The sequence below is a fragment of the Schistocerca cancellata genome, chromosome 2 (assembly GCF_023864275.1).
Source record: "Schistocerca cancellata isolate TAMUIC-IGC-003103 chromosome 2, iqSchCanc2.1, whole genome shotgun sequence".
Lineage (NCBI taxonomy): Eukaryota > Metazoa > Arthropoda > Insecta > Orthoptera > Acrididae > Schistocerca > Schistocerca cancellata.
The window spans coordinates 465401348-465689705 of record NC_064627.1 but is presented as its reverse complement, the minus strand read 5'-3'; the positions used below and the strand labels follow the sequence as shown (position 1 = coordinate 465689705).

At 43.6% G+C, this 288358-nt stretch overlaps 1 protein-coding gene and 2 non-coding genes across 3 annotated transcripts; 1 reads left to right on the top strand and 2 right to left on the bottom strand.

The window, feature by feature from the left end:
* The first annotated feature begins 46178 nt into the window (after window positions 1-46178).
* On the top strand, window positions 46179-287819 carry LOC126155175 (proto-oncogene tyrosine-protein kinase receptor Ret-like). Its single transcript, XM_049916212.1, has 19 exons — window positions 46179-46284; window positions 100911-101053; window positions 117534-117675; window positions 124943-125181; window positions 139976-140132; window positions 143219-143307; window positions 161046-161347; window positions 168694-168882; window positions 187188-187381; window positions 205763-205963; window positions 213761-213890; window positions 224553-224670; window positions 230997-231111; window positions 242738-242927; window positions 258660-258786; window positions 260482-260611; window positions 271710-271911; window positions 286094-286272; window positions 287249-287819. Exons 2-19 carry the CDS (start codon window positions 100943-100945, stop codon window positions 287590-287592), a joined length of 3159 nt encoding a protein of 1052 aa, XP_049772169.1. The 5' UTR covers window positions 46179-46284; window positions 100911-100942; the 3' UTR covers window positions 287593-287819.
* On the bottom strand, window positions 70238-70312 carry Trnat-ugu (transfer RNA threonine (anticodon UGU)). The gene has a single exon. It is a non-coding gene; the product is annotated as a tRNA-Thr (tRNA).
* On the bottom strand, window positions 70680-70754 carry Trnat-ugu (transfer RNA threonine (anticodon UGU)). The gene has a single exon. It is a non-coding gene; the product is annotated as a tRNA-Thr (tRNA).
* Window positions 287820-288358: the final 539 nt, after the last annotated feature.

Sequence of the window (288358 nt, the reverse complement as noted above, 5' to 3'; positions counted from 1 at the left end):
GCCCCTGCCTTACGTCCAAGCTGGTCAAAACAGTTTTTGAATATCCATTGTTGTTCCAGAAATATTTGAGGTGGCAGAGTTAGGTGAGAGACCCTGTATAATTGCGTATGATACATTTTTAAATAACACGGGTGTATGCAACATACTTATGCAATACATTTCAACGTCCATGTGCTCATTATAACATGCCACATCATAAAAAAGCAATTCAAGAACATGAAAACCTTGGTATATCGGCGTATCAAGTATAAAACAAACGTTACACAAAGACGCTATGCATATTGCATCAACTATACATGCTCATGTTCGTACAGTAGTTGCATGAAGAGTGAGATTCTGAAGTAAACAACACATATATTACGATCCAACCGCCAGGCGGCATTGTAATAGTGACAGAATAAATCGAACTATATAATGTGGAAGGGTAAAACAACATTCAGGAGTAATATAGTGGAATTAAACAATTAGTCTGTACACATAACAAGAAGTAATGCAAGTCAGAGTGTATTACTTAACGTTTTGTTTAATATTAAAAAAGTTACATTTTTTTTAAAATTGTAAGGCCTCATAAAATAATAACAGAAAGTCTTGTACGTTCATTATATCACTTAATATACATGTACTGAAGCCAGTTATGTGTCATGTTAGTGTAGAGAATATATCAACGAAATAACTTACAGAAATTCACTTAATGTATCTTTCATCGATACCACGTACAGGTCACGATTTTATATAACCAGAGCAGGGCAACGCAAAGCCTAGGTGCTAATGTACCCTGGTGCCCAGGTTCTGTGTTTAGAATAATAAGCATCTCTTGAAAGACCAATATAAGTGATGCATTACTGTCTACAGTGACCTGCAATATAGTGATGTAAGCCTACTATCACATGACCGAGCTGAAATTCCATATAGATATAGCAACCGACATAAGGAAGCACAAAAGCAATGAAAAGTATCTCTATACTTGTGCAACATTATAACGTTCAGATAACATAATAAGGAAGTCATATAACGAACTGAAGCAATACTGCATAATACAGGTTGTACATAAAGTACGAGAAAACTTTCAATTATTTATTGCCCAAGAACCAAACATTATACAGATATACATATGTCACTTTGAAGAGAAACCATGGAAGATTTTTTTTTAATGTACCGTAGTTTCGTAATTTGCCGGTAGTCAGCGCTAGTCGCAAGCTTTGCGAGTCCAGGTACGGAGCGAGCTTTTTGTGTGTTGGAGTTTAACAAAAACAAGTGTACTACAGCTGTTCAACGGATGTGTGACCTTTTTCTGTGGGGACACTCTGGAGATCTGGTGTATGTACCGCCTCTACCACGTGATGGAGCAGAGCACCGGGAGAGAATACGGGAAGCGACTGCCACAGTCGACGATGCCGTGCTGGGACAGGTATAGCAAGAATTCGATTATCGTATTGACATCTACCGGGTCACTCATGTTTGTAAAACGAAAAACCTTTCAGAGTTTCTCTTCAAAATGCAATATTTATGACATCTGTACAATGTTTAGTTCATGTGGAATACATAATTGAAAGTGTTCCCGGTCTTTATGTACACCCTGTATAACATACAGTTTGTATACAAACGTGACATGGTGTTTTAAAACTAAGCTTGAGGTAATGGAGCTCTAGTATAAGACCTGAGCATAATGATCAATGAGTATAAGCTATCTGTAATATAACGAAAAACAAAGAACGACCGTGACAAAATGTGCCACCATATAACAATGCATCGCTCGATGACTTCGTGATTTGTGATAGTACAAAATGATACGGCGCTCGAGGTCATCAATTGTATAACGAACACTGTGAAACTATGGGAGATAGTAACATTATTTCCGTGGGGTTTAGCCCACTTAAGACTCCCGTCCAAGGACATAAAGAAAAATCACAAATAAAGAGACAAGGAAACCTAGGGCGTAAGAAAGAGCGTAGAATGGAAGTATTCTGAACAATAGATACATTTTAAGATAAATCACAAAGGATCATCAAAAAGAGTAAAGCTATTGTTCTCATTAATTCAGCATATTATTAGGAGATCTTTTCTTCTAACTACGAGGGTTGGAACTTAAATAGTGGCAACTATTTATTCACAATCGATGCAAAAGAGTTACATGTTTGCACCTGTTACTGTCCTTCGAAGTAGTCACCAGCTTTGTGTAGAACCCGTTGCCAGCGATGTGGAAGGCGTAGTGTATCGTTAGCAGAACCTGTTCTATTGATGGTGCGAATGGAGCGGTCTACTGCCTGTCGAACGGTCCATTTTAACACGGGTAATGTATCAAGAAGCAAATACCGTCCGCTCTGGCGGAATGTTACGTGATACCACGTACTTATACGTTTGTGACTACTACAGCGCCACCTATCACAAAGCGAAATAAATGGTCCAACTAAAGCATTTATATTTCTTTACGTACTACACGAATAAGTAATAAAAAATGGGAATTCCTATTTTTTAAAAACGCAGTTGATATCGTTTGACCTATGGCAGCGCCATCTAGCGGGCCACTCATAGCGCCATGTGGTTTCCCCCTTCAAGCTAAACGAGTCTCGTTCTTTGTAGTTTTTTCGTTTAATGCTTATTTCGTGAGACATTTGGCCCGGTCACAAAGGAATGCCTCAGTCCAGTGACCCGGTCTGATATTCTGTGCTCTTGTGTAGACGGCGGTGCAGAACAGAGAGAGGATTCTGACGTTCAACATTCCGTTGGTCGCAACGCTCGTTATCACACCCATAGTCCCGCTGCACCACTGAAAGAAGTTTACAAGCGCCAGGGCTCTTTGTAAACCCATGAGCTAAAGACCGAGATAGGACTACGACATAATGGAATGGAGACAAAAAAAAGTTTTCAGACCTGCACCTAGTAAACGCGCGCGACTAACTGAAGATTAAGGCTCAAAGTTGCAGACAGCGACACAGCGGTCCACTCTCGGAGCCGGTAGAAAAATCGTATTAAACGCTCTATTTTCTACGAAACTCTAAAATGTTAAATTCACGTGTGGCACAGATTTGAGTAGTGTCTCTAATCATCTCAAATGGTTCAAATGGCTCTAAGCACTATGGGACTTAAAAAATGGCTCTGAGCACTATGGGACTTAACATCCGAGGTCATCAGTCCCCTAGAACTTAGAACTACTTAAACCTAACTAGCCTAAGGACATCATACACATTCATGCCAGAGGCAGGATTCGAACCTCCGACCGTAGCGGTCGCGTCGTTCCAGACTGAAGCGCCTAGAACCGCTCGGCCACCCCGGTCGGCAATAAGTATCAATTTCAAAGTGTGTACCTCCTACAAACATCATGTAATAATTCTTAAATTCGTGTATGGTATAGATTTCTGTAATGTCTATCAAAATGTGACAAATCTCTTTTTAAATTTAACTGCGGACAGAGTTACATTTTTCGTACAGCCGACATTTACGTGACCGGAATAGATTCCTACCTGGGATTAGGTGGGGACAGTACCTTATCCCGTCGAGGTGTCAACACACTGGGCGCCGACATAGGAGACTCCCATTGGTGTAATTGTGGTAGGAGAATAACAGTTCTTTAGCTGTCAATTACGAACTACTCTTTAAACCAGTCTATATTCGAAACAGGGACTACTCCCCTACACAGTTGTGTTGACTTTTGGACATTGCTGTAAATCGGGATGGCGGATCGGGATTTGTATGAGGTATCCCTCGTTTTGAGAGGAGATTGAAAACAACGATTGTCCTGCAGCTCATCGAACGTTGTTCACCAATTACTCTACTGTCTTAGAGTTTTAGCTTTGGAGTAGCATACCTCTGAATGTTTCTACGAGTATTGCTTGTTGCATTAAACAAGCAGTCGTAGTGAAATGAGGGCACGCAGGGCAGCACAGGCGCAGCGCAGCCTGGCGTAGCGTGGGCGGCGGCTGGGCCGTTCCCCGCAGCTGACGCCGCATATTAGGTGAGCCGCAGTTGCCTTCGCCAGAGGAATGAAGCATTGCATTGCCGCAGGGTACACCACTCGAAAGACTCACAAAGGCAAAGTTGTTTGGCGGTGATAAAGGATAAATATACTGACGGGAAAAAATCGCAACACCAAGCAGGTGCTGTGCGACATAAAGTTGGTAAGCGCGTTTCTATTCAGATTTTGCGCCAGTTGCATAAGAGTGACGCCAGTAGCGCCACTATGAGGATGAAAATCAGGTTTCCTTTAAATACATGTGGCAAAGGTCGTGAGCATTAATTACATTGAAACTGGACATGAGTTGATGTTAGTCCACAATGCCTTTAAGGCGACAAAGATGCTATTATCGACACCTCACTGAGTTTGAACGATTCGTGTAAGAGGACTACGAGAAGCTGGATGTTCCTTCTGCGATACTGCAGAAAGATTTGGCGGGAATGTAGCCACTGTACATGACTGCAATGGTCATGAGAATGTACGGTCGCAAGAAGACCGGTCTCCGAACGACGACGAGGCACTACCGATAGGGAAGACCATCGTCTTCGGCGTGTGTCTCTGGCGCATCGTACTGCATCCGCAGCAGGAAATTGAGCACCAGCTGGGACCATAGTGACACAACGAATTGTCACAACTCTGTTACTTCAGGGACAGCTGCAAGCCAACGCCCAGTAGATTTCATTCCACTTATCCCAAACGACTGCCATTTGTGACGTCAATGGTGTCAAATGATGGTTCACTGGAGGGCAGGGTGCAGATCAGTAGCGTGTTTTCATAAAGGGTGGTTCTGCCTCGGTGTTAGTGATGGGCTTTTGTTGGTTAGGTGGAGGCCATTTGAGGGCCTGCAACCAACCCGTCGGCATTGTAGACACCCTGGATTTGCATCTGGAGCTATGGTCCGGAGTGCGATTTCGTATCACAGCAGAGCCACTCTCGTAGTTATTCCACGCACCCTAATTGTTAAATTGTAAATCTATGTGGTAGACTTGGCCACTGTTTCTATGTTTCGATACAGTGTATCGATACATGGAACTGTTTCAGTGTTTCGGAACGGCTACGGTTCACTGTTTCGAAACAGTGGTGTTTCATTCCACCCCTGTCTCGGATAACTGGATCAGATTCGCTCTCGAGCCAGACACAGAAACTGTATCATTGTTTCAAAATAAGGCTGTTTCAGTCCACCAGTGCTTGGAACGGACTAATTGTATCGAAACAGTGATGTTTCATTCCCCTCTGTGTCGGACGAGATTCGGGCTCGGCACAGGTACTGAAACACATTTAACATACCACTTCATGAAACACTTTCAAGAGTGTCAAAATATTTTTGACAAGCAATAGTATGAAGCTTGAGATATCTGAAAATAAAGCTTCGTTTCTAGCTGACTCATATTCCGAAATGGCGTAACATCTGCTTTATAAACACTAACCAAGCAATAAAACAACGCATACTATTCACATTCAAAATAATAAATATGTGAAATTCATTCAGTTAAATTACACTTTTTGCTAACGTACGCTTCTCTGTTCATGTACAGTAATCATATTAAGAAACGTAAGTAAGCCTACAACATTTTGAATAAAAAAAGGCGTAGAGTGACAGTTATTTCACATATACATAAATTTGATGTAGGTATAATTGCAAGCAATCTGTTTGACATCTCACTGATAGTGTAATGGTGAACGGGAAGGACTAGGAAGCATGGTGAATTTATAGTAACGGTTCGAAACACCTTGAAAGACAAAAATTTTTTCTGTTATATTTTGTTATTTATTCGAATTATTTGTGAGTCTATAGTCACTGTGCCTATTATCCTCAATGCTTCCCTTTGTGTGCATGGAAATTAGCAGGATGGGTATATTACCCATACTAACGGAATGTGGGAATCCCAGTAGCATATCCGTTGTTTCTGCAGTTTGCTCCCACCTCCAGTTCCGTTCGTGGTGGTTCTTCTGTCTTCAGCTATGGCTGTCCTCAGCCAATTGGGAAGTATGAAAGTCACACGACACGAAAGCAGCGCATTTGCTGCAGAAATACGAAACTGCCAAGACGCCTAAGTGATAATTTCATACTTTCTGCGATATGATTAGCGCTCTCGCACCTCATTTGTGTTTATGTGGACATACTTATACAGTAGACAGTCAAGATGATAAAATGTGTAGGTTTATTAGATTACAAAACACAAACTGTTTCACTGTTTCGAAACAGCGTATCGAAACATTACATTGTACTGTTTCATTTGTTTCGAAACAGTTACGTGTTTCAGTTTGCCCATCTCTACTATGTGGGGATTCGGCCTGTTGTGCTGCCCTTAATGAGCATCATTCTAGTGGGTACTTTCCGGCAAGATAATGTTCGCCTACATAACTGTCACATCATTCTAAACGAGTGCTAGCAATCGTGGCCGGCAGGAAACAACTACCTGAGACGAGTTTAATAGTTATTGACTGCGAATTTAAGTGCATGCAAGTTCTCGATAGCCCGCGAGAAAATTAAGACCTTAAGTCGCTACCTTTTCAATTACATTTTGATTTCCCATGGGCCCTGCCCGGAGCGAGCGTTCGCGAAGTGTGGCGGACAAGCCTACCAGTATGACGTCACAAGTTCTTGTTGGCCCCCCAAAAAGCATTAACCGTCCCTCTATTGACGAACAAGTGCAACAGTCATGGAATCTTATCCCACAAACTAACATTCGACACTTATTCAACACAATGCATGTATGTTTGCATGATTCTGCCGTTTACACCGTTATTAATGTACCAGCTTTTTACATGTGCAATGGCGAATCTCGCGCTTTCATTAACCTGTGACCTTGCATTGTTAATCACTTAAATATCTTAACTAGACAAATTTATTCCCAAAATTTCATTTCACTACATTAATTATCTTTTCGAGTTGCGTTTTTTCCTTTCAGTGTATATAGAAAGACAGGGAAACTATCTCTTCATCATCAGGCGGAAATGTTTTCCTTGTATGTTGTTCAAAAATGGTTCAAATGGCTCTGAGCACTATGGGACTTAACATCTATGGTCATCAGTCCCCTAGAACTTAGAACTACTTAAACCTAACTAACCTAAGGACATCACACAACACCCAGTCATCACGAGGCAGAGAAACCTTGTATGTTGTAAAGGTAGTTCTTTACTGAGTGTTACCTTTCAGGGCCAACGGTAACACGATAACACGCTACCCATATGAATATTTTGGCAGCTTGTCTTCGCAATCAAATTTTATTACATTAAAATTGATTGAAACGATTTTTCTGCATTTTATTTCGATGACTGATCTTATCGTCCTTGTCAGTAATTGCTGCCTATTCCACTAGTCTGCTTTGACCCACAATGTCACCAAAGGGGCTGGCACAATCAACTCATGCGTAAAATTCGCGCCATAGCGAGAATTTTAGCTATTCTCATGACAGCACAGTCGTTGCCTCCGCCAGTTCACAACCAGCTTTCAACCTAATCTATACGTCGCGCTACGCTGTGTGTCATACAAATTACATTCCAGAAAATAATAGAAACGAAAAGAAATATTTTGTGTACTGCTCTATATGAAGGGGCAAGGCACATAATTATGTTTTTGGTCAAAGGCTACATCCGACAGTACGCTGAACCGGTTGAATGTCTGAAATGTGAGGTACTGGTGGCTCGAGTAGCTGTTTATATTTTAGTTCGATGCCTGACTCCTCATACGCACTTTGTTGCACATTTATTTTTTAGCACCCTCACTGGCGTTCTGTGAATTGTTCAGTCTCTTGGCGTGTCTGAATCTGAATGATCGCATGACTCGCAAGATCAAAATAAAATGAGGATGAGGCATAATCTATTCTGAAATTGAAACCGCTGTGTCCTATTTTTTAAGCTTTCCGAGTTTGACAAAACTACTTAATTACGTTGACCTATAAACATGGAGCTTGGGATACCAGTAAATCGTAGTTATCTCACGATAACAATTCACGCAGCGTTTTCGACTGCTAATTCGCATTGGTTCAGTGATTTGTCTGTGGGTAGAAGAAATACTGAGAAAAAATTTAAAAAAAATTCCTCGGCATGCCAAGTTTCACATCGGTAAATTTTGATGAATTATTTTTGTCTTCCACAAAACGACCATTTGTCGCAAAACACATTAACGACTACTCCAAAGTGTACATTGTAGAATAATTAGAGCCACCATAACGCAATCTAAAGCTGATAAAAAATTCTGATATACACCTAATAGCCGGTATGTCCACCTTTGCCACCGATAACAGCGGAGACACGTCGTGGAGTGGAAGTATCGAGGCCATGGTCGGTCGCTGGAGAGAGTTGGCATCACACCTGTACACACAAGTCACCTAACTCCCGTAAATTCTGAATGAGCTCTGATGCCGCGTTCATTCACATCGCAGATGTGTTCGATCGGGTTCAGATCTGACGAATTGGGGGGCCAGTAGATCAATTGGAACTCGCCACAGTTTTCCTCGAGCCACTCCATCGCACTCCTGGCCTTGGGCTAAGGCGCATTATGTTGCTGAAAAATGCCACTGTCGTCGGGAAAAAATTGTCACGAAGTGGTGTAAGATACCCCTTGGCCGTCACGGTGCCTTTCACCAGCTCCACTGGACCCATCAATGCCCACCTGAAGGTTCTGAGAGCATAATGGAGCCATCGGCAGCTTGTCTCCATCGCCCATAACACGTCTCAAGGAGCTGTTGCCTTGGAAGCAACGGATTCGCGCCCTCCCATCCGCATGATGAAGAAGGTGAAACGTCCCCTTAGAAAAATTATGAATTACTGTGGTGGTAAACTTCTACGTTATTTGATACAAAGACAGTCTGATCATCACTAAACTGACGCACATTTTTTATTATTATTATTTTTTTTTAGCGCAACGCAATCAATCTCTACAAAAGAATGGCCCTGACTAACAATAACCTACCTTTCATGAATGACTTATCTCATAAAAATCTTTCTTACTCGAACTTCTGGAATACAGCGAGCGCCATTACTGCCAGCTAAATAAAAGATTCTAACTACTGAAGGCACTACCTACTGATAGGCATAGTTAGCAAATAAAAGATTTTGATAGAGAACAAACAATGTAATTACCTTAATAGCGTTCAGAAGTCATTATATACAATTTTGTGACATCCAATTAAACAAATTTCCTTTTGCTGACGGACACACGTCCAGACTCTCAAACCTCTGGCATCTCTCTCCCCACATCCACCACTGCTGGCGGCTCGCCTCCACCTGCCCAACGCTATGCGCTGTTCCCATCCAACTGTCCAAAACTACACAAGTGAATATTCCAACAATGAGTCCAACCAGCCACAGATTACACACAGCTCGTCAGTGATTTTGATACAGAGCGCTACGTGGCGTTACTAACATAAAACCTAAACAGTCTACTTACAAAGGTACCGGTATTCCTCAGACTGAAACGCTCTACCATCGCGCCAAATTCCAGCGCCGATCGTCACGTGTCCATTTCAGTCGTAGTTACCGCTGTCGTGGTGTTAACATTGGCACATGCAAGAGTCGTTGCCTGCGCAGGCCAATCGTTCGGAGTGTTCGGTGCACTGTGTGTTCATACACACTTGTACTCTGCCCAGCATTAAAGTCTGACCTTAGTTACGCCACAGTTCGCTACCTGCCCTGTTTTACCAGTCTGCCGAGTCTACGACGTCCGACATTTGTAATTAAGGACGGCCGCCCAATCCCACGACGTCTGGACGTGATTCTGATGACACTAACCACAGCACTCCTAGAATACCCAACAGGTCCTGCAGTTTCCGAGACGCTTGTGCCGATCCTCCGGGCCATCACAATCTGTTCTCGGTCAAACTCGTAGATCGTGCGTTCTCCATTCCATACAAGGGGAGCACGCACTCTGATACCGTACGCACCTTGCAAGTGTCTGACTACCTGTCACTCCTCGCCAGGTGACGCTGCTATCGCCTGGACTGGTTTATGTTGACGGCAGGTCGGTAGTCATAATAATCTGGCTGATCAGTGTATATCAATTCGTCTGGATTTAAGTGTGACAGGCTTTTCAGAGAAAGAGGAATATATTTCTGTAGTGGTATTTTTAATGAGTAATCTAAATATAGAAACCAGTGAATTGACTTTTTATCGAAAATGAGACGTTTACACAACTAGTGATCTTCAAAACACTCCTATTTCCAAGTTTCGCAGTGCCCAGTCAGTCCATAATGCGTTTAAATAGAAACGAGAGTTCCCAGAATGAGATTTTCACTCTGCAGCGGAGTGTGCGCTGATATGAAACTTCCTGGCAGATTAAAACTGTGTGCCCGACCGAGACTCGAACTCGGGACCTTTGCCTTTCGCGGGCAAGTGCTCTACCAACTGAGCTACCGAAGCACGACTCACGCCCGTTTTAGAAACGAGAGTTGTTTCAAACCAGTGAAGGTCAACATTTGAGGAAAAGTGTATATCTAAATTAAAAATAAAATTTGGTGCTTCAAGCTAAGTTCGAAAATGTGAACTAAGTTCGCTGAGCTACATTTTAAACGTCTTGGAAACTGTGAGGGAATGAGCTTCGTATCATTGGAAATTTCTGAGGAAATTTTGGGGTAGAGCTGGTGACTGAAAAGAAACCTGGAAATTAATGAGAATGTTGTCTATTACAGATCAGTCATTTGCATTTACGTGAATGAGGCCGCGGACTCAGATATAAAGTTTCCTAGTCCATTACGGCAGAGACTCCGATGAGGACACTGATAACGGGGGCCGCCGCTCGTGGTCGTGCGGTAGCGTTCTCGCTTCCCATGCCCGGGTTCGATTCCCGGCGGGGTCAGGGATTTTCTCTGCCTCGTGATGCCTGGGTGTTGTGTGATGTCCTTAGGTTAGTTAGGTTTAAGTAGTTCTAAGTTCTAGGGGACTGATGACCATAGCTGTTAAGTCCCATAGTACTCAGAGCCATTTGAACTGATAACGGTCGACTACGCGCATCTGACATAATGTAAGGAGTACAGAAGGATGAAAGAAGGAAGATGTCACAATTGTTTCAATGTCTCATCTGATACTTTTATGAGTGATCTTTGTCAGTGAGTGATCTTTTCAGTTATTGGTTGGAACTACATATCAAGTTTTTGACTGAAGTGTTTGTACGTCACAATATTTTTGTTGTTACTCCATTTATTTGAGCTTTCGAAACTGCCGACTTTGTAGGCCACATGGTGACCGGAAGGAATAGAACTTTTGGCACTTCACAAAAAGTAGAAACTCGACCTAACATACTCTCAAGAATATCATATTGAATCTTGTGCGTTTACGGCACAATCAAGCTTCACAAGAAGACAGGGTAATTCGTGGAAGTGTATGAATTAGTATTTTGCCTAATCAGATTACACGCTAAAGTACGAACTTCGGAAGGGAACCTCCCCTAATAGCGACGTCGTCGGTGGGATATTAAGCCGTAATTTTCCTTCCTTCATGACGGGAAGTGCGATTTAGAAACATGTGCCTGAACCAATTACCGTTCTAGTTCACCTACCACCCACTTGATTTTCCACAAAGTCGCTAAACACCTTTGAAGTCTCGGCTAATTCTTAACTGTAGGGCGAGGTGCTCTATCATGAGATAAATCACGTTCCTTCACAAGTATTAATCGCTTTTGTAACAGCGCGATGCTCTGTACTGCAACAGAAACTTTGTACATTAAGCTCAATCAAGAAGATAAGCTGCATCTCATTTTAATAGCGCAACTACGTTGAGGAATAAGTGCAGCACTACACGCGAACAGAGTTACTGGTGGGAACTTGATCTAAATTCTGTAGAGCCACCATTCGACTTAAGTTATCTACCTTTATGAATTGGGACTCCTCCTCGCAGTCAGAAGACATACTATGGAAGCTTTCAACTAAATACAGTAAATGATCCTTTCTGCTTGCTATAGGATAGAGGTGTTGCCATTATCATACATTTTCTTCATGTCTGTTCGCTTAAGATGTGAAACACTCTTCAGAGACTGCATTGGATTATTTACAACTTAGTTTACAAAACTCATCTAGAGTTGATTCAGTAGTCTAGAAGTTAGGTTACATTCCAGAATATGCATTCTATCAAAATATTTGTTAATAAAATGTGTTCCTTTTTGCCTGCACAGCTATTTATAAATGAACTGTAGTTTACTACGGTGCAGGAAGAAATATCTTTGTTTGCATCCTTCATTTTCGATAGACTGTCAAAAAAGAAGAACATTACTGTCAAGTCTTTCCTTCATCCGCAAGTTATATTAAATAGGATTATGCCTCATAGCGTGGCACACACTTTTACGCCATATGGTCTCAGAAGGATCACATTAATTAGTAACGAGACGTAGAGCAAGCCCAGACAAAAATGGTCTTACTTCATAGACGGTGTTTCTCCTAAGAGTCATCAGGCGCGTTTCCCCTGGTCTATCGAAGCTATTTGCAATTTAGGTTTTGCAACAGGAGTCAGTCCAAACAAATACTGCTCATCGCGTTTTCATGCGATACTCGGTGTCGACGGAAAGCGTCTGTTTGTTTCCCATCACAAGCAAAACTATTTTTAAAGTAGAATTTTACGTGCCCATTCGATAGATCGGCCCCAAGTTAGCCTAGTGGGCCATTTGTTCTATCGTTATAAAAATAAAACACGAAGAATAATCAGTACTGCAGCAGCGACTGAACAGCGGTGCCGCATGGCGGTAGCGCTCAGCATGGGCCAGGGAGGTGTTATCGCTGTTGGGGTACTGGTTACTGAGGACTACTCTATTGAATGAACGCGTTAAATTCCGCTGTAAAAATAATTTTTTTTGTAACGGGAAACAAACTGACGCTTTCCTTTGACACTGGGCATCGCATGATATACGTGATAAGCAATGTTTGTTTCAGCTGACCTCAGTTACACATGGCAAAAACGGATCTGCGAAAATCGGATGAAACATCAGAAAAATGCATTGACGACTCTTAACAGCGACACCCACGCTGTACTCCCACAAACAAATCTCTTATACGAATACCACTCCTGTGTCTTAACCAATGTGCCAAGTCACTGAATTTGGGATGTGACAACTTTTAGAGCACGGAGGATACGCAACGTGTATCGAAATCTAAATCGACGAACTTCCATGCGGTTGACAAAGTTCGAAAGCGGACTAGTTGTGAAATGTACAATGTGGTTCTATAGATGGATTTTGAAGACTAAGGAATGAGAATCAGTGAGGACGTGTCGAAAATATTGACAAGCAGAAGAGAGAAAAAGATGCAACATCTGTTAAGATATAAAGGAATAACTTCCATGTTGCTGTAGGGAACAAAAATTGCAGGGGAAGACAGATTGGAGTACAGCCAACAAATAATTGAGGACACTGGGTGAAAGTGCTACTCTTAAAAGACGAAGGAGTTCGGGGCGGGCCGTGTCAAACCGGACAGTAGATGGCTTACTCAGAAAAGAAGTGGTTGCCAGTATGGTGATATCGTCCGCCGCATGGGACGTTCATAGCAGACTGGGCACGTAGGAACCCGTGAACGTATGAGACGAACAGTTTCCGATTTATCTAGACACATTAGTCTGAGGAGATGGAAGTCTAATCTGGCTGTAAGCCGAAGCAGTTAACACAGCTTGGCTTCCCGCCGTCGTAGCGACAACTGCAGATATCATTACATGACCCAGTCCACGCACGTGACAGACACGCACTTGGTGGAAGGGTATTTGGTGTTGTGTCACTATGTGCTTTACCATTGGCACGCAGTTACTAGTGCTTGTAGTGTCCCCGTTTGCTGCTCTTGCGTGCGATGTGCTACAACAATGTTATCTCTGTCATGTTTGACGTATGATCACCACTGTCCCTGAACGTATGAGTTTTCTGAGTCACGACGTTCAGTTCCTAATGTTGGTGCTTCGGCCCAAGCTACCACTGAATGCAATAGGAAGTTACTCTCGGTTTTGACACGATGGTCGGTGACGTTTGTAAGAATATGGTAGGATACAGAACTGCAGACCATCTTTCGCAGTCTAGGTTAGGTGGAAAAAGCGATGGTTCGTGAGTTGGTGAACGAGTGTCGCATCACGCGCTTGTTATGAATGGACTTAGATGAATGATTTTTGCCCGTTTGGAAATAACGACATTTGTAAGAAAATGGAAGGAGACAGAATTGCAGGTCATCTTCCGCAGCTTGAATGTTGTTTGTTAGGTTGCACCCTTCATCCACCGTAGATGCAATCCAAAAGGATGCTACCGCCTCATTGAAGTGTAATTTTACGCTGAAAACTGCTCATTTCACGTGGTATTTTGACCATCGATCACTATTTATAGCGTGCGAAAAGTGTCGGAGCGTGACAAAGTGGCAAGTAAGTGATTGATCGTCTTGCAGGGCGCACTCTGCTCTTACCCCGCAGCGTTCGTGTTGCGAAGCGTCGTCTCGACGGCGCGTGACCTTTACGTCAGCTCGGCTTGCCTCGTGCCTCAGTACACAGGTCGGACGATAAGCTGCTAGCGTAATTTACCAGGGAAGGGGGCTTTTGGCGGCCACAGTACAACCTTTAAAATTAGAACTCGTTACTGAGGTAAGACTAAGAACGGAGTTCCACGAATGTGTAATTATCTTGATGTTTATGCGAATACTTGCAGACGCATATATGACTTTGACGTTCAAGGTAGGTTAATATGGTGGTTTGATCCAAACGATAGTTGACACTGTTTTTGATCCGTGGCGTAAAGTTGTGGCTTGTAACGCAGCCAAATGTCTAGGTTAGGTGCAAGGCGATAGATTGTGAGTTGGCGAACGAATGTCACGTTATGCGATTGTTATGCCACATATTTTGCTGTGGAATGACTTTAGATGAGTGATTTTGTCCTTTTGGAAAGAGCGAGAAATAGGTCAGACTGGAAAAGGATGATTGCTCAAATCTTTATTTTCAAAATAGTTTATTTTCTAGTAGAATCATACACAATTTAAACAAAAGATTGCCTATTACGGGCGCATCGGCAATCTTCAGGTCATAAGACGGATGCAGTGGTTTTCTCCAGCGATTGAGAAAGCCACAGTGTCAAGTGGAGTCAACTACTGCAGGATCAACTACTGCATCCGTCTTATAACCTGAATATTATCGGTGACGGCCGAAACAGGAAATCTGTCATTGATATTGTGTGTCATTGTGACGGGAAATAAACGATTTTCAAAACAAGCGTGGTTTATGTCCATTTTAATGACGTCATCACCCAAAGCTGAAGGGTGGTATTGTAATTCAATAATCCCTGAAAAAGTGAGCCAGGATGAGTTCTCATCAAATTAAGTTCCTCTACTTGAGCTCCAGTTTCATTGACGGTTAATAATATCAATTTCCAGCGTTTGAAGAGACGAGATTGTTGCAGTAGAAATTTTCTGTAACACTTCGAGAAAGATCTAAAGTGTAGAAATCAACGAAAAATCTGCAAAAAAAAATTTTTTTCAGTAAACTTTACACAATAGTCCAAAGAAAACGACGCAACACGTAGGAATTACCTAAATGGGACGGTTGATCGATAGTGAAGTGCATGTACAGACAAGCAATTGATTATAATTTTAGAAAAACTGGATAATTGATTCATGAGAAAGAAATTCACAAATTGACCAAGTCAATAACGCGTTGAGCCCCGATTACCAGCGGAGACGTGTCCGGAGACACTCAAGACAGCATTGGGATACCAACCCGACTGTTGTCCACCATACAGCCCTTCATGGGTGGTCTGGGGTGCCACTTATTTTGATAGCACGACCCCTTTGGTTGTCATCCGCACCACCCTTACAGCTCAATAGTGCGTCGACGATATTCTACGCCCAGTACTGCTGCCCTTCACCGCAAGCCATACTGGGCTTATGTTTCAGCAAGAGAGTTTCTACTGCTGGTCTTCGTGCTTGCGAAACCCTACCTTGACCATCAAGGTCACCGGTAGCAAATCGAGATTCTGAAGATCTAAAGAGCCGATTGGACAGAATTTCGCAAGATATACACGGAGGATATCAAGGGCCAGAGTTGGACAAACGGTTTATTGACTTACTCAATTGGCCCCTCCCGCCGGAGGTTCGAGTCCTCCCTCGGGCATGGGTGTGTGTGTTGTTCTTAGCATAGGTTAGTTTAAGTTAGTTTAAGTAGTGTGTAAGTATAGGGACCGATGACCTCAGCAGTTTGGTCCCTTAAGAACTCACACACATTTGAAAATTTGTTGAACTTGCACAATTTGTGAAACTCTTTCCTTGAGTCAATCATCCAATTTGTCTGACATTTTAATCGTCTGTTAATCTGTCTATGCACATCACGTATATCGAATTCCGTCTCATTCGGATAATTCCTTCACGTTATATCTTTTTTTGTCTTAGAATGTATTTTAAGCGAAACATACTTATCAGTTAGCAAATAAATTATAAGCAAGAATGCCACAGACGCATCTAACATGCTATTTCCTTGATTTTCGGTTATGAGACTCAAATGGGTATTAAGAAAATGAATTAACTCTTCGAACTTCTACCTCTTATTATGTAGTTGTGCATATGCTGCATGTTTCTTCGATTTGTTTCAGTTTTATATTTTTCAACGTTCTGTAAAAACAGAAGTTTCAAGAAATGAAATAGCAAATAAGTTGGATAAATATAGTGAAAGTCCAAGGAGATGACAGAGTACCACTCAATCAATAGCACCAGAAACTGCAAGAAACTTTCAAGAAAATTACTCCAGTGAAATTTAATGCATCTCCTCACCAGAATGCGTTCAGTGTATGAATTACTGTACCACCTCACCTAGTATTTTTCGCTGCCTCATAAATCACTGAATATATTTCAGTGGCATCTGGTGGAAAAAATAGTATAATTCCATATACAAAAAAAAAAAGAACGAAGGTGGTACCTAATTCTCGGTCACTAAAGATGTTTCGAGGATGCATTGTTATTTGTTTGACGAGACCCTGGTCACTGTTCATCTAGGCCAAATAAGATTTCAAAATATTTGACGGGTGAAAGTCTTTTGAGGGAAAAAGTTAGGTGCCTCACCATGTATATGTTACTACCAGCTTCGCCCTGTCATACGCACAATTCAAAACTCAAAAACTGAAGACGGAATTACTCTTGTTCGTTTCAAGACAAGCACTATACGTGCGAGCCTAAGATGTGAGGTTCATTTCATGTCTCTAATCTAATTTTAATATCAGCTAATGTTCCACAGAATGATATAAAATAGCAATAATAAATCCTTGCAGTAGAAATATTATTCTTCAGTGTGATTGCGTCAGTTTTCTTGGAACTGGTTGTCAAGTTGCTACTAGTACTGTGTCTGCATACGGGGATGAGAGCAACAGATTTAGGGTTAGTGCACTGTGGAAATACTTTTGAGAGGTCCAGACGTAAAGGAAACGGACTGCTGGCGTGTTAGAGATGAATTTGTTAGCGCCGTATTCCATTACTCCATTCGACAAGCCATAGCTCTAAGTGTTGTGAAGAGACTACTATTGTTTCACCATATAGAAAATTAAATATGACAGAAAAGCATTAACCAAGATGACGAGTCTCATGATGTACAGAGGTTACTTACGTAAATTTACATTGAGAGAAAGCAATGTTCAGAATTAAGAGCGGATATGGTCGAGACAAAAAAATAAAATATGTTCCAGCCTCTGGCACGTGCGCTTAGCTAGGAATAACGTCAAGCTGATCGGCCCACTACCACGAAAACGAAGTTGTACCGCCTATCGGGCACGGACAGTGACATATGCTCATTTGAAAAATTAGAGCGGAAATAATTAAAAAAAGACAGTTAATTTTAAAAACAGAGTACGAAGGCAGAGAGATTAATGTATTATTGACATACAAACTTGTCAACAAGATGAAGTGAAACTAAGAGCCTTTTATTAGGCTTTACAGAAATAACCATTACGTTAAGGACAGAATAATATCGAAAAATTAGACAAACAGCTGTACAATCCAAAAAGTATCTGCATGAAGGTAACTTAAGTAGTACACATCTATGAGTTTCGAAGAAAATGATGTTTCTGGACGACAGGCAGGAAAATATAGTAAAAAACAGAGGAATCAGAATTCTGCGAGTAGTGGATTAGAATCATTAAAAAAATTTTTGTTATCTAATTGTAACTATTCATTGAGGATGAGGCCATCGTTCTTAGAAATATGCTTGAAAATCTCCAGCTATTCGTGTATGTCGAGCCTATTACCTTTCTTTTCTCTACGTAAAATGGAAATTTCTTCAACGCTTTTCGGGTTGTGACCGTAAAATTAACCGATGGTCAGAAATAGTGGAATTATATACATTAGTGCCTCTTTTTCCCAATAACTATCCATTTTACGTGACATTAAAGGATCTTCCAGTTTGTCGTATATGATAAATAGACACGTATTCCAAGTGATTTTATGCACTCCTGAATTGTGTATAGGAGCGGCTGTGGGCCTGAGATTGTGAATGAGATTTTTTTGCAGGTTATTGTTAGTGGGAAAGTTAACTTGGCATCCATATTTTTTAATTAGAAGATGACGAATTTTATACGAAATAGGGCCTAAAAATGGAATCAAGAAAACATTTTTGTACTGGTTACTGTCAGATCACTTTAGCGTCAGCAGCTTTAATTTTGAGTATCTTGTCAACTGACGTGGGATCATAGCCATTATTAACTGCAGTAGTTTTTATTATATTCATCTCATTCTGGGATTTTATTAATGACTCGTTGGATAACTATAAGAATTATATTGTAAAAAGACACAAGGAGAAACGACTAATCTTAAGAGCATTTCACCTGTAAAAAGCCTGTTAGTAGTTTTCAATAGTCTGAGCATAAATTTTTCAATAGAATTGTGAATATGTGTGAAATAGTTTTTACGCCAGAAGAAACTGCCTTGTTGTAAAAAGGACAAATACAGTGTATTGCCTAACCTGTCAGACAAAAATGTTGTAGAAAGTATGACTGCAGATCTTAAAATAGGCTTTGATAGCGCAAAGCAGACGGTCCTCGACGAACGAGGGTATGTAGTATTCTTGAGAAAAATGCAGTTAAAAGCTCCTGTCAATGTAATTATGATAATAAATTTATTAAAAATATTAATCTCAAACTGCAAGAGAAGAATGCCGTTGTAACGAAATCTGACAAAGGGAATTCTGTGATCGTTGCTATTCAGAACAAATGCGTGTCTAAAACATTTTAAGTTTTTGAGGAGACTCATGTTTCGGAGCTAGATGAGGAGCTGAATCTATGATACAAAAAGCAGCACTACGCATTTGCGTAAACCGTTTCATAAAAAAAGGCTTATTAATATGAATCCAAAAGCCCCAAAATTACGATCTCAATTTAAAGTACATTCACTATCCAATACGCCCGATGGTGGACAGTATGAACAGTGCATATCATGAGTTAGCAAGGTTTCTTCACGAAAAAATAAAACAAATGCTTTGATTTTTGAAATAACTTTTCTGTCGTCAATAGTCAAAATGTAGTCAGTAAACTCAAAGATCTGCAGCGTGATCAGAATACTGAATTATTTTCATTAGATATTACATACCGGTTCAAACAACCATTGACACAGTTGGAAAAAACCTACGTACTTTTAAAAAAAATATTTCTGATGAGCAAATCACTGACTTAATTCGTTTGCTAAAAAAAAACCAGTAAAATACAACTATTTTCTTTTCAGTGGCAATCTATACCATGAGCCATACGGCCTGGCAATGGGAACCCCACTGGCAGGCATATTGGACGACATTTTCATTAATTCGCTGGGAGAGAAATTCTTCAATAATTTTTCAGCTGCTGATTCTTCGTACGTAGACGACATTTGGATTATATATAGTGGTTCGCGGGAAGGAATTCAGCACTTGATTGAAATTTTTAATAGTCTTCATGAAAAAATCAGCTTCAGTTGTGAATTAGAAAACAACGATAGTCAGCCTAATTACGACGACAGACTTACTTACTTTCGGTATTTTTCGAAAAGCCAATCACACAGACCTGCCCGCTAGTTTAGTGCACCCTCATTCCCATAAAAAAACATTTTTCCATTCATCATGCAGTTTCTGTACTTTGTCATCTGACAAGCTTAAGGGAGAAATGAATATAATAAAAAGTATTGCAGTTAATAACGGGTATTATCCTGCGTTAGTTGACAAGATCTTCAAAATGAAAACTGACGCTAAATTGACCACTGTAGGCATCAGTGCTATCACCGACAGTAACGAGTACAAAAATGTTTCCTCGATTCCATTTTTAGGCCCTATTTCGTACAAAATTCGATGTCTTGTAATTAAAAAATATGTGTGCCAAGTTAACTTTCCCACTAACAATAACCTGCAAAAAAATCTCATTCGCAATCTCAGGTCCGCAGTTGCTTTTACACACAGTTTATGAGTGTATTAAATCACTTGTGATACGTGTCCATTTATTAGTTACGACAAACTGGAAGATCTTTTAATGTCAGGTAAAAGGAACATTTATTGGGAAAAAGAGGCACTAATGCATACAATTCCACTTTTGCTGACCATCGGTTACTTTCCGGCCAAAAATCGAAAAACGTTGAAGAACTTTCCATTTTACGTAAAGAAAAGAAAGATAATAGGCTCGACGTAGTAGAATAGCTGGAGATTTTCAAGCATATTTCTAAGAACTATGGCCCTATCCTCAATAAAGAATTACGATTCCGTAACAAAAATTTTTTCAATGGTTCTAATCTATTACTCACAGGATTTTGATGCCTCTATTTTTTACTATATTTTCCTGCCGGGGGTTCAGAAACGTTTGCTTCGAATCTCATATATGTGTACTAGTAAAGCTACCTTCATGCAGATATTTTTTGTACAGAGATTTGTATAATTTTTCTGTGTTATTCTGTCCTCAAAGTAATAGTAATATCTGTAAAGCCTAATAGATGGATCTTAGTTACACTTCGTCTCCTTGGCTATTGTGTATTTCAAACATACGTTAAGCTCTCTCCCTTTGTATTTTGTTTCTCAAATTAACTGTTTTTTTTTTCAATTATTTCTGTTACAATTTTTTAAACGAGCACATGTCGCGGTCCGTGCTCTATAGACGATGCAACTTCTGTTGTTTACGTGGTACTGGTCCGATCAATCTGATATTCCTAGCAAAGCACACGTGCCAAATGGTGGAACATATTTCATTTTTTTTTTTTTTTTGACCTGAGCATATCCACTCTTAATTCAGGCCATTGCTTTCTCGCAATGTAATTTTACGTAAATAACCTTTGTACGTCATGACAATCGTCACCTAGGTTAATGCTTTTTGTCATTCTTGATTTTCTATGTGTTATGTTATAGGGTTTCTCAAAATTTCAACTTGATGAAGACATCCTTAGAAATGTCGAAACCGAGGTCAATGTACCAAACAGTTACTTGCAACCAGTTCGCTGTGTTATTCGTATGCTGAAACTTATATACGGTTGCTGTGAAACAGTCATGTTTGAAACTGTACTTATTATTTTTTCTCTGTTGAATCACTCCCCATTGTCTGCAGTAATGGCTGTGAGTGGATACATGTAATTGTATTTTCTGTATAAGGGATAAATTCCTGTTTTTAGAACAAACAAGAATACGACTACACACACACTTCATACTTATTAAATCTTCAGAAATGTGATGTCGGTTGCTAGTGCCACACATTTTCTTCTTTCTGTGAATGGAGCTCTGTCACTGTATTCTTCAATTATTACTTCGTTATTATACTGTTTCGTATGGTAATTTGAGTTTCACATTGTTTGTGATACGAGTGATGCAGTCAGATGAATGTGGCAGCGGCGAATTGCCGAATATCATTGCTCACGTCTGCAATGCGGGCGTACAGAGACAAAGTCGGACTGACAATTGTCATCCTTGCTGCCCCGTTAACGTTGCGTATGCCGTGACAAAACGAATGTAAACTGCGGGCGCCGCTGTCACTGCTATCAGATTAAAATGTGAGTCTCTGGAGTACAGCCCCGCTATTCAATTTTCGCGACGGTTGCACCACTGGTAACCTGACATTTTAGCTAGTCATTAACTGCCGTGCACGAGACAGAAGAGGGCCTGGCCTCTACAACGAGAATGTTCGTATTTCGTCATTCGTGTTAACGATCCCCCTCTCTAGCAGCAAGCAGGAATTATGTGACGTCACCCGCATCAGCTTAGGCCAATGAACAACTAATTTTACGCTTTATGTCAAAATTTTCAGTTTAAATTAATGTAGCTATTAGAAATACAGGGTGTAACGGGTATAAATGCAGGTATTTTTATATGTGGTACCTTAATATGTACACACATCGGTATGTCGGTTGTTTCTTTTGTACATTGATCAGTCTTCCAACAAACACGTTACAGACTTTACGACCTGATGTTTTCTGCATGGCCATAACTGCACCACTAAGTGGGCTACGGCTTGTAGTACAGACTACCCGTTTTTGTTCACATGTCCACACTTCAAGACCTGACCTCCAGTCCAGGGGAGAATAAGTATTAATGTCTGGCTCTTGCCATGTGTCGATGGAGGACGAAAACATATTACACCTAACCTAAAAACTTTCTACTCCTAGTAACTATAATTTTTGATGGGAAAATGATGTAAATACTTCCTTAATGTTGTTTAGTACACCGTTCTCAGTCACCAGTAGCAATACCTGCAGTTACACTAGTTCCACCCTGTATACATGAGGGCAAAGAGCAGAGAAAGTGAAAATTTCTCTTTCTCACTTGAACCGTCTGCTTTTTCCGTGAAAGAAAAATTCAGCGTAAGAGGGCTGTCACGTGTGGTGAATTTTCCAGTAGTTCGTGCTTGAGACGTCGCAGTTTTCTCGCTGACAAAGCCCCCTTGTGGCATGTGCACAATTCTGAACACAAATAATTTTTGTTTTCCCGGATAACCACGCCTGTTCTCAAATTCTACTTGTGATCCTCTTGGTACTTCGTAATAGTGAGCAGTTATTGTTTTACCCTTCGTTAGGTAATCAGTAAAGGGATACAGCCTGTATCTCAAGAATTATCAGCCTTTTTGATGAATGGTCACCAGTCTGTTGTCACCATCTTTTTCTGGTCTGAAGAGGTGGAAGAACATATCACTAGCACTAAAAATCGCCAGACAATGTCTGTTGGTGTCTTGCAAGTCCTTCCAGGCATTGTTGAGTACTTCCATTTCAAACTTGTTTTTAATCAGTAATGAACAAATGTGGCACTCACATTGCACAAAGCTCTCTCATATTCAATTATTGATATAAAATATCTCGTACATCCTCTTAATATGCAAAGATGTGGCTATGGTGAATTCAGTCACTCACTTCTTAACAGTTAGATATGAAGTACCAGATTTCTTTCGACCTTCAGTACGCGAACGAATCCTACACAACATGACTACTCGAAAAACGTGACTGAACGTTTGTGTCCCGCAGATCACCCAATACTGCGCAAAATTACGCAACAAACGCAGAATGTTATTAATACTAGCTGCACTGATGTTTTAAAAAGACTGACATATTAAAAACAGAAACATTTACACTGAATAAAATAGGAGAATCTTAGTTGAGCAAATGAGGGAAAGTGCTTCTATAGGTAGGAATATTGTTGAAACTGAGACTGCTGTCCATTATAAGATAATCTGAGTAGATAAGAGTTTTAACAATCTTGGTTTTGATATACCTTAGAGCAGTGAAAGTGACACAGGAAACAAAGTGAATATTCTCCGTACGGGAACTGGAGTAGTTATCTGAGAAGTAGAATATCAAAAGGTAGTTAGGCTCCGAGCACTGTTAATGGCTGTACCGTAGGATTTGGGCGGAGTGGGGTCTGGTCTCAGGCAGGAGCAGTGGGATTATTTTACCAAAACATTTATTAATAGCAAAAATACTTTCCACAAACGAATTATAAGAGCAGAACGTTAAACGATAATGACAGATCAATGGTATATTACCCAGAGCCAGTACTTGTACAAATTGGGTATCAAATAATGACAAAATAAATTTAAGATTCTATACCATCACTTTATTTTAGATACAGACCTAGTGACACTTAAAGGGAACATCCAACGAGGATAACAAATACAGAATAAAATATTCTTACTCTCAGCCCACAGACGTTACACTCGGGGCCCAGCTCAACGTAGCAGAGTAAATGAATCAAATCAGAATAAGATGTACCTCTACTAGACAGCACCTTCACTAACTACTGGCTACTACTACAATCAACCATGCCACAAATGTGCCTCTGCTATGAACAGCAGTGATCACTAAAAATTCAGAGCTTACAGGTGCTGTATATACAATATGGATTACTCCCTTAGCGTTACAATCAGACAATGTACAGAACTCTGGTTTGAGAAACGTTAACACATGTCAGTGGCGTGTGGAGAAACACCATAGAAGACAGAGTATTTTGCTCTTATGGCCACGCGTTGTAATACAATAATAGTAATGAACCGTTGCACTCAAAACACATACACACCCTATTTCCCTGTACTCAGTACTCGCCGTACACAGCTCTGAGTTTGATCACTTATCAGCTGACATAGTATCACTGCAGGCCAGTACATCACAATCCTACTGCTCCGCTTTTACAGTATTAGTAAAACTAGTCTTCTGCATATCCTGCCGTTCTCTCTTACTAGGGAAAGACACCGACTGCCCTTCTGGTCGACGATGTCCACAACTGCCCCACGTGCTCGTTGGTTCTTGAAACTGCGCGGCTGCACGGGATCCCAGCTGACTCCGTCTTTGTTGCTGGCTACAGTCCTGCATGACCGAGTAAGCAAGCACAAAGTGCGTGGTGGGCCGAGCATAGCCGAGCAGGATACGATGCTATGGTGTCCGAGCATAGAAGCCATGAACGAATCCTAAGTAATATTTGACTCCGCTCGCGGTTGGCCGTGCGGTCTAACGCACGGCTTTCCGGGCGGGAAGGAGCGCCTGGTCCCCGGCACTAATCCGCCCGGCGGATTAGTGTCGAGGTCCGGTGAACCGGCCAGTCTGTGGATGGATTTTGGGCGGTTTTCCATCTGCCTCGGCGAATGCGGGCTGGTTCCCCTTATTTCACCTCAGTTACACTATATCGGCGATTGCTGCGCAGGGAAGTTCTCCATGTACGCGTACACCACCATTACTCTACCACGCAAACATAGGGGTTACACTCGTCTGGTGTGACACGTTCCCCGGCGGGTCCACCGGGGGCCGAACCGCACAATAACCCTGGGTTCGGTGTGGGGTGGCGGAGGGGTGAAGTGGACTGCGGTAGTCGTCGTGGGGTTGTGGACCACTGCGGCTGCGGCGGGGACGGAGCCTCCCCGTCGTTTCTAGGTCTCCGGTTCACATACAATACAATACTATATTTGATTCCACATACATTTAACATGTCTTTTTCGGTGCGCAAATACAGCCAGCCCAGGTTTTTCTGTCTATAGCAATGTAGCGTGAGGTAGTCAGCGTTACAAGAAAAGGACTGAAACCATTGCGTACACATGGAAACCGATGCGTGGAATAAATTTCTATCGGTTGTAGACGAAAACAGCAACTCCAATGAGTACATACCGTGCGGAAACTTGTCTACATTATTTTGTTTCGAGTCGGGTACGAATCATTTAAAGAAACACAGTTTTCAGAAATCTCACACTGATACAGCTCCTTCAGGGATACAGGCAGCAATAAATAGTAGTATAACAACAAATGTGTTGCAATGTACGGTAAAGGTGTGAGACCCTTTAATGCTGTTTGTGGTGATGGTTCAAATGAACTAGGCCAAGAATTAATAGATCTAGGTGCACGTTATGTAGCAATTAGCGTTTCAAATTTAATGTCACATCCCTGTAATATAAATAAATCAAGAACACGATGCTGCAATTTGAAACTAATAATATCTTCTGTTACTGTGGAAGTTTTAATAAAAGTGAAAAGTGAGAAAAGCTATTGCTATAAATGTTATTCGTATATTTTCCTTACGAAGACAGTCATGTCCTAGATATCAGGAATAATATTTATTTTATGTGTACATATTTTCCTGTTAATGTCAGACAGAATAAATCTTCTGTTTTAAAACGATTTATCTCTTCTCTGTGATTCTATTTAAACATCAAATTATTATCTACGTACTGTGTGGTGTTAACTGTTTGACGTAACGGTTCCTGGAAATGTTTCTTTTGTATTAGGAAACACACACACACACACACACACACACACACACACGCGCGCGCTCGCACACACACACACACACACACACACACACACACACACTCATACACACACACACACACACACACACACACACGGAGAGAGAGAGAGAGAGAGAGAGAGAGAGAGAGAGACAGGCATTGGTTTTGTGCAGCACATTTGAGTGAAGCGAGAGAAGGTGAAACATTTATCGAGGACCGGTCATGCTCGGCTATGCTCTTATCCGGAGTCCGGACAACAAACATGGGCGAGTGCGTGACCTATGAGAGTCGTGTAGGACCGGCTACTGGCTGCTCGTACCTCCTTCGAGTGGTAGTCAGACAAACACAGAGCTGTGCAGCACTCTACAGATGACCACCAACCAAATCCCTCTTTCCTGCATTGCAGTGTTCTTGCAGCTCCAACAGCGGTACAATATGATGCTTTACGCCCGTCACGTCATTCCAAAAGGAGTAGAGCTAATTTCCCGTACCAGGCCCGGCACCGACCCCAGACGTTTAGCCATTAAGACCTCTGCTTGGCGCAGACTCTCTACTAGTGGTCGCAGCGTCTTCTCTTCAACGTTCCAACACTTGCAGACCCAGCCCGCTTTGACCAACAACCTCGGCTGTCGCCCCGAGCTTATATCGTTTACCGATGACGGTACAGGTAACAGGACAGGAAGCACCTGTCTCTTCAAAAAATATAGCCCTATGATAAATGATGTCTTAAGCCCGCACCACACAGTGACCTTCTCAGGATGAAGTGCTACTGGCTGGTTTGCGTGTGGACTTCCAGTTGCACATATTCGACAATTCTGTGTACTGATGTATCCTGTCAGATGGAAGTGGGGTTTGTCTGTCCACAAAATCTTCCACGGCCAATCATTGTCCACTTCCATGTGAGCAAGAAATTCTAAAGTAATGGTCTCTCTTGCTGACAGGACAACAGGAAGCAACTCGTGCACATGGGTAATTTTGAATGGATAGCAAAGAAGGATGTTTCGTAGGATTTTACGCACCGTGGTCACGTGTATGTCCAATGTTCGGGCAATTCTCCGTGCGCTACAGTTTGCACACCACCACTCGTCTCCTGCTGCACTGCTGTGGCCGCTGCTTCCACTGACATCGAATAAATTCAAAAAATGGTTCAAATGGCTCTGAGCACTATGGGACTTAACACCTGAGGTCATCAGTCCCCTAGAACTTAGAACTACTTAAACATAACTAACCTAAGGACAACACACACATCCATGGCCGAGGTAGGACTCGAACCTGCGACCGTAGCGGTCGCGCGGTTCCAGACCGAAGCGCCTAGAATAAATTCGTTTCCTCCCTCTACCAGGTTGCACACCAAAAGAACCCGTCTTTTAGAATTTCCGAATCATTTTCTCCAGACTCACGGCAGCAATCGGACTAACGCCTTCAGTGTCCGGAACTTCTGCAGAGCGACTTGTGCACATCATCATTATTGTTATATAGCTTTTCATGCAGAGCGCGATCCTGCATTGAGACAGTCATGGCGAACGTCGCAGACGCAAGAGGAGGAAAAACCGTGTACCCTGCGTGTTTGTACCAACTTCAATGGGTCGTGCGCATAACAGATGTTTTCATTTACGTATTCTGGGACATACAGCGCCATCTATTGATCAATTTACACACTATTTTTTTCTTCTGCCATACGTTTTCTCCCTTCTCTGATAATATTCCGTTGCAATTCGACGTCATTCTGACCAGTGGTGTTATTTCTAAAGCGTTTTGAAAGTTTAATTGTAATCACTCAGTATTTAACAAGTGATGCACTATACAAATTACCAAACTGGGATCGTTATAAACGTTACTCATTAACTGCACGTTGGCAATGGATACAGAATTCTAAGTCCTGTAACACGTAAATGGCTATAAATTTTGAAATCGCGTGAACTGCACTGGATCCCGGTAATTATTCGTCGAAACAGAAAAATGGTTTGTAGGAAGAAGCGTTCTCTAAATGTCCCCTTCCTTCGTATTGATGGTTACTCGTGACTCAATTGTCTTCTAAACAAACCAGTCATGCAAATGAACGAAAGCGCTTATAAATGTCTGACTTGCTTATATCTGAACACTGAAACATCAATAAAAATATAGTCACTGAAAGAAAAAGCATTAAACAGTCTAAAAACGCGCCAAGTTAAGAATGTGAGCATCGTCAGAGCACAAAATCTGTAGTAGAACGTGTCTACCTATGTCTCACCTGATCCCTGGCCCTCAAGTTCCTCTCCGTACGATTTGCAATCCACTCGCTGCTCGTGGCTGTGAAGCGAGAAGTTCCTCCAAGACGTTTCCAGTGCCCTTACCAACTTTGCGAAAACAGCCGTTATCTACACACCGAACGAGTTGTACAGGTTGTCCAGGCGCTAATGTTTTAGAACTGGCAAAGCTGTGTTAATAGACCCGCTATCCTTCACTCAAAGAACAAAAAATACATGATTTCACCAGTTAAACAAAGGACTGAAAGTAGAAACTAACATTTATTAACGCCATCATTCATTCTAATTGACTCACAGAACGCGGAAGAACAGGAGTTACGCTGAAACACATTGGTACACTTGTACTTCCTCGAGGTCTGCTTCTGACACCATAAAGTAATGAGGAGCAGGAATGACGTATGTTAAGTACCTTGAAAGGGATCAAATGGAAACATTTCAAGTGTAGCCTTAGATTAGTCGGCACCAGGGAGGAACGACTAAGTATTTGGAAAAAAAAATGAACTTTATTGGATGCAAAAACAAAGCAATAACCAAAATAAAAGCAAACTTTTGGAAATCATCTTTAAAACTAAAATCATTTGCTGTTTTGGGTGGAGTACGGCGTTACGGCACCCCGTGTGCTGGAGACACTGTGCTCTGCTGGATTACACTCTTAACGCTAATTTTCGTTTACATCCATTATGCAGGTGCCTGTGCACGGCGATTTCCTTTTGCCGAATGGAAAGTGAGGTAAAGGTTTAGGATAAAAAACATACTAAGAAAAACCAAGAGGTTGGTGCAAAACTCATTATGAACTAGAAGGAACAATAAAAATCAGCTGTTGTATAATAGGATGGTGGATCTAAATTTAAATAGCATAAATGACAATATAATCAAGTGGCGACCAAATTTCATTATTTTACATAGAATGATTAAGTGTGTTAGTCGCGAGTGATTAACTCCACGTGTGGGACTCTGTAATCAATGAAATCGGCGATCGAGGACCCTGTAGATCATGCGCCAACCTCACAATGCTGCTCCATAGATGGCGACCTTGTGCACTGTGGATACAGTTGTCACGGACTCGCAGCTGGCAAAGGTCTTTCTGTAGCTCATCCTCCAATCGCTTCCTGGGTCTTCCGATTGGACGAGTACCATCAGGTCTTCCCATAATTACGGCTTTTGCCCGAGAGGTGTCTGGTCTCCTAGCAATGTGGCCTGCCAAGCTTATTCTCCACGCAGGATTCTGTAATAAAAGAAGAAATTAAATTTGCTGTCTAATTCAAAATCAATAAAGCTGCAGTTGTATACCCGCCCTGTAACTTTATTCAAGCATACAAAAAGCAGGAAGAAAAGAATTAAATAAACGTCATTACGTGGCTTTTAATATACTTATCACAAGTATATAGTGCACATTGTTATTTAAGTACGTAACCAGAGAGAGAGACCCTCAGTCACTCGAACCAACCAGGCAAATCGCTTGATATTGAAAACAAAGCAGACCCGAACACGCATAAATCAACTGTCAGCGCCTGCTGCGGGTCTCTGTCAGTCAGAACAAAGCACATTTATGGGTTCGCGCGCACGCCGCACAATGGCGGTTTGCGAATCTGCCCACATCAGAATTTAAATTACTTATTACGAGAGAAGTCTGAATTTACAGGAAATGGCTAATTCACTAAATATACGGGATCATGTGTGGCGCTTTTAAATACTGACAGAAAAATCGTAGGGAAGGATGCGGAAAAAACACATGAAAACATGATCCTATTTAACAGGTCGTTTAAGATATCTCCGCTCTGGCTGCAGCTCGCCTCGTTGCCAGATTCCAAGTTAAGCCGTTCTCACACGATACGAGGCAGCTAACGTTGTGACGTGCACGCGGACGGGACTTTCGACCTCACGAGAGACGGCGCTGTCGGCACGCGGGACGGGTTGATTAACACGATTTGCACTCTCAATCCTCTTCGGCGGACGTTGCCGGCTTAATCTGGCTCGTAGACCACACAGTTTCCTTGCGAAAATTGACGCGCTTAAAATATCTGCGTTAACTCTGTTAGCGGTTGTCGAAGAACAGTGGACAAAACTGCGAAGAAGATTCTAGATTCGTCGATGGTTTGAACAGCGACCTGCTGATACAGAAACACTGCATAATGCTGTACAATGATGTGAGGTGCTTACTATTGGAAGTTATTCGTTAATTCGATTGAAGTTTCGTCTCATTTTCGGTTTTCAATTGAATGTACACTCATGCTCATAAATTAAGGATAGTGCTGATACATGGTGAAACAACGCTCTGGTGGGCGGTTTGCGGGTTTAAATCACCTCGGGGTATGACCATGCTGTGCATTTGACCTGCGGTCGTCGCACGGTGGCGCTGGCAGCAGTTCACATACGCAGATGTGTGTTGGTTCATGATAGAGTACGGTGCAGCGAGTAAGTGTGCAGACGTTTTCAGACATGCTAATGGTGACTGTGTGTTGAAAATGGCTCAAAGAAAATATATTGATGACGTTATGAGGGGTAGAATACTAGAGCGACTGGAGGCTGGTCAGACACAGCAGGTCGTAGCACGGCCCCTCCGTGTGACACAAAGTGTGATCTCAAGATTATGGTAACGATTCCAGCAGACAGGAAACGTGTCCAGGCGCTATAGTACGGGACGTCCACAGTGTATAACACCACAAGAAAACCGATATCTCACCATCAGTGCCCGCAGACGGTCACGGAGTACTGCAGGTAGCCTTGTTCGGGACCTTACCGCAGCCGCTGGAACAGTTGTCTGCAGACCCACAGCCTACAGAAGATTGAACAGACATGGTTTATTCGCCCGGAGAGCTGCAAGGTGCAGTCCACTGACCACTGGTCACAGGATAGCCTGTAAAGCCAGGTTTCAAGAACACAGTACATGGTTATTGGAGCAGTGCTCCCAGGTTATGTTCACGGACAAGTCCTGGTATAGTCTGAACAGTGATTTTCCCCGGGTTTCATCTGGCGTGAACCAGGAACCAGATACCAATCCCTTAATGTCCTTGAAAGCGACCTGTATGGAGGTCGTGGTTTGATGGTATGGGGTGGGACTATGCTCGGTGCACGTACACCCCTGCATGTCTTTGACAGAGGAACTGTAACAGGCCAGGTGTATCTGGACGTCATTTTCCACCAGTATGTCCGCCTTTTCAGGGGTGCAGTGGGTCCCACTTTCCTCCTGATGGATGATAACGCACGGCCCCACCGAGCTGCCATCGTGGACGAGAACCTAGAAACAGAAGATATCAGGGGAATGGAGTGGTCTGCCTGTACTCGAGACCTAAACCCCATCGAGCAATTCTGGGATGCTCTCGGTCGACGTGTCACTGCACGTCTTCAAACTTGTACAACACTTTAGGAGCTCCGATAGACACTGGTACAAGAATGGGAGGCTATACCCCAACAGCTGATCGACCACCTGATCCAGAGTATGCCAATCCGTTGCGCAGCCTGTGTACGTGTACATGGTGATCACATCCCATATTGATGTCGGGGTACATGCGCAGGAAACAGTGGCGTTTTGTAGTATATGTGTTTCGGGACGTTTTTCTCAACTTATCACCAATACCACGGACTTACAGATCTGTGTCGTGTGTGTTCCCTATGTGCCTATGCTGTTAGTGCCAGTTTTGTGTAGTGACACGTTGTGTGACATCACATTTCGCAGTTATCCTTAATTTATGAGCATGAGTGTAGTTAAGGTATAGCGTCTAATGTGCCAACGCCCTTTCCGAGTGCTAATACCGGTTCCCATCAGAGCAACGAAATTAAGCGCTGTCGTACTTGGCTAGCACTTGGGTGGGTCAGCTTGCAGGTCTGCCTAAACCTGTTGGCAAGCAGGGTGCACTCAGCCCTCGTGACGCCTCGTGACGTGACTGGGAAGTGGCGACACCGGTCATAAAAACTGACAACGGCCGGGAGTGCGCGGAGCTGATCACGTGCCCTTCCGTATCCGCATCATGACACGTTGGTCGGTCGGTACCGTTGGGTCTGCAAGGACTGTTCGATCGGTGTTAGTTTGTTTTTATAGCGACTAATATTAGTTTGTACATTCATAATATCCACATTCTCGCTGTTGTCTTGACTATCAATACTATACAATAATGTGCTTCTTCACTAAGCTCTAAAGATCGAGATTCGTTTTGTAATTTCATTCGAATGGAAGAGGAAGTTTTTTTGAAGCTGTCACCATAACTGAGAAAGATATTTACTGGCAAGTCAAACATGAGCTAGTCCATAAACCCACAGACATATATATATATATATATATATATATATATATATATATATATATATACACTCCTGGAAATTGAAATAAGAACACCGTGAATTCATTGTCCCAGGAAGGGGAAACTTTATTGACACATTCCTGGGGTCAGATACATCACACTGACAGAACCACAGGCACATAGACACAGGCAACAGAGCATGCACAATGTCGGCAATAGTACAGTGTATATCTACCTTTCGCAGCAATGCAGGCTGCTATTCTCCCATGGAGACGATCGTAGAGATGCTGGATGTAGTCCTGTGGAACGGCTTGCCATGCCATTTCCACCTGGCGCCTCAGTTGGACCAGCGTTCGTGCTGGACGTGCAGACCGCGTGAGACGACGCTTCATCCAGTCCCAAACATGCTCAATGGGGGACAGATCCGGAGATCTTGCTGGCCAGGGTAGTTGACTTACACCTTCTAGAGCACGTTGGGTGGCACGGGATACATGCGGACGTGCATTGTCCTGTTGGAACAGCAAGTTCCCTTGCCGGTCTAGGAATGGTAGAACGATGGGTTCGATGACGGTTTGGATGTACCGTGCACTATTCAGTGTCCCCTCGACGATCACCAGTGGTGTACGGCCAGTGTAGGAGATCGCTCCCCACACCATGATGCCGGGTGTTGGCCCTGTGTGCCTCGGTCGTATGCAGTCCTGATTGTGGCGCTCACCTGCACGGCGCCAAACACGCATACGACCATCATTGGCACCAAGGCAGAAGCGACTCTCATCGCTGAAGACGACACGTCTCCATTCGTCCCTCCATTCACGCCTGTCGCGACACCACTGGAGGCGGGCTGCACGATGTTGGGGCGTGAGCGGAAGACGGCCTAACGGTGTGCGGGACCGTAGCCCAGCTTCATGGAGACGGTTGCGAATGGTCCTCGCCGATACCCCAGGAGCAACAGTGTCCCTAATTTGCTGGGAAGTGGCGGTGCGGTCCCCTACGGCACTGCGTAGGATCCTACGGTCTTGGCGTGCATCCGTGCGTCGCTGCGGTCCGGTCCCAGGTCGACGGGCACGTGCACCTTCCGCCGACCACTGGCGACAACATCGATGTACTGTGGAGACCTCACGCCCCACGTGTTGAGCAATTCGGCGGTACGTCCACCCGGCCTCCCGCATGCCCACTATACGCCCTCGCTCAAAGTCCGTCAACTGCACATACGGTTCACGTCCACGCTGTCGCGGCATGCTACCAGTGTTAAAGACTGCGATGGAGCTCCGTATGCCACGGCAAACTGGCTGACACTGACGGCGGCGGTGCACAAATGCTGCGCAGCTAGCGCCATTCGACGGCCAACACCGCGGTTCCTGGTGTGTCCGCTGTGCCGTGCGTGTGATCATTGCTTGTACAGCCCTCTCGCAGTGTCCGGAGCAAATATGGTGGGTCTGACACACCGGTGTCAATGTGTTCTTTTTTCCATTTCCAGGAGTGTATATATATTCAGTGGTATCCAAAATTAAAAGAAGAAACCACTGTTTCCCCGTCCTGTGTTTAATTCACGATATAATCATACAAACTGTCAACAGAAGTTCGTACGATCGTGTCCTGCACGGAAGATGGCATTCCGGTCAACGGAAAACCACTCCAACAACGACGTCAGGGCACCTATCAAACGGGGTAATGTTTATCGGATAGTGCCACATCCACACTCGCTGTGTACATGGTCGTAGACTGCGCAGTATGGCACAGAGAAGACGCCTACCAGACTCTCTGCGATGGAGGGCCATAGGAAGAATGGAAACAGTACAGTCGTAAACTCAAGTCGCCCGATGGCTTAACGTGAGTCGTTCCGTTATTTGTCGGATGTGGCGACGGTTAATAGAGATCGAAACTGTTCCCCGAAGACCAGTGCAGGGCCGACCACGTGTGACATCAGAAAGAGAGGACCGTTATTTGGCTGTAAGGGCACGACGGTGCGACCTTAGTACTGCGTAGCAACTGGCATCGTATCTCGCGGCATCCACTGGACGTGTTGTATCGAGGCAGATGTCTAGAGGAGGCTTCGACAGACTGGCATTTACTGTAGGAGACCTGCTGTATATGTGCCCCTGACGCGTCTTCACAGTAGGGAATGTCTAGAGTGCAGTCGTCAAGATGGCACCTATACAGTCGAAGAGTGGGCCATTAATATTTTCGCAGATGAGTCCCGATTTGGTCGGGAGATTGATTCCCAACGGATTCGCATCTGAAGGAAATAACGAAAACGATTCTGAGACCCAAAAATTGTGGTAAGAGACCGATATCGAGGAGGATCGCTAATAGTGTAGGCAGACATTACGTTCACTATTCGAACACCTCTTCATGAAACTGTACGGGTGAATCGGAAAGGTTTTACTGCTGTCACGTAACGTGACAAGGTCTTGGGACTCCAAGAACGGTTCTGGCGAGGTGCTGTGCGGCCAGACTTCGTAGTGGTGGAAGATGGTGCTCGAACTCATAGAGTAATTGATGCTAGAGATGGTCACACCCCACAGTGAGCATATTAACCAATTGTCGGAAAGTGTGTGCAAATCTGTTAAGTTGGAAGAAACAAAGAATATTTTCGTCTATTGTTCTGCATGTTGCAGTTGATTACGTTCTGTATTCTTTGCATTATTTCTGCTTTGCTTTCACCTGTTTGTACTATTTTGTGGCAAATTAAACGCAAACTTTGCAAAATTTCCATTTGTTGCTTTAATGCTGCACATCAGTGTATATAGTTTAAAATAGCAATAATTTCCAGTGTGTAGCTTGTGTTTACGTTCAGACAGACTGGCAGTCGCGTTAAGATATAGGGCTACTGGGGAAATATTCCAGTAGTTGGAACAAGAATTGCAGCAGATATATTATTTACAATACATGACAACTCTCGACGTAATAATTGTATTAAATGATTAAGAAAGACCCAGGATCTTTTAGAAAACAAAAGGCGAAAAAAATTTGGAAGTAAGTGGAAGTGAACTTACGACCTTCCTCTTCACAGCTCCAGCACTCACAACGCTGTCCACCACGCTACAACTTCGACATTATAACCAGGCCTCAATAAATGCTACGCAAAGACTGTATCTACAAATCCCATTCTTTGAAATTTATTTAGCTGCAAGTAGTTACGACTGTGGCCGAGAGATGTCAGCTTGTTACGCATTATGAAATTATCAATCATATTTTGGAAAGAAAATGAGAGTTATTGTGATTATTACGACTGTCATTAATTATTGCTATTTTGTGTATTAATGTGAATGACGATGTGAATGGCAAGTAAGGTATTCAATGAATATTGTTATCCCTATTAACTGAGTACACGTTAGCGTGAGAACTGTGATTGTACAGAAAAAGTATCATTAGAGGAATTTTGTAATAAACTAGCCGCTTTATGGAACTGTGGAAACAAGGAACGTTTCACGATAATTCTATCATTTAAAGAGGGAATTAATTTGATACTTGTGGTTTTTCTAAATTTTTTCATTTAGTAAATTTTCATACAAGTCAGTAAGTTACCATTGGCCAAAGGTTAATGACGCCGTTTAATACTGATATCTGACTGGCTATGATGTATATTAGCCAAGTAGAGGACAGTACATTAGCGCGTATTTTGTGGACTAAGGAATTGCCTGGTGAAGTCTAAAGTCAGTTTATAGCTCAGCCATCATCGTGTTCGGATAAGGATATAAGGGGCTCTGAACAGGGTGATAATTTTGCAGAATGATGATTAAAATTTGACCGACGAGTACCGCCAAGTGGAACCGAACGTGTGACAAAAACTCCGATTTTAATATGTAAACTGTGACTTCTGAATAACAAAAATCCGCGTGGCAGGTTACACAAGCCGTGACCGCAAATTGAACATTCGTAGTGGTCAAATTGTATAATGTTTGAGGAAGCATTCTGCCACAGATAATCTGTTTGTCCGCAGCTCGTGGTCGTGCGGTAGCGTTCTCGCTTCCCACGCCCGGGTTCCCGGGTTCGATTCCCGGCGGGGTCAGGGATTTTCTCTGCCTCGTGCTGACTGGGTGTTGTGTGCTGTCCTTAGGTTAGTTAGGTTTAAGTAGTTCTAAGTTCTAGGGGACTGATGACCATCGATGTGAAGTCCCATAGTGCTCAGAGCCATTTGAACCATTTTGATAATCTGTTTGGTAATCTTTTTGGTAACGGGTTCGACTCCTTACTCTAAAATGGATATTACGGGTGCCTGATTGTGTGGGAAATTTTGAAACTAGAACGTAAGATTGGTATGGGCTTAGCAGTGTTCTTTTGTATCAAACAAGGGCCAATATATCGAATTTTGACTCACAAACTACTTTTCAATCAATCCGGATACTGAAAACATTTGATGCACCCGTTGGATTCGTATAATGCTACTGATTCAAATGCAGCTTTTGCAGTAGAGGAAGATCATTTGGCCGGCCGGAGTGGCCGTGCGGTTCTAGGCGCTACAGTCTGGAGCCGAGCGACCGCTACGGTCGCAGGTTCGAATCCTGCCTCGGGCATGGATGTGTGTGATGTCCTTAGGTTAGTTAGGTTTAATTAGTTCTAAGTTCTAGGCGACTGATGACCTCAGAAGTTAAGTCGCATAGTGCTCAGAGCCATTTGAACCATTTTGAACATCATTTGTTTTTAACAGAGGAAGCGTGTGAGTGAAAATTATTTCTGGAGGACGAGTACATGGAAACAACGACGTTGCAACTGGATGACTGTGTAAAAAGTGTGGTGTTGCTCTACGTTGAGAAGACTGATTAGAAGTCTGCCACACTACGCAGTCACACTAGCTGTTAAATGAAACAATCATACTAGCTGATATGTGCTAAATCTGATTTAACAGCAGCCAGTATGGTATTCAAATGCGATGTCCTTGGACATTTTCAGCATCTCTAAAACAATATTCATCACGGTGCAGTTTGAACACCATCTCTGAACTCACTAGAGCCAAAACCTTCGTATAAACTAGAGTCAAAACCTTCGTATAACCCTAGCGGGGAAATGGTGTACCTATGTCATTTTTGTGACGTAAGTGTCTTTTTATCTCTCCTAAAAAAATCCTAATTTTATAAAAGTAGTTGTTTTACATCCTCTGTATGGCTATTAGCCTCATATTAAGAACAGATGTCTGTAATCCGTGTAATTCTTTTCCGACTATCACGATGTTGTTGAAGTCGGCAGGAGACAGTCCAGTCATAGCAATACAGCGTTAGTAGACTCACATAGATTATACTACCAAAGAAGGTATTTTTGGTGTCTTCTAGGGTTGAAAGCTGGTGCAGCCGTTTGAGGCGTCAGATCAAATACATTGTAGAAGTCACAGGTATACCGGAGCAGTTGCAAGGTGCTCCTTCAGAAGGTCATATGTGGACTAGCCAATCCCTCGTATGAATGGAACAGGCGTACATCGACAAGAGATGTTACTACTGCTGGTCAGTGACTATAGTTCCTCCTCTCGAATAGTCTGACGTTTTCAGAAAGCGATGTTGTTGCGTTTGTCTCTTGCTGGCGTTAGGTACAATGGAATTCAATTAACGAAAGACGGATAAGCCGACGAATCAGAAATGACCTCTTCCTACAGTAAATAAAATTCCTCGTGTACCACAATTTCGTTTATTAAGTGCTACCTGTTTCATAAGGTTAATCGTCGTTCGTTATTTTAACAAGGACAATCATATCCGTATGGCAAAGGGATAAACCGGAAGCTTAGAATCGAGAGATGTTATATAATTCGTGCGGGGCTCTTTTTATGTGCTGTTTAGCTTCTAGCTACTGTATATATCTTGCGAGGATCCAATGTCAATTTGAGAACGTAAAAATAAGTGCTTTTCTTCAGAGAGATTGGGTGAATGTCAGAATTTTCTTTGGGGATATACAAAGGAAAAACTGAAGTAATAAAGGCTGATAGTAGGGGTTATAGTTACATTGGTAAGATCTAAATTCAGGGATACACAGATAAGAAATCAACATAATTTATGTCTAGTGACCGAAGCAAGGGATGTGTAAAAAGCAATTGGAATAGGCGAAGAAAGATATCTTTAACAGAAAATATCTAATATTGACATAAAACTAAGGAATAAGCTTCCAATACAGCATATCTGGTGAAAAAATGGCATTTTATGACAGTAAAACATGGACTGCAAAAAATTGAAGTATGATCTGGAAGCATGTGAAATACAGTTCCACAGAAAGATATTAAAATTTAAATAAACCAGTCAAACACAAAATAGGAATGTGCTATAGAATATGTGAATAAGTCTTTGAGAAATCGTTGCTAAATAAAATGATATGTTAGTGAAACACTGACTAATTATTATCATGTCATTTGACGCAGCACTACTTGTAGGCAGCCAGTGCGAATGCTGCTCTTTTCACAAATTTTTACGGCTAGCATTTGGCCCGCAGGCGGAGAACAGGTGGCGGCGTAAATTTTCTGATCAACAGAATTTGCGCCAATCCCCTGCATTAAATTTTAAACCATTTCACAGAGTGTCAAAATGTGAGGGCATGCTGCAGTGTTGATGGTGAACAAGACGTCAAACTCGGTGGCCCCTTTGGGCTATGCGCTAGCATCCCCTCTCATTTCTCACCCCTCCCCCCAACCCCACACACAGTCCTTTTATTTATTTATTTATTGTTCCGTGGGACCAAATTAAGAAGTAGTCTCCATGTCGTGGAACGAGTCAATACATAAAATTACAACGCGATAGTAGAAACAGATAAAATGAAATATAAGAAACATATTCAGGCGACAATTCGTAAGTTTAAATAAAGAAAATCAAAAATGTAACACTGGAATTTGTTTAATTTTTCAGCTCTTCCAGGAGCTCCTCGGCAGAATAGAAGGAGTGAGCTATTAGGAAACTCTTCGGTTTAGTCTTAAAAGTGTTTGGGCTATTGCTAAGATTTTTGAGTTCTTGTGGTAACTTATTGAAAATGGATGCAGCAGAATACTGCACTCTTTTCTGCACTAGAGTCAAGCAAGTGCATTCCACATGCAGATTTGATTTCTGCCTAGTATTAACTGAGTGAAAGCTGCTAACTCTTGGGAATAAGCTAATATTGCTAACAACAAACGATATTATAGAAAATATATCTGTGAGGGCAATTTCAGAATTCCCAGTCTATTGAATAGGGGTCGACAAGAGGTTCTCGAACTTACACCACTCATAGCCTTTTTGAATCAGAAGAAGGACCCCAAAAAATAATACCATATGACATAAGCGTATGAAAATATGCGAAGTAGACTACTTTTCGTGTTGAACTGTCACTTATTTGAGATACTGTTCTAATGGTAAATAAAGCAGCATTTAGTTTCTGAACAAGATCCGGAACATGGGCTTTCCACAACAGCTTACTATCTATCCGAACGCCTAGGAATTTGAACTGTTCCGTCTCGCTTATAATGTGCCCATTCCGTCTGATCAAAATATCGCTTCTTGTTGAATTGTGAGTTAGAAACTGTAAAAACTGAGTCTTACTGTGATTTAGCATCAAATTATTTTCCACAAGTCACGAACTTATTTCATGACCTACATTATTTGATACTGTTTCAATATTACACACAAGATCCTTCACTACCAAGCTGGTGTCATCAGCAAACAGAAATATTTTTGAATCACCTGTAATACTAGAAGGCATATCATTTATATAAATAAGAAACAGCAGTGACCGCAGCACCGACCCTTGGGGACCGCCCCACTTAACAGTGCCCCATTGGGACTGAACATCATTACCAGTCTCAATATTGCGGAGAATTACCTTCTGCTTTCTGTTCTTAAAGTAAGAGGCGAACCAGTTGTAAGCTACTCCCCTTACTCCATAATGGTCCAACTTCTGCAGTAATATTTTGTGGTCAACACAGTCAAAAGCCTTTGTTAAATCAAAGAAAACACCTAGCGTTCGCAACCTTTTATTTAATCTGTCCAAAACCTCACAGAGAAAAGAGAATATAGCATTTTCAGTTGTTAAACCATTTTTAAAACCAAACTGTAGATTTGACAGCAAATTATGTGAATTTAAATGATCCAGTAACCTTGTATATACAACCCTCTCGATGACTTTAGCAAACACCGATGGCATAGAAATAAGTCTATAATTGTCAACATTATCCCTGTCTCCCTTTTTATAAAATGGCTTCACTACCGTGTACTTTAATTGGTCAGGAAACCGACCACTCCTAAAGGAAAAGTTACAGTTTATAGATGTAAAAACACCACGTAAAACGCTTTAATTACAATAGACATGGTTTTAAATGGTTTTATACCAGGTTTATTTGGTTGATTAAATTCATGAATGCCGCAAAATCGTTGTGCCCTGGGGTAGTGAAACACAGATATATAAGAGCCTCCAGAAAATTCTTCCATTGACTAGAGATTCAGTGTAATGACCTATGTACAGCAAACTGAATCATATTTGTCATATCAAATGATCTCCAAGTTCAAGCTCTGGGAAAGTACTATTATGTTTTGTTCGATGAAGTAATATGTTTTAATATAAGTAAATTTTGTTGCCTTGCAAACAGGAAGTAATCCTTTTGAATAACACTTTTGAATTAAAAAGAGCAGCATTACACAATAACTGTGAATTATGAGGCCGAAATATAAAAAAGTCTCCAGAGTAATTTTTTTATGATAAATTTTCCACAATCTATACAATGGTGCCATTGAAATCCGTCATTAAACTGTTTTAAATCAGCTTCTTGTTTTAAACCAATGTTACTGAACTGTTTCAAACCACGAAAGTGGTATCAATTACAGAAGGCTTGCACTAAGCCGCGAGCCACACGGGATTCTTCATTCATCGGAAAGCTCCATATCTAAGCATGTTTTCATCATTTTGCAAACCAAGAACCTTCTCAGTAGGAATAAACACAGATTCATCGAACACTGAACCTGTGGAAATGTTTGTCCATTTGATCGAGAAGGCAGTAGGTAGCGACGATCAGGATGATTCCTTGTTCGGAAGACGTTGGATGCTGCTTCGTTAGGTCACGAAGTGACCATAATACCGGCTTACCATACATAGGCGAAGCGTAGTGACTGGACAGAGAACTTCCTAACAGACAGAACGAAGCATATCATTGTTAACGGAGCGATATCCGTCATATCTGAAAATTTGTGCTATTTATGCAACACATTTTCATTCTGAAAGCAGGCTGGATTTACACTGGATTCCAATAGACGATATTATTCCCCACTTTTGCCGGCCGGAGTGGCCGAGCGGCTCTAGGCGCTTCAGTCTGGAACCGCGCGACCGCTACGGTCGCCGGTTCGAATCCTGCGTCGGGGATGGATGTGTGTGATGTCCTTAGGTTAGTTATGTTTAAGTTGTTCTACGTTCTAGGGGACTGATGACCTCAGATGTTAAGTCCCATAAAGCTCAGAGCCATTCCCCGCTTTTGGCTGCAAACCCCTGGTTTTCAGTCGGCATGAGTGGCCGTGCGTTTCTAGGCGCTTCAGTCTGGAACCGAGCGACCGCTACGGTCGCAGGTTCGAATCCTGCCTCGGGCATGGATGTGTGTGATGTCGTTAGGTTAGTTAGGTTTAAATAGTTCTAAGTTCGAGGCGACAGATGACCTCAGAAGTTAAGTCGCATAGTGCTGAGAGCCATTTGAACCAGACTGGTTTTCAGCATAATTTCCATTCGATGCGACGGCCTTCCGCCACCTTACAGGAGGGGCCCATATGGCCGCGTGGTACCATTCTACTGGTCGACGTCAGAGCCAACGTCGTTCTGCATCAATAGGCTCCCCATCATCCCTCGAAATACATCCTTAATGAGGCAAACTGATGCCGGAAGGTGCGAGATACGTGCTGTGGGATGGATGAGAAGGAACAATCCAGGGATGCCTTGGGCTGTCTTGCAGAAGTTCGTTTCCATTCTTGTGGCGTACACTCTGGAGTCGTTTCTACAGTCTCCTGAGGGTAGCACTATAAACTTGCGAGTTGATCGTTGCACCAGTAGAGAGGACATCAAACCGAATTACCCCTTCAGAGTCCTATGTCGTCATGACTTTACCGGCTGAGGATCCCGCTTTTAACTGTTTCTTCGGAGGACAGGTAAAAAACGGAAATGAGCGTTTGGCGTCATTGGCCAGGAGGCCCCTTGTGGGGCAGGTCCGGCCGCCTTGGTGCAGGTCTTCTTACATTCGACACCACATTGGGCGACCTGCGCGCCGGATGGGGATAAAATGATGAGGAAGACAGCACAACACCCAGTCTCTGAGCGGAGAAAATCCTCGACCTAGCCGGGAATCGAAACCGGTCCCGTAGGACGGCAATCCGTCACGCTGACCACTTCTTTTTTTTTTAATCTCATTTTGTTCGCTTTTGTTCGTTCCATCTGCTCGGGGCGGACGTCGTAAGACATCCTTTTATGCTCGTTGTTCATCGATTAACTCAGTTTTTTTATTACAGAGGGCACGTAACCCTCTGACCGAACACGCTGAGCTACCGTGCCGGCTGGCCACTCAGCTATCGGGGCGGACCAGTGGAGAGGGGGTGTGGCGCCAGTCCATGGATTGATATTCTATTTCTAGTTCGAAGTGATCCACCCGTGTCCCTAAATTGTGCGATAAGTTCTTGCAAATTAGGCTTGTAGTACCACAATTTTTCTAAAACAATTACAGCAGCTGAATAATTAATTTTGTTTCCATAAAATGTTAAAGCTAAATCGTCGATGCGTTGCTGTGAAGTAGGAACCAGGAAGGCCAGGCGCAGGTCGTCAGGATAGTTTCTGATATGGTCCCAGTTTCCATAAAAAAAATTCCAACGCAGACATTACCTGTGAACAATAATCTTTATTTAAAATGTAACCGTACCTTTTCGTTTACAAAACGTCATATACACTCTGTTCCTCACTACAAATGTTACATATTTTACTTCACTCTGAATAACATCATTTTTAGCAGGCTCATCTGCAGCTATCTCCAATCCCAAATAAAACGGTTTGACACCTTGAAACAATTTATTCTTACATTTACATTGATTCTCCAAATCAGTCCATGACTTTACTTTAGTTATATCAGCACTAGTCTCCGGCTTAGAATACGTAACAAATTTAAAACCTGTGACTGTTAATGTCAAAAACAAGCCGGGTATGGTTATTAAACATAGAGGACTTGTCATATTTGTGTCCAATGACTTTATTATCGGTGACGAAGCTCTCATTACACGTCTGAATGTAGTACATGCCGATTGTCATATAATCCATTGTTTAAATGTTAAGGAGGAAATGGCGTCGGACACGTCGGACGTGGACGCCGAAGCGGAGACTATTTGCATATCGTCGGATGAAGACGATGAGTCGGTATCGCCGTGCACGTCCGAGGCGTTGGATACGCCGACGGAACATTCTCACTAGGCCATATTTCGGGAGAATGTGTAAATGGCGTACGGAGTATACTCAGTCCGACGGTCTTCGATTTGAATATGGGAAAATGGGTACTACAGAGAAATATGACGACGTTCGACAAAAAATTGTTTCGATCAGCCTCGCAACGCGCTAACAATTCCGCACAGATGGTCCTCTTTTGCTCTTCATGGTCTTCTGTTAGGTGGGCGCACACGCCTCTCAATATCCCAAATGGGATATACTTGAGTAGCGAGGTGTTTCAGTGTGATCCGTGGATAACGTGGAATGAGAGAGTCAGCACGTTGCAACGTTGCAGGAGTTATAGCTGTGTTCGGCTGGCCGGCACACGCAAGATCGGACAGGTTTGCGCGAGCTTGTTGCAGTGATGGCAGACGCCTTGCCCAACGAGTCACTGTGCCTTTGCACGCTGCCAGGTCTGATCAGACACTCTGAAAGCTCCCATGTGGTGCTCTGCTTGGAACGGAGCCATTCTGAAGGCTGCGCATAGTGTAGTCACCTACCGGAATTTCATGAAACTATAGGGGCTGAATCGGGAATATTCCGCGACGTCCCACAACAAATTCCGCATTCGATATTGGATGAGAAATAAAAATGAATTGCATTAATTGAATGCCCATCTTACTGCTTTCATACACTAGTGGCCATTAAAATTGCTACACAAAGAAGAAATGCAGATGATAAACGGGTATTCACTGGACAAATATATTATACTAGAACTCACATGTGATTATATTTTCACGCAATTTGGGTGCATAGATCCTGAGAAATCAGTACCCAGAACAACCACCTCTGGCCGTAATAACGGCCTTGATACGCCTGGGCATTGAGTCAAACAGAGCTCGGATGGCGTGTACAGGTACAGCTGCCCATGCAGCTTCAACACGACACCACAGTTCATCAAGAGTAGTGACAACCGTATTGTGACGAGCCAGTTGCCTGGCCACCATTGACCAGACGTTTTCAATTGGTGAGAGATATGGAGAATGTGCTGTCCAGGGCAGCAGTCGAACATTTTCTGTATCCAGAAAGGCCCGTACACGACCTGCAAGATGCGGTCGTTCATTATCCTGCTGAAATGTAGGGTTTCGCAGGGCTCGAATGAATGGGTGAGCCACGGGTCGTAACACATCTGAAATGTATCGTCCAGTGTTCAAAGTGCCGTCAATGCAAACAAGAGGTGACCGAGAGGTGTAACCAATGGCACCCCATACAATCACGCCGGGTGATACGCCAGTATGGCGATGACGAATCACGCTTCCAATGTGCGTCCACCGCGATGTCGCCAAACATGGATGCGACCATCATGATGCTGTAAAGAGAACCTGGATTCATCGGAAAAAATGACGTTCTCCACCCAGGTTCGTCGTTGAGTACACCATCGCAGGCGCTCCTGTCTGTGATGCAGCGTCAAGGGTAACCGCAGCCATGATCTCCGAGCTGATAGCCCATGCTGCTGCAAACGTCGTCGAATTGTTCATGCAGATGTTGTCTTGCAAACGTCCCCATCTGTTGACTCAGGGATCGAGACGTGGCTGCACGATCCGTTACAGCCATGCAGACAAGATGCCTGTCATCTCGTCTGCTATTGATACGAGGCCATTGGGATCCAGCACGGCGTTCCGTATTACCCTCCTGAACCCACCGATTTCATATTCTGCTAACAGTCATTGGATCTCCACCAACGCGAGCGGAAATGTCGCGATACGATAAACCACAATCTCGATAGGCTACAATCCGACATTTATCGAAGTCGGAAACGTGATGGTACGCATTTCTCCTCCTTACACGAGACATCACAAGAACGTTTGACCAGGCAACGCCGGTCAACTGCTGTTTGTGTATGGGAACGGTGCTCATGTCAGCACGTTGTAGGTGTCGCCACCGGTGCCAATCTCGTGTGAATGCTCTGAAAAGCTAATCATTTGCATATCGCAGCATCTTCCTCCTGTCGGTTATTTTTCGCGTCTGTAGCACGTCATCTTCGTGATGTAGCAATTTTAATGGCCAGTAGTGTATATTGCTCCGGTGTAAAGACACCTTGGATGTGTTCCAATATGCTGCATGAGTATGAGATTTCAGCAGCTGGGCTACGGTACGGCTGGCCTATGTGACAGAACACGTGTTCCGCAGGTGCGTCGCTGGTGTACGTGACGCCCGCCGAGGTGACGGCGGCGCTGCCGCTGGACCTGGCAGCGGAGTCGCGGCTGCCGCTGACGCTGCTACGGCTGCGGACGCTGCCTGCCGACGCCTCCGCGCGCTTCCGGGCCAACAGCTCGCTGCCCTCCTGGCTGCACCTCGACTCCAACTCTGGCCGCCTCTACCTGGTAGCCGCTCCCCAGTTCGCAACACGAGGTTTGTAATAACGACTGTGGTTTTCGGAATTTACGCCCCCTCTTCTAGTTAGTACCCTGGAGATGCGTACCCCTTGCTTTTCTATTCATTTTTTTTAAAATTACTGTCTGATTCAGTCTGGGGCCATACAAACAGTATTACTACCGATTACTTCCTCTTAAGAAGTCATAATCACATGTTCTGTTCAAAAAGAGAGGAAAAGGGGGGAAAGTAAAATACCAACCTCGATATCTCACCGATCCTTCCCTTCAATTAGAATTTTGCCTGTTCCATCAAACACAATGGAAGTTATTATTTGATATCTTAACAAAGGTCCTGCCATCGTGCCCATATTTCCTTCCAATGTTTCCCAGATCTTCCTCTCTGTGCTGTGTTCAATTTACGTCAAGCTTTAGAATCACCTTACTTTGTGCTTTGATTACATTATTCTATTCAGATTACTTACTTACTTACTTGAGTTACGCGACAGACCGTGAATCATAAGCGCCCGGGTTCGATTCCCGGCTGGGTCGGAGATTTTCTCCGCTCAGGTACTGGGTGTTGTCCTAATCATCATCATTTCATCCCCATCGACGCACAAGTCGCCGAAGTGGCGTCAAATCGAAAGACTTGCACCCGGCGAACTGTCTACCCGACGGGAGACCCGAGTCACACGACTTACTTGCTTCAGTTTATCGCAAGCACAAGAAAATGAATTAATGCAAAAAGGAAAGACATAAAAAGAAATACAGAATTAATCAGAGTAGGACCACAGAAATAAATGCTCAGGCTCTGTAGTGTAAGGTGCTTTAATAGGCCACCCAGAGAAAGCGAACTTTGAGTTGAAAAATTTGTTACATAAAACAAATAGAAAATTATTTACGAATGTGAACTTACGAAATCAAATGGTTAAAACATCGCCTTCAACAAGGGATTCTAGTTGTGGAAACAACCAGCTACAAGCACTCACTGAATGCTAACACAGGCCGCCTGGCATCAGCTTTACACAAGACCTTGCAACAACGTGGACAGAAATTAAAAAAAAAAAATACAATTGCCACACATAAAATATTTCAATAAGTCACTGAGGCAATATAGATCACCCTTTTAAAGAAAACTCACCAGAGCTCGGGACCATATGTGCATTTCGACCAACACTTTGATTAATAATTACGATCATTACGTGCGATAAAACACGTGACTGCCCAAACGCTCAGGGAGTAGCACGACTTAAAAAATTGTCTGTAAAACAAATGAAGCTTTAAACTAAACTGTCGAATATAATAAAGGCTCAATCTAAAATTTTAAATAGCTGTACTAACTGTAGTCGCTCTGTTCCCAAACAATTACGAGTGGACACAGTTCTGAATTAAATGAGCCAGAATATGCTTTAAAATAGTAGCAGACAAATCAAGCTGTACGCGGTTTGGCACTGCTACTTTACGATTTCAAAAAGTAGAATACAATTTTGCAAAACTAGTACCATTGCATAAACAGCACAACAAGGTGTGAGTTACTAACACCTCATTACAGTTAAACCTTAGCACTGACGATATTAAGGGAGAGCACCAATTTCAAGCAGTTATCTCGACGAAAGGAAGAAACCATTTTCATGTAAACCAGTCGATGCTCACCATTTTAGAAATGCAGCACTGTAGCTTCCACAAATAGGTTCAACGAGTCAGTGACTCATGAACTGTGAATGCTCGACAACCGTGAAGATAGTATTTAGCAGACGTCTCGACTTATTCAAACAGAACGCACCCTGCTCCTTTTACTTTAGACCGTGAACGCCACCGCATACCGCGGCTATAAAGGACCGGTGCCTTCTAAATTTCAGTGGGGCAATGCATAAGCAACATACTGTGTCCCAGTGCAAGCACCTGGTGCGACTACATGAACTCAAAATGAAAGCACTGAAGAAACCTAACACTTAAGCGAAGGCACAAGGCAGAGTGCGGCGGTAGACTCACTCCGCGCCTGCCCCCGTTCCTACTTCAACCATCGATGGCACGATTCGCCCGGTTCCTAGCGGACAGCCATACATGCATCCACGAGGTGGAAGCAAGCCTTTGGGGTCAAGTACGGACTGGGTCACTCTCCTCATCTAATTTTCATCACTTATCTATAAGATCACATCTCAAATGCTTCGATTGTCATTTTTTCCGGGATTTCCACAGACCATGATTCATTTCTATACGATGTTGTGCTCCGGCTTTTTATGTCCTCCGTGCTTCGTCCGTCGCATATCTTTAACTTCACTTTGTCTACTTCGTGGTCCGCAATTCTGATGTTAAATTCTGCAATCTCATTTCTGCCACTTCTAAGGATTTTCTTCTTTCTTCAGGTTCATCTAAATCAATAATCTGTACTCATTAGATTGGTTCTGCCATTCAGCAGGTCGTGCAATTCACCCTCACGATCGCCGAGCACAGCACTGTCAACTGCGAAACTTATCATCGATATCCTTTCACTCTGAATTGTAATCCCACTCATGAACGTTTCTTTAATTTCCTTTATTGAGTAGGCGAAAGACTACATCCATGTCTTTATAATCTGAGCGCTTCGATCTTGGTATTCCATTCTTACTTTTCCGTCTTGTATATATTGTATCTTACTCTCCTTTCCCTATTGTCTACACCTATTTTTCAAAGAATTTCTAATATATTGTGCCATTTTACACTGTCGAACGCTGTTTCTAGGTCAACAAATTTTATGAACAAGTCTTTTACTCAATCTTTTTTCGATTATCAATCACACCGTCAGAATTGCTCTGTGGTACCTTCACCTTTCCTAAACCCAGCTGGTCGTCATCTAACAGATTCATATTTCTCCTTTCCACTCATCTATGTATTATTGTTGCCAGACACTTTGCTGTTTAAGGTGTTATGCTCATTCTGTAAAAGATCTCTTATGTGCCCTTGGTAGCTGCGGGATCGTGTTATCTTTCGAATGTCTATGACGCGTCTCCATTCTCACAACTTAAATAGTCCTTTCGTTGCAATTTCCTTAATGATCTCAGTAATTCTGAAGAAACGTTATCTATGCCTGCGGCCTTATTTTAACAAGTCTTCCAAAGGTTTGTTAAAATTTCGACTCGCATTTCTTCTTTTGTCACGTCAGACAGTTCCTCCCCCTGCTCCTCGTAGTGCTCTTTACTACACTCTTTCCATCTATTCGCTCTCTTTTCTACGGTTAACAGAGGGATTCTTCATGCACTTTCAATGTTGACGCTCGTTTATCGACCGTTGTTTCACCTTTTCTGTATGCCAAATCAGTCCATAATACGACCATTTAGTTTTTAATTTATCCCCATTTTTCCAGCAGCCTTTTCATCTTAGATTCCTTATACACTCCTGGAAATGGAAAAAAGAACACATTGACACCGGTGTGTCAGACCCACCATACTTGCTCCGGACACTGCGAGAGGGCTGTACAAGCAATGATCACACGCACGGCACAGCGGACACACCAGGAACCGCGGTGTTGGCCGTCGAATGGCGCTAGCTGCGCAGCATTTGTGCACCGCCGCCGTCAGTGTCAGCCAGTTTGCCGTGGCATACGGAGCTCCATCGCAGTCTTTAACACTGGTAGCATGCCGCGACAGCGTGGACGTGAACCGTTTGTGCAGTTGACGGACTTTGAGGGAGGGCGTATAGTGGGCATGCGGGAGGCCGGGTGGACGTACCGCCGAATTGCTCAACACGTGGGGCGTGAGGTCTCCACAGTACATCGATGTTGTCGCCAGTGGTCGGCGGAAGGTGCACGTGCCCGTCGACCTGGGACCGGACCGCAGCGACGCACGGATGCACGCCAAGACCGTAGGATCCTACGCAGTGCCGTAGGGGACCGCACCGCCACTTCCCAGCAAATTAGGGACACTGTTGCTCCTGGGGTATCGGCGAGGACCATTCGCAACCGTCTCCATGAAGCTGGGCTACGGTCCCGCACACCGTTAGGCCGTCTTCCGCTCACGCCCCAACATCGTGCAGCCCGCCTCCAGTGGTGTTGCGACAGGCGTGAATGGAGGGACGAATGGAGACGTGTCGTCTTCAGCGATGAGAGTCGCTTCTGCCTTGGTGCCAATGATGGTCGTAAGCGTGTTTGGCGCCGTGCAGGTGAGCGCCACAATCAGGACTGCATACGACCGAGGCACACAGGGCCAACACCCGGCATCATGGTGTGGGGAGCGATCTCCTACACTGGCCGTACACCACTGGTGATCGTCGAGGGGACACTGAATAGTGCACGGTACATCCAAACCGTCATCGAACCCATCGTTCTACCATTCCTAGACCGGCAAGGGAACTTGCTGTTCCAACAGGACAATGCACGTCCGCATGTATCCCGTGCCACCCAACGTGCTCTAGAAGGTGTAAGTCAACTACCCTGGCCAGCAAGATCTCCGGATCTGTCCCCCATTGAGCATGTTTGGGACTGGATGAAGCGTCGTCTCGCGCGGTCTGCACGTCCAGCACGAACGCTGGTCCAACTGAGGCGCCAGGTGGAAATGGCATGGCAAGCCGTTCCACAGGACTACATCCAGCATCTCTACGATCGTCTCCATGGGAGAATAGCAGCCTGCATTGCTGCGAAAGGTGGATATACGCTGTACTAGTGCCGACATTGTGCATGCTCTGTTGCCTGTGTCTATGTGCCTGTGGTTCTGTCAGTGTGATCGTGTGATGTATCTGGCCCCAGGAATGTGTCAATAAAGTTTCCCCTTCCTGGGACAATGAATTCACGGTGTTCTTATTTCAATTTCTAGGAGTGTATAACATCACATCTCAAATGTTTCGATTGTCATCTTTTCCGGGATTTCTACAGACCATGATTCATTTCTATACGATGTTGTGCTCCGGCTTTTTATGTCCTCCGTGCTTCGTCCGTCGCATATCTTTAACTTCACTTTGCCTACTTCGTGGTCCACAGTTCTGATGTTAAATTCCGCAATCTCATTTCTGCCACTCCTAAGGATTTTCTTCTTTCTTCAGGTTCATCTAAATCAATAATCTGTACTCATTAGATTGGTTCTGCCATTCAGCAGGTCGTGCAATTCACCCTCACGATCGCCGAGCACAGCACTGTCAACTGCGAAACTTATCATCGATATCCTTTCACTCTGAATTGTAATCCCACTCATGAACGTTTCTTTAATTTCCTTTATTGAGTAGGCGAAAGACTACATCCATGTCTTTATAATCTGAGCGGTTCGGTCTTGGTATTCCATTCTTACTTTTCCGTCTTGTATATACTGTATCTTACTCTCCTTTCCCTATTGTCTACACCTATTTTTCAAAGAATTTCTAACATATTGTGCCATTTTACACTGTCGAACGCTGTTTCTAGGTCAACAAATTTTATGAACAAGTCTTTTACTCAATCTTTTTTCGATTATCAATCACACCGTCAGAATTGCTCTGTGGTACCTTCACCTTTCCTAAACCCAGCTGGTCGTCATCTAACAGATTCATATTTCTCCTTTCCACTCTTCTATGTATTATTGTTGCCAGAAACTTTGCTGTTTAAGGTGTTATGCTCATTCTGTAAAAGATCTCTTATGTGCCCTTGGTAGCTGCGGGATCGTGTTATCTTTCCGAATGTCTATGGCGCGTCTCCATTCTCACAACTTAAATAGTCCTTTCGTTGCAATTTCCTTAATGATCTCAGTAATTCTGAAGAAACGTTATCTATGCCTGCGGCCTTATTTTAGCAAGTCTTCCAAAGGTTTGTTAAAATTTCGACTCGCATTTCTTCTTTTGTCACGTCAGACAGTTCCTCCCTCTGCTCCTCGTAGTGCTCTTTACTACATTCTTTCCATCTATTCGCTCTCTTTTCTACGGTTAACAGAGGGATTCTTCATGCACTTTCAATGTTGACGCTCGTTTATCGACCGTTGTTTCACCTTTTCTGTATGCCAAATCAGTCCATAATACGACCATTTAGTTTTTAATTTTTCCTCATTTTTCCAGCAGCCTTTTCATCTTAGATTCCTTATACTTCCTAATTATTTCGTTCGTCAGTGACGTATACTGCTATTCTGTTATTTTTTTTCCTGAACATCTTCGTACTTCTTTTTTAGTCAATAAACTGAAGTTTTTTTTTGTTCCTCAAGATTTCTTCGCAGTGAGCTTTCTTGTGTTCATATTTGCATATCCCGTTACTGTGGTAGACCTGTTTAGTGATGTCCATTCCTTTTCATCTGAACTGCCTACTTTGGAATTCATTATCACTCACATGGCGAGTTAGAGATCTTCAGATGCATCATATCATTCCTCAGTACTTCAGTAATCCATTTCTTTCTGAAGTGGCCCACGTCAAGTTCCACTTAGAAGTAATAAAGCCAAGGTAGACAATGAAAAGCAAGTTTATTGAAATTAACACAAAACTTCGATCTCCTTCTTCGCAACGCAGTTGCACAATACCAGAAATAGTTCACAATTAACAGGATGAGATACGTCAGCGCAGTAGACTGTCATCCACTGAAAACTGAACGGCAATTTTTAGAGTAAGTACCAGTTCACGAGCAACTGTCTCTAATTACACAAACACTGCAACGGGCCAAACACCAAAATCACGGAAGTATGCTGCTGTAGAGGCCAGGCGGAGATCCCAGGTCGCGGAAGGATTTCAGGAGACCTTGTGAGGAGGAACTGCGGCAGTAATAAATGTAAAGCCCGGACAGCTAATCTACGAAGAACTACCTCACTATAGCCACACACGGTCCTGAATACTGTCGAGGCACCAGGATAGGGTAAGGCCTATTTTCGAGCACGTGATCCTGTGTAAGCGATTACGTCTGCATTGAACATACCGAGTGATGCCACTGCAGCCTGTCGGTGAGATGTGTTCTCAGAGCTGTAGTAGCGGCCCTGAAACTTTAGCTGTAGGTCACCATTGGTGTAACGTTATTATGTTGGAGGGCTATGAGCCCTGACAAAGCATCCCACCCGCATCTCAGAAGAGAGAAACATCTCTTAGTGTCGTGGGGAAGTGGAGAAACTGGGGAGCTGGTGTCAGTAAGCATAATAATGGGTACCAGGCTCTCTGGAAGGCAGTTGGAAGCCTGCAGGCCTCATGTGTGAGGCAGCCATCGGTAATGGTGCACTCTCTTGGGTGTTAGGATTATCGCTTTGCCCAACGGTGATAACGACCCCTGGGAAAACTAGTGCCCAGATTCCATCCTGAAGGCTATTGCGTTAATGGCTCAAGCGCTGTTTGTGTCTGTGTGTGTGTATTGGTGGGCGGGGGGTGGGGGGGAGGGGGGCAGGAGAGTGATGGGGATAGATTATAGATAAATGTGATTGGTATGGCAGACCATGCAGCGGGACTGCATCCATCCTATGGAGAGGAGTGGCAGGAGGCAAGAAATCAAATGAGCTCTCTGTTGAGATCGTCATGTCGGAGAAAGTTTGTTAGTTGAGTTTTAAAAGTGTAGGCGAAGATATCTGCCAGTCATGGGCGGCACTGAGAGGAAATATGCTGTATGTGCCAAAGCTATGCCGTTCTCTGCACAACAACTGCAAAATTGTGTTGACATGTACTGAGGGCTATTACCTGCTCTATTTTTTTGTGGCATCCCCTCAATTGAGAAGGTGCGAGATAAGGATCCTTTTGTTGATAACAGAGAAAATCGTGCTGGGATCTATCACTATCAACCAGGAGCAGTCCAGAAAAGGCCCTGCAAAATCTAGAATAATTCAAGACCATCAATGGCAAATCAGGTCAAGAAAAATAATCGACACGCTGGTGCTACCTGCTTGATTTGACATGTCACTCACACCACAACCATGTGTTCTATATCTTTGTCGATGTACCTCCAGAAGAGATGTTGGAAGGCCACTCATTTGCTGAGGACCATGTCCCAGTCACCCTCATGCAGTAATGTCAAGATGTAGCCTTGCAGAACTGGTGTTTGTGTCATCTTCTTGGAGCAAGAGGTGCCACTGGGAGTGACTTTTTATGCCAGTACCACCAATAGACCTGAACGTCCAGATGTTCAAAAAGTCTTGTCATCCACTCGCCAAACATTCTTCACCAATCGCATGAGTTCATGGAGGGTCAGCCCTTCTAGCAGGCGATGGCTGCAGTATCACTGGGTAAGATGGCCACTACTGCCTCTGGTTGTGTGTCAGTATGAAAGCAGACTGCGGGAGCCATATCAAACTTACGTTCTTATCGCATTGGAAGACGATAGGACGTCTGCATTGAAATATTGGGCTGTGCTAATGTATGTCATAGTAATATCCCAAGAGGAGCAGTGCCCATCTATGCAGGGATTGGCATCTCCTGGTTGGAATATTAGCACGGTCATTGGACTGTGGAAAGAGGCTTATGATACGTTAACAGGATAAATCACCATCTGTACATATAATCGTGAAATTCCTTCAATGCAAGAATGATAGCTAATATTTCCCTTTCTGTTTGACTGTAATTTCGCTGTTTCTGCCTTAGCATCTCGGAAGCAACTGGAATTGACGTTCAGCTCTGCCGACTTTGTGAGAAAAAATGGCCCCCAAGCCATAGTCAGATGCATCTGCGTCGCTGTCAGGTACTTAGAAGGGTCATATGCCGTGAGGCACATGGGGCAGAGAAGAGTCTATTTGAGATATCGGAAGTGGAGGCCCATTGCTGCTTAAGATTCTTGTGGAGGAGCTGATTTAACGGTTTGGCGATAGCTGCCATACGAGAAGCAAGTGTTATAGTTCAGTTGACCTTACAAGGATTTGAGTTGTTTGGCATCTGTGGGAGATGGTTGGTTTTGTACATCCTTGATATGATGCAGATTGGAACATATCCCTGATACAATGAATTCATGTTCCGGATATTCCAATGACAGCATGAAGAAACAACAACGTTTCTGATTGCATTTCAAATTAGCCCATTAGGGCTGAACAACGATTCCAAATTAATGGCTATATCCTGTAAATTTTTACCAGTGTCAATGGAACGTGAATGGAATGTCTGATGTGAGGTGTTCCAGATAGCATTGGAATATGGCCAATATGCTGGTAATGTCGAAGGGCAGACGATTATACCGAAAAAGGTTTAACTACGTGCTGATGGCCAGGATGCAAGGGGAGTTGCAAGTGGGCATCCTGTAAGTCTATATTAGCAAAAACTTTGTCAAGATATGCCATGATATACTCCACTTTAGAAATATTGTATGCATCGATGAAGGACTAGTGATTGATATTTGACTTAAAATCTCCATAAACCCTTCTTCCTCTTCTTCTTGCGTTACGACCTCTGTAGGACCACGAGTAGCCCCTTCGTGGACTGCACTTTCCTCTTCTTCTCCCCGAACGTCTTCATTCTTTCTCGTCTTCTCTCCCACTCTTCTTCCGAGATCTTCAGTGTCCTTTTCTCCTGTCGGCTCCGCTGGTGACATTCTAATCTTTTCCTGTATTCTTCTCTGTCGTTGATCTCCGGCATATTGGTCGGTATATATTTGTTCCTCCAACTTTCCTTTCCTTTGACCTTGATCCCCAATTCCAACCAGTCCTTCCGAAGTACAACAACCCACTTGGTTCCTGTCTTTCCCCTTGTTCTCCCTGTTGTTTCCACAATCTCTTCGTCATTCTGTCCATACTCATCCTAATTACATGTTCAGCAAACCTTGCCCTTTTGAGTCTGATTTCCCTGGATATTGTTTTCATGTTCCGGTACAGTTCTTCCCTAGGTCTTCGCATTCATCCCTCTCTATGGCAGGCAACGGTGAGGAATGCAGTATTATATGGTGCTGAGACGTCATCTTTGCCTGTGTGGATATATTACTTTTATTGTATATCTCTCTCGTCATACAGAAGACTGACCTCATCTTCTTTATCCTCTCTGTTATTTCCTCCTTGCTTCTGTTCCTTCCTGTTCTGAGTTCTCCCAGGTATTTAAATTTGTCCACCATTTGCACAGTGCCTTCCGGCGTTTCCCAGCCTGCAGTGGTATTTAATGTCTGTCTCGTTGTAGGCGATCCTCAGTCCTACCTTTCTGGCTACCTTACTTAAGTTGTCGAGTTGCGTCTTTGCATCTTCTTCCGTCTCACTTACTATTGCTATGTCGTCTGCAAAGGCTAGGCAGTCCACTTGACCCCTGTTGTCCTTTTTGTCCCCTAAATGGTTCTTTGGTATTCCCATTTCCTCGTTTATTGCTCTATACTGCCTGATCACTTCGTCCAGTGCTATACTGAACAACAATGGTGACAATCCATCTCCCTGTTTAAAACCAGTCTTGATCTCAAATTCTTCTGACACTGCTCCTTTGAATCTCACCCCTGCTTTTGTGTCTGTCAGAATTTCTTTTATAAGTTCTCATGTGGTTCCATCTAGTCCTCTGTTCTTCAGGATCCTAACAAGAGTCTGATCTGTCGATGGAGTCATATGCCTTTGTGAAGTCCATGAAGGTTATTACTGCCTTTTTGTTTTTTAAGGTCCTATGTTCTATCAGTTACTTCAGGATAAATATCTGTTCTATATGCCCTCTTCCCTTCCTGAATCCCTCTTGGCAGTCGCCAACTGTACGTTCTACCTGTTCTTCTACTCTCTTGAGGAAAAGTTTTGACAGCACCTTGTATCCGACCTCGTGTAGCGATATTCCTCAGTAGTTGTTTGCATCTCTCTTGTCTCCATAAACCCTCAGTGATCTCTACGATTTTTCAATGGTCACAGCAGGTGTGGCCCACCTGACTGCTTGTAACGGGTGCCAGAGTTCCTTCCTCCTGTAGGTATTGCAGCTCAAGATCAAGCTTGTAACCCAGAAAAATGGGAACATTCTATGCTTTAAATAACCTTTGCCTCACCAAAGGCAATAAAGAGACATGTGCTTCAAAATCTGTGACGCCGATTGATGGACCCACTAAATTTGAGGTGTATTTTAACGAAGGTCCACAGGTAGAAGCTTGGCACTAATGGTAGAATGTAGTTTGTTCGAGGGCATAGGACAGATCCAAGCACAAAATGTTCGTGGTCCACAATGTCGACCATGAGGATGTGAATTGGCAGGGAAACTGCTTGGTACTGAACCTGAACTCTGAACTGACCCTTCACCACGATGGCGTGGTTACAATAGATTTACAGTTGCTTAGAAGAAGGTTATAGTGAAGAGGAGCCCATGTGGCAATATGCCTCCCAATAGGCAATAGCGATTGAAGACCCAGTATCAAATTGAAAAACACCTGGGGTGGTGCTGATTGTAGCTTCCAGTGTTAATAACCTGTAAGCGCTTCCGCTACGGTCGCAGGTTCGAATCCTGCCTCGGGCATGGATGTGTGTGATGTCCTTAGGTTAGTTAGGTTTAAGTAGTTCTAAGTTATAGGGGACTGATGACCTTAGAACTTAAGTCCCATAGTGCTCAGAGCCATTTGAAATTTTAATAACCTGTAAGAGATACGGAGCCAAGTCTAGACAAGGAGCACATCAGGAGTTTAGATGCAGATAACATCGTCCGAATCAGAATCCCTTTAGTCTAGTCGGGTATAACTGACAATCTTTATAGACTATCGGTACATTTCAGTTTTGAGTCCGTTTTTACCACAGGCTGTGCATTTTGCCCAACGAAAGTAGCACTGTTAGCGCTGGTGTGCTACAAAACAGTTATCACATGAAAGTAATCGGAGAGAGGTAACTGCTCGGTGCACCATCCAACCATGATATCTTTGGCAGAGGTGGCCTTGGCCAGCGAAGTAGGCCAACTAGGGACGGGACTGTGTCTAATCAGGCGAGTTGGGCAGGTGACAAGCACTTGCGATGGATCCTGCACTGCTGCCGATGAGGAGAAGGTATGTAGCTAAAGATAGGTCATTCCGGAGTGCTTCATCTGGAGAGTGAATAGGGATCATAGTCCTAACCAGCGATTCAACCTAAGATTGGTTGCACTCACGATTAAAACACTGGAAACGGAAATCCCTAAAAAGGCCTTTCAAACGGACACTCCCTATATTACTTGTTTTGTTTATTGCAGCTGAAAAGCTGTAGGTAATGTAGGTAGGAGCCACAAGCACTTGGGCGTAAAAATAGCCCAGCAAACGAAATTTTAGCACAAGGCAAAGCATGAAGTTCGACTTCAGGATTGAGCTAATGCAAGAGATGATAGATTTCTGCCCCTTGTAGGAGGGGCAAAACCATCCTCCGCTACTCGTGGGATTCCGTTGGTGATGAACAGGGTGGGCGACGTAGCTGGCATACGGCTCCAATTTTCTGTCGAACGCCTGGAATCCTTCTACCAGTAAGTCAGTATGAGAGAAGGTCTGGAGATCTGTGGTGGAGTGGTGGTGATAGTAACTGCTTTCTCTGGCATCAACTTCTCAGCTTGCTGTATGTCTCGTGTAAGTATATCAATACCTCAGTGGTCACGTCCGTAGATGTAGATATACTACAATGAAGAGAAAATGTTAGTCTGCCAGCAACTTGGAAAATGAACATAAAACTTTAATTCTTCTTCTTGAGAGCGTAATTACACAACACAAGAAATAATTCACAATTAAGTCTCTGCCTTTGAAGTGTGTGGGATACGCAATACCAGTAGACTGTCAGTCACTGCAAACTGAATCGCAATTGGTAAACTCAAATTATTGGTTCACGAAGAACTGATCGTTTCTATGAAACTTCCTCGCAGATTGAAACTGTGTGCCGGACCGAGACTCGAAATCGAGACCTTTGCCTTTCGCGGACAAGTGCTCTACCGACTGAGCTACTCAAGCACGACTGACGACCTCTCCTTACAGCTCATCTTTCCCCAGTATCTCGTCTCCTGCCTTCCAAACTTGACAGAAGCTCTCCTGTGATCCTTGCAGAACTAGCACTCCTGGAAGAAAGATAATGGGGAAACATGGGTTAACCACAGCCTGGGGGATGTTTCCAAAATGAAATTTTCATTCTGCAGCGGTGTGTGCGCTGATATGAAACTTCCTGGCAGATTAAAACAGTGTGCCAGACCGGGACTCGAACTCGGGATCTTTGACTTTCGCGGGCAAGTGCTCTACCTCCTTTCTTCCAGGAGTGCTAGTTCTGCAAGGTTCGCAGGAGAGCTTCTGTGAAGTTTGGAAGGTGGAAGACGAGTTACTGGCGGAAGTGGAGCTGTGAGGACGGTTCGTGAATCTTGCTTTGGTAACTCTGTCGGTAGAGTACTTGCCCGCAAAAGGCAAGGGTCCTGAGTCCGGATATGGGTCCGACACACAGTTTTAATCTGCCGGGAAGTTTCATATCAGCACACATTCCGCTGCAGAGTGAAAATTTCACTGTTTCTAATTATACAAAAACTGTGACGGGCCAAAATATCAAATTACCGGAGATTCGTGCTGTAGAATCCAAGTCCTGTCGATGATGATGTTTGGTTTGTTGGGCGCTTAGCTGCGCGGTCATCAGCGCTCGCGAAGTCCTGACATCTTTGATGACTGCTGGCGGCTCCATAGCGTTGGAGGCGGAGATCCCAGGCAAGTAGCCTGGCATCCGACGACTGGTCAGGGGAGGTACCAGGAGAGCTTCTGATTTAGGAACCGCTGTGAGAGTTGGGTGCAAAGCCCGTCGAGAACTCACCCGCTATAGTTGCGCGCCAACCTAGATACTGTTGAACAGCCAGGATACGATGGATCTGTTTCCGAATACATTATCCTGCGGAAGCGAGTAGTTCCGCACTGACTATTCACTCTTGGAGCGATGCCGCTACCGCCTATCGGCGAGGCGTGCGCTCAGAACTGCTGCGCCGGTGTTCGCTGTTGTAGCCCCTGCAAATTTTGCCTTAGGCCACCCGTGGTGCAGCGCTATGCTGGAGAGCTATGAGCCGGGGTACAGTACTCACCACCTTATTCCTTCCGCCGATTCTCTTAAACTTTAGTCTACTTAGTAAAGAACTATGAAACTAGATTACAAATCAAACTAACTTCTATACACGACACCTGTGAAATTATGAGGTAGCACGTCCTTCAACACAGGGAGCGAAAGGCTATCTACTTGTACAGAACCCAAATTATAGTTATTGGCGTTGGATATGAACGGCAAGCAGTAGTTGAGAAGAGATTGAGACAGGGTTGTAGCCTATTCCAAGCTTGTATATTGAGAAAGATGTGAAAGAAACTAAAAAGAAATTTGGAAAGGGAATCAAAAGAATTTAAAACAATGAGATTTGTTGACAACTCTAATTCTATCAGAGAACAAGGAAGAGCAGTTGGATGGAGTGGATAGTGTCTTCAAGGGTTTAGAGAAGCAACATCAACAAAATTAAAACAAGTATATAGCCGAATTAAGTCAGATGGTGAAGGAATAAGATTAGGAAATGATAAACTAAAATCATTTCACAAATTTTGGTATTTGGACAGAGAAATACATGGCGATGGCCGCAGTAGAGGTGATGTTAAATAACAAAAAGGCAATTCTGAAACAGAGAAACAGGGAGATGTCGGCTCAAGCACCTACGCACAGCCGGTTGAGCCGTCATTTTAACACTGACTGTAACCACGACCTCTTAGACTTTGTATCCATTACGGGTAGAAGCAAAGAGAAAATTTTGATATCGAGCATCAGTTTATTGTGTTTCTGGAGTCTAGCCTTCTGAGGGAAAAAAAGATGTTTAACTTTTAAACTACGCAACAGGAGAATGCCTAAAAGTAGAAAGTTGACTATATAACTGATGAGGTACCAAACGTAAATGGGGTGAAAAGCAATTTATGGCACAGCTTAGCTAAATGAAAGGAGATACTGAGATATCACGGAACTGTCAATTTGGAAATGTGGGGATAAATATTGTAGAGTGTGATGAAAGATTGAGTACAGTTAGCATACTCAGATGGATGTAGGTTACCGTAGTTATGTGGAGATGAAGACTTTTACACAGGATGGGCCACTGTAGAGAGCTGCATCAGATCAGTCTTCGGACTAACGACCACAACAACACATACACACTTATATGCACTTGAATATTGTACTTGGCAGTTCGTCAGCTGAACAGCCGAAGAGAGGTATTGACACTGAACATACCTACTCTGTGTTTGTTGGGACTGAAGACTACACTTAACTGCGAAATAGTATAAAGCTGGTAAATCTTAAATCGCAAAGTAAATGTAAGGTTAAAAACTTGGAACGTAGATAGTGTTCACCCAGCTTTTGGTTCTATTTAAAAAAAAATGCTGACATGAAGTAGGATGTGTAAACCATTTGGACATCTGTCATCGAGTTCTTAAAGCACACCATTTGAACACTGTTCTACTCCCCAATAAATTAGGCGCCCAACAAAGGTAGCAGGAAGCAAACCCCAGCTTTAGAGTTCCGTCGTTATAGGAAAGTGGCCTGCATGCGCTTACCACGCTTTGCGTCACAAAGCAACATATCTAAAAGAGAGTAACTGCGGTAACACATGAGTAAAGCGAACAATCATTTATTTTAAAAATCTAGATTAAAAAAAAACTCAATTTTTGCTTTTTGAGAAGGCGCTGATGTAGAGTTCAGAGCATAATCTAACCAATACAATAGACGATAACTAACTGATCTATAAGGGTCAGCCAAATGAGAACTTGACAGAGGGAAAAAGTAAGTAAAGTGTTTATTAATCCAAAAGTTATCGCCGTACCTGTAAATACGCTTATCCCATTGCGAGTCAAGACGGTGAATGCGTTCATGGAAAGGTGTCTGCGGTTGCCTACAGAGCCATTATTGCGCCGAGGCGTGCACCTCATCGTCTGGAGCGAAGCGACGGCCACGAATGTCTTCAGGGCTCCAAAAACACGGAAATAACATGGGAAGAGATTGGGACTCTAGGGAGGGTGTGGGCAGGCTCACATGTTGCCAAGATTGTTTCGACTACACTGCAGAAATTTCGCTGGGAATCCCATACACGTCCTTCATACGGTCCCGATACCTTCCCAGCTGATTTCCACGATTTTGGAGAGTTGGTGAAAGACCTGGGTACGATATTATTTCGTAGCCAATCGCAAATGTTTTTGCATGAAGCATTGACCGCCTTATCTCACAGTGGGATGAACTGATTAACAGTTATATCGATTGTTGTTGAAATAATAAAGAGTGTACTTACTTTTATTCTATCTGACTAGTGTTCATTTTACTGCCCCTTAACATTGAAGTTCCGTCTGGATTGCAAAATGGGTCAAATGGCTCTGAGCACTATGGGACTTAACATCTGAGGTCATCAGTCCCCTAGACTAAGAACTATTTAAATCTAACTAACCTGAGGACAGCATACACATCCATGCGCGAGGCAGTATTCGAACCTGCGACCGTAGCGGTCGCGCAGTTCCAGACTGAAGCGCCTAGAACTGCTCGGCCACAACATCCGGCTCTGGCTTGCAATAAGAGTGTTTTAGTTCAGTCTCCCACTAGATAAACACTGTCATTTCGTCTCAAATGGCTCAAATGGCTCTGAGCACTATGGGACTTAACTACTGAGGTCATCAGTCCCCTAGAACTTAGAACTACTTAAACCTAACTAACCTAAGGACATCACACACATCCATGCCCGAGGCAAGATTCGAAACTGCGACCGTAGCGGTCACGCGGTTCCAAACTGAAGCGCTTACAACCGCACGGCCACACCGGCCGGCCATTTCGTCTCACCTCTGACATTTGGCGTTAACTATCCGATGACGGGAACTGGTCGGCACCTGTAGATAATTTGCTGGCAACTGGTATAGGGAACTGTCCCACAACTGTCGGAAGCTGAAAGCAAATATAACGAGAACTTGCCGATAACTGGAACTGGCCGAATGTAGACTTGCGGCTTCTTAAATATTGTGCTCAGCATATTAATGTGCAACTGTGGTCTGCTTGGAGCATGCATCAGATAGTTCGGCGCTCTCTGTGGTGACAGACGTAACGATTGCGGAATGAATGGCATATATGAATGTCTCATAGCGGAAGCATACATGCGACATCTAGAAAGCGACTGACCGTACTATGTGTGGCGCCGCGCTGAGACTGGTTGGAGTGTTGAGCTGTGTACCTATCCGTCTGGAATGTGCGTATGAATTCCTAAGGGACCAAACTACTGAGGTCATCGGTCCCTAGGCTTACAAACTACTTAAACTAACTTATGCTAAGAACAACACACACACCCATGCCCGAGGGAGGACTCGAACCTCCGGCGGTAAGAGCCGTGCAATCCGTGACATGGCGCCTCAAACCGATCGGCCACTCAGCGCGGCTCCTACCGCGTCTGGCTTAAACACAGCAGAAACACTTTCAGCTTACAAATTAACTTCTGGAAACTGGTAAAGCGAAATAAAAATATATTTGCAACTGAGACTGAAGTTTATTCTGAAATATAGCGGATGTCCCCCCCTTCGAGTCGTCAGACGCGTTTCTCTGGACTTTCGGTAGATACTTGCAATTTCGTTTCTCCAGCGTCTAGCTGGTGTCAGCCCAAACAAATTCTGCTCATCATGTCTTTCATGCGACGCCCTGCGTCGACAAAATGCGTCGGTTTATTTCCCGTTACAAACAAAATGATTCTTAAATCGGAATTTTAGTCTAGTCCGACATTCATTTCAGGGATATGTATTAACAGGAACAGTAAAACAAAGAGAAATCAGTTCTCCTGCAGCGACCTAGCAGCGCTTCTGAATAGCGGAAGCAGTCAGTGCGGGCCAGGGCGGCTCTGCTGGTGTACTTGATATTCCTGGTGTTTCACTGTCCCTTTTAATGCACATCGTTAAAGCAAATATTGCGCTAGACTAATCTGGGACCGCTCTGTCGAACAGGCACGTAAAATGCCACTTTAAAAATAAAACAAACGAAAGCTTTCCATTGACGCTGCGCGTCGTATGAAATACATGATGAGCAGAATTTGTTTGGTCTGACACCAGCTAGACGTTGGGAAAACGAAATTGCAAGTGTCTGCCGAACCACAAGAGAAAATTCGCCTGGCGACTCTTAGGACAGAAACCCAGTATATTACAGTCACTGAAAAACAACAACTATGAATAAAATAACACTCTCAGAGCTTGAAATTTTCTCTAATACACCACAACATTTATTAAATGCAACAAGAAATTTCTTCAAAGCCTTTATCGAAGTGTTTTCTGATCAGTTATGATATCCGAATATTTTTGTCTTTTCCTTTGTACCTTCATTTTACGCCAGCTTCAAGTCCTTTATCAGTAGCATGATGTAACAGTTGTTTTGTTTTTGGTATCGTTATGTGAAGACACGTCAACGCTAGCTACTAATACGCTACTCGCAGATCGTGCCTGCAGGTGATCATCTGTCTTGCATCTAGTATACGTCTGGCTGGCTCAAACCAGTTGTTACGTAATTTTTTACTAGGTTTCATTCTGAGAATGGTTCGTATCATTGGTTTATATTGTTAATAATTTTTAATTTTTTAGTTTCTATTAATCGTTGCACTGTTTCAGTCCCATCAGAGATCAAATCCGCTTTCACTGTGAGTGCCTATCCTGGGTTGGTTTGCTGACTAATTAGCATGTAACGTTTTGAAGTACGTATGGTTGTATATAACAATTAGTTTGATTTGCAGTCAGTCTCCTAGTATTTTACTAACCCGTTTTTCTTTCCTTTCAAACACTTCATCTGATGATGACTTGCCAAGATGTCGACATCAGTGGTTACACTTTTTGAGACTCGAGGCGGAGAACTGCATTAAAAGAATTTAGTTTCACGACAGTCACTATGTTCCACTGCGCATATGTGTGACTTTTTTGTTGCATTTTCTCATTTTTCTCATTTTTTTTTTTTCGAATGCAGTTTTCTTTCAACGGCTAGTACAATATTTCGCAGCTTTGCCCTCGTGTGCAACACCATGAAGCAATAAGACTCCGAGAGCGAGCTAACTATCCATGTCTGTAGTTTTGCCTTATGATTGTTCTGGATAAAAAGACTACTTTTATGTACCGTACTTACCATAGATCAAGAAAAACCTTCAGTTCACTTCCTCTTCAGACTTACTGTTTTCACTCAGCGTTACTCCTTTTAAAAGGCAAAAATGAGTGCTCCTTTCTATTCCTCTTACGCCATTGTATATGGTCTCGACTGATATCACTTCTGTTAAATACACTTTTCCAAATACTATGTAGCACACACGTTCTAGAGGTAGCGTCTTTGATTACTAATCACAACGTCCTCGGTCCCGCCACTGCTTAAATCTTGAATAAAAATCATCAGCAATGGCGGCCAAAGACTTCCGGCATTAGACGTCACTCTCATTCTGCCAACAGTCTTGCCAAAGAGGGCGGATGAGTGGGTGGACGATCAGGGCACTCACTCGCCCTTGGGGTGGGAAAGTCCCCTAAGAGGCGGAAGAATCTGCAATCAACAACAGCATGTGGATGCAGTACGCCACGGAAACCACAGAATTAAAGACACGTAATGAGTATCCACAGGACATGTGGTCTATAATAGAAAATGAGATTCTCTCTCCATTGGAAAAAGACTCCGGACTGGTCCCCAATTCGGATTTCCGGGAGCGGAATGCCAAGGGGGAGGTGGCCATGAGAAAAAGATCGAATAATCAACGAGAGGACAACGTTCTACGAGTCGATATGTGGAATGTTAGAATTTTGAAAATTCTAGGGAAGCTAGAAAATCTTGAAACGAAAATTAGAAGCCCAATAAAGATATATTGGGTGTCAGTGAAATGAAACTGTAAAAAGACAATGATTTATAGGTCAGATGACTATGGGGTAATGTCGACAACAGCAGAAAATGGTATAACAGGAGTTGAGTTCGTCGTGAATAGAAGGATAGGACACAGAGTGAGCTACTGTGAACAGTTTAGTGACAGGGTTATTCTCATAAAAATCGACAGCAAACCAACGCCGACAACAACAGCTTAGGTATACATGCCGACGTCGCGAGCAGAAGACGAAGACATATAGTATACGACGATATTGAAACGATAATCCATTACGTAAATGGAGATGAAAATCTAATGGTCGTGAGGGACTGGAATGCGGTTGTTGGGCGAAAGAGTAGAAGAAAGGGTTACGTAAGAATATGGGCTTGGTGGTAGGAATCGGAGAGGGGAAATAATTTTCAGCTAGTAATAGCGAATAATCTGTTCAAGAATCACAAGAGGAGGAGTTATACCTGGAAAAGGTCGGCAGATACGGAAAGATTTCAGTTAGATTACATCATGGTCAGACAGACTCCTAAATCAGATACTGGATTGTAAGGCATACCCTGGAGCAGATATAGACTCTGATCAGTTTTTGTAATGATGAGAAGTGCTGTGAAGTTCGAGAAGCTGGTCAGGAAGAATCAGTGAGCAGAGAAGCGGGATACGGAAGTACTAAGGATTGAAGAGAACTCCTTGAAGTTCTCGTGCTACAGATACTGCGATAATGACTAGCTTAGTACCCAGTTCAGTTCAAGAGGAATGGAAATCCCCAAAAAGGGCAATCTCATAATTTGTAAAGAAAAACTTAGATGCAAGAAAGGTATCTGCAAAGAAACAGAAGAAATATCTTAGTTGACTGATGAAAGAAGGAAGTTCAAAAACGTTCAGGGAAATTCAGGAATACAGAAATAGAAGTCATTTAGGAATGAAATAAATAGGAAGTGCAGAGAAGCTAGCGTGAAATGGCTTCGTGAAAAACGTGAGGAAATCGAAAAAGAAGTGATCGACAGAAGGACTGCCAGCGTATAGGTCAAAACAACCTTCGGTGAAACTAAAAGAAAAGGTCGTAACGTTAAGAGTGCAACGGAAGACCACTGTTAAATGCAGAGGAGAGAGAGGATAGGTGGAAAGAGGACATTGAAGGTCTTTACGAGGGGGAAGGACTTACCTGATGACGAGACAGAAGAAGAAACAGTAGTCGATAGAGAAGAGACAGGGGATCCAGTATTAGAATCAAAATTTAGAAGAGCTTTGTAAGACTTAATAAAAATTAAATAAGGCAGAATGAATTGATAATATTCCATTGGAATTTCTAAAATCATTGGGGGAAGTGGCAACAAAAGGATTATTCACGTTGGTGCGTAGAGCGTATGAAACTGGCGATATACCATTTGACTTTCTGAAAAATATCGTCCACAGAATTCCGAAGATCACAACAGCTAGCAATCGCACAATCAGATTAACAGCTCATGCACTCAAGTTACTGACAAGACTACCTTACAGAAGAATGGAAAAGAAATTGAGGATGTGCTAAACGACGATATTTGGTTTTAGTAAAGGTAAAAGCACCAGAGGCAATTCTGACCTTGCAATTGATTATGGAAACAAGAGTGAAGAAAAATCAAAACGCATTCATAGGATTTGCCGACCTGAAAAAAGCGTTCGATAGTGTAAAATGGTGCGAGAAGTTCGACTGACTGAGAAAAATAGGGGTAAGCTCTAAGAAAAGACTAATAGTACACAATATGTACAAGAACCAACAAAGAACAAAAAAACTTTAAGACCAAGAACGATGTGTACGGGTTAAAAAGTGTAATTCAGGGATGTAGCATTTCGCCCCTGCTGTTCGATCTATACGTCGAAGAAACGACGATATAACTAAAAGAAAGGTTCAACAATGGGATTAAAATGAAAAGTGAAAGGATATCAGTGTTAAAATTCGCTGATGATATTGGTAACGTCAGTGAAAGTAAAAAAGGATTGCAGGATCTACTGAACGGAATGAACAGTCTAATGAGTACAGAGTATGGGTTGAGAGTGAATCGAAGAATAATTAGAGTAACAAGAAGTAGTAAAAACGAGAACAGCGATAAATTTAAAATTGGTGATCACGAAGTAGATAAATTTAAGGAATTCTGCTAACTAGCAGCAAAATAGCCTACGACGGACGGAGCAAGGAGGATATAAAAGACAGAATAGCACTGCTAAAAAGGGCATTCCTGGCCAAGGGAAGTATGCTAGTATCAAACATTTCTTAATTTGAGGAAGAAAACGTACGTTTGGAGCACAGCCTTATAAGGCAGGGAGACATGGACTGTGGGAAAACAGGAACAGTAGTGAATAGCAACGTTTGAGATGTGGTGCTACAGACGAATTTTGAAAATTATGGGGACTGATAAGGTTAGGAATGAAGAGATTTCTCCGTAAAATCGGCGAGAAAGGAACGTATGGAAAACAGAAGAGAAGAAGGGGCAGGGTGATAGGACATCTGTTAAGACATCAGGGAATAACTTCAGTGGTACTAGAAGGAACAGTAGACGTAAAAACAGAAGAGGAAGATAGAGATTGGAACACATTTAGCAAACAATTGAGGACGTGGATTGCAATTGCTATTCTGAGGTGAAAAGGTAGAGGAATTCGTGGCGGTCTACATCAAACCAGTGAGAAGACTGATAAGAAAAGAACTAGTGGCATAAAATTATTGTCTAAGCTGATTGCGTTTCACAAAAGATAATTATATATGTAGCAGGATAAGAATATAGCATGCTTCTACACTCCTTCCTTTGCTCCTTCCTCCACAAAAGACACGTGTTTCTAGGCGCATGTATCTGACATAGGATAATGTATACGCAAGGGACGGGGGAAGTTGGAGGAGCTCTGTGGCATGCTACGTGTACTCCGACCAGTCCAGTCCGTAAGCACACGTAAGGCCATAGCCTGCTGCACCGTACGGGGAGAACTAGATCAGACATCCTGGTACCCTACAGAAAATAAGGAATACTCAGTCCAGCTGTAGAGCTGATTCTATACTGGCTATCAATAGCGAGCAAACCAGAGAAGCCTCAGACAACGATACCCAGACTGCAATAGGGCAACGACATTAAAAAGGGTAGTAAAGACTGGATGACCAGAAAGACATTTGATGAGACCGTTACCGTTCACTCACAGTGCAGGCAAGTAAGGCCGCAGACAACCTCGGAAGGTCCCTCAAGCAAATTACGGGCGATGAAATTCTATACAAGAACGCCAAGGATTTGGAGAATAGTTGAAAACCGCTAAAGAGTTGTACATGATATGAAAATGTGATATATGCCCGTAAAATATGCCATAACTTTTTGTTAAAATATCAACAAGCAATAACTGATCCAGTACCAACTACAAAAATTACTGACATCTCTTCACTAGTATCCACGAAAGACAACGTTTTCAATATACATGACAGACCGATTCTTGAGTAGTGCTCGCCATTCTTGAAATTCACGATAGCCGTATAGATGCTGGAGATAGTCAGCGAAAAGCTGAGTGGTTGATCAGGCGCTTCTGGAGTCAGCGCGAAATTGTTTCAGAAACGGATCGGACAACGCTCGTTTGTGGTTGCTTTTACGACCTTTCTTACTTTCTCACACATACATGTCGTTTATCGACTATGATGGTAAGACTGAAGATACTCAGACTCGTATGAAGACATTGTGATGGCTATTATTCCCGTCTAGTATCCGCAAATGAAATGGGAAGGCACAAATGGTATTGTATACACACTATCAAGACGACCACACCTACTCGTCATCACCAATTCGTTCAAAATTATGGTATACGTAGGATTTGGACAAAAACGAAAATGACAACCGAGCTTCGTGGAGGCTGGCGAAGAGGAAAGAGTACAGAACGGTAATCCGAAGGCCGTGGGTTCGAGTCTATATGCGGAAACTTTTTTTTTTTTAGTTTTCGAGAGTAACCCTCCATTTTTTTTATATTTATCTTGATCGTCAATTTCTTCGCAGAAAATTGACTCATCGTCCCATTCAAACATACACTCCGATAAAACTTCCACTACTTTCCCGTGTATTAAACTTCCAATTTCGATGTTTTCTTCAGTTATTACAGCGGAACCTTCTGATGCGATCAGATCGCTTTCGGCCAGAAGATGTAAAATATAATCCAGCGCCGGTTTCAGTCACAGTTTGGCCGTGTTAGCATTCCTGTACATTTTTCGATGTTCCAGGCGCATCAATGGCTCAAAATGGCTCTGAGCACTATGGGACTCAACATCTTAGGTCATAAGTCCCCTAGAACTTAGAACTACTTAAACCTAACTAAACTAAGGACTGAAATGATAATTAAATAGACACCCTAGCTGCAAGCAGGCGTTGATAAACTTTATTGGGGACATGTTGAAAATCTGTGCCCCGACCAGGACTCGAACCCGGGATCTCCTGCTTACATGGCAGACGCTCTATCCATCTGAGCCACCGCGGGCACAGAGGATAGTGCGTCTTCAGGGACTTATCCCTTGCACGGTCCCCGTGAGATCCACATTCCCAACATGTCCACACCACTACATTCGTAGTGCGCCTAATAGATGTTTGCCCATCATACTCATTACTCGTGGCAGATTAATCTACCATGTCCCGTACGAGTTCGGGCATAGCGTGTGCGTTCGCACAAGAAGGTCAAAGGCCGGGAACCCATATTTTTTAACTATATATGACGGTAGTATCTGTTCCTGAAAGAACAGTTACCGTCAATGACCATGCAGCTTTGCTAGAAATGAAATGATAATTAAATAGACACCCTAGATGCAAGCAGGCGTTGATAAACTTTATTGGGGACATGTTGAAAATGTGTGCCCCGACCGGGACTCGAACCCGGGATCTCCTGCTTACATGGCAGACGCTCTATCCATCTGAGCCACCGCGGGCACAGAGGATAGTGCGTCTTCAGGAACTTATCCCTTGCACGGTCCCCGTGAGATCCACATTCCCAACATGTCCACAATACTACATTCGTAGTGCGCCTAATAGATGTTTGCCCATCATACTCATTACTCGTGGCAGATTAATCTACCATGTCCCGTACGAGTTCGGGCATAGCGTGTGCGTTCGTACAAGAAGGTCAAAGGCCGGGAACCCATATTTTTTTCGAGTCCCGGTCGGGGCACACATTTTCAACATGTCCCCAATAAAGTTTATCAACGCCTGCTTGCAGCTAGGGTGTCTATTTAATTATCATTTCATTTCTAGCAAAGCTGCATGGTCATTGACGGTAACTGTTCTTTTGTTAACAGATACTACCGTCATATATAGTTATATAACCTAAGGACATCACACACACCCATGCCCGAGGCAGGATTCGAACCTGCGACCGTAGCAGTCCCGCGGTTACGGACTGCAGCGCCAGAACCGCACGGCCACCGCGGCCGGCAGCGCATCAATATTTGTACTTGCACACTCAGACATTTTCGGTCGACACAATATTTTTGACTACATTGTCACTGTGTTCTCTTAGTATTCTCGAAAAATTCACGTTGCTTCATCGAGAACTAGCATTCGAAAGACCGTCTCCAACGTCCGATAGTTCGTGCAGCTTCCGGGAACTGTTTGGAGATCAAAATGAAACTAGCGGAACACGATTGTAAGCTTTAATTACAATCATTCTTGGAAAACTACTTCCTTTCCTGGAAATTTATTTGCAATTCCAAATTTCCCTTTGCCTCGCCTTTACAAGGACATCATGAAAATATTAATAAATACAAAATAATGAGCGTTATTTCGGTTTATTTGCATTGAAAGTAATGTAGACAAAAATTTCCGCTTACGGACGCCACTCCACGACCCTTGAATCAACGTTCCGTACTCTTTCCGCTTCCAGAAGCTGCCTGGAATCTGCGTTAACATAAACGGAGCGTGTCTCCCGCCAGCGCAATTAATGCTTTTTTTCTACAAACCCTTGTCAGTTTGGAGCACCCACTTCTTTCACTTTTATTTCTGGCCAAGCCTGCACTTACCGTTAATTTGGACAAAATTGGTGATGAGCAGTAGGAGCGGCCGCCTTTAAAGCCTCTGCGACACGGCTTGTGGGAGCTATTTACAAATCGAAAGACATTGACCAATATTGCTTGCTTTGTGGTTCCTGCCAACATTAATTGGCAGAAAATGAGTTGTACCCACTACCTATACAGGAACTGAAGCGACACGCTGAGTTAACAAAGTTATAGGTAACTGAGTTTGAAATAATCATATTTATTGACGTTTAGACGCATTAATTACGGTGTTGTCAGTTAGCTGAACTGGTAACTACGGGAAAGAAATCAATACCAGTCAATAAATTTAAATATCTATCGATCCAGCAGCTCTCACCAGCCAACTCGTCGAGAGCCTTCTTACAGTCGGCGTATTCTATATAACACGTACGTGTTGATCTACATCAAATGTTGTGTTGTCATTAACACTAAAAGAAAAGTCACAATTTCAGAGTGCGCTTAACGGCCAGGCGGAAATATTGTGTTGTCATAGGGAAGATGGCTAGTTCTTACTGAAACACGGCGTGCCGCTTGGTTGTCTTGCGGATGGAAGGACTGGACAAAAAGCACTTGAGAACCATTCATGACAAATAAATTTTAAATACACTTTATTACAATGGCCTAGTTCCTTGAGAAATATACATAAGTTCACAACACAATGAAGAAGGTCAACTGAAGCCAAACGGAATAAGTTTCAATCCCGACGCCTTCGGCTAGTTGGGACCCTTCATATGCTAGATTGGTCAGGCAAGTGCGACACCATTTCATTGTAAAACAGGCGTAAATTAGATAAAAGTGCGTGTGATGACTTATCAAATTTACACCTTAGATACTGCAAGTAACAACAAGAAAATATTTTCTCTGAAAACAATTGAAATTGAATGAAATCAACTCCCAGTAACCCCTAATGGCCATGTGTGTTCGAAACGATGAGCAAAACGCGCACCCCAAGGTAAATACCAACAAAATCAGATAACACACATGGACACGCACCAAAATTTGACAGCAAGGTGTCCGAGACTTAACGGACGCACACACGCTTAAACAAGAACTGAAAGCTTAACACTTGATATAAAATTTAGACAAATATTTAAACTCTGTTTGGACCCGAATGATTTAAACAAATCTAAGTGCACTCGCACTTGCACTAGAGGGCACAGGCTGAGTTAGTGTAGTTCAATAATGAGCGAACAGGATTTCAAGCAACATTAGAATTAATAGCTTAATAAAAATCAAGTTTCTAACAAGTGAGGTAAATGCCAACATCCGTTGCACCCGAATCGGCTCGGCCGTGTGAGCAATCGTTAGGACCTGCTGTGCCGCGATTTCTGTGCCAAGCGAAAGGCAGCTAGCATCAGCTCACCAGAAAGGAGAAGGATTAATTCACATATTGCTTTCAAAAATTACCCGAATCAGACAGCCTATTCGAACGAAGCTGTAGTAGGGAGTGCATTGCGGAACTGTTTTATGAACCACAAATTTTAAAAGATAATAGTCCTTAAAACAGTTACAAAAACAGTGATACTAAGGGAGTCTGAGTTGCACAGCACAGAGCACTATCACAGAAAATCAGATCTGCCCCAGCCAGCAACACGAGGAACAAAATTCACAGCACCGTCGATTAGAAGCACTGAAGAGATTGAAATAATTGGTCGCAGAGCAAACTTTCTTGCATCGAGACCAAAACTTGCGACACAACGACGTTAATCACCGGAAAAGTTTCGAAACGTGCTCACCCGTAACAAAATCAGGCAACCTGCCAGAAAACGCAAGTTGACGTCGTTGTGAGAGCGACCTACAGTGATAGGACTCCTTCTCTGCTAGCCGCTGTCTACAAGAACGCTGCTACGGCGGTAAAAGGCAGGCGACTTGCTCTTTTCAGTCGGTTCCACTCCGATTCTTCCAAGTCGCCACGGCCAGCACGCCCCGCGTCCACTAGGAAGGACTGCGGTGACGAACCAGGGATCCAGAATATGAGGCCACTCGAGCCAACACTGAGTGGATTGGCGACCCTACTCCCGCCTCTGCTCCTCCCACAACCGTACTTCAGGAGCGCGACGTCACTGCCCGCGCGCCCTGTGACTCCGTCAATAACGCCCTCTGGCCAAAGATGAGTGTTACTGAGAGCGTGACACGGCCTATCGATTCGCGGCACGGCTCAGTTACTTACGTTCCATTCGGTGCAGGAACGTTGTCTTACTTCTGTCGTAAAGCATCAAGGCATCCGCCTAGTTAGACTATTTTCAGCAATGTGTGAAGCAACTTTGTCTCAGAATTCATAAACCAGTCTCATAGACGGAATACCAAGAGCTGCAATTTGCCTACGCCTTCTCCTCCTCCTCTGTCATCGAATTCTCTACTCGGGTAATTCTTGCAGATATGCATGTTTAGACTGGTTACTGTCAGCTCAAGTGTCGCAATCATATGATCCAAGAAAGTGAAAGCTGATGCAACAGAAATATTCAGCAAAAAAAGCATAATTGTGGGAGTCCCGTTATTAAAAAGGTGGAACACATTTTTCTGGCGACCGTGGGAAACTCAAGTAAAATCACGCGGGAAAAATGTTGAGTACAACAATGAGAGGAAAGAGGAAAAAAGAAAAAAAAAATAATGTTTATGTTTCTTAGTTATTCAAACGCGAAATTAAATAAGAACTTCGTTACGCTTTAGTCGTAAGTTTCCAGTCACACAGCAGCCTGCACCTCTGGTCTTTTTTTCTATTCGCTGTTCTCGGACTTTAATTTAAAAATTTTCTCCAGGGCTGGTAGATTGCGTTGCTCTTTTTTAATTCACTTTCGTGTTTTGACGTGGGCAGCAAATCACCTGACAACGGAAAGGCTCTTTTTCATATTTTTAAGCTGTTTCCTTTCTTACCTGTTCACTCAGTATTAGCTATCTACTCTTTGTATTATGTCCATATTTCGCTATGTGACGTCCCCTCGTCGACTAACGAAAAGTACGTTTGTGTTGTGAGAGGATCTCCCATCATAGATTCAGTCAATCGTAAGTATGGAGCATGAACGATCACCTAGTAATCTACTCTAGTAGTCTCGTAAACAGACGATAAAAACAGATGTTTCGCTTTCTGCTGCCGGCAGTCTTCAGCAAGGTGCTCAATTCCGTATTCGGAAAACTTCATTATATCTTATTCCAAGCAACGACCTATTACGTTCGCATAGAATGAGAATATTTATTAACTGACGGGACAGTTACTGATCTAAATTTTTCAAGCAATGTGTGGGAACGAAGGAAAATGACATGGGCATACTGTCGCAAAGCAGATGAAAGATTCGATTTGTGGTAATTTCTGAAGAAAAACATTATGTCTAACATATATATCACAAATACATTTGAAAATAATAATAATAATAATAATAATAATAATATTAATATTCGCTCTAAACCACTACAAAAAGTTTTTGAGCACTTCCACTGTACAACAAACGTGGTGTTTCTTTCGTTAATTATCGTTCAATAGTCAATTCTACAAAGATTGTTTGGATGATATCATCGAATGTTTACAACTTAGCATAAACAATTTCCACACATAGGATGTTCATCTTCCCGAGCTGTATTTAATGGAACAAAAGCTGTAATTTGAAGTTTTGAGGTGACCAAGTGTTTTCCTAGTACTCGACAGACCCTAGGTATTTCGAGGATCAACATTGTGTTTTTCATTAAAGGATAGCTGAAATTACATCAGTTCGGTCTATGGTGTACTGTTTTCATGGAAAATTGCAGTTTCGATAGATTTGGGACACGATGTATTAAGCTTTAACTTTCAGTTTTCTTCATCACGTTATATTACACTTGTTATTATATTTCATATCCAAAAATTCATTCGGTGCGGCTGGCTATTCCGCAAGCTGTCACCTACAGACTTATATTCCATCCACTCTCATATTGGGATCAGTATTGCCTTTACCGGAGAAATATCTCCACTAAAAGTTGAGGGAGAGACCATCAATTGTTCTTAGCGACGAGGACGCTCTAAATTGTGCCCTAAGATCGATGCTCGTAATTACTGTCCCAGCCAGTAAACCCCCCAGAAGGCGGCCCCTCTTGCGATGTAATGCGTGGGGTGTAAAATACTGCATTTCCTTTGGCTTGCAAAGAGCCAAGATATCTCTGTAATGCACAGTTTATTTTAATTTCTAATTAAAGCAAATCTTCCAAACTGTCATCTCATTTTACGTTTGTGTAATCTGCTCACAAATATGTGCCTCTCTATTAGTTTCATAAATGTGACGAAAGAGATTAACATGATTTGATGACATTCTAATGTAAACAGGCTTGTTAGGAATAAGTAGGAGATTTCTTAGAGCTGAGGAACTCCATTTCGCTGTTTCAATCTGTGAAATGAAAGATTATATAGCAGCTATTTGTACAATCGTCGAGATCTATAAGACGGTAATCAACAATTAAGTACAGAAACTCCACACGATGAAGTCTTGACATGGTGGAAAGTACTTATGTGTCAATCAAAATGTCACCCCGTGAAAATGTCGTTTATATTATTTGTTAGTGAAAGAAGCAAGCAGATACAGCTCTGGCACGTTCAGTATTCTGCGAGATGGCGCTTGAACATCGTAGCGTACACATTGCTGCGGGCTGAACTGCTTCGGTCTCCTGTTATAGGATGCCCATAGTTTCTGTAGGACCTTCGTAATAAGAGACGTAAAACACCCTCAACAAGTTTTCTACTTACTACGACGGCACGAAATAATCTAAATGAATGTGTAAATACGTGTACTTGATGTAAATGGTTTAACTTGAGAAATGTATATAGTTACCTTCAAAGAATATTTAGGAATAGTGGTGAAGAGACGATCGGGAAGAATCTTCATGCAAGCTCGTAGCACACTCTTACCAGATTAATCGGTTAGTAGGTAACAATAGTTGGATCACAATCGGAAATGCGTTTACCGTTGTTTGATAATTTACATGTTTCAGTTTTACACGTTTTATCCTGACAACCAAATCTTTCTTTTTTGAACCAATCTTTTCATATCTACATCTATGAATCGCCTACCACGCTTTATCGATAACCTGTTTAATGTATTACTCTTACTGAAATTACAGAAGTCGAAGCTCCTGCTCGTAATATATGCAAATGTGTGTCAGAGCTGTCGATTTCGTACTAATTAACTTACACCTGACGCTGGTTCTCGAAAATACAGTATACAATATACAGTGGTTTGTACGCAGTCGACAATGAGAAAGCGACTGGATAACTCCTTCCAGGGACAAGTTAATTATTCCTGGATGCCATACGAGATTCCTCCTTATGTCTTTCATCGCTTTTCGCCAATTCTTTCTAGTAGCTCTTCGTTCCACGCTTAATTTCATTTTACATCTTTCTATAGCACCACAAGTAAATTTCATCCAGTTTATTATTCTCTGGTTTCCCATTGATCCACATCCAATTTACATACAATGCTGCAATTCAGGGATATTTCCAAGAACTCCTTCCTTAATTCTATGTCACTATTTGGTACCAAAAAATTTCTCTTGTTGACGGAAGCTTTATTTAATCTACATAAGTCTGCTTCTGAACATGCACTGCAGGACGTCACAGCGAATGTTTACTTCCTTGATGCAGTCAGCTTTGCAGGGTTTTACCTGTTGGATAAGAAATATTTTTGTGCCCAGTTCCCAGTAAGTAGAGGTTACGAAGTAAGCTACTTCTGATTACTTCCTCCCCTTGGATATCCTTTGTAAACCTGCTCATTAGTTCTTTTTTTTCTAGGCCGTTCTTTGTAAACCTGTTCATTAGATAGGTTTATTTCACTGCTACTGCAGTTTTCGCAAGACTGATGTTCAAATAGCACCAATTTTCTTCCCATTACTCTTGAACACTTCGCTTCAACTTTTGCCCTCAACCCATATTTTGCTCTAAGAATGTTGTTCATACAACTAAGTACGTCTAAGTCTTTACTTTTGGGTATGTTGCCCGTGAATTTAACAAAGACTCCTTTGCTGGACGTTGCTTTCACGATATACAAGGTAAACAACAGGGCCGGTTAACTATAATGCTGTCTTGTACCCTTCCTGACACTGACATATCTTTTTTGAGTTTCGACTTTCATTAATACTACTTTCTGAAATTTTACGTTTCTCCTCTCAGTCTGTACTTTATTCCCATTTATCTCAAGATTACATCTTGTTATATCGAACATAGTGTTTGGTTAAGGACAGAACATGTGATCCTACAGGACGCAGCATGCAGGTGTTACTCTGAGATGATGAAGACGTTGACACAATAAAGGAATTCGTGGCGGATCGCTAACTCTGTTATCCACATTATGAGCAAATCTGTCTGCGACAGTGATTCGCCACGGGAAATGAACACGGCAGAGGTGAAAGATGTGATACGAATATTCTCCCTAGCGTAGGTTCTATGTCACTGACCATTTGATGTCGATTGTCAATGTTATGACGATATAGCTTCAGTGTGTATGGGCTCGAAAGTGCAATATGGTGGCAGACGTTGTCAGGTGCGGAAATAGGGTTCGGTTTGGGGGGGGGGGGGGATGCGGGGAGCGTCCGTCACTCTCGCTTTTAATGAGCCACAGATGCCTTGGATTTTGAAACCAGTACCAATATAATATCATTATTGAATTAAAACATTTTATATAATACGTTTACGTCTGTGCTTCATACATCGCTTCAGCGTAAGTTCCAAGAAACCAAAGTTCAGATAAATACATAATGTGAAAAGCATTATTTTGAGAGAACCAAGTAGGATACCTTTTGAAAAAAGACGTTTTGAGATTTCAACGTCAAAAAATTCCCCATTCTTTCTGTGTTAGATAATGTCCACTTTATTGTGTCTGTTTGCATAACTAGCAACAAAAAATTAATTTAGACACGCAAGCGTCTCTTTAAATCACCTATTTACCACGTCCATTTATTTCAATGGAATATCTCCGCCAATTTTTAAGATAAATTCGAGGGAGAAATTTGTTTTACGTCTCAGATGTGTGCCTATCCTGTATTACGCATAACGACATTCACTTGATTTAATATGGCGTCTGAGCTTTTAAACAGAAGAGTGTTGTATTTGGAATCGTGCTGTGGCTTGTGTCCTCTGTGTAAATGTACTTAGTCTTTCATAACACCATGTACTGAAAAATTGTTTCCTAAACAAAAATTTCAGGGTAATATGTACACTAGAGCGAAAGAACACGCAGCAACCAGTAAAGATAATGAAAATAAAAATACTAGTCTGTCACAAGAAACAGTTCCACACGTTATTGCTCTTCCACCAAGCACGTCGAGAATGAAGCATTGTAATTTGAATGAAAATTCAAATAGACCGTGGAATCCCAGTCCGTAAATTGTGGTAATACTGTTAGTATAGATATTATTTCCACATTTGTAAATAATAAGACTCGTTCTAAATATTGTTCAGCTGCCATAGTAGAGGATAAAAGTGTTAGGTTTGGTCAGTGTAGCAAGTTGGTGTTGGTAAAGTTGCAGTGAATATAATTCAACAAGAACTTCAGAGCCTTCAAGACCCAACTACTATGATATAAATTTAAGAATGGTTTATGGTATGAGATGTATTGCCAAAGGACAGGGTAGTACAGAATTATTGTGTGGAATACTGGATTCGCCACACTACCATCCAAGTTTTTCAATTAACATGATGAAATTCTAAGAAACCTGAGAGACGAAAGTGAATTGTCACATAAGAAGCTGTGTAAACAAATGATGGAGTGAATGACATTTGTGTAGTTGTCCATGGGGCCTGGTAGACATGTGACCACACATCTCATCTTGGTGTTGTTGCTATCACATCATTTGATACCAGTAAAGTTATCGATGTAACAAACTGTTCTAACAAACAGTTGTCAAGGTTGTAACAATGACGTGCCTGCTCATAAATGTGACAAAAACTCTGTTGTGTCTAGTGGAGGTATGGAGGTAAACTGATGTCACAAGTATTTGGGCAAAAATTAGAAATTTACTGACAAAAAAGCTTTGCGGGGCTGGCCGCTTAGAGATAAAGAAACAGATCTTTTGAAAATATGTCACGTTAATCCCACTAGAAGCTATGAAAGTGGCAGTATTGGCTTCCTTGTTGCATAAATTCGCAGGAGAAATGTGTTTTACATGTTATTTGTATGCTTAACCTTCAACAGGTGCCAAACTTCAACATACGCCGTGCCCTATATGAAGTGAATCTTGGTGTGGTTTTCCGAAAGCTATGCAAACTGGGCCGGCCGCGGTGGCCGTGCGGTTCTAGGCGCTGCAGTTCGGAACCGCGGGACTGCTACGGTCGCAGGTTCGAATCCTGCCTCGGGAATGGACGTGTGTATGTCCTTAGGTTAAATGGTTCAAATGACTCTGAGCACTATGGGACTTAACATCTGTGGTCATCAGTCCCCTAGAACTTAGAACTACGTAAACCTAACTAATCTAAGGACATCACACACATCCATGCCTAAGGCAGGCTTCGAACCTGCGACCGTAGCGGTCGCGCGGTTCCTGACTGAAGCGCCTAGAACCGCTCGGCCACACCGACCGGCTCCTTAGGTTAGTTAGGTTTAAGCAGTTCTAAGTTCTAGGGGACTGATGACTAAGATGTTAAGTCCCATAGTGCTCAGAGCCATTTGAACCATTTTTATGCAAACTGGGTTGTATGATGCAGCTTTGTGCTTCAGTAGTGGTGGCATAAGCGGGACAAACGTTTCCTATGGGCCTGGAATAAAGTCAGGAATGAACACCATCGAAGCTCTTCGTCAGACTGGTGAACAGCGAATTTCCTATGCAGATTGATCTGTAGAGGTTTTTTTCAAAAGAGACAAGAGTGGAGAAAAGACTTCAAAGAAGCCAAGAGCAACATCAGGTGCAAATTAAAATGATTGTGGAACTGGAATGTCCTGAGGCAACGAAACCAATAAAAGTATTTCTGTAAATAAGTATTGTTAAGAACTACATTTTCTGTTATTTAAGAAACGTTTTCTCAAAAACTACAAGAGATATAAAACTGGAATTTGACAAAACTATTTTAAATAACCCACACTATATTTTCTGCAACATTTACATGTTTAAAGTTCATGCTTTCGGTATTACATGGTGCTTTGTGAGAAAAAAGAAAGCAAAATTTTCAAATAATTTCTTCGTCAAACAAAAAATATTATAACGGATGAGCTATTTGTGCTAAAGACATATTCTTCCCACAAATCTCAAGAATATACCATAAAAACAACATGTAAAGATTCATAAAATAGCATTTTACTTTTTGAAACAATCGTACATAAAAAGGACGATATTTTTATCTTTAAAATTAATATTTATTAACTAATTACTTTCATATTTATAATTTGGCAACGAAGAACCACGATAATATGAAAAAGCAGTACCTAAATAGGACTATATTTTATATTTAATAAATTAATATTTATTAACTAAATATCTTTTTTTAATTTGACAAACTGGAACCAAGAAAATTTACACAAATTTTGCTTAAGATATACACCATATGCAGTAAAATATTCACTGAAATTCACTGAGAACTTAAAGAGGTATAACCATTTTATGCAAGCTCGTGTATCCTACCTGGTTCACTTAAAAACTACCATATAATAGCAGGAAACTTCCACAACTTCTTCAACATCATAATGCATGCAGTATGAAATTGAAACGTGCACTCACAGTTATTATTATACCAATTAGGTCTAAGAGTGTGAATACAGATCCGCAGCCTATGGCAAAACGACCATCTAAGTGGGGGGGATACTGCATCGTGCTGTCGTTTTCACTATGTTGGTGAAATTCAGTTTTTGTGTTATTTTCTTCTTAAGGGAACATCTTTCCCCTCCTACCTTGCCTTCCCTCAATTTCCTTTGTGTTTTGCCAGTTCTACCTGTGGACTCACAAACGGCGTCAGATTTCTTGTTGGCAGCAGGTGTGATCGGCCTTCTGTTGGCTGCAATGTTTTCTACTGCTAGTCCTGACGCAAACCACCCCACGTCAGCTGACAGTCAGGAATGCAACTGGAAAATAGGCTGTGTTTAACGAAGCTAGTAATTTTCTGGAATTTTTGCCGTTTTCGAGACTCTTAGTCCTCATGATACTGTAATCTCCGAAAGTTGCCTTAAAAAATTGCAAAGCAATACACGTAAATATATAAAACGTTTTAGTAAAATTTTGTTGTTGTGGTGTATGTGTGTGTGTGTGTGGGGGGGGGGGGGAAGGGGTGGGGGGAAGGATGGATTATGACACTCTGGACCCGAGCCTGGACGTTATATAGTGTGGCTGATGTATTCAAGAACCCGTAGCATGCTCGACCAGTATCGCAACCCGAACATGTGCTGCGTGCCTCTGGTCAGTATTGCACATTTCGCAAAGGCCATTAGTTTTGTTCATCGTCTTTTATGGAACTCTTTCAGCCCTGCTGGTGCCTAAATAGTGCAGAGTACGGTAAATACATAAATTGCGGGCACACTTCGAACTGTAATGTACGAGGGTCGTTCAATAAGTAATGCCCCACATTTTTTCCTCAGAAGATATTTATTGTTAAGAGTCAGAGTTTGATGACCATCTACGTCAACATGTGTTATCCATGTCCTATTTTTCTATGTAATCTCAATTACGTTCTATGGCCGTACGCCAACGTTGTGGAGGAGCACATATTCCCTGCTGGTAAAAGCTCTTGTCCTGTAGGCGTTGCCACGTTTTCACTGCATGACTGCCACTCTCGTCATCTTTGTGTTCCCCGCAGAGAATCTCAAAGTGACCTAAAGAGATGGAAGTCAGAGTGTGCCAGATCTCGACTGTAGGGTGGATGAGGTAATGATGTCCAACCCAATTTGGCAATGTGTTCTCGAGTTCTCAGACTTGTGTGTGGAAGTACATAATTGTGTAGGAGAAAGATTTCTGCTGGATTCTTGTACGATCGAACACGTCGGAAACGGTTCTTGAGTTTATTGAGAGTCTTCACGTAAGCCTACGAATTGATGGTTGACTCTCTTGGCATCACATTCACGAGAATGACATCATCACAATCCCAGAAGACTGTCACCATGACTTTTCCCGCAGCGAGGGTTGTCTTGAATTTCTTCCTTTGTGGTGAATGAGGATGATGCCACTCCATGGACTGCCGTTTTGTTTCCGGTGGAGAGAGGTGCACCCAGCTTTAGTCCCCCGTAACGATCCGTGACAGAAAGGCCTCTCCGACGGTCTCAAAACGATCCAACAATTCAGATGAAATGGCCTTTCTTGTTGTCCGCTGGTCGTGGATCCTGTCGTAAGCACCTCTTTGAATACCTGAGGGTCTCGATCATTGCAGTCGCACTTCCAATGCTGACCGGCAACTGTAGAGCCGACTGTCGAGTTGTGATGCGCCGGTCGACACGAATAATGGAATCCGCACGATTCACATGTCTGGAGCAGTGACTGTGACAGGACGTCCCGAACGTGACTGACCATGGAATTCTGTTTCAGCATTTTCTGAGGCTGTAACTTTCTCAACTGTACTCCTATCAACTCCAGCTTCAGCATACACTGCACACAGACGTTTATGGATGTTCACCACGGTTTCTTTGTCTGCACACAAGAATTCAATAACAGCACGCTGACAGTAACGTGAGTCGTATGTAGACGCCATTTTGACGCTGTACTACGCCTCTGTCATCTGCCAGAACGGTTCGAAACTTCACCGGGGCACAGCACAAACATCAAATGTGAAGCACAAACAAGAACGTTTGTCTATGTATATTTTTCTGGCTGATGAGTGTATAAATAACCTAGACTGACTACGTGTGTTGACGCCAAAGTGTGTTAACCACTGTTGACTGCGATATCTTTCTCGCTTTGGTGCCAAGCATGATGTAGAGGAAGAATTTTTTAAAGATGTGGAGCATTGCTTATTGAACGACCCTCGTAGATCTAAAGATCAGCTGACTGTAGTCCGTTTCACCTACCTGATTTATATCTAGTATATTGTCAACACAGTCACAGAGCTGAAATGCGTTCCGTATAAGCAGAATAGGTTCAAAAGATTGGCAGGAGTCGCAAAAGTGATAGTGTTTCACCCCCAAAATTACTTCGAGTCTACTTGGCAGAATATATTTATTTTAAGTTGTCTTACTAACAATGTACCGAAAATTCTTCCTCTACATCATGCCTGGCACCAAAGCGAGAAATATATCGCAGTCAACAGTGGATATCCCACTTTGGCATCAACACACGTAATCACTCTAGGTAACGTATACACTGATCAGTCAGAAAACTATGATCGCCGACCTACTATAGATATAAATCCGTCCAGGACATAACAGCTTCACCTGCGGAGGAATGACTGCTGGTCAGACACACGCACGATGCGTGTAGTATCAGTGACCGTGTTGTCCGTGTGTAGAATGGGGAAGGCGCGCGATCTATCTGAGTCTGACCGAGGGCAGGTTGTGACGGCCCGGAGTCTCGGCACGAGCATTTCGGAAGCTGAACGACTTGTCGGGTGTTCGAGGAGTGCTGTGGTGAGTGTCTTCAATACGTGGCGAAATCGAGGTAAAATGACGTCCAGAAGTCGAGGCGGCGAACTGTGCCTAAACTAGCATCAGACTTTTATTTTGGTAAAGTACAAGTGTGTCTGAACACACAGTGCACTGAACATTCCTAATGATGGGTCTCCGCAGCCGACGACTCGTGCATGTGCCAACGTTAACACCACGACATCGGCAACTATGACTGAAATAGGCACGTGACCATCAGAACTGGACTTGGCGCTGTGGCATAGCGTGCATGGTCCGATGGATTCCGATACGTTCTTCATCACGCCGATGGGGACGGGGGGGGGGGGGGGGCAATCCGTCGTCTTCCAGAGGAACAGCTCCTTGACTCATGTACCGCGGGACGGAAACAAGCTGGTGGTGGCTCATTATGCTCTGGGTAACATTCACGTGGGCCAGTAGAGCTCGTGCAAGGTGCCATGGCGACCAAGGAATATCGTACACTGTTTGCAGACCACGTACACGCTTTCATGACGATCACGTTACCCGACGGCTGTAGCATTTTTGGACAAGATAATACGCCATGTGACGAGGCTAGGAGTGTGATGGAGTGATTCGAGGAACACAGTTGATGTCCTGGCCCCCAACTCGCCGTATCTGAACCCGATCGAACACGTCTGGGTTGTGATTGAACGTGGCGTCACCGCTGATCGCCCCTCTCCCCTGAACTGACGGAAATTAGATGATTTGTCTATGTAGATACGGTCCCAACTCCCTCCAGTGACCTACAAAGGTCATTGCTGTCATGCCACAACGCGTCGCCGCTGTCACCTATGTCAAAGGTGGACATACCGGCTATTAGGTAGGTGGTCATAACATTCTGGTTGATCGTTGTTACGACTTCGTACTGCCGCTGCTATTGTCATGCGAGTCTCATACACAGGATGTTTCAAAATTCTTGCTACAGGCTTCCAGAGAGTGTAGAAGCGACTTGGTAGATAAAGTTTTGGCATGGAACCCACGTCCGGAAACGTACTGTTTCGATATAAAATCAAGTTTGAAGATCGGATTACTTTAAGATCTCCCGCTTCGCGGTACGAATACAAACTGAAGAGAGGGTGCCGTCGTCGTTCCCTGTTATGACACCGCATGTCATTTTCGCCGCGACCGGTAGCCGAGCGGTCTCGGGCGCCTTGTCACGGTTCGCGCTGCTCCCCCCGTTGGAGGTTCGAGTCCTTCCTCGGACATGGGTGGGTGTGTTGTACTTAGCGTAAGTTAGATTAAGTAGTGTGTAAGCTTAGGGACCGATGACCTCAGCAGTTTGGTCCCATAAGACCTTGCCACAAATTTCCAAATTTGTCATTTTCATCCGATACGGCTACGAGAAAATGGTGCCTTCCCGAATAGAAGGGTTGACTGTGGTGTTACACGAACGCACTGGACTCGTCTTTGAAGAGCACGTCCTTCGGCAGGTAGAAGAGAACCCGACGATGAGTCTTCGAAACACTGCCCATGCCGTGGACCTCTGTAGAGCCCACAGGCCAGTGCTCATTCCCTGCTCTGTCTACTTTACGTGAAGCCAGAGATTTGAAAGTAATCCGATTTTCAAATTTATTTTACTCCCAAACAGTACATTTCCGGACACTGATCCGTTATCAAAAGTTTCTGTATTATCAAGGAGACTATCATCTCTGTTAATCACGGATTTTGGTGAGCCTAATGTCTGTTGTAGAAGGACGTGGCCTGAGTGACTGGCTAGCGGCTTTTCATGCGAAGGACCCTACTTCCCGAGATAATCAATATCTAAGTTTTATGCAAACGAGTTGCATCCATGATGTAAACGACTTGTCGACCAAGCGAGAGTAGCGGAGTGGCGAAGGCTCACAGCTACCACGATGGTGGTACGGGTACATATCCTGCCAATGCCCTTAATTTTTTTCTCGCTTCATCATACAGAATAACAGTAAATACCATGTCATTCAGGATTATTCAGAAGTAATCGTTTTAGACGTAGTAATTTAATTACTAAAACAATCAATGCAGCTAACTTTATTCAAATGTGTATAGATTACAGAATCGTCTTACTCGCTATCACTTGCATCGCTTGCTGTGCTAGAATAGTATTTCTGATGGTAGGAAAAACTGAAACACAAATTTGCAGAGCACTACACACATTAATGAAGGCTACGGGCTCACAGGCGCACGGGTTTTTCGGAAGCGACACGGGAAACACAGTTCGTTTAAAGTAAAAAAGATTGTTCTCTATTCGATCATCTTCAGTAGGAAAAGCGAATATTTGCTCGTTCCTGTGAAAGCAGCTGTACTAAACTGATACAGAACTAAAGAATGTATTTTTATGGAATCTTACTCGAAGTAAGGAACATTTAAAAAAATTTTCGAGGTAGTTTTAACTACCCTGCAGAAATAAACGTCACAGGGTTGGTAAAGTGGAATAAATTTGAGTGGCATAACTTTTACGGTGCATGTGCATGCTTTCTTGTCATCTATAGTGGATTGATCGTGAAGTGTCTGACCAGTCTGCCCTCCCGGTGACTCAGTAACTTACAGAAATTTTTCTTGCTGCACGTACATAAGAACGACAAAATTTAAAGACGCTTCATACAGTGCATTCTCGAACTTCCCTGATTTCGTGCAGGTCAAAATCACATGTTTTAATTTATGAGTCAACTCGTCAACTTTTTTTTTGAACAATTTGACCAAATTTCCAGAATGGTTCTTGCACACATCAGAAAACGTAAAGGACCATCTTCTCTGACACAGCTATAGTATACTTTGCTGACCTTGTTCGTATCTTTTTTCTGCACAGGGACGGTTTTTGCTACTTTTTCCGCAAGGGGTCTGTTGTACGTCGACTGGCACTGGCAGCTGGTTTGTTACATAAGCGAGATAAAAATTGGAGATGAGATACTTTCATCAGTATCTGGAATGACATGTAGGCTACTATTTAATGATATTCTGTAGGTTGAAATTGAGAAGAAAGTACACTGGCATCCTTTGAAAGCATACTATCAGTGTGATAGCCGAGAATCTTTGCCGCTGCGTTACTCTTGCTTTGCCGAACTAATGTTAGTGTTACAGGTACAGAAGGGACGCATAAAACTTCATCCATATTTCGGAAACTAGGGCCTCTCACATGAAAAGGCGCCGGCCAGGTTCTCAGGACAGGTCTCTCTATGACGTACCAAAGACTCATCAAAATCCGTGATGAACAGGTCTGACGGGTTCCCTTGTAAGTACGCTCTACAACCCACAGACGCCTGCAATGGGAAGTGTGAAACATTCCGTATATGCAGCTCTAAATTGCTGGGCTACTTGAACACTTTATAAATGATAAATTACAATCACTGGGTTCGCTTACTATAGGTAGTTGGCAGTCGGGAATGTTATTATTATTAGGATGATTATTATTATTGTAAATATTAGTTGCTAGATACGTAAAGTATTTTGACAGCACCTTACCTACATGCTTGCGAAGGAAACATTCAACGTGTCAAAGTCTCCAATGCGATCCGGAGTTACTTGTTGCACCTAGACAGGTGGTGCGGTACCGTTCCAGAGCGCCAGAACGACTATCAGACCTACAAAAATTCGTAAGGCAGGGGTTCCATTCCTGCTTATAAGCTGGACTTGTCCTGTTCTGGTGACGTAATTTTAATTATTCTCTTCACATAAAGCTGACGGGAAAAAAGGTTGCAGAGGGAGGTACTATCTTCATTTATTTATTTATTTATTTTTGTGGGAAATATATCCAACTGACGAGATGCTGGTGTTGGACGTGGAGGAGTTTAATAAATGTATTACCTGTAAGCATACAGCTGAGGACTGTACCTATCGTTGTTTGACTTACGAGCTCGCTACAGATGCCTGCTCGACAATACACGCTACCATGACTGACGGAAAATGATTCACTGCTCTAATTACACATCGAAATTGTAGTGAAGAAAACCAGCACTCGTAATGAACAGGTCATAATGCACCATATGTACGGGGAAAAATTGTCGTCCCAAAAGACTGCGGAGTGGCGGTAGTTGAATGTGTGCTCTCCTCAATGTACGATCACAGATTGCTGAAATTAGAGGCCCTCTTACCTCCCCTTATCCTTTCGTCTCCTTCCCTCCCTCCAAATACAGGAGTACGCAGGCTTTTTCAAATGGTGTGCAGTGTATTTATCTGCAGCCTACCTCTCATCCGCTGGCGGACGAGCGGCACCCAGCCCGCCTTAAGGCGACAGTCCTTTTCCAACCCAAAAGCAAAATTTGTTAGTACTTCCCTGCCCCATACGCTGCCTCCTGGTCAGGGCACAGCTGCCAGCTGCCATGGTGCGACCACTCACTCACTCACACACACACACACACACACACACACACACACACACACACAGTCTGAATTGTCTCCATACTGCCCCCACAAATGCCCGCCATTCTGAGTGTGAGACACTGCACTGTAACGCATCTCTTATAAATTAGCATCTATTAAAAAAGAAAACACAATTGTAATAATAATAAATGTTCTCTTTTCAAGAAAATGGGCGCAGTCCATTTTCTTTTAAGTATTTTCAGCTAATTCAGTATAGTCTTTATGTCTCACTGTAGGATACAATTAGCATCTAAATACCTTGCAACATCCAACGAAGTGCACCTCTGCCGATTACATATGATCAGAATTCACAGGTCAGCCTATACATCCCCTACAAATATTCACCTGCGTAAAACTGGGAAAAAAACTTCCACTGTTTTGATGTGAAAACTATAGATTACCACGGAATGCCCTCGTTATTTCGAAATTGTCATCAGAGTGAAGAAAAAGCGAGAATTTAAACTCTGAAGAAAAACATCTATGTTAAGCAATTTCTCTCAGCTTGATGAACAAATTACTCGACCTGAGAGCGTCTCTCACGTTTAAATCATTGGCTGTAAATAAACTGTCATGGACCTGTGTATTACAAACATTTCAGACACATGAAATAACATTAGAGAATACAATCTTTCATGCCATTAGTTCACTTTAGCTCACATGTCGGAAAAAAAAATAATCATTTTGTGTTCGTCAATGATAACCTGTAGTTCAAGAGGACGTTGCGGTTTTGTATACTATGGCATGTCCCATTTTACCAATGCGAAGCTATATCACACCTGCGTTCATGAAACAAATTGTGAGAGTCTGTTTTGTAATAGCACCTGCTGTAAGATTTTACCGTGTCTCTCTTTTCCAATACATCGAGAACAAATGCTGTCTATGTGTGTATATTTGACATTTTTACTCCATAACTCCTCTATGCCGACATGTCTGTAGTTTCTGCCATACAGCAGATTATTGCATTAATGCTCTGTAAGCAATTTGATCATTACAGCCTGTTTCATGCAATCTACTTACATTTCTAGGTTCCACAATGAACTATAATTCAGGTGGTGTCTACGTAATAATTAGAGGTTATGAATTATGAAATAACACAAGACTTGCGGTAACAACTATTTTTAAACACATAATCATGACGATAATAATAAAAACAATCATGATACCATGAGAATAGATACAGCTGATTTCTATAAGTTTTATAAACAAAAGTGGCATAGTTTTGAGAGAACTATCTGCATCCAAACCTTAACCAGTTGTACCACTACTTGTAGTAGAACCTCATATAAGATTTTACCGCATTTCTTTCTTCCAACATATCAAAAACAAATACTGTCAGCATGTTGACATCGAGCGTATTACATATACACGTATCGCTTCACTGGAGCAGGTCGCTAGGGCGCGAGGTTGCTTGCACAGATCTGCGTAAAGTTTTGTCGATTGTACTGGAGAGAGATCATACTCAACAGACTATCAATCACATGAGAGGGTTGCTGTATCGGTCCTTCATAAGCAATGTAATACATTTTTTTTTTTTTTTTGCTATAACACATGCAAGCAGTGTACAACTCAGCTTTGTACACCACCATACACGTTGTTTTTCTACCAGTACTTCGAGGTCTGTGTCAGGTGCTAAAGTGACATTGGCTCTCTCAGAAAGCTGAACATTGCATGGTGTAAACTACACAGCTCCCACAACACACAGGTTGGTGGAAATAAAACACAGAGGCGATGTTTCTCATTGACAAAAACGTTAAAGACAGCGCAACATATGGAAACTGGAAGAGTCTGCTCCATTGTAGAGCATTTTCAGCAGCTATCCGATGGTGATCACCTATACAGTTAATCTCATCTTCCACAGCGGCAGAGTAGTGGATGTCTCGGTGTTCCATTTCAGATAGAATTGTTTCCTCACTTTGCAGTCATGTATATGATTACTGTTCCGGTGTTGACCATTGCCTGAAGGTGCTGTTCACCAAACGCGTGAGTTAGTAGAAACAAAAAGAGGTACTGTTATCTTGTTGATGAAAAGAACCAAAACATGTGGATGGAATCGCAGCATTGAGGAACATTTCCATACAATTGTCTGAAGGCGATGACCTCTACATTTAACCCATTGCCCCACACTGACAAGTAGCAGATATCCAGTGTTCCGCAGGCTCCCTCCATCTCAACTAAGTGGTGTCAGTCAATGATTATGTGATAATAAACAGCATATGAGTGGGCACATAGGATGGGAAAGACATTGTTGATGTGGGGCGATATACTGTTTTGCAACTGCCATATACTAGATTGTGAATGCAGACAGATGACTGTGCAGTGCGTCCATTCCACCATATACATCAAAGTATACCAGATGATGTCCTATACCGGTGCAATTAGCTTATCCACATTTTTCCAGCGCATTGATCATAGTGGGATGGATGGGTGTGGATGGGTCTCACACAGTATTCTCGCATTCGTAGGATGAAGTCGGATATTGACAGATCCCTCCCACATTGTCTTGGGCCAATCTTCGCTGCAACACCAATCTTACCCACGACACCCACCCAAATGCGCAAGATCTCTCCAAATCCATGCGTGTCGAGGAGGGTAGAACCTCTTGTCGCTGTATAGACGACATGAGAGCACTGTGGTGATATAACAGACAGTTAAGAAGCAACGTGTGGTTTGTACATGATGGAGCTCCAGACAGATGGAGTTTGAAACATTTCATGTAAATCAACAGTGTTATGAATTATGAAGCATTATTCAACTATCCGGAATCAGTACCATGAATGTGCCAGCATGAGAGAAATGATAGTAGAGCATAAACCTCTATGGTTGCACGGTTCTGCACCTAAAAATGCTATATTGTTAAAGCCATATTGTTTCTGAAATATTAGTTGTGCAGAATGCAACGCTCTTAATACACTTACAGAGGATATATTTGTCCAACATCAGACATACAACCACCCCACACGTTTCCTACCCCAATCACTACTGTGACAAACTTTAAAGTGATAAAACTACTTCCTTCTACACTATTCTGCTGTCCTAAGAAGGCATTGTCAGTGTATATCCACTGCTCGAGCTGCTTATAAACCAACTAGAACGGTCAGGAGACTGCTGTTCTGTCCCTTAGGAAATTAATGTATTTTATACAGCTTTTTAAGTCGGAAATGCTACGTACCCTCAATTACACTTACCACGTTAGTCATGCTTATTATTATTAGTAGCAGTAGTATTGGTTTGATGGGTGCGGCTGTGTCTCACTAGGAAATAGAGTGAGGAAAGACTAAAATGCATATTTACGATAGCTGATACATTGAGTTATCACCCACGCCCTGCTGCACGAATATGCACATGAAGAAGCAGGAGCTTCTTATGAGTGAGTAAGCACCACGATAGGTAGCCGTAGGAGAGGTAACAGTCTTATTGCTGCTTACAGTAGCATCACCATAGCTCTGGTAGCATTTATATTGCACAAAGAAGTCCTGGTCTGATGTTAGGTAGCTTTGCTCATGTGTACGATAATATAACAATTTCGTCCTAACGCCATATCTCTCGAGTACACCCCTCTCACACTATTAAAGGTGATATACGTGGCATAAGTCCACTCTCCTAGAAAGCACTCTTGGGAATGGCTTAAATTTGATTCGTTTCCTTAATATTTAAGGAATAACATGTTTGTGAGAACCAACCGTAATCTGGTAATATCTATATTCGAGTGCATGTGTGATAACACAGTTATGCATTGGGATACGTAGGTTTTTACGTGCTTTGATATGGCGCCTCTGTGTAATACTTATGTCGTCTTTGTTGAAGTATGTGTTACGAAAACCCACGTAGTTTACAGGGGGAGGGGGAGGGTTAAAAGTGAATGCGGCCAGAGCATAATTTTTAAGCTTTTCTCGGGCTTGAGTATCTGGGTACCCCCAGCTCACCTCATTCCCAGCATTTCATGGTACTTTTTCTCAAATTTTATGGTATCGCATCTGGATCCGCGAGGGATAAATACTAACGGCAGGAAGTGGACAGAAATGGCTCTAAGAACTATGGGAGTTAACATCTGAGGTCATCAGTCCCCTACACTTACAACTATTTAAACCTAACTAACCTAAGGACATCACACACATCCAAGCCCGAGGCAGGGCTCGGACCTGCGGCCGTCGCAGCAGCGCGGTTGCGGACTGAAGCGCCTAGAACCTCTCGGCCACAACGGCTGGCTGAAAGTGGACAGATCGTTGCATGAGTACCACCCGATAACGGCGGAACGGTTATATGCCGAAATATCATGGGCATTCGATGATCATATCCCGCTGGACACCACAGAACCCATCAAACGGCGTATACGTCGGGAAAGCCTCAGATCAAAGTTGAAATTTTTAACTGAAAATGCTCACATTAATTCCTGTGATTTCTGGACAACTGTCAGCACAGAAAAGTATTTTTTCGAAATATTTATCGGCTGTAGATAACCACTTGAAGAAGGCATTATCAACATATTTGATACTGAAGGTGTCGGTGCACACAATCAGGCTGCTCGTACTACATGACTATGTGTCATACTGATGTCTGAAACCAAAACTGCCCCTTCGTATTGATGTTTTAGCGCAGGAGACTATGTGCAATGTATATTTTAGTTTGAAATATCAAAACAGTCAGATATTTTTTTCTTAGGAAAAAAATTAAAATTAAAACAGTAGCGATGTATCCATGTCATTCCAAAGGTATTTGTGAAAGGAGTAGAGAGGCCGAAGGCTGAATAATAACTACAATTAAAAAGACGGGAGACGTCTAAGAGGTTTGATACAGAAGAGCAACGGCGGCTCCCCTTGTTTGTCCTCACCGCTGCTCGCGCCGGAAATATGAAACGCCTTGTACGTCGCCGGCGCGCTTTGTGAACACGGCCTTATGCCTAGCGGTTGCGTGTTTCCCAGTATTTCCACGGAGTTCGTAATTCTAACAAGGGAGCTTTCACCAGAAGTGTCATAATTAGACGTAAAAAATGGTGCTCTGGTACAAGGCGCTTCTCAAGTGTTGTCGAGGAATCAAGGTTCAAAGCTTTACGAGCCTGTTGAACCCAACGAGAGCGCAAGCTACTGAGCGCCGGCTTCAGTGCAGCCAACTAAGGCGACACACTACAAGATTCCAGTACTGCGTTCGAGTTTTCCGTCATGTATTTACTTTTTTTTTCTCTCCCAGGGGACACCACCTTATCGTAGGAAATCTTCAGTACCGGGCGGGAGGATTTTCGCCCTCTGACGAAGTCGAGAGCTGTGCCGGCCATAGAGTAGCTACTGGCCGAGTCACCCAAGCCGGACTGGTCTCGATGGAGGAGACAGACAAAGTGTGTCCCATAACCTAGGGCACGGGGGGGGGGGGGCCTCTATAGGCGTAGAGAAGTCAAACCTCCTAGGGGAGTAAACCCTAAAAAAATCCAGGTCCTCCAAGTCGGGGGTTGGGCGTGAGGCTAACAACCCCACCCCGGAAAAAAGTGTTGTTGCGGATACTATATACATGCCTCGGAACGGAAAGGATTGCCTGTTGACGACCCGGCGAGAAAAACGGTTAAGGAGAAGGAATACGGATATTCGGATAGCCACCTGGAATGTGAGGACACTCAAGAGGCCTGGCAATCTACAAGAAATCGGGAATGAATTAGATAAGTATCAAGTGAAAATAGCAGCAATACAAGAATGTAGATGAAAAGGGCAAGGAATGATAGCGTCGGGGGAACATTTAATGATGTGTAGCGGTGAAGATACAGGCCTTTATGACACTGATTTCCTTCTACATAGGTCTATGAAGGATAATGTAACTGGTTTTCCGGCAATAAGTGACAAAATAAGGGCAAAATTTTTTAACGTTACAATAGTGAATGTCTATGCTCCTACGGAGGAGGAAGAGGAAGATGCAAAGGATGTATTTTATGCCAAATTGGAAAAAGAAATTGGTAAAATTCAAAGTCACGATGTGAAAATAATACTTTTGGAGACCTAAATGCAAAAGTAGGGAAAGAAGAGGTATGTAGAAGTATAATAGGAAAGGAAAGCCTTCCCAATGACAGTAATGATAATGGGCTCAGACTGATAGACTTCTCCAGTGGGAAGAACATGATAATAAAAAGCACCTATCGCGCAAGGAAACATATTAAGAAATGTACATGGGTTATCACCAGATGCAAACACAAGAAACCAAATAGATTACGTACTCATAAACAAAAGGCACGCATCAGCTATTATGGAAGTTAGTAGATGCAGAGGGGCAGCTGGAGACACAGACCACTGCTTAGTACGAGTTAGATATAGGCAGAAGATAGATTTGGTAAGAAACCAAAGGAATAAGATAACAATGAAACACAATATACAAAGACTCCAAACGAAGGAAACACAGGAAGAATATAGGAAGAAACTAGAAGAGATGTTGGAAGCCGGGAGAAACACAGGGAATGAAGATAATGTGGAAACTAAATGGGAGTCGTTAAAAACTGCCATTAGCGTAGCTGCAGAAGAGATACTGGGGAGAGAACAACGCAAAAGGGTGGTTAAGTGGGTCGACGAAAAATGCTTAACGTTAATCCACGAGAGAAATGAAGCGAGACGGAGAATGTTGCAAAGGAACACGAGGTTAGCGGCAGAAGAATACAGAGAAAAGAGGAAAAAAGCTGATAAGTTTTGTAGGGGAAAGAAACGGCAGCATGAAAGGAGAAGGACAGCTGGACGAAATGGGAGACAATAAAGAGATCAGAAGGTTCTATGAAAGAACGAGAGATTTGAAGAAAGGTTTCCAACTTCGAGCAGTTTTTTGTAAGGATAAGGACGCAAATCTAATTGGAGATAAAAACAAAGTACTAGAAAGGTGGCAAGAGTATTTTACCGAACTGCTCGAGGGGAAAGAAGGGGATAAAGAAGAAGGAACCGTGATTGAGAATGAAAGGGAGCAGGACTCAGAATTGGAATCAGATGTAGAGGATCGGGAAGAAGTAGTACCAGAACTACAGGAAGTGAAGAATGCTATCAAGAGCCTGAAAAATAATAAAGCAGCAGGAGAAGCCGGCATAGAGGCCGAATTATTAAAATATGGGGGGAAAGAAAATGGAGGAGGCAGTCCATGAATTGAGAAAGGAAATATGGATAAAGGAGGTAATGCCTAAGGGTTGGAAAATGGTAATTATCTGCCCTTTACATAAAAAAGGCGACAAGTCAGAATGTAGTAGTTATCGCGGAATCACTCTCTTGGACGTATTATATAAGATATTTAGTAAAATTTTAGCCTTCAGACTTGAAGGGATCATAGAAGTGATATCGGGGGACTATCAGGCTGGATTTAGGAGGAACAGATCCACGATGGATCAGATATTTTTATTAATACAAAGTGCTAGAGAAGTTATATGAGTATGACAAGCAACTACATCAGTTGTACTTTGATTTTAAGCAAGCGTACGACAGCCTACACAGGAAGAAAACTATACAGATCATGAAAGAATTTAGAATCCCACTAAAACTGGTCAATTTAGCGGAAATGACAATGAAAGCAACAGTGTGTAAAATAAGAATAGTGCAAGAACTGTCTGGAGAATTCCAAGTACGGAGGTGGCTACGACAGGGAGATGTGATCTTTGCAATGCTATTTAGTTTAATTTTAGAAAAGGTAATGCGGCAAATGCCGATAAACCCAAAAGGAACAATACTTAATCGGCAAGTTCAAGTGGTAGCATATGCGGAAGACGTAGCATTAATGGCAAGGAATGTAAGGGCACTAAAGGGGAACTACGATACTTTAGAGGAAGCAGCAAGAGAAGTAGGTTTAGAAGTAAACATAAGCAAAACAAAGTATATGGTGATGGGGGAGCCCAATATAAACGGACAAAAGAATTCAATAGTAATGAATGGGAAAGAATATGAAAGAGTAAAAACATTTAAATATTTAGGTTCTGTAATAACGGAAGACAATAAAGTGGCAGTAGAAATTGAAGAAAGGATAGCGAGTGGAAATCGTTGCTATTTTGCCTTGAAGAATGTATTTAATTCCAGGAATGTTAGTAGGAATTCAAAAATGAAAATATACGCGACCATATTAAGACCTATAGTAATATATGGATCAGAAGGCTGGGTATTGACATTAAAGTAGGAAAACTGATTATTGAGATGGGAAAGAAAGATACCGAGAAGGATTTTTGAAGCAGTGAGAGAGGAAGATGACTGGAGAGTAAGGACAAATGTAGAAATACAAACACTTTTTGGACAGAGGGATACTGTTGTTAAAATTAAGCAGGAAGAATAAGATGGGCAGTACCTGCACAGAGAGTGCCAGAAACTTGGAGTGTCAAGAAAGTTTTCATGGGAAAACCTGACTGGAGAAGGAGAAGAGGTAGACCCAGGAAAAGGTGGCTGAACGCTATGGAAGAAGATGTAAAGGCGATGGGAATAAGAAATTGGAGAAGGAAGGCGATGGACAGAGAAGAATGGAGTTAGGTGATACAGGAGGCCAATGTTCTTCTAGGGCTGTAGAGCCAACCAAGAAGAAGAAGGATTTAGTTTTTTTTTCAAGTATTCCACCAAACTCTCGTGTCGCAGCAAAGCATCATCTTTCTACGGATAGGAATCGTAACAACACTGATAGTTATGGTAGTACATTCGAGGCAAGATATAGTTGTATTATAAGAAAACATCGGGAATGGACATTTATTTATCGATCGCGTATCGCAGGTGGAAGGCATAAACGAAATTCCTTTGGAATTTCCAAAAATATTGGAAATGGGATCATTTTTAGAGTCTTATGAGACTGGAAGCATAGCACCAGATTTTCGAAATAACTCGCAGTCTCGAAGATTCGTAGCAAGGGCTGATAACTGCGAGAACTAACACACAGTCAATTTCACAGCTCACAGATACAAGTTGCTGGTACGAATAATTTACAGAAGAATGGAAAAGAAAAATGATAATCTAATATATAACGATACGTTTGGCTTTAGGAAAGGTAAAACCACCAGAGAGGCAGTTCCAGCGTTTAAGAAAACTCAAGAAATGTACATAAGTTTTATCGATCTACAAAAAGCATTCAATAATATAAAATGGCGCCGGATGTTCGAAATTCTTCTAAACCAGATGTAAGCTATAGGAAAAGAGGGTTAGTATGCAGTATGTACAAGAACGAAGAGCGATAAATAAGAATAGAAGAGCAAGAACGAAGTACTCGGATTGGAAAGAAGAGTATAAGTTACCGTGCCAGCTATCATGCTCACTAGAAAACTTATCCCCTCAAGAAGGTAAATTTCCCCAGCCGGCAGAAACATAGAATGGAGCGACTCAGTAGTTAATGGTGGCAGATAGCCATCTGTACAAACTTCAGACACTGCAAAACAGGATCCTCCGTACCATAGCTGATGCAATCGATACACGCCCAATACGCACATTAAACAGTTGTTAGGCGAATCATCAATCCTTACATACACCATGAGAGAAAGGGAGAAACTCTCCACGAGAAGATTGCAGCTTCGACCCACGATCTTACCCATTAGTTTGGTACACAATACCCGACCCTTCAGATAAAAGATCAGTCTCCACCCTAATCAGACAATATAGGGCATAACAGATACAGACACACAGTCATGCATACAAACAATCATTTAAATACCAAAACAAGAGCCATCAGTCATTCAGCCATGGTAGGTGTCAGACGGGAGAGGCCCTGTGGTGCTTCTACGAGAAAGATATACAGATAATGCAGCAAGGGTAGTATTTTTGACTAGTGACGAAAACGTCCTGGGTCCCCAATTTTAGCCACGCAACTGCTTCAATTTTGAATGAAAATCTTCAGAAATGGCGGCCGAAGACTTACGACATAAGTCACCCTCATTCCGTCAAGGGCCTTGCCGAAGAGGGCAGAAGAGAGCGGACAGAGGCTCAGGGCACTCCCTTGCCCTTGTGGTGGGAAACTGCCTTTCAAAGGCGGTAGAATCAGCAATGATCAGCGCCGTGAGGATGCAGACGGCAATGGAAACCACTGCGTTGAAGATACTTAAAGCGCATCCACATTCCAAAGTGTCAAAAACGCTTTTGGTGAAACCGAAGATGCTTAGAGGGACAAATTAGTACAATACGCAGTTTTTGTTTGTGCCCAATTTCACTTTTAAGGGCTAAAAGACAACCCCGAAAGATAATTTGGCTTTTTAGATGTAGACGGAATATCCTCCGAACGATGATGTGTGAAATAGTTTTTGGTATAAAAGTTTATACCTAATTAATATTCTTGTAAACTGTATGATAAATCTTTGTAATAATCTGAAATTTTGCAAAATACCCCATCACCATTAATTAATTTTGAAAAAAGAGAACTTTCGTTACAACGTAAATTAAAGACGCTTTTAGCTACATACAACACTGTGTAATAAAGCTGCTTTCTGAGACAACATTTTTGGAAAGTAAGCTGTACGCAGTGTATTTTCAGTATTAATTAAAATATCTAAACACTGATCACAATTTTAATTATTTATTTCACTTACAGAGAGGTGACTAAGGTCATGGGATAGCGATAGGCACATATACTGACGGCGGTAGTACCTCTTACACAGGGTATTAAAGGGCAGGGCATTGGCGAAGCTATCATTTGTACTCAGGTGATTCATGTGAAAATGTGACCGACTTGATTATGGCCACGCGGTGGGGATTAACAAACTCTGAACGAGGAATGGTAGTTGGAGGTAGACGCAAGGGGCATTCCATTTCGGAAATCGTTAGGGAATTCCATATTCCGAGATCAACAGTGCCAAGAGTGTGCCGAGAATATACCGAATTTCAAGCATTTACTCTCACGACGGACAGCGCAGTAACCGACGGCCTTCACGAGAAAGAGCAGCGGCTTTTGCATGGAATTTTCAGAGCTAATGTACAAGTAACACTGCGTGAAATAATCGCAGAAATCAATGTGGGACGTACGACGAAGGTGTCTGTTTGGACAGTGCGGTGAAATTTGGCGTTAATGGGCTGTGGCAGCAGAAGACCGACGCAAGTACCTTTGCTAAAAAAAAACATCGCCGGCATCGCCTTTCCTGGGCTCTTGACCATATCGGTTGGGCCATAGACGACTGGAAAACCATGGCCTGGTCACATAAATTCTGACTTCAGTCAGTAAGAGCTGACTCAAGTTGTCAACAAGGCATTGTGTAAGCTGGTGTTGGCTCCACAATGCCGTCGGCTGTGTTTACATAAAACGGACATGGTCCTCTTGTCCAACAAAACCGATTTTTGACTGGAAATGTTATGTTCGGCTACTTGGAGACGATTTACAGGCATTCATGGACTTAATGTTTCCAAACAACGATGGAATTTTTATGGATGGCAACGCGTCATGTCAGCGGCCCACAATTGTTCGCGACTGCTTTGTAGATTCTGGTGACAGTTCTTTGTCACAGGAGAGCGTAGAATACTTACAACTGTCACTGACTATGAAAGCATCACTTGATGCATGCAATCACAAATAGCCTCTTGAAGTAAAACGTTCAAATAGATTTCGCCTAACTCCGTCCTACTGGATGATGTTGACAGCTGAAGCTGGAACCACAAAGTGGGCGGAACTGTTCCATGCTCTGCTCTATATTGACCTCAGTGTGATGGCGCTGCAGTACTGAGAAGGGAGGCGTGGTCTTCATTAGCGCCTCCGACACGTCCTTGGGGATTGCAGTAAGACCTGGGTAATGTTTGTATTATCGATTCGCGTTGTCTACTTCGGTGTGGCACCGCTATCTCTGGACAATACTACACTTTGTATGAAAGTTTGGTTGTTAATTTGAGGAATATAAATAAATAAAGGACGAGAACTCAAGGCAGTACGAACAAAACAAGGACTCTGGTGACTTAGCTGGTTGCCCTAACGCCGCTTTTAGGTGGCTGGCGCTCTCGTATGGTATCCAACATGTTTGTAAAATTTTGAACTTCGACTTCTTGTCAATCCTTGAGAACTGTACCGTACTAAACCAGCATGTAAAAGATGAGTAAAATCGTGGGCTTCTTGTGTGTATTCTACCCTTACAGGTTGTTCACTCACAGTTTTCACTAACAACTCCCATGATTTAATTTGGGTATGACACTTGTATTTAACGATGCAGTTTCCTTATAATTCGATGTACGAGTACAAAAGTAAACCAGTGGTCGTCGTGTGTGTCTAAGCAATTGTGCAGGTAGCTGTTTACCTGTGGTGGCAGTGTGCTTGTTGTGATGACTAATGTTTGGTTACAGGCAATACCGAAGTCGTTGTGACGGTGGCCGCCATGGAAGACGGCGTAGGCGACGCGGAGGTGGACGCGCCGCCGCCGCCGTGGGCTGTGGCGACCGTGCGTCTTGTGGCCGCCGGCAGTGGCGCCTGCAACCTAAAGCCCCAGGTGACGTACCCACTATCCAGCCATCACTGCGCTGCCTCGTCTTTAAGCAGGTTACGCTCCCGGTCACCATTTCAGACGGGGACGTTTGACTCCGAGCTAGGAGTCTCTCTCGAGAGGTTTCCGTTAGTAGAATTCGTTGTGAGCCAAATAACCAGTTTACTGTGCTTCGTGGTCAGAACACTCTTTTTAGTGGTCATTCCTGCCGAAGGAGACGTTGAATTCGGGGTCCTTCTTCATTTTCGAAATCATTATTAACACAGTGTCTCGAAAGAGATTCAACGAATTCGAAAGTAAAATTCTGACTACCGACCTCTCAGAAGGTCCTAAGAAGTTTTGGTCGTATGTTAAGTCGGTAAACGACTCGAGCATTCTTTCCAGCCATTCTGTGACCATAATGGCAGTGAAACAGAGTACGACACAGAAAATGCTGAAATACTAAACATATTTTTCTAAAACTGTTTCGCAGAGGAAGATCGCACTGCAATGCTTTTGTAAAACGTCACAAGAACGACAAAACGGCTGAGTCGTGAGTCGTGCTTGGGTTGCTCAGTCAGTAGAGCACTTGCCGGCGAAAGGTGTGACTTTCACACTAAATCGCAGTGGACCCTTGTGCCTATAAGAATGTTAATGATATACAGAAACTAACTAGCTTCTAACATGTTCATTGTGGTTCAGCAAACTATCGTGCTGCTCTTATTCATGGTCAGCGTTAAGTGTTGATTGCATTTTTGGTTTTCATACTCGCTGAGCTTGAGAGGTCGCTGGCGCTCCGGGCGGTGCTGTGCAAGTCCCTTCATCACACAGTTTTAATCTGCCAGGAAGTTTCAAAACGGCTGATATCGAAAAGCAACTGAAATCGCTCAACAGAGGGAAGACCACTGGAAGTGACGGGATACCAATACGATTGTACATAGACTATGCGGCAGAACTTGCCCCTCTTGTAGCAGCAGAGAGTAGCTAAAATTTCCTGATGATTGGAAAAACCATAGGTCATTCCCGTTTTCAAGAAGTGGTCGAACAGTCTCACAAAGCTAAAGCCCCAAACTCTGATGTCGATCAGTAGTAGGATTTTGGAACATAAGTTTACGCTCGTTTGTTGTGACGTCTTTGGGAGCCGAAAATCTTCTCTGTAGGGACCAACTTGGGTTCCGAGAACAACGATCGTGAGATCCAATACATCTCGCTCTGTTCGCCCACGATAACTAGAAAGCGGTAGATACAGGTACCCTGCAAGATGCAGCATTCCTTAACTTTTTGAAAGGTATGCTGTACCGTTCCAGATTGGCGCCTAATGAAGCGTATGGAATATAAGACCAACTGTGTGGCAGGACTGAAGAGTTTCTAGCATGTCATTCTGAATGAAGAGGAGTCTTCAGACGTAGAAGTAAATTCGGACGTGCCCCAGGATGGTGTTATAGGCCCCTTACTTTTCGTTTTATTTAACCTAACAGATAACGTGGGAAGTTCCATGAGGATTTTCGCGGACGATGCTGTTACATACAGAGAAGTCACGACGCTAGAAAGTTGTAGCGAAATGCAGAATGACCGGCAGAGGATCGGCGCTTGGTGCAGGGAGTGGTAGTTGACCATTGACATAAACAGATGTAAAGTATTGCGAATGCACAGGCAGAAAGACCCTTTATTGTATGACTACACAATTGCAGAACGATCACAGTGTAATGTCTCTTGCAGCGGTCTCTCCGCGATATTTTCAGAAATTTTATAAATTATATAACTCAGTACATATCTCGAAATATCTCTTCTTATCTTACCGATTCCTAAACTTTAATATACGATGATTATCAATGCAAAGTAGTTTCAAGCCCTATTACTCCTTGGAGCGTCTATTTACTCCATGGAATAGCTTCTCTGCTATCTATGTTTTCTCTTATGAAAAGAATGATTGTGATCTTGCCGATTAGCCGTGCAAGAAGGAGGATGTGTATGTATGTATTGTTGAGCTAGTCGCCATCTTGATGAGATTCTGTATGAGAAGGAATTTAATACATGAACTAAACTAAAGTAAGTGTGTTCGCGTATTATTTAACTGATTATTATTGACAGTGTCCGCTTACTACGCTGTGTAGCACGGGATCAGTGGGGAACGTCTGATTTACACTGGACGAACCTGCCGTTTTGTACGCTCAAGATATCCAGTTTATTAATTCAAACAAATAGGCTAACACGGTCTTACCAGCAGATCTCCAGTCTTCCCCATGTGATCACCGAAAGTTAATAATTATTACAAATGTTTTCAGGAGATCGACTGACAATTTTCGTCGCACCGAGACTTCGAAATTGCTTCACTGCCTTATGGAATTTAAGTTAAGCTCAATTTAATCCGGATAGAACAGTATTGAACTGTGTGAATGTTATAAGCCTGCTTTGTGAATGAAAATTCCCTTCACATACGCATGTTTTTACTATCCTGATCAGTGAAGATAAATCAGGCCGGTGTGAGAGAGGTTTTTAAATTTTTTAAACACACACAAAAAATATATTTTCACAAAATAGCAAGGAATATGCGTACGAACCGATATAAAGTGGAACGACCACATAAAACTAATCGTAAGTGATAAAGATCCTAGACTGAGATTCAGTGGTACAATCCTCCGGAAATTTGGTCCACCAATAAATGAAGCAGGTAACAAAACACTCGTTCTACTCATACCTGAATTCCGATCGTTGGTATAGGATTCCATCTAGATATGGTTGATAAAGGAAACACAGAAGATACAAAGAAGAGCGGCACGTTTCTTTACAGGTTCATTTACTAAGCACGAACGCGTCACAGAGATGATCAGCCAACTCCAGTGGCCGACTCTGCGAGAGAGGCGCTCTGTATCAAGGTGTGGCTTATTGTTGAAGTTCCGAGAGCGTACGTAGCTAGAAGAGTCTGCAGACACACTGGCGGAAATAAAATCGGAACACCAAAAAACAATTAATGAAGAATAATGTAATTTCAGCAATACATTTGTCTAGGTATCATGTGTAAGTGATTGTCGTCGCAAGATCACAGGTTAATGTAAGTGCGAGATAAGCCATTGCAAATTTGTCTTGCTGGTATATTAATAACCGGCTGCTGGTACATTAATAATCGTCGTAACCGCCAGAAGGTTCAATGAAAACTTGCAAAGGTGCATGCATTGTGTTGTACAGGTGCCAGATGTCAGTTTTTCTGGTGGAATTCCATGCCTGTTACACTTGGCCATTCAATACAGGGATGGTTAATGCTGGTTGTGGATGACGCTGGAGTTGCAGTCCGATTATGTCCCACTGTGCTCGATGGGACACTGGGACACAGAGCTGGTGATTGAGCAGGCCAAGGTAACATCTTGACACCCTGTAGAGCATGTTGGGATACAACGGCGGTAGGTGGACGAGCGTTATTCTGTTGGAAAACACCCCTGAAATGCTGTGCATAAATGGCAGCACAACAGGTAGAATCACGAGATTGACGTACAACTTTGCAGTCACGGCGCGTAAGATAACCACTAAAGTGCTCCTACTGTCATAAGAAATCGCGCCCCAAACAATGAGGTCAGTTGTAGATCCATTGCGTCTAGCACGCACACAGGTTGGTCTCCGTCTAACTAACGCGCGGTCGTCACTGGCACCGAGGCAGAATCAGCGTTCATCAGAAAACACAACAGACCTCCACCCTGCTCTCCAGTGAGTTCTCGCTTGAAACCGCAAATGGCGGTTGTTTGGGTTCAGTTTAAGGCGTGCTGTAGGGCATCTGGTTCGGAGCTATCCTTGAAATTACCGATTTGCAACAGTTCTGTTGTGTCGCTGTGGTGCCAAATGCTGCTCGCTTGCTGCTGCAGATGCTGTACGATGCGCAAGAGCCATACGTTGAAAATTGTGCTCTTCCTTCTGGGCACGTGGCCCTCTGTAGCCCGGGCTTCTTGCGACCGTACGTTCTCGTGACCACTGGTGCCAGTGGCTACAATCCTGCCAGTTGTTTCTGCAGTATCGCAGAAGGAGCATCCAGCTTCTCGTACTTATATTACACGACCCCCTTAAAACTCACGTGTTGATAATGGCGTCTTTGTGGCCTTAAGGGCAAAAAAAAAAAATAAATAAATAAATAAATAAAATAAAATAAAAAATAAAAAATAAAAAAAAGTTCAAATGTGTGTGAAATCTTGGGGCTCTTAAATGCTAAGATCATCAGTCCCTAAGCTTACACACTACCTAACCTAAATTATCCTAGGGACAAACACACACGCCCATGCCCGAGGGAGGACTCGAACCTTCGCCGGGACCAGCCGCACAGTCCATAACTGCAGCGCCTGAGACCGCCCGACTAATTCCGCGCGGCCCTTAAGGGCATTCTTGACTAACATCATCTCACCATGTCCAGTCTCAAAGGTAACTAAAGCTCACGATCATTACAGCGGGTATTTAAAGCAAACATGATTTGTATCCTCATAGTGGCGCTACTGGTGCCACTCTTATGCTACTGCGGTGAAATGTGAATAGACATCATCTCTCAAATGTAGAAACACGCCTACCAACATTCGTTTTATGTCGCATAACTCCTTCTTGATATAGTGACTTTTTCCCGACGGCTTAGATTGCTTCCTGTTACGTGTGTCTCGCGAAGAGGCAATTTAAATAAAATTAGATTGGAGCCCACATGGATGCTCACCGGCAACCGTTATTCCCGCGAACTATTCGCGACTGGAACAGAAATGGGGGAAATGGTACACAAAGTATCCTCCGCCACATACCACAAGGTGGCTTGCGGAGATAGCTGTAGATATAAGATTAATGTAAGTAATGGAATATGTAGTCCACTTTCATTTGGCAATGCTGAGTGAATTATATTGGGAAATCAGCTCTAAAAATAGTAGTTGAGTTTTCTTACTTGATCGAAGAAAGAAACTAAGGACTATCGAAACAGAAAAGATATAAAATTCATTCTGGCAATAGCAAGAAACAAGTTTATGGAAAAGAGAAGTTTGTTGGCATCGAATATAAATTTCAGTGTTAGGAAGTATTTTCTGAAGATATTTGTAAGGCGTCTAGCTTTGTGCAGAAGTGAACCTAAGACGTTGAACAATTTGGGAAAAAAAACTAATAGAAGTTTCTGAATCGTGGAGCTACACAAAATGTGCTGAAGATCAGTGGCTAGATCGTATAAAAAAAGTTTATGACACAACTTGAGTAAGAGAAGGGATCGGCTGATATGACACGCACAGAGGCGCCAAGGATTAGTCAGTGGGGTAACAGAGTTGTGTGACGGGGACAATATGTCGAGAGAGACCACGGTTTGACTACAGTAAGCAGGTTCAAACTGATGTAAGCTGCGGTAGTTATGCACAGATGAAGAGACTTGCGCGGGATAGATTACAGTGGTGAGATACATCAAATCAGTCTTCGGATTGATGACAACTAAAACGACTAAAACATTAACACGTCGCAGTGGACAAGCTCTTATCGAAGTTTATCTCATGACAGTGGTACAATAAGAGTGAACCTACCGCAGATATTCAGAATGTCGATGAATGCACATGAAAACAACGTACGAATTCAACTTCGAAGTAAAGACTAAGCCATTCCGATTAGCTTCTGACAACGGGAATCAACATTAGAAGTCATTCGAAAAAATTGTAGTTCATATGACGTAGTGTGCCTGTACTTACTGCGTAATGGAGAGCTCGTATTTATATGTTAATGTTATTAAATTTTAATCTCGTCATGAACCATCTTGTCGTAATTATCAGGTTTACCAGATTCTTGTCAATGACTATATTGTACGATAAGAGCAGAAAGTAAATTTTAGTAACAAGATCTTTAAAAATAATGTATTGTACAATAAAATGTTTTCCTTTTTTAAATAACTCTTTAAAATGAATTTTAAAGACAGTCCGGCACGAGTGTAAATACCTTCCTTTTCCATTTCTTTCGATCTCGTCGTGTTGTGTCACGGTTGTAAGAGATCCACAGTTTTCGAAAAGTATATTCAGTGCACACCTTATTTTTCTTGTTTTTCTTCTTCTTCTTCACCTCCGCTTTCTTTTTCAAAGGGATGTATGAAATGTGCTTTCATACTATTGATTATGTTAGTCTTGTATTCTTGTGAAATTTATATTCATCCCTATATTCTTTCGTCATTCCTAGGTGTCTTATTACATTGTTCCTTTCTATCGCGGTACGGGATCTAAATATAAACATTACAGAGACCGTTCGGTTTTGTCATGTTTATGCTGAACAACCTGAAATAAAGCATAGTGTCTCGGATATATTGGAAACGTGTTCTAGTAAAGGTAACAAGTAATGTCGCACTGAACTGTTGGTCTTAATCGAGGATGCAGGGATCCCATACAATGTTGGCTGCCTGTTGGATGATTTCTGTCGTGTCAAGTTTTTTATCTTCGGTTGCTAAGTGTCTACGTGGCTAAATGTCGGATTGCAATTGGAGACGTCCGAGTTTTTGATCTTAGTACCTAGTAAACCCTGAGTTTTTACAGAATCGAACTCCCATGTATAAAACAGCGTCAAACTTCTGATTTAAATATTTGATGTTAACCATGAAGCGAGAAAAAGTTTAGGAAAGTTTTGAAATCAGGCTTAAAGTTTGTTGAAAGTTACTAAGTGCTCTCATTATGAAACACTGGATGAAAAAAGTCTAGGTAATTTGCGCTGCATTTTAAGCAATATCAAGTTTTCTATTCATCTCAATGTTTATGAGGTCATATCCCCTTAACTATGTGTCGTAGAATGATATAATTGTGCAGGTTCATTCAGTGATATATACAGAAACTATCTGCACAGTATGCAGCGAATAGAGTTAGTAGTAAAGTAGTAAGAAATTAAAGATGTCTGATGCTGAAGTTATACTGCGCTCCATTTGAAGCACAAACTGGTTTTTCACAGATCTAAATGTCTATAATGTCAAATCTTCAGAATTATGTGTCATAAAATGATCTAATTTGGCAGGTACATTCAGTGGTATATGTGGATACTGTCTACAAATTTTGTTGCGAATGGAGTCATTGGTAAAGAAGCAATAAATTAAAACGCCGTGTCTGATGCTGGATTCTACTGCATGGACAGGGAAAATGTATTATGTGATAAAGTGTGCTTTCCTTCATCGATTGGTGGTGGCTGTGAACAAGAAAAAGTTTCTTAACGATTGCTCTCATTCTAAAATACTGGATGAATTACGTCCGGGTATTTGCGGGTCAGCTAGTCTGCCTCAAGATAGATACGCAGTTTCTAACTGCAATATTTGTGTTATTGTGTTAAATATTTAAAATATGATTACGCATCTCAATAGTTTCCTTACGATAGCATTTAAAAATTTTATTTTCGGTCATTAACTATGGGATATATTGAAAATCTAACTTTTGTTACCCTGGAAGCCATTACAAGTTAGCTGCCGTCGCTTAGAGTTCCGAGTTCCAGGATAGCCGCTTAGTAATACAGAAGTTGTTTTCTCCTGTCACTTGTCGCTTCTTTTACTTTTGATAATCATTTATAAGTGGAAAAATCTCAAATTGCAACCTGGTTCAGTGTTGTTACACTATAGGTTCCTCGATAAATGGCTGGGAAAGTCTGTTCAAAGTTCAGAGGAAAACAGGGAACGATCACCTCCAGTGTACTATTAAAACCAATCTTCGGTTGACGACTGCTTCATTGTGTGACTCCAAATCACAAGGTCCGGGGTTAAGGACTAGATTTTTTTCTGTCACATATCGCATCGTTCACCTCTGGACATGACTCGTTGGTTTCATGAATCACAAGTTATGACGTCGTTGGGAGTTAATGTGTATATAACCCTGTAATCGCTAGTTAAATCAGTTCAAAGATCGTAGGAGGCAAGAGTATACCGCTTCCAGGATAACCTTGTCTATTAAAATGCTTTCAAGTCGATGGCAGCTTTATGTTCATTATACGAGACAACTGCATGGAACCGGTGTTGACGATTTTACTCAGTTGGGATTCCAAACGTCAGATACTTCAGTGCCGCGTCTAGATGTCGCAGCTTAGTGCTGCTCGTCGGAAACGAAGAAGCTTGCGAGTGACCGACAAGATGTAGCATGCAGTCTTCGGCTACTGCCTACTTATTCACCAGTTTAGGCGACGGGTGATACACGCAGCTAACATGTCGCTCAATTTTGTGTCGTGCGCATCTTCTGTTTCTCCCTTCATTGTCTCTGCACACATCCCTCGTCCTCTTTTACCGAAAATTCCAGCCACCCTAGATGAGCAGCCAACTAAGAAATGAAGTTGCCGCTCCACGAAATGGAAACAGTCCCCAATTAAAAAACAAAAGTTAACCGCTAAATTACTCCCTGGCTGCTGCTGCATTATGAATGCCTCGCCACAAATGAGTTTCTGTAGTACGGAAAATCCAGTAACATCAAAAATCCTCCAGAGAAAGATTCACCGAAAGGTCTCCCTGTTTAAACTGGCGGCGAATCACAAGAAAGTAGCTCGACTCATATATTTGTTAGTCAAAGTATCTAGTTTTAAAGGAATGAATAACAATATTTATTAATGTTATGTGTTTCATCATCTATGTTTTATGTACTCCACTGATCCACGCCAGAATTAACGTGTAATCGTTGCATTCTTACTTGAATAAGCGTCGTCTGAAAAATGCAGCATGTGTCACGAATCCACAAATTCTCTGTTGCATTTACTTTAAGAACTGATGTCGATCTGACACTTTAATGACGCATTACCATAACAATCCGATTAATATTATTTTCAGAATAGATGGAAGCTGACGTGTTAACGAACATTTCTAAATTTATTGCATATATGCTAGTGTTTACGGTTACTCGGATAGAAATTTATAACCTGCGAGGGGTGTTTCCAAGGTTCAGCAATTCTGATTGTATATAAGCAGTCGCTAATATGAGGACATTACAATCGGCATAAATAAAAGTAACGCATTAAAAAGCTGTATAAACTACCATCACGCTTATTGGATGTCGGGAATTCGAAGCGTTCTAAACGCAAAAATAAGTACAAATAAATCATTCACGTCTTTAGATATTCTAGTAAGCGGAAATCCATCAAGTAAGTAAATGAGCAGCAGTGATTTATGATGGTATGCAATACATCCTTTCCCTTCTTCGTGTCTACTATCTCCTTCGCAAATAAGCTACCCGTCCACAAAACGTTGATGATGTAGCTGCCCTGACGAGTGAACTGAACTCGGGGTGGCGGCCGATAGCGTGTTCGATAGGCATTCATCAATGTCGAAATGCTGGCCGGTAAGGTAACATCTTCGACGTCTCCTTTCTGCGGGGAGGTAGGCAGACGTTAAAAGCATATCCAGTTTCGAGCTTTAGATAGTCACTCACTATCTGTACATTTTTCATACTCTTTCAGTCCAACAATTTATTCACTTTGTTTGTTACTTTAACTACAAATTATCGCTAGCTTTAGTAACCACCGGCGTATGCTCCTTCGACTAGGAACTTATATTAGCAGTGAAATGTCTGTCCTGATGATTTGGTGGCAAAGCGCTTGTCTGGAAAACGGAAGGTCGCGGAATCGAATACCGATCGGGCTATGAAATATTTCAATCTGCCTTCTACCTATCTTCACCTCTCGATTATATGAAGATTCGTCAAGGTCGTCACGTTAAACTTTAGGTACACTTTCCGCAGGAGGGTCACTGGAGTAGGTTAGAGACGCTAGTCGGCGAAATGGGGTCCAAACGCAATAATTATTCTGAGTGTGAAATAATAACTCTCGTGAAGATCAGAGTTCGATTCCCGTACTGACCATATTGATTTGGGGATTCTGCGATTTACCGTCCTCGCTCCAGCTCCTTTTTATAGATCACCGATTATACCACCCTCGTCCTTGTTAAGCCTAAGATGAATACACTAATCGTGACCTTAAATACTTTTTATCTAAGCCTGCTACCGTACTACTAAGGTGTTACCAGTGGCCTAAAAAGCCTGTAGCCATAGAATATGGTTTTATCGTACTTCTGGGTTCCTTAGATTTGCTTAAGTTACAAAAAGAAGTTGATCCATCTCCGAGTTTTCATTAAGTTCTGGATACGCATAACTAATTAATTCAGCGAATATTAATACACAACAGAATTTTTTTGATTCCATCTGTTCTTCCATCGTTCTCCAAATCGTTGATGGAATGTCAAGTTTTAACCTTCCTTTTCTTTGTTTCTCCTCCGTCCTCAGGAGTCTCCCCCTCTAAGTAACATCAAAAATCGCACAACTCTAAAGGCATTGGAACAGTTCTATTTAGTTGGAGATTTCTGATATGGCTCTTTCTCTTAACCCTTTGAGTCCTACCAATACGAAAGGAATATTATTTTAAAATTTTTCACAAAATTAATCTTTACTATCATAGTAAGCAACGAATACAAGTACAAATTAGAAAAAAGTAAATAATCGTTTTAAGGACGCGTTTTCACTTTGAGACCACTGGGATATAAGGTTTTCATGGTTTTCAATCGCCGGTCATTTCATGTGATACGTTTGAAAGCAATTTCGCACTCAATCTCACATCTCGAATGTTCCATTACCTCATAATACCTAAAAAATTGTAATCCTAAGTAACAAGCAAAAATGAACCTAAAATTTAATAAATTTGTATCAAAAACACATACTGCCCCAGTGGTTTCATTTCTAAACCAGTCATAAAAGCGCTACTATAAACAGAAATTTGTGCTGCAATAGCTTTAGATGTGTTTTCTTACCCTGTCTAAGATTTCCTCAACATGGTCGCTATGGAAAGAAACACACGTCGCGATCTCGTACGATTACGTAGAACGATCTCCGCGCTATTACCTTGAACCTTGTAAATGAGTGCTACAATGCACTACATTAGTAGAAGTACCCAGGTGTACACCTAGAGCTCTTTGTTACGCAATAACATCGGTGTTCTCATGCGAAAGGCACTAGTAATTCAAATAAAAAAAATAATAAAATGGTGCTTTGAGGCAGTAACCACTGGTACTCAAATGTTTAAAATTTCCAGTATATTCATTCTAGAATAACAATAGATCTGCACATCAACAGATGAGAACATTATTTATTCCAGGTACTAGGCCAAAGAGAGAATGAAGGGTAATGTTTGACAGTTATTACAACCAATTGGCAGCAGAGGGGAGGATGAGGAGTACATCGAGACGCAGTAAGCCACGTTGGTCGAAACAAGAAGCTGTGGGGAAGCCTGCCTCCTGCCATCTCTTATAATTATAAATCCTCACTCCTCGGTCGTCGGATCTGCTCCAGTGGTTAAACGCGTGCTGGGAAACTTAGCAACTGCGGAATCGATTCCCGGTCAAACCACCGACATTTTTTGTCTACTTTTAACCTAACCTTTTCCTCTAACTGACTTGAAGAATTGCCAGTAACGACGCGTGATTCGGATTTCAAGTTAAACTGCGTATCATTTTTCCCAGGGAGGATTATTGTGGTATGTCAGGGACACGCAAATCGCCGAAGTTGTGTCCAATTTGAAACACTTGCACCAGGCTGCTGAACCAAACGAAATTATTATTATTATTATTATACCACTTGTTTACTCCAGCGGGAGTGCTTCAGTATAGACAGCTGCTACGTATGAAGTACAGTGTTTCTCATTTTGAGAGAATGTGTCATTTCCTGAAAAGAAGACATCTTTAAATTTAGATGTGGTATTGTCCTCTATTCTGAACTAACGATGTATCTAACATTCTCTGTTCGTCTTAAGGACGAGGTTTCTCTTCTTAAAGTTGCTAGTAGATATGCTTTTTCGTCGAGAGATGAGAACGCTATGTGTGTTAATTTATGTGTTTCATTGCCTAATACACTTAGCATAGTTACTTCCGTGATCTGTACTAGAGGGTATTCCACGCACGATGGAAACGGTTCCCGGCGTTGTGCGGTTTCCAGTACCCCAGAAAGCCACTTCTGATAACCGTATGATACTCCGGTGGGTTGCGCGGACAGTTTGACAAGTTGCGTATTCGTTCCAACCGGGAAACTAACTAGACGACTTACGACGGATCTAAGGAAGAAATGCGAGAAATTTGTTTCAATATTTAGCATTTCACAGCGGTATGTTAGCGGCATCTGTCACTGACCTGGGCACAAACTCAAATCCACACCTTGCAACGTAATAGTAGTGCATCGACTGACCCATTCAGGTAGTCTTGTCTGATGTCGCTGCTGCAGCTACATACTGAAATCTGTGCACGGCGGAAAGGTTGATCCACAACTGCTAACCTTTTTTTATGATGAAGCATGACTGCGTTTATCGGAATATGCTGAAATCGCGGAGCGATGGGCGTTGGAGTTTTGGAATCCTCACCAGTTTTATAAAGAGTATAAGGAGTTTTGTAAATCCTCATCACTTATGTAAAGAGCTTAGAGTTACCCTCAGACACTGGAAAGAGGTTTAAAGTTTAAGCCAGGACACTGACGTGTATCTGGTGGCTTGGAATTCATGCCACCACATTTCTTCCCGCTGCAGGTGAAAAACTGGCGGTGAGAAGCACATCTACATCTTTATGGTTACTCGTAAATTCATACTTAAGTGTTTGGCATATGATAACAGAACCACTTTCAATTTCTCTATCGTTTCGCTCAAGAATAGTGTGTGGGAAAAATGAACACATAAATCTAGCCTTGCGTGTTCTGAATTTTCTTATTTTATAGCGATACCCATTTCTCCCCATGTAGGTGAGAATCAAGAAAGCATTTTGGCATTCGGAGTAGGAAGTTGCTGATTGGAATTCCTTGAAGAGATTTAGACGCATCCAAAAGACCGTTACGCTTAATGATTCCCATCCGAACTCGCTTATCATATCCGCAACACTCTATCCTCTATTTCATAATAATACAAAACGAGTTGACGTTCTCTGAAATGTTTGTACTTCCTCTGTCAGTTCTGCCTGATAAGAATCCAATAACACCCAGCACTGTTTGGGAAGAGAATGACAAGGATAGTATAGGAAGTCTCTGTAGAAGATTTTTTTTGCCTCTTCTATGGGTTCCACCAACAAAACGTAGTCTTTGTTTCACCTTTTCCACAATGTTATCTACATAATTGTAAACGTAAGGTATTGTGCTGAATCAAAATTTTAATTTGTATTACTTATAGTGTAACCGAAATTTAAAAGAATGTTAGAGAACCTCACACTTTTTATTGTTGGGGATCAACTGCCAATTTCCAGACCACACAAATATCTTGTCTAAATAATTTGTGTATCTTTTTAGTATTCTGATGAGTTTGCTTAAGGTTAAATGAGAGCATCATCTCCAACCAAACTAAGATCGTTGCTCAGAATGCCTCCTAAATAGTGCATATAGGTTAAGAACAGAAGCCCTCTAATGCTCCATTAGGAAAGCCAGATATCACTTCGATTTCACTAGATGACTTGTCGTCAAAAACTACGAACTGTGAAATCACGAATCCAGTCGCTTGATATAGACTATACTCCAGAGGCACACAATTTCATTAGAGGACGCTTGTGATGAACGATGTCACAATCCTTCTGGAAATCTAGAAATATGGAATCAAATTTAGATCCCTAGTTGATGGCACTCATTACTTCGTGTGAATAAAAAAAGATCCAGTTATCCCTGGGTGGCTCGAATCCTCACAAACGCATGTCAGCTGCCTCGGTGAGAGGCAAAACATAACGACGAAAGTAGCTGTCTCGCGATGTTTATTGGACATACTGGGCTGCAAAACTCACCAGTCAACGTTAGTATTACACTGTACTGCTTTTCCATGTGCGTCTTTTTAGAGGTACATACGGCCCCTACGTCACTTTTGTGGATGACGAGTGCGGCCGCATCGAACTGTGGAGATGGAAGACATCTTGGTTCAATAGGATATTCGGCGAATGGACTAGCCTGCCCGTTCGCCTTACATAAATCCTACCGAACAAATGTGGAATGAGTTATGGAGACTTATTGCTGCACGTTCACATGTATCAATGACCACCCGGCAATTGTCAGACGCATTGTTGGAAGGATGAAACGCACTACCACAAGAATTCCTTACCCACCTTCTGGCCAGCATGGGAGCGCGTTGCACAGAATGCATTTCCGTCCGTCATGATCACACAGCTTATTCAGGACCACGTCCCGCCTTTTGTAATGTCTAGGGGACCATAATGAATCGTGGTGACTTTAGTGTAATTATTTACTTTGAATAACAGTGTCACTCCTGCTCGTCTTATTGCATATTTCTGTCAACAATCTTCCGTACTATAGTGTAGCAGTTGTTTCATCGAGCAATGTTAGTTGGGAGTGACACATCTTCCAAAAGTTACTTTTGCCCTTAATTATTGCACAACCGAGTAGTAGGCAGAGGGTGACAATTATTGAACTATATGAAATAAAATCGTCGTAACTTCAGAACAGTTTACGTTAGAACGTTAAAACTGCACAGTTGGCCGCGCGTCATGATGGGAATTACACTCAAGCTCAATAAGGATAATGCTGATACACGGTGAAACAACGCTCTGGTGTGCAGTTTGCGGGTTTAAATCACCTCGGGGTATGACCATGCGGTGCATTTGACCTGCGGTCATCGCATGATGGCGCTGGCAGCAGTCCACATACGCAGAGGTGTGTTGGTGCATGTTAGAGTACGGTGCAGCGTGTAAGTGTGCAGACGTTTTCAGACGGGCTACTGGTGACTGTGTGTTGAAAATGGCTCAAAGAAATATTCATGACGTTATGAGGGGTAGAATACGCGGGCGACTGGAGGCTAGTCAAACACAGAAGGTCGTAGCACGGGCCCTCTGTCTGCCACAAAGTGTGATTTCAAGATTATGCCAACAATTCCAGCAGACAGGAAACCTGACCTCACCACAGCCACTGGAACAGTTGTCACCAGACACACAGTCTACAGACGACTGAACAGACATGGTTTATTCGCCCAGAGACCTGCAAGGAGCATTCCACTGACCCCTGGTCACAGGAGAGCCTGTGTACATGGCCAATGTAACAGTGGTCCCAGGTTATGGTCACGGACGAATCCAGGTATAGTCCGAAAAGTGATTCTCGCTGGGTTTTCATCTGGCGTGAACCAGGAACCAGATACCAACCCCTTATTGTCCTTGAAAGGGACCTGTATGGAGGCCGAGGTTTGATGGTGTGGGGTGGGATTATGATTGGTGCACGTACACTCCTGCATGTCTTTGACAGAGGAACTGTAACAGGTCAGGTGTATTGGGACGTCATTTTGCACTAGTGTGTCCACCTTTTCAGGGGTGCAGTGGGTCTTACCTTCCTCCTGATGGATGATAACGCACGGCCCCACCGAGCTGCCATTGTGGAGGAGTACCTGGAGACAGAAAGTATCAGGCGAATGGAGTGGCCTGCCTGTTCTCCAGACCTAAACCCCATCGAGCACATCTGGGATGCTATCGGTAGACGTATCCCTGCACGTCTTCAAACCTCTACGACACTTCAGGTGCTCCGACAGGCACTGGTGCAAGAATGGGAGGCTGTACCCCAGCAGCTGCTCGACCACCTGATCCAGAGTATGCTAACCCATTGCGCGGCCTGTGAACGTGTGCACGGTAATCATATCCCATATTGATGTCGGGGTACTTGCGCAGGAAACAGTGACATTTTGTAGCACATGTGTTTCCGGACGGTTTTCTCAACTTATCACCAATACCGTGGGCTTATAGATTTGTGTCGTGTGTGTTCCCTATGTGCCAATGCTATTAGCACCAGTTTTGTGCAGTTCCACGTTGCGTGGCACCACATTCTGCATTTATCCTTAATTTATGAGCATGAGTGAAGTATGCGCATGCTTGATTTGGGCTAGCGACGAATCCCACATTCATTTGGATGGATTGTCAATAAGCAAAAATGGCACATTTGTGGACTGAGAATCCACATTTAGCTATCGAGAAGTGTCTTCACCCTCAACGGGTGCAGTGTCCAGTCACGAAATAATCGGTGCAATATTCCTTGACGGCACAGTGACTACCGAACGGTACGTGAAGATTTCGTAAGATGATTTCATCCCCATTATTCAAAGTGACCCTGATTTCAACAAGATGTGGTTCATGCAAGACGAAGCAGGAGAGTGTTTGATGCCCTGGAGGAGCACGTTGGGGACCGCATTCTGGCTCTGCAGTTCTCATAGGTCACTGAATGGGCCTCGATTGGTCGCCGTGTTCTCCGGATCTGAACACATGCGATTCCTTTTTGTGGGGCTGTATTAAAGACAAAGCGGACAGCAACAAACAGGCGTTCAGGAGTCATCGACAGCATCGATGTTCCGACACGTCAGCGGGTCACGCAGAATTTCGCTATTCGTCTGCGCCACATCATCGCCAATGATGGCAGCCATATCGAACATGTCATAACCTATATACGAATATCTGTGGTGACGCTTAAATATTGAATAAAGTGTGCGCACGCCATAATTTGTAAGTAATTCACGTTTTTTTCATATTGCTCAATAATTGTAACCCTCTAAGAGTGCAGTGCGCGTTGTGGAGTTGGTGTGGTGTGTGTTGCAGGAGGCGTGCCTGTGGCGGCAGGCGACGCTGCGGGTGCTGGAGAACTTGCCAGCCGGTACGCCACTCGGGGCGCTGGGGCCGCCGCCTCTGTGTGCGCGTCTGGGGACGGGGCGCTGCCACCGAGTGTACGCCGGCCTCAACGGTACGTAGCTGTAGCAGCATGCAAGCTGCTGTCCCCTCTGCTAGGGGGAAGGCAAAGAAGCACTGTGTACTCAGGTTAGGCGGAGAGCCCCTAACAGCACGGAATAGTAGAATAGGAGAGAGGAATGAGAATCAATTGTGTACCACTGGTAGCGCGAAAAAAGATCCGATGGACTGTTCAGACAAGTGTAAAACATTTATTCTCTCGGCAGCATTACTGCCTGTAACTTATTTGACAGTTTGTGTATGTATGTATGGGTGTGTATGTGTGTGTCTGTGTGTGAGGTTGATAGCGCAGGGAGAAAGTGAAACTGGTGCTGCCGTACAGCGTTTCCTCTAGGCTGGCACCAATGGCAACGACGAACTCTGCTTCCCTGTGAGTTTGAGTGATCACTACCAATATTCCTCGTCACTACATGAGACACTGCGTGGAGACACCGGACTAAATTTCTCTTACGCAATATTTGGTGAACTAGAACTGTGCTCTCATACACTTCTTACCCTTTACGGTCTAACTCGCGACATGAAGATATTTCCAACGCAGGGGTTCGAATCGTCTGCCTGTAAATCGGACACTGTCGCACAAACTTGTTTTGGTACCTCCCATCTTCGAGACACGTGTAGGATGCTACAAATCAGTATGGTCGAAATTATACAGGCAGCATAGCGTGCTAACCTATTTTGAGACGAGGAACCAATGGTCAGAAATGAATATTTCAGGCGGGCGAAGTACAGAATGAGCAGTGCATGTGAAATAAGTGTGTACACACGCTCGAGTTACATTAATGAAACCCCCGCCTGCGTTCGATGTCAACGTGCACTAACCAACAGTAGAGGGTATGTAAGGCGTGTCGGCGGAATGCGGATAATAGTGCAGTCGTTGTCGTAATGAGGAAAAATGGAGCGATTTATCTGATGTCCAAAAGGACATGATCAGTGGCTTCAGGGCAAAGAGTGGAAGCATTTCTGAAACTTGCCTCCGTGGTTAAAGTACACCGAACTTGGTCAACTGGCTTTATCCAGAATCTGCATCAAGTCAACAATGGTGCACCACGGGCCATTGATAACAGGGGTAGTCGACGGCTGCGGAGATGTGAGCAAATAGACATGCCACTGTTGACCGACTGCGCTCCCAAATAAACCAAGGGGCTACCAAAACCGTCTCCTTAACGACCGTTCAGCGAACATTGCTGCGAACGGGTATCCGTAGCAGGTGCCTGGCTCATGAACCCATGCCGACTGCTGTTCGTCGGCGACGAACCATAAGTGGACAGGTAGCCTTATCAGATGAATCACATTTTATGTTCCTTCGTACAGTTATCCATTAGCGTGTACGGCGTGAAACGTCTGAAAGCAAACGCCCAGTAACAATCGTCGGTAGGGTGCAGCCCGGAGGAGGGAGCGTTATTGTGTGGAGTGTGTTTTCGTGGCATTTCCTGGATGACCTCGTCATTCTGGAAGGCGCAGTGGGTCAACACAAGTATGTGTCTATTGCTGTAGACCATCTCCACGCAATGTACGAGCGTGATTCATAGAGAACCAGGCTGAATTTACCGCTTCCCCTGGTCACCAAACTCCCTGCATTTAAACAAAATCGAGAATCTTTGGGACAAAATCGATCGGGATCTACGCGCTACGGATTCTCAACCGAGAAACCTATTGCAACTGGCCACGGCACTGCAGTCGACATGGCTTCACATCCCTGTCGCTGCCTACCAAACCTCGCTGACTATCTTCCCTCACGACCGCGCTGCAAAAGATGGTTATTCAGGCTCTTGTCAGGTTGTCACATTAATGTGACTGGACAGTGTGTTTCTACATCGACCTTCACGGTGAACTTGTTTCTGCGGTGTTACATGAAGTCGTTGGTGTGCCGGAAGTCAATATAAACAGAAGAGGAAGTGGATGGTAAAGTCCTAGCTGTCTGTCACATTGTACAACAGACAACGTGGATATTTAAGAGAGAGCGGCAACATTTTATGAGCCGTTGCAGTGCATTTAGTGAGGTTGACAGTCGTCATCCCGAGAAGCTGCTGCGAGCTTTCTGCCATAAAGAAAAGACTAAATATTTGTTTCTGACCGATAACTACTAATCCCAAAGAAATTAATTAGGAACTCTCAGCGCTATGTGTAATATTTACCATTATTTCTGGAAAGCCAGGGGGAAAGAGGTATCAGTAGATACGAGGTTGCGTGACGTGTTCAGACAGCTCAAATGCTTGGCTGCTTGTCAGGGCCACATATATTAGTTAAGTGTCTTTTTTTGGCGATGAATCTTTGTACCGTAAACGTTATAATCCTAGCCAGTTCTTTCAACATGTCATGTTCCAAAATATGCTGGAAATGGCAGTATTCCAGTAACGAAAGCCATAATTTGGACTCTGAACAAAATTCTTGGCAGTTAAGAGAGTAGACTTATATTTCCAGGTTTTTTTGTATGGTCTATTGGTAGGTTACCTAAACACGTCCGGTGGATGGCAGTACAGTTCATCAATAAAACGGTGATTATTTTGTTCCTCTACGGTTGTCCGTTCGGAACTTCAGTACAGTTCAGACATGGCCAAAGTCAATAAATGAGAGAAAATTTTAAATTTTCTGAAAAGGGTGACTGAAGTGTTACGAGACAGCATAAAACTGAACCACACCACATTTGACATATAAAGATAACCAAAACATACGAAGTGTTTTCGAGTAACAAAGGTCTGTTTTTTCTTTTTTCTTTTTTCTTTTTTCTTTTTTTCTTAAAAGAACAGTATTTATTCCCCTACTTCAACTTCATTCTCTTCAAAATAGTCCGCATTAAATATTACACCCTCTTACGTTTACTTTATATCCCCACCAAACTGTTTCATGCGACTGATATACACTCCTGGAAATGGAAAAAAGAACACATTGACACCGGTGTGTCAGACCCACCATACTTGCTCCGGACACTGCGAGAGGGCTGTACAAGCAATGATCACACGCACGGCACAGCGGACACACCAGGAACCGCGGTGTTGGCCGTCGAATGGCGCTAGCTGCGCAGCATTTGTGCACCGCCGCCGTCAGTGTCAGCCAGTTTGCCGTGGCATACGGAGCTCCATCGCAGTCTTTAACACTGGTAGCATGCCTCGACAGCGTGGACGTGAACCGTATGTGCAGTTGACGGACTTTGAGCGAGGGCGTATAGTGGGCATGCGGGAGGCCGGGTGGACGTACCGCCGAATTGCTCAACACGTGGGGCGTGAGGTCTCCACAATACATCGATGTTGTCGCCAGTGGTCGGCGGAAGGTGCACGTGCCCGTCGACCTGGGACCGGACCGCAGCGACGCACGGATGCACGCCAAGACCGTAGGATCCTACGCAGTGCCGTAGGGGACCGCACCGCCACTTCCCAGCAAATTAGGGACACTGTTGCTCCTGGGGTATCGGCGAGGACCATTCGCAACCGTCTCCATGAAGCTGGGCTACGGTCCCGCACACCGTTAGGCCGTCTCCCGCTCACGCCCCAACATCGTGCAGCCCGCCTCCAGTGGTGTCGCGACAGGCGTGAATGGAGGGACGAATGGAGACGTGTGTCTTCAGCGATGAGAGTCGCTTCTGCCTTGGTGCCAATGATGGTCGTATGCGTGTTTGGCGCCGTGCAGGTGAGCGCCACAATCAGGACTGCATACGACCGAGGCACACAGGGCCAACACCCGGCATCATGGTGTGGGGAGCGATCTCCTACATTGGCCGTACACCACTGGTGATCGTCGAGGGGACACTGAATAGTGCACGGTACATCCAAACCGTCATCGAACCCATCGTTCTACCATTCCTAGACCGGCAAGGGAACTTGCTGTTCCAACAGGACAATGCACGTCCGCATGTATCCCGTGCCACCCAACGTGCTCTAGAAGGTGTAAGTCAACTACCCTGGCCAGCAAGATCTCCGGATCTGTCCCCCATTGAGCATGTTTGGGACTCACGCGGTCTGCACGTCCAGCACGAACGCTGGTCCAACTGAGGCGCCAGGTGGAAATGGCATGGCAAGCCGTTCCACAGGACTACATCCAGCATCTCTACGATCGTCTCCATGGGAGAATAGCAGCCTGAATTGCTGCGAAAGGTGGATATACACTGTACTAGTGCCGACATTGTGCATGCTCTGTTGCCTGTGTCTATGTGCCTGTGGTTCTGTGAGTGTGATCATGTGATGTATCTGACCCCAGGAATGTGTCAATAAAGTTTCCCCTTCCTGGGACAATGAATTCACGGTGTTCTTATTTCAATTTCCAGGGGTGTAGTTACTACTTCCAGTCTAGACGACTGTTGGACAAGACTAATTCTCTAAAGTGATGCGGGATTCGACTGTGGAGAGGAAATTTCTTCATTAATGATCCACGTTGGAGCACTGCACGTGCGTGGCTAAGCAGAGTGATCTGTAATCGTTCTCCACCCTTTACTACCTACACGGGTTGGCCTTACTCTCTTTTAAGTGGACGAGCATTTACCGACTGGGACTAACGTCCGTGTGGTTTTTTCCCCACAGTTAAGGAAACATGGCAGTTAATAACTTCACAAGGCAGCGCTAGGTGCACAGGAATCGCTTGGAGCCTGCAGACACCACGACTTCGTGGCTCATGCACATCAGCGTTAGTTCGGCGTGGCGATGCGAGCTGCGCAGGCGGCGAGATAACGGTCGACTTCGGCAACATGCACGAAACTGTGCGAAGTTTATTCACCGTCTCTGCACCAAGCCGTAACCGACTGAACACCACGTGAAATGGGCTGCAGACTGCTCTACTCCGAAGTAATGAGTACCGTCTCTGCGGTCTGCACACTGCTGTACGTTGAGCATAAACAGCAGCTGCCCTAAGCCTCGGAACACTGTTTGCAGAGAAACCGCAACGTTTGTGGCAGGTGCTGGTTCTGTAGGCGTCTTCAGATTCCATAATCCACTTAATACTTGCTGGTGGTCGTGTGTCAGAGTGTTTTCTGTTGACCGATCTCGTACTGGTCTAGTACAGTCATTTATTGTGTCCTCCGCATTTTGCATTTGTGGAAAGGTCTTATGGGACCTGCCGGCCGCGGTGGTCTAGCGGTTCTGGCGCTGCAGTCCGGAACCGCGGGACTGCTACGGTCGCAGGTTCGAATCCTGCCTCGGGCATGGGTGTGTGTGATGTCCTTAGGTTAGTTAGGTTTAAGTAGTTCTAAGTTCTAGGGGACTTATGACCTAAGATGTTGAGTCCCATAGTGCTCAGAGCCATTTGAACCATCTTATGGGACCAAACTGCTGAGGTCATCGGTCCCTAAGCTTACACACTACTTAATCTAACTTGAAATAACTTACGTTAAGGACAACAAATAAACCCATGCCCGAGGGAGGACTCGAACCTGCGAAGGGGGGAGCCGCGCGGACCGTGACGTGGCGCCGCAGACCTCTCGGCTACCCCCGCGCTGCTGTCTCCTCCGCACAAAGCCTCGAAGTGCCACACGTAACGAAGACACTGACACTATGGTATGTTCTGACCTTGGTCAGCGTGTCAAATGGCATCGCTGTCACACTATGTGACGTACTTCATTAACAGACGTCATTATCCTCACAAAAGATCATACTATCACGACAGAGGTATTACTAGAACGAAAAGTGCTCTTATCATAGCGCAAAAAAGGCGAGTATGTCCCGGACAGAGCTGGGATTATAAAAGAAGGGAACTAGTTTTTCGACTTATCTGGCAGCTTCAAAGACATTGGAATTAAAACATCCTGACATATTCGTGCTTTTAATTCACCCCTAAACTCTTTTAGCTATTACATGAATGCTCTGAAGAAATATGACATTATGTATTGTTTACTACAGTTGGCGAATATTGTGGATTTTGGGCGCAGGATCAGGGATTTTAAGTTATGAGTCCATGAACTGCAAGATGCAAGTGTGCCAGCACATTGCAGCTAGGAGAGCTCACTGCGCCGGGGAAGTAGGGGCACTGTGTGCTACGTTAGGAGCATTTTTCGTTCTGGTTCCCAACTTTTACTCTACCACAGTTTTAACATTAGTCTACAAGAGCTTGGCAACCGTTGTAGATTTTAGCTGACTCGGGCCACGACCTGATCCGGTATAGCTTTTTCTTTATTATCGTGGCAATGGATAAAGTTTTCACAAAACAACTAGAGGACCATTAATTACATGTATTTGTCTACCTTCTTACAAAATGCGAACTGATCCGCACAAGTCTGAAACATAGAAGTGACGCACTTTAAAACGCTTACAAAACACGTATTTTCTGCCTGTAAAATTCAAGTGGAGCTACGGTTTTGAAAGCGAGTTTTCAATTTTACCGTAAAAAATGCTTTTTAATGCATCTGGATCACTTTGAAAACTTTCCGCGCATTCAGTTCAGGTAAGAATGAATTTTACGTGCGACATTTAGATCGATATTAAACTACCACATCTCGACAACAGGTGTGGATTATTGGATAAAAAAGATGTAGTTTTCACTTTATCCATTTCTTTACCTTTGTGCAAAGTTTGAACCGATTCGTACAAGTTTAAAGTATGGAAGTGGCTTCAAAAACTTCCCAGAGAAACACGTTTCTTTTTGCACGTAAATCCAAACGATGCAAGATTTTTTGAAACGGTTATAATTTGTCTTAGACCAAGGTCCGATACACCGGTAGACCAAATCTGAACCATCAGTGTCGTTCCAATCCGGTTTTATTTAAGGATGACCGTTCTTGCACGTAAAACCCGACCGGGAGTTAGTTTTTCAGTGCGCAAAATCCGAACGGTGCACATACAAACGGTCCCATTTGCTGAATATTAATTTCAGCCCAATTAAAATCTTTTACAAAAGGAATTAACCTTTCGCACAATTTGTCTGTGCGTCAGCTGGAGTTGGTCGTTCAAAACTTTAACGTATCTACAGTGAGACGGATTTCCGAAGGGCCTAAGCAAAAGCTTTTCACCCCATGTTCCTAGCTGAAATAGGTACCGAGCACAGACCCCCCCCCCCTTCCCCCGCGCCCAAGCTGCGATTCTTCGCACGGTCTTTTCATACATATCTGTTACAGCGCTTCCACGCTGTGACGATAGGCATAGTGCTCTGCTTTTCGGTATCTGAAGACAAGCCTACGCCATGCATCTTTGCTATGCAGGTGACAGAGTTTATGCGCTCGGATGAATTTTAGCGATACGTGCAGTGACTGCTCATCTTTCACTTTCCATTTCCTGTTCTCATTTGGGAGCCTAGTGTACAGGAGTTGTTGGCAGCCGTCAGCCACAGGTGTGTGGTGTGCGCAGCCTCACTGGACGGAGTGTCGGTGACCTCGTGGCCGCCGGCACTGGGCGGCGCGCTGGAGGCGCTCACGTCGCGGCCGTTGGACCGAGAGGACCCGCAGCTGGAGCAGCCACAGTGGCGGCGGATGGCCGCGGCCGGCGCCGCGCTCTCCCTGGAGGTGCTGGACGCCGACGACAGCGCGCCCGCCACCATCAACGACGGACATCTCTATAGCAGCCGCCCTGGCGGACTCCTACACAAGGTGAGGCCAGGTACTGCCAAATCGCGCGGTCCGTACATCTAAATCACGAGTCCAGCCCTCAGAGTTCCAGCCTCTACGGCCGTGTACGGCCGTGGTCGAAAACACTTTTCAGCTACTGACGTTTCGTCCAGAGCTGCGTGAGCGTCTACGGAGGTTCTCCAGGTGACGATGAGTCTCACCAAGAGCACCTCCGACGACGTCCATCACAGCTCTGGACGGAACGTTAGGAGATGAAAAGTTTCTTCGACCACGGCCGTACAGCCCACAAGACGCATCAGCAATTATTACAGCCGGTCGTAAAAGACTTCATTGATAGCTCTCAGAGTTTGAATAAATTGTTTTAGAAGTTGGGCAGCCGGAGACAAAACTGCACGAGGTGAATAAAATCTTCTGGCTTTTTATTAAAAAAAGTCGCTACCGGTTTCACATCAACAGAGATGCTTCTTCAGGTGATAACTTTTACAAAAAACATGGCGCGGCAATGTGGTTGCTTATAGCCAAGACCCATACCTAGACATGAACGATGGGACTTGACTGCAAGCATCTTCTTCACCGCGCCATGACTTTTTGAAAAGCAGATGAATCTCTACTGATTTACTTACTTTCCGTGCCCGGAACTAGACTTCAAACTTTCAAAAATCAGTAGCCAGTATGGCCTTGTTATTTGCCTCCCAGAAGTCATTAATTGTGCAGGGCTGGTCTAAATATGGACAGATAAGCAGGTGTTGAGGATCCTGGACAGAACCACACAGACAGAGAGTGTTCTCATTCTCTTTTAGGAAACCCCATTGCTGCAGGTTTGTCTTGCACTTTGGCACTTCTACCCTCATACGGTTTAGGGTTCTCCAGACTGTGTATGGTAGGTCTCCACCAGGCGCCAGTTCTTCTTTTACGTCTTTATGGGGGTTTCTCAGGTCGATTTCCCATCTTTTCAAACGATTCTCTGCAGCCGACCCTTCCAGGGCTCGGGTACGTGAGAGGAAAGTCTTCCTCGAAAAAAGCCGTCGGTCAGCAGGCTGGTGTCCATATAAAGGGTGACGCATGTCCTTTTCTTGCTTGGTGTTTTCGGCTTCGGCAGCGATGTCACGTCGTATGTTGGGCGGTGCGATCCCCATGATTAAGTACATCTTGTGCACTGGGGTTGGCCTCAAGCATCCGGTAACAATCCGTGCCATTTCATTCACCGCAACATTAACTTTTCTCGCGTGTGTTGATGCAGACCATACTGGAGCGGCGTATTCCGCGGCTGACACACTGAGCGCAAGGGCTGAAGTTCTCAGGACTTTTGGGTTTGCACCCCAGGACCCGCTGGTTAGTTTCCTGATGATGTTGTTTCTAGTTGAGACTTTTTCCGTTGTGGCATTACAATGATGTTTATAGGTCAGTGTGCGATCCAACGTGACACCAAAATATTTGGGCGTTTTACAATGCTCGAGACGTTCACCTCTCCATATTATATTTAATTCACGATTTGCCTCCCTGTTCTTTAAATGGAATGCACAGACCTACATCTTGGAAGGGTTCGACCTTAGGTGGTTTGCCTCATAATACTGGGAGAGAGCTTCCCAGGTACTGGTTAATTTCTCCTCTATATCCATAAAATTGTTACCTTGGGCTGCAACTGCAGTGTCATCGGCATACGTAAATTGGCGCGAAATGTTTGGCACTGGTTGGTCATTTGTATATATATTATACAGAGCTGGGGCGAGGACGCTTCCCTGAGGTAGGCCATTCCTCTAATTTCTCCACCTGCTCTTCTTACCCTGGAGACAGACAAAAAATCTCCTGTTATGAAGGGAAGTACCTATCAGTGATGTTAAATGGTAATCTCTTGTCACATTATATGCTTTCCTAAGGAGCCTCCGATGGTTTACAGCATCATATGCAGCTGAAAGGTATATGAATGCCACTCCCGTGATCTGTTTTCTCTCAAACCCATCCTCGATATGTTGAGTCAGGTACAGGACCTGACCGCAGCACGATTTGCCTGGTCGGGAACCTGCCTGCTGTGGGATGATCTGTTGTTCCAAGACGCTTTCCATGCGACTTAGCGTCAGGCGTTCCAAGATCTTAAAACAGTGACATAATAGAGACACAGATCGGAAGTTTTTTGGATCATCAGAGTCTTTTCCTGGTTTCAGAAGTGCAACCACTCGGGCTTTCCTCCACATCTTTGGAATATAGAGCCTTTCCACACATGCGTTTATCAACTCTAGCAGCCACTGTAGGGTATTACTGCCAAAGTTTTTAATTTGTTCGACTCTAAGTACATCGATACCAGGAGCTCTGTTAATCTTCAAGCTGGAAATGCCTGCAGTAAGTTCTGACATTGTAAATGGTGCCTTGAGGTGATGATTTTCGTCTGCCGGATCTCGTGCTAATGAATGGTTCCTGGTACTTTCTGCCGTGGGTTTTGCCATTCATAAGGAGTGCAGTGGCGACGGTCTGCCGTGACGTTAGTAAATTTATCATCCCTACTGATGCGAAACCGGTAGTGATTTTCTAACAAAAGTATTTTAGCAGTCGTTGCGGAAGATTTAATTCATCGTCTCATAGTTTGGCTCACAGCGGAGACAACACGGTAACTGGATTTTTGCAATTTTTTTTACATTCATAGTACACGAAGTTCATAACAGAAACATCAATATTCCAAAGCAGTTCGATGAAACTCCCAAAAATTGTCAGGAAAATCGACTTTGAAGTTAAAGATCCTTTTTTCGAAGTGCAGTGTGGCCATATGGGAGAATGCTCGCTTGTCATGTTGGTGGCTTCGGATCGATTCCTGGCCAACGCAGATTTCTGAGTAGTGAGACTGGTAATTGCTGGTTGGAATCTCGTTTCGGATATTTCTTTCGCCGCTTTTCCTTCAATTGAAACACCTATGTCATCAAATATATGCTGATCAACAAGTATACAATTGTAATTTTTATGGTCTCATATGTCAGTCGGAAAAAAGGAACTCTTGTAGGATCACTTTGTTGTCGGTATGTCTAAGCGTCTGTCTGTTTGATTTTTCAAAACCCTTTTCCTCAGGAACGGATAGACATATCAAGATGACATTTATGTCTTATGTTAAGGTCTATAGTCCCTTAGCTGTAAAAAAGTGAAACACCTAAGCCTATCCAGTCAAAAGATACGATCGTTTATCTCAAATATTTTAGCACTCGCAAACTCACTCATCAGAACCTACAGTGTACTTCCCGTTGACCTTGAAGCATAACAGTTGCCAATAGGCAGGGTTTTACACCACAAACAACGGGAAAATCCGAAAACTGTCATTTGTAATTGTATCACACGAAAAATATTTTTGTCATTTGTTATCAAAGAGTCTGTCCGTCGGTCTGTTAAGACACCTTTCTCTCAGGAGCGGGTAAACATATCAAATTGAAATTTATGCCACATGCTGATGTCTATAGTCCTTTGGTGGTGTAAAAATTTCAGTCTTTAAACGTCAATTCAATTAAATGATACTGCCATTTATGTCACATATTTTGATTCTCGTAAGACTCACTCATTAAAAGCCATATCGTACGCAGAAACCCAGGTTTCATTACCAATATAAATTCTTAATTACTAATCTTTTATAAAAGATTGTTAATGAAGATAACTATCTTCATGTATTTTACGCTTCATAAAATTCCTCGTAGAGCTTGGATATTTGTTTAAAAATATGTCCTGTTTCCAGAATTGAATCCGGGCCACCTACGCAGCAAGTGGACTTTCTACCATGGAGCCACACAGCCCCTTTGAAATAACGATCTTATATTACGGTATTAAAGACATTCGGAAAACTTCAATTTCTCGAGAATTTTTGAGAGTTGCATCAAGTTGCTTTGGGAGTGTCGTATTTGAGCTCTGAACTTTGTGTGCTAAAATATAAAAAAATATAAAAATCCGATTGCCGTGTAATGTCCTGGTCAGATTAGTTTAATTACACACACATCAGCATATTTACAGCTTTCTTTGTACATAGTGGTGGCCAGAATAAATTCACAGAAGCAAGTCGTGGAAGAAGCCTAAATAATAGAATTAGTATGCTGTATCATCTACAGAAAGTCCGGCCCTGGTAGCTGAGTGGTCAGCACGACGGAATGTCGTATCTAACGGCCCGGGTTCTATTCCGGGCTAGGTCGGAGATTTTCTCCGCTCAGGGACTGGGTGTTGTGTTGTCCTTCTCATCATCACTTCATCCCCATCGACACGCAAGCCGCCAACATGGTGTCAACTCGAAAGACTTGCAACAGGCGAACGGCCTAGCCGACGGGGGGCGTTAGCCACACGGCATATTGTATCTAGAGAAAAATGAATAGACGAAGATATGTGGTTCTGTACAACTTGTCCAATTTAAACAGGTTTTAAAACCTTGTTGTAGCTCCTTGTGCCATACTTACTTCCTGTGTTGTAATACGTTATAATTAAGGTACTATGATATAGAAGCGTTCACATTTTAACTTACGAGTGTTGCTGTCACAGTTGTTACTTCTTGGTAAGCACTTTAGGCTACTGCAGCTGCTAATTTAAAACTGATGTTCCTATGAGAGAATTTTCTATTTAGAGAGCACAGAAAATAACTTGTCCTGTACCTGTGCGGATAGACTGTTAGGAGACGGGACAATGGCAGCGGTGAGGATTTCACTGCGTACGGCCACTGCGCGCTACAGGAGTTGAAATTCAACAGCAAAAGCCTACTCAAAAGTTGAAATTCTCAGTACAGGTAGCGTGTCTGCAAACGATCTTATTAACATGATATGCCAGTTTGACCAATAAATCGACGGTCAGTTGCCTCTCAGTGGAATACCGGATAATATAATCAGTGTAGCTGACAACTGAGACGGCTGCTTATAACGCACAAAGCGCAAATCTCAGCAGGTGGCAGCAAAGTAATGATAATAGTGGGGATAAACTCGCTTAGGGTGGAGAATGAATATGCGTATCTACACATGTACAAAATTATTTTGCTCGACCATTGCACCGCAAACAAAGGATGGTAGAGTTAGAGCGAGTAGACTTTAGACTGTGTCATCTGAATTTAGACTTCTGTTGCTTTCCCGAACCCAATAGAGTTGTTTCACACATGATGCCAGAATAGTGTCCACTTTAGTTGGAAAATTAATCAGCATAAAACGTTCTCTCTCTTCCTTTCTTGCCGTCTCTGATACCTAGTTAGAATACGCCACTGTGACGTTTAAATCTTTCGCCGTACTGTCTCTGTATGTCAATGGGATTAACTAAGTGCGTGACTGAATTTTAAATTCGTTCGCATCGAATATACGTCTAGGAGTCGGCCCCACACCTATCGCATTAACAGTTATTACTTTATGAAATTGCAGCTGATGAAAGGAATAAACGTCGTTAACTAAAGCTGGGTATTGCTCAGTAACGAAAATATTTATTCAGCCCTTGATTAATACTGTGTAGATAAAGAAAGAGTGAGTTACTTACTTGAAGAAGAATGCACTAAATCCGGCCCCCCACGCTGCTGTTCGAAGTACGAAAAATCGGTTGCGGATAGCTTTTCAAAGTCCACAAACACGTGCTGAAATTTCACGTCTCTAAACACAACGCTGCAGTTCTGAGTTAAAGTCCACGAACCTAATCACAAATTTTCATAATTCTAACGCTGCTCTGCTGTTCACAGATAAACTCCAAAAGTGCAAATGTTGGAAACTTTTCTGAGTTCCCGAACTCTTGCAGAATCTACACCTAGAGTTGTCACCGGAAAATTTTTAAACACTTTTAGTCGCATCTGACACGCCGCTCACCGTCATACATCCGACCTCTGAAAGCGAAGTGCCCGCAACCCAAACGGCCGTTGCCGTCATATAGGCTCCATCTGTCGCTGCAAAATCCACAAAATTACACGCACTGTACATGTTACCATATAAACTACACATGTAAAAGCTCTACATGATTCGCGCTTGCACGGTGATTCAGCTATTGAAAATAGCAGTTTCATTGTCTTTGTATAAGACACTATAGCGTAATGTCTATCGTTAAAAAAAACATTCTCTCGTTTTAAGCCACGTCAAGTGGTGTACTGCCCACGAGCTTTCGGCAGAGATCTCCTCTGCCATTGTCGAGTCATCCACTTGACAATGGCAGAGGAGATCTCTGCCGAAAGCTCGTGGGCAGTGAACCACTTGACGCGGCTTGAAACCCAAGAATGTTTTACTAACGGATATCCCTTCGAAAATCGTTGGTTGCATACGATCTTATAACGAATAAAATTACATGAAATTTAGCGCTAAAATATTATGCATGAATTTGGGCTAGAATTCCTGCTCTTCCGAGGTGACATTAATTTTTTTTGCAATGTCTTTGGTTTTGGAGTTATTTGCATCTTATTCGGCGAAATAATCAACATTAGCATCATTTAAACCTACTGAGAATCAAATGTCTACAGATGAATGTAGTCTGTAATGTAGTACTGTCGCTAAATTTCTTGTTTTGCAAATTTTTTTTCTACTTGAGGGTAAAGTGAAATTCGGACAATTAGTAGCAGAAATGAAAGGTTCATTCAAATCCCTTGACCTAGGTTTCGACGTCTTTAAAAAAAATCTTCAAAAGTATGGGAGGTTACGCTGGTTACACAATATTGTGCAGGTACGTTAAAGTTAAGAGAACTAGATGCACTTGTGAAATACTGGCTAATGGCGGTCAGCATGATTTGCACGCTTTTACTATTATGGAGGTGAATTTTATCTTTGATTGATGCATCATGGCTACAATTTTAACCTACCTCCACAATATTATTTAACCAGTATAACCACTGATTCTTTTGAAGAAGACATTTTTTAAAGACGTCGAAACCTAGGTCAAGGGTATGAGTAAACCTTTCATTTTTGCAAATGCAATTTCATTTCACCCTCACAAAGATCCCACTCTACGGCTGCTGCATCCAGTTATTTTCAAGGTTTTAAAATTTATTTGCACCAAAATTAGTTTTTTAACGCTCTGAATCAACATTCCAACTCATAACTCAAGTTTTATTGCTTTAATAAAAAGTCTGAAACTATTTTTCGATAGTGCTCTCCAACCACTGTCAGTTTACGTTTTATCTTGACGATCTCGTTAGGCGTTTGTTATTAACATTTAAAATTGGGATCTACATTCATGTCTTTCACAGTATCGTGAGTGGATGTTTAGACGTACTTCCTAGGAAGTACGTCTGTCATTGTCCATTCTGTATATTGATATGGCTTTTTCTTGTGCGGTGGCCGTGTATAATTTGCAGGCTCTGAATTTGGACGATGGTGACATCGTCACATCGCGCACGGACGAGCAGCAGACACTCGACCGAGGAACACCCTTTAAACTGCTTGCTGCCCTTTTGATACTCGGCTGACTTCGTGTTTCCCGCATCTTCCGGAGGAGGAGCAGGAGATTAGTGTTTAACGTCCCGTCGACAACGAGGTCATTAGAGACGGAGCGCAAGCTCGGGTGAAGAAAGGATGGGGAAGGAAATCGGCCGTGGCCTTTCACAGGAACCATCCCGGCATTTGCCTGAAGCGATTTAGGGAAATCACGGAAAACCTAAATCAGGATGGCCGGAGACGGGATTCAACCGTCGTCCTCCCGAATGCGAGTCCAGTGTGCTAACCACTGCGCCACCTCGCTCGGTATGCATCTTCCGACATCAGAGGTTCATGTGTCGTCTGCTGGTCAAAAAGACAGCTCTACGCACTAACTTCCTCGCGAGCTACTCTTGCCTGTGTTTGGACTCGCACCACGCTGCGCTAGCTATCAAACCAGTGCATGTTTACCTGCGCCTTTCTGTCAGTTCTCACTACGAACCTGTTACATAACGGACAGTTTTCGGAATTATCGTACAAAGCGTGTAAAATATTGTGAACTCATGAATGATTCTTTCTCATGGAGACTGCTGTATCACCTTCGTCGTATCAGTACTCAGTACATGCAGAGCGTGGCTCCTGGATAAGTGAGTGTAGCTACGGACTGCCCACGCACGTACGTGCCAACAGCGCGCCCTCCAGTGGCTGAGTCGCACTGCGAGACTCACTGGACTCAGCCAGCTCAAACCGCCCCGCGGCCGCCCACATACAGCCGGGTTAAGCCAAGCGTAAACGTGATAGCGTGTGCTGCTGTGCCTCGTCGATGTCAAAGGGGCAAAATGGGCACGTGAGTTCCAGAGCGACAGAACGTTTTGTCATGTCGTGGCACTTTGGCTCTAATAGGGCACGCTGATAACACAGCGAGGGCACATGTTGGAATCACTTGACAGAAGCAGGTCGTACTCTACAACCACTGAATTTGAGAACGGCAAAGGATAACCGCCATCGTGTCCACGCAGCCGTAACGGAACAGCAGCCGAATGGGACTCGCGAGACTGTCTCTTGTTTGTAGAGCTACAGGCAGGCCTCTTCATCCACTGTACCACCTCGCTCGGCCAGGAATACACCTCGCTCTATGCTTTACCTTTGTCTACCAACTCCTAACGATACAATAAATAATAATAGTTTTCCAGCTTTTCAAGGGCAGAAGCGAATTTTAACATAATCTGATCTTTCTACAAAGCGCCAGAACATAAAAGTATTGATTTAAACTTAGTCTTGATGAAGTCTTGTAATTCAGCTGCGTTAGCAGTAAGATTACGTTATAAATAGAGGTAAATTAAAAATGAATAAATTTGTTTCTTCTGCAAATTTACCTTCTCTGATGAATTCTATAGCATTTATCTGACTTAAAAGATTTCACGTTTAAAGGACAGAATGATGTTATAAGGGGCCGGCCGGGGTGGCCGAGCGGTTCTAGGCGCTACACTCTATAACCGCGCGACCGCTACGGTCGCAGGTTCGAATCCTGCCTCGGGCATGGATGTGTGTGATGTCCTTAGGTTAGTTAGGTTTAAGTAGTTCTAAGTTCTAGGGGACTGATGACCTCAGAATTTAAGTCCCATAGTGCTCAGAGCCATTTTTGATGTTATAAGAATAATATCTGGTGTCAGATGTTAGTATTAGAACATTCTGGAAAAAACTATTTTGAAAGTGAGCTTGTCAACTTTTTCACAGTACATACAGTCTTTTATGTTCCTTGTCGATACCAGCATTTCTTTTCTCTCAAAAATTAGCACATAATTCATATATAAGCAATCTGTACGAGGCCTGGAAGTGTACAACTTCAATATATGTAGGAATTGACACATTTTCAGCTATCTGTCAGGGAGTATTGTTTATCCTGTAGGTAATACAGTGTAGTCCAGGAGTACATTACGTAGCTTTGTATTTGTCAGTTTCTTTCATTGCAATGAATGGTTATCTTCACAGGACTCGTAAGCTAGGTAATAATGTATTTGCAGCAGACTTTAAAGACAGGGCAGCCACAACCTGGATATAACCTTTGAAGGTAAGACTGCTTCAGCTGTCTTAGCGAAAAATTGCTATGAACGCTCGATCATTCCATTCTCTTTTCTCGATTCCAACCTAAGTTGATTTTATTACACTGATGCAGGTAAAATGCTGCGAAACCGGTCGTGCCTATAAATAAAGCACTTACAGCTGAAGCGGATTTATCTTCAAAACCATATAATGTAATTAATATCAGCAATATAAGATGATAATAATTCACTATTTAAGTAATTGTAGTGTATTAATCTGAAATAAAATCAACAACATTCACTTTCCCCTACCTACACCCCGGATATTCGTCCCCACAGCATGAGTGAAACATGATTGACGCAATGCAAACAGAAATGAGAGTCAAGGTTATGGAAATGTTGCTTTACTGATAAGCTTCTCATTAGGAAAGAAATCTAGTCAATCAGAAAGACTCAAACCTTTTGTCAGAGTGGTTTGCGGATGCTACATACTACATCGTATGTCATCACTTTCTGGAGAATCTGTCCGAACAATTTTTCTTAGCCAAAACGTAGAGGTACAGGGTGAAAATTACTGAACGACACTCATACTCATAAATCAAGGACAATTGCAGAATGAGGTGCCACCCAACGTGGCACTACACAAAACTGACGCAGATAGCATAGGCATATAGGGAACACACACGACACAGATTTGTAAGTCCACGGTATTGGTGATAAGTTGAGAAAACTGTCTCGAAACGCTTGTGCTACAAAACGCCACTGTTTCCTGCGCATGTACCCCGACATCAGTATGGGATATGATCATCATGCACACGTACACAGGCCGCACAGGTGGTCGAGCAGCTCCCATTCTTGCACCAGTGCCTGTCGCAACTCCTGAAGTGTCGTACGGGTTTGAAGACGTGCAGCGATACGTCGACCGAGAGCATCCCAGACGTGCTCGATGAGGTTTAGGTCTGGAGAACAGGCAGGCCACTCCATTCGCCTTATCTTCTGTTTCAAGGTACTCCTCCACGACGGCAGCTCGGTGGGGCCGTGCGCTATCATCCATCAGCAGGAAGGTGGGACCCACTGCACCCATAAAAAGGCGGACATACTGGTGAAAAATCACGTCCCGATACACCTGACCTGTTACAGTTCCTCTGTGAAATATATGCAGGGGTGTACGTGCACCAATCATAATCCCACCCCACACCATCAAACCACGACCTCCATACAGGTCTCTTTCAAGGACATTAAGGGGTTGGTATCTGGTTCCTGGTTCACTCCAGATGAAAACTCGGCGAGAATCGCAGTTCACACTATACCTGGACTCGTCCGTGAACATAACCAGGAACTACTGTTCCAATGACACCAGGCTTTACGGGCCCTCCTGTGACTAGGGGTCAGTGGAATGCACCTTGCAGGTCTCTGGGTGAATAAACCATGTCCGTTCAGTGGTCTGTAGACTGTGTGTCTGGAGACAACTGTTCCAGTGGCTGCGGTAAGGTCAAGAGCAGGGTTGCCTGCATTACTCCGTGGCCGTCTGCGGGCACTGACGGTGACATATCGGTCCTCTTGTGGTGTTGCACACTGTGGACGACCCGTACTGTGGCGCCTGGACCCGTTTCCTGTCTGCTGGAAACGTTGCCATAATTTTGAGATCACACATTGTGGCACACGGAGGGCCCGTGCTGCGACCCGCCCTAGTATTCTACCCTGTGACTCTGTGTTGAAAATGGCTCAAAGAACACATATTGATGACGTTATGAAACGTCATCAATATGTGTTCTTTGAGCCATTTTCAACACAGAGTCACCATTAGCACGTCTGAAAACGTCTGCACACTTACTCGCTGCAGCGTAGTCTGATATGCACCAACACACCTCTGCGTATGTGGACTGCTGCCAGCGCCACCGTGCGACGACCGCAGGTCAAATGCACCGCATGGTCATACCCCGAGATTATTTAAACCCGCAAACCGCCCGCCAGTGCATTGTTTCACCATGTATCAGCATTATCCTTAATTTATGAGCATCAGTGTGTATGAAATAAAATCGTAATGTCTTCTGAACGATTTGCGTTAGGACGTTCAAACTGCACAGTTGGCCGCTGGGCATGATGGGAATTAGTATGTTAATATGGTTTGGTTCAGCGACGAAGCTCACTTTTATTTGGATGGGTTCATCAATAAGCAAAACTGGCGCATTTGGGTGACTGAGAATCCGCATCTCGCGATCGAGAGGTCTCTTCACATTCAACGGGTGACTGTGTAGTGTTCAGTGCCCAGTCACGGAATAATCGATGCGGTATTGTTTGATGGCTCGGTGACTACCGAACGTTAGTGAAAGTCCTGGAAGATGATTTCATCCCTATTACAAGTGATCCTGATTTCGACAAGATGTGCTCGACCTCATCGAAGCGGGAGAGTATTTGATGTCCTGGAGGAGCAGTTTGGGGACCATATTCTCGCTCTGGGATACCCAGAGATCACTGGCATCGCCTTGATTGGTAGCCATATTTTCCGGATCTGAACACATGCGACTCCTTTCTGTGAGGTTGTATTAAAGACAAAGTGCACGGTAACAAACCCTAAACCATTGATGAGGTGAAAACAGCCATTCAGGAGGTCATCGGCAGCATCGATGTTCCGACACTTCGGCAGGTCACGCAGAATTTCTCTATTCGTTTGCGCCACTTCATCGCCAACGATATCAAACATATCGAACATATCTTTACGTAAATCCGAATACCTGTACTGCTGTAGTGACGTTTACATGTTGAATAAAGTGTGAGCACCCCGTAGTTTGTAACTTTTTTTTTCATATACAGTAGCTCAGTAATTGTCATCCTGTAAACATGTATAAAACAGCTCTCATACCACGTACTCTTTTCGAATCGCGAACCGTTTTCCATGCTTTTTATAAGTTCAAATTGCTGAATCAGAGTGCTTTATATCCCATTTATACAGAGTTGCAAGTGATACGTGGTATTCATTGCGTCATGAGTGAAATATAGCGTCATATCAAGCCTTCTCGAGACTTCTGCAGGCATACTCGTCGTTTTTGTTTCATCGTGTTTTCAGCTGACTTTACACTTTCCATTAGAGTGACGTCTCAGTCTCGTGGAATCCAGCAGAGAACTTGTCTGATCCCTCCACTACTCTCTCACTTGGCTACATAAGCTGACCACATCCATTTCACTTTCTTTACTGTCGTTTGCTACAGCTTGTTACTTAGACCATTTATTTGTCTGCATTTTCCTCCTAGTAATTCTCAACGGGTAAGTCTGCAATTTTCAAGAGTAGCGCTGAACTTTTGAACGTTTTTCTCATTAAAAATCCATTTCTCACTGGAATAATTTGGAGCTAGTTAGTAAATTTTATTCCGGGGCTGCTTTAATTTTTGTATTGCCTTTTTCGTAGACATGTATATGGTAAATTGCAGTAGTTAAAAGAAAAACATCTTTTGCATGCTGCACACTAAGTCTTTTATTTAACTTGTGTACCCAGACACGTATCGCCTTACTTATATCTTCAGTGAAGGTCCTCCAATATTACACGATTATAGGTTTTAGATACCAGTTCACTGAAGTTTTTATAATGAAACTGAAGGTACTTAGAGACCAGCGTCTAATTCATAATTTTTAAATCAGACAGCTTTCTCTCATGTGGCTTTTGGCATATGGTATTTCGTTTACTGCGTTATTCAGAAATCAATCTGTCCATCACCGTAACATCTAGTAGGAAAGACTGCAGTTGTGGAGTTGTTAAATTTTGTGTTTCACGGCAGGTTGCTGTATAAGTGTTGTGTGAAAGTTTCAGCCGCGACGCGCTCTAATTAATTTTTTTTCTTTCTCCGTTTCCAAGGACGACGAGCCAATTTTAATGCATCTTCCTTTGTGCTTCTTTCTTCTTCCTCCAGTATTCTTTCATCTCCTCACCATATATCCTTTATCTCTCCTTATAGCATTTTGAATCTGTCTTCTTCGTCCTTCTGCCTTGGAAGTACGGTTTGGCAGTTGGAATTTAGTCGCCAGCAGTGATGGATGTACTGTTGGGCAGTTGGAGGTGAACAGCCAGCAGTGATAGATGTTAGATGGAGGGTAGAGGTCTGAAGAGTTAGCGTAGGCTAACGATCTGTACATGCTCGACTTGGAGATTGAATATTATCCATGATTATATACCTTTGTACTAGATGTCAATGACGATTTATATTCGTGTCTGAACTGGGTGTCACATTATTATGGTAAAAAAATACATTATTTGGTTTGCAACAAAATCTTTTCTTTGCAAACCACATGCCTATTAGTAGTTAGTGGCTTTAGTAGCTAGGATCTTTTATTTAGCTGGCAGTATTGTCACTTGCTGTATTGCAGTAGTTCGCTTAATGAAGATTTTTGTGAGGTAAGTGCGTAATGAAATGTGTAGGTTATTGTTAGGATTTCTTTTTAGTCAGGGCCATTCTTTTGAATTAATTATTTGAAGGCAGGTTACCATTTTTTGAGCAGTCAGATTGCGTTGCGCTATGACATTGTGGGTCTCAGTCATTCAGCAATTTAAGTACAGACTCACACATCTAAATAAAGAAGTTTCAATTTATTTTATTCCTGCTACGTTCAGAATTTCAAAGGATCTTTTCTAGTCAATGTTGTCAAAAACTTTCTATAAGTATACTAATGATATGAGTGTACGTGTAGGCTAGCCTTTCTTCAACTTTCTACGGTAAATCGTAGGGTCAGTATTGCCTTGTGTGTTTCTACATTTCTGCGGAAATGGAACTGTTTTTCCCTGAGGTCAACTACTACTAGTTTTTTTCCTATTTTACTGCAAATAATTCGTGTCACTACTTTGCAGCCATGATTTATTAAGCTGATGGTTTGTGCAAGTGACCGACGAGAATTTAAGTCTCTGTTGATACATTATGGACATGGAACAGCGGCTGGTCAAATATTTAACAATGAAATTCGCCAAACAGCCGTGCAATTGAGAAATTATTTCATTTTATTTTATTTCCGCTACCAGTTTCGGTAATTCATTCTGCCATCTTCAGGCCCCATATGCACATCGCAAAAATAATCGATATTGGCATACTGGGATGTATGGATGCTGTGAATTCGTACTTCAAGTGCTTCCTACGAAGACTTCACTGCAACTCAAGTCAAGACTTGCAGTCAACTATTCGAAGGAAACACTTGAAGTACGAATTCATAGCATCCAGAAACATACAGCCCCAGTATGCCAATATCGATTATTTTTGCGATGTGCATATGCGGCCTGAAGATGGCAGAATGAATTACCGAAACTGGTAGCGGAAATAAAATAAAATGAAATAATTTCTCAATTGCACGGCTGATTGACGAATTTCATTGTTAAATAGATGAGAACAAAGAGGACAGAGAAATAACCGAGCACAGTTTCCGCTGTGCGTGGAGGGCGAGATACTGGTGGCGACGTGGCGATGCCGCCCTTTGCTGCAGGGCGAGCTGCTGGGCTCAGTGGTGCTGCAGGACGCCGACTCTCCGGCGGTCAACCGCTACAGCTGGCGCTTCCTCAACGACTCGCGGGGCCTGCTGGCCGCCAACTGCTCCTCCAGCGCCATCAACGGCACGTTCGTCACGACCATCGTCAGCTGCAGTACGTATCGCCGCCTTCCACATTGACAGTTACATGCACTCGTATTAATGTAACGTGACAAACGCATAGTACAGAAACTCTCTCACTGTGCGGAACTATGCCGCAACATTCTCTGAATCTGATAATTGACAAGTTGTGCGGAGGTTTCTGCGTTGTTATTCTTTCTTTGCAGAACGTAGAAGCAGACAAGTAAAAAGAAAAAAAAGAAAGACAGGAAAGACAGCCAGTTTCTTTTTCAGATCCATCGATTGACACCACTGACTCAAAAATGGCGAGTCTTATCCTCATTGATGTCCATTAGCTGTGTTGCGTCATGAATACATCTGTTCATACTGATTTCAGAGCATTCCATTATGTGTGCCCCCTTGTTCATACACTGTTTGATCAGAAGTATCCGGACACCCGTGTTTGCCGGCCGGTGTGGCCGAGCGGTTCTAGGCGATACAGTCCGGAACCGCGCGACCGCTACGGTTGCAGGTTTGAATCCTGCCTCGGGCATGGACGAGTGTGATGTCCTTAGGTTAGTTAGGTTTAAGTAGTTCTAAGTTCCAGGGGACTGATGACCTCAGAAGTTATGTCCCATAGTGCTCAAAACACTAGTACAATACCAGGGGAGGCGTATTCTGTGGTCAGCGGAGAAACAGTAGCAGAAGAATGGGTCAGTCAACAGAGTTCCGCGACTAACGTGGACTAGCCATTGGATGTCACTAAACAAATCCATCAAGGACATTTCAATCCTTCTAAAGATACCCAAGACGACTCTTGAAGATGTGACTCTGAAGTGGAAACACGAACGAATAAACACATTTAAATGAATACCAAGCAGACCTCACGTTCTGACTGACAGAGAACATGGAGCATTGCGGGGATTGGAGACAAAAAAATCACGTAAAATCAGCTTATGGAATTACTCGTGCATTACAAAGTATTCCCAACAGTCCAGTTAGCACAGTGCCTGTGCACAGGGAGTTAAAAAGACTGGGGTACCGTGGCCGAGCAGCTGCTCGTAAGCCACACATATCTGTAGTCAATGCTAGGCGACTCTTAATATGATGTAAAGAGAGACGCCACTGAGCGGTAGGTGACTGTAAACGAGTAATTTGGGGTTGTGAATCACACTGCACCCTGTGGCAATCCGATGGAAGAGTTTGAGTTTGGCGAATCCCTGAAGAACTTTACCTGCCATTTTGTGTAGTGGCCAACGGCCTTGCCGCAGTGGTAACACAGGTTCCCGTCAGATCACCGAAGTTAAGCGCTGTTGCGCTGGAATAGCACTTGGATGGGTGATTATCCGGTCTGCCGAGCGCTGTTGGCAAGCGGGGTGCACTCAGCCCTTGTGAGGCAAATTGAGGAACTACTTGACTGAGATGTAGCGGCTCCGGTCTCGTACACTGGCATACGGCCGCGAGAGCGGTGTGCTGACCACATGCTCCCTCCATATCCGCATCCAGTGATGCCTGTGGGTTGAGGATGACACGGCGGTCGGTCGGCACCGTTTGGCATTCATCGCCTGTTCGGACGGAGTGTGGTGTAATGTATCTTGTGTAGTGCCAACAGTTAAGTAGGAGGAGGTACTGTTACGGTACGGGCGTGTTTTCGCGATTGGGGTGTGGTCCCCGCTGTTTAGCACAAGAAAACGCTAATTTCGGAAGGATATGAGCCCGTTTTACAGCATTTTGTACAGCGCACAATAAAAAAAAAACAGTTTGGAAACGAAGATCGTTTCTGTCAGCATGACATTGCACCCTGCCATAGATGACATTAGTGAGTCAATGGTTCGTGGAGGATAACATTCATGAACATGGAACACCTTTTGACCCGAGTGTCCAACATCATTCAGACAAAATAAATCTCGGGTGAACAGCCTGGTATGAGTGTGCATAGGACACAGTATTTCGGCAATCGACCACGTTGCCATCATCAGGTGCGCTGATGTACTGACCGTCGATGGGCCGGCGTCAGGTATATATAGGACAATTTTTCCGGATAAGGCCGCACAAAACGGAATAATAGCCAAGGCCGCCTCCTCCTGAGGTTCATCCTCAGTTTCCGCGGGTGCTGCAGGTGTGGGATGTACAGCCTTCCGAATTTGCCCTTCCTTGTAACCGTTACTCCGAAACACGGTCTTCAGATGGTCCAATTCTTGTTGGAGACTTTCCCTGTCGGAGATGGTGTGAGCTCTGTGTACAAGAGTTTTGAGCACGCCATTATTTTGTGCCGGGTGGTGAGAGCTATCCGCATATAGGTACAAATGGGTGTGCGTGTTCTTCCTGTACACGCTGTGGCCTAAAAAGATCACACCGGGACCACGGAAAGCATCCCCACCTCCAGCGTACTTCACTGTTGGTACTACGCATTATAGCAGGTAAACTTCTCAGGTATTCGCCAAACCCACACTTTTCCACTGGATTACCACAGGGTATAATGTGATTCATCACTCCAAATCAAACGTTTCAAGTCATCCACTATCCAATGACTTCGTTATTTATACTTACCTCAAGCGTCTCTTAGCGTTGACTGGAGACATGCGTGGTTTATGGGGAACTGCGCGACCATTGTACCCCACAGTTTTTAATTCCCTGTGTACAGTCACTGTGCTAGCTGAACTGCTGGTAGCACTCCAGAACTTACCAGTGATTCTTCCCGCCGATTTCGTGCGATTTTTTTTACAGCCAGTCGCCGGTGCGCTCCGCGTTCTATGTCCGTCAGCAGATGAGGTGGGCCTGGTGTTAGTTTAGCTATAGTTGTTCCCTCACAATCATTTTGCCAACAGTCGACATGGGCAGCTTTAGAAGGGATGAAATATTCTTTTTGGATCTGTTACTCAGGTGGGTAGCGTACTTTCGAAGCCACTGAGTTGTCCTGACTGACAACTCTGCCCTGCTTCTTAGTCTGACGGGACCACATGTGGTGGTCCCCTTTACGTGGGGGTGTCCGAATACTTTGATCGTGTAGTGTAAGCGCATTTCAACGTAAGTAAGCCAAGTCTTTCACTGCCAGGCTCAGAGCCATATACCTAGGACTGTTGCACGCCCCCTGTCCGGCTGCGAGCCCTCCCCACTCGTCTCACGGCTGTCTGCCGGCAGGTGTGTTCGCAGCGCGGGACGAGCAGCTGGCGGTCGGCGACTACCGGACGGTGCTGCGGCTGCAGGACGCCGCAAACCCAGAAGTTTACGTGAGTACCGCGGCGCCGCTGTCCTGCACACCCTCTTCCATTACTCACACTGTGTCACATTCACCATCCTTGGAACGCACTGATCTCTAAGAGCCAAGCGTAGGCGGGAAAAGCAGGGGAAAAGGAGAGCTGTAACTGTAAATGATCCTCGAGATTTTCTCACAGACAAGAACTGTCCCATCAATACAGAAAAGGAAACTATCATGTCAGTAATGTTTACTGAACACAGGACAGGACAGTAAAAGAAATATACACTCCTGGAAATTGAAATAAGAACACCGTGAACTCATTGTCCCAGGAAGGGGAAACTTTATTGACACATTCCTGGGGTCAGATACATCACATGATCACACTGACAGAACCACAGGCACATAGACACAGGCAACAGAGCATGCACAATGTCGGCACTAGTACAGTGTATATCCACCTTTCGCAGCAATGCAGGCTGCTATTCTCCCATGGAGACGATCGTAGAGATGCTGGATGTAGTACTGTGGAACGGCTTGCCATGCCATTTCCACCTGGCGCCTCAGTTGGACCAGCGTTCGTGCTGGACGTGCAGACCGCGTGAGACGACGCTTTATCCAGTCCCAAACATGCTCAATGGGGGACAGATCCGGAGATCTTGCTGGCCAGGGTAGTTGACTTACACCTTCTAGAGCACGTTGGGTGGCACGGGATACATGCGGACGTGCATTGTCCTGTTGGAACAGCAAGTTCCCTTGCCGGTCTAGGAATGGTAGAACGATGGGTTCGATGACGGTTTGGATGTACCGTGCACTATTCAGTGTCCCCTCGACGATCACCAGTGGTGTACGGCCAGTGTAGGAGATCGCTCCCCAAACCATGATGCCGGGTGTTGGCCCTGTGTGCCTCGGTCGTATGCAGTCCTGATTGTGGCGCTCACCTGCACGGCGCCAAACACGCATACGACCATCATTGGCACCAAGGCAGAAGCGACTCTCATCGCTGAAGACGACACGTCTCCATTCGTCCCTCCATTCACGCCTGTCGCGACACCACTGGAAGCGGGCTGCACGATGTTGGGGCGTGAGCGGAAGACGGCCTAACGGTGTGCGGGACCGTAGCCCAGCTTCATGGAGACAGTTGCGAATGGTCCTCGCCGATACCCCAGGAGCAACAGTGTCCCTAATTTGCTGGGAAGTGGCGGTGCGGTCCCCTACGGCACTGCGTAGGATCCTACGGTCTTGGCGTGCATCCGTGCGTCGCTGCGGTCCGGTCCCAGGTCGACGGGCACGTGCACCTTCCGCCGACCACTGGCGACAACATCGATGTACTGTGGAGACCTCACGCCCCACGTGTTGAGCAATTCGGCGGTACGTCCACCCGGCCTCCCGCATGCCCATTATACGCCCTCGCTCAAAGTCCGTCAACTGCACATACGGTTCACGTCCACGCTGTCGCGGCATGCTACCAGTGTTAAAGACTGCGATGGAGCTCCGTATGCCACGGCAAACTGGCTGACACTGACGGCGGCGGTGCACAAATGCTGCGCAGCTAGCGCCATTCGACGGCCAACACCGCGGTTCCTGGTGTGTCCGCTGTGCCGTGCGTGTGATCATTGCTTGTACAGCCCTCTCGCAGTGTCCGGAGCAAGTATGGTGGGTCTGACACACCGGTGTCAATGTGTTTTTTTTTCCATTTCCAGGAGTGTATATCTGGTTTCTGTCTCTTTCGAATATGTCCGAAAGAACAGACACCGCCGGCCGAAGTGGCCGTGCGGTTAAAGGCGCTGCAGTCTGGAACCGCAAGACCGCTACGGTCGCAGGTTCGAATCCTGCCTCGGGCATGGATGTTTGTGATGTCCTTAGGTTAGTTAGGTTTAACTAGTTCTAAGTTCTAGGGGACTAATGACCTCAGCAGTTGAGTCCCATAGTGCTCAGAGCCATTTTTGAACAGACACCATTTTGATCCTGCAGCAGGCACAAAGGAATTAAAGACATCAGGTGCCAGTAGGCATTGATTTATATTAGGGGGCAAGTTGAAAATTTGTGCTCGACTGGGATTCGAAATGGGTCTAATGCTTAGTAAGCAGATGCTCCGATCACTACGCCACATGGACACAATGGGTTGCTGCAATCATTGTATATATATATATATATATATATATATATATATATATAAAAAAAAAAAAAAAAACAGCGCAGAAGCACAACAAGCTCGAAATCTTACGAGAATCGGCGAGACCCCGCGACTAATGAGGCTAATTGATGGCTCTCGAACTTCCACCATAACCGAATCCATCAACATGAGGTAGCAAATGTGAGGTAGCCAAGGTGGTGGAAACGTGGGTTCTACTATGCCAAGACTGCTTGCCAGCTACAACAGGAAAACACATTTAATTAGCAGGAGTACAAAATAAGAAAGTATTTATTACTTAAAATTGTTGTATTCCATGATCTGTTGGTTGACAATTATAGAAGACGCGACTAGACTAAGCGTCTGTAGAATGACATAATTTACAAGTCACAAATCTTACAGTGACGAATTAATCTCTCGTAATCCCGAATGTCGAATCCGGTGAATTTGAAGACAAACTTGGCTGTCAGCATGACAGAAGTAGAATCGTTTATAACTGCCAAATTAGTACTGTTGACTTTACTGTAGTACTATTACTGAACTTTACAACTGAGCTACAAAAACGTGATGGCAGCAATGACTGAGCTGCAGACGATGACTGACTAACATCGGCGCTGGCTGACCACTGAGCGCGGCTACGAACTGTAGACTGGCACAACTGGACTACACTCCTGCTACACATTGAAGAGGCCTAGCGGCGCCTCGCGGCGAGCATAAGTACTGCGACTGGCTGTGTACTCTTTGGCTAGCACAGCCGTTCTTCTGTTCCGTTTAGAGAGAGAATCGCATCCGGCGGATCAATCTCTCAGACGGCGGTGTGGTCGTATGACTGACCACATCACGAGCGGGGGCACTACATCAGCAGTGTTTTGTATAAGTTGAGAATCCTGGTCTGTTGGGGTGCATGCTAGAGTAGTACGTGCATTTGTAGTGACCCCTGTGTCTGGACAGCATTGCGCTCAGCGCATCTGCCTAGTATACAGGAGATTTGAGTTCGACTCCGGTCTGACACATATTTTCAACTCGCCCCGTTGATATAAATCAACAATCACTGGCAGCAAATATCTATAATTTCTTAATGTCTTGAATTATATTTATTTTATTTTTATTTGTTCATCAAGTTCCGTGGGACCGTGTGTCCTAGTGCTACTGCATTACACTGAAAAAGTTCCGAGAAGGGGAACTCGTTTCATCGCGAAATAGGCGCGTGAGTGTCACGTATATGATAAACGAGCTGCCGTGGCAATCTTTAAAACAAAGACGTTCTTGTAAGCGTAGGCTTCCGCGGCCGTTGTAATCTTCAATAAAATTCTTCAGGGTATCAGACCGCATCGTCATAATTTAAAATGCGCCAACGTTTCGGCCAGCGTTGCAGCTAGCCTTCATCAGGGCCTTACGTTAACGATGAAGATAGCTGCAACGCTGGGCGAAACGTTGGCGCATTTTAAATTATGACGATGCGTTCTGATACCCTGAAGAATTTTATTGAAAAAGACGTTCTTCTCTGTGACAGGATGTTTCCACAAGGTCTGAACCACCAGTTTTCTCCTCCGAAAGTGTATACGAATAAAATACATTACAGAGGAAAGTTCTCACTAGTGTACAGGATAGAAGGGATGTGCGGCAAGGAAACCTTGCAACTCAGATTTGATGACGTGGGGGTTATAAAAAATATTTTTCAGTTCTGCTGGAAGCGTGCAGAAAATGAAACGTGCAGAATATCGTACACTTTGCTGTATTAACTGTAGGAAGTGAAATGTGAGTGGAATCAGTTTTACGTCTAGTGCTTACTGAATGAATATTGCAGTTTTTCAAATTGACTGAGTATTGTCAACGCTAATTCCCGTGATAGAGTACATTTAGAGGGATGGGGAAGGCAGAATTCCGAGGCACATGAAGAACGTCCGACACGAAGTTTGTGAAATGACGCCATGGGTCAGCCCGAGCACCCTTTTGTGGGCTAACAGAATTCATAATTGAAACGTGTCCACCGGGCGTGATCCCTGGAGGTAACACTTCTTATGTTCTGTTTTCCGCAGTACCTTGCGCGCCGATCATGTGTGCTTTAAGTGTGACTCACAAAGTTTATCGCATCCTGTGTGTTCTGATAGTTTTTGAACTTCGATTTTTGTATGTGCGATTTTCCCCGTGCGTAGCGGATGCAGGTGCTAGTAGGCATAGAGTTTGGTTTTTAATTTTCTTATGTTTTTGTGAAATACTTGGAGAGATTCTGGTGATTGCTTCCGATTGCATTACTTTTTGACTACAAAATCATGTTGCTTCCATTAATTAAATACGTATTTAGATAACCACAAAAACACTTTTCCTGGAATCTTGCAACTGTGCCAGCTAAACGAAGGTAAGTGGTTCGTAGGGATACCACTAGGAGTGAGTTGGCTTAAACTGATGTGGCCTGGGATATTTAGACATGACACGAGTATTTTTGAGAAAAAAACATTTTAACTCTGGGTAACTTCTTTCTGAAAGAATAAATTTCTAAGAAATAACATTTGAACAAAAGTAATTTCTGCCTAAATTTATAAATAACAATATGAACTAAAAAGCATGAACAGGCAATGAATTCTTAAAGAAAATATAATTTCTGTTTATTATTATAGCTACCCGTACTTTTTGAAACAGAATTAGTTCAATATTCTAAATCAACCATGAATTTTGGAGTTGAGCACTCGTTTATTCGAACAAGTGGATTCAATTTTCGACATTTTTACTTTTGTTGTACGAAACTGAAACATCCTCATCTGGCCATTTCTAGTTTTTCCTTTTTCATCAGTGGCGGTCACGTGAATCTCGTTGCCATCGGTGTCGAAATCTTCGCAGGGTACTGGCGGGTACTGCAGTTAAAAAAAATTGATTAAAATGTATTCAGGGCGATCAGAAGGCCCTTGAGATTGTGCAGTATTCGTTGTTCGTCTTGTTCTATGCGACCTGTTGGTATTTTTTGAGGTTTTCCACGGTTCGTCGCAAGTGTCGAATGAGAACCTTCACAGTCGTCTTAGCAGGAGGTCGAGGGTGAAAGCTCTTCGCCACGGAGAGGTTCTTCAGCCTCTGAACCATTGTTAAGGAAAGCTGAGCTGTCGTCATTTTCGACATAGTTAATGTCCCACACCTTGTCATCTGAATCCGTACAACAAAATTCGATCCGTCCTTTTGACATCCTTGGGACGTGTTTCACATTTGGAAAGACCGTAATTCTCAGGACTAAGTTCTGTAATTTCAGAAAAAAACTGCAGCACTAAAAAGTGATTGACATAATTTAAAATGGTATACGAAAACATATTAACTTTCTATTACAGGGTTGGCTAGAGACGTCAGTGTGAAATCTGTACTAAGGTATAATACTCTTTCTTACAACTACTAGTCGTTTACATTTCCGTTCCACTCGCAAATGGACCAAAGGAAAAACCACTTACTATATGTCTCCGTTCGAGTCCTAATTTCTGTTCTCTTCTCTTCGTGATCCTTAGGCGAAATGTAGGTTGGCGCCAACAGACTTGTCCTGGAGTCAGCTGCAAATGTCTGTTCTCTAAATTTCCTCAATATAGTATCGCGGAAAAAACGTCTTCCTTCCAGGGATACCCGTTTGAGTTCACGGAGCATCTCCATAATATGCGCATGTTGATCGAACCTGCTAGAAACAAATCTAACAACATGCCTCTTTAATGCTACGATGCCTTCCTTTAATCAAGAATGTGTCGCATTACTGTTCTGTATACGTGTGAACCGTGACAGTGGTTACCAATTAAATAACGCATGGAATCCCGTCATATCCGAAATTTGCTCGACACGAAGACGCCAGAAGACTTCGATAGTTGCAGCCAGCGACAATACCGACGGCAGCTGATTACTGCAGCCAACAGCGAGGGCGTCGGTGTGGCCCTTCTGTCTCCGCAATTGCAACGCATGCGCGGCAGCACTATCAGCGCACTATATAAGCTGGAGCGGAGAACGTCTTCGTCTCACCTCACCTGTATCACTCATCTCCGCTCCATCCAATCCAAAGCCCACAACCGCCTCCGACTCCTCAAACTCCTCTCTGGCCGGACATGGGGGTTGCACCCCTCTACCATCCTCCACACCTACAAATCCTTAATCCGTCCCATCCTCTGTTATGCCAGCCCTGCCTGGATTTCCTCCCCCCCCCCCAAGTCCCTCCAATCCTTGAGCGTCATGCACTCCGCCTCGCCTTCCGTATACGCCTCCCGTCTCCCACGCGGATCCTCTATGATCTCATTCCTTTCCCCCATCTGCTCCTATTCCTCGAACATATCCGCATCCTCTACACCTCCTGCCGTCTTGAACCCCCTCACCCCCTGGTTGCTCCTCTCCTCTCCCATCCCCACCCCCTGCCACGTCTTCACCGTTGTGTCCCCCCTACCCTCCATCTCTACACCCTACCTCTCCTTTCCCAAGGTGGCTTCCATCAACTCCCCCTCCCGGATGATGCCCTCTCTCCCTCCATTTATCCCTCCTATCAACTCTGATCCTCACTCCCCCTCCTTATCTCTGTCCTTTCCCTGGGCTCCCTCTTCCCCCCTTCCATCCTCTTTTCTCCCCACTAAACCTCTCCCTACCTCCCTTCTCCACCCCACCCCCCCGAGTCCTTTTGTATTCCCCTCCTCTGCCTACCCCACTCCCTGTCGCGTCTGCCCAGCGCCCCCCACCCCTCTTATGGGTCCTCATCCTCCATCAGCTCCTTTCCCGGCTACCCCCACCCTTTTTTATTTTCCCATCATCTGTCCAGTTTCCCCCCACCTGCACTCGGCTGTGGTATGTCACATTTGCCAACTTTTTAGTGCAGTGTTCCAATGACTGTTCAGTGTTGTTCGTCTTTCTCGTGTTGCGAACAGAAACCATGCTGTCGCTGGGTGTGAATGTTATGTCTTTTGCGAACAGAAACCAGACTGTCGCCGTGTTTTGTTAATTGTCTGTCTATTGTTTTACCTGTCTGCTTTGTATGTATTTTCTTAGCGTCATCATCCCTCTGTTCTTTGTTTTAAGTTCCACGATTTCTTTTCGCCATGTTACTCTTTAAGTCTCCGATTTTATCGCCTGTTTTTATTATTTATTCTCTTCATCTTTCTAACAAAGTCTGTAGGCTGAAGAGCGGCATACTAAGCTGCTGCCAGCCCGCCCCCTTCGGGGGGAACTGAAATTCAATAAAGGAAAAAAAAAAAAACGTCTTCGTCAGTCCTTGTTCGGCTCACCTGAAGATGGCTGGCAGTTGTCCAGCCGAAATATCGTGCAATGAAGTTTACAACGACCGGCTGCAAACCCGAAATCTTTTTGACAAGTCCGTACTTGCCTGCTGTACATCTTCTTCGACCCTTCACGACTTTTTTGAAGGGACTGAAGATGTGATAATCGCATGGGGAATCAGGAGTATTGGGCGGGAGCACGAATGTCTCGCACGTGAGTTGGCATAACTTCCACATTAAGACATTTGCTGCACAGGAACGTGTGTTGTCATGAAGCAGCAGCTCCCGTTGTTGCGAACCATTCCAAACTGTCGTCGGCCGCGGTGGTCTCGCGGTTCTAGGCGCTCAGTCCGGAATCGCGCGACTGCTACGGTCGCAGGTTCGAATCCTGCCTCGGGCATGGATGTGTGTGATGTCCTTAGGTTAGTTAGGTTTAAGTAGTTCTGAGTTCTAGGGGACTGATGACCACAGATGTTAAGTCCCATAGTGCTCAGAGCCATTTGAACCATTCCAAACTGTGGTTTTCGACAGATATGCTGCTCTATATATGTTCTTCATTCTCCAGTGGATGTCTACCGATGTTGCCTACATGTCAGTGCTTATATAGCCGCATCTGAGTCGTGCTACGCTGCATATACGCTGCAGCAACACCCTCAAACCGAAACCTTTTGGTCGGCCCTTAGATAAAAAGAACAAGAGCGTTCATATTTCCCTGGGTTACTCCTGACAATACCGTTGTGCCTGATGAACACCCACCATCTAAGACAACGTACTGGGTTCTGCTACTAAAATAGTCTTCGAGCCACTAAAACCTCTGGGTACATATTCCGTATGATCAGGCATTCGTTAACAGTGGGGTTCCGTGTCAAACGCTTTCAAGAAATATCGTTTCAAGAGCACGTCACATTCATCACAATCGTATTGAGGAATAGCACATCAAGTAGTCAAACAACTGCTGCGTGTGCTTGCAGTATCTCGTCCACAACGTTGAGAATATTCAGGTTTCCACAACTGCCAGCATCGCTGCACTATTGACGTGTCACGTCGTACAACTGTGGTAGTTTACCGGGACAACCGTCCTACCACTAGGAAGGCCGCATTTTGACGTTCCTCAAATTCTGTCGTCTGTAGGAAGCACGAGTGCTAGCTCCACACGTTTGCGCCACAATGAGCCTTATGGCCACGTGCATTCCTTGTTAAAAGGCAGACGCCGAAGGCGCTCTGATGGCTACGCCACTACACCATCTATTGGTGGACGACGTGGAAGCCATTATCAGAACATCCACTATCCTCCAGGTGGCATCTGCTGTCATCAGATCAAAATTTGCATTTTATTTGCAAGGATTTTAATTTTTTTCTCTTGGTCTATACAGAAGAGCAGTCTTACATAACACAGAAGAAAATAAAAGATGAGTTACATCGGCATGCCAACAATTCAAATCTATAAAGAATCACCTTTTTATACTTCCTGGTGGTCTCCAGATAACACCCATGGTTATGGCTGAAACTGGCTGCTGCCGAGCATATTTGGTACAACCCAGAGTTGAAATGGCTGGCTTGGGAGGAGCTGTCGACTCGAATTCTCTAACTGTGGCAGTGGGAATCAATCGTATGCCGTCACCTACAGAAGAACTTACTGTTGCAGATAGGGCGTGATTCAAAAGTAAATAAAAACAGTCTATTTGACCCACAGCGTGTCAGTCATGCTTGCACTTTGTTGGCAGCAGTAGACAGTTTATTACCAAAGCATAAAACATGGAGTGACAAAGAGAACCATTTTCTCTGGGGTAGGACATCCAAAACTCTGATGCCAGTCATAAACACAACGTTGTCGGAAAAGTATCGAACGTGCAAAAAGTGTCATACCAAGGCATTGACGACGGGGTCGAGGTACAGGAACGTTTGCACGAAGAACATAATAGACCAAGGAATGCCGCTCTAAAACAACATTCATGTATCAGCTTAACTGCACAATGATATCTAACGTCTACAAGACAATAGCCTGCAGCACTTTGCCTAAGGAGTTGTACAGCCGTCCTCCCAAACCTGAGACCCGGAGCAGACAGTAGATGTATACTGAGAACGTTCATCAGTCCCGTTCATATCTATACAGAGGTAATTTCGTTTATTGCTGGTTCTGAGTTATCGAGACTGGGCACAACTGGAATGTGTTAATCGCAGATAAATCCCGCTTCAATTTCCACAATGACAGCAGGCGTACATTGGTCTGGAGGGAAGGTGGTAGCCGGTAGGTTAGTTTAAAATTCGTTTAACTCTATGATTAATGATGGTGGGCTCCTGGCCAGGGAACTATCGTTGAGAATCAAGGGTGTATTGACCTGAGAAGCGATTTTTGGTATACATTTACTGCTCCTGATTCATGATGGCCATCTGGCAGATGATTTTTTTACGGGTTCTAAGACTGACTTCCACGAGGACAAGCAGTGACCGACTAACTGAAACACGCGTATGAAGACTGGCAAGGAAGGTCAACCAGAATGGGAGTACAGGAGATTGTATTCTCCATGACCTCAAAATGCTCTCTTAGATGGTTATTAATTTACTCTTTAGTACTATACAGAACACAAATACATTGAGAAATGATGCAATAACGTGAGAATCCGAAAAGTAGATTTAACACATTTCAAATCACTGAATGTACTTTGAAATATTATTGCATTCAGAATTATTCTGTCTTTATTCACTTGTGTATCACGGTGTTTGTGACAACGAAGTTCAAAAACCTATGTCTCATGAAACAAGACTGTTCAACACAATTAAAGGATTACTTGTTAGAAACCCCGTGATTGACTTCCACTGCACCGCAGAAGTTTGCAATTCGACTCAGAGGTGCCTACAACTTTCCTCCTTAATAGTGAAAAATGCGTGGCGTTCTATGTTGATACACTCGGGCTCAGCGATGCTTCAAACAGCAAGGTGTCACTACATAGGAAAAACGGCCAGACACCACAAATTCACGTAAAGTGTAAGCAGGGTTAATTATGTCACACTGCCCATTTGAGGAGTTCGGCTTTGGGTCAGACAGCATATAAAGCCGTGTTTTCTGTAGAATGAGTGACCCCTGTAGCTTCGATTCTCGGTAGCGTCGTTGGGTGACGTCTCCAGGCAAGGGTTCCAGTGCTCAGTTTGTTCAAGACTCGATCTCAGGCCAACCAGCTTATCGGTATCATTTCGTTAACCTGACAAAAACCGTGAAGACCCCTAAAGCGAAGAGGAAACGAAATGTAACTCCATGAGTGTTGTTATTTCTGTGATTAAAAAAAATGGAATCACACTGTAGGAAATGTTGCAACCATCCTGAAGTTTTTTGAGATGATTTTATTGTACCGTTACTAGTTTCGGGCCTGAAAACACAGTCGGACTGTAGCACTGATTTCTTTGCAAGTTTTACATTTGTGTCGTAAAATATAACAAAGTTTTCATGATTGAATAATTTACAAAAGATTTAACGTTTGCGTCCTAAAATACAACAAAATTTTTGTGATCACATGGTTTTACACACTTTTACATTTACACGTGCTCTATACAATGTATTTACTTCGTGAAAATCTCTCCTTTACGTATTATAAGACACAGATTTGGATTTCTTTTACGAACCACGCTGATCAATGAACTGAATTAAATGCAATATGATGGATACATCTGTTTGTACCGGCTGCTAATTTGATGTGCCAAAGAACGTGATATGTACAAACATAGTGCACACTTCTGGAATTAATGAAAAGACACTGCTTCGTAATACAGATAATTTTTATGGTTGTATATTTAATTATTTAGGCTTGAAAGATGTTAGTAGTGGCCAATGAAGAATTTTTCTCTCTTACAGTTAATTATCAGTTCTATTATTTCCAATTATTACCGTTGATGGAAGCTTGTAGCTACATTTGTTCTGTAATTTTAGTTGGTCATTAACGATACAGTCAGGTTTACTGTGAATGTGGCTGTTTACTTCTAATTCGTCGTACAAATTTATCTCTACTTCCTTTTTGGCAAAATGTAGTAGCTAAAAGTTTTCATCGATGCTTATCCTTGTGTTTCCATGTTGGCCAAAGTGAGCAGCGCATGTTGACTGATGTAGGTTGTTGAGTCTGAAAGTATCGATGTGTTCGCTGTATCATATTCTGAAACTCCTATCAACGTGGCCAATGTAAAATATGGGGCAAACAAAAAAAATTGTTTATAAATGAGAGACCAGCTGTGTACTTCATTTTTTAAAATTTTAGTTGTGAACAATTTTGACTTTCATTTTATTGTTTGAGGAAAGACTAATTTTGATGTTTTTGGCACGGAACAAGTTTGCAATCTGTTATGACACTTCACCAAAAAAAGACACATTTCACCGAGTATTGAGGAGCTATTTGTGCTAAACTGCTGTGTGATTTGGACTTGAGCTATCTTTGTTACTGTATTTGTTTTTAATGTATTGTGAAGTTTAGTGATGCTGTCAGAGCTCTAACCATTATTGTTTTTAGCTCTTGTAGTTTATCTTCAATGTCCAAGGGGATTGTTCCCATTCTGTGGACCATTGCCCTATAATATGCTGTTTCGTGTTGCTTGGGGTGCCAGGATGAGCTATCGATTTTGACGTCCATTGTAGTGTATTTACTGTACATTTTACATTTATCTTTACCACTGTATTTACTAATTTTTATACCCAAGAAATTTTTGCCATTATCAGTTTCATTCTCAACAGTAAATTTTTAGTTTGGGTAGAGTTTATTAAGCTCTGTTGCAAAGTGATCAAATTCTACTTTTCCATCAAATAAGATCAGTGTGTCATCCACACTGGGTTTGTAATATGTGATTCTTGTTTATCTTTTTCTTTATTGTCATACTGATATTGAAAAAGGAAGTTTCTAAATGATTGGCGTAAATTAATTCCAGAAGTGTGCCATATCTGTACACATATCACGTGCTTTGCACATCAAATCAGCAGCCTATGTAAACAAATATGTCCGTCATCTTGAATTTAGCTCAGATCATAGATCAGCATGAATTGTAAACAAAACCAAACCTCTGTCTTATAACACGAACGTGTAAAGGAGAGGTTTTCATGAAGTAAGTACAATTTTTAGAGCATATACACTGATTAGTCAAAATTATGATCACTGGCCCCCGCCACGTTGGATGCCTCCTGGTGGTGTTGCGGGCACGCGACGCGATGACAAAAGTATGTAAGTGACCAGACACGGACGGAGGATCACCCTAGCGAAGATTTGGGCTGGAAATGGGGAAATTCAAGAAGATAAGAGACTTTGACAAAGGGTACATTATTAAACGCAGAACCTGTCAACGAGTATCTCGGAAACGGCGAGTTGGTCGAATGTTGACGTGCTCTAGTCGCCAGCAACTACAGATAAATGTACAAGGACAGTGAAACTAGAACTAGCGGCTAAATGATTGGATGTCCACGACTGTTCACAGAACGCAAGGGTTCGGAGGCTTGTCTGCTCTGTAAAGTAGGATACATGTTGATTTGTGGCATCTTTGGCGAAAGAGCACAATGCTGGTGCACGCAAAAGTGTTTCAGAGTACACCGTTCATCCTACATTGTTGAATACGGAGCCTCGCAGTAGAGCACCCATACGTGAGCACATGTTGAGGAAACGACATCGTCAGTTACGATTACGGTGGGTACGGGTCTATCGGGATTCGACCATCGATCAATGGAAATTTGTAGGGTCTTCGGTTGAAGCACATTTTCATTCTGGAACCACATATTTGCTACAGTAGGTCGCAGGTCGTCTCCACAAACGCCGTCATTGAGGTGAACGACGGCTCGAAATGTTCAACGTGCCGCGGACACAGGCCGGTGGAAGCAGTATTATGCTATAGGACGCATTCTCCTGCACTTCCGTGGGACTTGTGGTATTAATCGACGACACGCTGACATCTGCGAACCACCTGCATCCCTTCACGTTTGATATCTTCCCCGACGGCGATGTCATCTTCCGTGCATCGGAGCCAGAACCGTGCCACAGTGGCTTGAACACATTTTAATGTCTTGGAGACTAAATTCGTCTCATTTAAATCGTGTGGAACTCGCCTGGGTCGGTATCGGGCGCCATCACAGAATACGCAAAACAGCGCCCGTTATTTACGAGAATTATACGACATGTTGGTAGACATCTAATGCTGCATACCCCCACCCACTACCAACAAACTGTCGGGTCCCTGATACGAGGAATCAGTGATGTATTTCGTTCCAAAGACGCACCAACAACATACTAAGTGAGTGGCCATAATGTTTTGGGTCATCAGCCTATAAGTGTAAAACTACAGTATGTAATTACAAAAACTTCGTTATATTTGAGGGCGCAGATGTAAAACTTGCAAAGAAGTCGATGCTACCGTCTGACGACGAAACAGGTAACAGTACAATAAAATCATTTTAAAAATGTTGGGGATAGTTGTAGTATTTCCTACAGTGTAACTTAAGAAAACAGCTACTGCGTTCCCTAATGAAAACCGATTAAAAATGGAATCAAACTTAAAAAGAACTTCACAGTAAGAGTCCATTTAGGAGTGTGACGTTACATCCCCTCTTGCCGAGATACATGCTCTGACTCGGCTGGGAAGGCTGTCATAAAGCTGTACTATGCTCTCCTGAGGCAACCTGGCCCTCAGCTATTCAAACTGGTCATCGGTTTCCTGGATACTTGCACGGGATGGAGTTGATATCTGAGCTTTTTCCACACATTTTTTATTCGGGACGGACCTGGGACTCTTGCTAGTCACCTGAGTACCTCAACATAATTGTAAATGGCAGTGGCCGTGGAAGGCTACCATGCAGACAGGTCGTAGACACGGGTGCCATGTGTAGATGAGCATTGTTCAAACCGATACCACAATGCCGTCACTTGAGAGGTAACTCTCAACGACGCAACATGTTCGTGACGTACAGTTGTGTCGTCAGAGGCCCCATAATCGCTACCTGAAGCCATTCTCAATGGATCACACCACGGTGCCAAGGGTAACACAGCGGCGCCCCTCCAAAACAATGAAAAAATGTGACAGATCTCTGGCATGGTCGCCAACGATGATTATCCATTGTAGTGCAGAAACGCAATTAATTAATGAATACAATGCGACGCTATTCATCAGCTGCGTATGCTTCCCGTTAATGGCACCACTTCAGTGGCAGCCATTTGTCTTATGATGTTAACGGCAGCGTAAGCATGGGACAATAATTCCATAGTCTGGCTGCTGGTAGTCTCCAATCAATAGTGTGGGATGACAGAGAATGTTGCAGGGAGTCCATTACTTGTTCTTGGATAGTGGGCCAAGATGTGAAGGGATTCTGATGCACGATACGGCGCTCATCCTTTGCCGTGGTCAGACCTGATCGACCGCAACGTTGACAACGAGTATGCCTGCTCTCACGTTCCCATGGAGTCCAACAATGGATCGCTGTCAATTTAGAATCTTCCACAAATCGTCACGTTTCGACCAGCCACCCAAGGGAGACCGACAACGAGGCGTTTTTCAAACCACGTCAGGTGCTGATAACGCTGCCTCACGCGAGTACTCGGAATCTGCATGTCGTCCACAGTGATCTCCCAACAACTCACGCTGTTCACAACACGCGTATACTGTACCAGGCCTGGTACCAACGCTAAACACAGACAACATTAATGTACTCTGGAGGCCGTTCTATCTAAGACAAAGAACTGCAGCTCCTATCACTTAGATACCTGCTGATGGTGTGCACGTGTACAAAGTTACACTGACATTCGGCCATGTCTTCCGGGTGCATCACTTTCTTTTTGTTTAGCTACGTTCAGGGTGATTTGGCTCATCGGATTGTGAGGTTACAAGAGATACTGTAATAGTATAACCAATTTGCTGGATGTGGTAATGTTTACTGCGAAAGAACAGTTGGAGTGTAGCAAGCACAAGTCAATATATTTATGGAGTCACCTTCTTCATAAAGAGAGGAGGCAGCATATAACAGTTTCACATTGAATTACTTAGTTACATAATTGCCTATGTTTCAGTGCATAACTTGGTACATACGTTAATAATGTAAGTTGTGTTTGTCTTGCTAATCATTGTATTTGCTGGGTATCTGATCGCTGAAATAGGAGTACTCCATAAACATAAGAGCTCTTCAAAATAGTTCAAAATTCAAATTTAAAGCATAATAGCAGGGATACTATTTTGGACATTGAAGAACGTGTTTTATATCAAAATTAAGTTGTAAGGATGTTTAAGAACCTCTGCATAATAAGTTATTGTCTTTTATTGTGAAGGTACTGTTCATTGTTCGATCTATGTAGAGCAAAATGAGTATTTCGTATGCCACACCTTTTAGGCAGACGTGATTAAACAAAAGAAGAGGGTTGAAACTGCAAAAAAGTGGAGTGCTTTTAAATATGTAAATATCAGATGATTGTGTACAAACTAATATAAAGTATTTAGTTTTACGTATTTTAATATTGCAACATTTTAAGTGCATGATGGCCACGTTTAGAAATAATACAGGGCTATTACAAATGATTGAAGCGATTTCATAAATTCACTGTAGCTCCATTCATTGATATATGGTCACGACACACTACAGATACGTAGAAAAACTCATAAAGTTTTGTTTGTCTGAAGCCGCACTTCAGGTTTCTGCCGCCAGAGCGCTCGAGAGCGCAGTGAGACAAAATGGCGACAGGAGCCGAGAAAGCGTATGTCGTGCTTGAAATGCACTCACATCAGTCAGTGGTAACAGTGCAACGACACTTCAGGACGAAGTTCAACAAAGATCCACCAACTGCTAACTCCATTCGGCGGTGGTATGCGCAGTTTAAAGCTTCTGGATGCCTCTGTAAGGGGAAATCAATGGGTCGGCCTGCAGTGAGCGAAGAAACGGTTGAACGCGTGCGGACAGGTTTCATGCATAGTGATGTGAAAGATTCAGTGTTTAAACCTCCTCAACCAAGAAACGTGCCAGAACTGCGAGCTCGCATCAACAATGCTTTCGAACTCATTGATGGGTACATGCTCCGCCGAGTGTGGGAGGAACTTGATTATCGGCTTGATGTCTGCCGAATCACTAAAGGGGCACATATCGAACATTTGTGAATGCCTAAAAAAACTTTTTGAGTTTTTGTATGTGTGTGCAAAGCATTGTGAAAATATCTCAAATAATAAAGTTATTGTAGAGCTGTGAAATCGCTTCAATCATTTGTAATAACCCTGTATATTTGAGTATTGTAGTGTCACAGGACAGAGGATAGGGGAAAAGGTCGAGGTCTTTGGATCGTAGTGCGTCGGTGCGGTAAGGTCGGTGCGGCTAAGAGCCGCCGACATAGTATCACGTGGCCATCAGTTTGTTTTGTGGATGTGATTTAGTAAAATAAAAACGTTTTCATTCTAAACTGTTGTCGGTGTAAGTCATTTGTGAATGATCGTGAGTTAGACAAATACTTGAATTTATTCACTGCTGTACTTAAGCTGGCTATTTACTCAATATAGGGCTAGAATGCAACTGTGCACAACCGAACCCCTTTTGCAGACGAGTCATGATGAAAGGTTGTGTACAAGCCCGAGTGAAGTTGCAGGATATACAACAAGGATCAGTAATTACATAGGAACCGGCGACCGCAAAGGCCATCGGGGGCTACTAAATGTGTCAGTTATTTAGTCGCATGCTACAAATAGACGCTCATAACGGGAGATGCTCAAAGTTTTGTCGAGATTCATCAAGAAACGCCTGACAGTGACGTTGCATTGAACGGCGCACCCCCACAAAGACATCTGGTGTACGTCGAAGACATCTTGTTGCCGCAACAATCCTGCCCATTAGCTCCTCCGACGATGTAACATGTGTTACATACATAAGGCCCTTCAGATATCTCCACACGAAAAAATCGATTGGAGTGGTGGCCATGCGACTGACCCACCGCAACCAGTCGAACGACCCGGAGAGGTTACCTGGTGATGTACCCTCATCTGTCTGCTGAAGCGCGTGGGGACCCCGTCGTGCTGAAATCGAATGCGGCGACGAATAGGCATGGGGACATCATTTAGCATGTCCGGCGGAGCCTCCCGCAGGAATAAGAGATACGTGCGTCCATAGTCTCCGACGATGCCAGCCGACACGTTACGGGTAAATCTGCGTTGTGAACATGCGTAACGTGTAGCATGTGAGTTCACGTCCACCCATACGCAGGTTGTGAACGTTCATCACACCATCGAGTGAGAACGCAGCCTCAACGGTGAAGAGGGCACTCTGTGAAGCCTCGATCTCGTGATCGTAGCCTACTCTCGTGACGATTGCGACCTACGGTTCCTGTGTGATTATTGATCCTTGTTGTATGCCCAATGTGACACGACTGTAAACTTTGTTTGAATCAGCCTGTATACGGGCGTTTGAAGGAAGAGACTGCTGACAGGCAAGGACTGTTGCAGGCGGATTCGGAGGTGCGCGTGCGCGCAGAGGGCCCGCAGGCGGCGGCGCAGCGGGTGCCGGCGCCCGCCGTGTCGTACCCCGCGGAGGCGGCCGTGCTGGCCGGCGCCAACGCGCACGCGCGCCTCGCGCAGCCCGCCAACCTGCGGCTGCTGGCCGCCGCGCCGCGCCTCGCCTTCCGCCTGGCCGCCGTCTCGCCGCAGCCGCCGGACGGCGACTCGTCGCCCTTCGGCGTCACCAGGGTCGCCGGGATCATCTTCCTCAAGAACCCGGACAAGCTCGATCCCAACACGACTGCCTACAAGTAAGTCGCTAATCCGCATTTCATACTGTAACTTCTTCATACACTATCGACCATTAAAATTGGTACACCACGAAGATGACGTGCTACAGACACGAAATTTAACCGACAGGAAGAAGATGCTGTGATATGCAAATGATTAGCTTTTCAGAGCATTCACACAAGGTTGGCGGCGGTAGCGGCACCTACAACGTGCTGACATCAGGAAAGTTTCCAACCGATTTCTCATACACAAACAGCAGTTAACCGGCGTTGCCTGGTGAAACGTTGTTGTGCTGCCTCGTGTAAAGAGGAGAAATGCGTACCACACTTTTCCGACTTTGATAAAGGTCGGATTGTAGCCAATCGCGATTGGGGTTTATCGTATCGCGACATTGCTGTTCCCGTTGGTCGAGATCCAATGACTGTTAGCAGAGCCGACCGCGGTGGTCTAGCGATTCTGGCGCTGCAGTCCGGAACTGCGGGACTGCTACGGTCGCAGGTTCGAATCCTGCCTCGGGCATGGGTGTGTGTGATGTCCTTAGGTTAGTTAGGTTTAAGTAGTTCTAAGTTCTAGGGGACTTATGACCTAAGATGTTGAGTCCCATAGTGGTCAGAGCCATTTGAACCATTTGAACTGTTAGCAGAATATGGAATCGCTGGGTTCAGGATGGTAAAACGGAACGCCGAGCTGAATCCCAAGGGGCTCGTATCCCTAGCAGTCTAGATGACAGGCAACTTATCAGCATGGCTATAGCGGATCGTACAGCCACTCGATTCCTGAGTCAACAGATGGGGACGTTTGCAAGACAACAACCATCTGCACGAACAGTTCGACGACGTTTGCAGCAGCATGGACTATCAGCTCGGAGACCATGGCTGCGGTTATCCTTGACGCTGCATCACAGACAGGAGCGCCGGCGATGCTATACTCATCGACGAACCTCAGTGCACGAATGGCAAAACGTCATTTTTTCGGATGAATACAGGTTCTGTTTACAGCATCATGATGGTCGCATCCGTGTTTGGCGATATCGCGGTGAACGCACATTGGAACCGTGTATTCGTCATCGCCATACTGGCGTATCACCCGACGTGATGGTATGGGGTGCCATTGGTTACACGTCTCGGTCACCTCTTGTTCACAGTGACGGCACGTTGAACAGTGGACGTTACATTCCAGACGTGTTACGAGCCGTGGCTCTACCCGTCATTCGATCCCTGCGAAACCCTACATTTCAGCAGGATAATGCAGGACCGCATGTTGCAGGTCCTGTACGGGCCTCTCTGGACAGAGAAAATGTTCGACTGCTGCCCTGGCCAGCACATTCTCCAGATCTCTCTCCAATTGAAAACGTCTGGTCAATGGTGACCGAGCAACTAGCTCGTCGCAACACGCCAGTCATTACTCTTGATGAACTGTGGTGGCGTGTTGAAGCTGCATGGGCAGCTGTACCTGTACACGCCATCCAAGCTCTGTTTGACTCAATGCCTAGGCGTATCAAGGCCGTTAGTACGGCCAGAACTGTTTGTTCTGGGTACTGATTTCTCAGGATCTGTGAACCCTAATTGCGTGAAAATGTAATCACATGTCAGTTCTAGTATAATATATTTGTCCAATGAATACCCGTTTATCATCTGCATTTCTTCTTGTTGTAGAAATTTTAATGGCCAGTATTGTATGTATGAACATTGTATTCGTATTTGCTTTGCTACACTGAAGCGCCAAAGAAACTTGTGTAGGCATGCGTATTCAAGTACAGAGGTTTGTAAACAGGTAGAATACGGCGCTTAGTCGGCAAGTAGGTGTACCAGTTTCTCTGGCTCTTCAGTGTATTAGTATAGGTGTTTTAAGTATATATTTGAAACTACTAATAAATGCCTGTTTGTATCACCATACGCGTGTTGTTTTATTAGCGTTAAAGATCGTTAGTGGTCTGGTATGAAACACATTTACGGTATTGATTTGCTTCCTAGATTTAATACAATTCCCTGGAAAAGCTCTTCACGTGTGATTGCTATTACATCGTTTAGTTCCTGACTTCTGTTTAAATCTCTGTTTGCACATTTCCCATATATTCTTTATGTTTTTCGCGCAAGTTGCTGTTGGTTTACACCCCACCTCCTCACAACTTCTCATCATCTATGTCTACAACACACACACTAATCCATCACACTTAAATATTAAATGAATAAACGTAAATAAAATCACATAATAGACATATGGCAAAATACACATCAACAGAACACTTTCAGATAGTGAAAACACAATTATCAAATACGTTGCCATGACTACGAGTCATGACTGGTCGTCCGCGTAACATGGAGAACGTAAACAAATGTTAGTGTCTCTTACAGCGAATTGTTTTAGATCTAGAAAGTAAACTATTCTAGATTACAAAACGATATTTTAAATTTTATATGAATATACCTAAACGAATGTGGTGATATAAAAAAGCATATTTTAGTAGTTGCAAAGACAGACTTTAAACACCATATGGTAAATGTCTGGCTGCTGGGTCAGTCTTGTTCTGCATCCCAAAAATCAGAACAAAGAAATCTTTTCACGGGGAGGACAGCGGTGTTCTCGTAGTGTCAGGAATACAGTTGTTTCAAAAAGACTCATCCCATTTTTCAATGCTACATCATCTCCCTCAATAAAACTGAAGTAAATTCTAACTTACTCCCAGGACTACAAAGATTTACTGCTGCGGATGGCTACACGCGCAGAATGTGCTTATCCGCGTGCCCACATGTTTCCTTCGGGTGATTTCCCTTCTATCACTCTCTGAATGGTCTCCGCCATATTCGTCACTGGGAAGTCACGTCTTCTGTTTTGCACCTTTACCTCCCGTGCCGTGCAGCAAGTCCCGGCGCTGGATGTTTCTTACCTAGGTATAGAAATTTCAAGAAGCTGCCCACAAATACGCTCGGGAACATTAATTCTCTTGCTGTACCTCTGCGCTAAAGTGTAACTGGAAGACGCATGTTATTTATTGTTTCTGCAGATAGACTCAATAAGCAGTACGTGGTGTGCCTCGTGATTTCTGGGCAGTTGTGAACGACATAACCAGACACCCTGAAACCCACATAGGACCCGGCGACTCGAATTCTACTGAGTTCCTCAAAAGCACATCTAACGGCAAAGAGAGTGCTGTGATTCCACTTTTGCAGGGGCCGGCACGGATCCAATCTACTGTGTAACAGAAGTTTTAAGTTAGAATTAATTTTGAAAATTAGTACAATATGTTTGGGTTATAACTACAGTAAATTTTTAACGTTTTTTTACTTTTCAAAAATTAATCTTTTTCCTATTTTTATTATTATTATGATTATTATTATTCTTCTTCTTCGTTTCACCCAACTTTGGGGTACGTTGAATCAATCACTTCTGTGTGTTCTGTGCCTTTCTTTTCGCCCACTACTGTTTCATTCTTTCTGATCTTGCTTTTCTTTCCTCATCAGAGATGACAATCGTTCTTTTCTTTCTATTTTGGAGCTGGAATCCCTCTTTTCTGTCTTTGCTTATCATTTTTGCGGTCCTGTCTGTGAGCATTTTTTCTGTGATGTGTAGTTCTCTTAAGTCTTTCTCTGTTTGGATAAACCAATTTGGTTTGGATTTTTTATTCCTGAAGTAGTCAAACATTCTTTTTGTAAGTCTATTTGGGTTCATTCTGAGAATGTGCCCATAAAACTCAATTCTTCTTTTCCTCATTGTATCCGAAAGTTTTTCTGTGGTTTTGTAGAGTGTTTCATTTTTGGTATGAATTAGTTTGTCGTTATTATTATTACTATACTGAAAATATCATAAAATTCTAACAATTGTATTATACATAATTGTATTATAATGTTGCAATAAGCGCCTAAAACACCTGTTGCAGGTATCACGTAAATTGATCGCCACTATAAATGAATGAATCAATAAAAGGATCCGAAGCTATTTTTGTATAATTTAGCGGGCCAAAAGAGGCACGATAGCCTGCCTGAGTATATTCAGCCCAGTGAACACGGCTGTTATCAAATGGTTCAAATGACTCTAAGCACCATGGGACTTAACATCTGAGGTCATCAGTTCCCTAGACTTAGAACTACTTAAACCTAACGAACCTAAGGACAACACAAACATCCATGCTCGAGGCAGGATTCGAACATGCGACCGCAGCAGCAGCGCGGTTACGGAGTGATGCGCCTAGAACCGCTCGGCCACAGCAGCCGGCTATGGCTGTTATCACCTCGGAGTACAAGACAGTCAAGAGGATACTTATCATGAAGATGCGTAAGAAAGGGCAACACTGTTTCACCGAAAATGTTGAAATAAACATTCTTGTTCGTGTTCACGGTAATACGAATTAGTGAGCCCAAGTCAAGATACAAGGACACCCTAGAAACATTGCCTTTCGCTAGTCTTCAGCCATTCACTGACACCAGTGAAATCCTGAAGAAGATGACAGCAGAAGGATCGAAATATCGATCACTATAAAAGTGACACCCTACTCACACTACGCGCTCCTAACGCACCGCGAATGAGTTATTCGAATGGGACGGATATGATGTACATGTGCAAACAAACAAATGATTACAATTTTAGAAGAATTGGATGATTTATGCGCGTAGTTATTCGGCTTGGCACTGATTGACAAAGTTGTTGGATGTTGTCCTGAGGGATATCGTGCCAAATTCTGTCCAGTTGGCACGTTAGATCGTCAAAATCGCGAGCCGGTTGGAGGGCCCTGCTCATAACGTTTCAGAGGGATCCTGCTACGGAAAGAAACGGTACCCCTGACCATCCTGCTGCTGTCGAGCCGTACGACGGGAAACAGTAATGTTGGTATCCAGCGCTGTTAATATGGTTCAAATGGTTCTAAGCACTATGGGACTTAACAAATGAGGTCATCAGTCCCCTAGATTTAGTACTACTTAAACCTAACTAAACTAAGGACATCACACACATCCATCCCAGAGGCAGGATTAGAACCTGCGACCGTAGCAGCAGCGCGACTCCGGACTGAAGCGCCTAGAACCACTCGGCCATAACGGCCGGCTCCAGCGCTGTCTGAGGCGTCTTCACACACGTCTACGGCCTGAAATCTCATTGGCTTGAATAGGATTTAGTGATGAGTCCCGATTCGAACAGAGCCCCAGTGACCACCAAAGACGTGTCTGGAGCCGAGATGGACAGCGGTGAGCTACCAACTTGAGTGTCGCCCGCCATGCGGCCCGACAAGAAGAAGAGATGGTTTGTGGTGCCATTTCTTTTCACAGCAGGACCGCTTGGGGCATTATGAGCTGCGACCTACAACCAGCTCGGGAATTTCAACGGACCAGTCGGACAGAATTTAGCATGATAACCCTCAGGAAAACAGCCGACTATATCAATTAATGCCAAGCCAAAACACTGCACGCACATGGGCCACAGGTGGACCAACGTGTTACTGACTTGCACAATTTGTAAAAGTCTTTCTCTTGAATCGCTTATCCAATTTTTCTGTTATTGTAATCATGTGATTGTCTGTACATGTATATTACATATACCGGTTTCCATCCCATTAGGATAATTCCTCGTGGCGCGCCGCTTTCTTTTGTCTTAGAATGTGTTTGAAAAACAGGCAAAATCTGGACCCTTCGGACCACAGTCCACGCCTCGATTCCGCTGCGGCCCAGTTTCTGTGTCGTTTGGCCCATTGAAGACTCGCAACTTTATTGCCGCTGCGAGCAATGGCCTTTTGCTAGATACACTACTCCAAATGTTCAGTCCTTGCAGTCCACTTCGCAATGTTAGTTCTGTAACTGGTGAGATAGCTCAGCATTTACTAACATTAACAATTCCTGTCTAGTTGCCATTGACAAGGCGTGACACTCGCAATCGATTCCTTTTACGATTAGTGTTATCCCGTGTTACATGACTGCGACTGACTGTCATCCTTTGCACACACGTTGGACAGTTCTCTTTGACACGCAATTAAATCGGGTGACTCCATTCATGGTATGGTCATGGGCATGCCGAAACATGAAAGCTTCTTTCTACCACTGTGTCGATCTCTCTTACTATGACGATGCCACCCAATCGACCTGCACATACTCAACACTTGACTACCATGAAATACGTCAGCAGTGGAGGGTCAGATGACAGCCTGGTTCCAGTTCTACACCAACACAACACTCAAAACGGATCAGTATGCTCGTGTCCACTCCCGGTAGCTGAGTGGTGCCGGCACGGTAGTTCAGAGTGTTCGGTTAGAGGGTTAGGCTACCCTCTGTAATAAAAAAAAACTGAGTGAACGGATCAACAATCAACCAGAACACGTGTCTTCGGACGTCCGCCACGAACAAATTAAAAAAAAAAACAAAAAAAAACGAAGAAACGAAAGAAGTCTGTGCGACAGAATGTCAATCCTAAGGATCCGGGTTCGATTCCCGGCTGGGTCGGAGATTTTCTCCACTCAGGACTGGGTGTTGTGTTGTCCGAATCATCATCATTTCATCCCCATCGACGCGCAAGTCGCGCGAAGTGGCGTCAAATCGAAAGACTTGCACCCGGCGAACGGTCTACCCGGCGGGAGGCCTTAGTCACACGACATTTACATTTCAGTATGCCCGTGTCATCTACATTTACATATACAAACATACTTCGCAAACTATCGTATGGTGCATGGCGGAGGAAACCTTGTTCCACTGCTAGTCATTCCCTTTCCTGTTTCATTAACAATCGAAGCGAGGTAACACCGACTGTCTCTACGCCTCCTTACGAAATCAAATTTCTCTTATCTTGTCATCGTGGTCCTTAGGCGTGAGTAGAATCGGTTCAGCAGTCTTCTGCGAATTCCGGTTCTCTAAATTTTCACAACAGTGTTTCGCGAAAAGAGCATCGTAGTCCCTCCAGGGATCAGATTCTACACAGCATATGCTTAATACTCGCGTGCTGTTGCTGAGGAAACCTCTGACAATATCCTTGTCTCCCATCAACACTTGTCGTCGACGACAAGATACTGGGTTCTATTACTTACAAGTTCTTCGAGTTACTCACATATGCTGTAACCTACACCGTACGCTTGGACCCTACTTAAGAGTCTGCAATAGGTCATCGTGTGAAACGCCCTTAGGAAACCCAGAAATATTGAACCTGCCTGTTCCCTTACATCGATGGATCTCAGGATATCATGTGAGAAAAAGTGCAAGCTGAGTTTATAGGTGGGTGACAGATATTTTGTCCTGTTAGTCTGTGTGAAGATGACACCATACAGAGATGTAATATCGCAGTATTATGTTTTATTTTCACCTGTTTGTCTTGATTTAGTGGTGGTTCATTGTTTTAGACAAACTGGCCAATATAAAAGGTTCACAGTGTTTTACGTGTGCATTTGCTGTTCCAGCGTGACCGTGACGTGGGGGTCTGAGGGGCGAGCGACGGTGAGGGTTTACGTGTTGGAGGGCGCCTCCGAAGCGTGCCAGAACGGCTCGAGGCAGGGCAGGCCGTGCGCCACCAGGAAGTCGCTCGCCGAGTGCAACGCCTTCTGCGGCCTGGGCACCGGCGCCCGCAACTACACCGTCAACCACCTGCAGTGAGTAGCCTCTCTCCAGGCACGAAACACCACCTATATGGATATGGGGTCTGCTCTTTCCGACATGTCCGAAAGAACAGACACCATTGACGACCTGCAGCCGTCTAGAACGAAATTAGAACTATATTAATACCTTCAGCTGCTGACGGGTTCAGATATATCAACGGGTGCAGGGGAAAATGTGTGCTCCGAACGGGACTCGAACCCGGGATGTCCTGATTACATTGCAGACGCTCTATCCATCTGAGCGACAGAGGACACAGAGGATAGTACGACTGCAGATACTATCTCGAGCACGCCTCCCGCGAGACCCACATTCTGACCTTGTATGTCCACACACTACATTCGTAGTGTCCCACCCCAACACACTCATTACTCGCGGAAGACATTCTCACCACACCATATCCATATAAGTATATACACTCCTGGAAATGGAAAAAAGAACACATTGACACCGGTGTGTCAGACCCACCATACTTGCTCCGGACACTGCGAGAGGGCTGTACAAGCAATGATCACACGCACGGCACAGCGGACACACCAGGAACCGCGGTGTTGGCCGTCGAATGGCGCTAGCTGCGCAGCATTTGTGCACCGCCGCCGTCAGTGTCAGCCAGTTTGCCGTGGCATACGGAGCTCCATCGCAGTCTTTAACACTGGTAGCATGCCGCGACAGCGTGGACGTGAACCGTATGTGCAGTTGACGGACTTTGAGCGAGGGCGTATAGTGGGCATGCGGGAGACCGGGTGGACGTATCGCCGAATTGCTCAACACGTGGGGCGTGAGGTCTCCACAGTACATCGATGTTGTCGCCAGTGGTCGGCGGAAGGTGCACATGCCCGTCGACCTGGGACCGGACCGCAGCGACGCACGGATGCACGCCAAGACCGTAGGATCCTATGCAGTGCCGTAGGGGACCGCACCGCCACTTCCCAGCAAATTAGGGACACTGCTGCTCCTGGGGTATCGGCGAGGACCATTCGCAACCGTCTCCATGAAGCTGGGCTACGGTCCCGCACACCGTTAGGCCGTCTTCCGCTCACGCCCCAACATCGTGCAGCCCGCCTCCAGTGGTGTCGCGACAGGCGTGAATGGAGGGACGAATGGAGACGTGTCGTCTTCAGCGATGAGAGTCGCTTCTGCCTTGGTGCCAATGATGGTCGTATGCGTGTTTGGCGCCGTGCAGGTGAGCGCCACAATCAGGACTGCATACGACCGAGGCACACAGGGCCAACACCCGGCATCATGGTGTGGGGAGCGATCTCCTACACTGGCCGTACACCACTGGTGATCGTCGAGGGGACACTGAATAGTGCACGGTACATCCAAACCGTCATCGAACCCATCGTTCTACCATTCCTAGACCGGCAAGGGAACTTGCTGTTCCAACAGGACAATGCACGTCCGCATGTATCCCGTGCCACCCAACGTGCTCTAGAAGGTGTAAGTCAACTACCCTGGCCAGCAAGATCTCCGGATCTGTCCCCCATTGAGCATGTTTGGGACTGGATGAAGCGTCGTCTCACGCGGTCTGCACGTCCAGCACGAACGCTGGTCCAACTGAGGCGCCAGGTGGAAATGGCATGGCAAGCCGTTCCACAGGACTACATCCAGCATCTCTACGATCGTCTCCATGGGAGAATAGCAGCCTGCATTGCTGCGAAAGGTGGATATACACTGTACTAGTGCCGACATTGTGTATGCTCTGTTGCCTGTGTCTATGTGCCTGTGGTTCTGTCAGTGTGATCATGTGATGTATCTGACCCCAGGAATGTGTCAATAAAGTTTCCCCTTCCTGGGACAATGAATTCACGGTGTTTTTATTTCAATTTCCAGGAGTGTAGTTCCGGCAGTACTGGCCATGACCTTATTCTTCTGTGCGGATGTACACATATTCCCCGAACTCTTACGGGACTTGGTAAGAATGTCTTCCGCGAGTAATGAGCGTGTTGGGGTGGGACACTACGAATGTAGTGTGTGGACATACAAGGTGAGAATGTGCGTCTCGCGGGAGGCGAGCGCGAGATAGTCCCTGCAGTCGTACAATCCTCTGTGTCCTCGGTGGCTCAGACGGATAGAGCGTCTGCCATGTAAGCAGGAGATCCCAGGTTCGAGTCCCGGTCGGGGCACACATTTTCACCTGTCCCCGTTGATATATATCAACGCCCCTCGGCACCTGAAGGTATTAATATAATTCTAAAAATAACGGTGGTGACGCGCCTTCGAAGCCCCATGGAGGGGAGAGGATATTGTTTGGCTGCTACTGTGTGGATGCGATGCCATCTTTGTCGGTGGGGATGGTGTGCTGCTCGCTACCAATGTATTTCAAGAAGTGTTGTGGAAATTAGGGGTCGGTCAGCAAGACACCACCAGGTTCATCCCACTCTTATTGACAAGAGTACATGCCAGTCGATATATTGATGAAAGCGAATATGTGGCCTCGTCGTACAACGTGTGGAGGTAGAGTTCGGCGATCACGTTTCACGTGGAAATTTAATTGGTGTGTGGCTCCCCTGGGCAAGACTGATGGTCGTACGACATTGCTGTGGTGCTGGGAGCTGTGGCTTGCGTGACCCCAGACATGGAACCTCGGAGGGGTGGCGAAATAGGCCCGCAGCGGGAATTCGAAGCAGAGGAGGTGAAAATGTCCGTGAGATTCACGCGAGTTTTCCTAACTTCGTTTTGCTCTCACCTGCCTACAACAAGAAGCCTTGCCCTCGACCAGCGACAGTGAACGCACGCTGTTGTCACATTGACATTTATACAGTGTCGTTTAGTCCAAGTTGCATCATAAGGAAGCGAATGTTCCGAACTGTCGTCCATGACTAACACGGTTTATGTGGCAACAGTGTGCTAGGTTCAGAGAGATGCCACCTCCACAGCTCTCTCAGGTTCACCAATGATGTTCTTGCTGCCACTTGGCAATGGTGTTTTACGGTATCACAGGTCGGCTTTTGCTGCTCCCAAGTTTTGGTTGGTACAGTCTAAGGCGAAAAAAAAAAAAACCTGCTGTGTGAATAAGAGAGAATTCAGAAATGAGTCCTCTGCGGCTGAGCTGTGTTCGTCGTTGTGTCTATAGATAGCTATAATCTGTTCATTTAACTTGAAAGAAGTGAAATCAGTGTAAAATTCAGTTATCTTGTCAATATAATACGACACAGCTGCTAATTTGAGTTCAATGAAGTAATCGATAAGTCTGCTTCGCTCAAAGCAAGAAAATGCTAAGTAAAATCATAAAAATCCACAATACCTCGAAAAGGGATATTTCAGCAGTTTTTCATTATATCCCTTTCTTGTAATTAATAATTTATGCTTTGTGCTTCTTAAGACAATGAATCAATAACCAAATTAATAATCAATAAATCGGTCGCAATCCACTCTGCCTACAGTGTACTGATACAAAAAAAAGAAAAAAAAACTATGGGATCTGTAGGAAAATACTTGCGAAGATAAAAATAATTGTGAGAATAAGGCAGTCAGACAATTTTAATGATCGCATTCTGAAAGTCATTTCCGGCTTTGTGAAACTGCGGCTATAGCATCACTTCTTTAAGGGAGCGAAATAATGATAAAATCCAAAAACGCATAAGATACGTAAAACTGAAAAATAACGATTGACAATAAGCCAGTCAAACACTTTTGCAATTTTAGTTACCATAAGCAGTTAAAATTAAACATATTCCGAGCTAAGTGAGGAACAACTAAACGCAATGTGAAAGGGAAAACTAGAATAGAACCTCATCTCAAGCTTTATAAAGTTATGGCTGCAATAGTACTTCTTTGTGGGAGCAAAGATGGCCAAAAAAGCACAAAATCTACGTAGAGGGCGCAGAAATGAAATTCCTTAGATCGCTAATTGACAACATTTTAGCAAGTAGGAAAGCGTGAACTGATGAAGGAAGTAGAAGGAGCAGGTAAGTATAGCAGAATAACGAAAACAGTTCACTACTGCAAGCCAGTGGTGGGAAATTGCATTTCAAGAGTTCGAAAGGAATGAGAACTGACGAAAATCCCTTAAAAGGAAAGAAGAATTAGTTATCAGAAGTACAAATCGATTGTAATTTAACTGAAAGATACGTGAAAAACAAAACTAGATATGAAGGCTCCATTTTCGTACCCCAAAATTTAGTTTGCCAGTGTAAAGTATGAAATGAAATGTGCATGTAGCACTCATAGCCGGGACTTCTATTCTGGGGAGTTGGACCGACTGTTGAAAATCTTTTTATCTGACTTGAGAATGTCCATCATGAAGACCAAATACACACACACTGACACACACACACACACACACACACACACACACAAAGAGTCTCAAGCAGTGATATCCCCGACCCGACGGGAATCGAACACGGGGCCTTGTGATCGAGAGTCAGCTACACTAATTAGAAGACTAGTAGTTGCTGATGGATGCAAACACTTACGAAGCTACAACGGGCTATACCTTACTTAAGGAACTATTTTTGTTAAACCTTGACGCCTGTAATGGTCGCAACCCTCCCAACTTGGCAGTACGCGGTGTTGTCTTCCGTTCAGTGTGCAGTGCTACGATGGCAAAATGAGTATTCAGTCGCGGACGTGCTATATGCTGTACAATGCAACACTTAAAGCCGTTCAATTGAAGAGGCCTGAAGCATCTCATCCGAATACGGCCATGATGTATACGTTTTTACAGATTAAGAATAAATGACATGAATGGCTACACCATATTTCTTTATTTTTTCTACATATAGAACTAAAAACGTTAATTTTGAAGTAAATCAACATAAAAAGACACATGAGACATAAATAAATCTTAAATACGCTTAATTTCAATATTCGACAGTCTTCCTATGAGCAAATAAAATGCTGTCTACAGAAATAAAACTGATTATTATTCCTTTGTTTGGAATATTATTCATTATACTCATTTTACTAAGGTTTGAAGCTCCTCTTTTCGTTTCTTCCTTGTTGTTTTGGAAATCAGCCTTATGCAAACAGAATTAGTTTATTTTTATATTTTCCCAGACATGTTTCGACACCAGTGTGCCATCTTCAGTCAGCTAGTACCTGACTGAGACACCAACTAGGGACACGAAACGGGACGAAAAATGTAAGTGCAGAAACTTACATAACCTATAACCTCGAAACAGCTCTACAAAAAAGCGACGAAAACTAGGCACTAAAATCGATGTGTAATAATACAGTTCAATTGAAGATGTAATTTTAATGTGAGTGTCCAAACAAAACGAAGCAAATTGCAAATATTGTATTTGTTAGGCCTATACTAGTTAAATTATTACAAATGTGATATTGTACTTTACAGAAAATAAAATTTAACCCACAGACACATTGGTGTCGAAACATGTCTGGGGAAATATAAAAATAAACTAATTGTGTTTGCATAAGGCTGATTTCCAAAACAACCAGTTTTTATATTATTCATTATACAGGCAGAGACAGCTAAGACAGGCCACCCCAAATACATCCAGAGTTAATAAATAAGTCGAGGCGTGGTTTTCACCAAGTTATAGCGGAAAATATGGAGAATTTCCTGATGTTCGCAAGTAATTTTTATCTTTTATAGTCGCTGTTTTCTAATGAAACAATATACTTCTTTCTGTGACATCTGAAAGAAGTTTCTAAGAGGTATTCAGCGACATAACATGTATGGGACTTGATCAAATATTATCAAGTTAACAGCGCCGCAAACCACTGTCCTGCCATCAGGAGAAAAGGATCCACAAACGTATGCCCCACTACACCAATTGTAATCAAACACCTAATTGAGGTGCAGTTCTTGTGTTTACCTGTGCTCTTGAGACCCATCAGCCTGTGTTCTGCTTCTATAGCAATCAGATAACTTGCCTGTAAGGCTATTGAGACGTTCACAACGTACACGACAATCGAGAAAGTGAATATCGTTTATGGTGAATATAGCCAAACTATTAAGAGCATCTGTATGACTGTGTACTGAAAGGTACCCAAATCGTACCAAGCACTCACGATCTGTCTTTGCAAACATTATAAAAAAATTCAGAAACAATAAACTATAAAAATTACCTTTTAACTTGAGGAAATTGTCCGTTATAACTTGGTGGAAACTGCACGTTGATATATTTATCCATTCTAGGTGTATTTGGGGGTGGTCTTGTAAGATGGCAAGAACTATGCCCCTTAGATGAAGTCATTAAAGATCACCTAACTCATGTTGAGCGAACAGTAGGCTGAACAAAATGACTGACAAGGCACAATGCATCTTTTAGAGGGTATAGTAGGGACGTATTGGAATAATTAATGTCGGTTGATGGTTTTAAAGTAATTCACACGACATGAAAACTTTGTGGAGACGAGTCGATTTACTGGACGCTTGTTTATCCCAGGGAAGTATTTAGAGTTGACCGTGGCCAGCTGGGGAATGGCGAAGGGAAGCGGCAGTAGGAAGCTTAGGGTGGCTCAAGCTCAGAGAAAGCTGTAACACGGCGCGGCCTCCAGCCACCTTAAGATGAGTGACAGTGAGTGGGTGGTTGACCCCGACTCCATGGTAGTGTACTGGGAAACAGATGGAGAACTTGTACGCCTGTTGATAAATGTCCGTTGTCCCGTTTTCTGTGAAACATGCGAGAAAGCAGCGCAAAGCTATGGTGGAGCAGTCAACAGAGGTCAAAATATGCGTGTTCGTGACTATAGCAACTTCATGCTGAATTCACGGTCCGCAGAGTCTGAAGCAAATCAGGTGAAGAGCGATAGAATGAAATACGCCGGCCTCCTATGGGAACGTAGGACCAAGGAAGTTGAAGTACTCTCCTGGGAGTCAGAATTCCAGAAAACTTGGTGTTGTGTAGACGCTAACCTTGATGGGTGGCCTGGGAGGAGCTAAATAACAGAAGTTGAGAGGAAGGGAAATTTTGTGGGAATTTGTTCACTTCCCAGAGCAGGCATTGGTCGGCGCTGGGAAGCAACACATAATTAACGCGACTTGCGCTGCGATTGGCGTAAGTGATTTCTGCAGTTTAGGACTTAGCAAATGGAATGACTGAGCTAGGAGATAGAAAGTTTTGGTTCAGCTATGTACTGAGCAAGATAGCTAGGAGTGAATAGACGAGCGCAGCCTTGCAGCACCACGAGGCCGGCCGACGTCCGCACAACGATGCCACTCTGCCACGCTGTATTCGGTGATATTGCGCCAGCTCCGGCCACTGATTAATTTGTTGAATCACGTCGGCAAAGTTTCCATGAGGGTTTCATGGGCCAGGTATTGTAGAATTCTTCTCGCAATACGCCTGGGTCAGTCGATAGGAATTACTTTTGAGTTAATACGCTTTACTCCATGTAAACGCAATCTATTACCACTGTCTGATAGGAGAGTCTTGTAATGTGATGATTGAAGGTCGGGAGTTAAAATAAATTTGTGCTAATCGACTGCATCTGTTTTCAATCAAGTGGTTGAAATCCCAAGTCACTTTCTTAATTAATTTTATGTTCAACATTTGTATCTAGTGTTCAATAGCTGAATATAAGATCAATGTGCACCCCTTTTTAATTAAAAGTGATCAATTCTGAATAAATTAATGTCAACACTGCCACCGCTGTTCAATCAGGAGTCACAGGGCCATATTACTTTTTTGCGTTATCCTATATTGCGGCAGTTTTGCACACTCTGTTGATCTGTTAGTCAATTAGTTGGGGTGAACACACGCCAAAACCAGTTAAGTGACGGGTGCGGTGTTACAGTCTATTTTAGCTGATTCATACTGCATCGCTTCTTTTAAGCGTTCCTGAAAGTTTTCTGGAACATTTGGTGGGGTAGCTATTGCTGGGCCGTTCCTTCTTTACTTTCCTCTCGTGACAAAAGTGATGTTTGTTTTGTTCTTATGTCCATAGCCAATAACATTGATAGATCGTGACAGTGTAGATTTTTCGCTACCTTTAGGTCCTAATATCATGGTCAAATGGTTAGCGTCACTGCCTGTAGATCGCGGGGTTCCAGGTTCGATTCTCACCCATGTCGGAGATTTTGTTCACTTGGGGACTGGGTGTCTATGCTGTCCCAGTCATTTAATCTCATCTTCAACGACTCTCCAGTCGCCGAATTGGCGTCAAATAGAAACATATGCACCACGCTTCCGAATCACCCGACACCGTATCCCGACCAGTAATGCCATCCGATCATTTCAGTAGATCCAGAGCAGCTGTAAAGTAACCACAGGCATAGTACATGGACACCTTATCTTTGGTGTTGTTATTATCGAAGAATTTGAACCTCGATCAGATTGCACCCTTTTAAAATAATCAAGTAACTGCCTTTAACATACTCCACCGCTGTAAGTTCATCCGCTGTAACAGAACGTTGACCTGCGCACCGTAACATACACTGATAAGCCGAAACATTATGACCACTGCCTACCGCGACGTCGGATGCCACCTGATGGTGTTGCGGGCACGTGACGCGGTAGCAAAAGTACTAATGGGCAGAAAATGGGGAAATCCATTGAGATAAGCAACTCTGACAAAGAGCAGATTATTATTACGCAGAATCTGTGAACTAGTATCTCCAAAACGGCGAAGGTGGTCGAATTTCACGTTCTACTGTCGTGAGCATCTGCGGAAAGAGATAAAAGGTCAGTGAAACTATCAGTATCGTTGGACATTCATGACTCTTCACTGAACGCAGGGTTCGGAGGGTAGTCTGCTCTGTGAAATAGGATATACACTCCTGGAAATGGAAAAAAGAACACATTGACACCGGTGTGTCAGACCCACCATACTTGCTCCGGACACTGCGAGAGGGCTGTACAAGCAATGATCACAAGCACGGCACAGCGGACACACCAGGAACCGCGGTGTTGGCCGTCGAATGGCGCTAGCTGCGCAGCATTTGTGCACCGCCGCCGTCAGTGTCAGCCAGTTTGCCGTGGCATACGGAGCTCCATCGCAGTCTTTAACACTGGTAGCATGCCGCGACAGCGTGGACGTGAACCGTATGTGCAGTTGACGGACTTTGAGCGAGGGCGTATAGTGGGCATGCGGGAGGCCGGGTGGACGTACCGCCGAATTGCTCAACACGTGGGGCGTGAGGTCTCCACAGTACATCGATGTTGTCGCCAGTGGTCGGCGGAAGGTGCACGTGCCCGTCGACCTGGGACCGGACCGCAGCGACGCACGGATGCACGCCAAGACCGTAGGATCCTACGCAGTGCCGTAGGGGACCGCACCGCCACTTCCCAGCAAATTAGGGACACTGTTGCTCCTGGGGTATCGGCGAGGACCATTCGCAACCGTCTCCATGAAGCTGGGCTACGGTCCCGCACACCGTTAGGCCGTCTTCCGCTCACGCCCCAACATCGTGCAGCCCGCCTCCAGTGGTGTCGCGACAGGCGTGAATGGAGACGTGTCGTCTTCAGCGATGAGAGTCGCTTCTGCCTTGGTGCCAATGATGGTCGTATGCGTGTTTGGCGCCGTGCAGGTGAGCGACACAATCAGGACTGCATACGACCGAGGCACACAGGGCCAACACCCGGCATCATGGTGTGGGGAGCGATCTCCTACACTGGCCGTACACCACTGGTGAACGTCGAGGGGACACTGAATAGTGCACGGTACATCCAAACCGTCATCGAACCCATCGTTCTACCATTCCTAGACCGGCAAGGGAACTTGCTGTTCCAACAGGACAATGCACGTCCGCATGTATCCCGTGCCACCCAACGTGCTCTAGAAGGTGTAAGTCAACTACCCTGGCCAGCAAGATCTCCGGATCTGTCCCCCATTGAGCATGTTTGGGACTGGATGAAGCGTCGTCTCACGCTGTCTGCACGTCCAGCACGAACGCTGGTCCAACTGAGGCGCCAGGTGGAAATGGCATGGCAAGCCGTTCCACAGGACTACATCCAGCATCTCTACGATCGTCTCCATGGGAGAATAGCAGCCTGCATTGCTGCGAAAGGTGGATATACACTGTACTAGTGCCGACATTGTGCATGCTCTGTTGCCTGTGTCTATGTGCCTGTGGTTCTGTCAGTGTGATCATGTGATGTATCTGACCCCAGGAATGTGTCAATAAAGTTTCCCCTTCCTGGGACAATGAATTCACGGTGTTCTTATTTCAATTTCCAGGAGTGTATGTTGATTGTGAATCACATTTTTGCTACAGTAGGTCGCTGGTCGTCTCCACAAATGCCGTCATCGAGATGAATGGCGGCACGTAACGTTCAACGCTCCACGGACACGGGCTGGTGGCAGCAGTATTATGTAACAGGAGATATTCTTCTGCACTTGCATGTGACCTGCGGTAGCGCAGCTGATAGCCCCGAACTACCGGCACCCCGTCACACTTGATGTCCTTCCCGACGGCGATGTGATATTTCAGCAGTATAACTGTCCGTGTCTCGGAGCCAGAACTGTGGTGTCAGTGAACAAATTCACCTGATGTAAATGTTATGGAACCCATCTGGGTCGCTGTCGGACGCCATCACCGCCTACCCAAATGCGCGGCCCATTATTTATGTGGATTACATGACCCATGCGTAGACATCCAATGCCACATACCTCCACAAACCTACCAACAAACTGTCGAATGCCTGATACGCAGAATCAATGATGTATTACGTTCCAAAGACGGACAAACAAGCTTCTAAGTAGGCGATCATAATGTTTTGGCTCATTAGTGTACACGTGTTGTGTTTATTATAGTATGGAGATTTTTATTTAACAATTCTTCTGTGACCTTGGGTCAACTCTTCGAATCATCCTGTTAATGACGACAGATAACCAGATGCGTGAGGGGAGGGGTTGGGTCCGTTTTGCGTCCTTCTATTTTTATATTTAATTTAGTGGTGGTAACTATAGACGGCAAGCCAATAAATGAGGGTTATTTGTGGTATTTCTAATTCTGTGGTATGAATTTGAAGAAGACGTAATTCCATAGGTCTGCGTTTTAATAATGTATCTTTCTAGCACGGTTATCTTGGAGCATGGCCAGTTTCAAGAGCATCTATAACAGATGCGGGTGCATCGTTCTCGTATCTTCGTACAAAAATTGCGTGCCATGAGTAATTGTACATCGTCGTCAAAAATGATCTAGAAAATAAAGTGCACGGAATGTTAATGGTGGCGAGAACTGAAACATTAACACACTATTAAAACGTCATTTCTAACTAGTAATAACAAGAAGACAATCCTGATGTGTATGTGTATTTTGTAGCTGTGTCTTTCCACAAAACTAATTTATTGTGTATTTGCAGGTACGTACTGGAGTTCCCGTAAAAATTGAAATTCCCGAGCAGCAGTAGCAGCCAAAACAAAATCGTACAGCCCATTGATAAAGCGGAGTCTTGTGTGATAAATAGTTTCCTCCATTTGAAGAGGAACAACGCTGCAACAACTTACGCTGAGCTGTCAGAAGTGGTGCCGTAATAAAGCAGCGTCATTTGACACAGTGATGAGGTGGCCCAGACGTTTCCACTGTCATCAAAAAAGTCTGGACGATGAAATCGAAGTGGCGGACTGCCTCTCCGTAAAGAGCTCGAAATCAGAAAAGAAGAGGATGCCCCGATGCTCGGGGACCGGTGTATCGCAATCAAAGCGATAGTAAAAAAGAAGCAGTTTTCAGCAACTTGCTAGAGGTTCTGGATGTGATTACGGTGGTCGCCCACTAGTTTTCGCGACTGCTCATACCTATTCAAAAGGTTGCTCGAACTGAGACAACAGCGGAAATGTTGCAGGCACGTGAGACCAGTCTAGATTAATACTTTATCCTCATAATCTCCATGGATGAGAGTTGAGAAAAAAATGCAGATTCAGCCATCATCGGGGAACGTGATGCTACTGTTTGGGACTCCCATCGTGTTGCGCTAAAAGATTATTCTCTTAAGGAGTAAATCGTCACAGAAAGATATTACCAAAATTTCCTGAAGAGGTTATGGGTAAGCTCAAGATGAAGCGTCGCAACCAGGTGTTCAAGGCAGTGCTTGTCCTCCACGACAACGCCCCCTGCCCATTCTATACAGAGCATACACACATATATTGCTTCTATGCTTTATGCTTTTCTTCGCCAGACCTCTTTTTCTCCAGCCATGTCACCAAGTGACTACTTGACATGACATGACAGTCATTTCTAGAACGACGACGAGATGATTTTTCGATGTGGAGTGTACATCTACATCTACATCTACGTGATTACTCTGCTATTCACAATAAAGTGCCTGGCAGAGGGTTCAGTGAACCACCTTCATGCTGTCTCTCTACCGTCCCACTCTCGAACGGCACGCGGGAGAACCGAGCACTTAAATTTTTCTGTGCAAACCCTGATTTCTCTTATTTTGTCGTGATGATCATTTCTCCCTATGTAGGTGAGTGCCAACAGAATGTTTTCGCAATCGAAGAAGAAAACTGGTGATTGAAATTTCATGAGAAGATCCCGTCGCAACGCAAAACGCCTTTGTTTTAATGATTGCCACTCCAATTCACGTATCATGTCTGTAACACTATCTCCTCTATTTCGCGATAATACAAAACGCGCTGCCCTTCTTTGTACTTTTTCGATGTCATCCGTCAGTTCCACTTGATGCGGATCCCACATCGCACAGCAATACCCCAGAATAGGGCGGACAAGCGTAGTGTAAGCAGTCTCTCTGGTAGACCTGTTGCACGTTCTAAGTGTTCTGCCAATGAACCGCAGTCTTTGGTTTGCTCTACCCACAATATTATCTATGTGATCGTTCCAATTTAGGTTATTTGTAATTGTAATCCCTAAGTATTTAGTTGAAATTACAGCTTTCAGATTTGTGTGACTTATCGCGTAATCGAAATTTAGCTGATTCCTTTTAGTACTCATGTGAATGACTTCACACTTTTCTTTATTCAGGGTCGATTGCCACTTTTAGCACCTTACACATACCTTATCTAAATCATTTTGCAAGTAGTTTTGTTCATCTGATGACTTTACAAGACGGTAAATGACAGCATCATCTGCAAACAATGTAAGACAGCTTCTCAGATTGTCTCCTATGTCGTTAATATAGGTCAGGAACAATAGAGGGCCTATAACACTTCCTTGGGAACGCCGGATATTACTTCTGTTTTACTCGATGACTTTCCGTCTATTACTACGAACTGTGACCTTTCTGACAGGAAATCAATTTGACATTGCCTGTCGATAGCACTTATTACTTCATGAGTATAAAGAGCTAGTTGTGTTTCACAAGAACGATATTTTCTGAATCCGTGCTGACTATGTGTCAATAAATCGTTTTCTTCGAGGTACTTCATAATGTGCGAATACAGTATATGTTCCAAAACCCTACTGCAAATCGACGTTAGTTATATAGGCCTGCAATTCAGCGGATTACTCCTACTACCCTTTTTGGGTACTGGTGTGACTTGAGCAACATTCCAGTCTTTAGGTACGGATCTTGCTGTGAGCGAGTGGTTGTATATAATTGCTAAATATGGAGCTATGTAACAGCATACTCTGAGAGGAACCGGACTGGTATACAATTTGGACCGGAGGCCTTGCCTTTATTAAGTGATTTAAGCTGATTTGTTACATCGAGGATATCTACTTCTACGTTTCTCATCTTGCCAGTTGTTCCTGACTGGAATTCAGGAATATTTACTTCGTCTTCTTTGGTGAAGGAGTTTCGAAAAACCGTGTTGAATAACTCTGCTTTAGTGGCACTGTTATCAGTGACTTCACCGTTGTTATCGCGCAGTGAAGGTATTGATTGCGTCTTGCCACTTATGTGCTTTATGTATGACCAGAATCTCTTTGGGTTTTCTGCCAGATTTCGTGGCAGAATTTCGTTGTGGAAATTATTAAAAGCATCTCGCATTGAAGTACCCGCTATATTTCGAACTTCTGTAAAACTTTGCCAATCTTGGGGATTTTGCGTTCTTTTAAATTTGGCATGCTTTTTTCGTTGCTTCTGCAACAAATATCTGACCCGTTTTGTGTATCATGGGGGACCAGTACCATCACTTATTAATTTATGTGGTATATATCAATTGCTGTCGATACTATCTCTTTGAAAACATTCCACAACATTTCTACACTTACAAAATCAGATGGAAAGGAGTGAAGACTGTTTCTTAAAAAGGCGTTAAGAGCATTTTTATCAGCTTTTTTAAATAGATATACTTTGCATTTCTTTTTGATGGTTGTAGGTGTTACGGTATTCAGCCTAGCAGCAACTGCCTTGTGGTCGCTAACCCCTGTATTCGTCACAATAGTCACTATTTGTCCAGGATTATTTGTTGGTAAGAAAAAAAATGGTTCAAATGGCTCTGAGCACTATGGGACTTAACATCTAAGGTCATCAGTCCCCTAGAACTTAGAACTACTTAAACCTAACTAAACTAAGGACATCACACACATCCATGCCCGAGGCAGGACTCGAACCTGCGACCGTAGCGGTCACGCGGTTCCAGACTGAAGCGCCTAGAACCGCACGGCCACACAGGCCGGCTGTTGGTAAGAGGTCAAGTATGCTTTTGCAACCATTTACGCTTGTGAAGAGGCAAAATGCAGACTTCTACAACCAATGTCTCCGCCAAATCAATGATTGGGAAAAATGTGTCACATTAAAGGGTGACACAATTAAGAAATTCTGAGGCGGCAGCTTAATTTTTTTTTAGTTGATTATTAAAACATTATGACTACCCATCGTCACTGTACCCAGTTTGCAGCAGTGATTAGTTTTCAGTGCGAGAATACGATGTCCCAGTGTGTACAGTCTGGGTTCATGTTTCATCTTCGTTGTTCTTTGCTTCGTCAACGATCGTACTGACGCGTATAAACGGGTTCCCGTCAGATCACCGAAGCTGCGCACCATCTGACGCAGACAGTACTTGGATGGATGACCGCCCGGGTACGTCGCACGTTGTTGACATTTTCCGCTTTGCCTTTACGGCAGAGGAGTGTCGGAGTAAAGGCCCTGATCCCCCCCGTCGGATGTCGACGTGGAGCTCCGTGGCCCTCCTGGTGCGGAGTGGGCACTGTGCCGGCCACGGTTTCCACCCTCTTCCTTATTTCATCATCTCCAACACAAACACGATACTACGCTATACCCAACCCCATTGCAGCCACTTACACTTGACAGAAACACCCACACGGATCTCATATTAGAAGAGTGCAACAAGTAATGCAACACATATTTTTGCTGAAAGAAAGTTGTTTTTAGTGAGGATTCCAATGCCCATATTATTCCCGAATCTTTTGCCCTCAAAGCTCTATTTTTCAATATAATCTCCGTTAAATTCGACGACAGTAGGCCACCTTACTGGCAGAGCCTCTGTGCCTGCATGGTACCACTCTACTGGTCGAGCCGGCCTCTGTGGCCGAGAGGTTCTAGGCGCTTCAGTCCGGAACCGCGCTGCTGCTACGGTCGCAGGTTAGAATCCTGCCTCGCACGTGGATGTGTGTGATGTCGTTACGTTAGTTAGGTTTAAGTAGTTCTAAGTTCTATGGGACTGATGTCCTCAGATGTTAAGCCCCACAGTGCTCAGAGCCATTTGAACCATCTACTGGTCGACGTCGGAGCCAACGTCTTGCTGCATCAGTAACCTCCCCACCATCCACGTACTGCTCCCCTTGGAGTGCATTGGGCCAATCAGATGAAAGTCGTCCATTAGATGGCGAGGAATCCAGCGGGCACACACCACTGAGTACCGTTACTGGTGGGCGAGTGTGTTAGCACTACCTGCCGGCCGATGTGGCCGTGCGGTTCTAGGCCCTACAGTCTGGAACCGAGCGACCGCTACGGTCGCAGGTTCGAATCCTGCCTCGGGCATGGATGTGTGTGATGTCGTTAGGTTAGTTAGGTTTAATTAGTTCTAAGTTCTAGGCGACTGATGACCTCAGAAGTTAAGTCGTATAGTGCTCAGAGCCATTTGAACCATTTGTTAGCACTACCAACAGAGACGTCCAGTTGAGCAGCGAGGTGTTTGATTGTATTCCGCCGATCATCTCGAAGGAGTGTGTACAGTACAGGAAACACAGCTGTGTACGTGTAACACAATGTATACGTGTAGCACAATAGCCGTTATTGGCGTGAGCTCGTGACACAAACAATAATAATGCGTAGGGAGTGAGAAATGGCTTAGGCGGAAGTCCGGCAGTATCGGCCACTATTAGTTCTAGCGTTTCTACGGTAGTTCGGGAGGATTTAACAATTGCAGCCGATACACGGCTCGTCCATGAGCATACAAACATAGCGGCAATTTCGTGTCGAAACGTGTTCGCCGGCATTATGAATAAGGCCAAGCGCACACGCATCGATTTTTATCGTACGTAAAAATTTTAGAGAAACAAAGGAGAGCGTAGGAACTTCTTTGTTCCACTAAAAGAATTTGATCGTACGATATATTTCCGTACGATAAAAATCGATGCGTGTGCGCTAAGCCTAAATGTCGGTTGACGAATGAAGAGTGCTACCTAGTTAAACTTCTCGGTCTAGTTACCTCGATTCAGACAGGGATATTCGAGTCGTTGCTTTTGGTACGTTTTCATCAATTATCTATCTATCGAATAGTGAATGACTATCAAAGGTAGACACCTGGCGGCGATAACTGATCAAGTGATAATCATAAAAAAAATAAAATAAAAAGTTCTGTCCAAAAAATAAGAAATTTTTTTTTGGGGTGGACCACCCTTATCACTTAGGGGTATGAAAAATAGATTACGACCGGTTCTCAGACCTACTGAATATACATGTAAAATTTCATCTGAATCGATAGGGCTGCTTTGGAGGAGTATGGCAACTAACACTTTTTTTTCCTTTATTGTAATTTTGCACCTTATACAAGGTGGGCTGGCAGCAGCAATTTTACGTCGCTCTTCAGCCTCAGACAGTACAAATAGAGATAAACAATGAAGACACATAACTAACAGAACATACTGTTGGTCAAAATAACAGTAGACACAGGAATTAAAAAACACGATGCCGTTCACACGCGAAGGAAACAAAAGACCGTCAGCACTGTGCACGAAAACTGATGATGGTGACGATACACGTGAACGATGGAGCGTGGGCGGTGAAAGACACTAAAGCACAAACACGACGGCACACACGCAAAACTGATGGCGACGATCTCCGGCGCGCTAATGTTCACGAGGCGTGTGGAGTCTGGGGACCTGCCAAAAGAGGAGAAGAGGGTAGGGGAGAAGGGAGAAAGGAGAGTTTAGGTGCCAGGGGCAGAGGAGATGGGGGGAGGAAAGAAAGTATGGGGGGGCAGGGGAAGCACGGGGGGAGGAGAGGGGAGGATGGGAGGAGGGAGAGAAGGGAGGGAGGGTGCCCTGAGGTAAAAGCACAGGAAGTGGAAGAGGAGGATCAAAGTTGATAGGAGGGGTAGATGGAGGGGATGAGGGCATCATCAGGCAGGGGGAGCTGGTGGAAGCCACCTTGGGAGAGGGTAAGGAGAGCGGATAGATGGAGAGCAGGTGGGACGTGGGAATACAGGTGCGGCAGTGGACGGGGTGGGAGAGGATGGGAACGAGAAGCGCGTGAGGGGGACCTAGTTCACGGGAGGTGTAGAGGATCCGTATCCGTTCGAGGAAAAGGAGGAGGTGTGGGAACGGAATAAGGTCGTACAGGATCTGCGTGGGGGAGGGGAGACGGAAGCGATAGGCGAGGCAGAGAGCATGGTGTTCGAGGATTTGAAGGGATTTGTAAAAGGTAGGAGGGGCGGAGATCCAGGCAGGGTACAGAGGATAGGGTGGATGAGGGATTTATAGGTGTGGGGGATGGTGAGGGGTCCAGACCCCATGTGCGGGCAAAAAGGAGCTTGAGGAGACGGAGTCGGGAGCGTGCCTTGGCTTGGATTGTCCGGAGATGGGGGGTCCAGGAGAGGCGACGGCCAAGGGTGACGCCAAGGTACTTAAGGGTGGAGGTGAGGGCGATAGGACGGCCATAGATGGTGACATAGAAGTCAAGGAGACGGAAGGAAGGTGTGGTTTTGCCTACAATGATCGCCTGGGTGTTGGAAGGATTGACCTTGAGCAACCACTGGTTGCACCAAGCGGTGAACCGGTCAGCTAACACTGTGACACGAGAATTTTATATATGAGGGTAGGTATAGGGGCCGAAGCGGGAATATTCTACAATGTCTCACAACAAATGTCTTTTTTGTTTCAGCCGAAGTTTACCGAGAAAAAAAGTCTTGTATTACTAACTGAATGCCCCTCGTAATTCACGAAAGAAAGGTACCTGCGGGCGGGAAGGAACCTTTCGAATTTGGCTGCTGAACCTGCCCTTTGGGGTCTCCCAGCCATTCGTGGCCTCCCGCTGTTCATGTCGTACGTCTTTGCTTACTTTACTACTTTGTGTTGCAGCGAGGGCAGGAACTCGACGGCGCGTCCGGAGCTGGCGCCGTTGGGCGGCTGTGCGTGGCGGGGCGCAGAGGCCAACTTCTCGACGGACCTGATCGCACACTACGCTACCTGCACGCCGGACGTCCACCACTGCCCGGACGGCTTCTGCGACCCACTGGAGCAGATCTCTGCCCTCTGTCCCCAGGATTGTGTCAGTGAGTACCTACGAACGTTCACTTACTGCTGACTGCTGTTCCCGACGACTGTCTGGCTGGTTCAAATGACTCTGAGCACTATGGGACTTAACATCTATGGTCATCAGTCCCCTAGAACTTAGAACTACTTAAACCTAACTAACCTAAGGACAGCACACAAAACCCAGCCATCACGAGGCAGAGAAAATCCCTGATCCCGCCGGGAATCGAACCCGGGAACCCGGGCGTGGGAAGCGAGAACGCTACTGCACGACCACGAGATGCGGGCGACGACTGTCTACAAATGGGTTAATTGGTTGTCTTTTTTCGTCTACATGTATTCGCTCCGCTATTACTGACTTCTTGTTCCAGCCTACAGATGAGGCTGCCAGTTCATCAATAAACTATAGCCCCGTAGGTTTCCGGGGCCAGAGTCCGCTGGCGTAAAAGTTTTCTGAGCCAACCAGTAGACTCAGAAGAATGTCACTGCAACCCTGGCCGAAAGGTTGATTCCTCCAGTATAGTTTTTTACATTATGATGCGGTACGACACTCAGATAACTTTCATGTAATTTGTTAACAGTCTGACAGTAGCGCAAAGCCACTTATTTGTCGATTTTTCGCCACTTCGCTCACAAATTGAAAGTCTCTGGTGTGTGTCGTTTTGCATCTTTGTTGCCAATCTGTAACACATAATTAGTGAATACGGTATATGCAAGACAAACAGTAGCAAATCTGTTGTTTGGCGTTTTACAGACGGCGTTCCTGTATGCAGTACTTTTCGTTCCTTTATTGTTATTTCATCCCCCTGGCCCCTTATGGACTGGGGATGCGCTGCCAAGAGTACAATATTCCCTCTTCAGCCACGAGCACTTTTGAAACCAAGAGAGACGATAAGAAATGTTATTTAAGGAGAAACGTTACAAACGTTACACATGGCTTAAAAACAATAAACAAGATGTAAAAAAGTGGAAATGTTTTCTTTTCTAAATTAAAAAATCAAAGGACGAACAGCTAAAAAACGAAAATACAGTATACAGTACATTTAAAGCCACACCGCATGAAGGTGCAATTCTTTTTTTTTTAACTGCATTTCACTTAAAATCTGAAGGACGTGCACTGAGAGAGAAGGATTTCGGGAAGAGAGAATACGTTCTATAGCGGTTGAGGTATGTGTATAGAAAAGATAGGGGTCTGTTAGGTAAGAAACTATCGAGATAAATTAGGTGTTGGTGTCTGTGTGGGAGGGGGGGGGGTGATAGTGAGAAGGGAAAGGTATGAAAGCAGAGGGTGAGGGGGAGTGTGGTGTGTGGGTAGGGTAGTGGTATTAAGAGAATAGAGGTAGGGATGGACAGAGCGGAAAAATATCCCTGATGTGGAGTGGGATAGGTAGAGAGGAGTTAAAGTTGGTGAGAGGGATAAGTATCGGGGCAGATCTCATTGTCTGGGAGAAGGAGTTGGTTGACATTTCTTTGGGAGAGTACGCGCAGAGTATGTAGGTGTGGGGCTGGTGGGGCGTGTCAGTAGAAGCGCAGCAGCGTATGAGGTTGGAAGGTCGGTGGGAAACTATAGGATTATTGGAGTCGAGTTTGCGGATGGTGTAGGTCGTTCAGAGGTGTTCAATGTGTGAAAAAAGGAGCCAAATTGATGCGTTGGTAAATGATCCTTTTGGGGGAAGGTAAATGGATGCGGGAAGCGAGGCTAAGTGCTCGGTGTTCCATGCTCTGGAGGGACTAATAGCACTTGGGTGGGACGGATGTCCAAGCAATATTTGCATAGCGAAGGATGTATGGGATCAAGGTTTTATATGTGTGGAGGGCAGTAGAGGGGTGCAATCCACAAGTTAGGCCATTTATTAATTTTAGACTATTGTGGGATTTCTATTGCATTGTTAATAGGCGAGCTATCCACTTCAGTTGCCGGGCAATGGTTGTTGATGTTGCTGTTATGGTCTTCAGTCCTGAGACTGGTTTGATGCAGCTCTTCATGCTACTCTATCCTGTGCAAGCTTCTTCATCACCCAGTACGTACTGCAACCTACATCCTTCTGAATCTGCTTAGTGTATTCATCTCTTGGTCTTTCTCTACGATTTTTACCCTCCACGCTGCCCTCCAATGCTAAATTTGTGATCCCTTGATGCCTCAGAGCATGTCCTACCAACGGGTCCCTTCTTCTTGTAAAGTTGTGCCACAAACTGCTCCCCTATTCTGTTCAATACTTCCTCATTAGTTATGTGATCTACCCATCTAATCTTCAGCATTCTTCTGTAACACCACATTTCGAAAGCTTCTATTCTCTTCTTGTCCAAACTATTTATCGTCCATGTTTCACTTCCATACATGGCTACACTCCATACAAATACTTTCAGAAACGGCTTCCTGACACTCAAATGAATACTCGATGTTAACGAATTTCTCTTCTTCAGAAACGCTTTCCTTGCCATTGCCAGTCTACATTTTGTATCCTCTCTACTTCGACCATCATCAGTTACTTTGCTCCCCAAATAGCAAAACTCCTTTACTACTTTAATTGTCTCATTTCCTAATCTAATTCCCTCAACATCACCCGACTTAATTCGACTACATTCCATTACACTAGTTTTGCTTTTGTTGATGTTCATCTTATATCCTCCTTTCAAGACACTGTCCATTCCGTTCAACTGCTCTTCCAAGTCCTTTGCTGTCTCTGACAGAATTATAATGTCATCGGCGAACCTCAAAGTTTTTATTTCTTCTCCATGGATTTTAATACCTTCTCTGAATTTTTCTTTTGTTTCCTTTACTGCTTGCTCAATATACAGATTGAATAACATCGGGGAGAGGCTACAAGTCGTAAGGTCAGTATTGCTTCACGTGTTTCAACATTTCTACGGAATCCAAACTGATCTTCTCCGAGGTCGGCCTCTACCAGTTTTTCCATTCGTCTGTAAAGGATTTGTGTTAGTATTCTGCAGCCGTGACTTATTAAACTGGTAGTTCGGTAATTTTCACATTTGTCAACGCCTGCTTTCTTTGGGATTGGAATTATTGTATTCTTCTTGAAGTCTGAGGGTATTTCGCCTGTCCCATACATCTTGCTCACCAGATGGTAGAGTTTTGTCAGGACTGGCTCCCCCAAGGCCGTTAGTAGTTCTAATGGAATGTTGTGTACTCCCGGGGTCTTGTTTCGACTCAGGTCTTTCAGTGCTCTGTCAAACTCTTCACACAGTATCATGTCTCCCATTTCGTCTTCATCTACATCCTCTTCCATTTCCGTAATATTGTCCTCAAGTACATCGCCCTTGTATAGACCCTGTATATACTCCTTCCTCCTTTCTGTTTCCCTTCTTTGCTTAGAACTGGGTTACCATCTGAGCTCTTGATATTCATACAAGTGGCTCTCTTTTCTCCAGAGGTCTCTTTAATTTTCCTATAAGCAGTATCTATCTTACCCCTCGTGAAATAAGCCTCTACATCCTTACATTTGTCCTCTAACCATCTCTGCTTAGCCATTTTGCACTTCCTGTCGACATCATTTTTGAGACGTTTGTATTCCTTTTTGCCTGCTTCATTTACTGCATTTTTATATTTTCTCCTTTCATCAATTAAATTCAGTATTTCTTCTGTTACCCAAGGATTTCTACTAGGCCTCGTTTTTTTAACTACTTCATCCTCTGCTGCCTTCACTACTTCATCCCTCAGAGCTACCCATTCTTCTTCTACTCTATTTCTTTCTCCCATTCCTGCCAATTATTCCCTCATGCACTCCCTGAAACCCTGTACAACCTCTGGTTTAGTCAGTTTATCCAGGTCCCATCTCCTTAAATTCCCACCTTTTTGCATGTTATTCAGTTTTAATCTACAGTTCATAACCAATAGATTGAGGTCAGAGTCCACATCTGCCCCTGGAAATGACTTACAATTTAAAACCTGGTTCCTAAATCTCTGTCTTACCATTATATAAACTATCTGATACCTTCTAGTATCTGCAGGCTTCTTCCATGTATACAACCTTCTTTCATGATTCTTGAACCAAGTGTTAGCTATGATTAAGTTATGTTCTGTGCAAAATTCTACCAGGCCGCTGCCTCTTTCATTCCTTACTCGCATTTCATATTTGCCTACTATGTTTCCTTCTCTCCCTTTTCCTACTCTCGAATTCCAGTCACCTATTAAATTTTCGTTTCCCTTCACTACCTGAATAATTTCTTTTATCTCATCGTATATTTAATCAATTTCTTAGCCCCAATCCATATTCACCTACTGCGTTTCCTTCTCTCCCTTTTCCTACACTCGAATTACAGTCACCCATGACTATTAAATTTTCGTCACCATTCACTATCTGAATAATTTCTTTTATTTCATCATACATTTCTTCAATTTCTTCATCATCTGCAGAGCTAGTTGGCATATAAACATGTACTACTGTAGTAGGCATGGGCTTCGTGTCTATCTTGGCCACAATAATGCGTTCACTATGCTGTTTGTAGTAGCTTACCCGCACTCCTATTTTTTTATTCATTATTAAACCTACTCCTGCATTACCCCTATTTGATTTTGGATTTATAACCATGTATTCACCCTACCAAAAGTCTTGCAATGGTTAGTCCAAAATATTTTAGTTCATTAGTTAACTGGATAGGACGATCGTAAATTGTGAGGTAGAAGTCATGGAGGGATTATTGGAATTTCTCGAGCGTAGGGTAGAGAGCGAGGGAGGCAGTGTCATCAGCATACTGAAGGAGGTAGGCAGGTGGGCGTGGTACGGGCATATCTGCAGTGTCGAGGAAATAGAGGCGAGGACGGAGCCTTGGGTCCTACAGTGAGACGGAAGGTACAGGAATTGGTTTTATTAATGCTAATAAAGGATGGGTGGTTAGAGAGGAAGGACGCAAATGAGACGGACATAACTATATGGAAGTAAGTCTAGAGTCCAGAGCCTAGAGTCTAGTGTCTGAAAAGGAGACCGGAGTGCCATAGACGGTTGCAGGCTTTCTCTAGGTCGATGGAGACACAAATAGGTGAGGCGCAGTAGTTGGTCATCAGACGAGACGGTGGACGTATGCAGTATGTGATATGCAAGTCTATATTTGCAGATTATCGCACGCGCGCTTGTGTATGCGCGCGCGCGCGCGCGCGCCTGTGTTTGTGTGTGTGTGTGTGTGTGTGTGTGTGAGAGAGAGAGAGAGAGAGAGAGAACAAGTCTCTGTTCCAGCATACCGCTAAACTGTTTTTAATTGTGACGCATAGATTTCACCGACTCAATTGCATTTGAAAATGGTCACAGGCCTAATCTGTCAGTAATATAATCTAATACATGAGTCAATAAATTTCATCTCGATAAATACTTTGACAGCTTACGGTGGACATTTAAAATGGGCTAAACATTCAGAATATGATCGACACATACGATCGTCTGAAGCATCGTTTTCTTATTTCTGAATCAGTCTGTCTCTGCCATTCACATAAAAAAAGATTTGACTGGTCTTTATTGTCTTAAACAGCAACACACACTTTCACCTCCTGCCTCCCTTTCCACCAATTCATTGTTCACTCTCTCCACGATAAGCCTAGCCTCACCCCCGAATCCACAAAAATGTTGTTCTCGAGAGCTCTTGACTTGCTGCAGGTGGAAAGTATCGATAAAGTATGCTTAAAATTCTTTTCCTTGACTATTACCGAGATTTTCACAAAACGAGGTGAATAGTAACAACAGCAGCCCAGATTTTTGCCAAAGCAATAGAAAAAGAAGAAATGATGGAAAGAAGAGATGAATAATCACTATGAATTACCGTCAAGATTTCCCCACGAATCGGACTTATGCTGCTAGTGTATGAAAGAAGTGTTCTTTGCATCGAACAGGCAAATGATACCATGATAACGGAAGGAAGGAGGATTAGAGTTTAACGTCCCGTCGACAATTAGGTCATTAGAGACGGAGCGCAAGCTCGGATTTGGGGAGGATGGGGACGGAAATGGGTCTTGCCCTTTCAAAGTAACCATCCGGAATTTCCTTTAAGCGATTTAGGGAAATCACGAAATACTTCGATCTGGATAATTGGACGGGAATTTGAACGGTCGTCCACCCGAAGGCGGATCCAGTGTCATTGCGCCATCGCGTCCGGTCATAATAACGGAAAGCGCTGATGAATCTACACACACTGCAAATCACTGTGAAGTGCATGTGAAGTGCTTGGTAGAGGGTATTTAGCATGGTGCGATATATTAGAGAGTTTTTCCTGTCCCAATCTGGTGTGGAGCGCGGGGCGAATGACTGGTGGTAGGCCTCTGTAGTTGCTGTAATTAGTCTAGTTTTGCCTCACGGTCATCACGTAATTTTGTTGTCAGCTGAAAGTTGTCTTTTGGCTGAAGGACACTACTATTTGTCACAAAGAACCCATATGGATATTGTTTTCCTCTGAAACTCTCGCACACAGATAGCACTCTCAGCGACGATGTAATATGGCAAGAAGTGACACTTTAACCAATGTCTTCTTCGTAGCTCAGTACATCATGAGCAGTAGCCACTACGCAACAAGAACGATATTTGACTTTGATCCAACTATGTCCGCAGAGCTACGGTTGTTGTATTAGGCGTCTCAGTATATGAACCAGCAGAATATTGCACTCACAGTCGTTGGTCTGAATTCCAGACGTCAGGTATTATATTTTCCGCCCATAACAACAGAGACGAACTCTTTTGCTGTGAAGCAGCACTTATATCTTAAATTAATGGATTTATGCGAATTCTCCTTCAGTTAACAGATGAATTTTGCCCTTTATTTCTCTTTGGGGTACGTGAATGTCAGTGCAGCATCAGGAATACCATAGAAAGACACAGTTAGTGGTGAACGGATATGGTATGAGGAGGCATCAAGTCTGATGGGCAAGTGGAGAAATGCTTGTTGGTGATAGTGAACAGAAGAATATTGTGAACGCCGAGAGGTACACAAATGAAGTACTACAACTATAGCAAAATATGTCTTTTTTTTCTTTAACTAACACAAGCAGTACATTGTATCCGGCTTACATAGACCCGTTTACACCACTAATGTGACAACAAAATGAAATCTGAGGAACAGAAACGCACTTTGAAGTTAATCTCACGTGTAAGTAGACCTAAAATTCAATTTTAATAGCTTTCGGACGGATTATGGGAAGATCAAATGATCAATCGTTAGAGAGGGCTTTACTTAACTGAACACAATGAAGCGTGAAACTTCCTGGCAGATTAAAACTGTGTGCCGGACCGAGACTCGAACTCGGGAACTTTGCCTTTCGCGCGCAAGTGCTCTACCAACTGAGCTACCCAAGCACGACTCACGCCCCGTCCTCACAGCCTTACTTCTGCCAGTACCGCGTCTCCTACCTTCCAAACTTTACAGAAGCTCTTCTGCGAACCTTGCGGAACTAGCACTCCTGAAAGAAAGGATATTGCGGAGACATGGCTTAGCCACAGCCTGGGGGATGTTTCCAGAATGAGCGGAGAGTGTTTTAATCTGCCAGGAAGTCTCATATCAGCGCACACTCCGCTGCAGAGTGAAAATCTCATAGCCCGCATCTCGTGGTCGTGCGGTAGCGTTCTCGCTTCCCATGCCCGGGTTCCCGGGTTCGATTCCCGGCGGGGTCAGGGATTTTCTCTGCCTCGTGATGGCTGGGTGTTGTGTGCTGTCCTTAGGTTAGTTAGGTTTAAGTAGTTCTAAGTTCTAGGGGACTTATGACCACAGCAGTTGTGTCCCATAGTGCTCAGAGCCATTTGAACCATTTTGAAAATCTCATTCTGGAGACAATGAAGCGTCATTGAGTACTACGACTCGGGGCTGCTTGGCAAAGCAGTCAGTTCAAAAAAACACAGTTAAAAGATATCACCTCGAAAGCAGTGGATGTAAACAGAAGAAAGACATTCACTTACAAAATGTATCAGCAAACCCATCCTGCCTACAGACAAATCCACATAACATAATACAGTTTAAAGAAGGTACTCAGTGCAACGCTTCTTGAATCAGTATTTTTTTTTAAAGTCGCTTTATTTAAAGGCAGCACAAACTTTCAAGTGTAACTCTGTAAGTTTTTAAATGCAGTGATTATGTTGAATTATTCAGCACAGGGGAAATGATTTTAATTACTAAGGGAAAGGTAATGACGTTGAACACATTGTTTCAACGGAATATCATCTCTGTTGAGCCAGGCGAAGTGGTTCAAGTTTACAGATACACTAGCTCCTGACTGAAGCTGCACAAGATAACGCCAACCTGTTACCGATTCAAATGCCGTGAAGTAGCTGGAGTTGGTGCCTTCAGTCTTGGGATTATGAGTTAGCTGTCGTTCGTTTGCAAATGTGCAAAATGCGTGTGTAACAGCTAAAGACAACAATAGTACTTACTTACTTCGTTGGCCACACAAACCGCAGTCGGTCTTTGGCCTCACCAATCAGCCTCCGCCAGCGCCCTCGATCCATGTATTCTTCTCCAGAGCGCCCTAGCGTACTCGTATGCTCTCTGACCAGATCAATCCATCGGAGTCGTGGTCTTCCCCGTGGTCTTTTGCCTCTAATATCTTCCTCCACTACCTACCTGATGATCTGGCCTTCTCGACGTATTACGTGTCCATACCACTCCAGTATTCTTTCTTTGATCGCTGCCAGGATGTCCATCGACTCGTATAGCTCCTGCAATTGACAGTTCTTTCTTTTCCTCCATTCATCTCCTTCCTTCACTGGCCCAAAAATTTGTCTGAGGATGGCATTCTCAAATGTCAGGAGTTTTATTTCCATCTTTTAGGTGATGGTCCTGGTCTCTGCTCCATATAAAACTACAGGCTGTATTATTGTCTTGTAGATCTTGGTCTTTGAGGATCTCGATAGAAGCTGGGACTTTAAAAGCTCTCCCAGAGCAAACTTTGACCTGTTTCCTGACTGTACTAGGCGGCAATTTCCTGGTCTATCTCGTTCCTTTCATTGAGTATAGCGCCAAGATATTTAAAGTCTTTTACTCTTTCAAACTCATTGTCCTCCACCTTCAGAGGCCTGTCATTATTTTCTCTGCTAACTACGAGGTATTTTGTCTTAACCATGTCCACCTTCAGGCCTGCTCTCATTGCCTCTTCCACCAATGTTCTTGTCATCTGAGCCAGGTCTTGCTGTTTCTCTGATATTAAAACTACATCATCCGCATAGGCCAGGATGTCGATCCTTCTTCCCAGCTGTATTCCTGTCTCTAGTCTTGCTTACTTTCTCAGAGCTCTCTCCAGTACCAGGTTAAACAGGAGAGGGGAGAGGCAGTCTTCTTGTCGCATCCTGAACTTCTTTGATATGTTTCCATTTACTTTCACCATGCATGTTGTCTCTTGGGTGCATATATGTGTCAGTTTTGTGAGCTTTCAGGGAACTTGAGCCCTTTCGAGTTCTTGCCATATTACTTGTCTATTCACACTATCATATGCTTATTGGAAGTCACAAAAAGGCAGTGAACATTTTTGCGGAATTGCCAGCTCTTTGCTGGCACTTGCCGTATTGTATGTAAATGGTCTACAGTTGACTTTCCCTTTCTGAAACTTGTTTGTTGGAATCTCAGTACTTTCTCGACATGTGGTGTTAGTCGCTTCAGCAACAACATGCTCACGGTCTTACAAGCTGTACGTTCACAGCTCGTGGTCGTGCGGTAGCGTTCTCGCTTCCCGCGCCCGGGTTCCCGGGTTCGATTCCCGGCGGGGTCAGGGATTTTCTCTGCCTCGTGGTGACTGGGTGTTGTGTGATGTCCTTAGGTTAGTTAGGTTTAAGTAGTTCTAAGTTCTAGGGGACTGATGACCATAGTGCTCAGAGCCATACAAGCTGTACGTAGTAGTGTGATTCCTCTATAGTTGCTACATTTCAACAATAGGCAAAGAAATAATTGTTTTAACACGTAATAAACAACAGACACAAGTCCGCATAAAAAAGTAGTGAAATGCATCGTAGACATCAAACTATGAAGATATATAACTGCTAGCATCATGTGAGAAATAAAATAAGTAAAGTTGTGAAATGCGTCGTAGACATCAAACTATGAACATATATGACTTCTAGTGTCATGTGAGAAATAAAATAACTAAAAATCCACGAAGAACAGCACAGAAAGTCCTGAAATGTGTTGGAGTAATACAAAAATAATCAAATGGTATCTTATATAAGAGGGATTTTCTCTACGAAATTCTCGATAGTGAAGATTTGCATCGCGAGGACTGGTCAGCGAGGTATCCGGATCTGAACCGTGTCTTATGGGCCAGGGAAATGGGAATGCGAGCTGCAGTCCGCCATCCATTATCCGTGTGTTTTACAAACTCCTTGCAACAGCTATTTCTCTAGAAGGGGACTCACGGTCAATAAACCCTGGAACCACATCATAAGGTAGCAAAATTCTTTTGCTTAGTCTGCTTCCTGATCCCCAGTTTAGGTGTTACGTTCATAGCTAATCTCATTTCTGCTGCTCCTCATTACTTTCATCTTTCATCGCTTCACTCTCAATCGACAAAATGTACTCATTAGATAGTACATTCCATTTTATAGACCCTGTCATTCGCCCTCACTCTCACTGGCGATAGCAACATCATCAGCGAATCTTATCTGTTATATCCCTTCACCCTAAATTTTAATGCTGCTCTTGAGCCTTTCTTTTACTTCCATCATTGTTTCATAGACCCACAGATTGAATAGCAGGGGTGAAAAACAGTATCTCTGTATCACATCCTTTCTAGTTCAAGCGCTTCATTCTTCTTTTTCATTCTCTTAGTTCTTATACATATTGTAAGTTACACTCCTCCGTACTGCTCACACACAGTTCATGTGAAACCCATACAGAGAGAGACTTAGTTATTCTCGTCAGATTCCTTTGCTTTGACACGGAGTACTTTATAAAATAGAGCTACCAGATACGCTGTGTGCGTTGTACAAATTTCAGTAACCTTAGTGTATACAGGAAAGTGACATAATAGATGAAAGAATGCCAGAAAGGGAAAGAAGGAGTGGTATTTCGTTAGACTTGAAAGTGATGTATTACGTCACAGCTATTCAAGAAATACTTGGTGCCATGTTGTTCATTTTTAAGTCAGTTAATGTGGTCAAATAATTTATTATACAGAGTCATCCGTTATTGTATGCCGACCACTTTTCAATACAACTCGAATTTTATTGCATATCAGACACTACAACTGCAGTTTCACAATGTATGGGTGCTTCAGTTTTGACTATAGCCCAAATACGTCCGATGACGAGTTACACCACGTCAATTCTCTTTCATTTTATTTTAGTATTTTTCTGTCAAGTAAATAAATAATACGATTTTACATTTGAATTTTAACGGTGTCACATTTATCATATAGTTCAGACAGTTGAAAATGGCTACACTGCCGAAACTGTGCGTTAGTGAGGAAGACAAAATAAAAGGACACTGTAATTCACGTTACGACAGGCAATGCAGCAGATTAATGTCATTTAATTTTTTTATGGGCGCCGCTGTAACGGAAATATTAATAAAATTTTGTGCTGGCGCTCGGCTCTGACGCAGCCGAGTCAAATGTAGCTTGTCGAAGGAATTTACGTCGTCCTTGTTTGACCACCAAACAACGGAGAGGTGACGTCGGTCACTACCAGTGCAATCCCCCGCTATGTTTGATGGAATTAGTGTGCAAGACATTGTTGACAGTGATTCATCCATCGTACGGTCATGTTAAACTTGGCAGTATGTACCACAACGGGTTTCGACTTATCCATTTTATTGACTCTAAAAATACAAATACACAATACATCTTATACACACTTATCACAGTCCCTTTCATTAAAGCACGCTTCCCAGATGACCCATGAGAAGCGTAACTAGCGTCGACTTGCATCGGACCTAAGCTAGTCGAAACGAAAATACAAATAATAACAATAATTTAAATATCTACGTGAAGTAATACAACCGGAAGCTGTGTACAAAGAAGATAAAATAGCAAGGGCAAGGAAAATGGAAGTGGCTTTTCAAATAATAAAGAACTTGTATAACAAAAAGTGTTTTTCCGTAAATGAAAAACTCCAGCACTACTACATTATCATTAGAACAGAATGCTTTTATACTTCAGACTATATTTTGTTAAATACAGCCAAACAACTAGGTGAAATAGAAAAGAAAGAAAGAAAAAAGTAGAAAAACACTGAGAGCACAACTTGACAATGCGAAACGTAATCTAAGAAGTAATAAAGAAGTTTACGAAATAACAGAATGAATATTAGACACAATGAGTACGAGAGGAGTTGAATTCGATGGAAACATAAAAACGCTAGGTGAGAAAGAATAACAAAAACGATTTTTAACTTTTTGACAGAAGCTGAAAAATATCAATGAATTCGACCAAATAAGTTAAAGTGGACAAGAGGGAAATGGAAATAACCAAGGAAGAAATAAGGGACAAATAAAAGTTCAGAGCAAAAGTAAAAACCTTCAAAACATAGGGAAAGAATCAAAAACCACAGGAATGAAAAAGATGTAAATTATTGTCTGTGGTCCTCAGTAGGCCAAACTAATAAATGATAATAATAATAATAATAATAATAATAATAATAATAATAATAATAATAAGAAGAAGAAGAAGAAGAATGACGAGAAGAAGAAGATGATGATGATTCAAGAATAACAGAGTTTTGTAGACTTGCTGCTGAAGAAGCAATAGACATGTCCCATAAAATCATAGTATCACTTGGGAGAAAGAGGAACTAAAATATGACTGGAAGCATTTATTCTACCTCTTCAAAAGAAATTAAACGCTACAGGGGTGATTAATTATTGTGGCATTTCGGTACACAGTGATCTACAAGATCCTGTCACTATCCATCTTAAAGCGACTAGAACAATACGTCTAGCATAAAATGGGGGAACATATTTGAATCTGATAACATCAATGAGATATTATATGCTGAGAGGAAGACAATAGGGATCTACCACCACAAGTAAGAACTAGGGAAATGGAACTAGGTTTCCACATCACACAAAAGTTTTTTCCACAAATACCAAAATTCTTCACTACAGCTATCATAAATCCTGTGTGTATACACTACTGGCCATTAAAATTGCTACACCATTGGACAAATATATTATACTAGAACTCACATGTGATTCCATTTTCACGCAGTTTCGGTGCATGGATCTGACAAATCAGTACCCAGAACAACCACTTCTGGCCGTAATAACTGCCTTGATACACCTGGACATTGAGTCAAACAGAGCTTGGATGGCGTGTAAAGGTACAGCTGCCCAGACAGCTTCAACACGATACCACAGTTCATCAAGAGTAGTGATTGGCGTATTGTGACGAGCTATTTGCTCGGTCACAATTAATAAGACGTTGTCAATTGGTGAGAGATCTGGACAATGTGCTGGCCAGGGCAGCAGACGAACATTTCCTGTATCCAGAAAGGCCCGTACAGGACCTGCAACATGCGGTCGTGCATTATCCTACTGAAATGTAGGGTTTCGCAGGGATCGAATGAAGGGTAGAGCCACGGGTCGTAACACATCTGAAATGTAACGTCCACTGTTCAAAGTGCCGTCAATGCGAACAAGAGGTGACCGAGACGTGTAACCAATGGCACCACATACCATCACGCCTGGTGATACGCCAGTATGGAGATGACGAATACACGCTTCCCATGTGCGTTCACCGCGATATCACCAAACACGGATGCGACCATCATGATGCTGTACACAGAACCTGGATTCATCCGAAGAAATGACGTTTTGCCATTTGTGCACCCGGGTTCGTCGCTGAGTACACCATCGTAGGCGATCCTGTCTGTGATGCAGCGTCAAGGGTAAACGCACCCATGATCTCCGAGCTGATAGTTCATGCTGCTGCAAACGTCGTCGAACTGTTCGTGCAGATAGTTGTTGTCTTGCAAACGTCCCCATATGTTGACTTAGGGATCGAGACGTGGCTGCACGATCCGTTACAGATATGCGGATAAGATGCCTGTCATCTCGACTGCTAGTGATACGAGGCCGTTGGGATCCAGCACGGCGTTCCGTATTGCCCTCCTGAACCCACCGATTCCATATTCTGCTAACAGTCATTGGATCTCGAGAAACGCGAGCAGCAATGTCGCGATACGATAAACCGCAATGGCGATAGGCTACAACCCGACTTTTATCAAAGTCGGAAACGTGACTGTACGCATTTCTCCTCCTTACACGAGGCATCACAACAACGTTTCACCAGGCAACGCTGGTTAAATGCTGTTTGTGTATGAGAAATCGGTTGGAATATAAAAATTAAAAAGCTTTATAAACTGCCCTCGCGGTTATTGGATGTGTGAATGCTCTGAAAAGCTAATCATTTGCATATCACAGCATCTTCTTCCTGTCGGTTAAATTTCGCGTCTGTAGCACGTCATCTTCGTGGTGTGGCAATTTTAATGGCCTATAGTGTATGTGGAAACGACTGTTTTATTCTCTCTCAGAGATGATTATTAGCAGAATTAGGAAAGAGAGAAAGGTCATCCGCAATGTACTGGGCCAAAATAATCTTTTAAAGAACGAAATCTACATAAATAATCAAGCAAGAAGTATAGTCCAAAATAGAAAAGAAATTACGCACACAGTAATCAAATCAGAATTAAGTTTTGTGGACAAGTAAGAAAAGTGAATGGTTCCAAATGGACGAAACGCAACATCTTCGACTCGAAAACGAAAACAATTCCGCGAACGTCAAAAAAATCTTGAGGACATGTGCACAGCCTACTACTGGTAGATGTGCAAACCCAAGATATCTTTACGACAGTTGTAGTGACATTTCGGACATTCTGAGGTTAGAAACGAACAAATGATGCCAAATGGCAAGATGAACCCCAACAAAATAGGGTAAATGTACCTAAGTTTGTGACGTTGAGGATTGTAAATGGAAAAAAATGGTTCAAATGGCTCTGAGCACATGGGACTTAACAGCTGTGGTCATCAGTCCCAGAGAACTTAGAACTACTTAAACCTAACTAACCTAAGGACATCACACATATCCATGCCCGAGGCAGAATTCGAACCTGCGACCGTAGCAGTAACGCGGTTCCGGACTGCGCGCCTAGAACCGCGAGACCACCGCGGCCGGCGTAAATGGAAAAGCAAAACAAACATTCAGTCTAGAAATTTTATATTTTGCTTGTAAAAGACCGATACACCACTCTGCTAACCTATGGTAAACAACAGCTGAGAATTAAAAAGCTGTTGAATTTATAAAATGTAGTAAACGAAGTGGGCGTGCTACCTGACTTCGTTGTAGCATATGTAATTCTGTGATACTATATACTTAACTTCATGATGATATGCTTAATTCCGTGATAATTTTATTTTGCTCTGTTAAAGTTCACTTAACGCACTTTTAATTCATTCCAGCATCAGTTTCGCTGTCACTAACATTTGCACAAATATTACACATAAATACCGAAGCACCAGGTAACTCGATGAACTGACACGTTGCATGGAATCCTCGCAGACGAAGACAACACTGAATCCAAGCAGTTTTATTCTTTACATAGCTGTAGCTCTCTTTACAAGTGGCACAGATGTCATAATTTTTTTTTGGTTCTTTGACTTCTGTTTTACGTTAGGCACTGATTTCACTGCGCTAGAATGGTTAGTGGATTATTGGGTTCACATTCAGCCCGAACCACATTTCTTGCATTTGCATTATAAATTTAACTAACTTAACTTCCAGTTCACTCGTAAGGACAAACAGCCTTCCCATTTTGCCAGCGGTCATATTGTCTTTGTCGCAATCACTGCGGTCTACATAGTCTGTTTAACTACTCCATGGAATTTATAAATGTATAGCAGCTCGTATATCGACCAATTTTCTTGCGAAACCTTCTGAAGTGCTCCTCGAAGGCCATCAGTTGAACAGGAGTACCTTATCTTGTTCACATAACCCATTTTGGCTTATTCTTCTTCCTCGCACATTTTCTTGGAGATGGAGCCATTGTTTCTGAAATGGACACAAACATTAAAAATTGTTGCCGTTTCCCTAAGAAAATGATTCAGTAATGAGGTCTTTAAATCCAGCTATGATGATTGTGGATATAAGTATGTTCCATTGCACGTAAGTGTCTAATTACTTGAACAACTTACGTTAATGAAACTATTACAGGACGAGCTCAGCAAACGACGTATTTACCTTCATACAACAAACAATAAACTACCTGTTTCGTACGCAGCGTTCATTGTTGCCCAGAATGTCTTTCCCGTGTGAAGAGATTCCTGCCATTTGTTGAGGATGGTTGGAACAGTGTGTAGAAGGCTCACCTTACTTACGGACAAAGAACGTATCTGCTATCATGAAATAAGTTGTGTCACGAAGTTAGTCAATACATTGGTGAAAAACATGTGGGTTAAATGAAAGAAGGAAAACAACTGTTTTATAAGCTTCTGGTTGTGCTCACATGGAGCACTAACAAAATAAATGGAATAATAATAATAATAATAATAATAGTACTACCAATAATCATGCTTAGTATAAAACTGAAAGAAGGTGGTCCAGTAGTAGTAGCTACACAAATACAGAGGGGTCGAAAAAAATGTATACCCTGTTTAAAAGTCCATAACTTGCAAACTAATTGACGGAGTTGTCTCATATTTGGTAGTGTAATAGTTTGTAGTTCCGGCAACCGCCACACAAGCGTTGTATTGCGTTGTTTTGTTTTGTCAGATGACAGCCGCCAGATAGTCAATTGTTCTTAGTTGCACCTAGTTACTCGAGTAAACATGGCTGGCGCAAGGCTTACATTCGATGAAAGGAAGTCAGTTTTGAAGCGGCATTTTAAGTACGAAAATGAGGTTCAACGGGAATGGCGAAATGAGTATCAAACAGACCCACCGACACGCTTAACGATTCGTCGCATTCGAGACAAATTTGAAGCCGAAGGCTGTGTTAAAGATGTACACAAACAACGATCTGGACGATCTGTAACAGTAGCAAGTCCAGCTAACTCCCGTCGTGTGTTACAACGGTTCACTCGCTCACCACAGAAGTCTGTGAGATAGTGTGCTCGTGAAACTGGAGTGAGTCGCTTAAGTGTTCGGCGTATTTTGAAGACAGCAAAGTGGAAGTGCTACATCCCACGATTTCTACACGCAATGAACGAGGACGACCCAGATCGTAGAATGGAGTACTGCGAATGGTTTACTAACGTGGTGTGCAACGATGAAGAGTTTGCAGAGATGATTGTGTGGTCTGATGAGGCACAGTTCAATCTCAATGGTACCATAAATCGCCACAATTACCGGAGCTTGATTGGGCCATTCTTCTTTGACGGCACAGTTACTGGTGAGGTGTACCTTCAGAAGCTTCAGACATCCATTTTACCTGCCACCCGAGACTTGTATGGAGACGAAAGAGTTTACTTTCAACAAGATGGTGCCCCAGCCCACTACCGAAATCGTGTTAGGGTGTATCTCGACGAAAATCCACCAGGAAGATGGATAGGCCGTAGAGGTGCTGTGGAGTACCAACCACGTTCCCCAGACCTAACTCCTCTGGACTTTTACCTGTGGGGAACACTAAAGAACGTCGTTTATCGACAAAAGTCACGCACATTGGATGAACTTCGAGAATCCATAATACATTCATGAGAAAATATCCAACTGAACACGTTGCAGTCCGTAGTTCGTGCTACAGTTCGGCGGCATCGTATGTGTGTGGATGTTAATGGTGACCATTACAATCACCTACAGTGATAACTTTAAGTTGGACCTTAAGAAACACTTTCACCAAAAATGAGACAATTCCGTCAATTAGTTTGCCAAGTCTGTCTGTTATGGACTTTTAAGCAGTGGACACATTTTTTAGACCCCCTGTATAACGACACTCAAAATGATTTGAGACAGCCTCAGGTGAAGGATAAGTGACTGGGCTACTAGCTACATTTGTTTATCCACTAAAGTATTCTGTGCCTGTTCTTAATTATAAAAAAGTAGATTGTAAAAATAAATATACTCGTTGTTGGTCTGCACCAGTAATATGGCAAACATGGACTCAAGTCCGAGATTCCCCGAGAACAGCCAAAATGTCTTATTGGCTTTTCGATGATGAGACACCGCACACAGCTTTACAACTAGCAGATGATCGACGCGTTAGACACATTAATATGGTGAAAACAGGCATCTAATTGCAGTGTCATGTCTTTGGGGCACTCGTCCACATAGCAGCAAAATGGATAACTTTATTGTTCAAGGCATTATGAGGACCTCGATGAATGTGTTTAGCGCGGTCTGTAAGTCAATATAAGTGAGTGAAATGGTGATGTCATACTCTTGCTCCACCCCTTCTCTTAACAAATGCTGTATACTGTCACTCAAATGATCACATCGTGGCACGGAGGGAGAAAAAGAACTCCGTAAACTGAGGTACGCGACGGCACGCTTGTCGACAGACATGACGTTCGGCACGGGCAAACTCGGCGTGGGGAGACGTGGCCTGTACAGCTGCGTGGGCGTCGGCATCTGCAACCGCGCCGCCTGCTGGTGCCACACCAGGGCCGGCCGCGAAGAGCCGGGGGCGGCGGACGCGGCGCGCAGCGCTGGCCACCGCCAGGGCCAGGGCGCGCCCACCACCACGGCGGCGCCGTCTTCAGGTAGGAAGCCTGCGCTGCAGCCACTGTGCACTCTCATCGCACTCGAGTATTTCCGACTTTCTAAAACATGTTTAAAGTGTAAATTCAACGTTATGTACAAATATTACACATGAACTTGGACGTAAATTTCATCAGCTTACCAATGCTGCTCTTGGTTTTTATGTAGCTTAACTGGTTTATCAGGAATAGTATTTTTGCTTATATGGACGATATTATGAGTCGTTATACCATTAATAAATACACTGCTGGCCATTAAAATTGCTACACCAAGAAGAAATGCAGATGATAAACGGGTATTCATTGGACAAACATGTTGTACTAGAAGTGACATGTGATTACATTTTCACGCAGTTTGGGTGCATAGATACTGAGAAATCAGTATCCAGAACAACCACCTCTGGCAGAATAACGGCTTTGATGCACCTGGGCATTGAGTCAAACAGAGCTTGGATGGCGTGTACAGGTACAGTTGCCCATGCAGCTTCAACACGATACCACAGTTCAAGAGTAGTGACTGGCGTATTGTGACGAGCCAGTTGCTCGGCCACCATTGACGAGACGTTTTCAGTTGGTGAGAGATCTGGAGAATGTGCTGGCCAGGGCAGCAGTCGATCATTTTCTGTATCCAGAAAGGCCCGTACAGGACCTGCAACATGCGCTCGAGCATTATCCTGCTGAAATGTAGAGTTTCGCAGGGATCGAACGAAGGGTAGAGCCACGGGTCGTAACACATCTGAAATGTAACGTCCACTGTTCAAAGTGCCGTCAATGCGAACAAGAGGTGACCGAGACGTGTAACCAATGGCACCCCATACCACCACGCCGGGTGATACGCCAGTATGACAATTACGAATATACGCTTCCAATGTGCATTCACCGCGATGTCATCAAACACGGATGCGACCATCATGATGCTGTAAACAGAACCTGGATTCATCCGAAAAAACCACGTTTTGCCATTCGTGCACCCAGATTCGTCGTTGAGTACACCATCACAGGCGATCATGTCTGTGTCGCAGCGTCAAAGGTAACCGCACCCATGGTCACTGAGCTGATAGTCCATGCTGCTGCAAACGTCGTCGAACTGTTCGTGCAGATAGTTATTGTCTTGCAAACGTCCCCAAACGTTGACTAAGGGATCGAGACGTGGCTGCACGATCCGTTACAGCCATGCGGATAAGATGCCTGTCATCTCGACTGCTAGTAATACGAGGCCGTTGGGATCCAGCACGGCGTTCCGTATTACCGTCCTGAACCCACCGATTCCATATTCTGCTAACAGTCATTGGATCTCGAGTAACGCGAGCAGCAATGTCGCGATACGATAAACCGCAATGGCGATAGTCTACAATCCGACCTTTATCAAAGTCGGAAACGTGACGGTACGCATGTCTTCTCCTTACACGAGGCATCACAACAACGTTTCACCAGGCAACGCCGGTCAACTGCTGTTTGTGTATGAGAAATCGGTTGGAAACGTTCCTCATGTCAGCAAGTTGCAGGTGTCGCCACCGGCGCCAACCTTGTGTGAATGCTCTGGAAAGCTAATCATTTGCATATCACAGCATCTTCTTCCTGTCTGTCTATTTTCGCGTTGTGGCGCGTCATCTTGGTGGTGTAGCAATTTTAATGGCGAGTAGTGTATTAAACAATTAAACTCCATCACAGTCATAGTCTCTAATTACCTCTATTTACTAATGCTGCCACTACTTACACTGTTCCATTTTTATTTGCCAGAAAATTCACTTTTACGTGGGTGGGATATACATTCCGGCCTGTGGTTTGCAATACGAAATGTTTACATAAAATCCATTAGAACAGTTCGACAGTGCCCACCCAGCCCTATGTATTGATACTAAATCACTGTAAATCACTTAAGGCGTTAGTGAGTTTTGTAGATCATTTTACACTCAAAACATTTAACGTATAATAGCTGGTACGTTAAATCTTGGAGCGAGGGCACATCTTCACTCTCGCATCCCTCTAATTTTTGTCTTCAAAACCGTGTGGCTGGCTTTTCTATCACTGGTTTGACTCAGCGTTTATTTAGAGTTTAGATTTTTCTGTATATTTTCTTTATTCAGTTGATTTGATCATGGCGGCTACCCTCACTGCTCAATTGAAATGGTCGGGTTTTCTCCACCACGTGTTCATAGTGTCAGGCTAGCTGACCCGTAGTCAGGATTTCTCATACTTTGGGCTCCACCAGCCATCGCCTAATATGGCCCTGTCAAACTACGCTCTCCTGGCTGTCAGAACAACTGCTGACTCATCTCCCAGTGTTGAAACAGTAAGCACATGCACAACCACGTCTGATGGTAAAATTCTTCATAGGCATTTTCAGGATGTACCGTGTCAGGATGTGCATGTAGATGTACATGTAGATCAGGCGAGACAATCTCATATGCAAATCATGCAATTTTAAAATCATATCAAATTTGCCCTTGCAATCCACACTGAGCCTTCCAAACTGGGTGTTCCGAATGGTTCAAATGGCTCTAAGCACTATGGGACTTAACATCTGAGGTTATCAGTCCCCTAGGCTTAGAACTACTTAAACCTAAGGACATCACACACGTCCATGTCCGAGGCAGGATTCGAACCTGCGACCGTAGTAGCAGCGCGGTTCCGGAGTGAAACGTCTAGAACCGCTCGGTCACAGCGGCCGGCAGGTGTTCCGACACTCTAGGGTTTCGAGTCGTAGCATCAAGGGTGTCGCGGGAGCAGTGCATTCAGAAAGCAAAACAAACGACAAACTTGTGATTAAATAATACAAAACATCCTCCTCTTTGTTCAATGTAACAATCATCAAAAGTCGTGCTCATTGATGAGTGTCATGGTCCCATGAACTAAGCATCTGCTGAAGAGGAAGACCTGAGATCTTCGTGATGTGACCTATCCACCTGCTCGCTACTTGGTCTCTTGCACTCGATGTTCTTTCCATGATTATTTTCTCTAGCTTTTCTCCATCTCTTCTCACAATATGGCCAAAGAAATGGAGATTTTTTTGGTTAACATGAAGAGAAAGACGCCCAGAGATACTAAGATGATGAATAATTTGGTCTTTTTTCGGTCCATTTTGTGCGCAACATTCTGCGCTAGCACCAAAGTTCAAATGCATCAATATGATGCTTGTCTCTCGCCTGAAGGATCCATGTATCGCAGCTGTAAAAGAAGATGAAAAACATGTGTCTTTTAAGAAGCTAGGTCTCTGTGTTGTTCGTTACCGCTCTGTTTATCCAGATATTTTATGAAATTTTTCTCAGCCACTCGTTATAGCATGATACATCTTCTTATCTCATCTTGACAGGCTTCCGTGCCGCCGATAGATCACCAAAGTTAGGTGAAAGAATGCACGACTTCCATTTCCTTTAACCGAACTGTGCTCCTCAATCTTTTATCTTGAGTTTGGACTTCATGAGACTGACACCTGATCCATACTATAGACTAATGTCCTTTACTTTTGTTAGTAGCTCAGAAAGTTGATATGCATACCCATAGATCATGCATTAAACGAGCGATCGCTATGTTGCATTCCAATGCTTATGAACTTCAACTTGCTGTAGACGAGTAATTGGAAGAAGTGAAGAACAATCACACTCTAGAACTTAAGTGGGAAGAATCATATGTACGTAGCTTCTGGATTTCTATTCAGAAAGATTATTCTCACTTACGTAAAAGAGCAGTTATCGCTTTTCTGCAGGTTTCTGCAACATAGTCGTGTGAAAATGCATTTTCTTGTATGACCAATATAAAAACAGATAAACACGGGAGTTTGAGAAAGATAGATGAGGGTATGCATGTGAATTTGTCCATCATCCGGGCTAATATAACCACATTCATAATGCTCATCAACCTCACATGAGTTATTGAATTCATAATAGCACTAGAAAATCTTGTATCTCAGAAGATATGTTTAATGTAGCATTATATTGTACTTAAAAAATAAATACAGAAACTAATATTTCTGCAGTAGGTTATCTGTTGCAACGGGATCTCTTTCATTAATATTAGCGAAAGAGTGTCTCGTGAAACTGTGTATATCAGAATGGTGTGTCCATGAGAAAAAGTTTGGCAATCTTTGGTCTATCTGTATTAGTACATTAGCAGAAGCTGATCATCTCAGAATATACTCCTTGACATAAAAAGTGAAGCATCAGAAGGGGAGGAGGAAACGCAATGAATTTCATTCGTTGGGAGGGTAGGTGATGCTACTGTAGCGATTAAAAGTCAAGTGAAATTAACTATAATTTGGAAGTATGAGTCTGTTTATCAGTATGACGTTGCACCTCCTCTAGTCTGGAGGCATGCACTCGTTGGAAAGGGTGTTGTAAACATGTTCTATCCTATCCTTTGGCAAGCTGGACCAAAACTTTTGTGTAACTGGTCCTTCATGTCCCGGATACTGACACTGGGGCGGAGTTGAAGTCCGAGCTGTCCTCACACATGTTCTATAGGGGATGGATGTGGGGATTTTACTGGTCGCGGGAGTATCTCAAAACCGTGCAGACAATTCATAGAGGCAGGTGTGACGTTTGGGAAAGCATTGTCCGGTTGAAAATAAGCGCCATGACACTGATGCATGGAAGGTAACACTTGAGGACGCAGCATTTTCATATTGTACCGCTATGACGTCATAATTTTCTCAATAACTACCAGCAGTGACGTGAAGTCATAACCGATGGCTTTCCACACCATGATCCCAAGAGTAATACTGCTGTGCTTCTCCAAAACATTGGGAGAATTGGATTTCTCCTCATGCCGCTACCGTATTCACTTACGATGGCCATCCTGGATAGTGCAGAACCACCCCCATCATTCAAGACAATACGACACCATTCATCAGCGGTCCATGCATCCCATTCACGGCACTACATCGGACGTAGACGTTTATGTTGCGTGTTAACGGTACCCCATGGGAGAAACGGTATTTTCTAGCCGGGCTGCTGCAAGCCAGGAACAATGGAACAGATGACATAATGTTGGAAGGGAATCCATTACTTGTTCTCGGACGGCATGCGCAGATGTGTAGGGGTTACGATGTGCTTGGTGCACAATCCGGTGGTTAGACGTGGTCGACTGGAATCTTAACGCTGAGTATACCTACCCTCACGTTCTCATGCAGTCTCAGACAACTGGCACATCTGAATGCCCCATAAATTTTGATACTGCACGATTGGGCCAGCTGGCGAAATGAAAATCCATGATGAGGCTCATTTCAAACTCTGTCAAGCATTGATAACGCTATCTCACAAGAGTATGCGGTATCTCCGTTCACAGTTCACCTCTCCTTTCCTATGTAATCTTTCCTTTACTTGCTGTTCCTGTCAATTTAACGCTCATAGTATTCGCACCCGTTCTGCCAAAGCGGCAACAGTCTCACCCGTAGTAGCGGAAAGTGTGTCTAGCTTTTTACGTAACTTACTGCTGTCGTTTACAACAACAAAACAAAAAGGGAAATGGAAAAAAATGTACCTCAACACACCAACACTGACTACATACTAATATTTCCAGCGTATCGCTGCTCAACGCGATTCAGAACAATCCTGTACCGTATGTCCAAACTTCCAACAAGTGTCGTGAGTGAGTGGCACAGCCTGGTACATGGTAGCTCATGCCCAGAAAGTTTACAAAATTTACACTGAACTGGCAGCAGACATGTTTCTCTAACTTGCCTTTAAACAATGACAATACAACAGGCTCACTCACCACAGTACATTCTGCAGGTACTGCTATACGGCGCTGTAGACGTAGCTCCACTACCACCGAAGAGTTGAGGTGACAACTGCTCTGACACCAACATTACGTGTCAGAGCCACTTCTTGACACCAACGTTACAACTCGGCCCTGCGGTTATCATTAAGTCGTCTAAAACCGGTGGTCCAGTGGAGGCCTGGAGGCGTCAGTGAGTTAGCCTCGTCTGTAAATACATTTACTGTCAAACAGAGTTTACAAAGGTTTTAGGTTCTTCGGAACGGCGGCGCAGCTGGGAACAGGCGCGTGTGCCGCAAAGGAATGCTGACGCCTCGCCAGCGCGGTGAGACATTGCTACCAAAGGTCAGTGCCTCACTGGCATCTAGAGCAGGCGTCAGCATCGGGCGAAGCAGTCGCGGTCCGCTTGACATGATCCGATGACCGCTGTCCGGCTCGCACTCAGCGTTCTCAATGACCACCCCGTCTTGTGCTCAGGTGGTGTCTGCTGGCAGTGGTCCAAGATGCCTGTAGTTGTGCAGAGAGGTCATAGTGATCCACCATGGACCGATCGAGACCGCAGCAGATGTTCACAAGTCGTCCACGAGGTTGCGTGGACGCTCCTTACCTGGACTGTGCGAAAGAGGCAGTTTGTAAATCATTCGCGATAACCCAGCGGAGGAGGAGAGCTGGCTGCTCAACAGTATTCTCCTCCGTGATGAGCCAGCAGGCAGCAAAGGCAGACCCTTGCTTTGGTAAACATCAAGTTTGGCTGCCCCGTGCTGAAGTCAGCGAACAGGCAGCAGGCTGGCCATCATTCATCAGCTCACCATGGTTTGACTGAAACTCATTAGACAGTCATTCTCCCTGATCCTTCGTAACACGTACGGAATGGCAGCACGTCAGAATGCTCTTGTCCTTCGAAAGCTGCGTTATTTATGTGCTGAGCCTCAACCTTTGACGCAGTGACTCTGAGTACATGACTGTATTAGTCCCCTTTTATCGGACCTGTCAGCGCTCCTTGCCTCGCTGTGGTAACTTTTAGTATGGTTCTAGGCCGTCGAGCTAGGCTTTCCTGTCGATTTTTGACTTTGTAGCGGGGCTCGGCTGCATAATTACACAGTGTTATCTCACAGTGCCTTGCTAACTAGTACAGTGGTGGTTAATTTCTGTCTGCCCAAGTCCCGTTGCATTGGCTGTACGCCATATTGACATAAAAACTGACACATTGGGTCAGCTCAATCTTTGCAATTACGAGCTCGCCTGATGGAACTTGAATTAAATTTTTCAGCTTGCCCAATAAATTTTTTCTGCTGTGCGACGTATTTAATAGAGGTGACTGTATAAAGCAGTACACTAGTAATGCTGTATGATAAAAGTACGAGATTTTTTTCCTATTCATATTCATTAACTCACATTTTTCTACATTTAGAGCAAACTGCCATTTATGACACTAACTATAAATATTGTCAAAGCTATCTTGTATCCTCCTACAGTCTCTGAGCGACGACACCTTGCCATACACCACAGCACCATCAGAAAAGGGCCGCAGATTGCTGTTCAGGCTGTCCGTCAGATGTTATAGCACCTAACCTGTAAGACTGCGCCGTTAATAATAATAACACATCCTATCAGGCTTTGTGCCATCTGTCGTCATACAGCGCCACACCTTCCTCACAGCTTGGAGTGGCAAGTATTCCGTCGGGAAAAATACCGTAGTTGTTTTTTTCATCTGTCTCCCACATACGGCCTCAATCCCTGCAATTTACTATTAGCTGAAATTTCCATTAAATCAATGTCTGAGCGTGATATTTCTGAGGGTCACATATTTTCCCGAAGTAATAAGAAAATTTATGCAATTAAGTTTTAAAGGGTACAATTTAAATGTGTCGCTTCCTGCCCTTCTTGAGCAGTGATGGAGGTCCCTCCGGACAGCGTCAGGTAGCCATGGTAATCTAACTAGAATGTGTATACGGGCAACACTGCACAGCCACGTGGCTAATGCTGGTAAAAATCCGAAACTGAATGAAGATTTTGTACAGTCTTTACTAAATACCAATGGCTGGAAACTCGAAATAAAAAGCGGGCATGGGTCGCTGGTTGCAGAGTCCCCGGTGGCGCTGGTGTCTGCGTCCGGCGGCCGCGCCAGCTGCGGCGCCGTCTGCGTGATGGCCGTCGTGGCGGGCAGCGCCCTGCTGCTGTCCGCCGCCGTCGCCACCCTCTACTGGAGGTACAGGTCAGTGCAGAGCCCGGCTCTCAGCCACGCTCAGCTTTCGTTACGACTTCCTTACAACTGTGTGTGTCAGTGGTGCTGGGTGGTTATAATTAAAGTGCAGCTACTGAAGGAGGTCCAGTGTGGATTGTAATTATCGTGCGGCAACGAAACTTGTTAGATACTCTAAGGCGTTAATGTGGAAGTGACTTACTATGGAAAAAAATTAGTTCCAATTTTGGCCACCGTGTGCGCTACAGGAGATAAGATGGCCTGGACAAGGTATGGACGGGGAGAAAAACTGCACGATCATTCACAGCGGAAACAAGCGTGGTCACCACATATATGGGACTGGATTTCCGCTTCATAATAAAATAATGGCCAGTGTGATGACACTAGAAAATGTCAGTGAAGGAATATGCTACATCAGAATCAAAGGCAAATATAGAAATACCTTATTAATAAGTGCCCATGCCCCAACTGAGGATAAGGAGGAACACATAAAAGACGAATTGTATGACACCTTAGACCAGGTGTATTCCAGATTACCACAGTGTAACATCAAAATTTTTCTGGAAGACTTAAATGGCAAAATAGGACAAGAACAGCAATGGAACCATATATAGGCATGTTCACCCTTCACACTTAATCAAATGATAAAGGTATAAGGCTTATCAACTTCGCCACAGCTAGAAACATGAAAATAGCGAGTACTGTACATCGTTCCCCCATACAGACGTATATAAAGTAACATGAATCTTACCGGATGGATTAACTGGAACCAAAAAGACAATGTTGTGATAGAGAAAAAACATAAAAGGGCAATAACAGATGTTAGGACAATGAGAGGGGCTGAGATAGGACCGGACCATTCTCTTGTGCTAATGCAGGTGAAACAATCATTACCAAAACAACCAAGTAAGAAGAACAGTGGTAAAAGAACCCAAAGAGTAGATGTGAGTAAGCTAAAAGAGGAGAAGGTGAATTAATAGTTTAAGATTACGCTTAAAAATAGATTCGCTGAATTAAAGAATGACTGCTCACCAGTGTGGGATCCGTACCACGTAGGGCTGATAAAAGAGATAGAGAAGATCCAACGGAGAGCAGTGCGCTTCGTTTCAGGATCATTTAGTAACAGCGAAAGCATTACGGAGATGACAGATAAACTCCAGTGGAAGACTCTGCAGGAGAGACGCTCAGTAGCTCGGTACGGGCTTTTGTTGAAGTTTCGAGAACATACCTTCACCGAGGAGTCAAGCAGTATATTGCTCCCTCCTACGTATATCTCGCGAAGAGACCATGAGGATAAAATCAGAGAGATTAGAGCCCACACAGAGGCATACCGACAATCCTTCTTTCCACGAACAATACGAGACTTGAATAGAAGGGAGAACCGATGAGGTACTCAAGGTACCCTCCGCCACACAACGTCAGGTGGCTTGCGGAGTGTGGATGTAGATGTAGATGTAATAAAGGCTGTGATAGATGGAGAAGCTGAAGGAAAAAGACCACTGGGATGGCCGAGAATGAGATGGAAGGATAATACCATGGGAGACATGCAGATACTGGATCTGGGTGGAAGGATAACACCATGGGAGACATGCAGATATTGGGTCTGGGAGATGAAGATGCAGATGACAGGAAAGTGTGGAAGGCTGGATTGTGCGAGGCCAAGGACCGGCTGCGGTTTTTGTGGCCAGTATAAGTAAGTAAGTAAGGGTGCAAATCTCTCCACTGCTCATACTGAACAAATTGTGGAACCAGCGGTTAATAATAAATTCGACATTACTCCTTTCTCACTTCTTTCATCATTTCTGCCCACGTCCCATTCCTAATCCATTACGTATGGAAACCTCTGTCTTTCTTGTATTCACAGCGCCAGATTTGCGCCTGGTGGTCAAAATTGGAACTTATTTTTCCAGCGTAACTTGGTTCCGCTTTAACGCAATACAATATATACCTAGTTTCACTGCTGTACGTTAATTACAGCCCACACTGGGCCTCTGGGAGTAGCTATACTTTAATTATTTATAACCTCCGGTAGGACATACCGGCCATAACAACAGCCCACATAACAATATCTCTTTGTAAAATGTTTCAGTAGAAACATACTGTACACAAAAAACCGTAACTTAGAAAAAGGTTTCATAAAAATCAGCAGCGAACAAATTAATTAGAAATTTTGAACAATGTTTACAGTATCAGAGTTTTATTGAATAAATCAGGTGGATAGCTATACGCAAGGGGTGGACAGAAATGTGGAGACAACAAAAACACAACACTTTACTATCCACAATACCGTGTAGGAAAACAGTTGGCCTTCAAACCAGATTGCAGTCGCGTCGGAATGAATAAATTCTGTCTCTGTGTGCATCCCGCAAAATAGTGGCAAGTTCAGGGAACGATGATGGAGCCGGATACCGACGATGCACCCTTCTCTCCAAAGCAGGCCGCATAGGCTCAAAAACATTTAGATCTGGTGACTGTGGTGGCTGAGGGAGATGCGATAAATCATCCTCGTGCTTACAAAACCAGTTATAGACGATGCAAGTTGTGTGAACAGGATTTGTGTCATTTTTGGATCGCAGTATCAGCATTGAGGAACAAACATCTTACTGCGTGATGGACCTGATTATCCAAAATGGTCACACAATCATTGGCACTAATGCGACATCGCAGAGTATTCATTGAGTTCACGGAATACAACGATATGACTGCTCAAATTATCGCCGAACCGCCACCATGTTTCAGTCTTGGGACGTAAAGTGGCCCAATCAAATGACTTCCTTCCATTGCTCAATAGTCCAGGTTTCACGGCATCGGCAGCACACTTTTCTGTTACGAGCATTTGCATTACTGACGAGTGGTATTGGAATTCCAGCTCACCCTGGAATTTCTTGCTTCTGCAGCTCCCTTCGTGTTATTTTGCAGCTGGCAGGGTTTGCCAGTGCGACATCCACTTCTGGAGTGACTTTTGCAGCTGCCGTCTTATTACTTTTCACCACGATCCTTTTCACTGACCGTCCGCCTCGATCACACAACACACACTTGCATCCACGTATGATTCTTTTCCGGTTTCCCTCTATGCAGTATAAATCTTAGATACGGTGCCTACTAAAACACCAAACACTTCGGCTCCGTTGGTTACGGAAGCACCCACCAATTCGTCGTGTCTGATTTCACTTAGCTCCGACATAGTGAGCTCACAACTACTCAGAACACTGTTCTGAACACGACTGAAACTTGCATCGTATTGAGGAGATTCCATAGGCGCCTTTCGTGGCCAAATACAACAGCGCAAACTGCAGGCTGAACTTTCTCATTTTGAGAGAACTGAAGGGCGAGTTGTTTAATTGTTAAAAACCACTCAACAGCCGAGGCGGCATAAAATAGTTCTTTATTTAAGATGACTGGTTTCAACGTTTCAACAGACTATGCTGTCATCTTCAGATCTTAAAATCTTTTCATTGTAAAACTTGTTCATTTTACGCTGATCTCTTGTGCGTGAAGTCAGCTTAAAATGGAAGTGTTTTACAGCGAAAAGATTTTAAGACCTGAAGATGACAACATAGTCTGTTGAAAGCGGCTGTCTTAAACAAAGAAATATTTTATGCGATCTTGGCTGTTGTATGGTTTTTAGCAACCTGCAAGCTTTATTTATGTTCAAGCATGCATTTCTCACAGTTCTTCCACGTTTTTGTCGAACCCCAGTAGTACAACCGTGCGGTAAGGATATCTTGAAGAAGCTTCAGTTATACATAAACACAGAACCGCTAGTAAACACTGACAGGCACTGATACTAGCCGTAGGGCATAACTGATTTATGAATGCTTGTACAGCGAAGTTTTTTGATTAGGTTATCTGTACTCTTCATCAATGTAATTAAAATAGCCATCATGTCGGGGAAAACAAGACAGAGAGAGCACTCCTATCGCCACGGCGAAAGGAAGGGTTCAGAGTGTCACATGACTGGAAGGTCGTAAAAACCTGTGTTGTCCAATGGCGTTACCGTCGAGCGGTAGCTGAGCAGTATTGGAGTCCATAATGTGCTGTGCCGGACGAAAATACACTCGCCGGTGCAACTGTGGGGTCTTCTGTTTGCTCTGTGAGGATATTGAGCGGGACTATAACACATGAAATAACAGCTCACTTTACTACAATATAAATATGGAGATTCACTTAATTTGGTAAAATCCATTTCCACAGCAAAGTTCTGAATATTTATAATTGGCCCTGAATGTTAAAATATCACTTGATACAGACAACTTTACAAGACTCTTCAGTTGAAGACAATGTTCCCATTAAGTTCTGCTTCAGACAGTAAATACACTGGCGGTCTATCTAATGCTGTCGTCTTGATCGGTGAGTGCGAACTAGGGCGACCGAGCGTTCCTCTGTTCAGCTGTATCGACTGCGGCGGCGTAGTGAAGCTCTGGGAGGCGTGGCTACGAGGGCGTTTCTCATTTGTCGGCGCGTCACGCAGCGACTATCGTTTCCTGTGGTTTCGTTGCGAGGTGCCAACCTTGCTTTAGCACCACTTTCTTCATTCGACACCACATAATGGGGATTAGATATTGAGCGAACGACGTATGTGGCGCTCTGGGTGTTTCACACGAAGGTCTATGAAGGTACCATGTACCAGTATTTAGGGATGCAGATGCCACCTGTCGACTGCTGTGAGCACCATGATAATAATATTGAACGCTGCCAATTACTACCGATGGTAAAAGCGGATTGGTAAGCCTCATAGTAGGAAATCGTTCTACAAAATAGTGCTGGACAATAACAGCCTCTGAGTGGCCACATGTTCCAGTATCACCTCCTTGCTATGAGGCATATAAGTCATGACCCTACATGTGATCCTCTCGTCACAGCATAGCTCAGGCTAGAGAAATTAGCAATGGCTGCTCGAAGCAAGAGGAAAACGTTGCCAAATCAATTGAGACGCAGTGCATGTTGGTGCGTGCCAGGGCAGTGTAAGAGGACATCATGAGCAACATGCTGCACTGCTTTGCACTTGCCACGAGAGTACCATTCAGGAATATGGTGGACGTATTCTATATGGTATGAAATAGCAGCGATAGTGGAACCGAACAGCCGATCACGTGCGTACGTTTTTCTTGTACAGCATCCTGCACACGACCTTGATCTTCAACAAGACAATGAACCACCCTCATCACTGATAAAATATGTCAGAACCGATTTGAAACCGCTCCGACGACATAAAGGCACGTGTTTGCCCCCACACACACCCTCACAGGGCTGCTGGGATGCCCTCTAGTGTCAAGTGCCCTTCTCGATCCCAGTTTCCTGTCAAACATCTTGGGCAGGTGGCATCAGTTGAGCAGTTACGGGCCAGTGTGGCTCCCAATGTTTCGATGATTGATAAAGCCATCATGAAGGAAGGAGACCAGATGTTTTCACGCAGAAAAATGTAGAACGCCCACAAAAGGAGCCAAATCGGTCTTAATGGACGGTAGTATCAACATGGATCTCAAGCCCTAATCAATCGGATTCAATCGAAATATTTTTATTTTATTATAATTTATCAATTTATTTATAAGCCACTAGCAAGATTAGTGCCATCACATCCTCTCTTACATCTAATATGGCACTTTATTTTACATAATGTTCACGCAACAACATAGATGTTATATAAATATTGGTATTTAATATCGGATACATCATTAACTAGCTCGCCCGGTTAGCGTTAAAACGTCCCTTCCGCGGTTTGATCAGGCGAACCCGAATCGGTGGATTAACGACGAGGATCTATGTGTCGGTCAGTCTGGTTGCGATTTTGCAGACGGTTTACCACAGCCGAATAGTTGAATTCTGGGGCTCCCACATCGCTCCTCATTTACACGATTCGCAGATACTTGGAAAACTTCCGCACACACTTTCACGTGGTATAACGCTAGACACAGAAAAAAGAGGAATAACAAAACAAACTGTAACATAAAAAGCGGAAAGGAGTAGTACCTATACCACAAAAATCAGAGCTTATAACGAAGGCAGACGACGGCTACGTAGACTTAAACAAAGGGCGCTGGCAATAATTAGCGTGACAGAAGGAATGAGATAGGACGAAAACTTAACAGAAAAACAAGCAATGAAGAGAGGAAAGGAAATGACGAGACTGAGGGTCGGGCGAGGCATGAGCTGTCCACGCTAGCGTAGCTGCTGCGCAACGGTAGGCGCAGCGGAAAGAGAACAAAACGGCGATCTGAGGATCGAGGCGTCGAGTCCTTATGCGAAAACGGTTTGTGTTCAATTTTTGTGTTACTTACAGAGGAAATAAACCGAAATGATGCTCAGTATTTTGTATTTATTAATATTTTCATAAAAGACATGAAAACACAAGGTAAAGGAAAATTTGTGATTCGAAACAAATTTCCAAGAAGAGAATATAAGGTTACACTAAAATTTTGTAAATAAAAGTAGGTATTTCTTTTATTTTACAATTGACGATTTACGCGTGCTGGGGAGGAGGATATTCATTGTTAAAAACAGGGGAAGGAGTATTTTTCTCGGCATCTTGCAGACGTTATAAATGCCGCACTTTTACAATTATCTATTTGTTTTAAAGTTTCTATAGAAAAACAAACTTGGTTTACATTCATAGAAGGCATCTAACCACGCGTAACGCATCATTTCGTCAAACAATGGAAAAGACAGCTAATGGTGTACAATGGAATGTATTTTGATGCAATCTCCTTGGGATGTGACTTGTTTTTCTCTCTCGATGATAGGTTTTAAAGATTTTTGATCAAGTTCTTTAACGGACGATAAAAATAGACGTCGCAGGGGAGCAGTAGTAGAGTGCATTTCGAGATAATCATTTTAATACTGCATGACAGCAATCTTTCATCTTGAAAAATCTCGTCCTGTAATTGTAGATTTGTTTGTCTTCCCCACGAGACAATTAACAGAAGAAATTTGTTCTGCACGTAGGGCTTCATCAGACGAGCCAAAAATTTTATATAAGGCTGTTGTAAGTTTCCCTGGTTTTGACGAAGTAAAGACGACGTTCCTATATTTGCCGTATACTTACCCACGGTGTTTTAAATCCGCTGTACAAAAGAACCAGTACAGCCATACACAGATTGTAGGCAATAATTTTGCAGAAAGGGCTATAGCCTATTGCGCTGCAGACGAGTAAGTTACCTTGTTAATTTTCGTTTTATTTGTAGTGTAACTACAAATAAAAAAGTGTAAAAAGTGAAAAAAGAAGAATATTTCGCATACGGACTCGACATCGCGACCCTCTGATTACCCCACGGATCTCGGATTACCGTCCCACTGCCGGGAATCAACGCTAACGCAAATGGCTGACGCCTCGCCAACCCACGCCATAAACGCAATTTTTTTTATTTTTATAAACGCTTGATGATATGGAGCTCCCACTTGCGTCACTTTCATTTCTGGCCAAGACCTGCGTGACCTGCATATGACATAAATTTGGATGAAATCTTTAATGGCGAGTAGGCGCTATCCCCGTATTAATCAAAATGCATGATTCAAATCACTGAGATTAAAAATTTGCGTTTTTGTTAATATACTGTGGTGATAATACATGTTGCATATTGCTTTATTGTCAAAATGGACATAATAGGAAAGATAGGTAATTTTTCTGTAAGGCATAATCATAAGAAAACAAAAATAATGAAGATAAACACATTTCCACTTGATAAACACAAACAAGGCCCTACAAAAGATGCCACTGCAAACGCTACAGAATTGTTTCACTGCCATCTTGCTTAACACATTCTTTTTGAACTAATTGGTCCTCCTCATAATTGGAGACACTTTTGAATGTGGTTAGGCATACTCCTTACCAAGTTGTCTAGGTTGACCTGTGGAATATTGTCCCATTCCTCCACAGCGACCGGTGATGCACTGTAAGGTCTCTGGTAGGATAGGAAGATTACAAACCGCTTGTTTTAACTTGATCCATACATTATCAACGCAACTGAGATCTGGAGAACATGGAAGCCATCCAACCGATTCTGTGCCCCACTAGGAAGGCGTTCACAAGACTGTCATGAGGGGGGGGGGGGGCGTGCATTGTCGTCCATAAGCGTTAATGCTGCTCCAATATGTTCACCAAATGGAGCCACAATCCGTGCAAGGATGTCGTCCCAGTACTTCACACCGGTCATCCTCCCTTGTAGTGGCGCAAGGGAGTGTCCTGCGGCTATGCATGATTCTGCTCCAAAACATAACTGAACCGCCTTGATAAGGTGGCGGTCTAAAAACAGTTAGGGAGTAAACTTTGTCCTCGTTTCTCTACCTAGGAAAGTCAGTGTTCCCAGGGCGGAGAATGATACGGATCTCGTCAGAAAAGCGCGTTGTGTGCCACTTTTGCCTAAACCACAAAGAGTGGTTTCGTGCCCATGCGACACGAGCCCCTCTTCGAACACTAATCAGATAAGGAGCCTTGAGAGGCATTTTGGGACGTAATCTCTGCTTATGGAGCCTATTTTGTGTAGTTTGTGTTGACATCTGCTCTCCTGTATCTGTTTGGAACTATTGTCGTAGAAGTGTGTCCTTGTGTTGAGGGTTCCTGCTTTCTGTTGCAGGCTTTCAGACTACTACGCACCCTCCGACTCTGAGTTGAAATATTAAAAGTTTTGGCTGGTTTCGTTGCCTAGGGGCTGGGATACGTAGTTGCTGCATTACAGGCCAAATACTGCTGAGTGTTCAGTATACGATAGGAATACACACATGAATCGAATGGTCGAAGGCTTCTATCACTCGGAAATTGCGAATTATGAATGTAACATATAAATTTATAAATGAAAGACTGCAATTAAATAAAATCTGCAGGTACTATCTTAACGACTTTAAATAATGAGTGCGATAGTAGAAGTACTTTTGAGAATTGGTATATTTCTGCAAAACTCTTACTGGTGTCGGTGGTCCAGCAATTAAATAAAACATCACTTGAATAACAGGGAAACAATAGATTCATACTGCACGTAATTAGTTATGAACAACAACATAGCTCGCGAGATATTCACTTCTAAACGCACACTACGTCTTCACTGTAGAAGCCACGGAAATCTCACAAGTGCGCAAGTTGGCACTCCGAAGTATTTCTATCTGCCGCGATCACGCGAACGGCTCCACACTCTCCGAGTCTCTGCCGCGACTCTGCGTCCGTCGCGTCCAGCACTTCCCGTGTCGTGTGCCATCTTCTTCAGAACTCCCTCTCCTCTTTCGAAACGACGCTCTTCCCCGCTTCCATCCAGTGTCCCCATTCACGAGCGCTGTGATTGGCTAAAGCGCTCGCGCCATGTCTTCAAGCTAACGCACCCACAAACATATTTAAGCACATACGAAATACTGGATCAACATTTAAATACTTGAAATTAAATAAATATTCCTACGGCTGGACCATAAACACGCTCTAACACACATTATTAAATACATAAACAATTAAATAAACATATATCAAAAGAAAAGAAGCAAAAGGTAGGCCAGCAGCCTAACGTCTCCGTGCTTTCTAAAACACAATAAATATTTAACCAATTTCTTCATGAATAGTATATATCAGATATAAACAAAGACATAGATGAATAAATATATTTATAAGCATGCTGCTACCGGTTTTTCGTGTAGCTGTGGAGTACTTATGGCCTGACGTGATCGATAGTAATCGGCCACGGTGATCTCCTATCCAATTTAGGTTTACACTAATAGCTTCCTAAAGACACGCCGATCAACGAAATTGGATGAAGTGTTTACATTTTGGAAATTCGTTGTTGGGTGTTACTTGTCTAATTTACAGGCAGATACTAAACTTTAAACTAATAAAGATATTGAATATCTGATTACACCATCGGAACCGTCGTGGAAATAATGGTAATCTACATGTTTCTTTTTGAGGTATCATGATTCATCTGGCTACTATTAATTTCTATACGAAGTGTGAAATGTTGGCATTAAGGTTTCACAAAGTCCGCCATCTTTGGCACTCCCGGCATAGACATCTCCTTCATCGACACAAGGCACCGTCCTCGTCACAGCGGAATTCCCAGCCACACTGCTGTACCATGCGCTGAGGCTACCCCTCTCGTCCGGCTAACGTATGGCACCACATGTTTGCTGCCGGGCCCCGGCTGCCCGAGAGGCCACCCCAACTCCGAACATATAATATTCCCAAAGCGCCACAACTCGTCCGTTACCTCACACTGAAATACGCAGACATGGGTCCCACACACCTGTTGTTTTTCTTCTGCGGCCACTTCTTTGACGATCCTTAGCTGATCCTGTCGCTAGAAACTTGTTCCATATTCTAGAGAAATCAATTTGATTCACAGCGACGTCTACCTCTTTCATTCCCCGCTCCATCAGAGTGAGTGTATGAAGCATCCGATTGTTGTCCGAACCATCCGGTAGCAACACAATACCTGTAATGACACACAGTGCAAGTAGTGCAATGTTTAAACGTGGCACGGTTGGCACAGACTACACAACTGCCCTCTCACGGTAGGAACATGGACTTGAATTACATTGCAAACCAACCAATGTATTGAGATCATCTTTTTGGGCCGCAACGTGCACTGTTAAAGTTTCGGCCATATACATCATTTATTTTTACCACTGTACAACAAGTAGCGGACGAGCTGCGGAAGATGCTACGAAGCGTTCTGACGCGGCGCACTGTGTGTGGTGTCGCAGGCTGTGCAGGCGCGCCCAATGCGAGCGGAAGCTGGCGGCGGCGGGCGCGGCGGCGGCCTCCGCCTCGGACTACGTGCAGCGCGCGCACTGCCTGCTGCCGCACGACGCCAGGCCGCCGGTGAGTACCCACCCACTGCTGGAGGCAGCTCCAGCCAACAGCAGCTGAAGCAGCAGCACCTCTGCTGAGGCGCACAACTTGCGTCTTCGTCTTTCACTTCTGCCGCGTGCGGAGAAATTTGGCAGAAACGTTTCAGGCCGTTTTTTTTTAAAATTATTTACGAGACCAGAATGAGATTTTCACTCTGCAGTGGAGTGTGCGCTGGTATGAAACTTCCTGGCACATTAAAACTGTGTGCCGGGCCGAGACTCGAACTCGGGACCTTAGCCTTTCGCGGGCAAGTGTTCTACCAGCTGAGCTACGCAAGCACGACTCACGACCAGTCAGTTTTAACCTGGCAGGAAGTTTCATATCAGCGCACACTCCGCTGCAGAGTGAAAATCTCATTCTGGAAACATCCCCCCGGCTGTGGCTAAGCCATGTCTCCGCAATATCCTTTCTTTCAGGAGTGATAGTTCTGCAATGTTCGCAGGAGAACTTCTGTAAAGTTTGGAAGGAAGGAGACGAGGTACTGGTAGAAGTAAAGCTGTAAGGACGACGCGTGAGTCGTGCTTGGGTACCTCAGTTGGTAGAGCACTTGCCGGCGAATGGCAAAGGTCGTGAGTTCGAGTCTCGGCCCGGCACGCAGTTTCAATTATTTACGAGTTTGCTACACTAAAAAGTAAAAGAAATTGTTTTTATGTTACCTGGTGTATGTGCGTCTTCGAAATGACCTTGGCCACGTTCCCGCGCAAACTCACTAGGTGACAGGGCTGTGCTTAGCAACACCCCGATTGGGTTCTTGGCTCATTAGTTACGGTGACACAATGGATGCTGATTGTAAGCTAAGAGTTCTGCGTTAAGCTCGGGAAAACCGCTAGTGAAACGTGGACAATGATTACGCAAGCATATGCAGGCGAGGCACTTTCAAGAAGTCGTGCTTTCGAGTAGCACAAAAGGATTCATCGAGGCAGAGATTCGCTGCAAGACTATCCCAGAGCTCGTCACCCATCTACAGCACATACCGATGCAAACGTGGAGCGTATAAGGCAGTTACTGAAAGAAGACCGTCATGTAATTGTGCGTGCGATACCGAAAGAACTTAATTTGAATACTGATGTGTGTCATAAGATTTTACGCGAAGATTCAGGGAAACGGAAACTAAATGCAAAACTCATCCCTCACACACTAATAGACGAACAGCAAGAGGAAATACGAAGAATTCCTGCGGAACTACTGGACAGAACCAGACGTGATACCTCATTTCTGTCGAAGATAATTGGTGGAGAAGAAAGTTGGTGCTACCAGTATGAGCCTCACACGAAGCGTTATATTGCTGAATGGCGGAGTTCTGCATCGCCAGTCTCGAAAAAACTCAAGTGACAACCCACGGGAACAAAGACAAAGTTGATCGCATTCTTTGATAATAAATGATTACTTCTCCGTGATTACATTCGTCTAGGTCAAACAGTGAACCAAACTCTTTACATCGAAGTCCTGAAACCTTTGTGACAGGCAATCCGACGTCGCCGCCATGATTTGTGGCATTCTGAGGACCATCACAATGCAACACCATCTGTTACCGAGTATCTGGCCAGACATCCCACATCCGCTGTACTCGCCTGACCTCTCGCGCCTTGCGACTTTTTTTCTTGTTTCCACAAGTTAAAGGGCGGCTGACTGAAAAGCTTCATCAAGGCATTGCAAAGATCCAGCGTACTATAACAAATGGGCTCAGAGGCATAGCAGTTGAAAATTCCCTTGCTTGCTTCCAAGACCTCCAGAAACGTTGACAACTGTATATAGATGGCCGAGGGGACTACTTCGATAGGAGTAAATGCAGTTACTTGGTAAATGCAATTTTCTATTTTTTAAAAAAAGAATGTCCTGGACCGTTTCTGACAGGGAGATGTGAATCGCTCAATGACTGGCTTACTGATCGCACTTACTGGGTACTATTGTACCCAGTAAGTTATACTGAGCAGTTAACGTTCGAAGCAGTTAACAGAGAGAAGGTGCGAATGTAAGGCAGGAACGCATTTAGCCTTTATAGATTACGTAAAAGCCTTAGATTGTGTAAATAATTGCGGACACCGGAGATTTGTCGATCGTTCCCGCCTGATTAACACGGATGCGCTGCTCAAGTGACGTGAGAGGTCGCTCCCGCCTGATTATTACAAATACATATGTCTTCGATGGTCCAGTGTTGCGCCCTTATCAGAGATATATGTGGATGAACTGAGGACTCTTTTTTGTTATACCTCACTCAGACAAATATGAAAAGCACCTTGCGTTATTAGTGGCGTCAAGCGTGGAAAACCCACAATAGCCCAAGAACTGCATTGAAATTGATCTTCATATGGAAATAACACCCACTTATTTCATTTGATAGGAAAACTTTTTAAGGGCCAACATCGCAGCTGCGTAAATATCGTCATTAACTTTTCTTTTGCACTACTGGTAAATAAACCGCTTGTTTAATCAGACAAAACACGCTAACATAGGTGACGTCCTTCTTAATGAGAGCAGGGTACATACTATAGGAAGAATTTTTATTTCACCGCTGGAGCCTTCTAATTCCGCATTCATTTATGGTGTAGATTTGTGAAAACTGCTGGCTGCAGCTCTTAAATGTTACACTCCTAAAAATGGAAGACTTTTTCAAGATTTCTTTTTCGTTCCTTCCATTAAAAATGTCTATCCCGTCCTCTAATCTATCACCTTCTAGACAAAAATTCAGTATCTCGAAGATTTAAGACTTCACCTCAGCATGTGTGCAGCGCTGGCATCTGTAAATCCAGCGGATGTAAGTAATGGCTGAGTTTAGATTCATGCGCAAACTCCTGATAACGAAAGGCTCCCTCAGTTTTTTGACTTCTTTGTGTATACTTGCCTACACAATGGTGATATTCCCATCGTCGTGTAGAAATGATACGGAAAAATCCACCCAACGACGGATGTCATTGAAGCGTGGCACAACAAAGTAAATAATAGTATTGCAGACCACACTCAAAAAGAAAAAAAAACTACTTAGTGGAAGGTTTGAAGAAGGAAAAGGAGCTCATAATCTGCATCTGCATTAAGTGGAAATGAATCTTGAAGGAAAGAAGAGGAAGAAGAAGAAGTACTTGAAGACGGGCGACTGGATAGAGAGAGCAGTAAAAAATTATGAAGTGTGTGGCGACTGAATGTCCTGCTTTAAAGCTATTGCCCCCATTCGGACACTGGACTAAAACTTGTTCACAAGAACTCTATTAAAAAGTTGTGAAAGCTACCGAGTCTTCGCAGATTACTTGGTTAAAATTATTAATTATACTGAAGAAACATTATCAGCTTTAATTTTATCAATAAATAAAATGTAATTCAGTTCTAGCATAAAAACGATGAAAAATATGTAGAAGAACTGTGAATTATTCGTCGTTGATACCGGTGGCTTCCCAGAGTAAGTAAAGAGTTTAAAAAATAAAGATGATATAATACTTACAAAAAAGAGTTTCTTTACTGTTTACCTTAAATATAATCTATAATTGAAGTGATCTATCCTTTAACCATCTTTTATAGTTTTCGTATTTTTCGATGTTCATAATAATTTTTATATGGCTGCGTACAGTTTGTGTGTCTCTGTTTAATTTTTATTGCACTTACTTGTTTCTTTCGGATACTTTTCTGAAATTATCTACCATATTAGATAAGTCGAAAGAATCATTACCACCACGAAATTGACACCGAAAAAGACATGGTGGTGTTTAACAGGAAAAAGGTAAAGTGTTCAAATAAAAGTCCTGTTTTCCACTACATAAACAAGTAGAAAGCATTGTTTCGCCTCAGAATTTGCCTGAAATAACGGTTCACGTATCCATGCATGTCTTCGTCTATACATTTGTAAGAAAACAGTAACCTTCTCCCTTAGACAGAATTTTTTCAACAATAGTTTAACACAACACTCTAAGGTAGCATAAGACTATGCAGTAATAATCACACAGGCTGATTTAGCTACCCCTACCGATGTCATTTTATGCAGCCTGCAATGTTATTTCTGTTCTTCAAAAACCACACGCGAAGTTTCATATTCTCACGCTCGCAAAGCGAAAACTAACAGTTTTTCATTAAAAAAATGAACAGGACCTTTTTGTAGAAAATGTACCGTAGTTAAAATTTGTTCTAGGACACGTTTCAGCTGGTGGCCGCAGTTTTCGACTTATTCAAGAAACTTTACTAAAGTGACCACACACTCAACCCCCCACCGATCAAAATCTCTTACAGTATGTTGTTGATGGTACTCCCTCCTACGAATGTACAAAAATTAGGGACTATACGAATTATTACAAATTATTTCCTGCATCCGATCTTTCTGGCTTTCATTGACTAACCTTATTATGACATCAGCTTAGTCGATCACTTCGAAATTATAAAATTGACGTTTTTGTAAATTTTACCTAACGATTTTGTGAGTTTTTAATAGCATAAAATAGACAATGACATGGTTGTATTCGTCATGCACTCTCACTACGAAACAACTATGCTTGTAAAAGTTAAGTTTGGATCGAATTGTCAACGTAATTAGTTTTAGTGTAAATCTTACAAAAGTCGTTTCTCTTTCATTACCCGGGAACGTTCAAATTAATAGCGATAAAGAAATAGCCGACTATGCTGATAGCCGATAAATAGAGACAAAAACGGTCGAATATCGGGAATAGTTCGCCTAGTCGGATATTTTCGTACATTGTTAGGAGGGAGTGCCGTTGCCCTCGCAGATTGGTACAGCGGCTTCCGCTAAATTAAATGCTGAAAATGTGTAAATTATTTACGGGACGAATGGCTGGCAATTTTACAAATTATTTTAAAAACATATTTGCTCAAACTCTATATATTAAAACAAAAATGTATTAATTTTCCACACCTTTTTACAACAACTCGCCTAATTTCGGATCTCAAGCTTCATGAACAAAAGACTCACGGCCAGCATATACATTTGCTTAACATGCAAGTGTTACTCGTAACGAAACCCAAAGATAACAGAGAAATTATTAAAATGCTTTTTACTATTTATACATGTACTGAATTTTCCTTTTTATCTGAGGCACAGATCATAATCACTAATTCATTTAACAAGAATACGATTGTCAAAGATAATAATATGTCATGGATTCAAAGTTAAAAAGTGCATAAAACGTCAAATAATTATCAATGTTCTACATACACACATAATATATTCGTGAAATGTTTACACAGTCTTGCTTTATTGGTTCACTTGGTCATGCGTATTTGTGTTTAAATTATTTCTGTTTCGCCGTGCGCGTGGCACTATATCGATACATGTTAACTGGTCTTACACTCACGGAAAAAAATCTGTCACACGCTTTTTATGACGATTGGCCAGGAGACGCTACATGTATCAGATGCTGCGCTCACTGGGGGCTTGAAGTAACGTGACAGGGAGGCGGGAGGGAAGGGTCAGTAGCGCTCTTCGACAACAGTCGAGGCAACCGTGCCAGAAACATTCTACCCGAGAGAGGAATCGAGCAAACCCCACGAAGGAAATAGTTGCAGCATCATAGATGTCATACAGTCACGTGACGGACATGATACAGAACTTGGGGTGGACGTCATTAAAACGTAGGCGTGGTTGGTAATGTTGTTCAGATGGTTTCAGTTAAATGTCCGTGAAGTATATTTCGGTTTGTATAGGCAATAAATAGTATATAGCTTAGGGCATAACCTACAGTTACTGTAATTAGTAATAATACAACTATAGTATGGTCATGCAGCGGGATATTCTCAAGAAATTTCGATCACTAGTTTTCTCCTATGAAGATGAAAATACTTTGTTGACGCCGACCTACATAGGAAGAAACGATCATCATAATAAAATAAGGGAAATCAGAGCTCGCACGGAAAGAGATACGTGTTCATTTTTTCTGCACGCTGTTGGAGAGTGGAATAATACACAATTATTGTGAAGGTGGTTCGATGAACCATATTACAGGCTCTTAAGTGTGACTTACAGAGTATCAATGCAGATGTAGATCCGCTCACAATGGTTCTGTGGAACAAAAAGTATATCGAATGTACTGGTTACCAATATTTGAGTTAAAAATACATCGCTATGCACTTTTATCAGCTTCATAGGAAATATATGGAGATCAAAATTATCTAGTTAACATCTTGTTTCTTCCACTTTGCTGTAAGAGCTAATAAATATCGTATTGGTGAGAGTAAAGCCAGTAATTCTGTATCATTATCACTGTTACCTACATCTAACTGAATTTATGCTTGTTGTACATGTGAAAGTGTGTGAGATGATTACCAGGCAGCAGCCTCCAGTAAGTGTGACGGCTGTGCTGCAGGTGGACCCGCAGTGGGAGTTCCCGCGCTCTCGCCTGCTGCTGGAGAAGACGCTGGGGGAGGGAGAGTTCGGCCGCGTGCTGCGCGCCAGGGCCATCGACATCGCCGGCGTCACGGGTGAGACAAAGATGCGGCAGCTCACAGATTGATCAAACAACGTTTGCAGCTCCTGTATACCTTAGACCAGGGAAGGCCGTTCCCGGGCAAGGGTGCGAAAGCGCCCAGCCTCGCTTCACGTTGTCTCCACCGCCACGTCACGCTCTCTGACCGCGAGGAGGAGGCAGAGGGGAAAACTGCGAACGCGCCACATTTAAACGGCAGACCACTTGCACTGCATACTACTTCGTTTTATATTTCACATTTCTCAACCACATAGGTCACAAACAAAACAAATTGTCAGTATTATTTAATTATTTTTGGCGCGCTGAAGACATAATATAATTTTTACCTGGTACAGATCGTTGGTACACAAAAAAACGCAGTCTATTTCACTGATTTTTGCACTCATGTTGCCACAAAATTTTGATTTATTTAGTTTCATAGTCGAGAAATGGTATTTCACACAAATATTTCGATCGAAATATTGTAGCACTTTTGCAGCTTCGTTATGGAGATAGGAAACTCTGCCTGAGGAAAGCAATGTAGACGTTCTGGACAGTTTTAAGGTAAAAAGATTTGTCATTAAGACGAGAATTACCTCGCAGGTCAGTCAGTTACATCAGCACATGCATAGTGACGCTTTCAACTGCAACGGCAAACGGTCTCGGAAACAGTTGGGAAACTGGTGTAAGGTTGACAGTGTGCTCAAAATCTTTATGAAATTTTTCTTGTAATCCTTTCAAGACCACAACGAATTCTCCAGACTTCGCGTGTTCGTTAACGCCAGTGAAATTAGCAAACAAGACTGTCTTTGTCAGAATGTGTCCCTTCTAAAACGCGATTTTCTTTTTAAGTGTGTCCACATCAAATTAGAAAGAAGTTACCTTGCGATGTCTTACTATGCGCGGTCAAGCCCACTTAAAATGCGAAATCTGCACTCCATTCTGGATTTCCTAGTTTTCGTTCCTGGACTCCTTTTTCCTTCATAAATTCAACAATAGCGAGTTTTAAGTCGAAAAATCGTTCCAGACATGCCCCTTGACGTTACAGCAATATGCGGAATCTCCATACTCTTCGTTCAGTTCCACTGTAAACTGTTGCAACTGACAATGCAATAATGCATACCGCTTCAGAAATTTCACTATTCGTACCATCAATTTCTTCACGTCCTTCATGACTACAAATTGAGCACAAAGTGCTTTGTAATGTACAGAATCCTATCTGTCGATTATTGTAAGTTTTTGCTCTTTCATTGTCAATTAAATCTTTACATTCTTTCTGTTTGATACTGCAACGTCATTTCATAGCAAATACGCAGTGCCCGCCGCTTATGCGACCTGAGAACTCTCATCTCCTTCCTCTGCCATTCCCATTCATCTCTAATGATTACCTGCGGCCCACAAACACTGCACGCATGAGGCTGGCCCTGCCTTAGAACGTGTGTGGGCTTAGGCTCAAGGCAATCAGAAAATGAAAGACAAAGCCTCACGAAACTAAACAGAAACCTGGAGAGGAATTCCGTCATGTGCAAGACACTGTTTTTATAGTTTTGTTTCACCTAGACATGTTTCAGCAATTTATGTAGTATCTACAGGGTTTTTTTTTCACAATTATTGTTACATGTTAACCTCACATATAGGTTATACGTCTAAAAAATATTGACATTTGAAAACGAAGCGATTTTAAGTGCTAAGTATGTTAAAGTAGTTTCCACAGCAGTAGAACGTTGAGACATATGTCACGGAGTTTAGGCATTACATGTTGTCCATGTACGATATGTTTAAAGATTTTGGTTTTGTATTAATTTGGAAATAATGTCGATATATATATATATATACTCCTGGAAATTGAAATAAGAACACCGTGAATTCATTGTCCCAGGAAGGGGAAACTTTATTGACACATTCCTGGGGTCAGATACATCACATGATCACACTGACAGAACCACAGGCACATAGACACAGGCAACAGAGCATGCACAATGTCGGCACTAGTACAGTGTATATCCACCTTTCGCAGCAATGCAGGCTGCTATTCTCCCGTGGAGACGATCGTAGAGATGCTGGATGTAGTCCTGTGGAACGGCTTGCCATGCCATTTCCACCTGGCGCCTCAGTTGGACCAGCGTTCGTGCTGGACGTGCAGACTGCGTGAGACGACGCTTCATCCAGTCCCAAACATGCTCAATGGGGGACAGATCCGGAGAACTTGCTGGCCAGAGTAGTTGACTTACACCTTCTAGAGCACGTTGGGTGGCACAGGATACATGCGGGCGTGCATTGTCCTGTTGGAACAGCAAGTTCCCTTGCCGGTCTAGGAATGGTAGAACGATGGGTTCGATGACGGTTTGGATGTACCGTGCACTATTCAGTGTCCCCTCGACGATCACCAGTGGTGTACGGCCAGTGTAGGAGATCGCTCCCCACACCATGATGCCGGGTGTTGGCCCTGTGTGCCTCGGTCGTATGCAGTCCTGATTGTGGCGCTCACCTGCACGGCGCCAAACACGCATACGGCCATCATTGGCACCAAGGCAAAAGCGACTCTCATCGCTGAAGACGACACGTCTCCATTCGTCCCTCCATTCACGCCTGTCGCGACACCACTGGAGGCGGGCTGCACCATGTTGGGGCGTGAGCGGAAGACGGCCTAACGGTGTGCGGGACCGTAGCCCAGCTTCATGGAGACGGTTGCGAATGGTCCTCGCCGATACCCCAGGAGCAACAGTGTCCCTAATTTGCTGGGAAGTGGCGGTGCGGTCCCCTACGGCACTGCGTAGGATCCTACGGTCTTGGCGTGCATCCGTGCGTCGCTGCGGTCCGGTCCCAGTCGACAGGCACGTGCACCTTCCGCCGACCACTGGCGACAACATCGATGTACTGTGGAGACCTCACGCCCCACGTGTTGAGCAATTCGGCGGTACATCGACCCGGCCTCCCGCATGCCCACCATACGCCTTCGCTCAAAGTCCGTCAACTGCACATACGGTTCACGTCCACGCTGTCGCGGCATGCTACCAGTGTTAAAGACTGCGATGGAGCTCCGTATGCCACGGCAAACTGGCTGACACTGACGGCGGCGGTGCACAAATGCTGCGCAGCTAGCGCCATTCGACGGCCAACACCGCGGTTCCTGGTGTGTCCGCTGTGCCGTGCGTGTGATCATTGCTTGTACAGCCCTCTCGCAGTGTCCGGAGCAAGTATGGTGGGTCTGACACACCGGTGTCAATGTGTTCTTTTTTCCATTTCCAGGAGTGTATATATATATATATATATATATATATATATATATATATATATATATATATATGTTTACATACCTCACATAATGTGTATCATGCAGTCTGCGGCTTGGCATCTACAAACAACGAAACGCAATTTGTTTTCTGTTTATTGTGCATTTCCGACTGGGAATCGCTATATATCGCGTTATTTAGTGTGTTAGTTGCGGTTTTTGATGTTGTTGTCTTTTTTCTTTGCTTGTGTCCCGTTAACAAGCTTCTGCTGCTGTCGTTACACGCACATTTTATGTGGTTTGTCAGCCAAGCACAGAGTTTCTGCCACCATTTCACGTTTTGTTGTGTCTATGTGGTGTTCATTTGTTTCGTGTCGTGTTTGTTTGGGGAGTGTAAGGCGCGAATTGAAAGTGTTGTTGACGTTAGCGCGCGCGCTCCGAGTCTCCTCCAGCAAACAGCGCGTAGTGCTGCTGCAATCTCCTCGGGTACGTAATTTTCAGGCAGCGGTGATCTGCAAGTGTTGGTGATCACGGACGACCGCTACGAGACAGATCTTCAGAGTGTTTCAACTATACCCTCGAGACGTCGCAAATGAACACAGCAGTGAAAATCGAAAATGATTTATTTGCAGTATTAGCTACACCTGGCAACTACTTCTCTAAATATTAGACGTTTGTCGTAGCGTGCTACCAACTTTCCAATATCCTCATCGTAGAGGGCAGACGCCTATTTCTCTAAGCTGGTCTGCACATTGTTGTCTATGTCAAAATGCTGTCCTCGTAACTAGTGTTCATGTGAGCAAAGGACTAAAAATGTGAGCGAGCCATGTCCGTGCTGCGTGTTGGGTTATCAATCACTTCCCACCGAAAACGTTGGAGGTGCGTCTTTGTTGCAGCTGTTGTGTACGGCCGAACATTGTCAAGAACAATGATGACAACATTCCTCTTCGCTTCTTCTAAAGAGTCGCGCTGTATTAGGCTGCAGCGATGGTCTAGCGACGTTCTATGAATCTCACCAGCAAAAAACTCCTTTTCAGTCCCAGAACACACTGGCCATACAATTTCTGATGAAAAAGGTTCGCTTGCATTTCTTTATTTACTTGGGAATTGCGAATGTACCCACTGTCTGAATTGCTCTTTTGTTTTTCCATTTTCGAAATGGACCTATGTCTCGTTCCCTGTGATAATTCTGTTCAAAAAATCTGCTCCTTCATCATTGGTAGCGCTGGAGAACCGTTAAGGCGGCGTCCACTCGCTTTGTTTTATGATTGTCGCTCACCAGCTTGGTAACCCATCTGGCACAGAGTTTTCGGTACTGAAATCTCTCACTTACGATAGTATAGAGAGCTGACCTTGAAATTTTGGAAAACGAATCATCAACACAAAAATTCTGAATCGACGTTTTTTTCGAATCGCCTGATCCTCTCGCCGAATAAGGTGGCCCATTCCTGACCGAATGCAACGTGAATGTCTTGTACGTCATGCTTCCAGGTTCCTGTACTATTGCCGCACTTTGCTGTCATTCATGAAAGTTTCACCGTCCACATTACTCATTCATCTACGATTTTCAGTTGCATTGCACCCCTCAGCATAAAGCAATCAAATTGCAACACTCACTTCACACTTGGCAGGAGGCGCTATTCTTCTAGACATGTTTACGTGCTCAGAACGGACAAGTGCCACGTGACGTGATGGACGGGCGTACTAGAGACACTACGCAAATCGCAAAACATCGGATTTTCAAAATGGTTCAAATGGCTCTGAGCACTATTGGACTCAAAATCTGAAGTCATCAGTCCTCTAGAACTTAGAACTACTTAAACCTAACTAACCTAAGGACATCACACACATCCATGCCCGAGGCAGGTTTCGAACCTTCGACCAGAGCGGTCGCGCGGTTACAGACTGAAGCGCCTAGAACCGCACGGCCACACCAACCGGCATCAGATTTTCACCGTGGTTCTGTGTTTGCCACCGATCGGACTTCAAAAAGCGCTCATATAATTCCTATGCAATAAGGAAATGTTCTCATGTCACGATGAATATTTAAATCACCTTTCATTCAAATTACATTGTGATAAAAGTGTGCATGATATAAAAATCTACAGTCAGATGTGGAGTGTGCCCAAAAAATTATGAGATTAAGCTATTGCTAACGAAAAGTAGTAAATTTTTTTAGGGTGGCGTCTAACTGTCCAACGATATAGAATGCTGTTTGCTTACTCACTTAGTCCCTTGAGTCGGAGGGGAGAATGGAGGGGGAAGTAGAGTTAAATGTCCCGTCGACAACGAGATCATTAGAGATGGAGCACATTCTCGGATTACGGAAGGAAGGAGTAGTCCTTTTAAAAGGAATTGTCCCTCTCTTTTGCTTTATAAGAATTAGGGAAACCACGGGAAACCTTAGTCTGGCTGGCCGAACGGGGTTTTGAACCGTCGTTTTCCCGAATGCAAGTCCAGTCTGCTAACTACTGCACCACCTCGCTCGGTGCTTGGTCTCCTGACCCCAAAAACCGCAGTCGGTTTTTGGCCTTTTCAAATAGCCTCCTCCCTGTACTTGGCCTCTTCTTCCCTCGCTCCAACTACACTCCTGGAAATTGAAATAAGAACACCGTGAATTCATTGTCCCAGGAAGGAGAAACTTTATTGACACATTCCTGGGGTCAGATACATCACATGATCACACTGACAGAACCACAGGCACATAGACACAGGCAACAGAGCATGCACAATGTCGGCACTAGTACAGTGTATATCCACCTTTCGCAGCAATGCAGGCTGCTATTCTCCCATGGAGACGATCGTAGAGATGCTGGATGTAGTCCTGTGGAACGGCTTGCCATGCCATTTCCACCTGGCGCCTCAGTTGGCCAGCGTTCGTGCTGGACGTGCAGACCGCGTGAGACGACGCTTCATCCAGTCCCAAACATGCTCAATGGGGGACAGATCCGGAGATCTTGCTGACCAGGGTAGTTGACTTACACCTTCTAGAGCACGTTGGGTGGCACGGGATACAGGCGGACGTGCATTGTCCTGTTGGAACAGCAAGTTCCCTTGCCGGTCTAGGAATGGTAGAACGATGGGTTCGATGACGGTTTGGATGTACCGTGCACTATTCAGTGTCCCCTCGACGATCACCAGTGGTGAACGGCCAGTGTAGGAGATTGCTCCCCACACCATGATGCCGGGTGTTGGCCCTGTGTGCCTCGGTCGTATGCAGTCCTGATTGTGGCGCTCACCTGCACGGCGCCAAACACGCATACGACCATCATTGGCACCAAGGCAGAAGCGACTCTCATCGCGGAAGACGACACGTCTCCATTCGTCCCTGCATTCACGCCTGTCGCGACACCACTGGAGGCGGGCTGCACGATGTTGGGGCGTGAGCGGAAGACGGCCTAACGGTGTGCGGGACCGTAGCCCAGCTTCATGGAGACGGTTGCGAATGGTCCTCGCCGATACCCCAGGAGCAACAGTGTCCCTAATTTGCTGGGAAGTGGCGGTGCGCTCCCCTACGGCACTGCGTAGGATCCTACGGTCTTGGGGTGCATCCGTGCGTCGCTGCGGTCCGGTCCCAGGTCGACGGGCACGTGCACCTTCCGCCGACCACTGGCGACAACATCGATGTACTGTGGAGACCTCACGCCCCACGTGTTGAGCAATTCGGCGGTACGTCCACCCGGTCTCCCGCATGCCCACTATACGCCCTCGCTCAAAGTCCGTCAACTGCACATACGGTTCACGTCCACGCTGTCGCGGCATGCTACCAGTGTTAAAGACTGCGATGGAGCTCCGTATGCCACGGCAAACTGGCTGACACTGACGGCGGCGGTGCACAAATGCTGCGCAGCTAGCGCCATTCGACGGCCAACACCGCGGTTCCTGGTGTGTCCGCTGTGCCGTGCGTGTGATCATTGCTTGTACAGCCCTCTCGCAGTGTCCGGAGCAAGTATGGTGGGTCTGACACACCGGTGTCAATGTGTTCTTTTTTCCATTTCCAGGAGTGTATATGAAGATCCTTGAGTATCTAGTCTCTCCATCTTTCTTCTCTGCCACTTCTCCCAATCTTGATCCTTTCTTCTCCTATGGCCACGGACGTCTCCTTGTCGTGGCTTCCGCAATAGTATCAGGCTCATTGTATATCTCCCTGAGCGCTTTGTTCTTCCTCATTCGCCATTCTCCACGTTTATAGGCTACTCGAAATATTTTTCACAGGATTTTGTTTTCAAAATCCTTTCTCTTTCTCTTTGTACTCTTATCTGTTCTTCATAGTTCTGTCCGATAAAGTAACACACACATCAAAAAAAGTTTTGCATCACCACAGTTCCCAGAACTCCTGAAGATAGACGTTGACTGTGGATATTGTGTCACAGACACAGTCCCTTTGAGTGTTCAGAGATATCACTAAACCCTCCCAATGATGTAAACAACCATGCATGAACAGCGCCTATTAGACGGAGGGGTCCGACAGCTGATCAGTTCCAGTCATTCTACCAGGAAGGAGGTACACGGCACGTGTTGTCTGTAGTTCAATCATGTCTAGACGGTCGATGCCGCGGCTCGATCGTGTCCGCATTGTTACTTTGTGCCAGGAAGGGCTCTCAACAAATGAAGTGTCCAGGCGCCTCGGAGTGAACCAAAGAGATGTTCGGAAAAGGAGGAAATACAGAGAGATAGGAACTGTCGATGACATGTCTCGCTCAGCCCGCCCAAGGGCTATTACTGCAGTGGATGACCGCTACTTACGAATTATGGCTTGGAGGAACTCTGACAGCAACGCCACCATGTTGATAATGGTTTTCGTGCAGACACAGGACGTCGTGTTACGACTCAAACTGTGCGCAATAGGCTGCATGATGCGCAACTTCACTCCCGACGTCCATGGCGAGGTCCATTTTTGGACCTTTTTGGACCATGGATCCAACAACATGCCGAATGGACCGCTCAGGATTGGTATCATGTTCTCTTCACCGATGGGTGTCGCATATGTCTTCAACCAGACTATGGTCGGAGACGTGTTTGGAGACAACCCAGTTAAGCTGAGCGCCTTAGACACACTGTCCAGCGAGTGCAGCAAGGTGGAGGTTCCCTGTTGTTTTGGTGTGGCACTATGTGGGGCCGACGAACGCCGCTGGTGGTCATGGAAGGCGCCGTAACGGCTGTAAGTTGTGTGAATGTGATCCTCCGACCGGTGGTGCAAACATATCGGCAGCATATTGGCGAGGCATTCACCTTCATGGACGACAATTCGCGCCCCAATCGTGCACATCTTGTGAATGACTTCCTTCAGGATAACGACATCGCTTGACTAGAGTGGCCAGCATGTTCTCAAAGACATGAAGCCTATCGAACATGCCTGGGATAGATTGAAAAGGGCTGTTTATGGACGACCTGTCCCATCAACAACAGTGAGAGATCTACGTCGAATCGCCGTTGAGAAGTGGGACAATCTGGACCAACAGTGCCTTAATTAACTTGTGGATAGTATGCCACGGCGAATACAGGCATGCATCAATGCAAGGGGACGTGCTACTGGATATTAGAGGTAGCGGTGTGTGCAGCGTTCTGGACCATCACCTCTGGAGGTCTCGCTGAATGGTGGTACAACATACAATGTGTGGTTTTCATGAGCAATAAAAGGGCGGAAACAATGTTTATGTTGATCTCTGTTCCAATCTTCTGTACAGGTTCCGGAACTCTCGGAACCAAGGTGATGCAAAATTTTTTTGACGTGTGTACTTGTTTCATTAGAGTTTTATATATCCTTATTTCGGTTCCTCTAGAAAATTTTTTAAATGTCAGTAAATTTTTGAGTGAGTATAACACTCTCTACGGCGCTTTGTTCCTCGCTTCTATTTCTTGGCGCTCATAATTTCTTTTGTTTGCTAGCATGGCCAGATATTTAAGCTCACCTATTTCTTCAAACATATAGTTCAATCTGCAGCGCTTCCTGCATTTTTGTTTTATAGTTTATTTCCACCCTCCTGAATTCTGTTTACCTCTAATCCATGGTCCTTTGATTTTTTAGCTAGCTTTCTTGCTAGTGTATTCAGGATACCAGATTTTCAGCGATTTGTAATACATCATCTGCAAAGCCGAGAAACTTATTTTTATTCCTAAACTAATTGACTCATCTGCCTTTCTTGTTGCACCTAGTGCCTACTGTATTATAATGTTGAATAAGAGGGACAACATACCATCTCCTTGGCTTACTCCTGTTTTTATATGAGAAACCTTGCAGTATTCTTCATCCATTTCCACTATCTTTTTCGAGCCTTCCAGTGTAACGTTTACAACGTTTTTAATCTTAGTTGCTTTTCAAAAGTTTAGCATTTTCTCTCACAGCATTTTTCTGTATACTATCGTAGGCTTCCTTGAAATCAACAAAGAATACTGCCAATGCTTTGTTGATTTCCAACTATTTTGATACGGCTTGTTTCAGTACAAATATCTGACCAGTGGTGTATCTATTCTTCACAAATCCCGCGCGTATTTCATCCATTACTTCTGTCAAAAATGTTTCCAGTTTTTTCTGGAGAGTCTTGGAACATGATTTGTTGGCTGCTCTAAGTAATGAGATGGTTTTATAAGTACAACATTCTTGTTTTTCGCCCTTTTAATGGAGCCGTACCATTATCGCTTCTGTGCATCCAGTCTAAAGTCTGAAATTCTTTCTTCGACCCAAATGTTGGTCACGAGTTCGTGTATATGTTTCCAAACTGTATCTCCTCCCTTGTTAAGTAGATTAGTTGCTGTTACATCTCACCCTAGAGCTTTGTTGTTGTTTAGTATTTACAGTGCTTTTATTGTCTCTCTGATTGTCGACAATACAACTAAAGAATCTACGTTCTGATATTTATGCTGTCCCTCCATTTCTGTACTTTCATCTTAAATATTTAGAAGCTCCTCAAAATATTCCTTCCAAATTCCCGTACCCTTTGTTCTTTCCAAATCTGTATTTCTGTAACATACACTACTGGCCATTAAAATTGCTACGCCTCAAAGACGACGTGCTACAGACGCGAAATTTAACCGACCGGAAGAAGATGCTATGATATGCAAATGATTAGCTTTTCAGAGCATTCACATAAGGTTGCCGCCGGTGGCGACACCTACAACGTGCTGACACGCGGAAAGTTTCCAACCGATTTCTCATACACAAACAGCAGTTGACCGGCGTTGCCTGGTGAAACGCTGTTGTAATGCCTCGTGCAAGGAGAAGAAATGCGTACCATCACGTTTCCTACTTTGATAAAGGTCGGATTGTAGCCTATCGCGATTGCGGTTTATCGTATCGCGACATTGCAGCTCGCGTTGGCCGAGATCCAATGACTGTTCAGGAGAATATGGTATCGGTGGGTTCAGGAGGGTAATACGGAACGCCGTGCTGGATCCCAGCGGCCTCGTATCACTAGCAGTCGAGATGACAGGCATCTTATCCGCATGGCTGTAACGGATCGCGCAAACACGTCTCGATCCCGGAATCAACAGATGGGCACATTTTCAGGACAACAACCATCTGCACGAACAGTTCGACGACGTTTCCAGCAGCGCGGAGACCATGGCTGCGATTACCCTTGACGCTGCATCACAGATAGGAGCGCCTGCGATGGTGTACTCAACGACGAACCTGGGTGCACGAATGGCAAAACGTCATTTTTTCGGATGAATCCGGGTTCTGTTTACAGCATCATGATGGTCGCATCCGTGTTTGGTGACATCGCGGTGAACGCGCATTGGAAGCGTGTATTCGTTATCGCCATACTGGCGTATCACCCGGCGTGATGGTAGGGGTGCCATTGGTTACACGTCTCGGTCACCACTTGTTCTCATTTTCCAGATCTCTCACCAATTGAAAACGTCTGGTCAATGGTGGGCGAGCAACTGGCTCGTCACAATACGCCAGTCACTACTCTTGATGAACTGTGGTATCGTGTTGAAGCTGCATGGGCAGCTGTACCTGTACACACCATCCAAGCTCTGTTTGACTCAATGCCCAGGCGTATGAAGGCCATTATTACGGCCAGAGGTGATTGTTCTAGGTACTGATTTCTCAGGATCTATGCACCCAAATTGGGTGAAAATGTAATTACATGTCAATTATAGTATAATATATTTGTCCAATGAATACACGTTCATCGTCTGCATTTCTTCTTGGTGTAGCAATTTTAATGGCCAGTAGTGTATATATCGGTTTCTGAAGAACGCAACTGATTTGTAGAAATCTCTTGGATTCCATGTAGTTTTACCCTCTCCTGCTCTTTTAATTAGTCCACATGTTCTCTCTTTTTTTCTTCTGAGGACATATTTGGCTTGTCTATTATCATTTTTATTTGCTTCTTTGTTTGGAATCTTCCCGTTGTTTGAGTTTCAGTAATTTAGAAACAAGTGATTGATGTCGGCCTGGCAGGTGCGACGACGGTGGCGGTGAAGACGCTGAAGGAGGGCGCGGGCGCCAGCGAGCAGCAGGCGCTGCTGTCGGAGTACGAGCTGCTGAAGGCGGTGTCGCACCCGCACGTGGTGCGCCTGCTGGGCGCCTGCACCTCGCCCGCCGGCCCGCTCTACCTCATCATCGAGTTCGCCGAGCACGGCTCCCTCAGGTACGCGCCGGCTGCGCAGCGCTGTTCCTCCGCTCGCTCAATCGGCGGGGCTACGGCCGACTCAGGGGCCGTCCTGGCTCTCGTAAAAGCTGATTGCGGGGCCTCGTCCAATTTCCTCACGGACGCCGCCAGCGTCACACCGGACGAGGGCTAGGGAGGGCAGAAATCCGTGACGTCAGTGTTGTGCAGAGGCACCGAAGAAGGTGTTTCAGAACGGTCGTGCGAATGTCCAACATTATGTGACAAAAAAACTTTTCCAATACTTAGCTATCCGGCTCCAAAGTAGACTGATGTTGCTAAACATTTCACTGACTTGTTCCTTCCATAAAGCCACAATCAACCCACATTTCCTACATTTATCCCCATCCCAGCGTAAATGAGCTAACATTGTCTCTCTGTTGATCAATAGTCCCAAAACATTTTCTCTCCTTCTCTGCTTGCTATTCTTTCCACAGATTAGTAATAACAAGCTTCATTTGTAATTAGGCCCATCGACTCTAATCAACTTCTTGACAATCGAAATGTTTCGGATTTTGTTTCAGTTATTCCTAAGCGTTTGGATAAGAATTGTGGGATATGACAACTGAAAACTGCTGGCACAACGTACGAATATGATTTTGTCAACGGCTTTCTAAAAAAGACGGCGGATGATTAGAGATCGCTGCAGGACACCCTCTTGCCTCGAGGTAGGAAACTGCTCCTAAACATAGAAACATCGGTAGTGCAGAATGTTGGTGCGAAAACTATTTCACTAACGGCGAAGGAATGTGTATACATATGACGTGCTGTGATCAAAATAATCTCGTGACAATCCCATATTTTTAGAAACTTCCGTAGGTTATCTGTCACAGTTCAGATATGCAAGTATTGATTGATTCCGTTACGCTTTGAGGAAGAGGTTGACGAATTATGTTCCCGACTCGAAATGTTAGAACCTTGAACACTATGAGAAAAAATTTTAAAGTATGAAGAGAGATGGACAAACCAGCAGTAGAGACTAATGACACAAAGGAGAAAAGACCAAATAGGAAAGTGTGTAACAATATCAGAGAATACAAGCAGTACAGTATCTACACTGATGAGTCAAAACATTATGACCACCGCCCACCGCGAGGTTGAATGCCTCCTGGTATTGTTGCAGGCACATGACGACGGAAGATGGGCACTGATAGCCAAGATACGAGCCGCAAATGCGGAAATCCACTGATATAAGCGATTTTGACAAAAGATACATTTTGTGGCTCTGCGACTGGAAATGAGAAATTCTGAAACGGTGAAGTTTGTCGGCTGTCTGCGTACTACTGTCGTGAACACCTATCGAAAGTGGTTGAAGGATGGTGGAATAACGTGTAGGCCGTATGGTACTGGACGTGCACGTCTCATCACAAAATATAGAGGTCGCAGGATGGCACACTGTGTAAGCCAGAATACGCAGCGATATGTGGCAGGTCTGACATCAGAGTACAATGCTGGTACAGGCGCAGGTGTTTCAGAGCACACCATTCAAACGCCGTTATTGAACATAGATCTACACGTCACAGAATCCCTACGTGTTGTGTGCTGGCCCAACGACATCGTCAGTTACCAGTGTAGTGAGCACTGCATCGCTGAGTTTTCACCGTGGAGTAAGAAACGAAATGCATTTCTTGTTACACCAAGTGGATGCCTGGGTCCTTAAACGCCGTCATCCAAGCGAGTGGCTGCTTGAAACGTGCATCGTGCCACAGATGTAGGCTAGTGAGAGCAGAATTATACAATGGGATACATTGAGTTTGGCTTCTGTGGGATCTATGTTAGTACTCGAAGACACCATGACAGCAATGAAGTACGTGAACGTGATTACGGAACATTTGCATCCCTTCATAGTTGAAGTCTTCTCTGATGGTGATGATATCATTCAGCAGAATAACACTCCGACACAAGGTCAGAATCGTGCTGCATTGGTTTGAGGAGCATGGTCGTGAACTCATTGATGTCTTAACGAGCAAATGTCCCTGACATGTGCCCACTGTAACACACATCAGGCGCCAGCTACGTGTCCACAAACCACCGCTCCATAATTTGCGGGAATTTAGAGACATATGAGTGAACATCCGGTGCCACATACTTCTGGAAACCTACCGAGGCCTAATAGAACCTGTGTCAAGCAGAATCGCTGCCGTACTATGTTTGAAAAATGGAGCAACACGCTATTAAAGAGGTGGCCATAATGTTTTGGCTCGTCGGTGTATATCCTTCTCTCAGTGCTGAAACGAAACCAACAGCAGCTATCATTACACAAGTTACATCCCACACCACGAGATGATAATGAAGTAACAGCGAAAACATACAGGATGAACCAGAATTCCACCGACAAAATTTCAGAGATGACACCATGAAACTAAACAACAAAAAAGCCTAGTAAACGTGGGTTCTAAAATGTATAAGAGCTATGAGCATTTGTTCATGTTCGCTACTGTCAGACGCATTTCTTCTACTGATAGAACTTTGCTTTCTATATTTTGAGAGGCGGTAGTATGGACCAAAAATAAGAAAAGCATGTCGAATAAACATGGACTCTAAAGTGCATACCTGAAGAGCAATGAGCACCTGTTAATGTTCGCTACTGTGAAACACATCTCTTCCACTAAACAAATATCTACCCTTCAGGTATGCATTTTAGAGCCCACATTTACGGGACACATTTCCTTGTTTTGGCCCTTACTACCTCCTTCCAAGAACTCAGAGTAGTTGTTTTCATAGTATCGGATTTGAACAAGTGCTCATAGGTCTTAAGGTTCGCTTTTTGGTGACCGTGTTTACTACACTTTTTTTCTTATTTTGGTCTACATTACCACCTCGATGGAGTCCTGATTCACTCTGTATATAACTTACAATCTTGTTATATGAGTGTGTTGGAAAAGGGAAAAAGAGATGAGTCGGTAAGAATTAGTTAGCCTTAAGCGATCGCCACGAAGCAATAGGTTATAATATATCAGCGGTTGTCAAGAATATCATTACTAAAGGACATTAAGGAATGAAATACTAGACTTCAAAACATACCTCCTTGCTGATGGGAATTCGGATGATGACATACTAGTGACGAACAAGGTGAAGGTGCAAATTTCTCCTCGGGAACAACGTCTTTGCAGAAGGGCATTATGCTGTGCATTGTAACCCCTTGATTGCACACCAAACAGGTGCAGTTTTGCTCCAGGAATCACAGAAAATAGTACAGAATCTTTGATTTGTAATGCTTTCATTGGGGTTACGATGAATCCACTAAGTTGCATTTCTGTGACAGTGAGCCTTTAGAGACACGAATAAAGTTCTGTCTAATGGCTGTAATACAAGTGTACTGTGTGGCTGCAATCAAAAAGTTCTACCCCATATTCCCGAAAATACTCTACAACATCCAAGCTGGGTTGGCTACCATGATTGTCAAAAATAAAAGCTGTAATATTACCCACTGTTTTGTATTTCGTAAAGTGCGAAGCAGGATCAGAAACAGTTCTTCCGTAATGTACCCCGATTCACTCATCTCTGTAATGGAACCAGCAGGCAACTTTACCATGCAGAGTGCTGAAAGGGAAGTTGTGTAATTGTGATGCAACTCGAAGGTTCCAATGTCCGTTCGTAACACTCTTTATTGCTTCATGCGATAGAGAGAGAGACTCTATTTATTGTAGATGTATCTTTTCTGGTCGTTTTTGAGGCGTCTAAGAGAAAAAAAATATCATTTTCTTTAAAAATTCAAGAGAGAGAATTTTCTTGAATGTACACAAATTACTTGTAGTAATTGTGTATAATATGCTTACAGTAACCAGTCCTGACGGTCTAAATTAAAGAACTGCATCGATCGAAGCTGTTCTACGTTATCGAAATTGTACTTTTTCCCTTATCTAAAATGTGCTGTTGGCGAGAGTGAAATAACGAGTAAATAGTACTGAACTGTGCCAAGAGATGACAGCATATGTCACACAGTCTTACTCTGGAAACTCTCTAAACAGGCGGGAACGGAAGACAAGTTTCTAACCTCACTAATATAGAATTTACAAGCACATTGAAACTAGTCAGTTCATAAGGGCGCATAAAACTTCACTTACAATTTATACGTCTATAGCACAAATTGATGTGTTCAGGAAAAGACAGGAGGAGCTGCAGAAACATTCCGCACTGCAACGCCACACAAAGGCAAGTGCTACCATCACTACGGAAATGACAATTGACGCGAAACCTCATGTTAATCGGAATTATACCTGTATCGAAATTGTACCACCCTAGCACAAAAACTGATGAAGAATTCTCTTACTTAGGGAAAAAAGGAAGGAAAACGCGACTAGTCGGACCCCACTCCACGTATCCAGTCTACTAATGTCCAGTTTCCTTGTAGCTTGCCCAATTGAAAAGACATCCAGTTTTATATGCTTCTGTGAGCAATGACTTTGTTTGGGGTACACAACTCCAAACGTACGTCGCATGCATTCCCTTCGCAATGTTCACCTGGAGACTGGTTGAGAACTGCTTTCATCAACAACAAATTCTGTCAGGTTAGCAACAGATTGTCAATGACGGTGCGTGACACAGAGACATGCGCCTGCTGCCACCGTCTGTGAGGATCTTCTTACGCTCACTGTGCTTACGCCGAGTTACAGGGATGCGGCTGTGCGCCATTCCCTGCACCCGTGCTCCTTGATAAACCATATAACAGGATAACCTGATTTGAGATGCGGTCATGGCCGTAGCAAAGAAGAAATGGAAAGCAAATTGACGTTAATATAACATCACACTTGCGGCCATTAATGGTTAATTAATAATGTAATAAATATAATATAATAATTTAGTGTCGCATACATGGAAGAAGCCTGGAGACACTGACAGGCAGGTTTCAGATAGATTATATAATGGTAAGAAAGAGATTTAGGAACCAGGTTTTAAATTGTAAGACATTTCCAGGGGCAGATGTGGACTCTGAGCACAATCTATTGGTTATGAACTGTAGATTAAAACTGAAGAAACTACAGAAAGGTGGGGATTTAAGGAGATGGGACCTGGATAAACTGAAAGAACCAAAGAGAACCACTTGTATGAATATCAAGAGTTCAGATGGAAACCCAGTTCTAAGAAAAGAAGGGAAAGCAGAAAGGTGGAAGGAGTATATAGAGGGTCTATACAAGGGCGATGTACTTGAGGGCAATGTTATGGAAATGGAAGAGGATGTAGATGAAGATGAAATGGGAGATATGATATTGCGTGAAGAGTTTGACAGAGCACTGAAAGATCTGAGTCGAAACAAGGCCCCCGGAGTAGACAACATTTCATTAAAACTACTGACAGCCTTGGGAGAGCCAGCCCTGACAAAACTCTACCATCTGGTGAGCAAGATGTACGAGACAGGCGAAATACCCTCAGACTTCAAGAAGAATATAATAATTCCAATCCCAAAGAAAGCAGGTGTTGACAGATGTGAAAATTACCGAACTATCAGTTTAATAAGTCACGGCTGCAAAATACTAGCGCGAATTCTTTACAGATGAATGGAAAAACTGGTAGAAGCTGACCTCCGGGAAGATCGGTTCGGATTCCGTAGAAATATTGGAACACGTGAGGCAATACTGACCCTACGACTTATCTTAGAAGCTAGATTAAGAAAAGGCAAACCTACGCTTCTAGCATTTGTAGACTTAGAGAAAGCTTTTGACAATGTTGACTGAAATACTCTCTTTCAAATTCTGAAGGTGGCAGGGGTAAAATACAGGGAGCGAAAGGTTATTTACAATTTGTACAGAAACCAGATGGCAGGTATAAGAGACGAGGGACATGAAAGGGAAGCAGTGGTTGGGAAGGGAGTGAGACAAGTTTGTAGCCTATCACCGATGTTATTCAATCTGTATATTGAGCAAGCAGTAAAGGAAACAGAAGAAAAATTCGGAGTAGGTATTAAAATCAGTGAAGAAGGAATAAAAACTTTAAGGTTCGCCGATTACATTGTAATTCTGTCAGAGACAGCAAAGGACTTGGAAGAGCAGTTGAACGCAATGGGCAGTGTCTTGAAATGAGGATATAAGATGAACATCAACAAAAGCAAAACGAGGATAATGGAATGTAGTCGAATTAACTCGAGTGATGCTGAGGGAATTAGATTAGGAAATGAGACACTTAAAGCAGTAAAGGAGTTTTGCTATTTGGGGAGCAAAATAACTGATGATGGTCGAAGTAGAGAGAATATAAAATGTAGACTAGCAATGGCAAGGAAAGCGTTTCTGAAGAAGAGAAATTTGTTAACATCGAGTATGGATTTAAATGTCAGGAAGTCGTTTCTGAACGTATTTGTATGGAGTATACCCATGTATGGAAGTGAAACATGGACGATAAATAGTTTGGACAAGAAGAGAATAGAAGCTTTCGAAATGTGGTGCTACAGAAGAATACTGAAGATTAGATGGGTAGATCACAAAACTAATGAGGAGGTATTGAATAGAATTGGGAGAAGAGGAGTTTGTGGCACAACGTGACTAGAAGAAGGGATCGGTTGATAGGGCATGTTCTGTGGCATCAGGGGATCACCAATTTAGTATTGGAGGGCAGCGTGGAGGGTAAAAATCGTAGAGGGAGACCAAGAGTTGAATAAACTAAGCAGATTTAGAAGTATGTAGGCTGCAGTAGGTATTGGGAGATGAAGAAGCTTGTATGGAGATTTGCATCAAACCTGTCTCAGGACTGAAGACCACAACAACAATAATTTAGTCTATACAAGTGAATATCGGACTTCGTTAGTACCTATTAACTTGAGATTAGTGATTAAGTATGTTAAAAGCAAGGAAGGAAGTGTATGGTTAATGTCCTCTCGACAATGATGTCATTTCAGACGGAGCACGAGATCGGGTAGGATGCGCACTGGGCTATGTCCCTCACAAAGAATCGACTTGTTATTTGTTTATTTGAAGCCCAGAAATCCTGTACTGTGTAACCACAAAGATATGGGGCTGATGTTAATTACATTTTTACATATTATGTTTGCAAACAACAGCGGATGTTTAGCAATGACAGCAGCAACCTAACATTTATGTTAAACAACTAAGTATATTAAAATATACATGAATATTCAGCACACATATTGTGCAAATTACAATGGTAGCTAGATAGCGTGAATGCCTAAAGTCTCAGCATATGTTTTAATATATTAAAGTATAGGATATACATGCTAATATTTTAATAGTTCTTGTTGCAATCGTATTATTTTTATGTAACTCTGCGAAACTATGACCAATAGAAATTCTGCCAAAAGTGGAAGGCAGACATAAAAAGTAAGCACTGTTGAGAACTGTGAGAGAGGCTAAAAGGTCAAGTACTTAATGAAAGTTTACCTTTAGGTACTCATCAACAGTATAAAAAAATGTTTCATTAATAATTCCTTAACTTTCTTCCAGAAGATATTGCTTTAGTTTCTGATTGAGAGGGGTAGTTTGTAGAAATCAGGCATTACCGTTCACCTAACATTTTAAAGAACATAGTTCTTATATAGGAAAACAGCGATCTGTTATTATTATAAATAACTTAGAAGCAGTCTTGATCGCATAACTTTTTAATGGTGACCGGTTTCGATCTTTTTTATTTATCAGATCATCTTCGGACCATGAATGTCTGCCGGAGGCGGTGACGCATGGCAGTCCTCTTGTTTGTGGCTAGAAGTACACCACAAGCCACAAACAAGAGGATTGCCATGCGTCACCGCCTCCGGCAGACATTCATGGTCCGAAGATGATCTGATAAATAAAAAAAGATCGAAACCGGTCAGCATTAAAAAAGTTGCGCGATCAAGACTGCTTCTAAGTTATTTATTACCTTTCAATAATTTAGAGAAAACTGGGGAAGTTCAGTCCTGATGCACAGACAAGGATCTGGACCCTGTAGTTTCTGAAGATGTGCCTCACTCTGTTGCGGATTATATAAGAATATCACACCATAGTAACAGACAGATGTAGGCAACGAGTCAGTAGAAACAGTGAAAAATCAGAGAAAATGCAACCCGAGCTTCCAGCCAGTACGTCGTCGACGATTGCCTGCAGGTACGAGGGCAGTTCAATAAGTAATGCAACACATTTTTTTTCTCGGCCAATTTTGGTTGAAAAAACCGGAAATTTCTTGTGGAATATTTTCAAACATTCCCGCTTCGTCTCGTATAGTTTCATTGACTTCCGGCAGGTGGCAGCGCTGTACGGAGCTGTTAAAATGGCGTCTGTAACGGATGTGCGTTGCAAACAACGGGCAGTGATCGAGTTTCTTTTGGCGGAAAACCAGGGCATCTCAGATATTCATAGGCGCTTGCAGAATGTCTACGGTGATCTGGCAGTGGACAAAAGCACGGTGAGTCGTTAGGCAAAGCGTGTGTCATCATCGCCGCAAGGTCAAGCAAGACTGTCTGATCTCCCGCGTGCGGGCCGGCCGTGACCAACTGTGACTCCTGCAATGGCGGAGCGTGCGAACACACTCGTTCGAGATGATCGACAGATCACCATCAAACAACTCAGTGCTCAACTTGACATCTCTGTTGGTAGTGCTGTCACAATTGTTCACCAGTTGGGATATTCAAAGGTTTGTTCCCGCTGGGTCCCTCGTTGTCTAACCGAACACCATAAAGAGCAAAGGAGAACCATCTGTGCGGAATTGCTTGCTCGTCATGTGGCTGAGGGTGACAATTTCTTGTCAAAGATTGTTACAGGCGATGAAACATGGGTTCATCATTTCGAACCTGAAACAAAACGGCAATCAATGGAGTGGCGCCACACCCACTCCCCTACTAAGAAAAAGTTTAAAGCCATACCCTCAGCCGGTAAAGTCTTGGTTACAGTCTTCTGGGACGCTGAAGGGGTTATTCTGTTCGATGTCCTTCCCCATGGTCAAACGATCAACTCTGAAGTGTATTGTGCTACTCTTCAGAAATTGAAGAAACGACTTCAGCGTGTTCGTAGGCACAAAAATCTGAACGAACTTCTCCTTCTTCATGACAACGCAAGCCCTCCCACAAGTCTTCGCACCCGAGAGGAGCTCACAAAACTTCAGTGGACTGTTCTTCCTCATGCACCCTACAGCCCCGATCTCGCACCGTCGGATTTCCATATGTTTGGCCCAATGAAGGACGCAATCCGTGGGAGGCACTACGCGGATGATGAAGAAGTTATTGATGCAGTACGACGTTGGCTCCGACATCGACCAGTGGAATGGTACCGTGCAGGCATTCAGGCCCTCATTTCAAGGTGGCGTAAGGCCGTAGCATTGAATGGAGATTACGTTGAAAAGTAGTGTTATGTAGCTAAAAGATTGGGGAATAACCTGGTGTATTTCAATGCTGAATAAAACAACCCCTGTTTCAGAAAAAAAGTGTTGCATTACTTATTGAACTGCCCTCGTACTTTTTACACTGTCAGACTCTTTGAAGGTGAGTGGCCGCAGATGTGTCTGCTGTGTTGCGCCGCTGCGCTGCCGTCTAGTGCGGCAGGCGCCTCCTTCACCGCCCACCCCTCCAGCCGCCTCAGCAGCTGTTTGAGAGGGACGTTCCTCTCCTTTCCAGCCCCGACATCAGCCCGAGCGCAGGCTGCTTATGCTTGAGACTGAACGGAGGAAAATTCGTTCACGTAAATCGTCGTTAATGGAAACGCACGTAATGGCAGTCGCATTACCCTCAAGAACCTTCGAAAGAAATGTCCTAATCTCTTCCAAATGCCGTTGGCAATAGACCAGTACAGTTTACTTGTCATTTAAGTGTCTTCTGAAACGCTCTGTCCTCTTTCTTCTGAAGCGGTAACTGCAAGGGCTCTAAAACTTAACTCCTTGCATTCTCTGTGAATGTGTTGTCGTTAGTCTTCCCTGGCGCGCATTGCAACTGTAATACGACAAAATTCATATTTTTATTGTGCGTGAATTTGAAGAACTGCATTTGTTGCCTTATAGTAAATCAAATAGAATACGAACACTATCAGAGAATGTATAGCCGTCTACAACTACTGAATCCATGTTACCTCTAATGTGCGCTGAAACATGTTTTTCATAATAGATATTTTCTGGTATATTTTGATCGGTGGTCAGTAAGAGAAAGCTTCAGGTACTAATTAGACGATTTCTTTTAGCTACATTTTTTCACTTTCATCACGCTGTCAATAAAGGTCATTAGAGGCAATTGGCCAGGTTAAAATATGAATTGTTTACTCTTTGCCAGAGATATGATGAAGTACAAAAGTATAGTTAATCCTTCGACCATAAATATAACAGACTGGCCCTGACGTCATTTTCGTGGCTCCAACATCTCTGGGCTAAAGTCACGTGAATGTTGGCAAAACATGGTTGTTTCATGTTGCGCTTATGGCTGTACTCAGCGTTTTGTCGGGGGAAATGGCATTAGATTTCACGTGTGTTTCTATGATAATGCAGATACGTTTATTGAAATCTGCTGAAGTGACTTTTATATGTCTTTTACACTTTAAATAGAGTATCACGTAAATTAAAGTGATGAAAGTGATGCCTGTAAAGTCAGACTCATATTACATTTAGGAAAGTATCTGTGATAATTCGGTTACAGAAGTAAGTATAAGTGTTTCTCGTTCCTACTCATAGGTTCCCTAAGGATGAAAACCGAAGACAGCTTTGGATACAGGCCCTGAAACGGAAAAACTTTAAGCCATCTGCACATACGCGCCTTTTTGTATATACAAGTGAGATTATAGTAAGGTAAGAGCACCTATAGTCGACACATGAAGAGCATTTTTTTCTACCTTCTAATACTATTAAATAAATGTAGGTTCCAAAATTATTTTCTGAAACTTCAGAGTCTCACCTTTCATCTAAAATATCTTTTTTTTAAACTGATAGTTTAAACTTTTGTAAAAATAGTAGGAACTGAACCTTTGAAGTGCACCTAAAATTGATCCTCTAAAATAGACCTGCTCCTATGTCGACAATTTTGGGACCTATAGTTGACAAAATTCCCATATCCCATTTTCTTTTATAAGTGACTAGAGCTCAAAACGCGGCGAATCCAATATTTAAAGTTTTGACACGAGCCCACTCTTACTGTTTAAAAGAATTTTTACAACATTTTACTTTAACTCATAGTTTATAGTAATTTAGTCCTGCTGCCCACCAAAGGGGCCTTCGATTTTTTTTTTTTAGATTTTATAAATGGTACTGTGAACAAATCCAGGTCAAATGTAGTTCTGACATAATTTTTCGCAAATAACAAAGTAATTTTTGTTGGATGCGTTTGGCAGTCAGATGAGAAATTTGGGTAAAATACGATGCAAACATAGGATGGCAGACCGCTGATTTGAAATCCCGCCACGTTTTGCCAACAGTCACGTGGTTTATGTTGGAGCCACACCAGCCCTATAGCTTCTGCACAGCAAGGCCAGTCTACTAGTATCTATGGTCGAAGAGTTAATCTCATCATCGTCCATCCGAAATAATCAAATCTACGAAGAAGTGCAACGTAACTCATAGAAATTTACTCAACAACTTTCCATTTGACGTTAAGCTTATTGTCCTTGAAAAGTAGATAATGTAAAATAAAATTTGTTAACATAAAGCAGAAGAGAATACAGTAATGTCCACTGTTCTCATAGCTTATCTTTGTTTCGTACATCTTTAATCCATTTGTTTCTCTATTCCGTACTTCTGGATTGTGAGGATTCATGGCCTTTTTAGTCCCAGCAAGACATTCCTGCGAAGCGTGTCGCGTTATTTGACAGTGTGCAATTTGAGTTCGCCGTAGCTACATATACGCGCAGCTTCCGGCATTTCACAGCGTCGACGTATTTTATCCACATAACACCATAAGAAAGAGTTCTACGAAGTAAGTAAATCTTTAAATAAAAATAATTCGAGAGTGAATATTTTATGAAACAAGATGAAGAAATTTGTTTAAAGGAGAAATTGAAGAAACAATATTTTATTAGCTAAGACATCTTAAAAGTGTGATGAAATTATTTCGTTTCTAGCTTTAAGAAATGAAAAAATGGTTCAAATGGCTCTGAGCACTATGGGACTTAACATCTGAGGTCATCAGTCCCCTATAACTTAGAACTACTTAAACCTAACGAACCTAAGAACATCACACACATCCATGCCCGAGGCAGGATTCGAACCTGCGACCGTAGCGGCCGCGCGGTTCCAGACTGTAGCGCCTTTAACCGCTTGGCCACCACGGCCGGCTTTCTAGCTTTAAGAATGACAAACAAAATGAGATAAATGGAAAATGCTGTCTCACTGCAATTATTTCGTTTTTTTCTAAAATAGCATTGACTTGAAGCCCTACCATCACGGATGCAAAGACTGCGGCCTCGGCTGTAACGTCATTGTTTCATTTCTGTGACATGTAAAGAACGGACTGCCTTTTATTGAATGGCTTCAATGAAGATGGGACTGCTATTGTAAAAATACGGTGGGAGTTCCAAAATTGTTGCTTTTGCAGTGCATATATTTCAAACTAAGTGGAAAGGATCGTGGCCCACTGCGAATACACTGTAACAAATGTCATGGGATAACAACATACACGTGTACAAATGGCGGTATTATCGCGTACACATAAAATAAAAGGGCAGTGCATTGGTTTGTACTCAGGTGATTCATGTGAAAAGACTTCCGACGTGATTATGGCTGCACCACAGGTATTAACAGGCTTTGATCGCGGAGTGACAGTTGGAGTTTCACGCATGGGACACTCCATTTCGGACATCGTTAGAGAAATCCATATTCCGCGAGCCACAGCGTCAAGTGTATGGGAGAGCATAAAATTTCAGTCATTACCTTTCACCACGGACAACTCAGTTGCCGACGGCTCTCACTTAACGACTGAGAGCAGCGGAGTTTGCGTAAACTTGTCATTGCTAACAGACAACCAACACTGCGTGAAATAACTGCACAAATCAATGTGAGACATACGACGACCGTATCCGTTAGGACAGAGCGGCGAAATTCGGCGTTAATGGGCTACGGCAGCAGACGACCGACGCGAGTGCCGTTGCTAACAGCGCGACGTCATCTGCAGCGTCTCTCTTGGGCTCGTGACCATATCGGGTGGACCCTAGACGACTGGAAAACCGTGGCCTGCTCAGATGAGCACGATTTCAGTTGGTAAGAGCTGTCGGCAGTGTTCGAGTGTGGAGCAGGCCCCACGATGCCATCGACCCAAGTTGTCAACAAGGCACTGTGGAAGCTGGTCGTGGCTCCACAATGGTGTGGGCCGTGTTTGCAAGGAATGGACTGGGCCATTTGGTCCAACTGAACTATCATGGACTGGAAATGGTTATATTCGACTACTTGGAGACCACTTGCAGCCATTAATGGCCTTCATGTTGCCAGCCAATGAAGGAATTTTTATGGATGACAGAGCGCCATGTCACACGAAGAAGATTCTGGACTGTTCGATAGAATGATTTGGCCATCCAGATCGTCCGACATGAATCCTATCGAACATTTATGGGGCATAATCGAGGGGTCAGTTGGTGCAACAAATTCTGCACCGGCGTCAATTTCGCAGTTATGGATGGCAGCATGGCTCTATTTTCTGCAAGGGACTTCCAACGACTTGTGGAACCCATGCCACGTCGAGTTGCTGCAGTACTCCGGACAAAGGGAGGTCCGACTCTATAGTAGGAGGTATCCCATGACTTTGCCAGCCCATTGTATATTCCCGTAGTAGAAAACATGTCCGATACATGGTGCGTGCACCAACAAATGAAGTCCTATGGGCGTACATGAATTTTAGATTCTCGTAGTTCAAAATGGTTCAAATGGCTCTGAGCACTATGGGACTTAACTGCTACTGTTATCAGTCCCCTAGAACTTAGAACTACTTAAACCTAGCTAACCTAAGGACAGCACACAACACCCAGCCATCACGAGGCAGAGAAAATCCCTGACCCCGCCGGGAATCGAACCCGGGAACCCGGGCGTGGGAAGCAAGAACGCTACCGCACGACCACGAGATGCGGGCTGATTCTCGTAGTTCCCAGGAATTAAGAAGGGAAACCTTTTTAGCCCCTACTGGCTCTCACATTACGCGATACTATATAGTACCTTGTTAAAGCATTAGAATTGCAAGCCGGCCGAAGTGGCCGTGCGGTTAAAGGCGCTGCAGTGTGGAACCGCAAGACCGCTACGGTAGCAGGTTCGAATCCCGCCTCGGGCATGGATGTTTGTGATGTCCTTAGGTTAGTTAGGTTTAACTAGTTCTAAGTTCTAGGGGACTAATGACCTCAGCACTTGAGTCCCATAGTGCTCAGAGCCATTTGAACCATTTTTTTAGAATTGCAAATGACGCCCCTCAATACCTGGCGCACTATCTAAGGTTCCTTGTTGAAAACCATGTGGACTGATGGACTTTTGTTAACGGAAAACTGAAACGGATGCACAACAAAAACGTAATAAATTTATTGTAAACACTGCAGTAATGAGCTGGTCTCAGGTCTAAGCGTATACATACCACGGGCACTTAATTACAATAATCTACTTAATATGATGTAGAGTCTCCATTTCCTCTTCGCTCAACATCTGTCCAAAGTGGCTTTGTGCTAGAGTAGTATCGTTATATACCAGTCACGAATGAAAATGTGTGTTTTGGAACCCCGTGTCCTCTTCGCAGAAACCATTCCATCATTTTCCTCGAGCGATTCAGAGCAACCAAAGAGAACCCAGATGTGGATCGCCTGGTATGAACGCCACTGCAGTCCATTGCATGTCCAGTACCTGAATCAGTGAGCTAGCTCGCCCTGTCGCAGTATTGATGAGGAGGCTGCGAGACAACGATTGACTGGAGCTAGTCCGAGGGCTACTCGACAGGACTGAGCTGTGGTAATTGTGAAAGACTCTAAAAACATTAAGCGCTCATTCTCTGCATCAACGACCTGTATGTTACTGATTCATCCAGATACCTAGGAATCACGCGTCTGAGTTTACGGTCTGGTGGAATATTATTTCCATGATAATGTGAACTTAAGCGTTCCACAGACAACTGGTAGCAAAGAGTGTCCTATGCTGAAGGCGCAGCGTATTGTCAAAGACTCTAGAAGAAAAAGAAACAATAGTCACCAATCTTCGAAAAATCTAAATGCGTTCTTTTGACTTTTACCTTGCTCGAATTCTCTGGACTGTCTTTCATGTTCAGCGTGAACAGGTAATGCATAGACTGAAGTCCGTCACGACCAAGTGTTTCTTTTTTCATATAAAAATAATTATTGAAACAGAATGTAATTTTTCTTCAGGCCCTTGAGAAGTCATACGACTGTTCTCTCCTGGCTGTCAGTTTGATTTATATCGCCTCTTATGATACGTCAAAAGGAACTTTCCTGTTGCTTTGATTTCAGTATAGAAGAGCGTTATTTCTGTATAGTCGATGATAGTTACTTGTGAAACAAGAACGAAGCCACATTCAAACTCTATACGCACTCACTCCAGCTAGTTGCACAATACTGAAACTATGTGGTGTCCATCTTTTGTAATTTTGTTATTGCAAATCGCATCTGCTTTTATGTGACAAAATACATGTTCGCTGCGCGATGTTATTCGTCTGAGTTCTACGAATTTGTGAAAATGTGATGTGGACCACATTTTAAATTGACTGGTGCGATAATGCTTAGAAGCAACTAAAGGACTGAAATACTTTTGAATTTTAGCAGCTTTAAGAGCAGTCAATTAAAGTTGTTTCTGACGAAAAGAGAATTACTCTGCAATATAATCCGATTAATTATCTGTTATCTACAGGAACTACTTACGGAAGATTCGGCATCTGGAACTGAGTTCCGCCCCTGTGAGCCGAATCACCCCTCGGGACATCCTCAACTTTGCCTGGCAGATCGCTAAAGGCATGGCTTACCTCAGCGACATGAAGGTATATAGAACTATTATACAACACGTAAAATATGTAATTACTTCTTTTATAGATTTATTACTATGAAGTTTTGCAAAGAAAGGCCATTTCAGACGAGCAGTGTCTTTGTTATTGTTACTATCCGTGGACTTTTCTTTGGAAAAAAGTCGTGGTAAGCGGTGGTTGTATGCAAAATGGAGAATCATTTTTGATAGATTTTCAGCAAGTTGTTCTGCGGCAAAAATTGTACTTGTGAAGTTACTGAAGCATTTCTACATCATTTTTCATTCATCTTCCGGAGAAAATCATTATCAATAGGACTTACGTCAGAGACGTACTGAGGAATTCTAGTACCTGCTAACCTCTTCTCGCCACTTTGCTCGGCATTTCACGTAAGAGATTGATCTTCAGTTGAGCTCCTAACGTTAGCCACGAAGCAGAGAGTACAGGAGACATTAATTCTTTCACTTGACAGTAAGGCGTAAATGATATTCTACGTATTGAGAACTAAGCTGTAGGCTGCATTTTGAGATTTATCACTGTTATCTGCCGCATACTCCACTGTGTTTTTCGTCGGCCTTCTGATGGTCGCCTTGAAATGCAGTTACCAACATTGCGCGGTGTGACGATAAATATTTCAACTCTTCTTGAAATTTCACACCCGTTCAAAATGAAAATCATAGGTATTTGCTAATAGACACATTTGCCCAGACGTACGCACGAACATGAACTAAAGAGCCTCTCATTCGCTAGAAAAAAAGGAAAATAATTGCTAGTCACAGTATAAACATCTTTTTAAAGTTACTATGAATGTAATATGCTCGTCATACTATTACAATCCATCTGACGAACCTTTTCTTTCTCAGTTGTAAAAGAATTGACAACCGGATTGTTTTGTTGTTGTTTGATATGGGACAGAATTAAATGACTAAAATTTCAAAGGAATACAGTTCACACTGTTACCATAGAATGTACTCTGAATCCAAGCAAAGCTCTAGTAGAAACTAATGTAAGTTGTTGTATCGAATAAAATCAGTGTTCCCTGCTTGCTATACTGCATCGGCTCATGTCCACAATTCCTGCCTGGAGACTCAGAAGACAGAGAGGACTCATTTAAGAACTGAAAATACCTAATATAAAATAATAATAGTTCACTTGCCTGAATGTACGCGAATGTCGCTTATTTGGTCTTCCCTCTCGATTGCCACTTTCTTATCGGGATGTGTCCTAATATTGAAAAAAAAAGAAGGAAAAAAAAGAGCTGTAGAAGAGATATACAGCGCCAAAAATTATTTAAACTGTGAATGAAGCAAAATGATGTAAAATGAAATATTAGTAGTAGTAGTAGTTGTAGCAACAGGAAATTTGACGTTTACATAAGAAAAATAAGTATCTTTCGAGTGCTGCGCTAGGGTAGGAAATTAAACTAAGGATAAACAATTCATAAGCCAATTATGTAGAAAACGTGCTCATTTAATACGAAGCGGGGGAGTAACTGTACTCCATGTCGTTTGCTTGAATTTGTCGTCTCAATTCTGATATGGATCAAAAATGTATAGAACAGCTTTCTGAATTTTTTCAGTTTAAAATCATTTAATGCAAAGATAAACTCTAATAACTTTGACGTAACCGCAGCTTCAGAATATTGCATGTTGTGCATAAGACTACAGAAAAAAAACGGTTGTATGTAGTTTTAATAAATGTTTCTCTTGTCAGCTGGTTCATCGTGATTTGGCTGCACGCAACGTCCTGGTGGCCTCGGGTGGCGTCTGCAAGATATCCGATTTTGGGCTGACCAGAGACGTCTACGAAGACGATGCCTACCTGAAGAAGAGTAAAGGGAGAGGTATGAGTAGCCATTAGCACTGTATTTAATGTTGTATATGTGAAATGCACAAGAAGGCGCGTAACAAAGAAGGGGAAAATATCAAAATGCTGAAGCAATGGAGAAATTTACACTAAATATGCTGTTTGAAGCAAACATTATGTCAAATTCTGCTTCAGTTAAGGTCATTTTTTGCCTCAACAGGAAAACTATAGAAAAACTTGGTGCTTTCCGAATAATCGGAGAATGCAGAAGTAATTAATAAAATTTTCTCGGGCTTCCAGCCGCGTCAGGTGGTTAAAATCCCATGAGCTTTCGACCGAGCTCTCTTGTCATTGTCAAGTGGTAAGAAAGACTGCTGTGTCGCCGTGGCCGCGTAGTTATATAGCAGCGCTGCTGGCTGTGACGTCACTAGTGCTCTCTTCCTCGCTGCTCGTGGGATTTTAACCACCTGACGCGGCTGGAAGCCCGAGAAAATTTTATTAATTCATATCGCGGCGAAACCATGCATTCATGCAGAAGTAATATTTCTAAACCATATATATGGGTAAGATCTCCTGTAGTAAAATTATGATTAGAAACAATGACATTCAAAGTCACAGTCGCATATGATTTATCTGAGCATAACCGATTCTGACATTTTAGCTACAGGGACCGATGACCTCAGCAGTTTGCTCCCATAGGAACTTACCACCATCATGTTAGCTACTCGCTGTACGCTACTCCGGTAGATGAGATGTCAGTTAACGGACGATTTCACAAGAAGACTATTTCGGACGGATTACTGGGTGTATAACATCAAGAACAAGGCTAAGAATGAAGAAGACGTCGACATCGTTTATAAGTGAATAAATCATATGTACGTCTCTGCGACTCTAAATAAAGTTGCTATGCAATAACTAATAGTCGCTGTGGACAATACACGTCAGCTAATTTAAATTGTTTTCTCCTATATTCCATGGGATCAGCAATTACGGTCTTAGGTGTGATGGTTCCCATAAAGGTCACCGTGGTAGAGTAGTCCTCGGAACTCTTTGCTGATGTCCGGTTCAGAGCAGGTGGAAGTTAGCCCAGCGTCGCAGCTAGGTGACTGAGAGATGTCTGTTGCACAGATATCCAGAGGTAACACATAGTCAGTCATAGCACTTGTTAGTAAATGCTTTTTCAGTATCACTGTCTGCAGTGTCACAACTGCTGCCTGAAATCCTGCACAGGACAATTCGAGAATAGATAACTCAGTAAGAATCGGTAATATACAGGGTGACAATTATTGAACTATAGCCCGCATCTCGTGGTCGTGCGGTAGCGTTCTCGCTTCCCACGCCCGGGTTCCCGGGTTCGATTCCCGGCGGGGTCAGGGATTTTCTCTGCCTCGTGATGGCTGGGTGTTGTGTGCTGTCCTTAGGTTAGTTAGGTTTAAGTAGTTATAAGTTCTAGGGGACTTATGACCACAGCAGTTGAGTCCCATAGTGCTCAGAGCCATTTGAACCATTTGAACTATATGGAAAAAAATCGTAAAACTATGGAACGCGCACACTCTATTCAACATGTAAATGTCACTATAGATATTTAGATTTAGGTTATGACATGTTCGATATGTCTACCATCATTGGCGATGATGTGGCCCAGACGAATAGCGACATTCTGCGTGACCCGTTGAAGCGTCGGAACATCGATGCTGCCGATGACCTCCTGATTGGCTGTTTTCAGCGCAGCAACGGTTTTGGGGTTATTGCTGTATACCTTGTCTTTAATATAGACCCACAAAATGGAGTCGCAAGTGTTCAAATCCGGAGGATATGGTGGCCGATCGAGGCCCATGCCAGTGGCCTCTGGGTACCCCAGAGCCAGAACGCGGTCCCCAAAGTGCCCCTCCAGGACGTCAAACACCCTCCTGTTTCGATGGGGTCGAGCTCCGTCTTGTGTGACCACATCGTGTGGACGTCAGGGGCACTGTGAATAATTGGGATGAAATCATCTTCAAAAACCTTCACGTACCATTTGGTAGTCACTGTGCCATCAAGCAATATCGCATCGATTATTCCGTGAGTAGACATTGCACACCACACAGTCAGCCGTTGAGAGTGAAGAGACTTCTCGATCGCGAAATGTTGATTCTCAGACCCCCAAATGCGCCAATTTTGCTTATTGACGAAACCATCCAAATGAAAGTGGGCTTCTTCACTTAACCAAACCATGCATGCGCATACTAATTGCAATCATGCCCCGCAGCCAACAGTGCAGTTTGAACGTCATAATGCAAACGGTTTAGAAGATATGAGGATTTTATTTCATATAGTTCAACAATTGTCACCCTGTACCTTCGGAGTTACTAAACCGGGAGTTGTAAAAAATGAGTTCCTCCATATGATGTTCATGACGCGTTAAAAGCAGAGTTGCTTTGTAGTAAAAGAATCACCATTCTTACGAAAAAATAATGATTTCAGTGTCTAATCAACAAAGACTGAATGTTGGCCCAGGTGAAGAAAATGTGGGATGAAATAGTCAGTGGCCTTGTTCATGAAATGCCACGTTATTAGTATGAAGCAGCGTAGGAAAACCATGGAAATTCAAAATGAGAGGTGTTTGTCGTGGACTTATCGTTGAATGTTGCTCACTAGAATAACACACAGAAACATAACGCAAAGCTGAAGAGGTATTGAATGAATACAGTGTGGCTTCAGGAAAAGTATCGTTAGTGAAATATCTGTAAATCTTTCAAATATGAAATTGTGGATAGTAATAGTGAAACTAAACGTCGAGTGTACATGTCCTTGCGGAAATGATATTGTACTAGGGTAACGCAGAGACTACGCAGGCTCCTTCTGAAATGCGGTTCTAAAGAGGTATCCTCATAATGCCAAAATATAATTAGAAATGAGAAGCTACCAGTTAAAGAAACGAGTTTAGGAAAAGATTTACCAAATAAGGGGAAGTGTTAGCGCGACATATGCTTTGGTAACCAGAAGTAATCAAGTTAGTGTTGGAAATGACAACGGAGAGGAGAGTATATGAAGTAGAAGTACATAAAAATTGATGTAACATGCGTCATCGATGATGTTTAGTGTACAAGATATACAGAGATGAAAAGATTGACACAAGTCAAAAAAGAGATGGAGGTAGACTGACGTTTTAAAACAGGGCAGATTGAAAGTTTATGGCAAGTTAAAACTGTGCCTTTGGCACGATTTCTCTGTCGATCCGATATATTTTTTTTTCCTCTTTCTTTTTCACCTCTCCAGTTATGTATTCATCGGCGAGCTTCTCCGCTATATTTTCCATAAATAATTTCCGGTATGTAATTTCAGTAATTTTTTTGGCAATTATCTGTTTTCCTTTAGAAATGGTATTTATAAAGAAAATGAATACTTCTTCGTGGAGTAAATGATATATGGCATATCCTAATAAAGCTAAAATCCTTCGTTTTTGTTAGTTTTACAACTATATTATAAAATGAAGCAAAATTTATTTTCTCACACCAATAAATTAAAATGCTTTTCTCTTCCATTAACACAAATTACACATTCTAAAGCGAAAAAGAAATTTAAAAGATACGAAAATATAAAATTGACTTTCTCTTGACGAGCTGAGTTTTATAACTAAACTTTTTGTTAAAAGCTTAGTGTAAGCGATAAAAAACGTTAAGAGAATAGAAACTGTAAACGATAACGGAGTCTTAAAGGGTATGTCTCACCTCAATTGCCACTTTTTTGTGTTTTTAGGTTGTAATCTTAAATGCCTTTTGCGATTAGGTGAGATTTATGTGTCTTAAAGGTGCAACTCATTTTAGAAATTAGTTGAAAAAAGGTTTCGTTAGAATGTTAGGACTACCAATGATTTGGCTTTCTTCCTGGTTCTATGTTACGACGTATATGTGTGGTTTATATTACGGTCACAATTTCTGATTTGTTAGTGTTTCCCATATTTATTTGGTCGTGGAAACCGCAACCTTTCGTTTCATTATTTCTTATCATCTACAGTACGTAATTACACATCAACTATGTTAATGCTCTCACTTTCGCGCACCGAGAGAATCGAACGTCCAAGTGAATCATCTTCCTGTTTGATATCTTTTGTGCCGCCCCATTTGGCATATTTGTACATTACTGCTTCGTCCATTTCGAAAAGTGTATGATTTTCAAACATCAAACCATTATTTGTATGATGGTGTCTCTCATATGGAAACATTGACAGTACAGTTTCCGGGCTATGTGAATCCTGTGCCGCATCTATCCAAGTACGACTGACGATCCGCCGCCGCAGAGACACTTCTAGCGGCACGTTCACGCCTTCATTCACGAGTCGTGCTTGCATAACTAATTCGGCAGAACGTTTGCCCGTGAAACGAAAATGTCGCAGGATCGATTCACGGTCCAGAACACTGTTTTAGTCCGACAGGAAGGTTCAAATGAAAGCACAAGTTGGCCACTATTTTCGAGCGGTTCCAGGCGCTTCAGTCCGGAACTACGCAGCTGCTACGGTCGCAGGTTCGAATCCTGCCTCGGGCATAGATGTGTGTGATGTCCTTAGGTTAGTTAGGTTTAAGTAGTTCTAATTCTAGGGGACTGATGATCTCAGATGTTAAGTCCCATAGCGCTTAGAGCCATTTTTTGAGAGCACAATCCATTACAGAGTAAAAATTCATTCTGGTTCACGGCGGATTTGCTTTCAGAATATAGATGATCAGTCCAGGCAACTAAAACCAGAGTCCATCTCCACATTCTAACATACGAACAGCTGGGTGGAGCAGATGGAACGAATGAAATCAAATACAGCGGGCATTGCATACAGCAATACGATCCGAAATAACAATACAACGTGTGTATACGCATGTTCTAATGCCGTTGATTCCACACTAACAGGATACTGCACTGTCTGAGGGACTTGTTAGGAGGAATTTCAGGAAGGGGCATACACCGAACTAAGCCGTGTTTTTATCTGTCTTGTTACAAATTCACGACGAGCTTAGTAACCAACGATTTTACAGCTGAGGAAACTTTCGACAGGGGAAAACTGCGCAGTTTTTCGCGGAATATTTGAGTGTGGCAGTGTCAGTCTCACAGGATCTTCATGTCCCCGAATGTTAACGTGTAGAATCACATTCCTCCAACCTTATATTCTGAATCGGGTTGATACCATTCACGACTGTTTCCTTTTTTGTAGAGGACAGTGTTTGTTGCCGTAAAGCTAGATATGCTACCAGGTTAAGTCGCCTCTTTGGCTTACCACGAACAGCAAGCTCCCCGTAATTGATTGTGAGTGAAAAAGTCCCAGAGTCATTTGGAACTTGTGTTAGACCTCCCCTGACGCAGAAGAGCTGATAATTTTTCTTTTAGGAGAGACACATGACTTCTTTGAATCTACGTGACTCAATACCAGTCACGACCACAATGCGCATTACCCGACAGCAGTAATGTTTCTGCTGACATGTGCTTACTCTCCCGCAGAAAACACAGTATGATTACCTCCTGTGACAACTTACAACCGTTTGCCAAGCTGGGACTGGAAAACGTATCAATTTTTCTCAAACGTTCAGTTGCCAAACATCCGTTTCCACACTTTCCAGATCTCTAACAACAGCACATTTGGCGGTAGGTCGGCGACGAAAGACTTGTAACAATTTGAACATGTCACGAAGGTTCGATAGCTGTGCTTGGTTGGGGTCGGGCAAGACTTTTCGTTTCATATTTTGAATCTTTAGACAGGATTACACTGTATAGGCAATAGTGTGTTCCAGAATCGTATAAGTGAATGGAAAGTATGTTTGATCTTTATGAAATCATGTTTACGACTGATTGTAGTGCAGTATCCCGTCTTATGGTATAAGGGACAATCAGAAGGTCATACAATCGCTAATCGGTATGCCAATCACGATAAATGCCGTGAGCACTGAGACAATCATTGCACGGAGACAGCAGGTTAAGGATATCCATTTGGTAAAACATCGTGTCCTGCTACGTGAAGAAGTCCGTAACTGCTGGCTACACATCCTCGTCCGACGGGAATCTTCGACGCTTCATGGCCTTTTTAAGACACAGAAAGAGTTGTAATCGCTTGGAGAGAGTTCAGGACTGCAGGGCGGGTGCTCGAGTGGTTCCTACTTGAATTAGCATGACTTATGTGTTATGGAATTTGCTACATGGGGAGTGCGTTATTATGAAGCAGCGACTCCCCTTGTGGTAGTTTTCCCGGACGTTTCCCCTTAATTGCACGCCGTAATACCTCTGGCGTCGCGCAGTACTGTTCTCCAGCGATGGAGACAGCAGGTTCCTCGAAATCAATAAGCAATGTTCTCCGGTAATCAAAGAACAGATGGCTGGCTCCTGAACTCCTTGGAAGGAGGGGACACCACTGCACCGTAAATCCTTTCGACTTTGGTTCCCAGTGGTGGCACCAGCTTTCGCCGCCTGTGACAAAGCGCTCAAGGAACGTGCATAGAAACGCATCAAGGGCTTCACACGAACAGCCATCCGGTTTGCTTTCACTTCGTCATTCAACGCTGGAGTTATCCACTGGCTACAGACCTTACGGCAGCCTATTTCCTGCCGGATAATGTACTGCACGCTACCAAAGCTTATGCCGAGATCCTTTGCTAGCGCGCGTGTGGTTATGGACCGGTGCGCCGTAATCGCCTGTTGGCCGTAATGGCTGAGGCTGGCCTCTTAGATCGACCGGCGTCCTGTGGCAAATCACGACCAATTCGGAAATTGGCACACCATCGAAAGATATGCTGTCCACAGACACATTGTTCACTCTCCGATGGATGTCTACCGGTATTTGCCCTTCGGCAACCAAGAAACGAATAAAGGACGTTGGTTCCGTATGGACGCATTTGGTAGTAACGTTGCCATAGTTCACATTTCTGCATTTACTGCACGCATGTAGGAAAGGAACGAATATCACAATGATCCCTTGCCTATACGTCAGTGTTTATACACTCGCGATGGAATAACGCTAGGCTGTATATGTACTGCAGCAACTCTCTCAAACAGAAACCTTTTGATCGCCGGTTATATATATGTTTGTCGAATTGTGCTTATTAGTGTGATATACGTGATGTTACAAGATTTCGCTGAGAATCTATCAAGAACGGTACGTTATAAACAAAGAATTAACACTTCAATCCGTCGTTAATTGGTTATACTTATGAGTCAGGAGCACTGTGATCAGCCCAAAGATGAAATAGTTTCATCTCCGACCATCATGAGTCAATAGAAAACACAACCATTCAATAAACTGATGATGTCTAACCCTTCATAGTAGTTGTTCTGCTTTATAAGCCTTTAGTGTGGTTTACTAGTAGTTATATACATGCGAGGTTCTGAGCGCAGAAAGGATTACGCGTTCTTTGAGGTCACTGACTGATTGTGTGTTATAGTGAAACAAGGGGCAACGGTTCAAATGGCTCTGAGCACTATGGGACTCAACTGCTGTGGTCATAAGCCCCCTAGAACTTAGAACTACTTAAACCTAACTAACCTAAGGACAACACACAACACCGAGCCATCACGAGGCAGAGAAAATCCCTGACCCCGCCGGGAATCGAACCCGGGAACCCGGGCGTGGGAAGCGAGAACGCTACCGCACGACCACGAGATCAAGGGGCAACGGAACATACCTTTGTCGTACCAGTGAATATTGCAGTTCTAAAATTAGGCATTCACAATACGCATTACTGAACCCACACCTTCGAAGGAAAGGGAGTCTTCTTCTGCGAATGTTGGCCGTGGAAAGCATGACGTAAAAGAACTGGAGGCTGAGAATTTGGTGATAGAGAGGTTTAGGTGTCCAGTGTCAACCAGCACTCACGCTATAGCACGTGTGTGCTATGGCATATGCCGTGGGCACATGTCATGTATAGTTTTGGAGGGTTCTGTAGGGTTACACGCGTACCACCTTTAGAAAGCGCTACCGTTAGGGCAACCGTATTTCACAACTCGAATGATATTAGGAAATCTTATTTATTTATTTATATATTAAAAGGGTGGTTATGCTGAGTCCAATGTACACGTCTGTTCAGAAATGTTGCTTGCTTTAAATGTGCCAGTTATTTTAGCAATAGTAACAGTTACATTTTAAGAAGTGAGAATCCACATGTGACTGATGTTATGTGTTGTTAACATGGGTTGGAATGTTTGATTATCAATTTCTAGGACCTGTATATCAACCAGTACACTTGAATGAAACTGTACGTACCACATTTACTGAGCTACTGGACATAGAAAAGCTTGCTGTGAACCGCAAGTGGTGGATTCAATATGATGGGACTTCTGCACCTTTTAACGTTGACTGGCAAGCAAGCTGTCGAGTTTGAAATTTTTTTTTCTTAGGGTGCATGGAGGCATGTTAAAACATTATTTTCGTTGCCATTAGAATTTAGCTGGTTTTCGAATAAATTTTAGGCTTCACGACATGAACCATAATTCTGCCATATTCGACAGCATGGACAACCATTCGGCGAAAGTATGTGGCATGTTATGAGGCTCACCCCAAAACGTTTGTACACTGCTGCTAAATTTTATTCCCTGATGCCTTTACCAAATATAATTTTTGTATAATTAGTACTATTCATTATCGTTCTCTTGAAAAACATTTAAAGAAACCGTATTTACCTTATCAAAATGAGATCCAATGTATGTTGATCATAAAATAGGCATCCGTCTTTCGGTTACAGAATGATGGCTTTCATGACCGGGTATCTTAGTTGCTGAGAAACCTTTCGGGTTGCATGGCCGTTGTCCATGAAACTTTCCCATTGCTAACGTTTCGTCCACAGCTGAGCTGGACATCTTCAGAGTTGCCCTTGGTCCCTTTGAGTCTTTCCCACTGATGAGACAGACGTCGGAGGGGAACATATACAGTAAGTCTCAAACCTTTTGGGTCAAATTGAATCAGGTGATAGTGGGTCCACAATCGACTATATTGAGATGGGGAACCATCTGTCGGAGAAGCATGTTTATTGTGTTATGGGCATACACAGACTACACCTACCTATTCCATTGTACAAGAGACACCCTGGGTGAGTGCGCCAGAACTACATGCGCCGTCCCAATACGTTCACTGAAATTGACGGTCGTCCCTTTGAACAATTACTATGCGCTACGTTGTTATGCGCTGTACGCTGTGTATGTCCATAACACAATAAATATGCACCTTCAACCATAGGTTCTCTATTTCAATATAATCGGTTGTGGACCCACTATTGGCTGTTTGAATTTGACCCAAAAGGTTTAAGACACTCTGTGTACGGTGAAAAAGGGGCATGGTACAAGTTTACACATGGTCACCACAGATAATTCTTCTCAGAAAGAAAGAAGAAAGAGAGGGAATATGTCCAGCGCATCTCTGGACGAAACGTTAGCAATGGAAAAGTTTCGTGGAGCATGACTACACAACCCGGAAGATTTATCAGCAGTCCTTTTGTTGGTTTGATGCTATCCTCCACCTTTTCCTGCAATGTGATAATCTTGCTATTTCTACGTAGAGGGGTTGGACAACAGTTTGGAAACACTGCGAGAAATGAACATAAATGCAGATGCTACCCAAGCTTGCAGGGTGCGCTCGAGTTGACCATGAATGGCACCTGTCCAATGTCCTCATACGTTGCAACTGCTAGACGTGGTCAGATCAGTGTTGTGTATCGTTGAGAGTGCATTATGTCGGAGCTAAGTGAAGTCGAACACAGGCATGTTGTTGATGTTGGTTCTGTGAGTACTTCCACAACAAAAGTGACGGAAGGGTCCAGTGCTCCAAGAAGCGCCGTGTCGAAGATTCACACCGTAAACAGGAAAAGCGTAAAATATCATCCACTGTATCACAACGCGTACGAAACTGTGTGTGGAGTGATCGTTACGGGTGATCACTGAAGACGACTGTGACGGAAACTGAGAGGCAGACAACTGCAAAAGTCACTGCAGAACTGAATGTCGCTTTCGAGGAGCCTGTCAGCACCAAACAACACGTAGGGCGTACCAGAAGTAGGGAATAGCAGGGCGAGCTGGAAATCAAAAACTACACATCAGTGATGCAAATACCCGTAATAGAAAAACGTGATACCGAAGCCACAAAACCTGGAGTACGGAGCGTTGGAGGAATGTCACTTTGGTCGAGTCTTGTTTCACGCTTTCCAACTTCTCGCCGAGTTTACGTCCAAAGAGTGAAACATGGCGTGGGCTCGGCAATGGTATGGGCAGGCAAATAATGGTATTCCATGGGTCGCATGGTTACTCTGCAGGGTCGCATTATTGCCAAGGATTATGTGGTCATTCTGGCTAATCAGGCCCGTCCCATGGTGACACTGTACTCCAAGACGACACGGAACCTCTTCACACAGGTCGCATCGTCCGAGACTGGTATTGTGATCACGAGGATAAATTTTCGTACCCTAGCCGTCACTGTCACCAGGTCACAGCATTATTGATTTTTGAGCCTTTATGTTCTATTTTGGAGTTTTGGAGAGAAGGGTGAGTGATTGCGATCCAACTACATTATCGTTCGAACTTGCAAATATTTAGCAGGAATAATGGTATAAGATTCGTTTGAAAACTATGCAGGACTTGTATTTACCTATTCCGAGACGACTGAAACCTGTTTTGTGTGCAAAATGGCATGGTAATGTGTTGTGTTTTTGTGCTTACGTATTTCTGTCTACTTGCTGTAGCTAACGTGTATAGCCTCCTCTAGAGTCTGATTTGCACATTCAGGTAGTACCCTGCCTCAGTTTCCCTTTTCCCCTGCAGTGCTCGTACTAGAGCCAAATCAATTATTTCTGCCGGCCGGTGTGGCCGTGCGGTTAAAGGCGCTTCAGTCTGGAACCGCGTGACCGCTACGGACGCAGGCTCGAATCCTGCCTCGGGCATGGATGTGTGTAATGTCCTTAGGTTAGTTAGGTTTAATTAGTTCTAAGTTCTAGGCGACTGATGACCTCAGAAGTTAAGTCGCATAGTGCTCAGAGCCATTTGAACCATTTTTTTTTCAATTATTTCTGGACGTCTTAGCAGATGCCCACTGACCTACCGATCCTCAAAGTTTATAGGTGAGACGCTGTAAAATGTTGTAAGTCTTTTTTCCAGTTTACTCGTACGTGCGGTAACGAGGACACTCGCCTTTGTGTCGGTAGTGCCGGTGAAGTGGATGGCGCCCGAGTCGCTGTCAGACCACGTGTACACGAGCAAGTCGGACGTGTGGGGGTTCGGCGTGCTGCTGTGGGAGCTGGTGACGCTGGGCGCCTCGCCCTACCCCGGCGTCGCGCTGCACAAGCTCTTCAGCCTGCTCAGGGCCGGCTACCGCATGGAGCGGCCCGACACCTGCTCGCCCGCACTGTGAGTATCCTAGCTGCTCGTTGAGTTCCCGCTATTGTTGAAGGAGACCTTTCAATACATATAGCCAGATACACGCTATCTGATCAAATGTATACAGACACCAACTAGTGCACATTAATATGGGGTCCCGTCTACCCTTCGCTTTTATTTAGAGCTTGAACTGTGCTGGGGACACTTTCAATGAGGTGTCTGAATGTCTGTGGTGGTCCTTCTCAAGGGATTAAACCAGAGAGGATAGTGTTCACGCAGGCTGCTGTCTCGAGCCAAGGTGTTAGATTAGGTTCATTAAGGGACGCTGCGCAGTCCAGTCCATTTCAAGAATGTTATTGCCCACAGTCCAGTGCCACATAGACGATTGTTTATGACAGCTGCATTCTCATACTGATGCAAATAACTATCGTCTCCGAACTGTTCCTCTACTCTAGAAGTATACGAGGGTAATCCCAAAAGTAAAAATGGCTCTGAGCACTATGGGACTCAACTTCTGAGATCATCAGTCCCCTAGAACTTAGAACTACTTAAACCTAACTAACCTAAGGACATTACACGCATCCATGCCCGAGGCAGGATTCGAATCTACGACCGTAGTGGTCGTGCCGTTCCAGACTGAAGCGCCTAGAACCGCTCGGCCACACCGATCGGTCCAAAAATAAGGTCTCCTATTTTTTTATAAGTACATAGACCTTTTCATTTCTACAAAAATTTACATCAGTTTACAGCTTGAACATTTAGCTACACTCCTGGAAATTGAAATAAGAACACCGTGAATTCATTGTCCCAGGAAGGGGAAACTTTATTGACACATTCCTGGGGTCAGATACATCACATGATCACACTGACAGAACCACAGGCACATAGATACAGGCAACAGAGCATGCACAATGTCGGCACTAGTACAGTGCATATCCACCTTTCGCAGCAATGCAGGCTGCTATTCTCCCATGGAGACGATCGTAGAGATGCTGGATGTAGTCCTGTGGAACGGCTTGCCATGCCATTTCCACCTGGCGCCTCAGTTGGACCAGCGTTCGTGCTGGACGTGCAGACCGCGTGAGACGACGCTTCATCCAGTCCCAAACATGCTCAATGGGGGACAGATCCGGAGATCTTGCTGGCCAGGGTAGTTGACTTACACCTTCTAGAGCACGTTGGGTGGCACGGGATACATGCGGACGTGCATTGTCCTGTTGGAACAGCAAGTTCCCTTGCCGGTCTAGGAATGGTAGAACGATGGGTTCGATGACGGTTTGGATGTACCGTGCACTATTCAGTGTCCCCTCGACGATCACCAGTGGTGTACGGCCAGTGTAGGAGATCGCTCCCCACACCATGATGCCGGGTGTTGGCCCTGTGTGCCTCGGTCGTATGCAGTCCTGATTGTGGCGCTCACCTGCACGGCGCCAAACACGCATACGACCATCATTGGCACCAAGGCAGAAGCGACTCTCATCGCTGAAGACGACACGTCTCCATTCGTCCCTCCATTCACGCCTGTCGCGACATCACTGGAGGCGGGCTGCACGATGTTGGGGCGTGAGCGGAAGACGGCCTAACGGTGTGCGGGACCGTAGCCCAGCTTCATGGAGACGGTTGCGAATGGTCCTCGCCGATACCCCAGGAGCAACAGTGTCCCTAATTTGCTGGGAAGTGGCGGTGCGGTCCCCTACGGCACTGCGTAGGATCCTACGGTCTTGGCGTGCATCCGTGCGTCGCTGCGGTCCGGTCCCAGGTCGACGGGCACATGCACCTTCCGCCGACCAATGGCGACAACATCGATGTACTGTGGAGACCTCACGCCCCACGTGTTGAGCAATTCAGCGGTACGTCCACCCGGCCTCCCGCATGCCCACTATACGCCCTCGCTCAAAGTACGTCAACTGCACATACTGTTCACGTCCACGCTGTCGCGGCATGCTACCAGTGTTAAAGACTGCGATGGAGCTCCGTATGCCACGGCAAACTGGCTGACACTGACGGCGGCGGTGCACAAATGCTGCGCAGCTAGCGCCATTCGACGGCCAACACCGCGGTTCCTGGTGTGTCCGCTGTGCCGTGCGTGTGATCATTGCTTGTGCAGCCCTCTCGCAGTGTCCGGAGCAAGTATGGTGGGTCTGACACACCGGTGTCAATGTGTTCTTTTTTCCATTTCCAGGAGTGTATTTTTCGACATAATCACCGTTTCTTTCGATGCATTTTTGTATACGCTGTGGCGGTTTTTGTATGCCCATGTCATACCAGCTCGCCGCCATGCTGTTCAGAAAGTTATGAACCTCTACTGTCACCTCCTCGTCGAAGCTGATTCACTTTCCGGCCAAATGTTCTTTTAACCTAGGAAACAGGCGATAGTCACTGGGCGCCAAGTCAGGACTATAGGGTAGGTGGGTGATCATGTACCAGTGAAACTGTTTCAGGAGAGCAACCGTTTGCCGAGCGATGTGTGGGTGAGCGTTGTCATAGAGAATGTGTACGCCCATGCACAACATCCCTCTTCTCCGGTTGTGAATTGCCCGTTTGAGTTTTTTCAGTCTCTCACAGTACCTGTCAGCGGTAACTGTGGTACCAGTGGCTCAAAAATTCAACACTGTCTCCGCAGAAATTGACGGTCTCCCGCTCCTTTGTTCGTCGTGAATATCGGTCCGACCAGCTGCAAACTCTGGACACCACTTACGAACATTTTTGACACCCATGCACGACTCACCATACACTTCCGTCAATCGGCGATGGATTTCAATCGGCGCAGTGCTCTTGGGGTTCAAAAACCGAATAATTGCGCGCAATTCGCACTTGGCAGTAACATCCAAAGGGAGCTCCATTCTCAACGGCTGCCAAGCCAAGACGGAGCGCCTCACCGCGGCGTGCACATCTTTGCACACAGAGCCTGAAGCATTCCACATGTAAGTGTGACCAACTGCCACGCAAACAGAGTTCTGTACTTATAAAAATATAGGAGACTTTACTTTTGGGATTACCCTCGTACAATGCTATAAAATGTGCTAGTATCCTTTCCCATTTAGCATTTTCTGAAGTGATAAAAGGGATTACATGAAAAAAAACCAACATAGTAGCACCGTTTCTCTGTTTTTTGCTGTCGGCTCTACACATGATGGCAGGTGACGTTCTCCAGGCACTCACCAAATTCAAATCCTGCCATCGGATTACCACGTGCTACACCGTGGTTCATCGCTCCAAATCGCTCATTTCCAGCCATTTACTGTCAAATGGCGTCGCTCTTTACCTCACCTCAACCGTCGCTTAGCACTAACTACAGAAATGCGTGGCTTACGAGGAGCTGTATCTCATTCCATGCGCACAGTCATTATGTTGCTGGCCTGCTGGTAAAATTTTGGAACTCACGTGTGATTCCTTCCCCTGAGTTCATACGATTTTTTTACAACCACCGTTCGCAATGCTCAACGGTCCCCGTCCGTCGACAGATCAGGTTGTTCCTCCGCGTTTCCACTACACAATCACGTCACCAACAGTCTGATTTAGAAGGGTTAAATTGTCCTGATGGATGTGCTCCTCAGGTGACATCCACTGACTAGTCCCAATTCGAATTCACTGAGGTCTTCTGCTGCTACTGTTTCTCTACTGACAACCCAATAGTTCCCGCGTCGTTTTACACTGTCGGGTCCGCATCTCGTGACATCTAGTGGTAAGTTCCGTGTAGGGGTGTCTGGATACTTTTGATTATCTATTGTAATTGTGTCATATCATGCTAGGCATAAGGTTTGACAATGATACCAAAACAATTTAAAGAGGGACATTTCATGTTAAGCAGAGAGCAACAGCGACCACACACTTTGACAACAACTTCATTACAGTCAAAAAGCCTGTAAAGAGTTTTGTGAGTACACTGACTGAAACTGAGTAGTCCAATATTTATTACAACTCCTAGAGATTCATCACATAATGAATACTTAGTGATTAAACTTCCATTCCATTTGTAACTGATGTCGACGATCATCAGTACGAGATATGACCCGCACGAACACGAACTGACTTTTGCTTTGGTTGTGGCATGGATGGAAACGGCCTGTGAAAGTCGTCTTGAGGAATATTTCGTGTAGGCTTTAATGGACAGCTTTCAAGAAAGTAAATAACTGCATTATAAAACACATAGCTGTGCAATATTTTTTTATTGAAGAAAGGAGATTTCTGTAAAATATCAGACCAACCTCTGGTCTCAAAAGCGTAGTCGAGTTGCTCGTGACACCCGAAGATGTCTTCAGTTAAAAATTATGCTGAGTCAGTTCATAAAAATCGTTGCCTGGGGCCTACTATGAAGGTAATTGTCTCCTCATCACATCCAGTCGTGTTCTGTAGGTGACAGACCAGGAAACCAGGCAAATCATTCAAGGATAAGTACATTCCTGAAGGCATCTGTGGTGTGATCTACAGTGTGGGGTCTTACATTATCCTGCTACAATATGCTATTTTGTATCTTGGTCATGTGAGCCTGTACGAGTAGGTAAATGGTGATAATTATTGAACTACATGAAAACAAAACGTAAATTAGTTACAAACTACGGCATATGGCGTGATGCAGACGAATAGCGAAATTCTGCAAGACTCCGTGAATTGTCGAAACACCGATACTGTCGATGACGTCCTGAGTGGCTGTTTTCAGCTCAGTAATGGTTTTGATGTTATTGCTGTACACCTTGACTTTAAAACAGCCCACAAAAAGGAGTCGCATGTGTTCAGATCCCGAGAATATGGCGGCCAATCGAGGCCGCCCTATTCTGGGTACCCCAGAGCCAGCATTCGGTACCCAGAGTGCTCCTCCAGCACATCAAACACTCTCCTTCTTCGATTGGGTTGAGCTCCGCCTTGCATGAACCACATCTTGTCGAAATCAAGGTCACTTTGGATAATGGGGATGAAATCATCTTCCAAAATTTTCACCTACCGTTCGGTAGTCACTGCACCATCAAGGAATATCGCACCGATTATCCCGTGGCTGGACGCTGCACACCACAGTCATCCGTTATGGGTGAAGAGACTTCTCGGTCGCGAAATGTGGATTCTCAGCCCCCAAATGCGCCAATTTTGCATATTGACGAACACATCCAAATGAAAGAGGGCTTCGTCGCTAAACCAAACCATGCGTGCGCATACTAATTCCCACAACGCCCCGCGGTCAACAGTGCAGTTTGAACGTCCTAACGCAAACTGTTCAGAAGTTAAGCCGATTTTATTTCATGTAGTTCAGTAATTGTCACCCTGTATGTGGCGAGACGATACTCGTCGCTACACGCGCATGCAAGTCTCTCTCTCTTTCTCTCTCTCTCTCTCCTCTCTCTCGTTGCTCACTGTCCCACTTATACAATACGCCCTCTCCATCTCTCACTCATCCATAAACACCCCGAACCGCCTCGAATGATTTTGTTGTTTCACTAGCTACGCTTGGCTCTATAAACCTGTGCCATGCAGCACAGAATACAGTTCCTACTCGAGTTTGCGGTCGCAACGCGAAAACAATTCAGCACCGTGACTCTACGTTACCACCCTCGGCTCACCGATATTCGATTAGTGTTTGTTGTGGACTACAGTTGTAAAATTCTGTATCTTGTGGTGATATTATCCTGTGTTTGTTCTACTTTAAAATTAAACTGCTGATTTCAAAGATAGAATGGAACTTTGGCTTAAAGGTGTTGTAACAAAATCTTTCATCGAAAATTCAAAGGTGATTTGCCTGGAAGATACGGTACCAACCTCAAAGATTTCTGATCGAGTCTATGTGATCCAAAAAGATGATGCAACCACTTCAGACTTTGTGTTTGCCTACAATACGGTATCTAACGACTTACTAAATGTGAAAAAAGAAAAGGTCTTACGTCAATCCCGGATTTATTTTTAACGGTTCACCGCACTGAATGTTACGCAGAAAGCACCTTCCGAATACTTCCGTGGTATCTACTAAGATGCGCCGACAATTAGAAACTGTTTCAAAGACCAAAATGAAGAAATTTTTAAACGTAAGAAAGAACAATTATTAAGAAGTCAAAATACTATTAAGAAAGTGACCCAAACTGTGAGTCAAGGCGCCACAGACGCATCATATTTGATCAGCTATCGCACTGCACATGCAGCTGGAGTGCATATTATCGCTGAGATCTTACGAAAACCGCATGTGGCAAGCATAACACAATTTATGCTAAATGAAAGATCTGCGAAGCATCTTCCTGCAGTGCCGCTTTCAAACGACATTGTTTCGCTTCGAATTAATGATCTCGTAGGCTCTATCAAACTAGTTCCATTTGGTTCCTTCAGCACAACAAATTCGTCGGCAGATGTTGTTGGACTGGTCGTCCGGCTGATAATTGTACGAAACCCATATCATTTACGAGAAGACGGCTTACTTACGTTCGCATCACTGCCTACTGAAACTACCCAAAAATAAATTTTTAACACGATTGGGAGTTTTTGTAGAAAGTAACTATCTCGATTGGAAAGATTGTATAGATATTTGAACAGATAGGGCCAAGGCGATGGCTGGTGAAGGAGCAGGAGCGGTATCACCAATTAAAAGGAAAGAGCCAAACTGCAGTTCCAGGCATTGTATCCCGCATACACAAGCACTTGTATTAAAGAAGATACTGGCAGATCTAAAACTGGTTCTCGATGAATCAGTGAAAATAATCAGTTACGTTAAATCCCACTCTCTGCAGTGACGATTGTTGTCTATATTGTGTCAAGGTTATAGGAACAGACATAAAACACTACCGTACTGCCTCACACCGAGGTTAGATGGTTATCTCGGGGCAAGATCTAAACAAGATTATTCGAACTAAGAGCTGAATTACAAACTTCCATGAGTGGCATTTCTTTTAAATCAAGAGACCGTTTTAGCAATGTGACTTGATTGTTCAGACCAGCTTCTTAGGCAGACATACTTCGAAAAATTAATGAAATAAATATATGTTTACATGAAAAAAACAACGGCATCAATATTAATAACAAAATAACCGCCTTAAAAACCAGATTTCTGGATTGTTTGCGTTGTAAAGAGAGAAACAAGAAAGATTTTCACACTGAATGTGTTCGTTGGTGAGACTGCAGAAGTACCAAATGAAATATTTGAAGAACCAGTCCAGTGTCTCTATGGTATGTGTACATATTTTGAGATGTATTTTTCTGAAGAACAGAATTCATGGGGCCAGAATCCTTCTGTAAGAAATTAGCAGAAGCTAGAAAATACATCAAATTACATCTATGAATGCTTTTTAGAAATGATCTCAGATTCAAGCACGAAACCATTGCTCAAGACGAGGTCATTTGATGATTTTTGGTGAAGAGTTCGTGATGAATATCCACATCTTGCTACACTGGGTCCAACTGTTCTTTTCCCGTTCCCAGCAACACACTTGTGTGAAACGGGATTCTCAGCATATGTAGCTATAGAGATAAAATACAGCAATAGACAAGATGCTGCACCTGACTTGTATCTTCGACTGTCTTCTGTTAGGCGTTACATTAAACACTTGGTCAAAAATTAAAATAATTTGATGTTGTTGTTGTTGTGGTCTTCAGTCCAAAGACTGCTTTGATGCAGCTCTTCATGCTGCTCTATCCTGTGCAAGCCTCTTCATCTCCGAGTAACTACTGTAACCTATATCCTTCTGAATCTCCTTACTGAATTCTTCTCTTGGTTTCTCTCTAAGTTTTTACCTCCCACGCTTCCCTCCAGTACTAAGTTGGGGATCCCTTGATGCCTCAGAATGTGTCGTATCAACGATCCCTTCTTGCAGTCAGGATGTACCAGAAATTTCTCTTCTCCCCAGTTCTATTCAGTACCCTCCTCATTAGTTATGTGATCTACCCACCTAATCTCCTGCATTCTTCTTTAACACCACATCTCGAAACCTTCTGTTTTCTTCTTGTCTAAGCCGTTTATCGTCCATGTTTCACTTCCATACACGGCTACACTCCATAGAAATACTTACAGAATGGACTTTCTGATACTTAAATCTATACTCGATGTTAACAAAATTCTCTTCTTGAGAAACGCTTTTCTCGCCATTGCCAGTCTACGTTTTATATCCTCTCTACTTCTACCATCATCAGTTATTTTGCTGCTCAAATAGCAAAACAGATCTACTACTTTAAGTGTCTAATTTCTTAATTTAATTCCTTCAGAATCACCTGATTTCATTCGATGACATTACGTACTCCCTTACCTTTCATTAAATGAAAACAATTTTATCAATTTACACTATAACCAATACAGCGTTATTTTGTGTATTGTATTATTGAATGTTTGTATATTGCTGTAGAAGTGAGTAGTGTATAAAGCACCTCTTTTTGTATCATGTAAATGATTATAATTAAAGGATGAACATAAAACCATGGGTTGCTTATTTTAGGACTTTGCAAAACATTTAGTGTTTCAAAAGGTTTAGTCACCAAAAAAACTGAAAACCTCTGGTATATAGCACCGCTGCTTCCTGTGACATTTCATCAGTTCGGTTGCGTGGACGTTCAGCGACGGCCTGAGCACCATACGTAGAAGTGAGAGTCATCGCTGAACACCACAGAATGCCACTCAGTGACATAGTTGACAGTTATTCTATATCAGACAAGTCCTTGTTGTTTTTGGTATGGTGTCGGTGTTAGATTAGATTCTACACAGTTCACAATAAACTGGCCCCGACGATCCGTGGTGACACACTGCCTGTAACCTCTGCTTGGATCTCAGCAGTTGTTATCCGTGTTTCATCAGAGCCGGTAGAACCGTCCTAGCATTTTCTCGTAGTGTAGTTCTTCTGGAAGGACTACGTCTGCTCTCCTTGCCACACTGTTGTCTAGAGTCCATCTACAGTCAACTGCCTGTGCGATCTGTCGGTACGATTAACCCCTGAATCTCATGCCAATGTTTCGACCTTCTGCGAATGTTATGTTGCAACTGAAAAGCTGCAATAACTTTATACAAACCCAGCAATCATTATGTACTCAAATCTTTCTTCATTTGTAGGAATGGTTTTATTCTGCACTGGAAATAGCTCTTAGAAAGATATTATTTTAATCGACATACTTCACAGGAATATACATAGTGAAGTAACTTCAATCACTTCTCGGGCTTGCTTCCGAGACGCATGCCTGATAGACAATAGATTCGATTCATCTGGAAAATTTGAAGAAACACAGTCGTATCTATTTGATAACATTCGGTCAGGGCGTTTATGGTGTAACATTTTCCATATCTGCCAGGCTATTTTAGATCGGACAGTCATTTTCAATTGCGCATGAGATGAATCTTGGCCTAAGGGTGCGTTTTAATCTCGGAGGTAATCAAATGAAAATGAGGTAGGCTATATAACGAGCACGGCACGGACGTTGGTAAAGCAAGTAGATGTGTGTATAGAAATGCCCTCTATTTGGAATCAGAAGGGAAAAGCACGAACATTCACCGCTGTGCCATTTGTCTGTTACGTCTGTTAGACAAGCTCGACTTGATGTCAGCGAGTCTTGTGTGCGTAGACTTCACTATGGAGGCCGGGTCAGAGAACAGCGAGGTGTTGCGCAGGTTTTGACTGCGGGAGAAAGAGTGAAATTCATGGCCGAATGTCTGCTGTGTACGGCGAACATAGTATGTCACGTGCGGGTGTGTTTGCGTGGAATAAATTATTCGAGAAGGTCGGGTATCATTAAAAGAGAGCAGTCGGCCAGCACAAGCTCATCGTTTCTATTGACCATTCTTTATTTTTATTAAAAATGAAACTCCTCCAGCTGTACTTAAGATTTCATATTTATTTGGCTACTAGTTTCGACGTTGCATCAACGCCATCTTCAGGCCCGTACACTTTGATGAAATCAATTGTGTGTTGCTGAGCACTAGAAGTCCGTGGTGAAACCAATACGTCCTCCATATGGATGGCGGGCAGTAACTAGTTACTACAGCTGGAGGAGTTTCATTTTTAATAAAAATTATACCAGCTGATGTCCCACCATCATCCAATTTAAATATGGATGTACGAAGAGAAAATTAACCATTCTGTCATTGCTGCGTTGGAACCGGCATTGAGAAATGACCGACGGAGGAGAAGGAAGGCACCAGCGGCAATATGCTCCTATCGGAGCACCAAAAATGCCAGTATATTCCTGTTTATTTAAAAGACTGACTGAAAAGTGGGATACCACCTGCCTCATTCTACCTTCCTCAGTATCTTTAAAATTTTTCCCAAAAATTTTGGCATGCGAACATATTCGCCCCTTTTTTTTATCATGCAACTCACCTCAAATTCCATCAAGCTCCCCTAGCTGTAACTCACTCCCACCCACTTGTCAATTACCACGTCGCTCATAGCCATCCACTCCCATTTGCCCTTTCTCACTCACTCACTCAGCGCAACTGAATGTCAGTATCTCTTTATGTCTCTCTGTCATATTTCCTGTGTCACAGCCACAGTCCCCTTGGGTTTGTTCTACTTCTACTGTCTCCTTTCAATGTCATTATATACCCCATGCTCTCTCTTACTGCCTCTGGCACTGTCTCATTCACTCTTTTCCTGGCACTGTTCCGTTATTGTCAGTTACGTTCTACTGCGACTGTGTCCCTCTCTCTCTCTCTCTCTCTCTCTCTCTCTCACTCACTCCTGGTGTCTCCTTTGCTCTTTCTACAACATAACCACAGTATAGTATCTTCTAGATTCATTACTTTTCCGTCTCCTTGCCACTGCCACTGTCTTCTTCTCTCTCAGTATAAAATGCGGAAATATGTTCGCATACCAAAAATGTTGGGAGAATTTTAAGGGTGCTAAGGAAGGTAGAATGAAACAGGTGGTATCCCACTTTTCAGATAGTCTTTTAAATAACAGGAAAGAATTAGCATTTTTCGAGCTCCGATAGGAGCATTTTCCCGTTTGTTCCCTTTTTTCCCTTACTGCATCAGGACATGTCGCTCATTCGAAAAGAAATGTATTGGTCATTAAAATTTAGGCAGTTTACTTACGTGAAACTGATGTGACGAAAAACTAATTTTACCCTGCAGATCTGATGCAATTTGCAAAATATTTTGCATGTGCTTCAGTACTACAACATGGGCTTCCCAAATGATAACGGAGGCACTTTAAATCTTATTTCTCTGTGATACGTCACTTTATAAACTCCATTTTCGCTTCACACCGGATCTTATGTATGTATTTTACGTGCTCAAGTACAGTAAATTTGAACCTCTGTATTTCGAAAACGGATAAAGATATCAAGAAAATTTTCAAATTTGTTCGAGATCAGGATCTTAGAAATATATCGTAAAAATTACAGCCATTTGTTGTACATAGCCGTCTCGGAATCCGCGGCTTGGGGTGGTTCTCAATAACGGATAAAGAATTTTAAAGACGTATAAACGGCTTTTCTAGAGAAATGGGTAGAGAATATACCTTTAAAATTGGAGCAATTTTCTGCAATTATTTATTCCTTAGATTTCGTGTCTTAGTGCATTTTACATCTAGAAGTGGGGTTAACTCTGAACCTATGTATCTCGAAAACGGACAAAGATATCAAGAAAATTTACAAGTTTGGTCGAGATCGGTATGTTAGGAATACATCACAAAAATTTCAGCCTTTTTCTGTGTGCAGCCATCTCGGAATCCTCGGCTGGGTTTTAGTCCGTTGGTGACGGCGAAAATATAGTAGAAAAAACTTTTGTGGTTTTCCGATGAACCGCCCATGAACTAATCGTGCCTCCCATCAAGCCCACCGTCAGCCACATCAAAAGCAAAAAGAATTAACTGATTAGTTCCATTTGCCTAATCAGGGGGAAGTGTTTAATATTCATACTTTAATCCCGTACTTTAGGATAGTGACACTAACACGATTCTTCTGGTGTTGAGCGCATACCGATTAAGCTCATGTACGGGATCAGTCACAGTATCGCTCACACCATCTACATCTACATTATACTCTCTAATTTCTCGAATATCTCGTCGTGGTCGTTTCGCGATATGTATTTGGGATGAAGTAATATGTTGTCCGGCTCTTCCCGGAAAGTGCTCTCTCGCAATTTCAACAGTAAACCTCTCGTGATGCAAAGTGATATTGCAGAGTATGTGAATTTCCGGAAAATCTGTGCGTAGTGGGCTCCCAACAGTCTGGCAGAGGAGATATATGAACAAATTAGCTACATCACTGCAGCACCTAGAACGATATCACGATGAAGAATATTCTTTCCTGTCCCGTTTTGTCACGGAAGATGTAACACCGTGTCGTGATTATGAGCCGTTGAGCAAGTGTCAGAGCCAACAATGGAAGCACGTGGGTTCATCTTCACTAAAGAACGGGAAACAGTGCACGACGACTCCGGGAAAGCCATGATGACCGTCTTCTTTGACTGCACGGGTCCGCTGCTCATTGACTTCCTGAACACGGCAACACAATTGACGCTCAGAGGTAGGTGGACACACTGTAAAAACTGAAGCGGCTCTTCGAGTCCAAACGCCCAGGAATGTTGAGGGCCGGCATCATTCTGTTGCAGGGTAATGTCCACCCACATGTTGCCAGAAATGATTCGACTAGAGTGTAGAACTTTCGCTGAGAAGGCCTTACACATCCTCCTTACAGTCCCGATCTCTTCCGAGACGATTTGCATATTTTGGAGCCCTGAAGAAAGACATTCTTGGCCATCGATTTGCTTCGAAAGAAGAGTTGCACTCCTGGGTACAGTCATGGACCGTAGGCAACCGCAAACATTTTTCCGTGAAGGCACTAACCGTCTTGTCTCACAGTAGGGTATACGCATTAAACAGTTAAGGCGATTACTTTGGAAATAATAAGTAGTTTACTTACGTTTTAGGGCTCCGTGACCCAGTCGATGAAAATGGAATCCTTATAGGATCACTTCATTGTTCGTCCGTCTGTCCGTCTGTTAAGACCGCTTTTTCTCAGGAATGGATTAAGGTACCAAGTTGAAATTTATGTCAAATACTAAGGTCTACGGTTCGTTGGCGGTGTAAAAAATTTAAGCTTCAAAGTCAATCCAGTCAAAAGAACGGCCATTTATGTCACATATTTTGGAACTCGTGAACTCACTCATCAAAACCTATAGCATAATATTTATACACATGTTTAAGTTTGTCCGGAACCGTCAGAGCGCGAGTCCTACTTTCACCTGTCCGGTTTTTTTCCCAACTGTCTCGTTTTTTATTTTATTTTTATTTTTTTACTATCCCTTACATAATGCGAGGTTCCTGGCAATAGCTATGTCGAAGCCATAAACCAAGACGCATATCATTGGTTGTTAAAAATTACAATCCAGTCGAAACCAGTACAGGCACAAATATATTTACACCAGTAGACTATATTGCGTTCTGTCGAGTACTCAGAAAAACAGGTTGACGTCGTAGTTACTGAGAACAGTAGAAAGGGTGCAAAAACCTTTAACATTTATTACCCTGATAAAGTACTGGCTTCACAAATATTAAGTATTAATACTAAAGTAACGTTACGCCCTCCTCCTATACAGAGTTTTTTTGCACAAAACATGACGCTCTAGACCTCGTGATCAGTACTGTCTCGTAGCTAACTCGGGGAAGGGAGTGAGCACAATGTATCAGCTCGTAGTCGTAGGAGTCCTCCATATTCTTCAAAAAAAATACCTAATTCTTTTGAGGCTCCAGAAGCATTTATATCATATGAGAATTTTATGTGGAACGTCTCCAAAGAGCCAACACTGCACCACTTATTTCAGCCATAACTACTTTTGAGCATTCACATCTGATTCTCATGTCTCTTCTGTATAACAAACTAACGGATCAGAACTAAAGGTAACCACCATATGTAACAAAACAAATCGTTAAAACCCAAAACTTACTAAGATTAGATGATGTATAATCATTAAGAAAAAAAGGCCCAAAAGCATTCACTATAATAAATCGTCTAAATAGCGCAAAATTAACTGTAAATAGGAGCATACATAACTGTTAAATTACTTTATAGATCAGGTAGTCCATTATTTTGCCTATTATAAAACGTATTAACGATCACCTCTTGCATTTAGTACGTAACCTAATTAATAAAGCTGACGACATAGGCTGGGAAAACCGGAAAACAGTCGTGTGTAAAGTACGAAAAACTACGTCCCTAAAGAACGAAGTTTTGCTGTTACGTATCTGGCTACTACATTTTTCAGTTTCCTTCCATTGTGGATGAGTACTTATAGTACTGACGGTGACCAACTTTTCAGGTACAAAGTGATGAGGCGCTGCTGGCTGGAAGAGCCGTCCGATCGGCCTTCTTTTAAGGAACTGACGTACACGTTCGAGAAGATGCTAGAGGACTCAGTGGAATACCTGAACCTGGACGCCCTTGTAGTTCAAAACTACGCTTACTTCAATTCAACGACTCTCTCACAAGATAAACTAAGTAAGTCCATATTGCTGTTTGCGCGCGCGCGCCTAGTTTGTGTGTGTGTGTGTGTGTGTGTGTGTGTGTGTGTGTGTGTCCGTGTCTGGAATGAAGGAACACAAAATAAATTACAGTTTGAAAGATTCACTGAGTTTTCGTATACTGTGCTACATCATAAACGATTTCGATTTTTCTTACGTCACTACAAGATACGAGGGCTATTCGGAAAGTAAGGTCCGATAGGTCGCGACATGGAAACCACAACGAAGATCCGTTGAAGCTTTGCACAGATGCGTTGAGCAGTGTGTCTAGTGTGCCCGTCGATCGCGTAAAATCGCTCTTTTTAGTTCCGAGTGCAGCAGTGCTCACCTCAAGATGCCCAGAAGATAGGTCTCCCACCAAGTACAACTCCTTGGTGAGAGATTTCGCCTGATTTCATTCAGCCCACATAACGTAACTGTCACGCATTTCCTTCTTCATGACAGTTCTCGGCCGCACACTGCAGGGACGCTGAAAACGCTCCTGCAACATTTTTGATCGGAAGTGAGTGGCCAGCAACCGTAAAATCCGGACTTGGCTCCATCTCCGCTTCTCCGCTTCACGTGAACCAGTGGCTACAGAGACAACATTTTAGCACAGACAACGAGCTGCAGCCCACTGTAGAGAATTGCCGGAAAACACAGGCTGCTACCTCCAATGACGAGGGTATAGGAAAGTTGGTACGAAAGTACGACAAAAGTCAGAGTCGGAGCGGCGACTATGTAGTGAAGTAGCTGGAAGATGTAGCTACATGTTGCAAATAAAACATTTTGATTTTCATCGTAGTTTCCATTTCGCAACCAATCGGACCTTACTTTCCGAAAAGCCCTCGTAGAATTAGCAGTTACAACATTGGCTAGTGATGGATATTTATTTAATTTTCTGTTAGTACATATGAAGTATTTAGTAACACTGCATTACGTATATCTAATGCTATATTTTCATGTCTGTTCAGGTACTGATGGCCTAGAGCACGGAACAATGATGACAGTACCACTGGATGTGATCAAAGACATTATGCCACACAGTGATTCCTGGCAACAAACTGAATTCCATGAAGGCCTGTTACCCAGTTCGACCGAAAAGCAAGAAGAGTCTTCACTTTTTAGTACTGTGGGGAACAGTTATTTGAGCCCTGTACGAATAGTCAAGAGTAAAGCACGTTTGTCACCTTACATGAACATGGTTGGAAGAAGTGAAGCTGAAAAATCAAAGTTAGATAGTGGGAACAGTGTCGTGTCCTACACGGCTGTGAGTGAGGTTTCCAGCCCTTCCTCCTCTAATATGACGACGTTGTAGAGGGAAGGAACACGAAATAGGAGCTCTACAAACGATTCGGGTGAGATCAAAGTGTAATACAATCGTTTTTATGCCTCATAAGGTTTCTTTACAACCTTATTCTTTTAAAGGCTGCGTCTATTCCATTTTATTGCGTGTTAGTTGCTATTCCTGAATGTCTGCGTACCTGTGTGTGACCTGTTGGACAACAACCCTTACACATGCGAAGAACATTTTTTAAAATAAAGTTTTACACATCAGAAAACTGAGTTTTTTTATTGAAACATTCCCTCACCTTCTTGCAATTATCATAATTGTATAAAGTATGAATGCTGTTTCCCATGACATATAATGAAATATATCTATTACACGTATCTCCTGTCAGTGACTGTTTCATGTGAAAATCTGTTCACTCCCAAAGGAACAACAGCGTATGTGATGTTTTCTGTCAAATAAACACTCACTGGATACTGGTACTTCATATTCTCAGGCATCCGATGTAAGTAAATTTTCACGGAAGAGCTTACGATTTTCTGTAAGTGTGCTTTCTAAGGAGAAAAGTATGTAGTACATCTTAAACGTTTTAGAAAAAAAGTGTGTTACAAATAAAATGAATCAAGCGTTAACTTTATAGGAAGAATAGTTTTGTTCTTAAAGTAATCGTATTTTTTTTCTTTTTCTCAAATTCTGTCATCAAATTCGTTATTCTGGACGGTTTATCGGACCGAAAGTTCGCTGTTCGTATACGTTCCATAGTAATATTGAAAGTTATTGACGGCCAGAGATC

Excerpts from the sequence above, each read along its gene's own strand:
- LOC126155175 (XM_049916212.1), top strand. The coding sequence starts at position 100,943 with ATGGAAGACGGCGTAGGCGACGCGGAGGTGGACGCGCCGCCGCCGCCG. Across the intron at positions 205,964-213,760 it reads CACGGCGGCGCCGTCTTCAG|AGTCCCCGGTGGCGCTGGTG; the intron begins GTAGGAAGCCTG and ends CGCTGGTTGCAG. Across the intron at positions 286,273-287,248 it reads TCTCTCACAAGATAAACTAA|GTACTGATGGCCTAGAGCAC; the intron begins GTAAGTCCATAT and ends ATGTCTGTTCAG.